The sequence below is a fragment of the Drosophila subobscura genome, chromosome J (assembly GCF_008121235.1).
Source record: "Drosophila subobscura isolate 14011-0131.10 chromosome J, UCBerk_Dsub_1.0, whole genome shotgun sequence".
Taxonomy (NCBI): domain Eukaryota; kingdom Metazoa; phylum Arthropoda; class Insecta; order Diptera; family Drosophilidae; genus Drosophila; species Drosophila subobscura.
The window spans coordinates 3,126,165-3,370,612 of NC_048532.1; the positions used below are offsets into that span (position 1 = coordinate 3,126,165).

Genomic DNA, 244,448 nt, shown 5'->3' on the forward strand with positions numbered 1-244,448 from the left:
TTTGCACTGTGCACTTATATTTTTATACCCGGTACTCGAAGCGTAAATAGGGTATATGTGTTTGTGCACGAAGATGGACGTACATATGTATGTATGTAACTTGCAGAAGGAAACATTTCCGATCCCATAAAGTATAATAATGTAGATATATTCTTGATCAGCATCAATAGGCTCTATGTATGTACATATGACTATCCGTCTGTCTGTTTTTCCGTCTGTCTGTCTATCCTTGTTTGTCGGCTAGTTCTCAGAGACTAGAGCCACCGAATTTTGCCTCCAGACTGCTGTGATATCACAGTACACAGTACTGACTGAGTACCGGGTATAACAGTTGTGACGCATACGAAGCGTCTCACTCGTCCCTCCTCGTTAATATTCATTTTTCAAAGTCAATCAATCGGATAGCTTGTTACAAATCAAGTAAACATTTGATTGTTTAAAAAAAAATACTATTCCTTCTTTAGCCTGATATTAACATATTGATATTGATTGACATTTTTCACTGTAAAAATAAAAATTATACAATTTGATTTAACATATTTAATAACCGTTAAAACAAGATTTTTTTAACTTTTTCTCTAGCTTTTAATGGCACACGAATCTGGCAATGCCATTATCAATTCCATAACCATTTTTATGTGTCATTACGTCACATATTAGAAATAATTTTCCGAATCTACCAACTCAACTCAACTACTGTGCTACTTATGAACGAATCTTTCCATTCGTAATACTCGCAGGTACATACATACATAGATATTTACACATAAACAAATACATATGTATGTGTATGTGTATGTATGTACTCGCAATTCCATCATGCTCAATTTACCGAGTACGTATGCCAAACATCTGATTCAACAATCTGCCCGGAACATTTAATGATATCATTAGGCCCAAGACAAAAGTAATGCAAATTGAACAATCCCCAAAGAAGACTTTGATTTTCGACACATTTCTGGCAAAGATGCTGCCCGCGTCGTCGTCTTTGGCCATCTGAGGCATTTCAAAATGGGCTTTTCAAAAATGGGACATAATGAGGCAACGTTTATGCAGTTCACAGACAGAACGCCGCCAGCACGTGCAGCGACCGCGTGGCCAATGTCAGAACGACCCCTTCTGCCCCTTTCGCCGATCCATATGCACGCAACTCAGAGGAACTCAGGGATGTTTGGGGGAGCCCCAGAATTCTTCTGCTATTTGCTTAGAATGGGCCGCACGTAGCGCCGATTATTTGGGTCCAACCGGCAAACATAGGAGTGGCCTGGACCGGGGATGGGACGGCACGGTTCGGTCGCGACTCGAGTGCCTCATGTAAATGCCCGCGAAAGTGTCGAAAGACAAAGCATAATAAATAAAATTCTCATCCGAATCGGCCTGGGGTGCCCTGGCACTGCCTGAAATCAAAGTTTCATATATTCATTATTAATTTATGAGTCATTATGATTTCCCGTTTGCTGGCCATTTGCCCCGCCGGACCATATGCAATTCCCAAAACCAATAAGCAATAAAATTGTATTCAAACTAGCAGAAGCAGCAGCAGCAGCAACAGCTGCTGAAGCAGGCCAATACTATCACTTTTTTGTTAAGTCATATTCCATGAACATAAGTATGTATGTATGCATATGGAATAGGGCTGTCATATGCATCGTACGTCGCAGCAGATCTGAGTGGTTGGAGTCGTAAAAAGATACGCACATCAAATTCAAAAGTTGTCAGAGCGTTGCACATTTAAAAACATCAGAGGCGAAGGCACAGAGGAGGAATGGCGATGTAGAGTCAATGAAGGGAAACCCCGAGACCGTATGAGACAAAAAGTGAAGAAAATTCTAATAAAATTTTATTTTCAATAGTAAATCGGCTCAATTTGACTGGGGGCATAAGAAAGGGCTCTCCCGGTCACACACGATGTACGAAGAGCTGTGAGTGCGAAGGGGAGCGCTGGAGGTAAAAGAAGTGTGCCAGTATGTCATACTAAGCAGGGACGGGACCCAAAGACCCATCTTGGTGGGCAAACGCGAAAGCGACAGAAAAAGCGACATCCACAGTCTGCTCTGTGGTACCCTAGCTGGAGGTATGGGAAATAAGGGAACAAATATGTCTCCCAAAATGAACAATCCCCTTTTAATACGAATTTCAAATCATTTTTGAACACAAACGTCACATTCAGAATCGTTCTCTAGATGTATTTAAGCTATTCCGTAAGAGTACTTAACCCCCACTTGGATTATCTTTCGGACTCAATTTATTTTTCGTGAATTCCAGGGCATTCCCTCTTCGGCTTCAGCTTCGTAGCCTTTTGGTTGGGCGCTGACTGGTTCATGGCGTACTCTTTGTTGCCTGGTTCTGCCCCCTTAAGTGAACTATTAGCTCTGTTGATTTTATGTTTTCCAATTTGTTTTGTGATGTACTTGTTGTACGACTGCGAGGGAAGGTGCCGGGCGATGGTATTGCATGGGATGGTGGGAGTGGGGAGGGGAGGCCAAAAAGTCCGCTGTCATCCAGCGTGTCGCTTGTCGACGTTTATTGGCCTTGGTTTATTTGGTACGCCTCCGAACCGCCCCGTTTGCAATTCATTTTGTTTGATTTAAAGGATTTGCATGCCAAATTTGACTTTATTTGTTTTTAAGGCTAACACAGGCACACAGTCACGCACACAGATTAGCACACAACCCCCATTCACGAACATCAATATGTTGAACGTTGGAACAGTCCTCCTTTAAGGTGGGAAATATTTTACAGCCGGCTTTGCATAAATATATCGGCCTGCACACCGCACACCGCACACGATCCGAGAGTGCAACGAACACAAATCGTTGAGGCAACGACTCAGTCCGGTCCACAGAGAAGGCACAGAGGAGACCACATGTTGCATTAGGTCTCAAACTAAATGAGTAGACGTCTGGCTTTTTTTCTGAGTCGACAAGAGTGAAACTTGATAGCCAGCTGACGGCGACAGCAGGAGTCGAATGAAGACCTGAGATGTAGTGCAGAATCGTAAATAAAATAATTTAATAACCAAGCTATCTTCAAAGAATAATATTGGGAGTCCCAACAAAGAAAAGTTAAATACATTAATAGTGCGAGTGATGGGAACAATATCGAACACATTTGAGTGGAATTCCAATAAAAATATAAATATGTATAAATCTGGGTGTCGTTGAAACATACTTTGAACTGAAATTCACCAACATTTGGGTTCGTATTTATTTTCCGAAACAACTTTTGTGCGAACAATGGACAATGATTTATCAATTTCATTCAAAGGATTATTATTCTGAGAAAGCATTCATGCTTATTGGCCGAACAAAGACAAATATCTACAAATCTCAATATGCATGGATTTGTTTTCGTAAATTCTGTGTTGAAGTAAATACTTTTGAGAACTAGAGTGGGTGCTTAAATGTTGCTAATGGTGTCTGGGTTATTTTGCACTTGGGTTAAATTTCTTGATAATTACGTTCACGGATCATGTAGAAGATGGAACTGCCCAAATCAGAAAGCAGCACAACCACATGACTATAAAGTACGCGGCTATGTGGCAGGCTTCGCAATTAACCGCACCAATCTGCCACTTGCTCCCTTTTCGTCAGTCGGCGAGGCAGCTGCCTGCGATAGATTTAAATAATCTTTAAGCGACGAATGCTACTCATATTGCACTTAGCTCGAAGGGGCCGCGATAGTTAGCGGATAGCGGATAGCTGAGTGCTGCCGACGGGCAGCCATGTGCAACATGTTGTCGCAGGCCAAAAACGAAGGCACAGGCAGCGGAGAAAAGTTCATTGAAATGTGCAACAGACTGCGGGAAGGAGATGCGTGGATGCGTGCCACTCCACTCCAGACCAGACCAGCACGCCCGGGATCCAGCTCTGGCTGTGCGTGCCGCATCGAAACTGATGAATGGGGTGTGCCTCGTCATCATCGTGTTCTTTATTGCTGGCATGATAATGCTTTGCATTTATTTATAGCTTTCGCTTCTCTCATCTTTCCCCTGGCTTTGATTGTGTATTTTTTCGGTCATTTTGGCCAGTTGAAAGGGGCAGCCAAATGATCAATGATCGTTGCAAACGCCAGCCCAAATATACATAGGTGGTTGAACTCTTGCTCGTTTGAGGAGATTCAAGGTTACCTGGGTGGCCATAGCCAGATACAGCGTTACATGTAGTCTGAGACCGCATGGGTCCATGCATCTTTGTCCAGGTCCAGGTCCAGGTCCAACGGCTCCGGCTCTGGCCCTGCCTCTGGCAGTCGGCCAGCCACGCGTTTCAAAATTGTTACTCGAAATGGAGCAAAAGTTCATACAATTCTGGCGACCAGTTCGCGCAATGTGTGATGATGATGGGAGCGAAATTATTTATTTTTTTCGTGGAAATATCTTAGTTGCCTGCAGAAAGTCGCCACCCGTATACTCTATCTAGTCAAGAATTTTCTGCTAGTTTCATTCGCTGAAGATACGATACTTCCAGCGGCACTCTAAAATGTTGTAGCCCAATTTTAAAATAGACTCGATTGCAAGTTTTGAACGGGCAACGCAACAGCTGGCCGCCTATCCAGTGATAATTGTTGTGGATCTTGAGTGACCTTGCGGCAACAGATGTAGGGCCAAATGCATAGGCGATGGCCGTAAGAGCCATAAGAAGCCCAGTCCATGTTGCTCATCTTGGGACAGAAAAATGTTGTTTATTCAAATAAAATGTGATTTTTAGCGGGAAAAAACGGGGATGGTATTTCTGTTCGCAGCAGATGCAAATAAAACGGAAATTATGTATTGCATGGGGGAAACATACATACATATGTACATACAGATGTACATACATACATATGTACATATTTACAGCCCGCACACACCCATCATTCATCATATTTAGGCGGCTAGTTTTTGGTTTCGGATTCGGTGGCGTGTGCGTAATGCGCCTACTGATGCAGCGCTGCCGCAGGCCCCTGGACTTGTAGGACAATTTATGGACCGTTATCAGAATGGTGGCACCAACAGCCGCTGTCTGCTCAGCGAAAGGGCGAGAAACTCATTTGTTTGAAGTCGATTGGCAATCAAGGACCGTGTTCCTGTCACCAGATAAACACAAAAATCTATTAGCTCGGGGGCCAGGCGAAATCCAATACTCATTTGGACATGTTACTGCCGCTGATGTCTTCGGGGGCAAATCTCTTTGCTTGGACACGTCCTCGAGGGGCATAAATAGAGTGTCTGGGCGCGCAAGGGGCAACTGGTGTTAATAATCAATGCGTGTGTCTAGAGGTGGGGGGCAATCCTGCTTGAAAGGTTAAGTAGCAAGTTGTCGAGTGGCACTTCAAGCAAAAGCAATAGCTGTAGCAGAAGCAGCAGCAGCAGGAAGCGGAAACCATGCCTCGATAGATGTCGATAAGTCACACACACACGACTCCCGAGGAGCAGCAGCAGGAGCATTACGCATACGTGGCTATTAGTCAAAGGCTCTCGCCTCCGACTAATTGAAATTAATTTCATGAATGCCCCAAGCTACAATCTCCAATGGCAGGCCAAGTGCTCTCCAGCCCCAGCTCCGTTGCCGTGACGTGTCCCTGCCAGAGATAATGAAGTGCAGTAATAAATAAATATATTAATATTTACGTGCGTTCACGTCTCGCCAGGCAGCGAGTATTTAGTTCATTGTCGCTGGCTATTGCTTATAGAAATGCGACAGCATTACTTATATAAATGTAACAATATAATGCGAGTATGGTATGGTCTGCCAGAATATTCCGCATTTCTCACAATAAAAGGCGATGCCATATGATTGTCTCCCAGGCGCGGCGCTTCCACAGTCAGTAGAGAATTTATTGGGTCGTCAGTGGACAGCTGGACCGCTCTATCAAAGAGATGTCGTCTTCGTCCACTATTTTACGAGCCAAACAACATTTTGTAAGCAACCCCATTAAATGTGAATTTATGATAAGCACGCGACGAACAGACTCTTTTCACAGCTGTGCCATTCACGGACTAATTTCTGAATATACTAAGGCTCAAAGAAATATTTACTCCACTTCATCCGTGCCAACAGCAAAATCAAAGCTCGACAGTTATAAAAATAATATTATTAGGCGTCCGATCTAATTGAAATTTCCAACTCGCTTGTCGAAAGATCATCTAAATGGGGGCGATCCTAGATGACGAGCGCATAAAATCAATCAACGCCCGTAAGCATAAGATTCTGTGGCACAATAATCTGTGGAAGCATCGCTGCCCTTCCACTTTATTTACATGCATTGGCACCTCGGGGAGCAGCAGATAGCGTAAATCACTTACAAGCAATTGAACATGAAATGGGAGAACACAGAACAAACAGATGAACTCCAATGGATCTAATTGAAACAGCTCAATGAAGTCAGTAAGTCAGTAAGTAAGTAAGTAAGTCAGTTTTTCGAGATATGCAGAAATGCTCACAAATGTCCGTTTATCGCAACCAACATTTTCAGCGACTATCTTTTCTATAAAAATTACATATCGAAGCAGCCAATAACTTGCTCTAACTTGTAGCATAGAGCATCGCTTGCGGCCTGATTTGATGTTGCCCAAAACTGCTCGAACACCCTTTTCAATTAATGTCCACAATGTTCCTAATATTTATGTGAGTGTTAGGCTTGAGTGAATAATCAAAACGAATCTCTTTTCTCACGTGTAGCATACCCATTAGCAATACATTTCATATAGTTTATGTTTGTGTATATTTTTCCATATATGTACATACATATATGATTTTGAAATTCAAATTAGTGCCCGTGTTCGACATCAAACATCATTAGTCGGATAACTAGTTTTCCCGTGCTTTTACTGGCGTGGCAGATGCAGATCGAGAATACATTTCAGTAATTGCGATTCCACTACGATTATTTAGATGGAGCTTTAACAATATGGTGAGCCAGCAAAATGAGTCTTAATATGTAAAGCGATTCCCATTAGGTCAAATTGATTACTGGTAAATGAGAATTCATGAATTTCGAGTCCAATTTTGCATAAATTTGCGAATGAGTTGTGGAAAAAATATCGCCAGCTGGAGGACAACCACAATCGAAAACCAGACTCACACCGATTCGATAAACCCAGAGCGAAACATGAAAACGCATTCCAGATTTATGACAATTAACAAAGAAACTGTGAGAGTCTGAGGCTATGGGCTTGCACAATTCTCCTCCAGTCGCGCCTATCCAGGCGGTTAATCGCTGCCAAGTTGGCATCACTTCAAGTCGCCAGCAGCGGCAGTGGCAGTGCACACAATGCATGCCAATTAATTAGGACTTGGCACGGGCTCAGTGCCCGCGTCGACTTATTTGGCTAATTGTCTTTCGATGGGGCTCACAGATAAGAGACAAAAATAAACCAGTAAGACCCACAGTCAGCCCACAGTTTGTGTTCCAATTCAGATTGAGACTAAATGGAAGTCTGGCTGCGCACGCGCTCAAAGGCGGCTGCCGCTACTGCTGCTATTGCCGCCAATTATTGTTAACAATCCCAATCTCAGAGACCTGTCCAAGAGCTGTTCCGAGGCGCCAGCTCAGGTGACGGCGCAGAGCGCTTTGCATACATTAACTGGTATTATTAGGCATCGGATAGGCATCGGTGAGTGCCACACAAGGGCAATTAAAAGGCACACTCACGCCCGGCCAGACAACTCTGTTATTAAGAGCGCTAAACGTTCTGGGAGGTGATGAAAATATGATACAAGTCGTGGGAAATGACGTGGAATCATGATTGAAGGCGACATCTTACGTATAGTGAACAAGATCGAGTAGTATATCTCTTTGTTTTACATCGTGGATACATATTAAAACCATAAAAATGGGAAGACAATGGCCATTGTCCTTCCGACCCCCGATCACAAAGTGCGTGCAATTCAATGACAATGAATGTCGAAAGAATCTGCAACCCGAGGCCGGATGAATGTACATATGCATCAGAGAAAATATAACAATTGCGAAAACGACACAAAATTCTGTGAAACTGAGTTGAATTCCGCGATTTTTGTGTGTAACTGGAGCCCTTAAATAGCCCTCCAATGGGCTATCGTGGGAATGTGCAGCAATATGCTGATTAGGGCCACGACTGGTGCTAATCCGAAACCCGCATGACACGCCCACTGCAAATAGTTCATGCTTACGATTATCTTGCCCAACAATTATGCGCAACTTTATGGAATATTTATGTAAACGGACAGACGGACTCTGCTCACTCTGCTCAAACATGTATCTGTGGGATGCAACTGTGCATCTTTCAACAGGCCAATCTTTGGGCTTTTTGGCACTCTGCGCTTGCGCTTTGCGCTTTACTCGTCGATTCGTCAAACCCGTTCCTAATCTGGAATGGCTTGTATTTTGTTATCTTGCCACTTTTCCCCTGCTACTTCAGCCGTCGCACTTGATTTAGGAGTTTAGTCTTTCGAATATCATTTCCATGAAGATGCAGAGAGCTGCATGTGCTGTGAGGCAGTCTTGGAAATGCCATGCTCTGACTGCCTGCGTCCAATCTGCGTCCAGGCCAACGCCTGGTTTCACTTATCTGCATTTTGTAAGACTCGAGTGCTCGCTGATCCAGCAACAAATTTCAATTACAGGGCCTGTTTCTAATTTAAATATTTAGCACTCAGTGTTTCAACAGTGACCTTATTAATACACGCGGAGTTCACGCTACTCGTCTCCCTTTGTTCTGACTCAGTCTCATTTCATTACTACTATGTCGTGTGGGTGGGACCTGTCTGTCTCCTGGACCCAAGCAATTCGCATGCAAATTTCTAACAGATTTTAGTTGCTTTGTGTTTTTCTTTATAGCTTTTTTAACGAACAACTATGGTTATTTATAATGACTCATTTTGCTGGAAACTGTTACGGCGCACCGCACTGCCTTTGCCTCTGACGCTGCCATATAGATGATTAATATGTTTTTTTCTGCGAGATCTGTCGTCCGTCTCCCGGTCCTGCCCCGTTTTGATGGCACAGCAATGGCACGTACCGGGGCAGTCTCTTGAATTGGCACATATTTTGCTCGATGTTCGGGTGTTCCAATGGGGTTCCTATCCGCTGGGCCTATGGCAACACCAGGGCTCGCGCCTTTGCCTTCGCTACCACCCTCCAGCGGCGAGCTGCAACTAATATTTGTGTCATTCCCTTTGCCGTTGTTCGCGTCGTGCAAATGTTTATGTGCATTACATCAAAGTACATTTGTTTTTCTGCCAGTTGCTTGTTGCTGCCACAAATTAGAGCCCCAGCAACAGTGGCAACAAAGGAGAACTTTCGACACTGTCAACAGCTACATACATATGTCAGACTCATGGTTAGCAAATTTGAACTGATAAGGTTGTTGTCGCACACAGAACTTTTTGTTCTGTCAATTTAATGGCTGAAAGAGGGAGTGGTTGATGTATTGCAATTTAATTCAGTTAAAATAGGATTTCCTCCTTTTAAATCGATTGGAAGTCGACAACAATCTGAGCGCAGGAGCAAGCAAGAAACCAATCCAAGCGCTGTCTTCACACGATATTCGGGGAACGAAGGAGAACGAATGTATTATGGGAATATTATGGAAGTGCACTTAAATAAAGTTTTCAAGTGATTGTTCCCACCAAAAGACTAAGACCTTTATGTAATCCTTTACTGAAACGCGTTCGTCCATTTTTCTTTTCCATAAATTTTATGGAGTGAAAATCGGTATAAAATCGAGGGGAAAGCTTTTGCAGTATGGATTATTTTTAACAATTCAAGAACACTGAGTCTACTGGAGAGTTCACTTAAAAATATGGACAATGGACAAAAGTGATATTTTCATTGATAATTTTTATCAAAAGAAAAGTTTGAGCAGGGCATGCAAAAAATCGATAAATCTGCCAAATGTATTCCGAACATAAAAATGAAACTCATTGTTAAAGTCGTTAAAATGGACACTTTCAAATGTTGTTGGTTTACACTGTGAGTTAAATAATTAATTATATATTTTATATATTTAAATAATTGTATAATTAGATCTATCAGTCTGTCTATACCTGCAGCGAATCAGTTGTAATCACAACTCAAGTTATGTCAATCTAAAACTAATTAAATGCCATTTGTATTCATGTCACAGACGTTAAACCTATTCGCTGGATAAGAATTTCAACAGCTCTAAGCTCGCATCGAATATCCAAAGATTAAATAAACATAATATGCTTTTGACCCGCCTAAAATTATTTATAAGTCTACAAATTCGCAGGCGGGAAGTTGACATGTTGCCCAGCCCCGCAGACAGCTTCATTTTCCGCTGCAGTGCGCTGCAGATCGCTCAATCGAAATGATGCCGTGGAGAGATCATTAAAGTCAGCAGCTGTCGCCGGGACTGTCCTAATCTTGGCAACAGCTCGGCAAACTCAGGCAGTACGAACATTAGGTGGGTGCTGCTGAAAACGTGGTACATGGAACATTACAGCCGGTCCTCAACAGGAAGTCCTAAGGCATCATTAGAATAGGCCAAGAAAAAAACAATTATATTTTTGATCGTTTAATGAGTCATGAAACCCTCGAAAGCAGGCGAGAATGACTGAATGCAATATGTACGAGGAATATTTGAGGAGTTTATCAAAACATTACAAGTACTACATTCTGACACCACTCCGAGTCAACATCTGGCTCTCATATTCATCAAGGGCATTCGCAAGTCGAATTCGATGATGTCGTCAGCAGCCAGCGGCAGCGTCAACGACTTCTTCGCATCTTTGGATGTTTGGCTCTAAGATATATGTACATATGTATGTACGCATGTACATAGATATCTACGCTTTTATGTAAAGTCATAGTTGTAGTCGTATCGTATTTATTAATGAGCTGCACAAATATGCATAGCTAATTTTCAGTTCATTGCCGCTGTTTTCTGCTTTGTTTGCCGGGTGGTACATTATACTCGTACTCGTATTTGGTTTGCCTTTGCCATGAATGAATGAAAGTGATATGGAAAACTGCGCGAACAGCTAAATGTTATTGAATAATCAAATAAAAGCAACTCCGAGTCAATTATCGCATTGTGGTCTGATGGGGTGGGCAGCGATTACCGCATACAAAATGGACATCCCCAGCATTTCCTCCACCATACAAATTTCGGGAATAAATCGACTTCAAGTGGGCTTTCAGAGCAATATGGCATTTGGATTTGATTGCATTTACGTGGGCAAACAATTCCCATCAAAGGTAATCACTAAAAATAGTTGACGGTCAGTTAGTGGGGAGACTTACCTGTGAGTGGAGTTTAGGCTCGGGCTGTGCCTGTCTCAGCCTCTTCCTAGCTCTTGGGCAATGACAATGGATGTTTTCACGTACTCCCGGGCGATTTCCGGCGTGTCTACTGCTGCATAGTTTCGGGTGGCAGCTTCCGCTCTCGGAGGACACTTGACAATGCTCCGACACTTTTCTTTATTCCCAGCTCTTTTGTATTTGGAGCGGGTATTCCGTTCTCGTGTGGCGTATTCCGTATTCCGCTGTTAGCATTCACTGCACTACACAAAATGGGCAACAGAGCAATGATTCAAAACACGAAATTTGGTGGGTTGGGGAAAGAAGATCAATACAAGCTAAGACTGAGTAAGGGGTGCACTGCGGTAGCCGTGGCATTGACATTGCTATATCCAGAATGCCGACTTCAAGCCCATTGTCATTGTACGGCAGCGGGACAAAGGCTGAATCCGTCACAAAGGGGCACAAAATGGAGCAATCTGAGGATCTCACACGCCACAGCAACCGCGGAACACCAATCGGGCAAATCCTCCCAGACACACCGTCACTAGCACTCACACAAGACTCGAGTTCGCGCGTTGTCGCTGTTGGAGCACGCTTCGAAGCCGCTGGCACTGATTTCGCGTATGTTTCACCCTGCGGTGCTTGCGTTCCGTTCAGCAGACAAACTGAGACTGGCAGTGGCGCAAAAGCCTCACGCTGCTCCAGCGACGCCAACGACGACGACACGACGACAGCCAAGCAGCGAACCCCATTGTAGGCGGCGTCGGTAGAGTCGGCTGGCGCCTGTGACGCGACACTGCTACTGTTTTGGTGGCTGCTTGAATGATGATGTTGATGTTGCTGTTGCTGGGGCATCACCGAAGAGAGGCACAAAACTTTAAATGCTATTATTGGTGTTTTTTGGCAGAATTGAAAGTGAACTTCGATATCACTTTGATAGGGCGCATTTCTTCTGCTCTTCCCTTTGTTTGTACACAATATACATACATTTGCTGGCAGTCGTATGAAGTCCACAATACTTTATTTTATTCGTTTTTAATCTTATTTTAATTTTATTTGAGAAGAATTCTCCAAATATTTATGTCTATAATTTCGTCAACGAAGAAAAATTGTTTATTCTGGTGCTACAGCTGATGGATCTCGGAAAAAACTAACATTTTTTGATGTTACCATGATTATGGCAAGTAGAGTTCTCGGGGTATGAAATGATAAAATATTTTCTTATATATCAATAAATATTTAAAAGGTCTCGCTTCTTCTTCTAGGAGCACTACCACTGCACCAATGCACCTGGCGGACACTTGGCTATTAATAGAACCAGCTGGAGACATTTCAAACGCGCAACACTTTCGCTGCACTTGAGGAATGGGCCGGACAGAGGTGGAGACACCGCAAATTGGTTTGCAAAGTAGCACAGAAGCAATAGGGAGGGACAAGGAGCAATGGGACCAGGCTGGAGTCGCCGATAACAACATGTGCCCCTGGTCCCACATGTGGCCTGGCAGGTTGTCGCTCTTAATTATTCATACACAATAAAACTAAGCATAATTTTCGAGTCGGTGCCTCTGGGGCAGGAACAGACGCGATGGAAGAGGCACAACTAACTTAACGCACGCCGCCTCATTCCGAATTCTATAAATAATTTGAAAAGCAGTTGATTCGAGCTGCCAAAGGCTCTGCAGCTGCCCCAGGGATAGTGGGAGTCGGCTATAGGAGTGATAGCATGCGGAAAAGCCGGAAAAATAGAAAACACATTCATACAAGTTGTTGTCTGGACAGTGAGAGAGCGGCAGAGAAAGAGAGAGAGTCGAAGAGCGAGAATCGGCAACGCTGACGACGGCGGCGACGCAAGCTGCGAAAGAGCAGCGCAGCAGCGGCATAGGCTGCGTATGCGTAATTTTGTGTGCCTTTTTGGAGGCATTGCCATTGCCAGCAAACTTTATTTTAAAGAGCCAGGCATTATCGAAATTGCAATTGCCGTTTCAACGTATTGTCTCCTGTGGTCTCAGCCTCCGTGTGCAGAATCGCTACTCTACTCTGCTCCCTGCCCCACTGACTGCCACAAGAGTTGCGCGCTGCTTGCATGCCGGCTGCCCTGCCCCAAAGCCCGCCAATTGTTTATTCAAGCAGCATCGTCGCTCATGTTGCCCATGTGCACTTGGTGCCCCATCCACTCTCCACTCTCCACTCTCCATTCCCGGCCCACCCTTTATGCAACGCATGCCTGTGCATTCATTTGGTCTGCTGTGTGTTTGTCTGGCCGACAGACTGGTGATTTTTTTCCCGTCTAGGATGGAGCCATTCGCGTGGTACAGTTGTTATCGCCGGAGTTTGTCGGTATCGCCGGGGCTTAAACGGCTTTTGTGGCCGTGAATCAGCGACCAAACATGTAATCTGTTTAATGGTCAGAGGCCCTGCAACCGTCCCAAACGGCCGAACGATTCTTTGGCCAATCCGAAATGCTTCACACGCCGCCAGCCACAGATAGTTCAAGTATACGCACTGTGCGCTCGCGAGTCTCGGTATTTGCATAGATCTCTTTGCGTTATGTAGCGTTTTTTTTGTATGCACACCTGTTGCACTCGGCCGAGTCACAGCGATAGAAATGTCAGCTGGACATTTTGGGGCAAACAAAAAACGTGAAAAATCGTTAAACAAAGTAGCCGCAAACTAACAACAGAAAGCGAACGCAAACTCGTTCCGTACACCGCTATTTGCATAAAAATTAAGCCAAAAAAAACCAAAAATTCGCCGCAAAAGCTAAAAAAACAAAAGCCAGCCTTCAGAAAGGCAGAGAGAGAGAGGGGGAGAGAGGGAGGGATCGGGTGTCAGGTTTCTTAGCAAACAGCAATAAATAGAAACATTGCATATCATTTGAGCTGCTTTGTCTTTTCAATTATAGAGATCACTGCGCTGCGAGAATGGAGATGTGTGGATCGCCCATAGAGAGCCCTTTACTCTTGACTGGATCGCGATCGGCGACACTTTTGTTGATTTTATTGCCCTGGATAAACCTGATTCACAGTTCTCCAGAGGAGGGGTCGCTACGATTTTGATGCCCGGATTAGCCGGGTTTATTTCTGTTTTCTAAGCACCGTTTATCGATCTCAAATAGCAGATCCAAAATTATTGCACAACAATTCCATAATGAGTCGCAAAAGAGAGCCGCCCCTGATTAGCATTGATTCGCCTCGAGTTTACTATTCTGAGACGTTATTTCTATCATTTGAATTCCACACCAAGTTTTAACGCAAGATTTCATCTTAATTACTTGATATTGTCACAACATTTTTGGCCAGTGAAAATATGTATACATTTCGTACCTCCGTGCAGTATTATTTCGAAGATTTTATTTTGATAAATTTCAACTGATTTAAGAGGTGGCTAAGGAAGAAATAAACGATGATAATTGAGATTATATGAAAAGGGAATGAAGTTATGCTAAAACAAAGATTGTGGATTTGCCCATTGTCGCATTACTGCGAAACCTTCTTCAGCTTTTATATGAAGTTTATCCTGGTTGTAGTACGCCTATCTGGATCCATTTGTGCTCGGCGTGGAGGAGGCCAAGTGTGAGAGGTGCAGAAGTCATATCTGGAGTGGATTGGGATTCCTGGTTCGTAAAGATTCCCCTGCAGCTGGGCGATCTGCCTCTGTCTCCTTTAAAGGCCCTTGATCAGCAGTGGTGTCAGCGCTTGCTGCTTTTACATTAGCAAATTAAGTTTTGTTTTATTCAAATCCAAAGAGAAACTGTCTGATAAAGTTAAAGATAAGCACTGTCCCTCTAATCTGCTCTCCCGTGTGTCCGGACACAAAATCTGGCAAAACACTTTAACTAAATTAAATGTTTGCGACATGTTAAGGGATGGGATGGCATTTTAGAATCCTTTAGATCGGTACAAGAAGCGGCTAAAGCATCATTGAAACTTTACTTAAATTATAATGATATAATTCGTTAACTATATTGGCAGCTGCATAACTTTACAATTAAAACATGAGATTCTCATTATTACAAAAGTTCTGTCACCAGACCCGGACTGACGTCATCAACACATTGTTCAGCAGCAGACAGCCTTTTAAAGAGAGGTGAGGCAATTGCTGACAAATTCGACAAATCAGTGTAATCAAAACGAGGCGGGGTTTGAATTGAAACACATAGCTTAGAATCTTTCAAGAGTCAAAACCCAATGTCTGATTTGATAGCCTTTGGCGTTTTATTGTTCCTAGACCATTCGGACAATTTCTAAATGAGGAATCCCTGGACCAGGGCCTTGGCTGCCGAGGAGACGGTATTAGGTCCGCTGTGGTAGTTGCTGTGGGCAGCGCCATTAAAGGCAGCCTGTTCCTGGTTGAAGCCGCTGGGACCGAGTGGACCGAGTAAATTCAGCTGGACATTTGCATTGGTATTAGCGCCATTTTGTCCGGCACCATCATCAACACCGGCATTCCTTCCTCCAGCTCCTGCTGAGGTGCCTACCTTCCGCCTAACCCTTGCTTGTTACCGCCAAAACCACAACCAGGATTTCCTGCATATCAGCTTAGATCTTTTATGGCCAAAAAGACGTTTTAAAAACTTAAAAACTTAAACTTTATAAACATAAATTATACGAATTGCACGGTCACTCTGCGAAGAGCCTCAATGTAGTTATCGATATCGATGTAAAAATAAAATGGGAATGTAAGCACTGTGTGGCAGCCCGTGCTTATTTTTCCATGTTTTTTTAAGCGCCATCTGTTATCATTTTTGGAAAATCCCTGAATACTGGGAGTAGTTTATCATGATCTTGACTCATAGATGCCGCGTTGAGAAAGGGACATTTTTAGGCGCCCCCAATTGGAGTTTTTTATGTTTAACATTTCTTGTAAAAAGCAACAGATGGCGCTGCTCGTCTGGTTTTTTGTAATCTAAAACGAATAAAACAAACAATTATGTCAGTGTTAAAGACAGATGGCATTTGTAAATGTATGCATGTACATTGAATAGGACAGTTTGACCACCCTTTCCTGAGGAAAGCCCATCTTGCCAGGACATGTGGAGGGCTTTCTGATACAATCCAGATGCATACCAATTTTGGTCGTCATGTCGGCAATTGATTCATCGTAACCGCTACCTCGGGTTCCAGCTCTAGCTCCGGCTAAATTTATGTTTAACTTTTATTTGTTGTTTAAGCATTTTTTAGAGGTAGCGTTTTATTTATGTACATATGTATGTACTTACATCTGGTTGTCTTAATGATAGAATATTCGTGATATTATCGACCACTATCGAGACTTTAAACCATCGATAGTACCGATAGTGCCATCGACAGTTCTCCACCTCTACCCTGTTTTACGCCTGCCCACCTACTTTGTTAATTTTGCTTTGTTTGTTTGTTGTTTGTTGTTTTGGCCCCAAGATGAGCTCCTGGCGCGACAGTCTCACCAACATTCCAGGAACAGTGGCGAACTTTATAAACGAGAGCGCCAGCACGGCGTCCAGCTACTTGCACTCGCAGGGGCCCACTCGTTCGCCCACGCCCACTGCAACAGTTGGATCTGTGTCCGAGGAGAGTGTCCCACAGGGGGAATACAAGGCGCTGCCCATACCATCGTCGCTGGTGAAGGAGCAATGGCGCCTGATTTTCACGTCCGATGCCAACATCCAGGACTTGAATGCAGCCATCGCCCACTGTCGCGATCTGGTGCTGCTCAGCGAAGAGTGCAGCGAGGAGAGACGCTGGCTGGTCCGCCATTTAGTGGACCTCCGGTACTCGCTGCAGGAGCTGGAGGAGGCCCAGGCTCTGGCCTCCGATGTAGTTGTCATGAATGCCATCAAGGCCGTGGTGGGTCACCACTTTGTGCCGCATCACCCGCACGGCAGGAAGAATCGGCTGCAGGCCGCAGCCAAACGCTTCTACTGCGACCACTGCACAACGATAATCTGGAGTGTGGTGCAGGCCTCGTACATATGCAGCGACTGTGGGTACTTGGTGCACCAGAAGTGCATAGACAACGTCAAGAGGGTGTGTGCCCACGTCCTGGTGTCAGAACGACAGCACCCCATATCGGAGATATGCCCCGAAGTAGGCCTGGCTGCCCAAAACTACAAGTGTGCCGAGTGCGGAACGCTGCTGAACTTGAGTAAGTGACTCTAACACGTTGGACAATGGACACAAATGTGTTTTGATTTCGCAAACATTTTTCAGAGAGCTCCTGGATTGAGCCACGGCTTTGCGACTACAGTGGCCTCTACTACTGCCCCTCGTGCAACTGGAACGACAATTGCTTCGTGCCTGCCCGCATAATCCACAACTGGGACTTCTCTCCCCGGCGAGTGTCTCGTGCGGCTCAGCAAGAGATTCGATTGTTCCTGGACAGAGCTCTCATACGCCTGGAAGAGGACAATCCCAAGCTGTTTGTGTTCGTAGAAAAGCTGTGTGCCGTGAAGAAGCTGCGCCAAAATCTCGTTCACATGCGCCACTATCTGGCTGCCTGCAAGCTGGCCATGGAACATAAGCTGGTAGAGCAGCAGATGGCTGGCAGGCGGCACTTGGCCCAGTCTAATGAGTTCTATTCGCTTAGCGACCTCACTCAAGTGGAGTCCGGCGTATTGACGGAGTTCCTGCAGGGGGTCTTCAAGGCATTCGGAGACCATATTCGGTCCTGCGACATGTGCCTGGCCAAGGCGTACATTTGTGAGATTTGCAGTAACAACGAGGTCATCTTCCCCTTCGACGACGGTTGCATCAAGTGTGAACAATGCAACTCCATTTACCACAGAGTATGCCTCACGCGCAAGAACATGATATGTCCAAAGTGTGTCCGTATCCAGGAGCGAAGGCTGCAGCTCGATCGACTGAAGAGCACGGAAGACGCCAAAGATGTGTCTGAGGGTCATTCGGATGTGGTGGAGTTGTCGCTTGCATAGCTTGTGCCTGTTTCAAGTCTTTTAATATGTTAATATGTTATGTATGTACATAAGATGTAACTACTTCAAAATATATTACTAGTGCTATTATTGTGATCCTCATCCTGGCCTGGCCCTAGTTATCCTTTTTACCGTACTTTTCCCTTTTGTGGAACTTTCTGGGATTGATGCCATAGGCCTTCAGGCGGTCGTCGGTTATTCCACTGGGATGTCCGCTGTCTGTCCTGCTTTTCGCCTTGAAGTTGTTTGTCTTCTTTGCTGGGAATGGTCTGTCCCCCGCTTTCTGATTTGATTTTTTAAATGGATTCGCACCAGATGATGCTCTTGTCGCTTGCTCCTGTTTGCCTTGGGAGAGACTCGCCCCCGATGATCCATTCAGCGCCTTTTTCTCTTTACCTTGGAAGGAATGGCCATCAGATGACGCACTTGGCGCTAACATCTGTTTGCCTTTGAATTTCCTGACTGCCGGCTGGGCCCGAGCATGGTTCACAGGATTTTGTTTACTGTTAAATGGGTTATTTCCATTTGACTTGCCTGCTTTTAACCCATTTGGACGCGGATTCTGTGCCGGCTTAGCGTTAGCCCCTGATTTGGGGAGCTTTTGGTTTTTACCAACAGCGTTATTTTTTTTCGTCTTATTTTGCGGCTGCTGCTCTTCGACCCCGTTGGGTGTTTGACCCGCCGCTTCTTTGCTCTTCTTTGTGGCAGGCTCATCTTGCTCACTTTGGCTCTCCGTTTCCTTTGCTTCATTATCACGATCCTGTACAATCTGTTCAGGATTCTCTGCAACAGCTGCTGCTGCCTTGCGTTTCAAACGTTTCCTCTTTGATTTGGACAGACCCTCAGTGGGAATTTGAGCAGCGGCTGGGGCAGCTGCAGCAGTTTGGGGACTCTCCTCCGATGGAGGATCCTCATCATCAGAACTGAAAATTATTCGCTTTGAGATTTGAATTGTCGAAGGAATAAAGCCAGATGCTTACCCTTCCTCTCCATACAGACTCTTGAATATCTTTCGCTTGAGATCTTCGTTCTTTGCTTTCATTTTGTACAAACGTTGCTCCTTCTTCTCCACATGCTCTGGCCTGAACTGCACTGCCTTTTTGAGACTAGCCCACTGGTTTAGCTCCTTGTTCTTGGCCAGCAAGATCTGCAAGTATGCCGCCAGAGAGTAAACACTGGATACCAAATTAAACCGTTTGTCTCTACTTACCTCTTCGATGGTCAGGCCGAAGTCGTTTGGCGTGGTCTCGACGTACTTGAAGCGGCACGGCAGGTCCCCGACTATGTCCTCGCAGTCCAGTTGATAGTACTCGTCGATGTACTCGCCGTAGGTCTTCTCTTCTTCGGGGTTAAAGGCGGGCTTCTCCGCCTGAATCATCTCCATGAAACGATTGCGACGCCCTTTGCGGCCCTTGCGAGCGCGTGTGCTATCGATCAGCTCTTGCTGGAGCTGCTGCTTCGACGTTGATGGATCGTAGTCGCAGTCCATGTTGAAATCATCATCCTCACAGTGTTCGTCATCGTCATGCTCCCTTGCACTCTGTTTCCTGGGGTCATAGTTGTCCCAGTCCTCCAGAGTCAATTCGTCAATGTCCGAAGGGCACTCTGGTTTCTCCTCTCCCTCATCAACGTTGTAGTACTCATCGTCAAACAACTCTTGCATGCGACGATCGTGTGCAGCAGGGTCAAAGTCCTCCTCCAGCTCGTCGTCCCTGAAACCCAGCTCATCGTTGCCGGTGACTGCTTTCAGCTTGCGAATTTTTTCCTCGATTTCCTTGCGCTTCATGTCCTTGATCAGTTCCAGCTCCTTCATTTTCTGCTGCTTCTCCTGCTCCTTTCGCTCCTTCACCTCCTTGCGCTTATCCTTTCGCTTGTCGTCTGTCCGACGAATCGATTGCTCTACGGTGCGGGGATAGCGCTTGATAAACTCTGCATCTGGTTCCTCGAATCGGAAATTGTACTTTTGCTCAAACTCGGCCTGCTTCTCCAGTTCCTGCTCGTCCTCGGACAGCGGGGCATTATCGCCCACAATCTCATCGTATGTGGGTATCTTCGATTCATCTGTGTTGGCGTACCCCTTGCTGAGAATATAGTCCCTGAGGAAGCACTCGCCCTGTGTCAGCTTGTTGCTGCTCCAGTATTCCTTCAGGGGTTCCAGCTGCTTTTTGACATTCTGTTCAATCTCTGTCTGTTGGCCAGCAAGCCACTTGGCGAAATCCGCCTCCTCTGCATCCGCTTGCTCCTTGGTCTTTGTGCGTTTCTTGAATATGCCACCGAACTCCTCATCTTCCCCGTTGTCCTCCTGGTTCATTACCTTGCTGAACTCTGCCTTCAAGCGTCGCTCTTCCTCCACTGCAGTGGGTGACTTCGCCCGCTCAAACTCCTCCTCCTCTTTCTGCTGTTGCTCGTCATCGGAGCTCTCGAACTTGCCATTGTGCTCGAGGATAACCTTACGTTCGTAGTCCTTCAATGTGACCGGTTTGGCTTTGTTGGACCTTTTTCTTTTGGTTTGTTCGTCTTTGTTATCCTCGTCTTCGGAGGACTCGTTGAAAAAACGCGTCTCCTTGTCGTATATTCGTGGATCTTTGCTCTTCAGAGAAGAGAGTGTCTTGAAGAAGTCTTGATCAAACTGGGGATTCACCTCATCCTCCTCCGATGATTCGCTGTCACTGTCGAACTCAGACTCGGAGACATCCAGGCCGCGATCTTTATCTGTAACAATCAAATCGTTAACGTTTAAGATTCAGCGGAGAAAGTGGTAACTTATGTACATTTCTGAAGCAGCTCCTTCTTGCGCAGAATGTTGTATGTCTTGGCATAGTCCTGGTTGGTCGTTAGCTGCAGGTCGTCGCCCTCGTCGTCTGACCCACCAAATAGTCTGCCGCTCATAGTTCTACGCTTGATTTGTGGGTTTTTAAGTAAAGTATTAATAAATATACACACCACACGTGTTTCTTGTCCGTTGCTGTAGCAGATGTTTTTATTATCGTTATCAGCTAGAGATGACAAACGCATACTGTGATTTTCAAGTCGCTCTACCACATGGAACAACAAGGATGCATCTGAGAGTGAATATATTGGGAGCATGTTTTTACCAAAATGAGTAAATTAAGTCGTATATATTAGGTATTACATGTTTCTTAGTCATTTATTTTGCAAAAAGTGATAAGTTAGAAAAATATTTAGTCGCTTTTATCGATACTGTAATCGATATCTAGTCACAAGTTTTATTTATTAATTCTATTTATTTTGCAATTTCAGTCCACATTCGCCACAAAAAGCAAACTGTTAACAACATTCCATACCAATGGCTGACGCGGAGGAGAACCTGGCGAGCACATCAACTACCAACGCCACAGATAAAGAAGCAGCAAAGAGTAAGAAAACATCGCCGGACCCACTATAGTTTTTTTAATTGTTTCTATTAATTTTGGTCAGTATGTGTTTTGTTAAACGCTACTGGTAATGTGCCGATCATTAAGAAGCGCACCTGGACCGTGGACCCCAACAAGACAGTCAGCTGGATTCAAAAGTTTATACACAAATACCTCAAGCTGGACGCCACTGAGCAAATTGTGGGTACAACCACCGGCGTAAACATTTCTTTCCTTGCTAAACACAACCATTGTCTATATTTTGCAGTTCCTTTATGTCAATCAGACGTTTGCACCTGCTCCGGATCAGATAATCAAGAACCTGTACGACTGCCACGGGACAAATGGCAAGCTGGTGCTCTACTACTGCAAGAATCAGGCGTGGGGCTAAATCGATACGCACTCGACTTGACTAAGTCTTAAGTATTTATTAAACTATTGTACTGTTTATAATAATTAGGGTGCGTAAAATGATGTTGCAGATTCAACACTTTATTTCCCCAACTTGAGGCCTATACATTTCATTTACTAGACGTCCGACCAAATGTCGAAAGAGCCAGCCAGGAACTGGTCTAATCGCCCCGCAGAGCTTCCAGCTCATCAGCAGCCTCCTTGGATATTCTGTGATACTTGGCTACCGTCGGACGATAGTAGTACGACTGGTAATCATTTCGCTCCGACATCTTGCGACGAACCTCTTCCTCAAGTTTTCTGAAAATGCAAGGTCCCAGTTACGATAGAACGACAAGACCTAGTTGTCAAAAGCATATATTACCGAATTTGAGCCTTCTCGTTTTCCTCAAACAAGTTGTGCAAGGCTTTCTCGTATTCCTGCTGCTGCGAGCTGTAAATGTACCGGGAAATAAACCGGGAGATTGGGTGCTGTAGGAAGGGAGGAAGTTTAGCGAGTTCAGTGGCAATGCTCCGACTGTTACGGTGTCCTACCTTCTCGTACTCCCAGTACTTGGGCACGTAACCCTCGGGAATCTCTGCCAACTGAGCGGGCCCCACGAAGATGTTCGAGTAGAGCACCAGCGCTGTGATCGGCACGACGCCAAGCATTACGTAAAAGTGAATCAGATCCTTGAACTTGTCCCATTGAAAGCGCGATGGCTTTACTGTCATGTGGTGGTGTCCATGATCACCACCCATCCGGCGCAGTTGTTGCTGCAGCGCTACAAAGGTGGGAGAGATCTGTAGTTCTTGTTGCGTAATGTGGAATAATGTGTTTACGGCTGTAAGCCGACTGATCTAAGTTGTATACTCACCATTTCGGCAAGCCGGAGCTTGGAGAACGGCGCGGTAGTTGGCGAATTGCGCCGCTGGCGACAGCAATCGGCTCCAACCGACCATTTTAATAGTTTTTTGGTAAATTTAATTAATTGGAGCTGGTTTCAGAGTGACCAAAATACCGTCTGACTCAAATAGGTATATCGCAATATACCAACCATTTTATAAAATATACTATATTGTATACCGATATACCATAAATTATGAGTGAGTCAACGATGGTGCGTGAACGGGCTTAACCCACTTAGCCCCCTTTTAATTAATCAGGTGAAGAGAACATCATCAGACTCCGTTCACCAGGACAACTTGATCCCCGATCCATGATAAATTTCTTGTGCTCGTCCTGGTGAACACACGTGGTCAGCGTTTTTGGTGCAAGAATTCCTTAATCGGATTTTGAGAAATGGATCTTGAAAAAAATAAGACGCAGAAGAAGAACGTAAACAAATACAAATTATTTTAAAAATCATGAATTCCGCACAATTCGTTTTTATGGAAGAAGTGCTCCAATTTCTTATGAATACTTGCAATTCTATAATATAATTAGCAAGGGCGTGAATTTCAGAAAGCAGCAAACGAAAAACCGATCTGCTGTTCGTGCCAATATCCTTATTTTCTGAGCCGATTGTATATACGACGTCTCGACTCAAACCCCGATCGTTGCCATGGACCATGGATCGGTGATCAAGTTGTCCTTGCGATTGCGACCAATTTGGTTGTTGACCTTTGTAGCTTGCACATTATTCCTGAATTATTACATTATTATTACACGTCCTGAAATCTCTCCAATCTTGTGGAAAATTGATTAATCAATCGGATAATATTATAATTTGGGGGTGAGCGTCCTATCCAGCAAGAGAATATCGAAATTGGGGAATACGATTTCAAACATGGACACATCAGTATATTTGAAATGACAAGGTCTATTTTGGTATATTTGCGAGGGTCATACGGTATGTCTTATCGATAAGTCCGCGGTCACACTGATGTATTCATCGACAAAAACAACTTTTTGCAATAAAAAATATTAACGAAGTTATTTTTGTTGATAAAAGGTAAATTTGCAAGCGTTTCTGACTCACAGATACAGATCAGGGGCCAATTGCAGTTTTCTTAACTGGAGAAAATACGTTGTACGTTTTCTCATTGCCAAATAGCCAGGCAGAATTGATAGTGTAGTCTACCGTCAAGCCAAGACCCGCCTGTCGTCACCGAGTTGCTGATAAAAGAGTACATTTACAAAGAAGTAAATATTGTTAAAAGGTGACAAGGACAAATGCGCAGTTCGTTGGCAAAAGTATTGCTTATATCAGTGCGGCGATTTCACGAGTGTGTGTTGAGGAACACGACATATTCCCTGTATGTATGTGCGGCAGTACAGGAGCGGATCAAAAGCACAGACCAGACGCTGAAAAGTGCATTAAATACCACCGATTTCATTCGTTAAAATTAAAAAACCCATTTTGTGCAAAGCGATAAGCTTCGCCCCACTTCGCTCTCTGTGTTATCTTTCGTAAGAGACCATCGCCCTGCCTTTAATTTCGACCAGCACTGTATGTATACTCAGCGGTGGGGCGTAGGCGGCTTGGCCCCATAGGCCCACACTGCCTGCAAATCCCCACCACCGCTACCACCACCATTTCGCCCTAAACTCTTGTCATGTCCATATAAAAGAGCCAGAGACAATCCATGGCCGTTCGATGGCAATCCACCGCTCGTTTGAAATGAATGAATGAATGTGAATCAGCGCACGGCACTCTATCTCCACATCCCTCTTCGGCTGTGGCGATAGCGATAGCGACGGCGCGCGACAGTCAAGAAACTACATGGCTTGATGTGACGTCACCGTTAGACTCCCGTCTATATGTATAGCACACAGCTTGCAGCGCTTGAAACGACAGTTGGCCCACGACCGTTTATGGCTAATTTATTCTCACTATATTCCAGCTGTGCTGTATTTTCTACATGCCAATTCGATAGCGCGACTGAGACGTCCTGCGTCATTGCATTGCAACGATAATCCACACTCTGTACACCTGTCCGTCCCACAATGGACAACCATTCGCGTTTCACATCTAGATTACCAGGTAAGAGCGCTTCCATTTCGATATGTGTAGAAGCGTATTTCAAATTTCGATCTTTCATTTCTGTTTTCTGCTTAGCTTAGCCGCTTAGCCAATAAGTTCGCTGTGAAACAATAATCCCCAAAAGATCCAAAATATGTGTAATTTGTAATTTAAAGCTTGGGAATTGTTTCGTGTTGTGGCGCCGCTTGTTTTGTGTGTTTCATTAATGTAACCGTAGCCAAGTGGGGGGCCCGTCTAATATCTAACTAACAACTAAACTAATTTAATGCCTCAACCCGCCCCCGCCTGCCCTGCCTTCTTTGTTTTTGGTATCAAGTTGAGCTACTAACCCCATTTAAAGCTGTAAAACCTTACTCACTGTACCTGTACATACCTACATACCACACTATACTCTATTATGAATCCTGAGTTTTGTACGTTATGTCGCTAGCTGTGTTTGTTTGAGGTTTGTCTGCGTGTATGTGTAGTCTTAGTTCTCTCTACGTACAATAATTCTTTTTGACTGTCTCTGTTCCATAACATAAACAATAAGCAATATGTACAGCAGGCAACTGTTGTACCTCAACCCTTACTAATCCCAAGAATCCCAAGTTATGTACGAAAGTAACTCATCAATTACAAATTTCTCTGATCTGATCCATGTCTATTCACTTACTCAAACTCAATCCGAACTAAACTTGTTGCCTCAGGCCGTCAAAATACTTAAGTGAAAAGTGAAAAGCATTACTACTTGTAAGACTACGTTTTGGAATATCTGTCCACTGCAACGGAAACCTACGAGATTAATTAACGACTTCTCTCGCACCCACAAGGTCCTGCCATTAATTCGATCGTTGAGAACTCGGACGAGCCGCAGCCTAGTCTCTCGGATCTGCACGACTTCGAGCCGAAGCTAGAGTTCGATGACACAGAGCTCCTGAGCCCGGCTCCTCTAGAGAGTAAGCATTTCAGTGCCCTAAGGTTGTGTTAAAGTAACAGCAGCTAATTGAACAATTCATTTATTCTCCCATCCCCAGAAGATGTTATGGTCGGAGACTTTGTCCTGGCCGATGGTAAGTGTGGGATTCACTGAATGGTTTCTTGAATGACTCTTTTGGGTATACCCTACAGATCCAGAACTTGAACCCGAGGAGGATGTGAACCCTCTGGAGGACGATTTTGAAGATCAACTGAGGGAGCAGTCGGAGCAATTTCAAGCACCCAAAAACAAATGCGACTTTCTGGGCACCGACAAGCAGGGTCGGCACGTCTTTGGCATTTACGCATCGCGGTTTCCCGAGAAGTCGCAGCTGGAGGGTTTCGTGCGGTATGTGTGCAACATCAGTGCCTTCTAAACATCTTATCTGACATTATCTGATCGTATTCTCCATTATGCCAGCCAAGTCATCAAGGAGATCGAACCATTTGTGGAGAACGACTACATACTCGTTTATTTCCACCAAGGGCTTAAGGAGGACAACAAACCGTCGGCACAGTTCCTGTGGAACTCGTACAAGGAGCTGGATCGAAACTTTCGTAAAAACCTAAAGACTCTGTATGTGGTGCATCCGACGTGGTTCATTCGGGTCATCTGGAACTTCTTCAGCCCCTTCATCAGCGACAAGTTCCGCAAGAAGCTAGTGTACATCTCCAGCCTGGATGAGCTGCGCCAGGCTCTGGGCCTGAACAAGCTGAAGCTGCCCGATAACATTAGCGACTTTGACGACAAGCTGAACCCCAGCCGAAAGTCAGCCGCACCCTCATCTTATCTAACAAGCAGCGTAAATGCATCCAGGCAGCAGCAGCACAAAATGGCGCCGACGATGCAATTTGGGGTGCCCCTGAAGCATATTGTTGTGAACAGTCCCTGCCTCAATTCCATTCCCCCGATAGTGCGCAAGTGCGTGGACTCTCTGTCGATTACGGGCGTGATTGATACGGAGGGGATCTTCAGGCGATCGGGCAACCATGCCGAGATCATGGCTCTCAAGGAGCGCGTCAACCGCGGCGAGGACGTGGACCTCAAGTGTGTGAATGTCCATGTGATTGCAGGCCTGCTGAAGAGTTTCCTGCGCGATCTCTCAGAGCCGCTGCTCACTTTCGAACTGTACGAGGATGTGACCAAGTTCCTGGAATGGCCCAAGGAGGAGCGCTCCCGGAATGTTACCCAACTAATACGCGAAAAACTGCCCGAAGAGAACTATGAGCTTTTCAAGTATATTGTCGAGTTCCTCGTGCGCGTGATGGACTGCGAAGATCTCAACAAGATGACTTCGTCCAACCTGGCCATCGTGTTCGGCCCAAACTTCTTGTGGTCCCGCAGCACCAGCACTTCCCTGGAGGAAATCGCACCCATCAATGCATTTGTCGACTTTGTCCTACAGAATCACAAAGATATATATTTGATCGATATCAATCAGCACGCCCTGTGAGTGTGTCCGTGTCCCGGCGATCCCATAAACAAGCTACCCGTAATTTGTAAATTGTTTGATTTTAATGTTAGTTTTAAGAAAAACCCCAGCCTACAGGCGGCAGAGTCCGCTTAGCACGAGGGCATACCTAGTACGGTGTATAAAGAGTGTATCTTAATCCTAAGTTCAATTTTTAAACTGTTTGTAAATGTGTGAAAACTGCTTGTAGCCATCCCGACTCAACCCAACCTCACACTCCCCCAAATTATAATTATTTAACTCTCACGAAAAGCTTAGTACGTTGATTTACCAAAGAAACTTGCAAGAGAGAAATTTGAGATGTTATATTTACCTACAATAAACACGCACATTCCCATTGCCCTAAGAAAAACGGAAACGAATACGAATACAGGCTACTGCTAGGGGTCGATGAATGCTATATGCTACGTGCACCAATGTCCATGTACGTGGAGTTGTGGAAAACTCAAAGTACGTAATACTTGTAGATTTTTGAATTTCCTTATAGTCATACATACAAATTTTATATAATAACGTATTGTTAAAAACTAAAAATAAAGTCAAATGTTAAAACCCCAATCCAACATTCAAAGTGCTGTTACTATGGTAAGACGCGCAAAGCAGATCTCGACTATCTCTCTCTTAATTCTACTGTCGAGAAATTGGGAAATCATTAATAGCTAGAGAGGTAAGGAGCCACGACTGCTAAATAGGTTCTAATCTCAATTATTGCCCTCAGTTAACCCCTTTTCAAAATGATCTTTTTATTTGATTGTTTCAATATCGCATCGTCCGCTAAATATAATATTTAATGATTCTAACGTAAAATATTGATAGATGTATATTCCATCTGCCAAAAATTGTAGATGCCAGAGATTCTCGCGCATTCAGATTAAAACAACCTTGATTTGGTTTTCCCTCGGAACTAAGTGCGAAGTAAGACCGCCTTATTATCTCTCCTATTGATGCTGATCCTTCTACACGACTGTAATATACTCCTATACTCTTAAGGAACGATTATAAAAACGTTAAATATTAGGACCTTTCCTGCGGAAGTGGATACTCGCAGGCATTCTTTTATTGGTATCATCAGAGCGAATCGGTCCAGGTTTGGAATTTTTAATATATAGTGAACTGTTAGGTTTAAATGTTGATGTTCTTCAGTTTGCGATTTAGGTCGTTGAACTTGAGGATTTTGCGCACAAAGAAGTCGCCATAGCGATGGGAGACCTTGGTGTCGGCTATGTGAATCATGTCGTCGTCGATGTAGAAATCGAGCTGTAAAGAAGAACGCATGAGTACAATTATCGGAATAAAACTGCTTGATCCTTTGACAAACTTACCTCAGAGCCGGACTTAAATGTGCCTTCCAGACCACTGGGCCCCTTGCTCCAAACCAAATTACGCATTTTGTGCTTGAAGCAGAGCAGACGGATCAATAGCTTGGACACATCGTCGTCGTTGGCATTGGGGTCGATGAAGGAGGCCAGCTTGGCCAGCGGCAATGTGGTGTAGAGCTTCAGATACGAGCGCGTGGTGGGCAAATCTTTCTGCTGGCGCACCTCATCCATAAACACCAGCAATTGATGCTCCATAGGGTCCTTTACGTAGTCCTCCATGGGCGCATCAGCTGCTGGGGGGCAGGGGCTGACAAAGCGTGGGCACGCAAACACAAAGAAAGACTTAAAGACCTCCAGGTCGCCACACTGCATCTTGAACATGGCGTCGTGGTAGTTCTTTTCCCGCAGAACCTGCTGTATGGACTCGTCGATGCACTGCGGATGCAGGACCAGGCAGATGGCCAGCAAGTGGTACATCTGCTCGGCCTGCTTGTTGATCTGATCGTTCTGATAGGAACGCGTGCTGTACAGCTGTTTGGTGCGCTGGATGTACAGCAGGATGTCGGAGAAGGTGCGTATGGCATCGGCATAGCGGCGCATCATCATGTAGGCAAAGCCCACGTAATACGAAGTCGATATCTGACAGGCTGGTATGTGCGAGTAGGCAGATTTCTTGTGGATCTCAATGGGCTCCAGCACCTTGATGGCCTGGTAGTAGTCACCCAGCAGCGAGTGCACGCGCAGAAGGCCGACCAACGAAAAGTAGCCCAGCATCTTGTAGAAGGAGAGCTTGCCAAAGTCTCCGGACACCGTGTTCGGATCAATGCCCCCGGAAATCGCCTCCAGCTGCTTCTTAATGTTGGAGATATCCACCAGAGAGTGCAAGACATTCAAAATGCACAGAATACTCCACACATTGCTGTGGTTCACGCAAAGCTGCTGAATCTCCTCCTGCGATTTGTCCGTAAGCCGAGCACTGCAATGAATAGTTATTTTTATGTATTAAATGGTATGCACGTTTGCTGGGCGAAGTGAACATGTCTTACCGGTATTGGGCAAAGTTCTGGAACTGGTACACAAACTCGTCAACGAGCTCCCACAGCCAAATGTCGGGCAGCTCCAGCATGACGGGGTTCGGCGCCGAAATGATTAGATTGAAGAAGTCGCAATAGTTGAAGAACGAGTTGATGCGCTGATCCAGCTTGGGGCCACCAGGAATACGGGCATGGATATGACGGTAGTACAACTCCTTGTATAGGATCATGAACACCTTATCGCTCTCCACCAGTGCCCCGACCTCCTGTTCCTCCGGCCAAGATGATTTGTCAAAGTGATGGTCACTAATCTGCGGAAATGTGTTCTCGTACATATTCTGTATGTCATAGAGATTTCCCTCCTTGACGGCCTGGCAGAAGTTCATCAAGAAGTACTTGACATTATCCGGCATCCGGGTGGCGTAGTAATTGCGTTCGTACTCCATGTCTAGTGCGGGATCGCCGGTGTGGGCGAAATCATCATAAAAGTCCTGCAAATGAATTATTTTCATCAATACAATACAATCTGGGGTAAAAGTTGGGTTATGTTAACGCCAGAGCCAAAGCTATTTAGCGCGCTGCACTGTTGTCTTGCCAGACTCCTGGAACTTACTCCGTTGTTGGAAAACTCCTCACCACCGTATTTCGACATTATATATTCTGCTGTTCTACACAAAATCCACAAGAAGGAACGGTTTTTTGTCAACACGCCAACAATTTGGCGAAAAGAAAGAGTGTGACCGATCAAATTTACCGTCAGACCCTCCAAAATATACCAAAGTATACCATCTAATTTTAAAAACATTTGACAAACTATCGATAGGATGAATGTGGCATAGATAAGTATTTTCCAGTGATGAGAAATAAGCTAACTATCTATCTACTTCCTACAGTGTATTTTAGTACGACCATAACATGATTTCTGTTTCAATCAAATGGGGCGGTTTTTGTGAATAGTTATGGTACAAAAAATTTACCCAAACCAGACCATTTTCTATTTCATTACTACGAACTGGTGCCACAGACAATACCTTGGAGGATAGCCTTGTATAGCCAGAGGGAAAAGTTCGGAGGTGATGCAGAACTTATCCAACAACAGCATCAACCAACAGTGACTGGAAATACCATGTGGAGGGTATACTCCAGGCAGAGAAAAACAGAGGCTGCTTGATAAGCGAGAATAAGAGCTATGAGAGGAAACCTCTCGTAACCGGCATCACAATCACCGATTCACAAGGATTTAAAAAAACCATATTTAGTTTTTTCTAGTGTGACCATAAGCTTTATCCTTGGCTTGTATGGTATATTTCGTGGTCGAAAATATCCAATTGGATTGTGTTCAATGGTAACTGGTTCCGTTCATCTGGGAGAGCGACTGGCATGAACGAATTTCCCTGGACTTTTAGACACAGGAGAGAAGTTCCCTGACCGTTTAAAAACAAATTGAGAGAAATGGCTCCATAATAAAGATTTTTAAATTACAGCATTGGCAACGCGGTGAAAGCTACTTGAGCTACTATTTGCCTTTACCTGTGGTCGACGTCTTCCTTTCTAAAGAAAACCCTTCCTTCAGATGATTAGTTAGACTATAAAGATGATATTTCGATAATATTGGAGTATATCCCATCCCTAAAACTGATTCTATCTATCTATCAAACATTTTAATTATTTTCTCTGTTGCGAGCGCTAGTAATCGAAAACATTTTCAATGTTATAAGTCATCAAAATGTAATAATTTACATATGTATTTACGTACTGAAAAGATTTACCAAACAAAAGTCAATACTATGAAATCCACCTACTAAAACCATGAAAAACCATGCCAATTTACAAAATTAGCAATAGTCAAAATCCAAATCTAAAAAACAAATTTATGTGATTTCGCCAAAGCTGACAGGGCACGGGCCTCTGCTGCAAGGTCACAGGCGTTTGGCCTCCTGCACTTTAGCCCATGCCTGACTCTCTGGCAGCCTCTTGGCGATCTGTAATCATAACTGTAATTAATGTGATGCTAAATTCTTAAATTTTACTTATCACTTATGTACATATATGTACATATGGTTTGTGGCGATGGAGCGTTTTTCAAAAATTTTGTGGGTCTACCAATTTTGCATGTGTGTCAAGCAAAAAAATATTAAAAAGCGACGACAGTTAGGTTAACATACCAAATTGTGGTAAAATTAAAATGTTATTTCTTAGAATCACGCTCAAATCGAAAATCAAAGTTTCTTGTGCCTTTAATCAGACTAATCAGTAATAAAAATTGTATTTTGTAATAGTTCAGAGAAACATTTGGCGATTCTATAATAACTTTTAAACATAAGAAACACTTTAAGTTTTATTGCAGAAAATTGATTGAAATTGAAATTGAAGTTAGAGCACTAACCATACAGTAACTATATAGTATGGTTAGTGGTTAAAGTCACAATATTAATTCAGTATTTGGTATGTTTACGGTATATATTCAGGATGAGATGGTATATTTTGGAATATTTCTGAGGGCCATGTGGTATATTGATACGATAAGTCCGCGGTCCCACTGGTCGGGAGCAGTGCTGCCAACTCTTCGGTACAAAAGAAAGCTAAACAAGCCTTTGAAAAAGGCTAAAAATAGCGAAACAAATTTTAATTTCAGCTATAAAGAGAGCGCTAGGGTAGTAAAACGATATTTTTATAGATATAATAAAATATTTTTGAGAACTTATCAAGCACGTTAAACAAATCGTATATTGCAGCTGAATGTAAATCTGTAATTTCTTAAGCATACTGCTGGCACTTCATTATTATGACAGCATTTATATTCCCGGCGTAATCCATATCAACATACAGAGAGAGATGCAACAACCGGTATAGTATCCGTCTATGCAAAGGCAGATGACATTGGCTTATGTTTGGCTGTCATAGCATCAGCCACAAAAGCCGCGAAATCTTTGAATTCGGGGTCTTGTATCTAGGCATGACGCGGCCTTGCTCATCCATCTTAGACATAAAGATCTTTTGGAAAAGTTAAAATTAAGCCTTTTTTTGTTTAGTAAATAGCTGTATTTCCCGCTAGCCGATATTTTACAATTGAACCCGCTTAGTCATTTAAAAAACGCTAGATTCAGCTGGAAAAGAGCTAAATTTGCAACACTGATAATCGGCTCTCTCTGTTTCTCACTCATTCATTCTCATTCGTGTAAACGTGTTAGTGTGTTCGTGTGTCATCTCAGCGTTAATTATTTCTAATTCAAAGAACGAAGAGGGCGTGAGTTGTAGGGTCCGAGCCGCAGAGCAACAGTCTTGTTAAAAGTAAAATTGTGAACATCTAAAAGACAACGTTGCCAGAATTTGCTGGAGTACGCGTTTCCAGTGCCCAGCCCACTCCACCGTGTCTTTGGGGTCGGGACTGCCAGCGCAGTGCATTTGGCTGCAGTGAATTCGTGAAGCATTGCACGGAATACGGATATAAATGTGTTTGTAAATCGCTTGCCGTGAATTCCCACCACACAGCCAGAATGAGGCAGCCCAAATCCTCCCCAGAAGCGATTCCATTGTGCCTACTCCTCCTCCTGCTGGTCAACAGCAGCCTGAGAGCTGTACAAGCAGGTTAGTCCAGTGCATAATTGTAAACCATGAATGAATGTTCGTTCGTTTTGTAGATATTTATTGAAAAAAACGCCCTGATAGTTGCATACAAAACAATTGTTGTTTGTAAGCCAAAATTTGGGCGTGTTCCCAAAGCTGAAGACTCGCTCTTCGTCACTTCCATTTTTCTTTCAACTCGCTCTTTCGATCGCAAAAGAGCGAGAGAGAGGGAGAGCGCGAGAGCACGATCACAACAAAACCGCCGACTAGCAACAACTCGGTTACGTTGGAGCCGCACTCAAAATTCTCTTTCTTATTGGGTGAATGTGAACAATTCGAATTTGCCGGTCGGTGGGTCCTTTGGTTGTATGAAGGATGCCGCATCGCTGCAAGGACGCATCTTCCGGTGATTTCATTGCGCATGCGACAGATGACGCAGCCTGCTTCCTGGTTTCTGCCTGCCTCTCGTGTTTGCACGTGCTGTTGGCGTGGGGGCATCGCTCCAGATGTCAACAGAGCGGATTACCAGCAAAAAATGTGTGGGGTCTGGAAATACTCTTTCTCCTGCTAATAGAGCTGTTGCGCTTACAAATAAACAACTCGAGAGTTCAGATGCAAACATTTTTATGACTAAAAATAAACAATTTCCTCGCAATTAATTGCTAATTTCCCCCTCGCCCGCGCCTTATATTGGGAGCAGCGTATAGAGCAGACATCCAGCCTGATAGACATCCCCCGTCCCGTTCGAAGCGTTGATAAGTTATTTCTGTGCTTGGCCTGTCCGCCACATCATTCGCACTCTGCGTTTCTAGATCGGCGGAAATTGCTTTTCCCCATCGGTCGCGTCATATTTATTTCATTGAGAACATTAGCCAGAATTTCAATTTCAATTCTATTGTGATTAGATATTCCCCATAAAAAAGCACACATTGGGCAATCATGTTAGACCATTCCGAGGAATGTCCATCGAAGAAGGACAAGAGAAGGCCGAAAAGTAGCTCAAAGTAGCACTGCCCCAATATTGATTATTTACTCGGGGGCGGAGATTGTCGTGCGTGTCCCCGCTTTTATAGCTAATCATTGTGGATTTCCACGGCTCAAAGTCGGCTTAAAGTGTACATGAACTCTGGTTGGGATGGGATGGCTCGGCCCTTGTAAGGGTTGTTTTGCCCCGTCCTGGACGTGTTTACCTAGGAGCTGCACCCATCCAGTGCCTGGGGGTTGGTTGCTGCAACAACAGAACAGCGCAGTCCTGTCTGATGTCTGTGTTAGGATTTCCGTCTGCCTTCTTCACTTGTTCCACCATCTAAGTGGGCACTTTGCATCTGCATCTGAAAGAGTGTCGTCCCCACAATATTGTGGTACAAAGAAGAGACAAGAATCTGCGTTCCTTTCATGGCTGCATCGATAAATATTTACCCTCCAGTTGTTGTTTATTATTCCTGTGGCCTTATTTATGATGGCCATAAAAAGCAAGAAGGCCAGGAACCAGGCCGAAATAAAGTACTTGAAATTCTTGGCCGCTGTCCAAACATATTGTTCGCATCTCAATTTAATTTGCGCCTGTGACAGTTTCAAACAATGTATTGTATTATGGGTCAAGCGAAAGAGTATGCACATACTAATGAAGAGTATTCCCTTTCAGATGCGTTTACCGACTACTTCTCCGACTATGAGTGCAATCAGCCGCTCATGGAAAAGGCCGTGCTGACCGCCACTTCATCGCTAGGGGAGCGCGGGCCAGAGAAGGCGCGTTTAAATGGTAAGTCTCGCTTTAAAGTTAATTTATTATTTGCTTCCATTTGGTTTGATTGATTTCCACGCTTTAGTTACCGTTGAAATTTAGTTTTATTAGGCTGTTCTGTAGATTACACCCCGTCTACCTTTTACAGTATTTTTATAGTGTATTTTTAAAAAGTCCATAGATTGGTATATTCAAGCTTTCCCACTACGGCCATACTGAAGCAGCAGATCAAGCGAAAACTTTTTTTATTTGCAAAAACTACCAAGAAAACGCCCAAAATGAGCGTACAATCAATTAGATAGTTCTGTAAAACAATTGACTTATCCACACTAAACTGGCATCCCGATGAGCAGACACGTTTGCACCCGCTGGGCCTTCGATCTGGGCACTTGGACGCCCACGCTGCCGCAGCTGACGCAGGCGGTGGCAGCGATACAGCCCGAGGAGCGCACCCGCCTGATGAAGTTCCACTTCATTGATGACTTTTTGTCGTCACTAATTGGTCGGCTATTAATGCGTAAATATGTGAGCGTGTGCACATCCACTGCCTACCATCAAGTGCAATTTGCTCGCGACGTGCGTGGCAAGCCCTACTGGGTGCGAGGGCAGAGCGAGTCGCCACCACTCAGCTTCAATGTCTCGCACCAGGGCCGGCTGGTGCTGCTGGCTGGTATCACCACCAGTGCGCCAGTGGATGACACTGACACTGCGGATAATGAGGCGACGGACTTTGGCATTGGAACCGATGTCATGAAGATCGAATATGGTGGTGGCAAGTCCCTGTCAGACTTCTTTCGACTCATGAAGGGCAAGTTCTCGGCTCAAGAGTGGAGCTATATCGGCCGCCCGCAGCACAATGAACCCGCCCAACTGAAGGCATTTATGCGCCACTGGTGCCTGAAGGAGGCCTACGTCAAAGAGCTCGGCGTAGGCATCACAGTGGACCTGGAGAAGATCAGCTTCTCTGTGGACACCACCCATTCGCTGGTGGGGGCCGTTTCCCCGCTGATCGGCACCACACTTCGTTGCAACGACAAGCCCATGGACAACTGGCACTTTGAGGAGCACCTGCTGGAGGAGAAGTACTGTGCTGCCATCGCATTCCGCAACTGCCTGCCCCAGGATCACGGCAGGTTCGAGATGCTGCGCTTCGATGAGCTGATTGCAAAGAGTGCAGACGCTGCCGAGCTGGACAGCAGCCTGGTGGCCTACTGCAAGGAGGCGCTCCTGAAGCCCCACAAGAGCGATCGCTAACTGAGGAGATTTGTGTTATCTGTAGAATAAATCTAGATCTATGTTCTGAAATATCCTTCTAATCTCTGCTCGTTGGCAATAGTTGTGCTGCCTTGTCTTCCCCTCCTGCCGCGTTTCTCAGTTACTCGGTTTGTTTGCCTGACACTGGAATAACAAAATAGAACAAAAAGCAGGCCGGAAATGTGCCTCACAGGCAATAAACCCAAATTCGGGGACCCGTAATGGGCCTCAGACAGGGGCCAGACACCATTCGGTTGTTTGTTTGTTCGTTTGGTGGGTAAATTTATGCGCCAAGCAGGACCCGGCAAGGGTAGTTCGTTTATTTTTGGCATTCCCGAAATGCCTTTCAAAGTTTTATCGATGATGGGAGCGGGGCGACTGCTGCGGTTGCCAGCGCTTAAACGAGCGAAACTTTCATGCGGCATTGACCGGAGTACTCTAAGAATGGAAATGGGCATCGAATACTTCTCTGTGTGCAGTTCGCGGCGTTCTCACACTATTTTGTCACACCTGCTTGGCAGAATTTGGCGCGCGGTTTGCAATTAAAACAAAGCCATCCGACTCTGACTGCTGCTGCAATTATATATGCTTGCCCATTATATGTGCAAACGTCCTGCCCATTTAATGTTGGCACCAACTCAACCCTCAAGGATTACAAATATCCATTTTTGGCAGGGGTTGAACCCTTGCACTCCTACGGCTGATTTGAAGGACCTTTTGGGTTGCAGGAGGGATCACTTGCAGCTGTCAATCGGTCTCGCCCCGTAAATTATAGTTTATTAATGGGAACATCACCCCGAGGGGGATATTTTAAACTCTTCGCAGTCCCATTTGTTGTACACTTTAAGTGGATTTTGATTTGTTTTCGTTTTCGTTTTTAATTTTATCGTTTATGTTTTATTGCTGCTGCCCATTATGCGCGCTACTCTTCAATCCATGACCTGAAGCTGGCACTTCGTGGTCGGCCAAGAACTCGGACTTTGATCAGCGTTTGATCATTGACTTGGGTAATGTGCGAAATGTCACGCACATAGCCCTGCAAGGACGTCCTCATAGTAATGAGTACGTGACAGAGTACACGATAAGCTATGGCATAACCGATCTAGAATTTGCCGACTATAAAGAGCCTGGCGGCAATGTAAAGGTAAGCCCCAGAGGCAGCTACTCTCTCGCTCTCTCTAATCTCATAATGGAATGGTGGTTGGTGTTAACTGGTGACTGGGGGAAACTCCTCGCTCTTCTAGAGCTGATTATCATATTTACTATCCATTACATTTTTGTTTGCTTTTGTGCTTGCCTTTTTTATGGTTTTGGTTATGTTTTTGTGGCATGTAATGTAGCACTATCCTCCCCTATCCTCCTCACTCTTAAACACTGCAACTAACGTGCACCTAATGCTGGTACAGGGAACGCTGCTTGGACACCAGTTGAAAATACCTATAACCACTTTCTAACACTCGATCTGGGAGAGGCAAGCATGGTGCGCAAGATCGCCACCATGGGACGCATGCACACGGATGAGTTTGTAACGGAGTACATTGTCCAGTACTCGGACGATGGCGAGTTCTGGCGATCGTATGTGAATCCCACAAGCGAGCCGCAGGTACGGTGACTAATCCTAGGCCTAACTAATCAATTAACAATTAACCTCAACAATGTTTAGACAATGTTTGCCGAGACTTACTCCAAAATGCCACTTTAGTCTAGAATTAATATGTGTTCTCTATACAACTACAGATGTTTAAGGGCAATTCCGATGGCAATTCCATACACTACAACGTGTTCGAGGTTCCCATCATAGCCCAGTGGGTGAGGATAAATCCCACGCGCTGGCACGATCGCATATCCATGCGCACGGAGCTATACGGCTGCGACTACAGTAAGTCCTGAGCTTTAAACAACTAAATCAGTCCCATTCACCTCTAATCTCTTCTTGTTTCCGTTGCAGTCTCGGAGAATCTGTACTTCAATGGCACAGGTCTAGTGCGCTACGATCTGCGACGCGATCCCATTGCCTCGACCCGCGAGTCGATTCGCTTCCGCTTCAAGACGGCCTTCGCCAACGGCGTGATGATGTACTCGCGCGGCACCCAGGGCGACTACTACGGACTGCAGCTGAAGGACAACAAAATGGTGCTGAACCTGGACCTGGGATCGGGTCTGATGACCTCTCTGTCGGTGGGCAGCCTGCTCGACGACAATGTGTGGCATGATGTCGTGATCTCGCGCAACCAGCGGGACATCATCTTCTCGGTGGACCGCGTCATAGTTCGCGGCCGCATCAAGGGCGAGTTCAGTCGACTCAATCTCAACCGTGAGCTGTATCTGGGAGGCGTGCCCAATGTCCAGGAGGGCCTCATCGTCCAGCAGAACTTCTCTGGGTGTTTTGAGAACATTTACTTCAACTCGACAAACTTTATTCGTGGCATGAAGGACAGCTACGAGCTGGGCGAGGCCTATCTGTACCACAAGGTGAACACCATTTTTGCATGCCCCTCGCCGCCGATCTATCCGGTGACGTTCACCACACGCGGCTCCTTTGTGCGGCTCAAGGGGTACGAGAACTCGCAGCGTCTCAACGTTTCGTTCTACTTCCGCACGTACGAGGAAAGCGGTGTTATGCTCCACCACGACTTCTACTCTGGAGGCTACATCAAGGTCTTTCTCGAGTTTGGCAAGGTCAAGATCGATCTGATGGCCAAGGACAGACCCCGCATTATTCTTGACAACTACGACGATCAGTTCAACGATGGAAAGTGGCACTCCTTTGTGCTCTCCATCGAGCGCAATCGTCTCATCCTGAACATTGACCAGCGGCCGATGACCACGACCAAGAACCTGCAGATAGCAACTGGAGCGCTGTACTACATAGCGGGCGGCAAGGAGAAGAACGGCTTTGTGGGCTGTATGCGTCTCATCTCGGTGGATGGAAACTACAAACTGCCACAGGACTGGGTTCAAGGAGAGGAGGTTTGCTGCGGTGACGAAGTGGTAGTCGATGCCTGCCAGATGATTGATCGCTGCAACCCGAATCCGTGCCAGCACAAGGGTGTGTGCCACCAGAATTCGATGGAGTTCTTCTGCGAATGCACCCACACGGGTTATGCGGGAGCTGTTTGCCATACTTGTAAGTAGCATGAAGACAAATGAGATTCTGCAGCTGCAGCGTGAAATTCATTGGCCCAATCTCCCTCTTTCAGCCAACAATCCATTGTCCTGTCTGGCACTCAAGAATGTCCAACATGTGCAGCAGCGGGTGAACCTCAATCTGGATGTGGATGGTAGTGGTCCACTGGAGCCCTTCCCTGTCACATGCGAATTCTATTGTGAGTGGAATCCTACACTTAAGAATCACAGTTTGCTCTATTAATGGATTGGCTTTCGGTTGTTTCTTTCAGCGGATGGTCGCGTCATCACCACGCTGAGCCACAGTCAAGAGCACACCACCACTGTGGATGGCTTCCAGGAGCCGGGCTCCTTCGAGCAATCCATTATGTACGATGCCAATCTACTCCAAATCGAAGCCCTGCTGAATCGCTCTCATAGCTGCTGGCAGCGTCTGAGCTACTCCTGCCGCTCCTCGCGGCTCTTCAACTCGCCTTGTAAGTACCTTTGTCGCTATCGCGATAATTGATGCCGATTTATGATGTTCTTCCCTCCTTCCTCGCACACAAAGCTGAGGCTGGAAACTTCCGTCCGTTCTCATGGTGGCTCTCGCGCCACAATCAACCCATGGACTACTGGGCTGGCGCGTTGCCTGGGTCCCGTAAGTGCGAGTGTGGCATACTGGGGAAGTGCCATGACCCCACCAAGTGGTGCAACTGTGACTCCAATTCGCTGGAGTGGATGGAGGACGGTGGCGACATCCGGGAGAAGGAATTTCTGCCAGTGCGGGCGGTGAAGTTCGGGGACACGGGCACACCATTGGACGAGAAACAGGGTCGCTATACGCTCGGGCCCCTGCGTTGCGAGGGCGATGATCTGTTCAGCAATGTGGTGACCTTCCGTATTGCCGATGCCTCCATTAACCTGCCACCCTTCGACATGGGCCACTCAGGCGACATTTACCTAGAGTTCCGCACCACGCTAGAGAACTCGGTACTCTTCCACGCCACTGGCCCCACGGACTATATAAAACTGAGCCTGATTGGCGGCAACAAGCTGCAGTTCCAGTACCAGGCAGGCAGCGGCCCACTAGGTGTTAATGTCGGGACTAGCTATCACCTGAACGACAACAACTGGCACACGGTGAGTGTGGAGCGCAACAGAAAGGAGGCTCGCCTGGTGGTGGACGGATCCATAAAGGCGGAGGTGCGCGAGCCGCCGGGCCCAGTGCGTGCCCTCCATCTGACCTCCGATTTGGTGATAGGAGCCACCACAGAGTACCGAGACGGGTATGTGGGCTGCATACGCGCCCTACTGCTCAACGGAAAGATGGTGGACCTCAAGGAGCACTCCAAGCGGGGTCTGTACGGCATCAACTCTGGCTGTGTTGGTCGCTGTGAGTCGAGTCCCTGCCTCAACAATGGCACCTGTATCGAGCGCTACGATGGCTACAGCTGCGACTGCCGTTGGAGCGCATTCAAAGGACCCATTTGCGCAGATGGTGGGTGCTTCTAGCAGGCAGTCATTTGAACTTATCTAATTGAAATTGATTGCTTGCAGAGATTGGTGTCAATCTGCGTTCCAGCTCGATCATCCGCTACGAGTTCGAGGGCTCCTTCCGCTCCAGCATTGCGGAGAACATTCGCGTTGGCTTCACAACGACCATTCCCAAAGGCTTCCTACTGGGATTCTCTTCAAATTTGACTGGAGAATATTTAACCATACAGATTTCCAATTCCGGTGCGTAGATGAAGCTTTCCAACTCTTTCGTGTAAGCAGAAATCATGATCCTCTCGCCAATCCTCTTGCAGGTCACTTGCGCTGCGTCTTTGACTTTGGCTTTGAGCGGCAGGAGATCATCTTCCCAAAGAAGCACTTTGGGTTGGGCCAGTACCACGACATGCGCTTTATGCGCAAGAATGGCGGATCCACAGTGGTCCTGCAGGTGGACAATTACGAGCCCGTGGAGTACCACTTCGACATCAAGGCCTCAGCCGATGCCCAGTTCAATAACATCCAGTATATGTACATTGGCAAGAATGAGTCCATGACTGATGGCTTCGTCGGCTGTGTCTCACGCGTCCAGTTCGATGATATTTATCCGCTCAAGCTGATGTTCCAGCAGAACCCACCGAAAAATGTCAGGTCCATGGGCAGTAAGTAGTCAGAATTTAAGTGACTTCTACCCCAGAATTTACACAGATTACCATTTTCTTCGTTGTAGCACAACTGACAGAAGATTTTTGCGGCGTTGAGCCTGTGACGCATCCGCCCATCGAAATCGAGACCCGACCACCACCTCTGGTTGATGAGGAAAAGCTGCGCAAGGCCTACAACGAGGTGAACTCTGTGCTGCTGGCATGTAAGTGCATGAAATTCCTTTAAGAGATTAGCAGCGGACTCATGGCCCAACTTGTATCAATTGATAGGTCTGCTCGTGATTCTGTTCCTGTTGCTGATACTAATGTTCTTCCTGATCGGCCGGTATCTGCACCGACACAAGGGCGACTATTTGACGCACGAGGATCATGGAGCCGATGGCGCCGATGATCCCGATGACGCGGTCCTCCACTCGACCACTGGCCACCAAGTCAGAAAGCGAACAGAGATCTTCATCTAATCCAGTCGCAAGAATGCACACAAATCATTTTACAAACCGCCTTAGACAAGCAGAAGACTCACCAAAAACAAAAACTAAAAGATTAAAAAAACGTAATGAAAAATCAAAGAAATACGCGGAAAAGGCTCAACAGCAACATGATTGAGACTTTTTCTCGCACTGCCAGCCAGCCGTGTATATGATTTTTTGTATTTTGTTTTGAAGCTGGTTATTTATGTTTTATTCTTTGGTTGTTTAACGGCACCTTACCTTTACACTTACACCTCTCTCACTTTTGGAAAACACTCTCAATAGTCAGAAAACCGTCCATTTTTGTTTAGTTAATTTTATGAACACATTTTTGTTTGCGAAATTAAGTTAAAAACTTGTATTTTAAGTTTATCGCAACCAGCCAATTTTTGATAGTATGACGCGTATGGCGAGATACATTGTAAAGACGAACATTCCATTATTCTCTAATGTATAATTAAATATGTCTTCTAACTTACACACAAAAGAACACGTGAATCGAATTGTTCTGTGGCTAAACAAAATCTGCTACTTTAAATAAAAATCGAAAGGCAAATTGTATTTTTGGAAAATGCAGTTTTAACGTCTTAAACTTTAAATTTGCAAACCTAGATTATAGAACTATATTACATACATTTAAAAAAACGAGACAATGAAACATTACAATTTTTAAATTTCAGTAAAAGATAACTATAAACAATTAAAAAGTGTTTTTGGTACTTACCATTTTATCGGAAGCTAGGGAAACTACTGGATTTTCAGTCTCTTAAAGTTTATTCAATATAATCTTGTATACTAAAATATATATATGTATATGTATGTGTGGTGTATATGTATAGGCTATTCCAAATATTTTTTTGATTTCCTTGTAACAATATCGTTTAACACTAATTTTGATTACTACGACTGGGGTTTTTGTTGTGAGGCTTATCTACGAGATGTATTGAAATATTTGGTTTGCCATATGGATCGACATGTATAACATTGTTAGCATTATTATCGAACAACAGTCGTAAGTCACACAAGTAACATGTTAAGGTAGATTAATAATTCATCGGGTGGGGAGTATCCACATCCACAATCCATCGTTGTTCGTTTGTATAATCAATGGCACTACACTAGGTATCTACGCACAAGTGGCACACTCAGTCACATGTTCTTCACATGTTCGATGTTTCTAGAGGGGGAGTTTCTACACCTACACTCGAATCTAGGATCTCTATGCTATTTATTGTATGCTTATACCTAGCTCAACTATGGGATTATGATTTAACTCAACATCAACATCGGTCAACATTGTTTCTAAATGGAAGATTACAGTTTTCTGTATTGATTATGTACCTTGATTATTAGGGTGATTATGCTTATCGATATGCTTCACAACTGCTTAAAAAAACAAAAAAGAAACAAAACTCACGACAGAAAAAACTATCACAAACGGTAAAGGAAAATACAAAATTCTACAGGAATCGGGACGTGTTTGCGCCCTGCACTTACTGCCAAGCGCTGCATATTGTCCTCGCCAATCCACCTCGATCCGTGTCAGTGTCCGCGTCCGCGTCCGTGTCCATCAATCTGTCCCTAGTTGTGGACATTGCCACTGGCCAGCATTCGATATCGGTTTAGCAGTTGCACCGCTGCATCCTGCACGGGCTCGATCTTGCCGTGCGTCTCCTCGTAGGCGTCCAGCAGAATTCGCTCTCACAAAACCGTGCAGAGGACAAACAGCAGTGAAACGAGGCAGAACATGGCCACGAGGTCGCGATGCAGCTTCCGATCCCGATAGAACGGCCGAGTGGAGTAGCTCTCACGTCGCGTTTGGCGGAGCAGCCACACGGGTACGAAGAGCTGCAGTAGATCGGGCACCATGAATCCAATGTCTCGGACTATCTGGTGGGCGTAGCCCTCACCTCGCACCACGTTCAAGAAGAACTGGTCGAAGCTGCTGGCGAGGATGTGCAGCAAGGCGATACCAACAATGCAGAAGACCTTCTTCGGTGTGACGACGTTCGTGGTGCTGGCCAGGTGCATCACCAGCACAGTTGAGAACAGTTCGGTAATCTGTAAAAGTGGGTAGCATATTAATGCATTAGAAAAATGCAGTAGACTTTCAATAATTTTTGGATCTACTGATGTTCGACTCGGAAGTTAAAGTTCCTTGAAAATAAGCTACTCAAAAAGTAAGGTCGAAGCGGTGTACCGTGAGGCAGGCATTTAAAGGTCACGACGGAGTAGTATTCGCTCTCCGATGTACAAAGTATGTACATACATATGGAATATATGTACAGATGGAATTTAAATGGGTTACTTTAAGCTTTCAACTACGAAATATAGTACTTTTGTATAATTGTTATGAAACCAGAAATGGGTTAAATTGAGAAAATCCAATCTCGCATCAGATTAACGCTGGCGGCAAACAAATTTCCATTATTATTTTCTAGGTCAACCCACTCATTTTTCACCCTACGCTCTCGTTCCGGGAGTCGTGAATTGCTCATTAACGGGGGGCAAACTTTTGAGTTTATACTTTTGCGAGGATATATTTGCACTTGAAACTTATTACCTTGCAGTCGCAGGGCCTCTGTTTTGCAGTGCTATCATCTGCCACGTGAGCGCCCACCAGCGTCTAGTTCGGGACTATATTGTGGATGGGGACGAGGATATTGTCCAAGTTTAGAGCATTTGCAATCGAACGAACTTTGGCAATAAATTATGGATGGCCGGTGGTGCGGCCCTTAGCTAAGACCTAGGGCACATAGGTATGTATGACAGCACAACGGCATGTTCCGCGATATTTGACTTTGAAAGTTGCGTGCTCACCGTGAAGAAGAGCTGGTGGTTCCACTGGTTGTAGTAGTCGTCGTTGTAGTAGTTGATGTACGCCCACCAGGCGTAGTAGTGCGAGAAGATGGACAGCAGGAAGAGCAGCAGCATCGAGTAGCGCACGCGGCTCTGCAGGATCAGGGCGATGAGTCGCTTGATGCACTCGTACAGGGCAATCACTGCGAAGACGGTCAGTATCCACATCTTGAAGCTGTTGGGAGTGGCATTGAAGTACATGTGCTTGTAGGCGGCCACCCCCGACTCGTACGGGCCCTTGAACACTGTGTCCCAGCATGAGCAGGTGCAGAAGTGCCTATCCACGTACCGGGCGTAGTTCTCCCAGAAGTACCAAAGAATGGCAATATGTGCCGGTGGTATTAGAGCAGGTGCCAGTGAGCCGCAGGCGGTGGGTAGCCAAGTGATGTCCAACATGCTGCTAATACTGATACTCGTACTATGTTCTACACGAAATGATATGTTGAATGCTTCGGTACTTGGTGGCGCGTGGTCCTCTGCTTCCCTTCTGCTCCTCTATTGCGCTAGTTTCTCAGTTTCTCAGGATGCCTCATCCTGTTTGTGCCTGAAGGAAAGAAACGAAGTTTGCAAATTCACACCAGCTCGTGTATGGACTCGTACATGTGTATGAATATCCATGTGGCCGTGTTTATACATTGATTTGTCATTTTTTATAAGGCAATAACCCCAAGATTTGATACAAACAAATCGCCATTAGGCACCATCTGTAATTCAGTGATTACACAATTGATGCATTTTTGTGTGCCACTAATTTTGGGTGAGGCGAGGCGATTGGTGTTCGGGAGTTTTTAAATATTTCGATTGGTTTTGGGCCGACACGTTGCTTTCGGGTTTTGCATAGTTATGAAAATAAACAAAATGGAAAAAGTGCACAAGAAAACGTATTCAGCTGTGTGCAACGCATCCGAGTGATTTTATTGAAATGAACCCAGAGAGGGCATTTCTCACGGTGGGATGGCATGTAAATTTGCCAGACTCTCATCCACTCGTATATGCCACTGCATCCGCAGCTGCACCGGCCACTGCAGCTGAGTGACCGAGTGAATGTCATCCACGTCGAGGATGCCCAATTTGTGAGCCCAAAAATGTTGCAATTATAAATTCATATACAGTCCGATGGTAGTGGGGCGTGGGCAGGGGAACGGGCAGAGGCAAGTACACGCACGGTGAATTGCATTCCAAGCAAGACACCCAGCAGCCTTTTACCCCCCCTCCTCCTCCCCCTTCTGCTCCTGGCACGACTGCCAAAAAACGCAGCGAGCACTCATCAGTGCGGACCGAGGCTGCCCCTCAATGAATGGTATACTAAGAATGAAATTGAGAATGGGACTCGGACTCGGACTGGGAGCAACAACTGCATTTGGGAGAACAATGGGCGGGACACAAGGGAGGAAAGGTTAGCTTGATTTATATGTAGAAATTTTGATACTCTCGAACCTTCAACGTTCCGTTGGGGGTAAATGATTTAAAAGTTGAAGCGTGTGGAATTAGATCCATTGAAAGTACTTCTTATAGATTTACATATGTTCAAATTTTGTTTCTTCTCTGCGATGCAAAAAACTGGTCAAACTAGTAATACCCTCTCCAAGGGAAAAACAAAATCTAAGTGTAGTTCGAGTGGTGCGCGGCTGCTACCCAAATTAATTAATACATTGACGCTGAGATGGGAAGCTGGGGAAAGATGGGGAAAACTATTCCGATGTGTTTTCATTTCTGTTGCTGTTGCTGCTGCTGCTGCTGGTGATGTTGTTGCGCCATAAAAATCAAGCCGAGTAAAACAAAGCAAACCCAAACGAATCGGAACGAAAGAGCCAACAACACAGTTGACTTCACGGGGGAAGTCAGAAATACATATACTGGCCAGCATTGGTACTCGCATTGAAAAGTTATCTAAGCAGAAAAGTGAAATCGTTGTAGCATGCTGTATGAATTTTAAATTGCGAATACGAATAGTGTATACGAGTGTGGCACCACGCAGCACTCCCTCCCTCACTCAATCACTCGTCGAATGGAATGTTTCATTCATAAGGGTCTGGCAAATGTTATGTGGATGTGTGCCTTCCAAAATGTCCTTTAAAATATGTGAGAGACCACCCGATTGGTGTCTTAAGGGAGACTTTGAGTGAACGTTACTCATGCGGAAAGAGAGACCTTCGATCAGCATATAAAAAGGTTTCAACTCCCCCTGTCATTTCGAATCAATCTTATTCCACAAATTAATAAGTTGACGTTTTTTTAATATTCTACTGCCGTTCCATAGGGCCCAAGGCGAGCTGCCCAAAAAAGATATTCACCTTTATTCATACATACGAGTAAACGTAATGTTGAGCACATGAAATTGTATTAACTCCCACTGCTTGTGGCACACTTTCAGGATTTACAACGCTCCGCGGATAGTTGTCCCCTTTGAAATGGAGGGGGATGGGCGAATTCACAGATTAACAATTCCTTCAAAGGCTGTGTGCAAACAACACCTCAAGCAGTGTCGGTGGCAGCGACTGGATATGGGTGCCAAAGTGAGTGACGGTGCAACCGTCGCCAGTTGTCACTTGAGGTGCACGGCATTGTGTTCCGTCGCGCAGGCAACCCGTCGTATGAGTAATTTGAGTGCGCCGACAGGATAATGGAGGAATGGAATGGAGTCCCACCCGCCGCCAGGCTAGTCTATGCACTCCTCGAGTGCCGTTCTTTGCATGCTCATTTGGGCCCCTTTCAATTGTCATTCGGGCTCCGTTGTCTGCTTTCGCTGTTCGCTGCTCGCCGCAGTGTGCCAGACAGCCACTTTGTCCCGCAGACAGAGAGAGGGAGAGTCCTTAGAAGTGCTTGCCAGGGAAAGTACGGAAGGTGCCCCAAAGTTGAGCATACATTTCTCGCGACCCTAATAGACTTGGCAATCGCAGGTGATAAACGAGTGGGCGATGAGCATGAACTGTCGAATGTTAACTGTCGAATGCCATAGACTTGCGTGTCTCTCGTGACTCCGTGGATACACAAACATTCACATATGGGGCACTTGGGCTGAGACGAGTGTGCATGTCTGAGGGAGGGGGAGGGGGAGGGCCAACGGCCACCCTGTAAACGGTGTGGGCGGCTGGCTGTGCACTGAGATAAATCGCAAGCAATATTATTGCCTACATGGCGTTTGTTTAGTCAATATTGTCTGGGCATCGACGGGGCGGCAGGCTGTACACATGGAATACACATCGAGTGGAGTACACAGAGTAGCACGTTGAATGTTGCAGCAGTTGCTTCGTCATGGCTGTATGCTGTGTGCCCGCAAATTGCCCCTAGTGCTGGGAGCAGGGGAAAAAAGTGGAAAATCGAAATACAATTAGGCAAAACGCGGGGGCACTGCACCCGTACACCCGTACTCTGTGCACGGGTATATAAAACGATTCGAGACCGAGCATAAACGCGGGAGTTGGCTGGTCATTGGGATTGAGATTGGGGTTGGCTTTCCTCGGAGGATGCCGGCAATCCCTCACACTCTTCCCCTTATTCCGCCCGGCTTTTCACTTTTCTCGCTCACTCACTCACTCGGCGGCTGCTGCAATGCCGTTGCCTCTGCTCTGCCGTTGCCACGGCCTCTGTAGCCGGCAATCACTTTCTCGATATGTGTAAAATAAATAAAAGTTTCTGTTTAAACAAATTCCGTTTTGTGTGTGAATGAAATGTTTGTTGGAACAACAACCGTGGGCTGGCTGGTCGGGAAAAGACGACTGAAATTATTGTTACGCTGCGTGTAGATTTTGCTTTTGCTCTGTCTTCGCAGCCGGCGCCGGCGTCGTGCCTGGCCCCGTGTTTCCCCATCAGCAGAAATACTGGGCAAAGCTCTCAGCTGTTGGAGCTGGCCCTCAGAACATTTGCTATTTATATGGAGTCCACTGTAGCTGAGCAAACGCTCTCTCGCTCTCTCGCTCTCTCTTTCGTTCTTTCTCTCTGTTATCCCCAAGGGATATTCAAATGAAGGTAAGGACTCTGAAAGAGCAGCCTCCAAACAGCAGCTACATATGTACATGTGGATGCATTTGTGCTTGAAATTTTGGTGGTTGCGGATCTTTAGGCGGATGTTTTTGTGTAAATTCCTCGAGACTGGTGGAATTCCTTACATTATTTTACCTTGGTTTGGGCTCTTGTGAGTGTGCGCTCTTCAAAAAAAATACTGGGAAATGCTTGCGGCTTCTTTCGGCGGATAAAGTATACGCCCCGTGGCGGATGCTGATGCTGCTCTTTGGACGAAATCAAAAGGCAGTGGACTCATGTGGATTTACTTATTATTTACACACACACACGAATACATATGTGCACTTACACTATTAGGTCCTGCAATACTCAGTTATATTTTCGTCTGCCTGTCCGTGCACCTGTTGGATGACCGCCCGCTGGGTGAGACAAGCGGTGCGTGTGGCGTGGGACCCATGAAATATATTTAATTACAACATTTTCCACACATTTATTGAAAGTTCTTTGGTTCAACATTACCGTAAATACAAAACATGTTTACTAAACAATTACGGAATTAAACTAATTTGGATACAAGCGCTTGCACATACAAAAACTGCTGTCAAAGTGCATTTTAAATATGCTAATTAAATTGTTTTCCCCTTGCCTTCTCTCTCTCTCTTCCGCTCTTCCTCTCTCCCCTTCCTTTCACGTTGACGGTTATGTACTCTCTGCAATTCTGTTTTGAGGACCATTACAACCAACAGTACGGTACGAGTTACTGGACCCGTGCCCATTGTTCTCCGCCATGGCGAAGGAAACAGTACATAGGTTTCCACAACAATGGCTTAAATTTGTATTCTCGTAATTAAAATGCTTGGCGACTTATTCATCTTCTGTTCCGTCATTGTTCTCCGGCCCATTGTAGTTCCACTACAAACACACATAAATACATTATACATGGACATAGTACACACACACACACACACACAATTCATTACACACAAAATGATACACAGACAGTAAGTAGTAGTAGTAGGTTTATGGGGTATAAATTCGATATATGTATAAGTTGCTTACTTTCAATTTTCAATCATTGTGACAGGTACAAGTACTCGTTGACTTTATCAAAGTCGCTTAGATCGCTTAGTTAGGTAGAGTGGTTACGATACATCCTACTATATCTATAAGGTACACCGGGCCACAGGAGTAGACACCAAGACATAGAAGCAATTAAATGAATTTACTTTGCGAAATCGAAAATGTATCTGTGGCTTCCTTTGAATAATTGAAAGCCCTAATGCACAACTAGCTGCCATCACAGTGCAATTGAAATAGTTCGCAATCAGGCTGATTGTAGTGACCCAACACGCAAACAATCTGAAAATCCTTTTAAAATCATTTGCCCCCTCGCTGCCCCTTCTCGGAATGGCCCTTAGTTGCTAATGTGCAGATGTGCCCAGATGTGCGTCCGGCCTACGCAATTATCTGGATTTAATGTATGACTTTCCCTGAAATGATGTGTCGTATTCCCCCCGCATTAGCCCGCAGGCCGCTGCCGCTGCTGCTGTCGCTGCCCCTGCCACTGCCACTGCCCGGCGACTCCTACTCGAATCGCTCTTTGTACTAATGTTGGCTCTGCACTGCTTATGCGTACCACTTAATTCCCTAGACTTACATAATTACCAGTTCCTATCGCACATGCTGTACTTCAACTATTGTACTCGGATTCCCTCAAAACATTCCGTAAGCTCATTAAATACGAGTGAGTATGTTTGCTATCACTTTCTTCAGTTGCTGTCGCTGTCGCTGTCGCTATCGTTATAGCTTCTCCTCCTTGACCAAGAAGCATTTCATAACGCACAACACAATGGCCAAGAGTTCCATATCCATTTCCGTTTCATTTTTGGTTCGCTTTCATTATGGGGCGAGACGACGCGTTGTGCGAATCCCTGGCATGGCATGGAATCCATTGCAGTGACCGAACAGAGCAGTTCGCTCTTCTTTTGTGGCAAAGAGATTCTCATGCCGCTTTCGAGCCGGGTCCCTAGTGTGTGTGTGTATGCATGACAAATTTCCCAAATGACTAAGGATTCCGCGGATTCGATGTTAAATAGATTGCGCCACAATCCCATCTATCCCATCTTCCAGGATGGGTGACGACTCTCCTTTGGTCTCCTTTTAAAACTTACTCTGCTCCATGCCGCTGTACGAGTTGTTCAACTCAACAGCCACAACGACACTTTCCTCGTTTTCCTCCGTCTCCTCGGGCACCATCATCAGGTTGTTGTTCATCTGGTAGGCCTCCACCCGGTGGTCTGCGTCGGGGGGTGGGCGCAACCGTCGGTTGAACGAGGACCGGGAGCGCGTCATGTAGGATGATCGCGTAGTGGAGACCCGCCTCAGTACTCCGCGTCCAAAGAAGAGCATGCGGACCTCGACGCGGAATCTGGGATGCGTGGCGGCATACAGGTACGGATCGACGCAGGCGGCTGTCTTGCAGAAGAGCGCCGGGATCATGGAGCCCAGCGGCGTGATGTGCCGCTCCTGGCCGAAGACCCCCATCATGGCCACGATGGCGTAGGGCGACCAGGCCAAGAACCACAGTCCGATGATGGCAGCCACGATGAAGGCCAGCTTCTGCTCCGTCTTGGCCTTGTCCTTGTTGGACTGGATGCGGCTCGCCGTGAACACCACCTTGAGGATGTAGAAGTAGGAGTAAACGATGGTGGTCAGTGGTACGCAGTAAGCGGCCACGAAGAAGAGCGCCATGAAGATGCGCGCCGGAGTCTCCTTGTTCAGATAGTCGAAGCTGCAGGTGGTCAGGAATCCTTCGGGCACGTAAACGGACAGCCCGATATCCAAGGCGGGCATCACGGCAAACAGGAAGCTATAGGACCAGATGAGGAAGATAATCAGGTAGGAACGAAGTCGCGAGCAGCGGCGCAGGGGCTGCAACGGATGCACCACCACGTTGTACCGGTCCAGGGCAATGGCCGTGAGAGTACCGATGGCGCAGGTGCCACTGAGGCCGCCCACAAACCCGTAGATGCGGCAGGCTGCGGGTAAAGTTGGTTAAAGGAGGAACAATCTCCGGCCTGCAGTCCCACTCACCTGCATCGCCCAGCGCCGGCCCCTCCTTGATGTTGTTGTAGATGGCAATGGGACACTTGACGAGCATCAGAAAGTCGCAAATGGCCAGATTCATCACCAGAATGTTTGCCGGCGTCCGCAGCGATTTGCGGTTTGTGAACATGAAGATGACGAATGCGTTCCCCACGCACCCCACCACCGAGATGAGGCAGTAGAGGGCGGCCATGAGGTAGAAGGTGCTGGATTTCGGCGGTTCGAATTGCAGCCAGAAGGGGTTCACTCTGGCAATGTAACTCAGATCGTACTTATCGCGATAGTGTATATAGCCGGGATACGAACTGGAAGTAATCAAAGCATTTTTGCAATGGAATATATTCAAACTATTTCATAAGAATGAGTTCTTGAATCAGTCGCTTATAGTTACCTCAGTACCGTGGATACATTGTCATTCACCTCGTGTTTGTCTGGGACCTTTCCCACAGTTTCCGCTGAGGAGGCTGTGGCTGCCGTCGCTGCTGCTGCTGCTGCCGCCGAGCTCGTAGTGGCGGCAACCAGAGATGCGTTGGGGCTGGTGCTGCTGTTGGCCAGCATCTCGGAGAGGGACAGGGCACTGGTCAGCCAGAGGCTGCTGCTGGCTGCCTCTGTTGTTAGGGTGGGCAGCGCTGACATGAGGGCCTCCATGTCCATGGCGTACGGTTTACCTTTTGCCAAATTTACGGCTTTCTCCCAATTCAAACTGGAGCCAGGACGTGCAGGGCTGTGTGTGCCCGATGTGCCTCAAAGGTGAGTTCCGCTCGGAAGCTGGGATTGCGCTTATTTACTTGTCGGCGCTCCAATTACCGAATTTGGTAAAGCTGCCCCGTGCTGCAGCTCCCCGGCTGTTCTCATTGGTGGTGCATCATGGCGGATGTGGCGGTCACGAAGCATTTTCAAGGTGCACAGGAAAAGCCACAGACACAGCCACAGCCACGACGGGCTTGTTTCAATTAGCTCTTGGCCAGGGGATGGCTGAAATAGGACAGATAAAAGCGTAGTTTCTCTTAATCGATGCTCTTCGTTTGATTGGTCCTCCGCTTTCTTGCGGATGGTCGTGGTTAAGTAGTTTTTTCAGCATCAATTTAATCACATTTTAGAGGTTTAAGACTTCGATTCAGCTCTTCTTTTGTCTTGGCGCAAAACTTAAAAAGTTAAACCTGTGGCCTTAGCAAACTTTAGGACAAATAAAATTAGATACCCGTCGCTCGGATTATCTTCATTCTGGTAAAGTTATAAGTAAAGGGAAATGGCGTAAAAGATCTGAACATTTTATTTTTATTAAAAAGAAATGAATATGGTCATCCATACGGCCAAGGGGAGTAACTAAGACCACTACGATAATGAATCCGTCAACTATTCGGAGAGTTAAAGTGAATGTAATCAATATGTCGACACAAAGAGAACAATCCTAGATGCTGTCAGAGCTTTGGTTGTGCAAAAAAAATAACTATATCTGCGGGCATCACCCTAGTTCCCATTAATGTTTCTTTTCATCTGCCACCCTCCGTACTCAACGATTTCCGGGCACAAAGATCCAATTGCTTACCTAAACTTTGCTTCAACTTTTGTCGGTCAATCAGGGCGAGAGCAGCAGGTGGGCCCGGGCCATCGATGTAAAAGTTCTTAACATCAGCGTGAAACCAATAACATTGTGTTGGTTTTGATGGAGGGAGTTGAAAAGAATTCCACACTTAAATGAGAAAACATTTCCTATCCTTAAACGGCATATTTAATGTTTTTTTATGCAAAAAAATGCACAAAAAAGTGAACTACGAATTGGATTTTAAATTAATTTTTCTTATTTAGAATAAGATTCAAATTTAAGACTATTATTATTTCAACATAAAACACTTGAAATCTGAAGAAATATTTTCAACCTAATTCCAATAATTATGTGGCACATGCGCAACGTCTCGCAAAGGTCTGAACGCGTTCATGTTTTGGCAACAACTGAACCCACAACTCGGGGACTGCCGCCATTTATATGTTTACCTGTTGAAGGGGGCGTTGGGGAGGGGTGTGGGTCCCAGGGGTCCAGTCTAAGACATACTTAAGACGTATCCGAAATCAATTAACACTTGCATCGAGCCCAAATACTGCCTGAGTCTGAGCTGAGGAGTGTCCAGACAGGCAGGCTGGCAGGTAGGCATCTGACCTGATGATTACTGATTATGCAAATCCTGGGAAGCCTTGTTAATTAGGGCAACTTAATTGCTTATTAAATAACTGGAAGCCGGCCACGTGAGACCTGCAGGGCCCATGAACTTGAGGATTTGCCGCAAGTGCTCTTCAACTGAAACTCAAACACGAACATCTCAGAGTCAACCTCCTTCGCGGGGTCTCACCCAGAACCAAAACTAAATAGAACTAGAGGCGGAGTCAGAGTCAGAGCACTTGGCAGCCGCAGTCGAGGCCAAAGACAAATTCCGTGAACAAAAGTTTTTCCAGAAACAGCAGCTGGAGAAGAACAACTTCAGCTTTCAGTCAACAGAGCAGAGAAACTGCACAATGAGTACAACAACTACAAGTGACCATGTCCCGGGCCCTTCCGCTACAGCGTCTCCTTATTATATGAGTATTATTATATTTACAACTCTTGACGGCTCTGCCTTTTGTGGAAGATCTCGCTGGAAAATAGTTCCGCTTTTGTAAACGGTGAGGTATTGGCCTGAATGCGGCTGTGGCTCTGGCTGTTGTTGGTCCTTTATGCCATTTAATTGGCACTAATTGGCCAATTGAAATTTGTCATAGCTCCCGCTTTCTCTGCGCGCACAAAGGACACCAGTTCTGGTTTTTGCTCTCAAAACTTTTGGCCTTTGTTCTGGCTCGATGTGGAATAAATTTTGGTGCAAATCGAAATGAAACCGTTTTGGACCATTTGTTGAAATTCTGTGGCGACTAGCAGTGGCAATGGGAACGGCAATTAATCATTCATAAAGGATATGGCACTCAAATGCGTTCCCATCGCCACAAATGTTGCAATGTGTTTGGGCGCTGATGTCTGGAAGCATGTGGCAATCAAGCAGCTTAGGACGGCTGTCAGTTCAGTTGAGCTGTGCCCAAGCTGGGGCCGTCTTCTCGTTAAATGTTCCATGTGCCACAGTTCAAAAGGTAGTGCTCTGCCGAAGTCAATTTTCAAGAAATTGTCCTAACAGTGTGTGCGTCTCAAGCACTAACGGCAGCTGCACTCCTGCGCTATAGCTCGGTAGACAAAAGAAAGGAAAATAGCTCATAGAGTCTGAAGTTCCGCGATCCTTTCTTGTTATATGAGGTACTCGAAGATTTAAGAAATATAATTTATTTCAATATTTGGCCACACAAAGAACGAGAATCTATGACATTTACAATTTTTGAGATGTGAAAAAACCGAAAACGCAAAATCTTTGGCTTAGCTCAGATTATTGCTATAGCCAGAATGAAAAAGTGATATAATTAAGCTACGCGCCTACAACGTTCCCACTCGATTTGTATTGAGTACGCAGACAAGATTTCACTTGAACAGTTCCACATGTTTGTTACTTGATAGGTACTCTCTCAATTGAGTGTAAGTTGTTGAAACAAAAGCTGAGCATCTGTTGAGCTTTAGTGTGCGAAATAGACATTGATTTGATTTGCAAAAGACACTTTAATGCCTGGAATCCCGCCTTGACAGACAGACATACGCGTTTTGAAGCTGTCATAAGTAGATTAATCAAATTGTCAAACAACAATCGCTTCGGGCAGTCCATGAAACGTGATTGATGCTGCCCCCCAGCCTCAGTCCCAGAAGCTTCAAAGAAAGGGAATCTGCCTCATCCTCTTCAAAGTCTGTGCACCTCCCCTAAAGTCTTCAAAGGAATAGAATCATGTGAGCAACCAGAGCAACCCTGTTAGGCGACAACATATCTAACTAGGTAGACCATCAGCCCTAGCCTGTTTTTTTTCCTTTTGTGGGAACTGACGTGACTTGTTAGTGCACGTTTGACATTCACTCGATTAGCGCCCCGTCGATCCGAGTCGTGTCGGGTCGAGTCCTTTCAAAGTATCTGCACTGTCCTCTCAATGGGCCAGGCCTTCACATAAGTGTTATCTATTGCCTGTGTTAGGCTCTGCGTGGCCATTGGAGCGGGCTGAGGTGCACGGTGGGTCTTTTATATGGGTATTACTGGTCCTCCAATTGAATTTGTACATTTGGCTGGAGCAGCAGGAGCGGGATTTGGCTGGCGAATGCAAATGCATTTTGTACTTTATTTTTCCGGTACAATTTCATCTGCACTCAAAATTTAATTACTAGTGGAAATGGTTTGAAATGTTCCCTTCTCTCATCTGCCGAAGAACTGTGGCCTGTGGATGGCGGATGTTGGATGGGTGGGGAGCAAATTATCCGGCCACTTGCAGAGACGCAAATCGCTGAGTGCGGGCGCAAAAGAGCAAGCAACAATAATTTATTTAAATTAAGTTTCAATTTCTTCTGGTGGCAGTAGTGGCTCCTCCTTCGGAGCTCTTTCGGCTGATGTTACCGCCAGTGCAAACAGCTGCCATGACAATTGAATTGCGGAAAATGCTTGTCGGGGGACGGCGAAATGGTTGCCAGGATAAAAAGCATTTAGAGGTTGCTGGTAGCCCCATAATGCACAATGCAGATGAGTGGGAATCACTTTACTAAATTGTGCCCAGTGCTGCATAGACATCATTATACATTGTTCAAGCTTGGTGCTTGGGTATGGGCATTCTCCAGTTCTAATTATTTAAAATGTAGTTGGGTGCGATATATGTATGTACATATAATAATGTATATACATATGTGCATATGTAAGCATGTACTCAATTGCTATTAAAAGTAAGCCATTTCTTTCGAAACGAAACCATTCGACTAGAAGGTCTGCTGCGCTTATTTTGATTAGTTTTCTTTTTACATTTCTTAATTCAATTATAGAGAAAGAAATATCACTTGGATTGGTTTCATTGAACTGATAATAACGAGCATTTTCCCAGAACAGGTGCAAAACCTTTCAATTCACATGTGTACGTACATATGTGTGTATGTATGTACATATGTATGTATGCATGTGGCTAATGATTCCCATAAACATACATACAAACATACATAACTATGGATACAGCGATACATAACTGTTCGGAGCAGCAGCAGCTACATAATTACTAAGAGCAGCTCGCCTTGTTTACATGTATACTCTCTTTACACGCTCTTATACTAGTTTGCTATTGTCGCGCTCATCGCTCCCTCTTACAGTGCATAGAAGCGCACGCATATGTATGCACCCTTCGTACTGCTTATATTGCAGTGCTTCGACCTTTTCTTTGTGGCAGTCTAAAATATTGTCGATCGCCGCGCATCGCCGAGCAGTCCAAATTAGTTCTACAAAATTCCAACTCGAACCCGTTATATTAATCGAGCTCTCAAATATTGTAAAGTTTAACACACCGAATCGCAGTTCACGGCCACGCTCCCTTCAAATTGTATAAAATCGTCGAATAATAAACAGAAATATTAAAAACTAAATACGGAGAATAATTGTCGTAAATGTGGAGTCAGAGTTGCCGAAAAAGCTCGGCAGCTTCCAACATTTTGGTGACCCCGACGTGATTGCCGTGAACTTATAGTGCGTTAAAGTGTTTAAACATTTAATTCTTCGAATTTTAAACATATAACTCAACATTTGCTAAGAAAAAGAGCGAACAAAAGTCGTTGTGGCCGACCGTGGCAGTGCTAGCGGCCCGCTATTCGTTTTCGTTTTCTCTTTCACCGTCTGCTTCAGCCTGCGCAACGCACTGTCGAGACCGGCTGCATAGAGTTCTAAGCGAGGTCCGTTAGCTTTTTTCGTCTACTCTTTCGTCGTTTGCTTCAGCCATCTCTCGTGACCGGCTGCAATAACTCTCTTTGGAATTCGAACTCGAAATCAGTGCACTCTCTCGATCGTTCTCTCGCGCACATAAAAAAGTGCCGCAAAAGTGAACACACAAAACGTTTGAGCTTGTATCGCTTGTTGAAAAATCGAATTTAACTTCGACCAATACACTCCGCGTCAACTATCTGTAGCCAAAACATGGGAAATAGAAAAAATAATAGAAAAAGTGGATCGTTTGCTATGGCAAATGAGGCTGGTGAAACACATAGCGAGTCGGTGGCATTTGGCGCTGCTCCAAGTGGTGGAAGTTTTAGTGCCAACGCAGCACACAGCACACAATTCCCTGCGTCTCGGATTACATTTTTTGAAGTTGAAAACTAGATCTATTTTCGATAGGCTAGAATCAATACGCACGGATATGGATTGTGAGAAGCTGTGCCAAATGGATGAATATGATCTGCAAGGACTGTTGCAATCGTTGACTGTACTGGAATCTAATTTTGCCGTGGCGCACAACAGCTTAGAGGAAATGGATTTTGAGTCCATGTCCAGTGAAGTACCTGCCAAATTCGACTCGTCCATATTATCACTGCGGACCATTCTTCAGCGCGAGCTTGGAAGTCGGTCCAGCACCAAGCATTGTTCGACAATCAACCCCAACTCAAGTGCATCCCAATCAATCGTCGTTATGGCCAATCGATCTCGGTTACCTCAGCTGGAGCTGCCAAGGTTTAGTGGAATTTACACGGAGTGGGCCAATTTCTTCTCAATGTTCACCGCGATCATTGACAAGGAGTCCGAGCTGACCCCTATCGAAAAGCTGCAGCATCTACGTTCCTGTTTGAGTGGCGCAGCCCTCAATACCATCAGCTCATTGGATATAAATGAGGCTAATTATATCGTGGCATTAGATATTTTAAAGCGTCGCTTTGATAATAAACGTTTTATTTTGCAGGCACACATCAGAGGGATTTTTGGGTTGGAGAAGGCTGACGCATCGGTGGGCAAGCTGAGGGAACTGACTGACAGAGTCACCTCACATATTCGTGCAATGGAATCGCTGGCTAGTAAGGAAGAAGTAGCAGACTGTATTCTTGTACAGACAGTACTTCAGAAGCTGGACAAGGCCACTCAGAGCAGATGGGAGGAGACTTCGTCGAATCAAGAGCTGCCGTCATGGGAAAAATTGTCTGGATTTTTGGAAAAGAGATGTCGAACGCTTGAAAATGCGGATCAATCAACGCAAGGGCAAGATCAGGTTGGCAAGTCCGGGAAAACCGTGAGTACGCATCATAGAAAATCTTTCGTCGCATCGAGCGCCCCCGTCTCTTGTGTGTTATGCGAGGGCACGAACCATATGATTGCCAATTGTCCACGGTTTGCACCTCTGTCGCCGAATGATCGTCAGGTGGAAGCAAAGCGGCTCTTATTATGCCTTAATTGCTTACGAAGGGGCCATCATTTGAAGGATTGTAAATCCGGTCCCTGCCGTACTTGCCGATCGAAGCACCACACGCTTTTGCATTTCGTTCGTCCAACAGAGACATCTCAATCTGCTTCTACGAGTAAAGCCTCGCAACAACAACCAAGTCATAGTGCCATGGTTGCCATGTCGTCCTCATTGCCTCAAGCCCTAATATCCCAAAGTCATTCTGATGCTGTGCTGTTAGCCACCGTCGTCGTTCTCGTAAAAAACAACGTTGGAACTTTCGTGCCATGTCGCGCACTTTTGGACTCAGGATCACAATTACATTTCGTCACAAGTCGTCTAGCTAATCAGCTAAAACTTAGAAAAACCAAATCGCTTACCGCGGTCTCTGGCATAGGAGATGCTAGCTTCTCAACTGAAGGTATCTCGGTGGATCTCGTTCTGAAATCGCGGATTTCAGAGTTCACCACTAGCATCACTTCCGTCGTTGCCCAGAAGATCACGGACAAGCAACCCAGCATCCCAATTAGCGTCTCTAATTGGAATATCCCGTCTAATATACAGCTTGCTGACCCGTCGTTCCACAAGCCGCAACGGATTGACCTGCTCATCGGAGCTGGGCTGTTCTTCGAGTTGCTGTGTGTGGGACAAATTCAGCTGGCGCCTGGACTTCCGTTGCTGCAGAAGACACATTTCGGATGGATCATTTCTGGTGGCGGGCACTCGGGCCCCAACCTGTCTTCGTTTGTCGCAGCCCACTCTTCGGATTGCGGGCACTCTGGCGGGCAATCGTCCCCAACACATCGTCGCTTACAACAGCCCAATCTTCGGATTGCGGGCACTCTGGCGGACAATCGTCTCCCTACCTATCGTCGTTTATCGCCGCACAGTCTTTGGCTGCCTGGCACTCGGGCGTGCATTTGGCCCACAACACATCTTCGTTTAGCACAACCCAATCTTCGGATGAAACCAATCACAGCACTCGGCTCGATGAGTTGATTCATCAATTTTGGGAAGTGGAGAACACATGTGGACCGATCGCTCAGGCTGCAAAGGAGGAGCATCATTGCGAGGAGCATTCCGTTACCAACACTCGTCTGGTGGCGGGCACTCGGCCCCCACTCTTTCGTCGTTTATCGTCTGAGCGTGTCAACATCTCGCTTTCGTTAAAGCACATTAACTCATTCGGAGTCATAATGCGCCCTGTTGGATACGTTCAGAAGTTCAAAAGTGGTACGAAATCACCGCATCTCTCGTCTAAAAACCTATGCAAAGGATCGAAATTGCTACGTCGAATCCTTCAACTCGCCCACCTTCACCACAAATTTGGTCCCATTCGCGTTGGTGGCCGTCTACATCATTCAACTCTCGGCTTCGATGATCGTCACCCAATAATTTTGCCCAGGGATCATCCACGGATTATGACGTTCGCCATAATCACTCACTTTTATCGAAAACATCATCATGCTGGTCCACAGGCACTTGGAGCAATGCCCATCGGCGGCATAAAAACCGTTTCTCGAGAGTTGCGGAAATTTTTCATATGCTGCAAATCCAGAACTCGTCTGGTGGAGCATATCATAGCTGACCTACGGAAGGATCGCAGGATCGCAGTGCAGGATTCGCCTGCATTCGACTTCACTGGAATTGACTACGGCAGTGCCTTATACAATGACTCATATTGGAGATTCATACCCTTCCTCTATCCCCATTTCGTGGGACTATTGGCATCAGTCAAGAAGAAAGGACTTCATATGTATCGCTCCGTGGGATCTTCCCTCTTTACCTTCGACGAGCTGCGGACCTTGGTTTGCCAAATCCAGGCAGTAATCAATTCTCGACCTCTTATTGCTATTTCAGAAAACCCTGAATATCTTCGCGTCCTCACACCAGGACATTTTCTAATTGGTCGTCCGCTGATGGAGTTTCCTGAGCCAGACGTAACGGGTCTCAACTACAAAAGATTGGATGGCGGGCAACGCATCACCTGTGCCCAGCAGATCTTTTGGAAGCGTTGGAGTGAGGAGTACTTGACTCTACTCCAACAACGTGCCAAATGGCGCACACCGCAGCCTTCCATTCAAGTCAACGACGTCGTCTGCATCAAGGATGAGAACCTGCCGCCGTTGAAGTGGCCTTTGGCCAGGGTGATCGAGGTCATCGCTGGAGCTGATGGGACTGTGCGAGTCGCCGTCCTGAGGACACCATCCGGAACCACTCGACGAGCTGTCAACAAGCTGTGCGTCCTACCCGTTGAGGATCCTGTTAAAAGCCCTGGTCTTTCAACGGGGGGGAGTATGTTCGGAGCAGCAGCAGCTACATAATTACTAAGAGCAGCTCGCCTTGTTTACATGTATACTCTCTTTACACGCTCTTATACTAGTTTGCTATTGTCGCGCTCATCGCTCCCTCTTACAGTGCATAGAAGCGCACGCATATGTATGCACCCTTCGTACTGCTTATATTGCAGTGCTTCGACCTTTTCTTTGTGGCAGTCTAAAATATTGTCGATCGCCGCGCATCGCCGAGCAGTCCAAATTAGTTCTACAAAATTCCAACTCGAACCCGTTATATTAATCGAGCTCTCAAATATTGTAAAGTTTAACACACCGAATCGCAGTTCACGGCCACGCTCCCTTCAAATTGTATAAAATCGTCGAATAATAAACAGAAATATTAAAAACTAAATACGGAGAATAATTGTCGTAAATGTGGAGTCAGAGTTGCCGAAAAAGCTCGGCAGCTTCCAACAATAACCTTAATCGCCTTCTCTCAAATCAAGGGGGACAACCCTCACAGAAAGGAGTGGTTCAATAAATGCACATAAATATTCTACACTAGTCAGCCAATTTTTACTTTCTTGATATAATTAATTAGTTATTTGTAATTAAATTAATAAATGTTTAAACTTTAATGTTAAAATTATATTTTTAAAGGCAGTAAAAACTGATTGGAATATTATAATGCTTGAAATAAATATTTACAAACTGTTGTGTTGAATAGTGCTATCAATATGGTATTCCAGTGGATGCACCAATCAATGCCGTTAATGAGGAACTTAGACATCGCCATCGTCCGAGCAGCGACACGCAGACTACGGACCTCCAGAGGGTTATATCCCCCTGTTTTTGCTTTAAATAAAAGTTTAATTTATTCGTGTCTCCACTGTAAATGTTTTATAGAAACTTGGAAGGAGACAAGTTATGCATAAATACGTGTAAGGAAAACTTTTCGTGTTTTTGAAGAACATTTTTAGTGGGATAAAGTTCGAGCAGTGGATCTAAGTCTAGAGAGCTCTTGGTCAAACTATTCTGGCTTATGTATGTATATCTACTGCCATGGCTCACAGATAGATCCATTTGAGCACGTAGACAGGCCTTGCTAAAATTCTTCTGTGCTTTACTTGATTAGTTTTATAGAACAAGTTTGCAGGCCCTACGGGAAAATACATGTGTATGTATGTATGTAGTACATATGTACGAGTAGTTCAGGTATAAGTATGTACATACATATATATTGTTAGCGCTCTTTAAACGAAACAAAAACATTTCAAAGGCTAATGCAAAAACTTTACTAAAAATGTAAATGCAAAATTCGGCATTCTATTCTAAGTATAAACAAACGCGCGAATAAATTCAATTAATCATCAAAGAGCGTAGAGCAAAGCTCGTCAAAAGGATACTTTTATGTATATGAATTACCTTTAGATTTGGTGTGCATGTGTTCACATACATACACATGTACATAAGTATTTATACCACTATAACCATCATGAAAGGATGGTGCCATAAATGTTTGAGTGCATTCTAAACGAGTGTGTTTTGCCCATCAAAAACAGTCATCTCGTATATTTATACATAAACATACATACATATGTATGTAAATACATATGTACAAATGCATGTATGTAAATGGATACATTGAAAAGCCACAATTTCCCAAGAAGGACAGATGACCATTTTAAGCTGTAGTAGCAGCAAAGGACTTTGTAATGGTTTGCTTATCTGGTGTTGACTGATCCGTCTTATTGCGCTCCCCAGAAATCCTAAAACATGGCATTGGTTGTTCACATGTTAATATTTATACCCGGTACTCGAAGCGTAAATAGGGTTTATTGTATTTGTGTGCAAAAGTGGATGTATGTATGTATCGCACAGAAGGAAACGTTTCCGACCCCGCAAAGTATATATGTACATATATTCTTGACCAGCATCAACAGCCGAGTCAATACCTGTCTGTCTGGCCGTCTTGTTTGACGCCTCGTTCTCAGAGACTATGAGGAAATTAATTTGCAGTGGCTTCCCCAGCTAAAAGGGCGTGTTGGTGTAAGAAGTGATGAGATGTAGATCACAGATTTACAAAAAATTTAAATGTAAAATTAGTCAAAAAACCACTAAGGTACAGATATACTGACTGAGTACCGGGTATACAAATTGTGACTCGTACGAAGCGTCTCACAAACGTTCTTACTCGTTTTAGGTTATTTTTAATAAGTTCTTAAATAAATAACGAATGTTTCTGTAAATAAATACAAAATCATCGGAATGTATCACACGTTTTGCTGAAACGCGACTTGGGACACCATTAATCGGGATTCTGCCTCTGCCGTGGACGCAACATCCAGACAAATTGGCGTAGAAAATACCATGCTTAACGACAGTTTACGGGCTTTAGTTTCGTCACGTGCCGTTGGATTTGTTCACTCTGGTGGTTGCCATCTGCCAAACACGAATTTGGTTATACTATACTAAAACATTTCCTCATGCCGCTGAACAAGCACCCTATGAATGTATTATGGGGGCAAATGCAACGCAAACATTATATGACTTTAAATAACCATGTAGTATTTGGGAAAAGCTTTAAAGATACTGATTGCTATTCGTCTCTACCCTGCCACTCCCACTCGTCCACGCACGCTGTCACATGTGTAGCTTTGGACTCGTCTGGAATGGAATGTGCACCGTTTATTTTTCATATGCAGCATCAGAAGGCTGCCATGATCCGATGAACCCTTATTTGGCAAAGAGTTCTCAAAGAAAAATATTCAACATTTTGGTATCGTTGGTATTTACGCAGGACCCACAAAGAATTCACCATACGGGAGACCTTTGACCCTTAATACGAGGTATATCTTCGTCGAAGAAAAATTCTTCACCGATTTGTTTCGTGATTTTTTGCTTTGCGATGTGAGCGAGCCCATAAGCCCCATGGATGTATTGATTTATAGTCGAGCCAGTTTTCATTTCATAGTTTTCACTTGTGTACATACGTATGTATGTACATTCATATATACATACTTACATACATACGTAGTTTATTGCAGTCCTCATATGCACTTACCACCTTCTCCACTCATCACTCTCGGTGCCTGCCACATGACCCCGCCTAGATGTTCTAAATGAAATGTTTGCCGCCCAAGGCTGCCACTGAAAGTTCTATGCCACCATCATCAACAGGCACTTAAAGGCCGAAATGTAGTTTTGATGGTGATGCGGGTGTTGGTTCAGGCTCTGCTGCTGAGGCTGTTGGACATAGAGATACTGGGACCATGAGACAGATCTCTGCAGCTGAAACCGAGAACGTTGTCGCATTAGAGCATGCCAAGTATTCATTTTGTTTGGGTTTAAGGCACGACAGCTTTAAGATACGGAATGCATTGTGACCCGCCCGGTGGCAGGCCAAAGCTCACAAGTGCACTCGTCGGTGCATATGAGAGGGGGTGCGCGGATGAACGAGGAACTGATACGGACGCCCTGCATCACTCCGGGCAAGCCAAAGGAGGTTTCTCCGAGGCCAGTTGATTCTCAAGGAGCACCACCACAGGCGCTCTTCATGGGGCTTATAAGTCAGACGATGCGAGATGCCACGACTTGTTAACTTGGTAAATGCCACAAAGACCGGCGGCCACTCAGGTGTGTCTGACAAACAAAGGAGGCGATATCAACCGGGTTGGGAACGAACGGGGCCGCAAGACGGAGAAAGACAGTCGGGATGGAGCCAGCACAGGCTGCTTGTTGACTCATTCTTTTGATATTTCAGTTTCAGTGTCCATCGGGATATGTCTTTGAAATCCGCTTAGTCGCCATGGCGATGGTCAAGTGTGCCTCGGACATTGGATTGTTTTTCTGGCCAATAAGCAAACATGTTTAAGCTCTTCTCAATTGTCCATTAAGACGTTCTTTACCGTGTTTTTACGAATGAAGGGCGGTAGTAATCTTCTTAAAACAAAATGACTGTTAAACTACTTAATGTGAAATGTATCTTGAACCAAAGTCCCCTCATCGAACGTTCCAACGCAAATGGTTTGACATGGGCTCGAAGCGCGATTCATCATAAATGTAACAAGCGGTAAGTAAAAAGCGCTAAAAATGATGGCAGACAGAATGTTGGCGAGTAAATAAAGTTCAGCAGAAAAACCAAAGTCAACACAACTACACTGGGGAAAACTGAAATTTATTTTGCATTTGCGACACTTGAGAACATAAATTTCGTCTAGAAGCGCCGAAGCTGATGTCCTTTCCATTGCTGAAAATCTAATGACAGTTTCGAAATTCGAAATCTTAAAGGACCCTACTTTATTTTTAGGAGAATGTAAGTACAATAATATTATATTTCATGTTGATTCTTCCCGGAACCTGTTCTTGTATTAGTTAGAATATAAAATATATATTGAATATATATATTATAAAGTTTTATTTCACGCAGAAAAGGAATGCCAATTCTAAAACAGATTTTACTTAAGGTTTCGTTAACGAAAACAAAGAGATAGAAATAGTTGACTGAAATTCTGCTGTTGTAGTGGCAACCAAGCCTCAAGCAGTATATCTAGAGATAATAAAAGCAACATGGAGAGGCCCTCTCTTGTCACCAGAGTTAAAAACTCGGCTTCACTGGATTCTGGATTTCCTTGCAAGATTTCCAAACTACCCATTGTGATTTTTGAAAAAATCGTAGAGTTAATATACTGACTTTGACAGCAAGACAGGACCTCAATTTCGCAATCAACATGTTATCCCTTTTATATACACTTGAAAACCATTATTACCATTTTTTTGATGAAATTCATCTGGCAAACGAGAGAAAAGTGTACAAAAGTTTCGCCTTTTTACATTGAAAATATTTTTATTCACCGATTTATTCATGCTTTAAATGCTTCGAATGCTTTACAACTTTTCTGGTAAGTGTATTTATTCGATTCATGTGAAGCGGATGTGTGCTCAAGTAAGTCGAATCAGGGACTCTGCTCACCTTTTGGATTTAATGTGCAGTCTTTTCGTATCGCAGAGGATACTGAATCTATTTACTCTATTTTTTTTTTGCGCTACCAAAGCAGAAGCATTATAACTTTCCCAGAACTAAATGCTGTCTGATTGCAAAATTGTCATTTCAATTGCCACTTGCTCCCGAAAAAGAAAACTCGCAGAAAAGTTCCTTAACAATTTATCATCGGGAAGAGCTAAAGTTTACCAACTGCGACTGTGGAGTGGCGCCAATTGGACGCAAAACTTTGCTGCAATTTCAACTGTTTATTCAGTAAAATTATGCTGAATCGGGAATTTTTTAAAGGAGCTTAAGCAGTTCGTTTGATGGCTTCGTAAGCCGCTGTGAGCTGCTTATACAGCACATTAACTTGTTGACACGCCGCGTGTACGCGATTTTTAATTAAGTCAGAGGGTCCCGCACACGGAAATCCACCGAAAAGACCGTCTCGTCAGAATCAAAAAAGGACTTCCCCCGAATTCGGCACGGACTGACTGGGGCTCGCGTAACGACTGAGCCACGGGATCCGGCAGCAGGCGTTTTTATCAATGAAAGTTGTTGCTTGTCGGAGGCAGTGGCATCCTCCGTCGTGCAGCCAGTTGGTAGCTGCAAAGCATCAAGAGAGAGTGTGTGGCAACAGAGAGAGAGAGAGAGAAATGATGAGAGCTCTTTGTGGGTGCTCTGCGCTCTTAAAGCCAACCGCATCCACATGCTTGTTCTGTGTTTCACATGTCATCTGTGGCGGCAAAGGATGCCTCGACTTGGTCAGCGAAGTAAGCTCTACCAGAAACAGTCATTGGCTTAGCACTTGTGATGCTCTAATGGATGACATGCCGGGGCATGGGCCATTGGTAAAAATGTGTGTGTTTATGGGTGATTATACCCGCGCCATGCCCTGTAGGCTCTTTGTGGGTTCGAGTCGCGCGTGTGGAGCGCGTGCTGTGGCCAACCGCCACTGTGCTACTAGTTGGACAAGTTACGCTGCATTGTTGAAAGTACTTCACTGATTCTATGTTCATGGCGAAGTCGGAATGCCGATAATGGAGTGATTTCTAATGCAAATTTTTACCGATATGATAAGCGCCAATGCATAAACGCCGTAGAGTATGGTTTTTGGAGACCGCGACAACAAATAGTTCGAGCTGCGACGACAAACTGCCAACCTTTCCTGGTCGGGGCACTCTCCTGAACCACTTTCAGGGGTAAATTGAGTAAAGGCAGCCGCAGCTCGTCGGCAGTTGCACTTTAATTAAAAATAAATATGAATAAAGGCTGCCCCTGTCCCATGGCAAATGCCAACGAGTCTTATTAGAATGATTATTGATGTGGATGTATGTAGATGTGAACAGACGCTGGGATTATTGCCGGGAGCTTTGTTCAGAACTCGCTCTCTCTGTAGATTACTCAGCACAAACCCATACCTCGCTATCCGTATCTATGTATCTATTTATGTATTTATGTATGTATGTATATCTATCCGCAATCACGGTTTCTCCTAATTCTCCGGGCAACTCCTTGCGCTGCGACTTTTTACATTCCGACAAATTACTAATTTTTGTGCATTTATTTCGTATCCAAATGGTTTTGGTTTGGTTCGGTCCGTTTGCTTTGCCTAGCAAAGGCTTTGTAATCAGAGGAGAATTAAAAGCAAAATGATAAAACACATTTTACCCCCATTACGAACAGAAATTCGTCGTGTGCCGTCTTTCTGGGGTTAGATATTAAAAGTTCTACTTTGTGTCACCGAATTATAAAACATTTACGCATTCACCGCAGGCTACCGACAGTGCATACATATAAAGGTATATACATATGTACATATGTATATAGTACACATATATACGTATATACATATGTATGAATTTTGTTTTCAGTTAAGAACTCAAAGCCAGAAAAAAGCACTTACTCTCTCGGTATCCGACTCTTCGTAGTCCCTCATCCCCCTTCAAGCCCCAAACAAAGTAATTAGAGACCTGCTCAAAAATAAGAATACAAAAAGAGTCGAGTATTATAAGGCGGGCAAACGCGTAAGTGTTCTCTGAAAAACTTTTCCAGATTGTAGTACATAGATTGTAGTTTGTGTTTGTTCGCGGAACTAGACTTTATGCTCGCTCTCGCTTGACATGTCTTGGAGGTCGTTTTAATAAACGCCCAGCTCACGCCCCAGTACGTCAGAGTTTACTACAATGAAAGTGGCAAAATGAAAAAGTTTCCATTGCCAAAAACGGGCTTCAAGATGAGTCAATCCGGTGAGTGGGTCAACGGAAAAATTCCCCCAGATCAGAGCAATCTGCATGGACAATGTTCATAAAGCCATACGGAATCCACTACTAGGAATGCGATCTGTTGTACAATTGGTAATAAAAATGGTTTATTGATCACCTCAAACTGCAATAAAAGGCATTCTATATTGTTAATATTTAATTTCCCGGGGGAAATGCAATGCAAACACGCCGCACTGCACTACACCGATTACCATGCAACAGTAATTCCATTAGGCGTACATACATAGTACATTTCAATTGCGTTGCGATTTGTGGCTGCGACATGTGATGCCAAGATAAACAGCAAAGCAATCAACCTAAGTATCGCTCAGATATACTCGTACTCGTATATTGTGCATAGTAGTACTCGTACAGCTCCATAAACATGAGATAAGCTCTCACGACCCCGTCAATGATCGGACACAGAGATCGGACTGTACCTGCGGTTTTGCAACCCAGTCCACTCAAGACCCCACTCTCTCTCAAGGGTCTCCCACAGTCGCGCTCGTGCACTATTGGCATTTGGCATCCGACTTTATAGTGTTCGCTTTCGCCGCCAGCTGTCCCCATCCCCAACTGTGTCATCATCGTCGTCTTCGTCTTCGTCATCGAACTTGGCGTTCGACATTTACTTCCCCTCACGCACACAATTAGTCATTCGCCAAGAAACAAGTTCGTGTTTTTCTTCAGCGAATGCTGCACACACTTTTTTCCAAAAATGTTGTACACATAGACTCTAGTTCGACATTCTAAATGATTTGTTTACCTTCAGGATTAAAAAAATATGTTTAGCATTTTAAATGCGATTTTATTTTATATCTTCTCTGATTATACCCTACTCAATGGCAATAGCTTGCTTAAATATGGCAATGCTGTAATGCAATAGGAGAGGCGTATGCAGAAGAGAACGAATAAATATAACGGAACACTGACAATGCTTGAGAGCTAACATGAGTGTACCCCGCTTGAAAGTGGGTATATCCACTAATAGTTATTTATGTCAATAATTATGTTGCAGGAAGAGTTAACAGTGCTATGAATAATTGCATTCGTGCTTTGGTGCTTTGATGCAAGTGGACATACATATATGTACATACATATAACTGAAAATAAGTTCAAGCTTAAGTTAAACTAGTGGTGGAATATTAGAGGCAACCTGTGTACAGGATATCACATGATGAAGAAGCTGCAAAATCTGTGTGTAAAATGTGGAAGAAGAACAAACACCGAAAATTATACCGTTCCAGTAATATATGTACATATGTATGTACGCATGTACATATGTATGTATGTATGTATGTACATATGTACATACATAAGTTTGTATATTTCAGTAATTGATAATCAGTTATACTCCGTCTCAGAGTAAGGCAGGTGAAGCCGCGTAGTGGCAAACCATTCGAATTTTCGACTTCCCTTTTGATTTACCCTTTTGATTTAGGGCAGAAAGAGAGGGGAGCGGTGAGTGCGTCGATGGCCAAGTGGAACTCTCCCGACGACGGAGCCAATTGGGGATTCAATTTAAGTGGAATTGGAAGTACCACTGGGCCACATCGAGCAGAAAGAGAGGACAACAGAAGCAATCAGCACGAGACAAGCTCGGGCGAAGTGATATAAGTTTAGGCACCGCTCCGACCCTAACCACAGTTGTGTGACCGCACTTGGCCGGTGAGCACGAATCGGGCACAGAAAACAGACAATAGACACAAATACCGTCGGAAAGCCGCTAGATTTGTGAATTGGCAGCAGGCCTTAAATAGTTACTGTAATTTACAAGGTGACAAAGGCAGTGCTCCGTCAGTCCGACAGCCCGATAAGGCGGCAAGTGTCTCTCAAAAGTGAATCGAATCTGAACTATGTGGCGGTGTAACCCCACTAGTACAGCACTGGGCTTTTCCCTGATCTTGGCCTATGGTGAGCAAACCGGAAGATAACAAACATACGAATAAATTGCGTTAAATAAACAGATCAATAATCTAGCACAAACACTCCGATATCGATTCTGTGAAAGTTTCTTAGTAATTAAGTTATACAAATATTTGAAAATTACCCCGAGTAGTGATGTCCCAAGACTAGCTAATGAATGAATCAATGAATGAATAAGGGGACTGCGAGTTGGTCTCATTCGTTAATTCGCTTATCGGGTAGACATTGAACTGAACATGTTACTCTTTTTCCAAATATTAGTTGTGGCCAACGATTATCTCCGTAATATTTCAACACAGCCAGGTGAAAATTATACGACTATCACATCGTCAGAAGTCTGGACATGTCTGCGATACGACATTTAATTTATGTCTGGTCACCTGACTGATCTTTACGCTTCAGCATGTTCGTCTGGTTTTCTGGACGGTTCCTCCCCATTCACATTAATTACGCATGATTTCCGATTGCCCTGGACGCACTTGTTTAATTTTCGCAGTGGTCCACTTATTCTATGTTATTTAATTTAATTTCACCGCAATGTTTTGCTAATTTGTGGTTCAAAATACTAAACAGGCCAGCTGGCCAAAATCAATTAGTTCATAATTCACGTAAATTTGTAACTTGTCTGGCATCTAAAAACACACCAAAGCTAATGACAGATAATTCAGTTCCAGAGCTAAGCTAATTTTGTTGGGATTTTTTTGTAGCCCACAAATTAGTTGTTAATATAGCAGACGCGTACAAAAATAATCTCTAGCTATTAATATGCAAATTTTTAAATAAGACAGATCATGTTTTTAAAGCATTTCTCCCCAGACAAACTGACAGACAGACACGCAGACCAGTCAGTTTTTACCCTAGCCTAGCAATGGAATATTTCTCGGCTGAGAAACTCAACAAACTTTACATGGATAATTTTTGCTCGATTAATGCTAATTAAACGTGCAATTACGTGTGGACCGGTGTTTGATCTGGGAGCACCTGATACACTCTGACGACAGCCAGAGCACATCGATGTGTTCATAAGTGCAAAGTGCGAATTGAGTGGTAGGACCAACATAAGGGTATTTTTAGCTTTCCCCGCTATCAAAAATAGTTGTCGCTTTCATAGATAGCTTGATCAAACAACGCATCTCAATCCAGACTGTCACAGACACAGACGATGTCAGCGATTCGGAGGCGAGTGCCGAAGCAATTAACACCTGCGGGAGATCGATTAACAGTCTCTGCTTGCGTATGCACCTCTCTCCCTGCAGCGTCGTCTGGCCTGGCTCAAGACTTTGGATATGGAGGGAAACATGGTCCCGAGCACTGGAGTGAGGACTACAACCGCTGCAGTGGCAAACAGCAGAGCCCCATAAACATTGATTTGGTCAACGTTGAGGAAAAAGAGTATCCCCCGCTGGAGTTTTTCAACTCCATGGTTTCGCCGAAAGCCATCCACATGACGAACAACGGCCACACGGTGCTAGTGAGGATGAGCTTTGAGGATGGCAAGGAGCCGCGTGTCCGAGGCGGGCCTCTAGCCGAACAGGCACCCTATACCGGCTATCAGTTCGAGCAGTTCCACTTCCACTGGGGCGAGAACGATACAGTGGGCAGTGAGGATCTGATAGATAACCACGCCTATCCCGCCGAACTACATGTGGTGCTGCGTAATCTAGAGTACCCAGACTTTGAAAGTGCCCTCGGCAAGGATCATGGACTTGCCGTGATGGCATTCTTCTTTCAGGTTAGAATCTAAGCCTGTGGTGTACCTATGTAGAACCTTCAAGGTGTAACATCTTTTATATTTTTAGGTCAGAAGAGAGGGCACTGAGAGCTACGAGGAGTTTACAGAGCAGCTCGCCAAAATTGGTAGAAAGGGCATGTCGGTTAATATCACCAACCCAATGCCCCTGCACAGTTACCTTTCATTGGACCTACTGAACTACTATAGCTACGTGGGTTCGCTGACAACTCCGCCGTGTAGCGAAGATGTCATCTGGATTGACTTCATGCAGCCGATCGATATAACTGAGAAGCAGGTGAGTCATAATAATCCCATCCAAAGCCCCTCATGAAAGACGATTATCCATTTTTTATCCTCAGCTCAACGCCTTCCGCCAGCTCACGGCCAACGATGAGCACTTGAACAACAATTTCCGACCCATCCAACCGCTCAACGATCGCAAGGTGTACAGGAGTGTGCTTGAGCCGATGCCAGAATTCAACCAGAGCGCTATTCCCTTTGTTGACGCGGAAAATACTGCCGAAAGGAGGTGGTCCTATTCCCCGGCAGTCCTACTAAGCTCCTGTGTCCTTGCGGCGCTGCTTAAGGCCTCGGCTTTCAGTGGCTTTTAATTGGAGCGATGCGGCGGGAAAACGCGAATTTTTTGTTAAATGCATTGCACGTGTCTAGGCTCTAATTAAGCGCTGTAGTTTACATGTCCTGCCCGCTGCTCTGTTTGCTCTTCAAACATGGCAACCACTAATTTCCTCGAGCCGCTGGCTGCCGTCAGGTCAAGCCATCGTATTACCCATCGTATTTATCAGTGGACGAACAGCTAGACAAACGGACAAACCATTCAACCAAAATGAACAGAAGCTTCGGCTCGCACGATATCTATCCTTGTATTATTCAGCACTCGTCATAGGGGACGGGGGACTGTAACTTGGAGCGCTGTCCGTCCATTATTATGCTATTATTAATATGGTATTTCACATGTGATTTTAAACGCTTTATTTTCGTGTAACCTTAAGCTTTTAACTTTGTAAACGTTAATCAATAATTAAATGTCTTTATTTATTTAAACAGAACTTTGCCGAATGGCCTTAATCTTTGTGTCTTTTATTTTTCAACTTACTAAATTAGAAGAAAATGAGATACCAACCTCGCTCGTAATTCACCTGTGTTAATTTATACCGAACTTTAGGAACTTAAACTAAATTCAGCTGGTATAACGCATATAAAACAAATAACAGTCTGAACAGGAACGGGGGCTGCCAGGAAGCCCGAAGATATTGGGCCACAAACAAAAGTAAACGAAAATCCATGGGTAACAGGAAGCTGTGCAGGTCAGGAATATTTTCAGACTTTTATATGCAAATTATACACAGTTTTTACATGAGCATTAATAAAGTGATGCACACTTTTAAGCTGCTCAATAAAGAATTGGCATATTCGAAAGTGTCGCCAACACCAAAAAGACTTAAGTCGGGTATATCTTGTGCTTACGTAGACTTATTGAGCTTTCGATAGCGGTTTTATGACCAAAAATTGCTCTATCAAAGAATAAATCCGAGGATTTGGTACTACACTCACCTAGAAGCAGTGTACGTTTGTATATTTGACGCATTCAACTAATCGTATCAGCTGTATCACGAGCAGGAGGACGAGAGTATTATTGCTTGGCTCGGTGACCCCAGCTGTCCCGGGAATCGAATGAATTATGGCAAACATGTGCACAAATCTATCAGCAAAATATTACTTTTGAATTTGAAGTCCGAAGAGTTTGTCTGGCGAAAGTCGAGCTCACGAAAGTGATTTATGAAAATGACTTGTGGCCCGTAGTAAGGACTGTGGGCAACCGCTAAGTTGCATTGAAGTGATTCACGTCGGATTTGTGCAGAAACCCAGCCATCTGTGGGCGGTGTTCACTGTAGTTGGAAAACGGATTGATCATCGTTGTTTGTCATTAGGCTCCATTTAGCGTCTGGCGACTTTGTCCTTGTGCCCCCAAACTATACGTACACATGATCCCCAGGCTATATTTGGACGCTTTTTAAATTATAATGTCATGCTTCATGATTAATGGACTATTGGTGAAAGAGAAATCTAACTTTTTTAGCCTAGAACTTGGCCGAATGGCCGTCAATGAACCAAGGGCATATCTAGACATAATTAACGCAATTGGAAACCGATTCACTGCTAGCAGTACATAAAAATATGGAAATGTTCAGCTTGGACAGCTTGGACTCCATGCCTTCCGTGCATTCCGTTCATTCCGTGATTGCATTTTAAGATCTCGCACGTCCGGACCTAATTGATGACTGCATCAGCATCACGGTCGGCGTCAAATACAAATATTATGAAACTTTTCCATTGCCTTCTAGCTTCCCCCATCGCTCCATACTATACATGTACGAGTATATGCTCATATATGGGTACCTCTAATAATATTTGATAAGGTTTATTGACAACCAACCACTCTCGATCGTTACATTTTGACCCTTGACGCCACGGCGATGGTGACGAACTGTGATACTACGCCTTGTTGAAACATGAACAAGCCCCTCAAGCTAAGGCCCATGTCCAGTTCCATCTCGCGCCGAGACCCACATCCAAATCCATCACAACCAAAGTGGCTACGATCAGTCCCCTCATTCGTGGGCAGAGGCAGTGTGAAATCTCAAGTTGTAGTTGGCACTTGTGGCGTGTGTGAGACCGGGGATCGAATCGGAACGGAACGGAACGACGTCATGTAGACGACTGATAACTTTTCTCAGGCAATCCCCCCCTTGATGGCACATTATTTCTGCGCTTGATGACTGTGTACCCAGATTGCGAGGCGTTGTTGCTACTTTTAGACGTCCGCATAGATCGTCCGCTGGATCTGGGACGTTGGCTTTTTCCAATTTGTATGCTGCTTTCCTGGCGGTTGTTCAAGGTCGAAATGAGAGCTATCGGAGCTTGCTTTTCAGCCTTCTTACTTGACACTTCACCTATTTGTCTCAGTTTTAGACATGGACTGGTATCGTGCTAAGCTGTCAGCCCAATGCATATAAATACATTATCTTGCACTCAGTTATAAGCGGGAGTCTCCTAAACATTATACAGATCATCGGGTCCCTGTAACTACAGTCAAAACTCCTAAATAACTGTTAAACGATTGGATAATGCTCATGTAATACTTTTCCATAGGTAAAGCAAATCACTCAATGAGCTCTTTCACAACGGCCTTAACAATCAGTTAATCACTCAGTCACGTTATTCAATACAATGGCCCTGCACTTGCTACAGATACATATATGAACATGCATATGTACGTATATATGTATGCGAGTACGAGTCGTCCTTGTGTATCTGGCATGTCACGACGTAATCAGTCAAGTGCAGCTCGCAGTTTTATGCATTTGTTGCATGGGGGACTCGTGGAGCGCCAGATAAGGGCGTGGGCGCGTAGGCGGCTCAGACGTCTGATAACAGCCATTGAAACCAAATGTAATATGAGGAAGGCTCGTGGCTTATCACTGAAGAGCCCTGCATCCCCCACAGAGGCAAAAGAGAGAGCTAAGCATCAGGCGGAGGTACGAATGTTGATAACTGAATGGGAGAGGAGAACGGAACTGAACGGATCGCGGCGGAACGGGCGGGGGGCAGACGGTTCCCGTTTTTCAAAATAACAAAAGTACTATAAATCATTTTCGAATATAGTAGAAGAGAGAATCGAGTACTATATAGAATCGGTTTGATTGTGAATTCTGTTTAATTACTAGTAGGCGGCAGCCTATAAAAATGTGCGGCCGGTCCGGCCAGAGACTCAAAAGCGTTTCGGTGGTCCAAGTGTTCGGAACTGTTTAGCTTCTGGTCTTAAATTCTAACAATCAAATCTCTTTAATATGAGAATCCTGGCGGAGGTAAGGCCTTTTCGGTTTGAAGGAAACCGCAGTCCAAGTATCTAAACGAAGCTAAATGTAATTCACAGAATCACGTCCATTTGCTGGATCCTTCGGAGCTGATGCGGCCAGAGCCCACGTTTGCCGACAAGAATCCCTCCAAGTTCCGTGACTACAGTGTGGACACCACAGATCCCCTGAAGGAGCGCGTGCGTCAGACCTATCGTCAGATGCATCTGAATCAGACGGTGGACTTCGTCCAGGGTAAGCCGGTTTAGTGTGTGTCTCAGCCCGATGTTTGATCGTTTCCTGCCCCACTGCAGGTCGCCGGAATCATTGGCTGCAGTTCAATACGATTCAAATGACGATTCGCGAAGCTCTGGAGAAACTAAATGATCTGGTGGATGAATCCGATCCCGATCTGGATCTACCCAACATCATTCACGCCTTCCAGGCGGCTGAGAGGGCACGCGCCGAGTTTCCTGAGCACGACTGGTTGCACCTGACGGCACTCATCCACGATCTGGGAAAGATCATGGCCTTCTACGGGGAGCCGCAGTGGGCTGTTGTCGGTGACACATTCGCTGTGGGCTGCCGTTGGGGAGACAGCATCGTCTATCGGGACGAGAGCTTCGTCGGAAATCCAGACGGGGCCAACCCATCCTACAATACTAGGTATGGCATCTACAAGCCCAACTGCGGCGTGGACAACCTGCTCATGTCCTGGGGCCACGACGAGTACATGTACAGTGTGCTCAAGCACAACAGAACGAAGCTTCCCGACGTGGCATGCAACATAATTCGCTTCCATTCGTTCTATCCTTGGCACAATGGTGGAGACTACAAGCACCTGGAGGCCCCCAAGGATGTGGAGACAAAGAAATGGGTGCTGATTTTTAAGTGAGTAGCGCTACGCTTTCCTCTTTTACCATTTCTTTTCTGCAATGATAATCCTTCGTTGCAGTCGCTATGATCTTTACACCAAAAGCGAGGTGGTGCCAGACATCGAGGCTTTGTGGCCTTATTATCAGACTCTGATCGACAAATATTTGCCAGGAGTCTTGGAATTCTAAAAGATTACTTGTTTATCTTTATTGGTTTGACTATAATATGTAAATTAATATCATAAGTTACGTAATCCCTTTAATAGCTATTGCAATTGAAACAGCTGTTGTGAATATCTGAAGTACGAGTACTCATATCCATATGCATGAGTATGAGTATCCAAATATTTATATGACAATAAACATCTATGTATGTATGTATATCCTATTAAAGGTTGCGATCCATTTAGGTTTAAAATTAAACCAAATCTAAACACTTCTTTCTTCTCTGAACTGGATAATATGGGTAGTCTCACCATCTCACGTCTCCTTCGTCTTTATTTATCAGAGGCAGTGATAACTGTTGCGTTCCAATCAATATACACTAAATTACCCAGTAATAATATTTATAAAACGACCCCTAATCAGAGTAAAAACATGTAAAAATTCGAGCAGCAGCAATGTACGTAACTAATGGTGAGATGGATGGAGGGGCGGTGTCGTCATTTAGCATCTTGATCGGTACATTAAATAGTTCTATAAATAACAAAAAATTCGCTACTAAATGCCACTGTTTAAGTAACAACCTGCCATTTTTCAATACGAGAAACTCTCAGTAAAACAATGTTAGTTGTAGCGACACTGACAAATGTTAAAGATTCATGAAGCACGCACTGTTTAAATGTGATTTAATAATAACAGAGATTACATATGTACATGGAAACACTTAGGTAAAACAGAATCTAAATCGCTTAACATTTTAAGTCTTCGAAATATATAATTTTCTCGCCGCTTTAATTATCTTTCTAGGTTTCTTGATCAGACCCAAAAAACGTACTATATTTTCCTTTAAATATATATATTAAAGGAAAATGTACGACTTGTGCCCCAGCGGGAAACCGGGAATCATCAATCGTATTGTTACCCAACAGCTTTTAATAGATCATTGCACCCAATTCAACAAATTGTAGGTCGGAGAATTGCTTCCATTTTTGCAATATATTCATTGTGTTGTACCATAGTTATAAAGAGCGTGACTAGTATTATAATACCCAGCGAAAGAGTATGCAAATACAGATTTATAGGTTCACGACAAGAGCTATTAGCTGCCGTGTACTTTAAAGGTACAAACCAAAATCATAATCATCCACCCACCTGTGAAAACACGCAAATTTATAATCCCATAGCGTGCCGTGACCGATTGTCCCCTGAGATTAGTTGAGCAGGTGGCGAGGCGCCGTCAAACAATAAAAGCAGACACGGCTCCCACTTCTCAAATTAGTTCCTGTCCAGTCAGAGTGGGCGATATGTTTGCTGCGATATGGATTATCCTGCTGAGTTTTTATTGGCTTAGCTCATGCGCCATTGATCGTGATGATCCTTTGCTCGTGGATCTTCCCAATGGAAAGCTACGCGGACGCGATAACATTTTCTATTACAGCTACGAGTCACTTCCATTCGCTGAGCCCCCCATCGGAGAACTCAGATTTGAAGCTCCACAACCGTACAAGCAGCAGTGGACAGACACCTTCAATGCCACACAACCCCCTGTGACGTGCATGCAGTGGAATCAGTTTATCTTCGGAGACAACAAGCTGGCTGGCGATGAGGACTGTCTGACTGTTAGCGTTTATAAACCGAAGAATGGCAGTCGGAGCAGCTTTCCCGTTGTGGCCCACATGCACGGAGGCGCATTCATGTTCGGCGAAGCCAGGCAAAATGGACACGAAAATATGATGCGCGAGGGAAATCTCATTCTCGTGAAGATAAGCTACCGCCTTGGGCCTCTGGGCTTTGCCAGCACTGGTGACGCGAATCTGCCCGGAAACTTTGGCCTGAAGGATCAGCGCCTGGCCTTGCTCTGGATCAAGCAGAACATAGCCAGCTTCGGTGGTGAACCAGATAACGTTCTAGTGATAGGGCACTCAGCAGGCGGTGCTTCCGTTCATCTGCAGACGCTACGTGAGGACTTTAGCAAGGTGGCCAGGGCAGCAATCTCTATCGGAGGAAATGCTGTAGATCCATGGGTGATTCAGAGGAGTGCACGAGAGCGGGCCTTTGAACTCGGCCGTATTGTGGGCTGTGGACAGGCAAGCGACTCTGTGACACTCAAGAAATGTTTGAAGTCCAAGTCCGCCAGTGAAATAGTCTCGGCTGTCCGTAGCTTCCTCGTGTTTTCATATGTGCCGTTTACGCCTTTCGGCCCTGTTGTGGAACCGCCAGATGAACCAGAAGCCTTCATTACCCAACATCCTATCGATATTATTAAGAGCGGGATGTTTGCACAGGTTCCTTGGGCTGTGTCGTACAACACTGAGGATGGTTGTTACAACGCAGCTGTGCTGCTGGAAAAGCAGGCTTCAAACGGCCGAGAATTGATGGTTGACCTCAATGATCGATGGTTTGACTGGGCGCCGTATTTGTTGTTCTACCGTGACTCAATGTCGACCATCAAGGAAATGGACGATTACTCCCGTGAACTGAGGCAGGAGTATATGGGAGATCGCCGATTCAGTGCAGAAAGCTATTGGGACCTGCAACGACTTTTTACTGACGTTCTGTTCAAAAATGGCACGAAGCTGGCATTGGATCTTTATCGCAAACACGGAAAGAGTCCAGTGTATGCGTTTGTCTACGACAATCCTGCCAACACAGGAGTTGGCCAGTTCTTAGCCAAGCGCACTGATGTTCATTTTGGTACGACTCTTCTAGACAGTGGAATACAATGAGTTCTGATGATTTTCTATTTTCCAGGAACGTGCCATGGGGATGAGTATTTCCTGATATTCGAAAACCTCGCACGAGGCCCTAAGATGCGATCCGATGAGGAAATAATTTCACGAAACTTCCTTAATATGTTGAACGACTTTGTTCTCAGCGACAACGGAACTATGACATATGGAAACTGCGTTTTTCAGGATAATATCGGCGGCATCCAACCTCAACTGCTTTCTATAACGCGAGATGGCTGCGAAAACCTCCAACTACAATTATAATACATACATTTAACACAAATAAAAGCGCCTATTGGCGTGTTGTGCAACCATTTGGTAGAATTAAACAAAAACTATTCTTTTTAAGTGCAAACATTTGTATCGATAAATCAAGCCCCTTCTGCATGAGATACCTCCCGGCACTATACGGGTGTAATATGAGGAACAAAGAAAGGCTGCTTTTAGAAAGAGGATATTTTCATTAGCTCGAAAATATTAGTTCAGCTGTTCAATTGGCTGAGGTAATAAGTAAACAAAACGAGTGATAACGTTATGGTTACGTGCCTCTACAACAAGATACCCTGTACTCGGATTCTGGAGATAGAGGTCCTTTATCAAGATATACTCGCATAGCGTGTGTATTTTTCTTAAAAATATTTTCATTAAATTATAATACCCTCCGCAGGCGTGGAGAAAAATTGATTCGAACAATCACATCAATTTGATTGACTGTTGCCAATGTGAATGGCGATTGTTCTTTACATGTACATATGTACATATGTATACAAAGTTATGTACATATGTATGTAGGTACTTAGGTATTTAATGTTCTTCAATGATTCTTGTCAATATCGACGCCAAGCATGCAAAATCTCCTAATCTTACATAGCGTGCAGTGATCGATCGCTCGAGAACTATCCCACTGAGACTGGTTGGGCAGGTGGCGAGGCGCCGATAAGCCGATTGCTCGACAAGCAATAAAAGCCGACTCAGTTTTCACAGCTCAAAATAGTTTCTTTCAGATCGCGACGGAGTGAGCAACATGTACTCTACGAATATAAGGTTGATATTCCTGTTGGGCTCTTTATGGATTACCTCGTCCGTCAGTGATCCAGCAGATCCGCTGTTAGTGGAACTCCCAAGTGGCAAGCTACGCGGACGCGATAACGGCAATTACTATAGCTACGAGTCTCTGCCCTATGCTGAGCCCCCGACGGGAGAACTCAGATTTGAAGCTCCGCAACCGTACAAGCAGCAGTGGACGGACACTTTCGATGCCACCCAACCGCCAGTGTGGTGCATGCAATGGGGCCAGTTCGTCGAGGGAGACAACAAGCTTGCTGGCGATGAGGACTGTCTGACTGTTAGCATTTATAAACCGAAGAATGGCAGTCGGAGCAGCTTTCCCGTTGTGGCCTACATACATGGAGGGGCCTTCATGTTCGGCGGCTCCAGTGAGAACGGCCATGATAAGTTTATGAGCGACGGAAATCTCATCCTTGTGAAGATAAGCTACCGCCTTGGGCCTCTGGGCTTTGCCAGCACTGGTGACGCGAATCTGCCCGGAAACTTTGGCCTGAAGGATCAGCGCCTGGCCTTGCTCTGGATCAAGCAGAACATAGCCAGCTTCGGTGGTGAACCAGATAACATTCTAGTGATAGGTCACTCCGCAGGCGGTGCATCCGTTCATCTGCAGATGCTACGTGAGGATTTCAGAAATGTGGCCAAGGCAGCAATCTCATTCAGTGGAAATGCTCTGGACCCCTGGGTGGTTCAGCAAGGTGGTCGCGGACGTGCCTTTGAGTTGGGACGCATTGTGGGCTGTGGACAGACAAGCGACTCTCTGACACTCAAGAAATGTTTGAAGTCCAAGTCCGCCAGTGAAATAGTCTCGGCTGTCCGTAGCTTCCTCGTGTTTTCATATGTTCCGTTTACGACATTCGGTCCTGTTGTGGAACCGCCAGATGCACCAGAAGCTTTCATTACCCAACATCCTATCGATATTATTAAGAGCGGGAAGTTTGCACAAATTCCTTGGGCTTTGTCTTATACCACGGAGGATGGAGGCTACAACGCCGCTCTTCTACTTGAAAAACAGTCGTCTACTGGGCAGGAGCGGATTGAGGAGCTTAACGATCGGTGGTTTGATTGGGCTCCGTATTTGTTATTCTACCGTGACTCAATGACGACTATCAAAGATATGGACGATTACTCCCGTAAACTGAGGCAGGAGTACCTGGGAGATCGCCGATTCACTGTGGAAAGCTATTGGGATCTGCAACGACTTTTTACTGACGTTCTGTTTAAAAATGAAACGGAGAAGATACTGGATCTTTATCGAAAACACGGAAAGAGCCCAGTTTATGGATTTGCCTACGACAATCCCGCCAACGCAGGAATCGGCCAAGCACTGGCAAAGCGCACTGACATTAATTTTGGTAATTCCCTTGTCCAGACTACAGAGCCTTTTAAATTACGTTTTTTGTTTACAGGAACGGTGCATGGTGATGACTATTTCTTGATTTTCGAAAATGTCGTTCGAGAGTTTCAGTTGCGATCAGATGAGGAAATAATTTCAAGGAACTTTCTAAAGATGATGAATGACTTTATACTCAGCGAAAATGGTACTCTTGCGTTTGACACTTGCGTTTTTCAGGATAATGTAGACAGCAGCAAAGTTCAACTGCTCTCTATAACTCAAAATGGGTGCGAAAACCTATAAGTGGAGGCTATGAGCTTTCCGCAGTTCCATTTCTTCTCTGAAAAATATATACATATGTACATTTATTTCCAAATAAATTACCAATGACCAGCAAACTTCATCTGCTCTCTATAACTCTCGTTTTGGGTATGAAATCGAACAGCCAAAGGGGACTGCAGTTCCGCAGACGTCACAGAGCGGCCGCTTCAGTTTCATGGAATTAATTGTTACGCCTTATTGATTTAGTTTTTGTTTTAGCCGCTTCTGATACTACACTTGAATGCCCATCGACTTGATATTATTTCAGGTGTTGGATTGATAGAGTAGCTGTCGCTTATGACTGCACAAGAACATGAAGGGAAGATGCCACTGCTCAACGGACTGGACGGCTAAAATCAACAAGTAAAATGGATCGGTTTCCGAGAGAAATCTTATCATGGGATAGGAAATGGAGCGGGAAATCGCTGTTCAAGCTGTTGCTTGTACTTGATGACAACTAATTGTGCAATAAGCACAGCTGTAACTTGTTCTTTTAATTCTTTTGGACTTTCGATAATTGAATTAACGTACTTTATTTGTTTAAAAACAAAAATAAACGAAAAGCGTATCACTGTTTCAACGGATATTGCTCCCAAGAGTTCAGTTAAGCCTCGGCCTTGGGTTGTCGATTTCAACCACATCTGTTGGAATATAAACAGATTATATGTAACTCCGATTTAGCTTTAGGCAGGTGATTATTACTGGACTTCCCAACGAAGGATATATGGACTTCCCACTGCAGGGTATATGAACTTCGGCGCGTTGCCTTTCAGGCCTTTCCTTTTCTTTATAACTTGAATATAAATACAAATACGAGAATACGCGAAATGCCGATTACTTCACATGCATTTCACACCCGAAATATTTGAATGACGAGTCTGGTTATTAAGCGATTTGTTCAGGCACAAAGCGACTATAAAGACAGGTATAAGTCTCCGGTTTTGCGCAGTTCTGTTTCGAGGGAATATTCAACATGTACTTGGTGAGATGGCTGATCTGCTTGATACAGCTATGGATACAGTTAGGGGCGGCTGGAACAGTCTCCTCAATAGATTCCTTGCTAATTGAGATACCCAATGGAAAACTACGTGGACGCGATAACGGACACTATTACAGTTTTGAGTCAATTCCGTATGCTGAGCCCCCTACTGGAGACCTCAGATTTGAAGCTCCGCAACCATACCAGCAACAGTGGACGGACGCATTTAATGCCACCCAAGAACCAGCACTGTGCATGCAATGGAATCAGTTCATTAATGGAGACAATAAGCTACTTGGCGTTGAGGACTGTCTGACCGTAAGCGTGTATAGGCCGAAAAATAGCAGTCGGAATACCTTTCCAGTAGTGACCAATTTACATGGGGGCGCCTTCATGTTCGGCGGACCCAGACAATACGGACACGAAAACATTATGCGCGAAGGAAATGTCATACTCGTAACAATAGGCTACCGCCTTGGGCCTCTGGGCTTTGCCAGCACTGGTGACGCGAATCTGCCCGGAAACTTTGGCCTGAAGGATCAGCGCCTGGCCTTGCTCTGGATCAAGCAGAACATAGCCAGCTTCGGTGGTGAACCAGAAAACATTCTAGTGATAGGTCACTCCGCAGGCGGTGCATCCGTTCATCTGCAGATGCTACGTGAGGATTTCAGAAATGTGGCCAAGGCAGCAATCTCATTCAGTGGAAATGCTCTGGACCCCTGGGTGGTTCAGCAAGGTGGTCGCGGACGTGCCTTTGAGCTGGGACGCATTGTGGGCTGTGGACAGACAAGCGACTCTCTGACACTCAAGAAATGTTTGAAGTCCAAGTCGGCCAGTGAAATAGTCTCGGCTGTCCGTAGCTTCCTCGTGTTTTCATATGTTCCGTTTACGACATTCGGTCCTGTTGTGGAACCGCCAGATGCACCAGAAGCTTTCATTACCCAACATCCTATCGATATTATTAAGAGCGGGAAGTTTGCACAAATTCCTTGGGCTTTGTCTTATACCACGGAGGATGGAGGCTACAACGCCGCTCTTCTACTTGAAAAACAGTCGTCTACTGGGCAGGAGCGGATTGAGGAGCTTAACGATCGGTGGTTTGATTGGGCTCCGTATTTGTTGTTCTACCGTGACTCAATGACGACGATCAAAGATATGGACGATTACTCCCGTAAACTGAGGCAGGAGTACCTGGGAGATCGCCGATTCAGCATGGAAAGCTATTGGGATCTGCAACGACTTTTTACTGACGTTCTGTTTAAAAACAGCGTGCAAATTGCTGTGGATTTGCATCGAAAGTACGGAAAGAGTCCAGTGTATGCTTTTGTCTACGACAATCCGGCTGAACTTGGTGTTGGTCAGATTCTTTCTAGACGCACTGATGTAAACTTTGGTACGTTCGAATTCAAAGTTTTGAAAACTCTTTTTAAGTGTTTCATTTTACAACAGGTACGGTTCACGGCGACGACGTCTTCCTCATATTCAACGTTCCATTCGTGCCAGCAACGCGTCGTCCAGATGAACAAATTATTTCACGCAATTTTATAAAAATGCTGGAGTCTTTTGCTCTTAGCTCAAACGACTCGCTGACATATGGAGACTGCGTTTTCCAGAATAATGTTGGTAGTAAACGAATGCAACTCCTATCAATAACGCGAGGCGGTTGCGAGAACAAGCAGCTTGATTATTCTGTATAGAGTTCTTTAATCCAATGTAAAGATTGTGGAACAGCATTCAAAATAGACATAAATTGTCATTTTCATATAGCCGTAGATTATTAATAATCCTATTAACACGCAGCTGCACATGTGAATGCTTCCAGCTCCTCCAAGTCCTCTTCGCTTTCCTTGTCTTCCTCTCCCAGAACATTGCCATACAAGTCGATTTTACTGTCTAGAAAACGAAAATCTTTCAGGATATGCAGTCTGTTGCTGAATCCAGCGATGGACATAAACTTGATCGGTGCCGTTTGCCACACTGTAGAATAGCAGGCAGTGTGCTCTACTGGAATATTGGCCTGTAGCATTCCATTCAGGGTGTATGACTGCACGTGATTGTGTTCGCCGCCGATAAACACGCCGTCATCCACAAAGTCGCACACATGCACACGTCCAGGAAAGTCAAACACGCAGGTGGACTCCAAGGATCGCAAGTGGAAGATCGACGCTCGTGGACCTCCGCCACACAACAGCCAGTCGTCATTGACCGCCACGGAACCGATCCATTTTCCCCAATCGGGGCGAATCAGCTGGGATTTTGTGTACGGCTCTATCATTGACGTCTGTTCTAGTTGCTTGGTGCTCCAGAATCGAACTGTTCCATCCTCGGCTCCTGAGAAGATTTGTCCATTCGAGTTGCCAACCACAGAGTGTACGTAATCTGTGTGCCCGCGATAGTCGCGCTCTATTCGCCCATCTTCGAGACTTATTTGATAAATTATACCGTCTCCACAACCAGCGAACAGGGTGTCGGTGTCGGTGCTCAGCCACAACGAATTCACGTCCGGAACTTCCACGGCATCTGATTGCATCGGAATCTTAACCTCCCAGGAGCGTTTCGTACTTAATACCTCGTCATCTTCGTTCCACTGCAGCCCATAGACGACACCCACGGTTCCGACTATCAGAAAGTCGCGACGAAACTGCAAGCAATTGATGTCAACAGTACTTCCTTGCGGGAAGATCTTGAGTTTTCCTGGGGGCTCCTCGGCGCCTTTGTCCAGTTCTTTCAGGCTGCAAGTATAGTGTCAATAGTGTATACCATGGACACTTTAAGCAAAAGTTACCTGAGTACAAATATGTCGCCAAAAAGATTGCCAGCAAACAGGTACTGCTTGGACGAAGATATAACCTGCGCCAGCACATTATTGTATGCCCGTTTCAGATCTTTTTCTTTCATATTTGTCAATTAACCTTCGATGCTTGTTTGTTTTTTTTTTTTTTTTGGTTTGCTTTTGTTGGCTTGTCTTCAGTGCTGTGTCATAAAGTAGCTAATGTAGACTTTGAAAACAGCTAGAAAGAGCCAGACAATTTTAATGGAAGCTAAAAAAATGAAAGGTATTGAAACGTTATTGTTATTGCTTTAATCTGGTAATTTTAAGAACTTATCAAGTTCGTGAAATATATCGTCTTCTGCAGCTGAACTTAAGTAAGACAAAGCATCGTATAGCATAGAAACACTATAAGTTGAAAGTTTTTTTTTTTTTTTAAAAAAAGTTACAACACGCCAAAACACTTGGAAAATAGCTGTTTTTCCCTCCATCCTCAATGTTACAACATATTCCGCATATGGCAATTGAAAACGCTAGATCTGTGGTAAAATAGCTAAATTGGCAAAACTGCATTTATATTTATCTATCAATGTAGCGATGTATCGATTTTTTGGATGGCGTTAATAGTAATATATTTATTAATATTTTATGGATAGTTGTGAAGGATATATTATCAGCGGTATTTGTTTTATTAGTTTCTAGAGAACTGAAACGATTTTTCTTTAGTTTCACTTCGTTAGATTCCGATAGACTCTACTTATCGATGCGCACGCTTTTTGAAAACATATATCGATGCTTTTGTGCGATAAGCAAGTCTTATCGGCGTAATATTTTGAAAAAACTACTTTCAAAAACAATGATTCCTACATTTTTTGAGAAAGAAAATATAATATAAATATAGATTATATTCATATTTTGTTTTCCAAAAAAAGAACAGCTCTACCATATACCGAAGCACATGGTCGGTTTTGCACGATATTCAAACGGAAGAAATATTTGGTTGCTTATATGAAGAACCCACCCAACTGGTTTTGCTGTTCAATTCATTATTTCGATTTAAGGAAATACAGTGAATGGTAATTACAATAAGACCGACAAAATCACTCTGTTGCTTTCTCAATTTGCATCTGATATAAATAATTGTATTTTCCATGCACATGTGTTATTTAGGATGCTTTTAATTTTGGAAGGGCAGTTACACATTCAAATAATTGTACTTACCGTAAGTGTTTATTTACGGTTGTACACATTAATTACATTCTGGAAAAAAAATCAAAAAGTCGCAATTTGTAAGTACATCGGAAGGGGCGCCTTAACTTTAACCTGAGTTCGATGGCACCGCATACGTGATATTGTTATTTGCATTGTCACAGTGAGCCTGCGGTAGGTTAAGAAAGTCCAATCTAAGGCCAATCAATGCGGTATTCGTTTTTTAAGAATTATACGTACTAATTTATGCAAACAAACAGTGACGTTTCAGCTTTGGTAGGTAAGCTAAGCTTTAGCTCAGGTAATAATTCGATTTAGATGGTGAGCAGCAGTAGGCAGGGCTGAATCATGCGGTTGAAGAAAGTCCCAAGTGACGTCAAGTCGTAGGCATAAAGCCTGGGTTGTTTAATGTTTCCTTTGTCTATACGATGATTGCCCACTTATGAGTTGTTCTAGAAAAAGGGTAATTGGCACTATTGTGTATTACTTCAACATCAGGTTTTTTTTGATCAAACAATTTTCGATGCGAAGTCTTTGTTTACTTGCCTGAGGAGCAAAGAATTTAAAGATCTAGAAATCTATCAAATTTAACTGGATAGAAAACTATGGCGCATATTGGCTTAGACTGCTGGACCATCCATGTACCTCCTATGCTGAGTTTTAAGAGGTATGCGGTAGTCGCGCCTTATCTACATACATACATAAACATATATATGTACATACATATGTATGTATGCCATTCACACTGGTTTAGTTATACATTTTTGTTATCTGCAGCTGTTGTTGTGTAGTGAAGGGAAGGGAAGGGAGGCTGTTGTTTTCGAATGTTCTAATTTATATGCAAATGCCAAATGGGTTATTAATGTCGAGACAGTAAATTTATAATTAATTATTTCGGCGCCAATCTGCCGCTCGGCGTCCCCGACAACATTATTCACATATTCAATGGTTAAACAAAAATTCCTAAGTTCCAGAATTCGCGTTAAGCCTAGAAATTTGTCAGTGGCCACCATAGTTTGAGCTTTAAATACGGTTTTCCAGCTTCACCAATTCTTTATGTGTTGGCAAAACATATCAAGTTTTACGGGCGGCTTCAGCTGCGCTTCATTTGGCTGAATATTAATGGCATGCAAATTTAATTTGACAACTTGACGTATTATGCGAATTGGAAATGAGCTCGCAGCATCGGAAATTCATTTAAACGGTTTGTTTTGACGACTTTCTTGATGGGTAGGCTGAGTGGGCTTTTAGCACGTGTTTTTTGGGAAACCCGATGATGGCGGCGGAGCTGCACAGGGAACTAGTATTCCATCCCATGCATGTACATATGTATGTACATACATACACATTAGATCCGAATCCGTCTGGATAACTGGCGCCAAAAGGTTTCTCTGCATTTTGCTAACGGCGATCAAGCGATCATCTTTCTTTCTTGGCTAATGATAAATGCCTTTGATGAATGTCTGTAAAATTTGTTTGCTACACGACGTCATGGGAATTTGTTATTGTGTGCGACGATTTGGCCCAGTATTTGGTTTTTTTGGGAATTCCCGTCTCCATAAATTTCTTCGCCAACTTGTTTCTTGTCGTCCCAGCCTCTCTTTCCTCTTTCTTTTTGGTCTAGCCAATTCTGTTTTCGGCTGAGTCTTCGGCATTAAATGAAGTCCAACCGGATCTAGTTTGTCAAAGAAGTGACTTTAGATATTCCGCCTACAGCTTAGCTACTCTCCAAAAATGGGGCAGGGTAGGGTAGGGGAAAGGAACTTTTACTGCCGGCGAAAAGTTGTGTGGCGACTACTGGTTCTACGCCATTGCATATTAAATGCTCATTCGCTGGAACATTAATTAAATTGTAAGACCCGTGCAAAATAAATGGTGTTGGGGCTGACGTCAATGAACGATTTGTTATGCCCATTCGGATGCCCCATCGCTTGGTCAATGCTCTCTCCCTCCGTCCGTAATTAGATAGGTGTCCCGCCCCCACTGCAGCCTCCGACCGCTTTCTAGCAGGGTAGTCTCCGAATACTCCGAATGCCGTCAAGGTCAGCTACTTTCTCGTGCAAGGTAAGCAACATTCGTGGCGCCAGAGCCCCAAGCCGCTGAACTTTGTCGACAAAAACAACGATTTTCGGGTGTTCCCGAGAGCTAATTTGCATTAATTTGCATATCGGATTCCCGGTCGAGAAATTCAGATTTGATTTCGAATAAATCTTGCCGGTTCTTGCAGCAGTCAGCAGTAAACGTAGCAGTCGCAGAAAATGAAATATGCATTCAGTTCTGGCATTAAAACTGAAATTGGTTTGAAAAAATGAAAAGTTAATTTTTATTGAACTATTTGATGTTTGATGGATGTGAACCTGTTCCATAAACTTTGATGATGTGCTGAAAACTAATTGGAAGATTAGATAGCTCAACCAGCCGAAATAATAAAGAGACCCCACCTAGAACGGGAAGCTATTCTCGTGGTGGACACGTGCTCTCCAGGCATCTCCACAGACGGGTCCGCGAAAAGTCCACGTACAATGAATTTTCACACCTTTATGTCCAATTAATTTTATTAGTATTTGGTATTTACATATACACTTTGCACTTGAGAATTGGCAGTGTAAACAATTCGATCAATTTGGCCCTTTATTGAAACCTACTAGTCCGGGATGCTCTATCAAGGTGTACAGCATGTGAAACTGCCTCGACCACTGTTCGCACATCCCTGCTCGGAGTTCAGTCGAAAACAAAGCCATTTCGTCAGATATTCTTACAAGTCGACTGCTAATTGGTAAATAAAGATAATGCGTTAGACAATCACAATCACTGGGTGCTTTCATCAACAAAATTCCATGTTGGCGCCACACAAATTAACTCCCATTTCAAATATGTATCTGTTTCGATCTGCGGTGTTCTTTAGTTCGGAAAATTTTAAGAAAACACTATAGAATGGGATGAAAACAAAAACACTGATTGAGTCAGCGTTGTTGTTTTTCTGATCTGGAACGTAATCTACATATTAAAATGTTTATAATAAACAGACAACGAATCTTGATTCATCGCAGTTCGACTTAAATTCGTCCGAAAGTTTCGCTGGAAATTAGCAGCATTTTTGGACTTTGAGGCGTAAATGAATAACTGATTAATACAAATTCTAATGGCGCCAGTGAATGAAAAAAACCTACTTGGAGTCCCCGTTGTTTACAGGCCGCTCTATACCGAAATGTATGTGAATAAAGAAGAAAAATATGCAATAAAGATGCGCAAAAGCAACTTTCAAAAAAAATTCCACCTTTTCATTTGAATGAAACATTTTCAACTGAACAGAATAAAAGCAAATCGAACAGAACAGACCAGACCAGAGGAAAAAGACAAACAAAACTAGTCTTTTAATCAGAATTCCAAAATTGTTTATACATAATTAAAATCGTATTTGTCACCCCAATTCACTTCTCCGGTAGGGGCTGGGTCTGGACCAGAGCTCGGATCTCCGCTCAGCTGGAATACCTGTTCTATTGTTTGTCCATTGGCTCAAATTTTCTCTTTAAATTTCATAACTTGATGCTCTCCAGAGAACACAGATTTCGTCTAATCCTTAGCACATCTCCAACTGGTGAAATCTTCAAAGTCCAAAGAGCAGACGCTGATATTTCGGGAATAAACGAAATCAGCCGAACCCAATTTCACTTCCGTTTTCTCTTGGGCATCCAGCCATCAGCAGGCGGGAAGGCTGGCTTGCAGTTCAACATTTGAACTTTTCTTTCGCGCGCTCACAGCTAGGCTAGCATTGGCGTAGTATCAGATACATGCACACATATGCATATACATATATAAATACGTACACATATTAATACACAATTTGTTTGTTTTAAACGAGATTTTACGACCTGTTGGCTGTCATAATAACAAGCTACCGAAGAAGAGTCAGTCTCCCTGGCAAATCAGAAGAGAGCGGAGAGAGGCTTTGGCGAATACGAGTATACACTCACAGCGACAGAGGCAGAGATACGTATGAGAGAGCCGGGGAGACACGACTGGGACCAGACACCAGAAAACCGGCAAAATTATTTCGCTGAGCGACGACGTATAAAATATCACGACTCCGTCAGAACGGATTTAGATTGAAGCGAACGTTCAAAGCGCGCAGATCCACAAACCACAACTGAAGCAAGCAAGTGACAAAACTCGATTATTGCGGTCCCATAAAGAATTATAAGAAAGATCAGTGACAAGTGCAACAGAACATAACAGAGAAATGGCAGCCAGAACAATGCCTCTCCTCCGTCCCACACACGTACTAGGCCTCGGCTTGGTCCTGCTCCTCATGTGGGAGCCAGCCCCCAGCACAGGCTATGCAATTGGCCAGTCGAAATTCGGAAAGATCGAAAAGTTCCCCTACCAAGTGATGCTGATAGGAAAGCAGCTGTGGCGCAAGCGCATTCTGTGCGGCGGCACATTGCTGGACAGGCGCTGGATACTCACTGCCGGCCACTGCACCATGGGAGTTACCCACTATGATGTGTACCTGGGCACCAAGAGCGTGGAGGACACGGAGCAGTTGGGAGGACTGGTGATTCGTTCAAACAAATTCATTGTGCACGAGCAATTCAATCCGGAGACGGCTGCAAATGACATCGCTCTGGTCAAGCTGCCAATGGATGTGGCATTTACCACTCGTATCCAGGCAGCCTCGTTGCCCAGCAGACAGCGGCATGAACAGTACACGGGCATGAGCGTGGTGGCCAGCGGATGGGGCGCCATGGTAGAGATGTCCAACTCGGACTCGATGCAGTACACAGAGCTTAAAGTGATCTCGAATGAGGAGTGCGCACAGGAATACGATGTGGTTACGTCAGGTGTGTTGTGTGCCAAAGGCCTGAAAGACGAAACCGTGTGCACAGGCGACTCCGGTGGCCCTCTAGTGCTCAAGAACACACAAACCGTTGTGGGCATTACCAGCTTTGGCCCAGCCGATGGCTGCGAAACCAATATTCCCGGAGGCTTCACTCGAGTCACAAACTATTTGGACTGGATTGAGAGTAAGACTGGTGGTCTTACTGCACCACAGCGGGTCCACTCGAATCAGCATTACGTCCGGCCACACCAAACGCATCAGGAGCAGCAGCAGCACCAGCATCCGCATCAGCAGCAGCAGCATCAGCATCAGCATCCGTATAGTGATGACAATCTCATTTAGGATGAGTACGTCCAGTCGTACCTACCCCCTTTGACTGAATCTTTATAGCTTTACCTTGAAAGAATTCTCTAATCGTGTGATATATGTCTAGATACTCCTTCAGTTAGCTAATTTCTCCATCTAAATTTGTACATTGTTCTTAGTTTTAACTATTTAAACATCTATATTTATTTTAATTGTAAGGCTCCAAATGAAAGACAAAACCCCAAATTCCCGTGGGTCTCCAAACAAAAAGAAAGCATACAAATGCGATGCAAAATATAAAGAAATTGTATATGAAAATAAAAAAACCAAAATCCAAACAACAAACAACAATATCAAAAAAAAAACCTGCTTCAGCTCTTCTGTCTGTTTAGTCATGCTGATTTTTGTGGAATTGGAATTCCCGAATCCGGAGATCGCGTCCAACGATAATCGTCCGATAAAAACTTTTACGTCGTCGCCATGTGATAATTTCTGAGCAGTTAACTGTTTCGCCTCTCTACGTATGTATTTATACCTATGGGTATCTTTCTGAATCTTTCTTATTCGAATGCTGCTGCTGCCTTTTACATAACTCACGAAACGAACAATTATGAGGCATGCTGCCAATGCTTCTGCGCCGTCTCTAGCTGTCGCCAATCACTTCGTTTACATAAATTTCTATATTGACTTAACGCTCAATTCGATTGCCAAGAACACGAACTGGAGGCCCACTCCAGTTTGTAGGGGAGCACCACTCCACATGATGACGCTCGACTGCTCCACATGGTATTTAGTTCCGTGATAAAACACAGATGATTCGGCTCCTACCAGTTTCGAAGAGCAGATATTGCCGATTCTTGATACGATTTTTCTCTCGGTGGTTGTGGGACTATTGATTTGCCAAAATTATGTCAGCTCTATTTTGCATCTAAGACACCGGATTCATGACGCAAGCTTTCGTCAGTAAACAAATGAAAATTTATAAAAAATTGATTTTATCTTGATTGAAATATAGCCCACTAATTAAACATGGCTCACATAATTGCCAGAACCGAAAGATTCGAACATCATACTCCAGTTTTCGAAACAAATTTGATCATTCACTCGACGATCTACTTTTGCATGGAGACATGGAGTCATACATATGTACATACATATATAATTATTCGAGGATTTCAAAGGGAAATTCCCTGTCCCATTACAAAACAAAAAAATGTACCGAGTTGTTTTAAGTTCTTTATAGCTTTCCTTAAAACTAATTAATCTTTCAGTACAGAGTACAATTTGTTTCGTTTTACTCCCACGATGCTTAGAAACAAAAACTGGTTTAGTGGATAAAATGAAGTTGTACTTTTTAATTTTTATTATAATTATTAACATCTAAGCACGTGGCTGTCACACTCGAAGTCAAGGCGAATTTGTTTCGAATGTTTTCCTTTCGAACAACCTGTGTCCTTGGTGCTTTCAGTTAAGGCTTATAAATATTTAATCAGAGTCTTGTTCACGGAAAGCGACTAACATTCGTGTAAAGTTATATTTGTGTTTCGCTCATTAATTTAAAAAAATTTACTAACATTTCTATTGTTAATTCTGATTCAAAACGGTAAGTTCATTTCAAACCATATTTTTCCACATCGCAGTAAATTATCAACTAACTCTTGAATGTATGTGAAAATTTATTAAGAGCATTCGATCAACCATATCTCGCATGAGATTAATGGGATAACATGACATTCATTTCAAAAATAATAAATGTTGTGGTTCTCTTTCATTGGGGTAATTTAGATTTCTTTGAGTTTAGCGTTAAAAAGTGCGTATAAATTTTTGGCTGTATTGCTAACTTTGGTACTGTTTCTAAGTAAGAGCGCTTCCTACTAGCACTGTGCGGCAGCTTTCGCCTTCTTCTTGAGCACACATTCGATGGCCTGGACAACCTCCTGGAAGATGTCATCAACATCACGCTCGGCATTTATCTGTGGGTAAGCGAAAGTTATTTAGGAAATGTTGACATAAGTTTACTTTAGAACTTGCTGTCAAGGTTTTGTCTGCGTATAGCTCCAGAATGGCGCTTGTGTTCAGTTTGAAAGTCTGCAAACGCGCCCTTATGGTTTGTTCATTGTCATCTGCTCTTTTTACAGCTGCTGCAGCGGCACGCGCCATTATACGCTTCAGCATAGTGTCTTCAGAGCAATCGAAGTACAAGGCCAGATCGGCGGGAGCAATACGCTCCTCAAATGCAACGCCCTGGTTCTTCTCCCGTGGATATCCGTCGATGAGAAAGCCCTTAGAGCTACCCTTGGCACGGCTGATAGCATCGTTCAGCAGCGAAAGGACCTCGTCGTTGGACACTAAGCCGCCACTGCTCATGACGGCCTGAAGCTGACGACCCTTGTCCGATCCTGATGCCACCTGAAAATGGAAATTCGCAATTAACTGACGCAATTAATTATTCTATGACAGGTTCTTCAAACATTACCTCATTGCGCAATAAATCGCCACTGCTCAGATGTGTGAAACCGTATTTCTCCACAATTTTAGCACACTGAGTGCCTTTGCCGCAGCCGGGACCGCCCAATATCCAGATGATGGGGATTTCGGACTGCAAAATGGGACAGAGGTTAGACGGGACCAACACAGAGACTCGAGTAACATCTACAATTAGCTTAGTTAGTGTTTACTTAGATGCAAGCTTAGTTCAGTTAGGGAGCGGGGTCTTAAGAGATTGGGTTTGAAGCAGCGGCCACACGGTACATGTACATGCCATACATCAAATAAACCTAGTAGAAGATTTCTTTGCCCGTCGGCCTGGGCTTGTGACTGGGGCTACTTACAGCGGCTTGCGCCTTTCGGAGCTCCTCTGCTTTGAGCTTTTCCTGGGCCTCCTTCTTCATTGCCATTTGGTGACACATAAATAACTACACAATCGAGACAGTTGTGGGGGATGGTTAGATATCTCAATGTTTCAGTGTTATTGGACTATATCTGGATGTTTTCGATTTGTTAATATGTAGTTATTCGAATTCTGGGCACTTTGCCAACAAAAAATGTACCTCAAATGTTTGCCGACAATAAACTTCCTAGCTATATAAACAGACATACCACCAGGCATATTTTACATGCACACACACATGTGCATCCCATGAACGCCCATCTCTATGGTCGAGTTCGAGAACTAATTGATTTTACATTCCCACATGACATTGATCTTGAGCAGAAGGCACTGGGTACGAGAGACCGAACTGGCACAGAGCTCACCGCTCCCAGCCATCCATGGCACGTCGGAGATCTCATTCAGAGCAATTGGCACCTCTATCCAGCCCCAAAAAATTGTATTTTTGATGGTTTGATTTCAGCGAGAAAATCTCAATTACTGTAAACAATTGAGTCGCTTTTGTTGGCGGCTCGTGACTCAATTGCGTGTGTAGGTGGTGAAGAGATCTGCGTGTGCTATACACGCTGCCTGTGGATGTGGATCGGATCCCCCGCTGATATTCACCTGTTCCGCACTGTCGCACCCTAGCGAATACTTGGGGAAAGGGGAAAATCACCAGACAAACAAAATGAACAAAAATTTGGCAGCTTTGATAATGAGCAGGTTGTTCTATAGCACCCTTGTTTTCGTATTCATTTTTACTCTGATCTGCTCGCTTTTCTTTTGGCACATTTTCTACGCATCTTTATGGTTGCGTGTGAAAATTTATGATTCTCAATCGGATTTACGTAATTTCGTTATATTTGTAGTAGTTCAGTGACTTTTCAATGTCATTCTCAGGGATCCGCAGCTAGGGCGTTTCGTGTCCATCGTAAATATGTTTTAGCACTGACCTTTTACATACTTGGTCATTACGTAAATACTCGTATAAACAGTTGTTTAAGTTCCCGCCGTGAAACTGCCAATTATATCAAAACTATTATTAAAGTTAGACCACACATGCGCGCTTCTCAAACGGAACTGCAAAACTATTCAGCAAACGGGCAGGAATTTTTTGGGACGCCAACTTTTGCTCTTTCAATCTCAAGATTGCTGCTGTTTTTGTTGTAATTAAATTAATCATTCCATCCGTCGCGACTGAATCAAAACCGGCATGAGTGTCTAGTTCGGGTAGCGTCAATAAACACATTTAACTGCTCTGGCGACGATGCTGGGGTTTGGGGACTGGAGACATGCTAATGAATCAAGCCCCGCCAGAAATTCCTGAGTATCGGGCAACTGGTCATAAATATATGCAAATTTATCGGATTTTGACGTCAAAATTCTCTGTTTGGAATGTGAAATTTCGGCTTTTTACTGCGATCGACCGGGCCATTTGAGTTGCTAATTTGTTAGTTGTTTGTGTATGTATTTAGGGGGATTTCACAGGCACGTAATCGTCGCTATTAGCCGAGTCTCTATTTATACCAGATCAGCGGCGAACAGCTGATGGAGCTTCTAAGCTGTGAGTAGTAAACATTTCGCATCGGAGGCGATGCGTTCCGAAATGCGTATGTACATATGTATGTGCCAGAGTAAGTGTAATTGCAACGATTGGCAAGGTCAAGTGCACAAATGCAAGTATCGTGAAAGTGGCTCAAGGTCGTGCCGTATATGCAATCCCTAAACTCTCGCTATCGCCGTTCAAACGGTGGGGGATGTAGTAAAATTCCGAAAGAGAAATTTTACTTAAAGCGAAACTGATATACATAAGTGGCATATAAATAAAAATAAATCAGAGCAAAGCAATATAAAAACCCAAACAAATGTGCGGGGATTTCGAGTATACGAGTACAGTCGAACTAGCACCAGCACATTTTCTCACTCACCATTGTGATGTATACGAGATGAATGCGTCGCTTCTGAGGGATTTTCGTTGAACAAATCGCGAATTTTTCGTTAGTTTAGAGCCGATGTTTGTTTGACTTTCTTGGCCTGCCGCGTTCTTCTTTGTTGTGGTTGATTTTCAAGTTGTTCGATTTCTTCGACCGACGATTTTCCACCACCCTCGCTCGATGCAGCGTATATTGCGAGTGACTGAATGAAAAGGCTTTCGGCTAACGGTTTCAGCACGCGTAGACGAGCGCTGACGCGAGCTTTCGCGTTGAGCTTTTTGTGTACCGTGTGCTTTTTTCTGTATGTGGTCTATTGAGCTAAAGTTGTATTTGTTTCGATTTGAATTGAATGTCTATGGCTATGTTGTGTGGATGTTCAAGCAACTTCAATTTTCAAGATCTAGCGTCCGATTGAGATTTGGGGCCCTCGGTTCTTCACCAGTGTCTCCATATTGGGAACTAGGTCCTCGAACACTTCATTGGCATCACGTTCGGCATTGAGTTGCATCGTTATGTTGGAATATTTTTGTAGCACTGCCTTGGGCTCTTTTTTATTTGTGTCTCCTTGGACATCCAACGCAATGATCATGGTAGGCTTGCCAAGACTATCTTCCAGTACCTTGGCTTCGGCCTCGTTGCGCGGATATCTATAATTATGTAGTATAAATATTCAGGTGCATCTTTTTTATATGGATTCCCATATTTCACCCATCGATTAAAAATCCATTGATCCCGCCCCGTTGGCTCATAATTTGCTTCTCCACCAGCGGCACTATATCGGCCAAGGGTACTTCCTTGCCATCCTTACGGATTGCCTCGAACTTTTTGCCATCTGCACTCTTAGCCTCAATCTGGTAAAAGTACAAATGTGTCAACTAGTATTGCAATTGCGATTTTCTGGTTTGTTTCACCTCTTTGTCCACCATGGCGTTAGGATCGATATGCGTAAAGCCATACTTCTCTACAATTTTTTGAACCTGGACGTCCTTGCCGCTGTTCGGGCCGCCCATTATCCAGACAATTGGTGCGTTCTGAAAAAACACATTACAGACAGATTAGTGACCCACTTATTCTGATCCCATCCCAATAATAAGCTTACCATTTCTGGGCGTAAATTTTGTTGAAGCTAAAATTATATGTACATACAAATAAACTAATTTTCGTCGAATGACAGAACTTCTCCTGTCAGCACTTTGTGGAACATAAAGTGAGTGGTAGTTACATTAAGTTAGGCACAATGGGCAATTTTTGAGGCGCATGTAAATTAACAATAAGTACAATTTATTCAGGTAGCACATCCGCAGAACCCGACATCATCAACTAATATAGTACAGGAACGCCTGTATCTGTTTCGATTCGCTAACGGACACGACGAGCAGTGGTGCTGTATGGCGCTGTTGACGCTGGCACTGGGCAACCTCACTGTGTGTGGGAAACAGCGCATCGGGCGGGAGAATCATTACGTTGAACGTAGGGGTTTTCGGCGTACGCTTTTTGAAACCTTCATTATGAAGATGCAAGTCAAATGATATATTGAGAGAAGGTAGAGTATCATCATCATATGGGTAATCGCTGCTTTTAAGCTGCACAATGTCGAATTTGTTAAAGACACTTTTAAATCTTGAAAATGTCGTTTCGGTCTTAGGAAGGTCTATCAGACTCTTGCTCGTTAATATATATGCCTTCTTGCTGCCAGGATCTCCTTTCGACGCTGTATTTGATTTTCGCTTTCGAGTGTCAAATTTGAAATCGATCGGTTCGCTGCTGTTCTCGTTATCTTCCATATTTGGCCACATGATTAGCTGTTTCATTTCTTCCATGCCTTTCTCTACAGGCGCATACATCGGTGAAGCTCTGATATGTCCAGCAATTGGGATATTCCCAATCCTCTCATCCAGCAGAGCCCAGATGCAATCTGCTCTGGTCACTGCTTCTGCTGTTGGCTGATGGCGCTTATGCCTAACCACTATGTAACCAGCACGAGACATTATTGAATAAACCAAGTAATTGCTGTACTTTTCGCTTTCCTGCTCTCCAAGCAGCAAGACATAGGCCTGCTCCACTGAAACAGTCACACCATGGTACTCCAGCTGCAGGCGACCCTGAAATTCGTTTACACGTGAATACAAATCTATACGGAATGAAAGACTTACCCACCAACTCAAGAAGAAACAGGGCCTCGTAGTATTCCAAATATTGTTTACCCTGAACGCTGTATCCAAAGCTCTCAAATTTGCCATCCTTGCGCAGTATTTCCGCAGCTTGCTGTTCTTTATCCCAAGTGGCCAGAGCTCTCCCTCCGAGGCGTTCAATGCGTGGCACAGACAATTGAGCTCGCAGATTGGCTGAAGTAATTAACATTATATTTAATTGACTCACATCAATCCTACGCCTTACCAAGAGCCGCGGTAATTTCCTCGAGTTCAGCTGCACTTCCTTCATTCTGTGTGCGCTTAGGGCCGCCGCACGGGGCTTCTATTTCCAAATGGCGGTGCTTAATGAGTTGTTCGCCACTAAAACTCGACGAATATAATTATCGCTTTAAAGAGTTAATTCATGAATTACCTTAAATATGTGTTTGTTGGATTAATTTCAACAAATTGCATATTTCTTGATGCTGACATGTTACCAGTGTGACCGCGGATTTATCGATAAAATATACCGCATGACACCGTCAATTTTAAATCATTTTCCTCGATTTTGCTATTCTATTTAATACTATCAGCGAGTCAGGACTCTCAGCACTGAAACTATAATTTTATACGATTAATGAATCAATTTTCTATGGGGTTAAAGGTGCATTTGGTAGTAATTTTTAAAAGAAAACTTAAAATCGGAAAATTAGATTTCAGATCATGCGGTAACGGGACCTTACAACCTTCTAAGGTCACATACCTTGCATTTTTCCATTTTTTTTTTTAGTATTTTCTTGTCCTCCAGACACGTTAACGTCGACCTTATGCAATTCACCAACGTACAAAATGTAGAAAACATGTAGCTAATGTGTACTTAGCATCTCAATCGGAATGATTGAGGAATACAATTTTCAAACTAAAAATGTCAATTCAGTAAACGTGTTGGAATGTGATGTCTTTGTTGGCGGTCAACCCTTTATAATTTTGTTAATGTTATATTTGTTTTTTTTCGAAGCTGCGTTGAAACGTTAACTTAAACTTGTCTCTTCTTCTGTTTTTTAGATGGTGGATATTACAACCATTATGTACCTGTAGCTAAAGTGCCAGCACTGTGCGATTAACGAAACTCAAGTGAGTTGGCAGGGTAGGACCATTAAAAGTGCGCCAAGTGTGACGGCGAAACGGAATTTCAAAGTGGATTAAAAAGGTAATTTCCATACAATCGGATTCGAACCAAAAACTGCTCCATTCCGACCGAATTAAATGAAATTTGTGTGTTTTCTCTATTTATAAATGTTTATTCTTTGTATAATTGTAGTTTTGTTAGTTTCGCATAACATACGCTTAACATTTTTGCCCTTTCATGCATTGGAGCTGTCGAACTCTCGAACTCGATTTAATTTGTCATATAACATTTTACACATTGGAAATACACTTAATGGTAACTTTATGAACATTTAATACACCACATTGTTGCTTTTAACTCTAATGCTGTTAACATTTTTCATACTCGTTCTCCCCCTCCTCTCCTCGTTCTATTTGCAACTTCACGTATGTATATTGCAGGATAGTATTCTGGTTAAACTTAAATTTACAAATGATACTCGTACTCCATAACTAACCATACATGTATAAATATCTTTATCTTTATCTACGTACGTACTTATAGTTGATTTATATGTTTGCGTCGTGTATTGTATAAACAGTTTCTCCCCATATAGTATTGGTTTCTCTTCTTTTTTTTCCTCATTAATGCCATTGAATTGTTAACATTGTTCACCACATTTTGTTTTGCTGTACATGCATACATTCATATGTGTAAATGCTTAGTTATACCATATACATATGTACGTATGTACATATATACATATGTATATAAATGTATATCTGTTTCGAATGCGTAACGCGTTAAGGTAATATTTTAGCTGCCTGCTGATAGTTTATCTTCTCATCTCTCTTGTTGGTTGCCCCTCGACCCACCACAGCACACACAAATGGAAAATGATAAAATGAAAACCTCGTCAGGCTCGTTTAATGGAACATTAGTAATACTCGACAGACCCAAAAACTGAATATCTATTGTACAGGGCAAAGGTGCAAGGCAAGGATCGGTTCAGACTATGTTCACATTGGAACCACTGGCTGCCGGCTTGTTCGACTTTACCAGACATGACTGCGAGCTGTTGCCCATGCTGGAGCCGTCGAGGCTGTCCAGATCCAGCGCTGTGTCGATCATCGTGGTGTCGTGAAGCATGCGCAGCCGATCCGCTGACTTGGCCTGCTCCGCCCCGTCGCAGATCGACTTGCGTTGCGAGTGAGCGCCCACAAAGGAGGCACTCACTGGATCGTCCAGATCGAGGTCGTCGCTCAAGAGCGTCGAGGACAGCACAGTGGTGGCCTGCAGCTGCTCTTGCTGATGCTGCTGGGCGCGCTCGTCAATGATGTTGGAGTAGACATGCAGGCCGGCATCTGGCGGCGCTGCGTTAGAGGCATTCGCCACGTGCGGCACATTGCTGTACATATTCTCCGTCTTTGAGACCGAGCTGGCCAACGCATGGTCACCGCCCATGGCGACAGCCAACAATGCAGCACCAGCCGAAGGCTTGAAGGCATCGGTGGAGCCCGCTGCCGCGCCACCAGAGGGCTCCGCTACTGCATGCCCGTCAGCCAAGGAGGAGTTGACCAGTGCTGCCTCAAAGTCCGCGTCGAATAGATTGCTGTAGCTGCCGCTGCGATTGCGCAAACCCCGCGCTTTATTGGTGGCAATGGCTGCCACTGCAGCCACTACCTCCGGACTGCCGACGACCACAACCTCTGTGTCGTCCAGCTCGTCCTCACTGCTAGCCGTGGCCAGCCGATTCTCGTAGCTGACCGAGGCTCCGTTTGACAGCTGCCGCTGCTTGTGGTGCCGGTGTCGGAACTGGCGCGCCTGGGTGGCCGTCTGCTGGGTGTACGCCGGAATGTCCATCTGGGCTAGGGGTATCTCGTTGTCCACCAGCTGAGCTAGACTATTGGAATTACCTGCGGACGAGACAGAGGGCAGAGGTGACAACGGAGTGGCTGATTAGTGAACAGTGTAGCTTCAATGTTTCCGAATGTTTATATCGTATAATCAATGCATGTAAATTATTCAAATGCTCATTACAACAAATTTGCCAACTAATTTAAAATTCGAATTTCAATTTTGAGCACTTTTTGCTAGTGGTTTTTGTGTCTTTTATTTGTGTGGCGTTGATGGTTGGGCTGGGTTTGGTTTGGTTTGGTTTTTATTGGTTTTGGTGGAGTGTTTGGATTCGTTGTGTTGTTTTGTATTGTGGTTTTGGCTGTGGGAAAAAAAAAACTGACTAAAAATGCAAATAATCATAAATGCTGAAAAGGCGGCAATTAAAATCGTAATTCGTAATTCAATTAAAACGGATTGTCTGCTAAAATGAACATACAGTACATGTGTAATTGAATGGGCGGGTGGTGGTGTAATTGCAATGAGTGGGCGGGAATTTAAATCCCCACTCCCATTCCATTCGAAGACGCTGTCATGGTCCGCGTCTGCAGGCGGGCGATGCGCGCATTTTGCAGGAATGTGGTAGGGATAATCAACTTAGTTGGAAATATACGTCGATTGATAAGCTCTTAACCAATAAACAACCCAATATAATGTCGCAAAAGATAAATGTGAAATATGCGCTAATTAGTGAGATCCAATGGAAAATTCGGTGCGAAGTGGATCAATTTAAAGCATGCTTGCAAAATGTCGTGAATACATTTAGTGGGTGGATTATACAGTAGAACTGATGTGTTACGAGGTGGCCAATAAAAACGTTGCTAAATACTGTGATTAATTCCAACTTTTGGGGTTTGTTTTGTGTGTGTTCCTTGTGTCTGTGTGTCTGGATGGTGGTGTTGCCTTCCGTCTGTCAAAAGTACGATTATGAGGTGGTTTGAACTTAACATGAGAATATGTGTACGATTATGTAGTAGGTGTAGAACCGAATATGGAGTATACTTTAGCTAGTATTTGCAGTGGCAACTGGATAAGATAAGCAAGAGGTCGGGGGTAAATCAACTGAAATATATGAATGGGATATATGCGGTGTAGCTAATTCCAAAATGAATGTCTAAAGCGTTATTAATTGTAATTTCGGATATTTGTACATACAATACAACAATAAAATGCTTTGTTTTGTTCTTTAGAAATATTTTACTTTGCTTTAGGAGAGAACTCACCCAATTAAGGCTTAAAATGCAATTTTTACTCTAGTCTTAAGCGGCCCTCGACAACTTTCGCTCAATTGCAGTATTTGTTTTTGGTTATATATCGTTATTATATCGTTAGTTTTTGTAAAATTGTTCAACAACAAGCAACCAATTTGTATTGGTTGCATTTCCACAGTCAAGTTGAAAGATATAGAAAGAGTTTGACATTAGTGTGCGATAAATCAGGAGAAAACATTGGTAGGTTGATTGGTAGGTAGGTACGAGTATTCAAGAGGTTATATTCAGTGGATGGACGAGTGCGCGCTTTGCCATTCAAATTAAAACTAAGAAACGGAAGGGGAACGAAATGGTATGGATAGCGAGAGAGCGATACAGCGAGACGGCGATAGAGAGACGCGAACTAAAACTCAAGAAGAACTGCAGCGAAGAAGCTCCCACTCAAGATCCCCTGCTGGGGAGTGGAGTGTGTCTGTCTGTATGCGTGTGTGGATCGTGTGTGGTCGTGACGTTCAGGAACGTAACGTTGAACAGACCTTAAGGCTTCCTCTATCCGGATCCGTACTTATACTCTAGTTGTGTGTGTGTGTGTGTGTGTGTGTGTGAGTGTGTGTTTGTGTGCGATCCGCAAACATTTCATTCAGATCGATAAGTTTTATTGCCCAACATTTAACCATACATAATGTATTGTATATGTACTATATATAGGTATATAAATCTACTTTTGCATCATTTAACACTCGCTTCTTGCTTCATATATATATATATATATGTATATATTATATATTTATGTATGTATGTATGTGTATATATAACTATCTATAACTTCAATTACCTCGCTAATGCGTCGTACTATGCTTGCAATTAATTATAAAAGGAACTCATAATATTGTTAATGCTCAAGATTTAAAGCTGAGGCGACCTTTTCGTTGGCTTCCCTCGTGACCCCCAACCCAGCAGCAGAGCATGCCAGGACACCCGCAGAGCTTGCGGCCTGTCCCTGTCTCTGCCCCCAACAAATGTCAATTACTATTACAACTAGGTATAAATACATACATATTTCGGTTCAATTTCGATTTCAACACACAATTTTCAAATTTGCTATTGCTAATTATTTGCTGCAGTCACTTGGCAATGCTAATGCTCCGCTCCCTCCCCCAATACGAGTATTCAACGCTTAAGTACATACATACATAATTCCATGTTTGATATTCGATATTCGATATTCGTCCCGTTGGCAACAATGTGTGGGTTGTATTTTCGGTAGCTACTAGCCGGTAGTTAAAAATGACTCCTTTAAAACCGATGCATCATCATCATAGTACATATATCAAATTCTTATTGAATTTGATACGTTAGTTTACGCTTAATTTTCATTGTAAAAATGAACAAAGTTCTAACAAAATGTTGCTTCGATAAATGGCAGTTATTTTGGCTCATTAAGACTTTAGCTAACTTTTAATTTCTAATCTCCAATTGCATTTGTTTTTTGTTTTGTTTATGCTGTAGTGTGGTGTGGTGTGGTGTGGCGTAATCTTATTTCATCTTCTCGTTCGGTTGAAACCGTTCAAAATTATTCAAAACTTCAACGAAAGTCCAAGTGACTGCTATCGTTTGGTGGTGTGGCCCTTCGGCCAGGAATCTAACATGATTCCGAAAACAAAACACACAAAAATCAAAAACTTAATCATCTTTTAAGCGAACAAAGTTAAAGTTGAACATGCTTGGTTGGGATGTTGGTTGGTTGTTTGGTTTTTTTGGTTTTTTTTTCGTTTTTTTGGCTGGTGGCATCACTATTGGAGGTGGCGGCGATGGGACGTAGACCAGGGTGGATATACATACATACATATACATAGGAAAGATTCCTTCCTGGCCCCTGGGTGCCGGAGCGCCCTTGCACCGCGAGTGCAGAGGAGCACCGGCTCGATTAGCCAGGGAAACAGGTGCTACATAAACGTAAAAGTTTCTATGAACCAACTTTTCAATTCATTCAGGATCGGGGCTAGGGGCTCTACAGCGGATATCAGATATCGGAGGTCGGACATGAACAAAATAATAAGATACAATTTAGCAATTTACATACTTCTAAATCTACGCATACAACGGGAGGAAACTCAAGAACAATATTAGGGGGCTGCAAACCGAAGACACCTCCTAACACCTAAGCGCGTCATGGAAGCCAAATGTATTATACCCCATTCAGACTGTGGGTAGACCTCTTCAAAATTCAAAGACCCTCGTCGAAGAATGCCAATTGATGCCAAGAAAGAAGCCTGCATAGCCTGCATATGGCCAAACAGCCAGAAGAAAACTGGGCTTTCTCTAGCAGTGGGCTGGAAGCAGTAGGAGGCGGGCCAAGGGCCTGGTCCTGGACCATAGCTTATTATGTACAGCGCCTAACAACCAATTAATGAAGTCCAGGGCGACTTCAAGCACCGCACGGGGCAGGTGGACAACGACAAGAAGGGGGCAGCGAGCTGCGTACTATGACGAGTCGCTGCCCGCGGCATCCTCGATAATCGAGTTGAGATCTATGTTGAACGAGTACTCGTAGAGGTTTGAGTAGCGGTCGCGCTCCTTCCACGGCGACCGGTGATTCATATAAAGATTTCGTTTACTAACACGGAAGATCTGGCTGTCCTTGATCGACTGATCGTCGTCGCAGGGTTCACCGCCACCGCCAAAGTCGCACTCTCGGATGGTCAGCCGGTTGGTCGGCGACTTAAGCTCGAACATCACCTCCTGGTGCTTGTAGCGCGACCGCATCGGCAGCGGCTGGTACCCGGCGATGTTCACCTTTTGCGAGTCCACCGACTGCGTCGACTGGCGGCGCATCCCACGTGCCGATTTTCCAAACGGGTAGTTGAACTTGGTGGTGTTGTCGGTGTGGCGTTGCGGGGAGTAGTACTTGAAGTCGCTGGGCGCCGGCGGCTGGGGTGCCGCCGTGTGTATGGTCGTCAGCGTGGTGCTGCTGCCTGTCACCGCTGCACTGCCCTGAAGCTGCAGCGTCGATGGTCGTCGCGGGGCCAGTGGCGGCGGCATCGTGGCCAGGGAGGCCGAGGCAGAGCCTGAGGTGGGTGCCGTCGTCGAGGACGATGAGCCACCGCCACCGCCTCCCGACACAGAGGCTGCCACCGCCGCTGCCTCAGCCATTGCTGTGGCCACGGACACGCTCCCAATGGCAGTCGTCTGTTGGGCGTGCACATGGTGGTGGAGCAGCGGCAGTGGCGAGTTTCGCACATCATCGTACGACGGCGTCAGCGGCAGGTGCAGCGAGCGCCTCAGGTTCAGCCGGTAGGAGGATGACGTGGCCGGCGAGCGCATCAGCGAGGGCGAGTGGAGGTTCGAGTGCGAGCGGGCAAATGCCTCGTGGTGCATCTGCAGCTCGGCGGCCACCAGTTGCTGTTTCTGATGCTGCTGATGTGGTTTTGCTTGTTGTTGTGGGTGGTGTTTGAGTTGTTTGTGCTTGTTGGCTTTGAACTGGTGCTGGGCGCTGGCGGGCAGCAGTGTTTGCAGTGAGCACCTCTGATGCTGCTTGCGGGACTTACCGTTCTGGACCAGGTCGTAGCTGGGCGGCGGGTGTTCGAAGCCGTTGCCATTGCCGGTGCCATTGCCGTGGCCATGGCCATGTCCGAGTCCATGTCCATGGCCGTGGCCGTTGAGGGCGGCTGATGCGGCGGCCCCAGATCCGTCCATTGTCGAGGAGGAGGGATTAGACTGGTGTTGGTGGTCAATATATTTGTTGTTGTTATTTCAGTGTGATTCGATTGATGTTGTTGTAGTTGTAGGTGTAGTGGCAGTGGAGGTGGTGGTGGTGGTGGTGGTGTGTAGTGGTGAGACGGTCGAGTAGTAGTAGTTTTTACCAAAAAGAAACATTGCATAGAACACAAAAAGAAGGAGTAGAAAAATACAGATCAGATCGTCAAAATGGTGTGCACAAAGGATCGTCGGTACGAGAGATTTAATAAGGATATTTATTTCAAGCAAGCAGAGTGCCCAGACATTTAGATATTGTTTTGTGAGAGGGTGCTCGGATCGGATCGGATTGGATTGGATTGGTGCGGTCGCTTACCTCGTCGTAGAAGCGGGGCTTTAGCTCCGCCCCCCCTATGCTGATGCCGCCACCAGCCCCGCTAATACCACCGCCCGAACCGCCCAGCATGGGCTGCGCGGTGGTGACCATATGAGAAGCGCTCAGCACATCGCTGAGGGCATGCCGGGGGCTGGACTGGTGCTGCATCTGCTGGATGTACTCGTCGGTAGCAATGCCGCGCCTGCCGGGAGACGATTAGTTTGGATTGCAGGCGAATGTGGCGAGCACTCACCTGTCAATCATAGACGGCGTCATGGGTCCGCATAGGATGTGGCAACAGTTGAGGCAGATGTTGCCCCGTGAGTAGGGGTTCTGGGTGCGCGGTCCGCCCTTCGAGGAGAAGGATCCCTTGAGCTAAAGGGAGAGATGACTTAGAGCTGTCCGTCTGATCTGGATCACCTGGATCCCTGGCATACTCACATCCTCATTGGTCGTCTGGTCGCTCGTCGTCAGATAGGTGTGGAATCCCGCCAATCCGATGACGGACCATATCGAAAAGAAGCAAATGAACACAACAATCACAGTGAAGGGCGCCTTCTTTATTACTTCGAAGACCTCCTGCTCGGTTTTCATTACTGTGTGTGGTGGATCATGGGGATAATGAAAGATCTGGGGAGACTCCAGCACTCTATACTCCATACTCACATAAAACTAAATGCGTCACAGAGCACGAGAATATAAATACAGCTAAAAATGCCAATGAGACTAGAAACAAATAAAAGAACCGATAGTTCCGCTTTCCCACGCAGTTTCCCACCTGCAACGAAAGAAACATTAAGACCACAGGCGCCAAGACCAAAATGAAGACGGTTGGTTAACAATCCCAGCCAGACCCTTGGCATAATAAGGTTAATTGCATTTTCACGAGACCTGTGTGCCGCAGCATTTCGTAATTTGTTGCCATCGCCAGAGAAATGCCTTCATTTCAAAAGGCATCCCCTATCCTCGCCCCTATCGCGAACTGTGAGCCACCCGAAAACGCCTTCTACCAAAGCCCCAAAAGGCAGTAGTCGACCTTCAAGCTGGCAAGCAGCAGCGGAATCAGCATCAGCCACTGCGGTATGATAGGGTCCTCCTCTGGGGGTATGAAACACGCTCTGCCTCTGCCAAATGAAAAAGGGGTGCGAAAGAAGCGCTCTGCTTCGAGCTAGGCTCCGAATTGTACACTCTTTTATCCATTCTTATATTATTTTTTTGTATAAACTAAAAGCAATTCCATCTTCCTGCTTAACTAAAACTATGCAGAATCTTCTCTTTATCCTCCTAAGCCATCGTAAAATGTTCGTAAACGTACTTGGAAACGGAACCAATCCGCAAGCGAAAGGTTAGCAAAATTATTGCAGTATGCAGTAAATGCTTCACAAGCGAATATTTGACGAGCTATCGAGGACGAGATTTTCATTGAGTTAAGTTTTTTTTAGCGTTCTCGGATGGTTTACGCCCAACTCTAGTATTATAATATCGCTTACAATGTTAAATCTAAGTAAATGAATACTCGTATATGCCCTGAAAGCAATACCAGTCCCATGGATTCCTCTTCGTGTAGGGTATCAGCGTGCCACACGTCAACCCATGCAAACAGCTCTACAAATATGAGTGTGCTGTGCGGCTATTTGGGTTAGTGTTTGTGAGAGTGTGGTCTGTTTGCTTGGTCCGCGCCCAGCCACATCTTGTTGCATCATTGGGGCGCCTGCGGGTAGCCGCTTTGCCCTGCCTGCGACAAAAACTACGAGGCGGAGGGGCCCTGTGGCCGGGTTAGCTTTTTATACGAGGGAGAGAGAGATAGAGAAAGAGAGTACAAGGTTCCAGCTTGAAACGTGATGCGCGCGCTCTGCTGAAATTATTTTTGCTAAAAAATTAGCAACCTCAGCGGTTGGCGCTGTGGAATTGGGTTAAAGTCAGACCCGCAATGGCACAGAGCTTTGTAGACCAGCGCTCGCTGTGGGCGGACAGAAATACGGACGGGCGGATGGACGGACAGACGGAGGAGCAGGGAGGAGGCATTCGCTGTTTTTTTGTCCCACATTTGCGCGTCCAATGAATGCGCACAGCAGCCTAATGCGAGGGCCTCGGCTCAATGTCAGGCAGTCGGGCCACTAGGGACACTGTTGGCCCGTGATTAAAAGGCAGGCTATAGTGCTAACGAGGTCCTTGACTTACCCAGGGACAGTGATGATCGAAGCGGTCCACACAGTTGTCGCACAGGCTGCAGTGGGAGGCCCGCGGTGGCCGGAAGATCTTGCAGGTGAAGCAGTACTTCAGCTTGACCGTCTGGCCCTTCACGAGCACCTCCTTGGTCCGCGGTGGCGGTCGGTATGTGGGGCTGTTCAGCGAGTTTGGAACCTCTGTAGAGAGCGGCAGCAGCAACAGAAGCAGCAGTAGCATAACCGGAACCGGATGTGCGGCGCAGACGTGTAATGGCGTGGAGGAAATGCAGCATCAGCGTCGACAGCAAGAGGTCCACAGGGAACGCGTTTTTGACATGCAAAAGGAGGGTGTGGGAGGGAGAGAAAAAGTTTTCTCATTTTAAATATTTTATATAAAGCCAACAACAACAGCGACTCATTAGTGCAGAGAGAAACACAGCGCAGCGGCGGCAGCAGCGGCAGAGCCCGCTTTGATGATGATTTTCATGTGGGCTTTATTTCTCCTCCTTTCTATGTCGTGGCACGCTCATTACTTTTCATGTGCCCCCTTGCCACACAGAAACACAAACACACACACACACACATACACACGCAGATTCTCGCATTGCAATGCATTGGCCTGGCCACTGCTCAAACATTTCCCCCGATGCCCTCCTATCCTCCACCCACCCAACACCCAACACACACACAAACTTAATGAAGTGAAAACAAATATATATGTATGACTGTGACTGTGACTGCGACTGCGACTGTGATGGTGTGCGTTTGTTGGGAGGAGGGACATGACATCGCCAGGATTCTGGCGGCAGTATTCAGGAAACAGGCGTAGCCGCCGACCTTGGCCACTTTTCCTTTCGGATGGACATTTGCAAGGACTTCGACTGCGAGCAGGAGGACTGCAACTGCAGGAATACGTACCAATTTGCTTTTCAATATATGCTGCCTCATCATTGGAGGCCCGCGGTATGACGCCCGGATCCGTGAAGGTTGTGCGCAGCAGGGAGCTCATCGTGAAGAAGTACAGGACGGCGCCCACAATGGGAATGACTGGGTTGATGCGCTCCGCCAGGAACGGGCAGCTGTAAAGGAACAACGATTTATTGTACGATAAATATACAAGTATGTAGATAAGAACGAATGACAACATAAAGCAACCATAAGCAAAGCTGCTGGAAGCGGTGGCTTTAATAATGATCTGAGCTTAGTTCGGGGATTTCGTTTTTAGAGTTCTTTTAACTTCAAAATTGTGGATATGAGAGATTTTCATCGTGGATGTAAAATTTGGTGGCTCTAGCTCTTATAGTCTCTAAGTACTAGCCGACAAACAAGACGGACAGACTCGACACGTTTCCTTCTGTGCGTTACATATGCACACCCACTCTCGACCACAAATACAATATACCCTAGGGAATGAAGACGGGAATGCTGACTCTGTTCACGAATGAAATACACTGGCGTCGAGTCAGGCTTTTAGATCTACAGAGTAACCGCAGCGTTAAGTAGATCTCTAACTCCTGAGCTCCAGGAGCATTAAGCTGCTCTCTCGCGAAATCGTTCTCATCCAAATTTGTGCCTTGAACTGACTCGTCGGTAACTTATTCTTGTACTCTTACTCTTCAGATCTCAAAACGTACTCTTGAAATAAACAAATACTATTAATTTAAACAGCTATTTAAGAGACTTACTAGCTTGCTACTACAGGATTAGAAATAATTTTCCATTGAATTGATCTTGCTCCAACATCAAGTGTTTTCCAAGGCTCCCATGTACATATTTCCCGTCTGAATCAAGAGGCTGTCCCAAAGGCGTGGTGTGCATTATAGTGTATCTTGCTCTGCTCAGAGATACATACAAAAAGTCCCCGGTGTTTTGGCAATGCCCCAAATCCCGTAGTCCTTACAAATATGTGCCGAAATAAGGGGGCACGTGTCTCTGAAGGCACTCACCCTGTCCAACGCATTGTATTGTTCCCTAATACCCAGTGCGTGCTAACGATTTGCAAAAGTCGCCGCTTTCACTTCTGTCCACAAAAAGAACGAACCCCCAGCACGGTGACAATTATGTGTGACAAGTCCCAGGGCTACGCTCGAAATGGAATCAGTTGGGATGGGGCAGTAGCATAATTTCGGGGACACTCACTCAATGCAGTCCGGAGCCAGAGCGACAGTAGAACCATCCGAAAATAGTTAAATACATTTGTCATGACAACGCAATTCCCCCTGCCACAAAGCCGGGCTAAATAGGAATGCATTCAGAGAATGGTTTCCTCGCATTCAGAAGGCAAATCGCTGACAATGCCCTAAAGAGGGTGGGTAGCAAGCACGTTGGCGGGAGGCGGATGTATGAGGCAGGATTGCATTGTGCTACCTTTTAGCGATTTGCATTGCGAGCGCGTCGGGCGAAACACAATTTCAGTTTGCCCACATCCCCGGGCTGCCGCCAGCTGCCAGAGAGGGTTCATGAGAAAGAGGATGAGATGCTGCGACTGCTGCGACTACTGCAAATGTGCATAGATGCGGAGGTGGGGGCGAATATGTTATGTGGATTCGCGGGAATATCTGCAGGAATAACTATGCGAGCACTCAAAGGCATTGCAGATATTGTAATGCCCATCCATGCTCCATAGTTCCGCTTCCACTCGACTGTGCGCTAATGCAAAGCAAGCAATGGAAATAAAATCGCAGCGGCTTGGAGCGGTGAGGCACAGCGCGGGTTACTTTTCAGCAGCGAATAAATTTTGAATTGCAGGGGGGAAAAAAATAGAGATGTGAATGGCGGAGGAGATGCACACGGTGTTCTAGGCCGGGGTATTCCAATCTCTTTCTTTGCGGTTCACCCACTCCTCCCACATGTGGATCCTTCTTTCGTATGGGTGTTCTGAGAGGATTTCGTGCAGAAAATGTTGAGCATAATTTGGTCTAATCGCGCTGTTGTCACTGAGCGGGCGGGGGCAGGATGCAGCCTGCAGCATGCAGCCGTTTTAACATCCTGTTCTATTGGTATTTGTACTACGTGCCGTATGCGTTATTTGGCCAAAACCCCGGAAACACAAACGGACACGGGAGCATTGCAACTAAATTGAATCCAAGCTAAGCGTTTGTCCCCCCACTCCCCACATGTGCACCACACGCCTCTTGCACGTAATCGCACGTAATATTTATTCTGTACAAACCAATAGATCGGGCATCATATTATTATTATTGGAGCAACGTGATGGAGAACGGCTAAGGTAAACCAATGGGAACAGTTGACAACTTTAATTTACAGCTCCTTTGGGCTTTAGAATATTATCAGCTGATTTTAAATTTCTGAAGAATAACTCTAGAAGGAAGGTGAAGGTGATTTGAGAATTCTGTCTGGGAATCGCTGCTTCGATTGTCACTATTTATGCTTCTCCTCATAACGAACAGAAGGAATATAAGCACGAAAATAAATGTGCCACTGAATGAATACAGAAAGTGGCACACAACTATTCGGTAAATACATCGGAATGTTTCCTCTGTGTGTTTCAAATTGGCAGCGAAAAGCTAAACGGTGAAAGTGTGCCATTCTCCTCCAATTTAATCGTAAATATTGCCAGAACTCAAGAATATTTTATTCCGTTATTATTTGGCGTCGCACTCACTCAATTCTGTCCAATTTGAAAGCATTCAATTGGGGTTTTATTGTGAGTGAAGCCTCGAGATACTCGTACGCATCTAATATGTACGACGGACATCGACGCTGTTATCAAAGCTCCTTCCGTGTACATATCTCAAAAATGAATTAAAAAGAAAACTGAGAGGGATCCTTTCGCATTCTACTGCAATTTAATCGAAGTAATTTACACATCAAATGTCAGGCCTCAAGAAATGTGGGCCGCATCACTGAATTTCAAATGAAAGTTACAATTTAAGCAGTACCAAATAGAACCTTGCCCCGCTTCTCCACTGAGACGACACACTTTTGTGGGCTGCTGCCATTGAGGAAACACTTTTGAATGCCACAAAACCAGGAGGCAGATTGACAAATCAAAAGCTGAAACTATTTGTGGTCCTCTGCGGTCCTTGACGAAGTCCGTAATTCAACAGATGTCCGTAGACAGAAAGAGAGAGACACTGAAAAAGTATCCAGCAGCAGCAGGAGGAGGAATGCTGACATCGCTCTTTGCCAGGCCAAGCATAACGCATACGCCACGTTTCACAGCAATAATTACATGCCATTGGATACGCCGAGAGATGGAACGCCCCCCACCCAGAGCAATAGTCCAAGAGTCCAGAGACCAGTGAGAGACCATTAATGTGGGCGTAATTGGAAATCAAGCAGGATCCGGTTTCCCTATCTGCAGGAAGGGTTACCGGGCAGGCGCAATGCTTAATTAGCAACGTATACATTTTGCAAACAATGCAACTACCACGAACGGAATGACAGGCAGATAGACAGACAGATGAGGATGCAGAATAGATGCAGAAACGAGAAATGCCACAGAGGGCCAAATGGGGAATCAGCGAACCATTGGATACTCACTCGAACGCAAAGAAGAGCGCACTGGTGCCGGTTATCAGGATGCACGTCAAGTAGAAGACGCCTGTGTGTGGTGCGGACATTAGCAATCCATCGCAGTAGAATTTATTGCGTCCGGCAAACAGTTCCCATTTGCGAGTGACGCGCTGGTTGGGTGCCATGTTACTACAACAGCAGCAGCAGAGCAGATTCATTGGTGCGGGATAAGGGGTGGTCTCTGCCTCCTCCTACGCCTTCTCCCGTGCTGGGCTTCTCCTGAATTCTAGATGTCGTATGCTGGATGTGACAATGCCTTCGCTACTGCTACTGCTGATGCTGCTCCTTGCTCCTTGCTCGTTGCTCCTTCCCTTGCTGCTGCTGATGATGATGATGGTAAACCACAGCTGGAGGTGGTGGTGGGGAGTGTTTTGCAGCTGAGGTTGATGCCAGTGCCACTGCTCCTGACAGACGACCGCTTGGCTGCAGTTGACGAAATTATGCCGTATTTCGTCCTCCTTGCTGGCTCCGGTCAAAGCGGCGTGTTCATGTGTGGCTGCAGCAATGCTTACGGCATGCAAAGACAAGTTCCCTGGCACAAAATTTCTGCTACTCTAATGCTGCCTCTGTTTCAACTCTCTTCTAAAACTTTAACTTGGTCGCGAATGTACTGGCTCCACCCTTTTCCTGTTCTCTGTTTGCTGTTTTCTGTTTACTGTTTTTGGTTTTTGGTTCTTTTTGGCTAATAGTTCACTTGCGTGTATGTAGGTTACTCAGTCGTTGGTCGTTTCTCCGTGTATCTGTGAATCGTGTATCGTGTATCGGGAATCAGGAATCTTTGCTAAAATATGAATTTTAATCAGAATTAATGTCTAGCTCTCTATTGTCTCTGCCTGTCTGCGGGTCTGCAAGCATTCGCGCTCTTCCAAAAGCAATTTCGTCCACTTTGTTGCGTTGTCCACGGTCCACGGCATCAGCCACATTGCGTTTCAATTGCCTCCCTTTTATTGCCGAGCCCACACTCCGTGTGCTGCGTGCACGCCCCGCGCACTCCTCCGCGCCCAGCTTCAATTAAAGCAGGACGCCAGTCATTTCCCTGCAGCCGGCCTCTGTGCAATGTCTCTCCCTGGGCCACGGACAGTGAACAAAGCAGAAGTGAACAGCAGGGAATGAAACAGAAGGGAACGTTACTCCGTCCTCGTTCTGGGCAGAGCAATTATTTGCTCGGCTTTGTTGGCATTTCCCGCTGCCGAACTTTCGGGGCACGCACACTTTTGGGCGGCTCCTCTCCGTTTTTTGGAGTCCCCCGACCCACGATTCCTTTATGATTCAATTATCCGCTAGTCGCTGGTGGCGCCACGAACAGTAGTTAAAATTGGCGTTGGCGTCGCGCGTCAGATGGGATTGGATTGGGACCTGCAATGAGAAAGAGAGAGAGAGAGAGAGAGGATAGAAGAAAGGAGTGAGCAGTTGCAAGCAAATATGATCATTAAGTTATTTTGATTAAGAACTTTTGTGCGGGTGGGTGGCTCCCTGGCATCGACGGAAGGGTTTCAAAAAGTTTGGGCAGGGAACAATCAGAATCAGGAACGGAAACGGAAACAGTTCATGAGAGAAAAAAAAGTTAGTTTTTAAGGATTTCTTAAGGCTATTCGTTATAATCGAATTTTCTTCTCAATTGCTGAATGTAGCACGGCCATTAAGTCCGCTCGAGACACACTCAATGGGGCGCCCATTTTACGGCATTATTATTTTTTCAAACACAACCGTATTGTTATGGCTAAGGAAAGTGAAGAAAGCTTTAACGAAATAATAGACTTTCTGAAAATGCATGTCCATATATTCGAACAATTTATTTAATGTAGAATTCACAATCAGATCGAGCCATATCGTTGGCGAATGAATGTGGCCGTTCGCTTATGATAATTTTCAACGAATATGTGCCCTAGGGGAACAAGGGTATGGCCTCTGAGAAGGCCCAAGTTATTTCTCACCCCTCAGATCCATTCGGCAATGCATAAATTCACCAATTACCCGAACTCCGAAGCTTAGAAAAAGAGTCTATGCATAATTCATGACGTGCTATAAACCGACTAAAAGATTACGCGCATAGATTAATTCGCCACTGAAATGCGCTAATTCGCAGCTTTTCGGGAGACTTCCGCCAGCTAATTGGCAGTAATCAAGTAAACCACACGCACTGTATTCCCCGCCCCTGTATGCATGCAATCCTGTAATCCTTCCATGCAATGCACTGTGGATGCGAGAGAGCTCGTAAAACGAAGCTGTTATCGTGGCCAAACAGAAGCGTCGGATGGCAACAAACTAGCAAACAGCACGGCACGGCACGGGATACAGGGATACAGAGACACGGTAGAGCCTCCTCCTGCTCCTCAGCATAGCCCCATCCATTTTTCCCATTTGCGTTAATTAGCCACATGCCATCCCATTAAGGGCTTCGCTTCCAGACTCCTGGGGAGATGCCGCGGCTCGAAATGTTTATGCAAATCGTGTTGCAATTATAGCGGCAAGGAGGCAATGACTGCTCCAATATACTGGGATGCGAGACTATTGCCTGCATTTAGCATCAAAGCATGGAATGCTTTGAGCAATTAATATTAACATCAGCAGCAAACGAATCCAAACAGCTGATGACATGCGCCGAGAAGTGGCAATTAAAGTGGCACAGCAGACACACTCCAAACACACTCCTGAATGGGAGGGAGGAGGCCCCTTCTGGCAGTCTCTGGCTGTTCAATAAACTCGTAAATTGCATGAAATGACGCAAAGTTCCCAGTAACAATATCAACAAAAGTGGCAGTGCCAGTGCCATCATCAGCAGTAGCAACAGCAGCAGCAGTGGCAGGTTCTATGGCTAAACAATAACCATAAAGTAGCGACAACAACAGCAGCAGCAACGACAAACGAGGCAACTTTGAAGTGTGCCACTCAACGCAAATATGTAAATAAATGGCCACTTACGGCAATTCAATAGAGAGATCGCGGGGTGCGAGGGCACTATGGCCCCGGAGAGGGTCTGCCTGCTGCAGGACTGGCAACGAAACGAGTGAAAGGGGAAAACCTCCTGTCGTATGCCCCATAGAATATGCCAATTAAATGTTTATTAATATAATAAAAAGCAAGACAATAGCACAGGGCCCAGTTGGCACATGTTGGCATTATTTAACAAGTGAAGAGTCACTTTCGACTATAGAATACCCTGAACTCGGGAAATATGGTATACGTAATGGTATACGATTTCAATGTATTTTGGTATATCGGTAGATAATGTACATAAATAAAAATGTCTAAATCCAGCTTAAGCTTCTTACTTCCTATCTTGGCACAAGCCATGGTGCTGAGCGTTAAATTCTCATCTGGCTTCCACAACCGAACCGAACAAACGTCAGCGGTTCAGATGCTAGTAATGATAACTGAAATAAGATTGCCAAGTACCCAGAGAGGAAATTTAATAATTGTCTGCAAAAAAGACAGATCATAAATAAAGGAAAAAAAGGCTCAAAAAAAAAAACTTCCTATCTTCCATATTCATATATATCAGATATTCACGTCGTAAGAAACGATTGATTTGGTTGTCAAATCAAGCACACATTGAATAAAAGTTACTTGGCTTCACTTGGATCATACCCAATGCAGTTCACTGATCTAATGCTGAGAATATATGTACATATATGTAAATATATATATCTTGTTGAGGGTTGCGCCGATACAATCCATCATACCCTTTTAATTACAAAAATTAATGGGTATACAAATATGTATATTCCCACACACACAAACGCGCACACATTAGTTGCATACACAATTAAAGACAGAGAGAGAGAGAGAAAGAGCGAGTGTGAAAGTGAGAGAGATCGACTCTAGCCGACACTTGGTATTGTAAATTGTGGGCTGCTGCGATGGTGGCCTGGCGTGGCGTAAACGTATTTTGTAATACATCAACCTCTTAAACAGTGTTGTGTATGCTGCTGCTAGCAGCGTAACCGCTGACGCTGAAGCTGCCACTGGCGCGCCTGTTGTGGAACTGCTACAACCCGCATGTCCCCTCCGATCCCGCGCTCGTTACTCATACGCATGCATGGCGAGCACACTCAGCACTCAGGCGGGGCGGTGGCAAACACTCACTCGACACATGGCAAGTGCACCCGCAACCATGCGTGCCACTCGGCGTGGCGTGGCCAGACTTGAGTCATGTTGAGTCTGGGTCCTTCCCTCACCCTGGCCCCGACTTAGCCTCAACTCGGATCATTCATTTACACAACACGCCCACACATTCAGCAAACAAGAAAACAAACAAAACCAGCACCAGCCGACACAGACACATCCTAGTATTCATCTGAATGTGTCGGCCTGCATATGAATAGTGAGTGCGAGAAGAGCTCGCACACACGCACACGTGGACGTATTAGTTAATGCCGATGCCAAGTGTTCGTCCAGTATCCCAACACTGGGAGGGAGGATGTCGCTGTGGCCACAATATCAGCCATTGCGAGCCTACAATTGTCATTTGAACTCTCCAAATAACAATGGGGAACGGGACGAGGAGGAGGATGTAATCGATGTTAGGCCATCAGTAAATCGTTTGAATTGCAGAGCTACAAGGCTACGGACACTGACTCTTATTCGACTCTATCTACGATCTCTCTTCTCTTACTTCTGTGCTTCTGTCCCTGCTGCTACTCTGCTTCCACTTATGTTATGTTACTCCGCTGTTATTATACCCGGTACTCTAAGAGTAAATAAGGTATATTGTATTTCTGGGCAAAAAAATGTAACACACAGAAGGAAGCGTTTCCGACCCCGATCCTATTCTTGATCAGCATCAATAGCCGATTTAGCCATGTCTGTCTGTCCGTCCGTCTTCTTGAGCGCCTGGTTCTCAGAGACTATAGAAGCTAGAGCCACCAAATTTTGCATCTAGATGGCTGTATGCTCTCACTGCTACAAGTGTATTTTAAAATTTCGCCGCGCGGTATCTGCGGTATCCACAGTTTTGAAGAAAAAAGAAATCTAAAACGCCATTCCGTAGGGAATGATAATATCTATCAGATCCGATTGGATCATTATTATAGCCAGAATGAAGAAAATAATTTCAGTGGCTGCGCCCACCCCGTCCAGCAGCTTTTGTGTTTTTTGCACATTCTCTCATCCACACTCTGCTTCTGCATTGTGCGGCCTCTGCCTCTGCAGTACCTCTGCAGTGTGCGGCTCTTGGGGAGGGGGGCGAGCCAAAAGGGCGTGTTGGCGTGAGAAGCTATGTAGATGTAGATGACAGATGTAGAAAAAATGTAAAATTTGAAGAAAACCACTAAGGTACAGATGTTGTACTGAGTACCGGGTATAACAGTTGTGACGCGTGATGCTGGTATTTTGCGCTTAGTGCTACTTTGATTCTTTGCTCTTTGCTTCTTACATTTTTACAGGTTACCCTAGCCGATAATTATGGAATAATCTATTAAAATTAGCTTACATTTTCCCGTATTAAGGCCAACTAACAAGTTTTTCTTGATTTACTAGAAGCAAACGATAAAGTTGCTGATATTTTATGAAAAAATAAGTGGAAATACATGGTGGGTCCTATTTTATCTGCACCTTACTCTGGCTCTTCTTTTCCTTCAATCTAAGGTTGGATGCTGGAGTATTTTGAAAAACAAACACACGACAAACTAATTGTCCACACATCCAAAGTGGAGACCAAGAGGAGCCGTTAAAAGCGGAGTAATATCGCGGCACGGTACGGCAACAACATATGTACATATTTGCAGCGTTTGCTGTTGCCGTTACAGCTAGACGAGCATTTCCTCAAACAACCGACATGGCGTCCATTTGCGTTATGGCAACAAAGCGAATCGCACACACACACTCGTAACGTGTTTGTTTTTGCTTTCGCCTTTGCTTTTGCTGCCGTCATATTCACACACTTCGGAGTAGGCGCCCGTCAAAAGAGCGCCGTGGATGTGACTGTGGAACGGCAGCGTAGCCATCAGACATTTGGCCCACGATGCTACGCCATTTTATTACAAAACAGAAGAGAATAAAACCGAACCGCTGAAATGTGAGTTTTCTGCGCTGTTCGAGTGTGTGGGGCAGTAACTGTTGTTAATCTTTGGCCATTGTTTTGCTTTAATTTATAAATTCCTGTCCATTTGGCCCATGCCATCTCTTGTTTGTCTATTTGCCATCCGCTGGTTTTTTGTGTACTCTTCCTCAGTCCATGCCTGTGTGTGTGTGCTTTCATTTTGTTGATTGGTTTTCCGTTTCTATTTCCATTTCAGTTTTCATTTCTGTTTCAGTTTCGAGTTTGCTTTGCTTTCTGTGGGTAGAAACTGTCTAGAACTATTTCTGCTGATGGACTGACTGATTCAGCATTTAGTTTTTATTTGTTCTACTTCCCCTCCCATGCAACATTGAGGCACGACGAAATTAATTGTCGTTTGTCAAGCCATTTTCAAAGTTTTTTCAGATGCAACAACGCTGTGTGCTGCACGGGGAAATGCTGATCCCTAAGAGCACAAGATTAATGAATGAATGGAAATGAGGTGACAAAGTTATTAAAGCAATCACTGAAACGGCTATCAGATGATCTCTTTAGAGACTCCAATAATTCCTCTGCAAATGGAATATTGATTATCCAAAGTGTAAGCACTTTATTCATGGCCAAATAATAGAAATAAATCTTTACAGTAACCAATTTAAGGCGGACCCAAAGCACGAGCCATGGAAAACATATTTTCCACCCGCATTCCTTTCAACACAGAAAAGGCCTCGCCCCACAGAAGCCGAAAAAAAAAACTGCTTATGATGTATAAATGGGAAACATTTTCACGATAAGAAAACGGCACAAAACAGACTCCCAGAACCCAAACCGAAAAACGATTTATATTATGTACAAATGTTTATTCAGCCCCGAATCGAACCAAAATCGAGGAGAACCCTCCTTTATCTCGGGCACGCCCATCTGTTTTTGGTGCGAATCCATGCTATTTTCCCCGGGATTATTGCTTATTGAGGGAGATTTTATTTATCTTCGATTTCGCATCGCTCGAATGCTTCTGCAGAGGCAGCGGACCGAGTCCCCTGAGGGCTACTTTGGTGGCAAATTTGAATTATGCCTCAATTGAATTCCAATCTAAAAATCAATGAATAGGGAACCACTAAACACCGGTCGACAAAATGACAGCCCAAACCATCATTTTTGTTCTGCTCCTATAATCAAGAGGCATTTTTTACATTCCTAATACACAGAGGAACAAGAGCTAGGACAGTGCCTGGGCTGGGCCCCAAAAAGTGTGCTACAGAAAATTGCCAAAATCAAAATTGCAACAGACGTGACCCTCGTCCTCTCACTCTCACTCTCCATCTGTGATACTCCGTGCCTCTTTCCTTCCCTCTCAATCCTTTTCCTCCATTCTGCTTGACACAAATTGAGTACGACACGAAAAACTGCCAAACATTTCAATAAAGTTGCGCAGCGGCAACGTCGACAGCTCGCCATAAGATTGCCAAACGCAGATTGTTTAGAAATTTAGTTTTATGAGCGCTGATGCACTCTCACACAGACAGACACTAAGCCAGACACAGATGGAGATGCAGACACAGACGCGGACACAGCCACAGACACAGTCATGGACAAAATGACAGAAACATCTGTCCCCGGTTTAGGGGGCACGAACATGAGGGGAACTGCACCACCACCAACTGTGACCAAACATCAGGCGCTATTTGTCAAGGGTTCTTCTCTCCCTTGTAAGTCCGGGGCGATTGTTCGTTTTGCTGGCTGCCAGTTTGTCGGATTGTTGGACCTGCTGCTTGATGGTACCTCGTGCGGCACACACACACACAAAGCCGGAACATGGAGCATGTGCATCGGACAGAGGAGCGGAGCCTTTTGTCCGGCAACTTGTTGTTGACAGCTTTTGTTTTCCGGCTTCAACATCAGCAACATCTGAATTTTGCGGGTGGCACCGCAACTGCCACAATATTCCCCCAGTAATGAAATATTTCACAACGTTTAGAAAGAGATAGTCGCAATGGAAATGGGACGTTTAAACGACTACGAATCTTATCATTTTTGCCATTTTCCTTACCAAACCTTGCTGGTATTTTACAATGCAGCTTACACGTGCTTCTTGTGGTTATTAGCATTCATCTCTTTTGTCCCGATTGTAGCTTGAAATTGCTATATCTCAAGACTAGAGCAGTGGAGCCTGCCACCCAGCTGAACCACCAGCCATAACTTACGACGGGAATGTCAGGAAATTAGGCGTTGCTTATGGGGCAGCTTAGAATAAATGAGCGCCCGATTTGTGTTGCCATTTGCTTGATTGAGCCCGTGAACGAGTCAGGAGTCAGGTTGTTCGCTGCATGCGGCGGCGACTATCCCTGACATGATTTATGACCTAGCACCAGTCAGAGGTCGAAGCGCCAGGAAGGAGTATAGGAGCGACATATAGGCAGCTAATTTTCCTAAACGGGCGACGGTATGGCCGCCTGACCCAAAGCTCCTCATCCTCGATATCTACTTTTGCGGGTCGGGCAGTCAGCCAGGCAGCTGTCGAGTGGCAAGTGAAAGCCACTCACGTTTAACCAATTTTGACACGCGCCGCACTTTCTCACTCACATAGATACTCGCACACTCTCACAAACACACACACAGACATATCCCCGGAATAAACAAACACAACATAGCGCTGAAATTGCTCAAATGTGCGGGGCATCAAACAGTTCCATCCCCATAGGGGAAGAGAGTGGCATGGGGCATGCAACCGAGCAGACAACACAAAAAAAGGGCAACTCTTTGGAGCGAGCTCCATTTGTTGGGGATGCTGACGGCTGCCGGCTGCTGTTGCTCGACCCGCTTTTTGCGCGAAATTCGCGCAATAAAATTGTACAACAAAGTGGCAACACTCAAAAATCTATTGTTTTCGGTGGAATTTTGGAGGCACGACTAGAAGTATACCCTATTTTGATTGAAGAATTTATAGCTCAAATGATTTCTACATATGTATCTGCCTACGCCCATACATATTTTTATGTTCATAATATTACCATCGTGTCAACATACGAGTAAAATATCAGTAGGCATTAAAACTCTTTCGAAATATTGTATTATCCATTCTATCCACTGTCTGATTAGTGGGATTTAAGGGCTCTATGGCTAGCTCTGAGGACTCTGGAACCCATCCGAGTTCTTAAATCGCATGAGAAAATGTCTCAGTTTAAATGCAACTAAACACAAATCGTAACAGGCAACTTGAAATGCCATGAATTCCTTTATTCCATTGAATACTTCATCTTATCTATTTTTCTTATCTATGTTTTTTATACTCGTAAGCATTATGTATAAAGAATACCCCAATCAACGTGGCACTTACAAAAGAAATGCATATTTTGGCATTTCTGGCATTCTCCTTCACAAAGGAAGATGGAGATGTAGATGGACTTCCACCTGCTTATCTACATTTTATTTATGCATACTTATACGCAGATAGATGATTTTTTCCATGTGTAAGTACAGCTTCCAAAAATATTGGGCATACCCCCCGAGACAGACAGTGGAATATAGGAAGGGTACACAACAGGGAGAAGGAAAATGAGGAAAAAGAAGAAAAAGCACTGGATCTGAGTTTTTTTTTCCCTGTGCACAGATGAGTCAAAGGAAAATGTATGAAAAAGAAAACTCTTACTCTTATTTTTTTCGTCATGTTGTTTGTTGGTATTGTGGGTTTCCATTGCTTTGTGCGGGATCTGCGTTTAGACGGCAAGGACGGGGACGGGGACAGGGGCAAACCACTTCGTTAAACTCATGAAAATCACTTAACGGCAGCATGCACGTACAAAACGAAGGGGAAAATGTGCGAGTTGGAGGACAGAGGGACACTGGACTAGGACTAGGAGTAGGAAGCCATTTTCCCTTTGACTGACGCTGATGTGAAAAGCCAAAAAGGTGCGCCCCGACAGCTGGTGGCAGGCAGAGCTTAAACAGCAAATTGATTTAGCGCGTGCAAGCGGAAACAGCTGTTCCCTGGAATCCCCCCCAACCATTCGCACTGCCACTCCACTTGGTGGTTGGAGGCGCCACCAGAAAAGGTTAGCAATGAAATGAGATTAATGCAAGACCACAGGCCGCGCAGACGATGCAAAAAGAGCAGAGCACACGCAAACAGACAGAAAACTCCGCATACTTTACGCCGCCAGAGTACGGTAGAGGGAGGAAACACTCAGCCAAACAAACAGAGCAAAGAGGAGGTCCCTCTCATTGGAGAAGGACGATGCGACCCACTGGCATGGAAAATGCAATTTATTATGCAAAATGAAAAACAGAAGGGGGTGGAGCGGCAAAAAGAGTACGCCAGAGATCATGGTAGACATTGGACAGAGGAGCACACTCTCGAGGAGGCCCTCGCTGTCTGTCTCGGCGCACACAAAGCGCGTTATTATTGTAGGACCAACAATAACAGCGAGGACTACAGCCACGGATATAAACATAATTCAATTTTTATTTAATTTCGCACAACAAACACAATAAATTCCGGTCGACTGCACCACCACCACCACCAAGTCCGTTCCTCATTCCCATCCAACTGGTTGGAGTTCTGCCAAACGCGTTGTGCTGCATACTCCAAGGCGTCGCCGCTTTTCGTCCCTTCCGCGGCAAGCCAATCAGGAGGCGCTGGCCTGCCCACCCCCCGTTCTGTGAATGAAATTGAAGCAACACCACCACGAGCAGATCCCACTGCAAATGTCGGTGGCCACAATCTGTTGACTCATTTGTGTGCGCAGGAATGGCGACGACCCCACAGTCACAGGCGAAGCGACTGATGTGGGCGCAGAGCAAAGAGTGGCCACTGGCTGCACTCGAGCCTTTTCTGTCCCATGGTAGACACAGACACAGGGATTCCGTTTGTTCACACAATGCGGTTTGAGGAGCAGCACAGAGTGCTCCCAGAGTCGGAGTGCCGGACTGGCGGAGTGTCACTGGCAGTGAAATTGGCGACCCCAACTTTTGCCTTTTTGGTCATTTTGCGGTGTAACACATGACATTTTGGCGTCGAGACGCCAAAGGATTGAGGATTGATCCAGCTAGTTGGCAGGGACTTTAAAGGAGGGATGCCAGCGTGGAGGCGACAATAAAAATGTATCCCAAAGCATTTCTCACCCAGGTTTCGACCTTTCATCAAAGGTTTACTTTACGAGACATATAAATGCCTGCAAATCGGTTACAATTGTAAAACTTTACTTTGGCACTTTTGCACTTTGGCGAAATGTCTCAAATCTGCACCCGCAACAGAGTTTGTATCATCCATTAACCGTATGTACTCCATTAAGTACTCAAATTATACATTAAAGAACTCTTTGGTTGGGTGGGGTTAAAACGCTAAACAGAACAAGCCCCCCATTGTAGCCTAAAAATTGCTCTCTATTTCCCAACACAGTTGACCCTCCATAGCCCCCTTTAAATATCATCAAATCATTAGATTAATACATTTTAGGGGCAAAAGTCGAAGCTTCGCTAATTGCCAAAAGCCCCATCAAGAGCCTCAATCCTCCCAAAGGACATGAAATATTTACACGTCAAAGAGTCGGCCGCGTGTCAAGCCTTTTGCGAAATGTTCACAATACACGCAAAGGGCGACACAGACACTGACATAATGGAACCGTACCGAACCGACCTAACGGCATGGCTGGATGGGGTTTGTTTATTTTTGGCACGTTTATAAGGCCATCATCAGAAAAGGTTTAGGTCAGGCCCTAAATATGGAGGGAGTCTCGGTCTCCCACCCTTTCTCTAAACAGTCTCTTTGTTGGATTAGGTCGCATTTTGCATAATTATTTCGAATTTGGGCTCCCAAGTACTTGGCGGGTTCGAAGGGGACATTGCGCACTTGCCGCTCAGGACCGCGGCTATTTATGCATAAGCACGCGCCTTTGACATCGAAATTTCGTTAGCGGCAAAAGTCGAAAAGTGGTGCGGAAATTGGGCCAAAGTTAAATGTTTGGCATTGGTCGTTGCAATCCTTTCTGACCACAAGCCACTGCCACACACGCACACAGAACGTCTAAATAAATTGCTGTCATTTGAAAAATTTCCCCAAGGTGGGGCGAATGTTTAAAGCACTACGTATGCCCGTCCATATGTCCGTCCGTCCCTCTGTCCGTTCGAGTGTGTTGACTTGAGCTTAAAATCAAACCATTTGTCAGCAGGCAGCATGAGACAGTAGGACTCCTGCTGCAAGGCCTTCCAGGGGGACAGAGGGAAAGGTAGGGACAGAGGCAAGTTCCAGACAAGACAGCGTTGCATGTTTTACACATTTACACATACACACACACACACTGTGGACATACTCTTGGGGGGATTGTCCATGTATTTGTGTGACGCATGGTTGCAGCTTGGTTGCACGGCCTCTCCCGGCTAGGGCTACGGCAACTGCTGCCTGCACTTTAACCGCAACATACGAGTGCAATATTTCAAGCATGATTTCTTATACGGATTATTCCCACGATGGTCACTCCTCCTCCTCCTCTTCTTCTTCCTCATCCTGACACTGCCACTGCCACACCACACCACTTTGACCCTCAAACAACGCAGGGCGATGCGCTGCAGCAACCTCGCCGCTGTGCCACTCCGACTCCGGCTCTGGGTCAAAGCGAAAGTGGCACATTTTGGGTGGAAATTTTGTTGGAGATATCTAGGTTACTGTGACAGAGTCGTTGTAGCTGCAGCAGCAGCAGCAGCAGCAGAAACAGCGGCAGAATCAGCAGCTGTTGTTTTTCATGCAGTTGTTGTTATTGTTTTGGGCCTTGCAGCATGGCCTACAACGCACACAAACACATACAGAAAGACACGCACACATACGGGCAGACCCAAATAAACATTTCAGGCGGCCCTCTACTCGGACTCACGTGAGGCAGCAGCAGCCAGCAGCCATGAAGCTCTCGAAGACCCCGGTAGCATCCACTGAACTTGTGCACCATTTTTATTGCCGCGTTGCCGTTGCCTGCGCCATTGTTTTGTCTGTCTCTCCCTCCTTCCCTTATTTCCACTCTCCATCCATCGGCGTCCTCTGCCCTTCTCGTTTGCTATTTGTTTTTCATCCTTGTTGATGTTTTTACTTTCATAGGGATCCACCCCCCTCTGTCGCCCATCACTGCCCAGCCCAGCTTTTCCTGGTTATCTGCTTACGCTCTTACGTGCTCCTCCTCCTGTTGTTTCCTGTTGGTGCCTGCCCCAACTTTCGCTGCACGGATTTTTTGTTTATCCGAAGCACTTAACTCTTTGCTTCGGGGGCCGCAGAGCAGCAAGCAGCAGCCCAGGAAGAACTTTAAGATAAACTTCTGCCCAGGCCAACTTCTTAAACCAATTAATTGCAATTTCATGTGTAATTAATTTGAGAGCTTCACAACGTGTTCCCAGCTAGAGTTTCTCTTTCAAGTGATTTTCTTTTCTTTGCGGCCGTCAGCCGATAGCATGTCAAAACACAAGCAGGGATTTCAAGAAAATAGGATAACTTATGTTTAACATATGGTTTGGTACTCGTATCAAAATGATGTACATACTACATACATACATACATATATCATTTTTACAGTTAGGTAAATTTACATCTATTAACTCCTGCCACGAGCGAAAGAACATATTTCAGTCCACCGGCCACCCCTAAAGGGAAGAACGGATTCATTACATCGAATATGCCCATCTGGCCTTTTAGTTTTTATTGAACTCAATAATTTTCTAAATTATCGAAATAAAAGAAATTAAATAAAACATAAAATTGAATTCTTCTCGATTAGTAGGCATTAAAATTGTATGAAATTAAATGAAATTATTCCACTCCTAACCAAATGATGAGGGACGTGTGAAACGCTTTTTACGCGTCACAACTTTTATACCCGGTACTCAGTAGTACATCTGTACCTAGCGGTTTCCATCTACATTACTTTTCACTCCAACACGCTGTTTTAGCTCGCTAGGAGATCAGGAAGGCCTACGACACGCTGTCCAATTGGCTGCATCCGAATGAGAGCGAAACGGGCAAGGAAGCGGAGTTCATTCTGCTGACCACAGCCTACCGTTCCCTCATCGATGAAGGGTGCCAGCGGAACTACCAACAACATGGCCATCCAGACGGCGCGCGGTTCGTGACTCTGGGCGTTGCTCGATCGGCCAGATTGGCACAGTTCCACAATTGGGCCACACAGAGGCTACAATTCATTGCACAATGGCTGAAGATCAAATTTATAAAGAGTCAATATGTTAATTAAAGTTTCATTGTTGCATTTTCCTGCTCTTTGACACTTGCTTTTTCAATAAGACCTCTGACTCTGCTCTCCCCTGCAGAGTTCCCTGACCCACTTTTTGGGGGTAAATTGCCAATCGAATTTCCCTCTAATTTGCCATCAATTTCCAATTTCCCCGATTCCTGCAGAGCACCAGCAGCACCACTCGGGGCAACTCATTAAAAAGTGAAAACCGAATGTCACTAAGCGAAATTAATCCGAATTCGTGCACGGGTCCGCACACGAGGGGAGAGGGGAGTTCCTGTGTGGACTTCCGCCGCATATAAGCCATAAGCCAGTGTCCTGGCTACGACAGTACGTGTGTCCGTGTGCCTTTGGCTCGTTGACCGGAAAGCGGTTCATAAATTGGGTCATTTGCCGTAGAGCAAGCAGAGAAAGTCACTTGCACTTTCACTTTCAATAGCAGGTCGCTTGCATAGAAGTCACGTAGCGCCGCGTGGCAGTCTCATGGTTATTTCGGGGGGTGCGGGTGGCTATAATTTTGCTTTAACCTTATAAATTGGAAGATTGGAGGGCGGACAGGCGGATGGACAGACAGGCTGCCTCGATGCCATAATTTTGCAAACTTGCGTGCCACCAAAGCGACAGCCAAATGACACCACCAGCTGGAGCAGGCAGCAGGCAGGACGATGTCCGTGCATCCGCCAGCAAGCCATTCGGAACCAAGAATCGGCTCTCTCTCTCTCTCTTTCTCTGGGTGTGTGTGTGTGCCCCTTCCTCTTGGCCAAACAACAAGTAAAACTGACAAAGTGGCAGCCAGGGCACTTCCTTTTGTTTAAGCTACCCCGACACTGTCGGATGCTGTGGGTTGTGGGTGTTGCATGCATCTCTCTTTCTCGTTATAAATTGACCGCATTATTTTGCTCAATTTAACTTGAGCTTGCAGCAGGGGCAGTGCCAGAATGAAGAGAGTGGCTGGCAGGCAGGGAGGTAAAGTTTTCAACTTGATATCTCATAAGTGTGCAAGGCTGCCCCAGCGTTTCCGCTTTCGTTTCCTTTCCGCTGCTCCGTTAGAGGCAGGGTCAACCCCATCTCCACTCTATTGCCACTCCAGTTTCCTTTCCACTGGCATTCCGCGGCTATCAGCGTTCCAGCCTTCGCTTTCTCTTTCGTTTGGCATAATTTTTTTATTAGGTCACACCAGCACCAACCACTGCAGCCTACCACACAGCACACACACAGACATTCAAGATAAGTTGGGGTCATCACTCGATGCATGTTGCATGCGCCTTATTTGGGGGGATTGGGTGCAGAGTGCTGAACATTTTCGCAGCACTTTAATAGCCGAAAGTATTTAATTGCATTTTTTATGGCCCCCGCAAACGGCCTTGCCTCGCAACGGATGCGAGGAGTTTATTAAATAAATGTCCATAAAAAAATGGATGATATTCGAGGAGCACTTGGCGGGGCGGCACGGGACAGGGACAGGGACTGGGCAGGGGCAGGCGCAGAAATCGCATAATTACATCTGGAGAACACTTGATACGAAAGCAAACCTGATGCCGCGGCTGCTGTCGTTGACGGCAGGGCACAAAACTCATTAAGGAAAATACGCGATGGACAACTTATGGAAAAGAGGGGACTTTGGAGCACACTTCAGGCCCCCATTCAGGCCATTAATTCTGGAGCAGACCAGCAGACCTTTCGGGACTAAGCCTCGACCTAACTAAAATTAAACGAAGAGGTCACTCAATAGAGCCCTGCATCGAGGGGGTGAAGGAAAAATCAATGGGAGTAATGTCTGGAGGCTGCTGCTGCTGCTGCTGCTGCACTGCTCCCTTCGACAAATGAAGTTCGTTGCAAGTAAGGCCGAGGATTACTGCGGCCCAGTGTCGAGTTACAACCCGGAGCACGCCCTCATAAATGGGGAGGGACCCAAAGAGCAACAAGCGGCATCAGGCAGCCCACGGACAAGGGATGGAGATACCCTCGGCATTCATACCCTAGCTTGTAAGCAGTTTTTCATATTCATCCTTTGGCCAGGACTTCTCTCTCTCTCTCGCTCGCTTTATTGGTCGCCGCATAATGAAAATGCAAGCGGCAAAGAAAAATTTTTAGCCACAGCAGCAGCAGAGAGCCCTGCCCAAAGTTTTTAATATAATTTGGAATTAGCCAGAGTGGCAGATGGCCCTGTCCCCTCTCTCTCTCTCTCTCTCTCTTTCTGGAAGGGCCGCACGGCAGCGGGCGTCCTGCGGGCTCTGTAGCAGCGCTCCTTTGTTGCCTATACGCAGCGTGGGGCATATTTCGAGTCGAAAGAACTAAAGTTTGTACCACATTGTACCACAGATTGTCATGTGAAAATTAAAAGTGCAGACCCTGCTCCTCATAAATAACCATGCAAAAGTCCCCCAAGGAACTCTTCATTTCAGAGTTCGGAGAATGCAAATCAAGTTCAACCCTTGGCCTATGCATTGATTACATCCTCAACGATATCCTGTGCCGACTGGATCTTGTCTCTAGCCTAGTCCGCCCTCCGGTCCATCATCCTGCCAGAGTCGAAAAACAGAAAAACTTGCTACGACTTTTCTGTTAAGTCGCATAACTTTGCATAAATATGAAGCTATTCAACAGAACTCCACAAAGCTCAAAAACAGCATAAAAACATTACACAAAACTGCCCTGATACCCGCCCCCAAAGAGCGGCGAAGCCCACCCCACACCGGGGACCACCCGCATCCACCGAGTTACCCAATGTCAGCGTCAGCAAGGACTACAAAAACCGTAAAACTATTGTACGCACATAGAAATGTATGTATGAATGTATATATACATATGTATGCATAGATTGCGGGTCCGGGAATCCCATTTCATTTATTATATTAGCGACAGCGACACAGCCACAAAACTATACCAAGTGGAAGTTCAAACAAGAATTGGATTGCCGTTCGGAAAGGGTGACTATGAGAATACCCTGTAAAACCTTTAAGCCATCCTCCTGAATCCAAGCATCTCCAATGCTATAAATACATTGCAAAGTGGAAATCTTGTAGTATTCGGATATGTCGGAGAGGACAGAGTCTACAGAGTCTTCAAGCATTAGCATTTCTGATTTTCTGATGCCTCAGTCGCAAAGCAAATTGAATATACACTGCTCCCCTCTGCCAGTGCCCCACTTAAGGGGCAGCATAAAACTATGCAACGTCCCAATGACAGCGTCAACTTTTCCGATGACTGCAAAACTTTAACAGATTTGCATAAATTAAACCCAAGTAAACAAAACGTAGCAAAACCAAACGAGGAACAGAGGCAGGGGCCACCAGCCACAGGAGCACAAGCAAAGGCAGAGGCAGGAGGCCTCTAGTAGGAGTCTCCATCCCTCCCACAGTCATTCATTTAACTGTCAATGCCGTTGTTATGCTGTGGTTGTGGCCACGGCTGCCTCGGTCTGCCTCTGGATTTGCAGACGGGACGCCGGCTGCTCGCTGAGAATTTATGAATTCATGGCGATCTTATGTGTAAGTACGTATAAATTTAATATATTTTTATGATTTTTTATGGACCCACATCTTGTGGAAATGGGCTTTAATTTATGCTTCCATTGTTTTTGCTACCGCTGAGGGCTGGAGCTCAGGCGACATTTGGGGAGTTTTTCAACGACGACTACGATAAACTTCGATAAACTTCCTCGACACAAACTATATTGTTGTCGATGTATGTAAGTCCTTCGCTTTTTTTGTTGTTGTACTGAAAAGTGTTTTGTCCCCCCTCACACACTCACATATGCCTGTGTGAGCGAGCTGCAGCGGGAAAATACTTCATTTTATCAGACGCGGGACGAGATTCGAGTGTCATCGTCAATATGCTCCTCATCTGCGACGCGACTGTGGTTGACATGAGAGCGAACGAGTGAGCTTTCGGATACCAGGATCCGTGGGTTATTTAGTTCATTGGCCGCCAAAGCCTCCCGACACTCCAAAGCCACTCTACCCGCCCTCTACAGTCCGGGAGCCATGTCACATGTCGAGAGTCGTCCAACAGAATGTTTGCTAATGCTTCTGCTTCTGCTGCTGCTGCCACTGCTGTTGTTGTTGACGCTTGGTTATGGATTTATGGATTTACGACACTTTTGGTCGTTGCGGTTGTCAGTTTTCGGGTAAAAGTTATATTTTGCCACTGGGTTACAGTTGTGTCAGGTCAGGTCGGGGGTCAGGTCTCCTGAACGTGCTCCTTCTCGACTAATCGGCCCTGCCCTGGGGACAGATTAGATCCGACTCCGTGTGTGTAGTGTGTCTCGTGTCTCGGATACTGTTGGAGGTTGTTGAAATTCGACACGTCTGAGCAGCCCCAAATAGAAATGGTTTGGGGATAAGGCTTACCTTGAGTCCGTCCGCTCGCGGTCTGCTCGCTGAACTGCAAATAGAGACAAGAGCAAAAAGAGTTTCCAGATAATTAATGATCGGAACGTGACATCAGCGAAGGAGGGTACTAGTGTAGTATATCATTTATCATGGAAATATTTCACAAAGAATTCCGTGCGCGTTTCCGCCCAAATGTTATGCTATTAATTCCGTGGCCCTGGACATGCGGAAACGGTGCGCTCTTCACCAATATTAATAATGCAACAGCTGGGCCGGGAGTCGGAGCACCACAGTATTTGTCAATAATACCCTAAAACCAATTATTTTCCTATGGAAAAACTATTAAATTACGTAATCGTAAGCGTTGGGAGTGGAAGGCGGGTGGAAGCAATCGAAGGACGTGGACTGAGTGTTGATGGTAATTCAAGCAGAAAATGCAATTAAATCAAAAATACATTTATGCGCATCCTCTAAACGGACACACACTGCAGTGCACTGGCACTCCCGCTTGACACACAGAACATACACATGCAAACATCCATATATATGTATGTACATATGTAGTATTTATGGATGTTTATTTGGATTTCATAAATTTCACGCTTTAATTCTCGTATCATACCCTGTGGTTGTAGAATATAGTGCATCTGGGTATATTAGTTATCTACGTATGCATCTATGTACATATGTACATACATGTACACATTCCCAGCAGCGAACTCAGTTTTTATTTTTGCTTGCTCTTTCTTATTCACTTGCACACATTTACAATCAGCGCATTTATCTACTGACCAACAAATTATACTAAATATACTGGTAAGTGATCTCCTGTCCGAATAGTGCAGGGTATCCTGTGGTCTTATTATTTTCGCTATGAAATTACACTTGGTAGCCGTTTCCCTGCCTGGCGCTGAATTAATGAAAAAGCGAGAAATCACTGCAAATTCAATGAACCCAACATGGAATCGAGTACAGCAAAAGGGGCAAAGAGAGGGGCTCTGCGGCAGGACGGGACACAACAGAACCGAGCTCTTGCAGCGCGCTGCGCAGACAGTATGCCATGTGTCCTGTCTACTGTATGCTGGATTTGTATCTGTATCTTTTATGTGTGCAACGTCATGGTTACTCAACCATGCCCGACGGCCTGTCGTTGACGGGCAGCAGTCATAAGCCGCCGACCCAGTGTGGCACCAGTCGCCAGCCATTCAGCCATTCAGCCGACGCCATTTATTCATTCACTCTCCTCACATGTTTACTGCGAAAATATTTACATTGCTGGCGTATAAAAACTGCATAAATGTGATTACATTTTCATTGGCTTTTATGCCTCGTAAACCATCCCACGTTTCGGACAAGGGAATGGGCAAAAGGGTAGCTGAGTGGGAAGGGGCTTTCCGCAGTAGTCATGTAATTCGATTGCGATTTCAATTAGCGTAAAATGCACAGCAAAATTACGGACAGGACATCCCATACAATACGTAACGAACAACAAACATTGAGAGTTCAACTGACTCCACGAAGTAGGCAGCAGCCTACATCCAGTGTATGGCTGACAATGTGTCATATCCACTGATGTGACATAGAAAGTTAAGCCTCGTCCGGCCACAGAGTGCTATTCAATTAATAGCCAACTATCGATCAACTCTCGGATTGTTGGGAAATTGTTTGTCAGCTTACAGAATCAGATATCAGGATAACAGTATAACAGGATGTCAGGATATCAGGAATCGCCTGACAGGGAAAGCTCTCGGTGTCTCTTAACTAATATACCAGTAATTAAGCACTTCCGCAAGCAAATTGGATTTTAATTGAAGAGCATCGAGCGCTCTCTCGTCGACCCTCCGCCTTGGGTTTGGAGTTTGCAACACAATGGAGTAACGTCCCGTTCCTTTAATTGGCATTTAATTGACTGGCGGAAACTTTCGCCGAGACATTTGTTTATAAGCCGCACACACAGGAAACAAGAAGATAGAGACGAGAGACGAGAGACGAGGTGGTAGCACAATACAAGCACTTATAAGATCATTACGAATTGATGCTCCACCACCCAACCACTAGTCCGTCCTGCGCCAGCAGGAAGATGCAGGCAGACAGCTCAGTCGCGCTTACGGCACCCAAGGAGCCAACAGGACGCCATCTCCCACTTCAGTGAAAATCCGCTATGGTAAATGTTATCTCTGCAAACATTTGACAATCAAAAATGCTCAAGCCATTGTTTAAAATAAAAATCGAGCAGCAGTGGAAGGATAGCCACGAACCGTGGTGACACAGCTGTGATCCTGGAAGGTAAAATCTTTCAGATGTCTTTTAGATAAAGAAAAAAATAGTTTTCTGAACCGGTTTGTGAGGCAAACTTTTTGGGCAAGCATATGAAATATTTTAAAACAATAAGAGAATCTACTCAGTTGTATGGCGTATCCACTGTGCAACGGCGTCAAAAAATGACTGTGAGTGCCACCGCCACCTTCTTGGAGGACAATGGCAGCAAGGGAATGGGAATGGTAGAGACAACAAATGGCACAGAAGCAGTCGATGGCATCCTCGAGGCGGCGGCATCCTCCTCCTGCTCCTCCAGACGAGGCGAGGTTAAGTTGACAAGAGAATGAGATTGCATTCTGCCATTCTGTCGCTGTCTCTGCTGCCCGAGTTCAATTCATTTCCACTTGAGCAAATGCACGTCTTCTAGATGTCGCTACTTTTGGCCATAGCCAAAGGATACGCCTGCTATACCAGCAAAAGTAGCTGCAAAATGCCGCCCCGGGGGTGCACCTACAACTGGGAATCGAGTCGAGTAGAGAGCTCCTGCTGCTCCTGCTCCTGTCGAATGTTTTGCCTTGAAAGCGTTCAGCTCTTATCCCCGCTTGTTTGTTCAAGATTTGGCTGCTGCAGTGTGTGTGTGTGCTGCAAGTGCTGCAGCATCATCAAATTTCGGTTGGGACAGGCACGAGTGGGGGAGTGCAGTAGCGTGGGAGTGGAGCAGCGAGGGGCCTCAAGGATTGTCACCCTGCTGTTGACACTGTTGACATTTTACAGTAATGAAAGTGATTATTGTCAAGGGTCGTCGACAAACAGTTCCTGAAGAGAGTCCTTTCCTACTGCTAGAACTCTTTCTCTTTCTCGCTCTCTGGCCATCCGGCTTGGCCTTTAGGGCACTACGCCATTATTTCGGCTAACCACGTTTCCAATTTGCAAAATGCTCTTATAACACAACGACGAAGACTCCGACGAGGAGGAGTACTAATCATACAATCCGACGCCTGCGATGCGGAGGCAATCTCGCGAGAAGGAGAGGGCGGAGACTAAGAGGAAAGGCTGTGCTGTCTGGCCTGTCTGTCAGGTTTCATTTGAAAAATGCGCTCATCTGGTTCCGTATGCACTTCACCTGGCAGGTGGCAGGGGCACGTGGCAGAGAGACTGTCATTTGGCCGTGCCAAAATCGTAAAGGCTGAAATTTAGGTTAATTGATAATTGATAAAAGCCGCTGCCTGCCTTCGCTCCTCTCTGTTGTGTGTCTGTCTCAGTGTGTGTGTGCGACTCGACTTAAACTTTGGCCCGTGAATATTTAAGGGGAAGCATGGCACTCACTGCAACTGCGGCGGGGCAATGAAAATTAGCAAAGCGCTTCAATACTCGTAGTCGTTTCGAGTGGAGGGGGAATAGGACTTTGCCACTGAATGAGGTCACAACAGTTGATCCATAAACGTCCCACCCCATTCTGCCCTCTCAAATGAACACGCAAAGGCCACGCACACAAATCATTAATAATGCACACACGACATCACAACGTACAACCGACAGTGACTAGCAAATTAATTGATGTAACTATTTAAGGCTCTACTTTGACACCGAGGGAATCGAGCCCATGCGCTGGGCAATTTCTCCGGAACTCAGAGCCATTATCCATCATTTTGTAAATGCCTCAAGTCAAAATAGTCGTGTACATTGCGGAAATGTCTGTGGCAAGGAATCTCCCACACGCAAGCATAACCAGAGTCCGATACTCGACACTCGACAATGTTCCCTTATTTGTGGTTTGAACTGACAGACACAAGCAAAGGAGCAAGGTGGAGGCGGAAGTCTCTGCTAAGATGGGGAATACTTGCGGTGAAATGAGACTCCCCCAGGCCATCGATGGGAGATTGAGCTCAAGAAACTGAATGAAATTAATAATACATTTCAGTCCGGCCAACTGCCGCCAAATGGCATATGCTTTTTGGCTTTGACAACAGATAAAATTTAACAAAGGGATTCCCCGGACTTCAAAATACATATAGACATTCGTGTGGGATTAAACGAGAATTTACAATTTAAGTTATGTGGCCAGGATATTTCGTTAGTTATGCATAGCATTGCATGTCCCCTGTCCCTCTGGCTCACCTGTGCTGACAAATTTATCAAAATCAACAACTAAGTTCAATCCGAGTATAGGTTGCTTTGTCTTTGCGTGCTCCTTTGTGCCTTTATCAACATTAATCCTGTGTACAATATATACAGTCATCCCATAAAATGATCTTAACTCAAAGGGAATTGCAGATAAATCTTTTTAAAAGCTAAATCTTTCCTTGAGCTAAACAATTAATTTGAAATAGATAGAATATAATATTATAATTTCGATAATAATGATCTGAACCGATCTTAATTCGAGGATCTGATAGATGTGGCCATTCCCTACGCAACTGAGTTTTAGTTTTCTCTTATCTTCAAAATTTAATTGTTGGAGATTCTTGCCCTTTGAAATTTTGAAATACTCTTGTAGCAGTGTGAGCATGGATGCAAAACTTGGGTGTCTTATCTGCTATGGTCTCTGAGTACTAGGCGCTCATCAGGACGGACAGACAGACGAACGGACGGACAGACAGAAATAGCTATTTCGAATATTTCGACCACATATACAATATTCCGTATTCACTCTTCGAGTACCAGGTATAGGAAACACTCCTAAGCGCAAACATATATCATACATTCCGTTTTAAATAAAACCAAATAAAATATAAGCATTCATAAATGAGCAGCATAAATATAAAATATTTTATGAATAAATAACAACTTTTTTTTACTGTGCTCCATTTTTAATCTTTATACAAAAATGAGTTGTCAAAGCTCACGATTTTTCGCTTATTTTATTCTTATAGTTTGCAACTCAAATAATCTTAATTATGTCTAATTGTTCACTCGGAATAACTCTCAGTATACCATCATGCGATACAAATGCAATTGAAATTGTGTCTCGTGCTGAACTGAAACGAACATGCATGTGTATGTATTCACACTGGCAGAAGGCGGCAGGGCTGTATTTCCGTCCAGGAGTAAATCAGGACGTGCTACACATAAACTGCATTAGGCGCCTGCAGTTGGATGACAGTTGGCAGAGCCGCCCCCAAAGCGTTTGTCCTGCAATCAGCTGCAACGTGGCTAATGGCCAGGCTTTTAAATGTTATACGCTGTCTGTGTGGCCCCTCTCGTCGGTATGGCCTGTCCGTATGTCCCGCTCGTCGGAGTCAACAGAGTTGGCTTTCAAAACAATCGAGTGACGACACGGAAAATTAGTTTACGCAACCACTGCCAAGAGGCAGCCAGCAGAAGAACCTAGGGTCCTCAAGGAAGGGGCACTGAGCAGGGGACTCTGGCCAATAAAGAAGCACGTGAAGGAGAAGCTGTGCTAAGTCAACTCGATGCCAGTCAATCAGGCGGAAGGCACAAGGCAGAAGGAGCAGTCGAAGGAAGGTCCAAAGCCGTGCCACTAAAACTTTGCCAGCTCACGTGTGTGTATGTTGGCAGTACCCTGCAGTCCTGTGATGTGTGTGTTGGTGGCAGGGGACAATGCCAAGAGAGTGGCAACTTCTGACGGGGCAGCTGCTGCTCCAATTGTTGGCACTAACTTGCCATCGTTCGTTGTTGCTTCGTGCCTCTTGCCCCGTACATCGGTGCCATTCATGTGGATTTTCTTTATATTTTCACTCTTTTTGTTGAGCTCTTTTCCCTCGTTTTATTTTTCACTTTTCCTTTGAAACAAAATTGTTTTTCTTAGCTGTTGCTGCCGCACCAACACGCACTTGCAACTTGCACCAGTGAAGAGAGCAGGGTCGCGTCCCATGCCCTGCATCCCCTTGCAAAAGTCACTTAATTGAGTGCAAAGCTGGGGGAGATGCAGTACGCGGATTTAACTTTTCAAAACTTGAATTGATTCAAAACTTTCTTTGTTCGCCGGAGCTCATAATGGATAAAGAAAGGAGGGAGGAGGGTATGATGGAGGATTGACGGAGGATGAAGCCAACGAGCCCTGCTATTGACAGACTTCTCTTTTAGCCAAGTTGATTAATGTCGGGCCACTGCGCAAATTATGAAAGTAGGGACCGGAACAGACGGACGGAGAGCCAGAGAACGAGAGCCAGAACCTGGTCCAGTATCAGAATCAGAGCCAGAACCGGCCCAAGTTGCCATTTCATTGTGCTTACATATTTTTTAATGGCTGACTAATTAGCAAACTGCCATCGCATTTAGCCTGTCTCCACCGGATAAAGTATTCTCCCCTACTCCGGCGTAAACGTAACTCTCAGCAGACTCCAGAGTTAAGAGATATTTCAGGCTAATAGCCGCACAGGCGGACTCTGGAATTTATGGTTATTTGGCACATACACACAGTGCCTCACACACAGCACACTGCCAGAGTGCAACCGCTTCTGTGTGTCTGTTCCTGTGTTTTTGTGTGTGAGAGAGACCGTGTACTGACAACCGGAAAATATATCGATGTACAAATTAAAAAGCAACCGGAACGAACGAGCGACTGGAGCGACTGGAAGGACTGAAGCGAGGCACGAGGCGAGGCACTGATCTGCAGCTGAAAAGGATGCCGAGTGCAGGCCAGAAAATAAACTAAAAATAGAACTAAGGCAAGTGGAAAATTGGCTTCGAGTCGAATACTATGACTAAAAGATACCCTAAGAAAATGTCTATTTATTTTCTCTAGACTCCGAGATATTCCAAAGTGACAGCTTTCTTTGGCCTATTCCACGCGTCAACAATATACCCTTCCACCCCACGATTTCGGGGAAACACTCTGGGAAGAGCGGACGAGGGACAAAGGAGGCAAATCGCGTGTTATTTAATTTTCCTCTATAAATTTCTGCTGTAGCAAATAGAAATGAACTTACTCCTACTCGAGTTCGTGGCAGGAGCCGGGGATTGGTTGCGGGTTTGGGTTAGGAGTTCAAGTCCGCAAATGAACAAACTGGCAAAAGCAAAAGCAGTTTGTGGTCAACTTCATGGCGGTTCCCGCAGTTGGGACACAAATGTTGGGGTGCATAGCAAATTGGTCTAACCAGCTACTGGCCATTGAAATTGGAATTGCTTGTCGATGGCTAATCAAATGGCTGACCCGACTCTCGAGTGTGCAAGTGGATATTCGATACTAGACTACTGAATAGGTACATAGGTGTGGATGTGTGTCGAGTGGATTATGGTCAAGTGCTGGCTGAGAGCTTGACTCATTAACAGCTTCTCTGACACGCACAGAGAATTGCTTCTAGACAGGTCAACGATAAATTACAAGGCAATCAATAAACAAAAGGTCACATTTATTCGTTCCATATACCTCTTTTACACACATCTTTCAAGGAATACTTAAAGCTTATCAACTTGAATAGATTATTTCTCTAGTTTCATGCCATTAAAGAACCCAACCCATTCCCTTTAACGCATTCCATAAGTTAATTATTGTGATAACATGAGGCTTACACGTTTTCCCTTTTGCCTGAATGTTTTTAGACAATGTTTTCGTGAAAATTGGAAACCCACTCAGTTTCAAGGGTTCAGTGGTACACAAGGGTGTATAAATAAAGAAACAGTCGTCAGGCCCACTTTGTTCGTAAGGTAAATAAAATTCTTGAAAACATAGCATCCCATTATGCTGCTGCTTCTCCGAGCACGAGTGGGAACAGGGTGAGGAAGTATTACATTGGCCTGCAGCAAAACATAAATGTCCTTGTTGCGGTCGGCGGTCAGCATCGGAAACTTTTTGCAACGGAGCTGCAGCGCTGCCCACTGAAACAGGGGGCATGGCACGGCACTACGGGGCAGGTCATTGCAGGCACTTGGCTGTAAATCACAGCGGACACTGCAGCAGCACCAGAAATTGGCCAGGGCCTGTCTTTCCCGCCTCTGCTACCTTGGCCAAAGGCATAGGCAAAGGCAGCACCATGCCTGCAGCAGCAGCAGCAATTTCCTGGCCAAGGTTAAAGTTATAAATTATGGCTGGCTGGCTGGCTGGCTGGCGGGCTGGCTCACCCGATGTCTTCTCTTCTACTCTGAGCTGCGCAAAGTTCGCTTCTTGCCCTCCCCCCCTGGAAGTACATATAACTTGGTTATTGGTAGCAAACGTTGCGTTAATAAAATCTGGCTAAAACACGTAAAAGTCATTGGCACGGTGGCTTCTCCTCCACCCATATGCCGCGGCACCAACTGTTCAAACATTATCTTGGCTTATTTTGCACTTACACACACTTACTCCTTCTCCCTCTGCCGCCAACCATCTCCTAGACTGGCAAAATCAAGTTTACAAAAGTATCTTAAATCTGCATGTTAACTCAATGTGCGTTGGTTAGCCGCAGTGCCTGCCGCCTACAGACAACAAAAAACAGGCAACAGAGCAGTCGGCTTGGGCAGAGGCAGGATCCAGGCAGGGCAGGCTGGCAAAGTTTTTGGGGAAATTGAGCAATAAACTTTTCGCGTACCCCAAACCATTTCCCTACAAGCATACATGGGAGCCTTCTGCCCCTGCTGTGACTGTTGCACGGTAGTTTTACACCGTACGTTGTTATTATTTCTTGATTGCTAAATGATGGGATTCGCATGGAAACCTAATTTCCAATAACTTTACAATAATTCAAATTATTGTATTTCCAAGAATAAAGGAAGCGTCGTGTTATATCTGATCATATTTTAGAATTTATATTATTTTAGAATCTTGTCAATTCATTATATGGGATCCGTGGGATTCAAAACATTTTATAAATCGCTAAATTTCCTTGACGGGCTTCACATTTAAGTATAATTGAAAGGTAATCAAATGAAGCTCTGCAAAATGTTGCGTTTCATATAAGTTTTTATTCACACCGAAATCTCGTGTGAGGCACAAATATTCAAGGACAGACTGTTTCCTTGAAGAAAGGAAATTAAATATGTCTTCAGATCATTTGGAATCGCGTCTGTGAATGCCCCCGCATATTTTTCAAGAAGTGTGGAAGTAGCATGGAAAAGTTATACTTTAAGCCGCAGCTTAAAGAGGCGTGACTGTTTCTTTCACTCATGGTGTGGCAGCAGCGGCGGCAGGAAGGTGGCACCAGTCAGTGCCAGATGTGAGAGTTCCCTTAGCCAGGGCCAAGGAAAGTGGGAAAATAATGAACGAAATATGCAAATATTGCGGTTTAATTAACTTTCGTATCAAATGATTTTAATTGTTGGACCACCTGGCGTATGAGCTATGGCGATGATGACAGTACGCCTGCTATGTTCATGATGATGCTCTGCTGCTGATGATAATGGAATGCCAAAGTCAATTATAAAAATGGCCTGATAAACTGTTGAAAATTGCGCACACGTTGCGTGCACCCAGCCACCCTTCCTCCAACGCACCCTCCCACGCACAATGGACTGGAGATGAGTGACTGAGTCGTCCATAAATTATTCAACAACAAAATACTTAACAAGCCATTCGCTGGCATGAAGCAAACAACAGCAAGACACTCGTCGGCAGCGTCTCAGCAGCGGCTGAATGACGCCACTTGGAAAACTCACAACCTAATTTCCAGCAGAGTGAAAAGTGCTGCTGCTGCCTCAAGAGCTGCAGCATTCAAACGGAGGGAAAAGTAATTTCACTCATTTAATAAGACACAAAAAAGTGCAGCACTGACTGACAGACGGACGGAGGAAGGAAGGTAGGCATGGCAGGAGCCAACAACAGAGGCAGCGTCAAGGGCGACAGATGATGATGAAAATTGCTCTGCTCCACTGAGCTGAGGAGCCATGGAGCTGTGCTGTGGTGCCGCTGAGTGTAAAGTGTAAGTGTAACCACAAAATGGCAAATGCCAGACGCCAGAGCTACGTGAGAGAGCGACGTTTCGGAGGAAATTAAATTGAAATGAGACGCGTTGCCGCGTGCGGAAACGAAAGCAAAGGAAAGCTACATGGCGGGGACGAGCGGGCCGGGGAACGCGCGCTCTACAAGTTGTTAAGACTATGGCAACAAACAAGGGCCATGCAGGCGCCACAAGAATCAGCAGCAGCAAGAGTGCAGAATAACAAGCCACAGTACGCCGCTGGAAGGCAGGCAGCCCAAAAGGAATTAAAAATGGCGCAGCCCGGCAGGCGGAAATTAAGTTTTTCCCCGCGACCCAGGCAGGATGCAAGGCCAGCAAGGAAATATGCTAAATAAACGCGAGTGCAGCACAAAATTACAAGCAAGTATACGAAAGCATACGAACGGAATCCCATAACCATGTCCGGACTACGGTCTGCGAATACGTGGAAGGCCCATAAGAGTAGTCGGTCTCGTATAAGCAGGGAGCAAACGATAGATATAAAAGAAGAACTTGGAATACGAAGCAGTTTGAGGTATTTCTCAGAAATAACTTTAATGTGTGATCCCTGGTATAACGAGGTGGTACGTGTGAGACGCTTACGCTTCACAAGTTTTATACCTTTTATACTTATTGTTGGAGCTCTAAAATATATTCTTGTTGTATTCTTGTATGTATTCGCGTTTTTGTTTTCGGCTCCCCTTATATGGTATTCTTTAGTTCCATCCATATGCCTTGCCCTTCCATCTTTAAAATCTCTTGTGCATATATCTGAGATTTCTGCAATCAAGACGTCTGCTTTCTTCTACCGTGAAAAATCCTCTTATAGATTTTTAAATCGGTCGCATGGGCGACTCCTGCAAGGAACTACGGCTGTGGATTGCAACCCCATTAATGTGGAACCAAGTTGTGCATTTTTATGCCCCGTGCGTCCGCCCGTTCGCCCGTCCGCCTGTCTGTCTGAAGGGAACGTTTAACAGGCAACAGCACGTGAAGTGAAATGAAACGAAACGAAACAAGTGCATTATTTGCATTAAATTATGCATGCAGCGAAGGTGATGCAGCGAATGGGTAAGAGAGACGGCCAGAGGGAGTGAAAAGTGTCAGCAGCCGCGCGCGTTCACACGCAAATGGAGGTGGCGCCCCACCGGGTGGGGCAACCACAAACAAAGCGAAAATAAAAAGCGGATCGCGCGAACAAGTGCGGGCCCTCCAGACCGCGGAGAGGCCTCAAAGGGGCCCTCGACTTGTGGGCCGCACAGAGTTCTGTGCAACTTAAATTGAAGCTGCGGCAGTGGCAACGCCGACGGATGGCGGTCGCTCGGAAAGGTGCGAGAAGGCCAGCAAAAGGCGCAGTCCCGATAGCGGAAATTAAATATAAATATCTTGGAATAAGCGGAATTTAAATAGCAAATGAGACGAAAGTTAGCCAAAAAGTTACGCAATACATGATAGAAATTTATTTCCCGGATAGCGAAGGTAACAGAGTGAACCACGTTGACTATCTCAGCTTGTAATTGTTTAACCGTCAGTTAAATGAATTTGTGTATACATTGCCTGTCAAGCACTATGTAGCAGCAGCCAATGAAACTCTGGCAAAATGTTGGCGTACTTTTTTCTTATTTTTTATACGGCGTAACTTTTTGTAGGAATTTTTATTTCGGGAACTATTTAGAAAAACAATTCCAATGCAAAATTGGTGATATTTTTCCAATTTTTGTCTCTAAATTGTGATGTTTTAAACTCATAAAAGTTACAACTTTTACTTCCTCTAAATAATCAAGTTCGGTCAACTTTTGCGAAACAACCGTAACACGCAAGGCGTCACAGTGATCACGTCCGGAGACCTCACTAAATAATTCAATCGGTAGTAGCGACGGGCGGTGTGTACAAAGGGCAGGGACGTTTTAGTTTTAGTATAATATTTTATTTGATACTTTTTCCGTTTCCGTTTAATAAAGTTAAAGACATTCTTATTAGTCAGCTGTATTTGATGGTAAGGTTTTTAATCTATTTGGTTGCTAACTTTTTGACCGGCAACTAAACAAAATGTTCCTTTTAAAGCCCCATCCTAAGGACATTTCAGAACCAATAACAATTAAACAACGAACAGAAATGTCAAAACGTATAACACTGCATTTGAATAGTTTTTTGGATGCATGCACCAACTGTCTGACCTTTTTCCAGCTCCATCTATCGTTACATCTGCTCAATTTTCATGACTATTAAATTAGTGTTGCTTCCACCATTTAATTCTGGTTGGTTCCTCCCCCTTGCATATGTTTACACAGGAAACTTTTAGCATATTGCTGCTGCTGCTTCTGTTACTTCTGGTCTCTAAGCTGTTGCTTCTGCTGACCACTGGCCCACTTTTTGGGCAGTACTCTTCTTTATGGGAGGTTAAGTTTAGTCGCAGAATCAGAAAATACCCCCAAGAATAGGGGCTGACACATACACTAGCGATAAAATGCAATATCCGGAGAACAGCAACAAATGACCCTTTCCTTGCCATAACAACATCCCACCATCCTAAACCATTTTGTTCCATTTTATCCTATCGCCATCCCATTCTTGGGTTGGACTTGAGCATCCCTGCCCCGCATTTAACTACGTCCATCCATTGATCCCTTTCTGCTTTCTGTTTTGCATAGTCAACTGAATTTGATGGCATTTTCGCACAGCTTAAAACAATTTGCCATAACGCTTTTACTGCGTAACCATCCCTGCGATGTCCTGATATCATCCGCCACTGGCACTGCCACTGACAGTGCAAGAGGCAAAATCCACTAAAGATACGATGGCGAGTGCTAAAGACATGCCTTATACGATAGGTACTCAGTTTCAATAAAATGGTATTCTTGCATACCATTTGTTGCAAGATGTGATTGGTTATACAAACCTAATCTGCTTAATAAACATTTATAGTGTGGTAGAGATCTCTTTCATTCTGCAAACGTGTTTCTACAATCTATTTGCCATCTTATTATTTATTAGTTACTCTCTATGATTTCAAGTTTTATTAATATTATTAAATTAAAACAATATTAAAACAAATTGGACATCGCAGAATTACCTACCACTTCACAAGGTAATACAGTCTACTTAAGCTAAACTTTTGAAATTACTTTGAAATTTAGTAATATATGATACAATATTTTGCGATAGTCGTTTTGGACATCTCTATAGTTTATTAAGCTAACGAGAAGGGACGTGTGAGACTCTTCTTACGCGTCACAACTTTTATACCCGGCACTCAGTACTACATCTGCACCTTAGCGGCTATTTGTCAAATTTTAAATTTTTTCTTCATCTGTCATCTACATCAACAACACCACTCACGCCAACACGCCTCTTTCGCTCGCCACCCTCCCCTACAGCAACACACTGCAGAGTCAGGGCAGAGGCAGAGGCAGAGACGTGTCAGAGGCAGAGGCCACAAACTGCGCGAAGCAGACTGTGAATGAGAGAATGTGTAAAAAGCAAATATAAGCTGCGGGACGGGGTGGGTTTTGCCACTGCAAATTAATTAGCCATAATAATGATCCAATCGGATCCCAATTTGGTGATCTGATAGATATGGTCATTCCCTACGGAATGATGTTTTTTTCTTTTATCTTCTCCATTGTAGGTTTGTGAGGTTTTCGCCCTTTTGCGGGGACGGGGCTAATTTTTGAAATACACTGGTTTCAGTGTGAGCATACAGCAGTCTGGAGCCAAAATTTGGTGGCTCTAGCTCTTATAGTCTCTGAGAACTAGCCGACAAACAAGACGGACAGACGGACAGTCGACAGACAGACATGGCTCTATCGACTCGGCTTTTGGTGCTGATCAAGAATATATATACTTTATGGGGTCGGAAACGTTTCCTTCTGAGCGTTACATACAACCGTTATTCCCCACAAATACAATATACCCTATTTACTCTTCGAGTACCGGGTATAAAAAATGTGAAAGGCATAGTTATCGAATACAATGTGGATCGTAAATCGTATAAATATCGTGTATCGTGTATATCAGTTCAAAAGGTTTTTCTCTCACTTCCCCAACGTCTGGACTGATATCAGGACCTACTGCAAATTGAAAACGGGGAAAACGAGAAAAAGGCAAAACGGCCAACGAATCGTGGAGCGGTGGAGTAAATGCTCGTAAAATAAAGCGAAATGGCTTTCTCTTGCTTTCTTGACGACCACTGAAAATGCATTTTCGATACCCATGTGTGGGTGCATTAGGTAATGTGTGGGTCTGTGTGGGGGCGTGACTGCTGCAACATGCAACGCTAAAAGCCATGACCGTGCAGCACGCAATCATCGCGCAGGGCTTACGCCAAATCTGGTGCTGCCTTTAGCTTAAGAGTTGAGAGGTTCTGCCCCTCGGATCTGACTTCCCATTCCTTTACTGTGCCGACGAGGCACGCATCTGGGGACATCCCCTCAGCCAACCAGCCAGAAATAATAATAATAATAGCGAGTCCTGTGCCCCGTTTGTTAGTTTGGCTGTTTGCCCACGACTTTCGCAACTTTTGCCAGGAACTAACTTTGCCGTGTGGCAGCATAGTCCATTGGGGAGATGGGGCACGGCCGCACGCTGCCACGTTGCAAACTTTTAAAGCTGTAAGCGGGTCAGAGGCAGCGTCCAAATCATTGGCATTAGGAGAGAGTTTCGACGATTTCGATAGTTTTGTGTTATGTGAAAACTACGCGAGTATTTAAGTGCAGAGCTTAAAGACGGAATGCTTCGCAGAGAGAAGGGAAGGCTGGTAGCGGGGCATTAACCAGGAGTGCAGAGGGTATCGAGGATGGAGCATTTGGAGGACAGGCGAGACGGCCTGATAACCTTGTTTCACTCTGGCACGTTCTTCAAATGATGCGAATGAAATTAATTCACTGTAAAAATTCCTCATAAGCGAACCTAACTTTTGGCTTATGCATCCGATGGCGATTGTTGAATAATAAATATCAGACCACAAATCTTTTGGATACCTGAAAGACCTAATAAAACACACATTGGGAGACTCACGAGACATTCAATACTCTGAAATAACTTCGAAAATGTGTATAGTGTTTAATGACCTAATCCATTTTGATCACGGCGTCAATGCGGCAACTAAATATAAAAGCAAGACTTAACGATCGTTTAAACTGCAAAGAGAAAGAAGAACGTTTGCAATAAAAGCACGGCAGAGCACATCACAGAACGCCAATGCCAGAAGCCAGGAAAATGTCTGCGTCTTTGCGAATCACTAAAAATTTTAACAAAAGTTAAACTTCCGCTTCCGCTGGCAACGCAACCAAACGGCAGCAACGGCAGCGGAAGCGGGTAAAGCTTTTCAACATTAAAAAGATGTAAAGGACCCGCGACAGCGCCAAAAAGCCAAGAAGGAAGAAGGAAAGTGGCGGTGGCGCAACGGAAAATTGTGCAAAATACTTATAGCCTTGATGGTAGGACATCAGAGGTCGGTCGGGAGAGGAGAATATGAAAAGATAAGCTTCGTAGAAGAGAGGATACTCTCTCTGTGTCTCTCTGGCTAAGAGAACCCCCTAGCATCGTGGCATCCTAGCTTCCAACCACACACCTCCGTCGAAATATGCCGCGAATATTCAAAACATGCTCTCGAAAAGTATTTTTCAGCTCTTGGTGAGCCATGACGATGGCATCAGCCGGAAAACAGACCCGGGAAAGGCCTCCTCCATGATGAACAGGCCTCCGGCTGAGAAGTATGCAGTCAGGGCAGGCAAGTCACGCAAACTTTTCGTGTGCCACCAGGCCTGCCTCGGTTGCCAGGTGGCAGCATGTGGCACACAGTTAAATGCGAGTCAGCGGCATGTTTGCATTTAATTTGTGGTCACTCCTGATTCCCGATTCTGGGGCATTGGCACGAAGTTAAAGACCAAGTCCAGGGCAAACAATAGGCTAAGGGAAAAAGGGGCGAGACAAGTGCAGCGCAAAAGGCAAATCGTCGAGAAAGATTTAATCAAAAAACAAGGAAAAAAAAAGCAGTCCGACGGGGGGCAGGGAACGGTCACCGAAGGAAGGTCAACTATGATGCTCCTTCGTAAAGCCAATGGCAGACGACAGAGACATATAGATGATACATATAGAAAAGAACAGAAGAAAAGAATATAATAGAAAAGAAAAGTAAGTGAAAGATAGAAAGGCAGTGTACGGCAGAGGAAGAGGCAGAGGGATGCCAACAAAAGCTGCAGACGTGACAAAATTAGTGAACAATGGCCACAAAACTACTACGGATACGATGAGAGGATGGTGATGGGGAGATTGGCAGGGGAATGGAATGGTGGCACGGGCATTATGAACTCTCGCCAGCAGCAGCAGGATGTGATCCTCAAGTCCTGGGCCACACAACGACTGCTACTACACTACGACTAAATGTGGTCAACGTTGACGAAAGGCGAACAAAAGAATACTATGAGCCGTCACACAGCGCGAGAGTGAAGCCACCACCTTCAGGTTGCCGTTCATCGACTATTAAATACCCCGTGTCGTAGGAGAATATTTTAAATTGATTCTAGGTAAGTTGTAAATAAAAAACAGAATGGATTGTACTCGGTACATAATGCAGATAGAATAAAAAAATAAATGTCAATATGTATTCATATATTATGTATTAATAAAAATTCCTATATGCTCATTCATGTGTACATTGATTCATTTTGCTTATCATCGTTCTCGAATATTTTCCCTATTACACACACACATACAAAATCTTGCTCTCTTATCGAACTCTTCTTTGAGTTCTGCGAATTTTGCCTCGCGCCGAAAAAAAACAGCTGATCGCACGAAGATTATTTGTTTCGTCATTTACTGTGGGGCGGTTGAGCTTCGTCATTCGCCATCCACAAAAAACACATATGTATGTATGTCTGTACGTAAGTACATATGTACAAGAAACACTAAGTTATGTATTACATTTACATATGTACATCCTATAAGAACTCCAATCTTCGAGTTTTGAAGAAAATTCATAAAAATTTTTGCTTTTGCGCCCACTTAAAAAGTATTTTGTTTGGAAGACTTTCAAGTACAACCTCACATTGCAAAATATTTTATGGAATCCATGAAAAGCACAGACTATGGTTTGTGATATTGCTTTCTATTTTTATAACATCATTCCCATTAAGAATTAGACACTGCAAATTATAAATATTATTATTATTAATTATTATGGCTATAATAATGATCCAATCTAATCCCAATTCGGTCGATAGATATAGGCTTTTCCTACGGAATTGCGTTTTTAGTTTTCTCTTATGTTCACAAATTGTAGATACAGCAGATGCGGATACAGCCCTTTGTGGTGGCGGAAGGGGGAGGGGCTATATTTTTAATCTGTGTGATATCACAGCAGTCTGGAGACAAAATTCAGTGGCTCTAGTTCTTATAGTCGCTTATAAGTAGCCGACAAACAAGTTGGACAACCGGACGGAAGAACAGACAGACATGGCTCTATCGACTCGACTATTGATGCTGATCAAGAATATGCATATATACTTTATGAAGTCGGAAACGTTTCCTTCTGTGCGTTACATACAGCACAAATACAATATACCATATACCATATTTACTCTTCTAGTACCGGATATAAAAATCTACAATAACTTTAAATAATTTTAAATTATATATGTTATAAATAATATCTATTTTTTAAATTCATGGATTCATGTTCACATTATATTAATAATACATTTGTATTTTTATATGTATGTATTTACCTAAAATATCCAACGCGACTTCTAATTATACCCGGTACTCGAAGAGTAAACAGGGTATATTGTATTTGTGCGAATAACGGTTGTATGTAACGCACAGAAGGAAATGTTTCCGACCCCATAAAGTATATATATTCTTGATCAGCATCAATAGCCGAGTCGATAGAGCAATATCTGTCTGTCCGTCTGTCCGTCCGTCCGTCCGTCTTGTTTGTCGGCTAGTTCTCAGAGACTATAAGAGCTAGAGCCACCAAATTTTGGCTCCAGACTGATGTATGCTCACACTGAAACCAGTGTATTTCAAAAATTAGCAACGCCCCCTTCCGCCCCCGCGGCAAATAACCGCTATGGTGCAAATGTACTTAGTACTGAGTGCCGGGTATAACGGTTGTGACGCGTAAAAAGCGTCTCACACGTCCTTTCTCGTTGATAATGAAAATTTTTAGTGGCAAAAATAAACTATCTTTATTCCTATCTAATGGTATTATCGCTAATAGGTCATGGCTCTTGTGAACAATATGCCTAATATGCTCCTAATATGACTAAAATATAGAGGCTAGACATGGCATAAAGACGCATTAGGAAAACAATGGCTGACTAACGGGAAAACACACATAATGGACACAGAGAAAGGGAAAGGAGAGAGAAATGTGCGTGTGTGACCAGGATACTCCGAGAGGCCAGGACCATCAACTGTCAACGGGCCACGGACAATTTGCGGCGTGGCAAATTGAAATCGAAGCAAGCCAAATCGAATCCGAGTCAGAGCTAAATGTTTGACTTGATGACTCAATCGAAGGGCGCAAATATTTGTGGAGCCTTCAAGGCATCTGTCTGTATAAAACTGTCTGTCTTAAAGGTGCTGCTTCTGGCAGTACGGGCGGAATGCCAGAGAAGGCTCACACGAGGATGCAGGCCAAGTGCATTCCAGTCCAAGTGCAAAAGCAGTAGCAAGAGCAGCAGCAGCTCGAAAAAGCGACAGGAACAAAAATGTTTGTCAGGCAGCAAGTTGGCTGGCAAAAAAAAACAGCAGCAAATGGTTGGCATAGCGCAAAAGTTCCTGGCTTCCTGATGCTTGCCACATGCCTCCTCTTGCTGCTACCTGCTGGGGAAACAACAAAAAATCACAATTCTCAAAGAATAGTGTGGACAACTTTTAAGTAACATCCAGCGGTGTTCAGGTGATGCTTCCTCTACCTCATCCTCCTCTTGCTCTTCTTCTGTGGCACGGAAGTGTGTCACGACATTAAAGGAGGCCATGGCATCGGACTGCCGCTCGATACCGGGTAACTGAAAATATTTCAGGCACGCACACAGCGCCTTCAAAATATGCATCGGAAAAAGTTCTAACATAAATTTCATAAACCAAAGCAACCAGCACCCAGACAGTCCCGGGCTCCAGCTTTGGCTCCATCGCTGCGGCATGCTGCATGCGGCGTTGGGTTCAGCCTGCAAAATATTGCGTATACGCAGCGGTGTCAGACTGTGTGCTGACGGGGCAGCAATTTCCCCTATATCCACAGCACCGAACGTATGGTTTATGATGTTACCCAAAGCTTCGGGGGCCTTATAGATTTTCGTACAGCACATTTGTCTTGCTTATCGGCGACTCACTCCACACCGTGTCCATGTGCTGACGTAATCGCTCATGTCGTTTTGGCCAAGAGTGATTAGATACCACCCACGGAGGAAGAGAAGCATTAGGAGCATGCAGTGGTTGGCTCCTAGTCTGCATAATTTGTGCTAGACTACGACCCGTTTATGGCAGCTAATAGACATTTAATGTTATGCCCTCTTCAGAGTCCCAAAGGGTGGGTCATGCGGATCAAGTGCTCGAGAGTTTAGATTGGATTTATCGCATGTCCCAGCAGCAACGTGAGTTTAAACTTTAAAGTATGAGCTGTCCTGTCCAGCAGGATGTCACAGATAACCTAATTAGTCTCAAGCTTAAATATTCCTCTTTTGGTGTCGGCAAAGTGCTTTTGATGTCTCCATTTATTCTCCACCTGATAATATATACTCAAATTATTTATTCAAAATTCCTTTTAGCTTTCTGTAATTGGCATAACTTGGTGGAAATGAACGGTTTTTTGCTATGGAGCTATATGGAACATTTGTTTTTCAAATGAAAGAAAAAACTAAAAAATGTATTTTTCGGACGCATTGTGATTCTGATAAGACAATCATAGTACTCACAAACTATATTATTTAGGTATATTATTGGGTTGCATGCTATCTTTATTGGACATATCGGAAATATGCGATATTGAATATGCGGAGCGTATACAACGGTACTCTTTTTTTATATTTCGTTTTTATTCTAGATTTATTATGCGCTGAATCCGTACTTGTACCTTAACAACACATTTAAGACACTTAAAAAATGGAACAAATCCCATGCTACGCAGCAGGGACTATCAACGGTACTCTGTAGCAGTATTCGGTTTTAAAACAGAAGCATCTCAAAAAACAGAAGCATTTCATATAAATATAATATATTAAATGTATACATATTTACGTTCTATATGATTTTCAGATTAATGTGACAATGTAAGTGAAAATAACTTTATTTTAACACTTGTCACTCTAATTGACGAGTAAAGTAAATTAAGTAAGTGCAATTTATCTACCTTTGAGCACATTCAAAGATATACAACTTGATGTAATAAAAGTTTAATTTAATCCAAAATTAATATTGATTACTATATCCTGACTGCAGAGAAGTGCTTCAAGCTTCCAAAAATTGTATGTATGTACATACATACATACATATGTATTATTCAGTCTGTGATAAATTTAACCCTTAGAACACCGACTAATCGTTGGGTAATGGTTGGAAAAGAACGTTCATCCCTCGACCGGTGCCCATGCGTTTTGCCGCGTAATGGCATTTTGTCAGATTAATTCTGAGGCCCTCCGATTAGCCACCGAAGACTCTTCTTCCGGCAGTTTTCCTGTCCTTGAAAACATCTTTAGAGTGCAACAGGAAAATGTTTCATCCTATGGGTATTTTGTGGGTGCCTTGCGGTTAGGGGAAACGTAAACAAGCAAAGAAAATAGCTGAGGAAAAGCAGAGCAAAAACTCCAGCAAAAGGGAAACAATATCTGAGGATTTCACTAAAAAGAGTGTACGAAGAATTATTCCAATTAAGAATAGATAACTTTCTCCCTATCCAGCAAGCAGTGGAGAAAGAAAGACGGCGAAAAAAGGTTCAAGTAATAAAAATCTAATCAGCAAATTGTTCAAATAACAGCGAAAAACACAGACCCCGATTAACGAGCGTGGGCGATTGGAGGGCCGTAAGTGGAAGGGGGTCGGTCGACATTTCGGGGAATGTTTGATACGGCCCCCCGTTTGCATGTGGAGGTGGGTGTGATTATGAGCAATACTGATAGGCAGTGCGGTGTACCCGCCAGAGTCTGATGATGTTCCTCCGCCCGAATCAAGCACTCTTGGAGGAGGGGAACGGCGTACGGGGGAGTAGGAAGCGAGTTAATCAATTGCCATTTGTCGAGGACTTGAAATAAATGCGCATCTCATTGTGACGGGGAGACAGCTGGCTGTCACAGGAACACTTCCATTCATCCATCCGTTTGCATCTAAAGATCCAATGCAAACAGTATAGAGAGTCGATGTATGCAGAAATATGCAGGAGGAACGTTGCATGCCGTACACATTGCGTATACGCGGCGTGCTCCCATGCAAAACAGACAGACATCCCGGATTGCTAAAAATCAATCTGAAATAGATAGACGGATGGATTGATGAAGCCAGCAATCGACATGTGAATTATTGTGCAAATTGAAACTCGCTAGTGACACGTGCCCTCTCTTGAAGCCTTCTGGATTGAGGAGGCAAACAAACAAAAGGAATGCAAACAAAATCTGTTATGGCAAAACACGAAATAAAGTATGCATCGGCCAGATATAAGGGACATCTGGTCAAGAGACAGAGGCACCCACTACACCACAGCCATTATTGGAATCAAAAGAGTGGTGATCGCAGATTTAGACGAAAACCAGTAGGAACGTTTGTGAAACACTCCGAACGCGTCACAACTTTTTTACCCGGTATTCAGTCAGTAAATCAGTACCTATTTGTTTTTTTGTTTTAATTTTACATTTGACATTATACAGATTTTACATCTGTTTACATCTCGCGCGTGTCTTCTCGTTTATACATCTGTTATCTACATCTCTTCTCACACCAACACTCCCTTTTAGCTTGCCACAATCCCATAGAGTCCACAGAATGTGCAAAAAATAAGCAAAGCTGATGGAAGGGGTAGGGGGAAGCCACTGCAAATTAATTGCTTCATTCTGGCTATCATTATGATCTGATTTTCTACGGACTGGCGTTTTTACCTTTCTCTTATCTTTAAAATTGTGGATATGGAAGATTTCACAACATCCTCGATGCAAAATTTGGTTGCTGTAGCTCTTATAGACTCTGATATTCAGGCGCTCATCAAGACGGACAGACGAACGAATATCGACTCGACTATTGATGCTGATTAAGTATATATATTCACTTTATGGGGTTGGAAATGTTTCCTTCTGTGCGTTACGAACATTGCTCCGACCACAAATATAATATACCCTATTTACTCTTAGAATACCGGCTATAAATAGTATAATTTAGAAGTGAATTATATGGATAAGTGTTCTTCTTTTAGTACTTTAAATTTCATTGTTGAAAAAACTTACAATATACATTTTTCTATAAAAGAAGTTATTATGAAACATCCACTTCATTTGGAAGGAAAGTTACATTGAAATTTGGCCTCAGATTTCGCCGAAATGCGTATATTTTAAGTTTAATTCAAAGAAAAAGTACAACAACTTTGCGTGCATATTGCACAGATGTAGCACCCACATTATAGACAAAAATCCCTTAAATAGGCTGCTTCGGACAATAGCCTATATCAGGACAATCACAAACGTAAGTATAGGAATGCAGCACCACTGTCACAATGACCTTGCAATCCAGGGATATCCTTTGAGAGGGCTCTTGTGTGTGCGCTGTAAGCCCAGGAGGCGTTCCACTCCTGCTGAAGCCCTCTCCCCATTTTGTGATTCATTCATTCTAGTGGTAAGTCGGTCAGTCCGCCAATCCATCTCATCCGTTCGTCAGCCTCTAGTTTGGGGCTGTCGCAGCGAACGCTCAAACCGCATTGCCACGGCCATGCATCAGAGGGTCAACCAGGCAGCCAGGCAAACAGTTTGAGCCAAGTGGTGGCAGTGGTGTGGTTGTGCACGTAAAAAAAACCAGAAGCATCCTACAAATTTTGTTTTCATCTCCATCATTTTTTAGAGGCAGAGGTCTGGAGGGCCGCCATGCCTGTGGCATCATATACGAGAGGGTACGTATGTTTGTAGTATGTGGAAGGTAAGGTAGAACGACGACTGGGAGTAGGGGCAGAATAACAACCAATTTATTTGGCCACGCTGCAAATTGTTACCCAACTCGCATTCGATCATCATCATCATCATCGTAGTCATCGCATCCTTTGCAGGACTCTCCTGACGAAGGGGCTCCTGGTGGCCAGTCGTAGTCATCATCAAAAATCGTTGATTGCAACAAAACAAATTGCATTTTAAGGAGATTACTTGTCCGGACCGCCTGCTCTCTAGATGAATAGTTCATCGAGTGGGTAGAGTGGGTTCTGTGGGTGCCCTCTCCAATCAGTTCCATTGGTTCTGGGGCATGAGTACGTGTGTGTGAGTGCATCTCTATGTCCTGGGAAAGGCATGGAGCACCGGGTACGAGAGTGCGAGTGGCCGATTTGATAATAAATCATGGCCTATTAGTTTTGGATTGCACAAAAAATGCACTGCATTCACGTACTTTGCGTATTTTTTTGTTGGTGTGAATTGGTAGACATCAATCGAGTCTCGGAATGATGGTATTCCCGAAGGTGAAACAAGTAAAATACAAACAAGTTTTAAAATGTAGCCACACCCATGAGGGCGGGTGGAGTCGACAAACAAGCGGGCAGACGGGCATTGATGCTGATCAGAATATATACATACATATGTATGTATACTTTATGGGGTCGGAAACGTTTCCTTCTGTGCGTTAAATATATACATATGTATGTACATCCACTTTCAAGCAGAAATACAATTTTAAACATTTACTCTTCGAGTACCTGGTATAAAAAAAAAAAATTACAAAAATACATTTATTTAGTTGTACTATTCAATTGGGAACTCTACGTTTATGTACATAGTACATATAACTAATAAACCTTTTATTTTATCATTCTCATAATTATTCAATATTCATATTTCTAAAAGTTTAAATGTAAATACAGGTGTAAAATTACAAAGAATACAAATTTAAGTTTATTACTTGTTCAAATCAAGCGGAGTACAAGTCGGGTAAATCCTTAAAATTTGTTGGCCAATAATTTATATATGCAGATTCAAATTCGCGTATATTTCGTAGAGACAACATGTCCCTTTAGTGCTGTAAAAACATCCGAATATATGTATATTATGATCTGTGCTAAAGCTGTTTGCAAACGCCCACCCGAGACCCGCTAATAAAAACAAATCTACGCCACAACAAAAAGCTCACTCTGCCTTGGGGTGAAAGGGAAGGACCTAACCTCACCCAGCAAAAAGGCGACCAATAAAAAGTCAAGAATGGTAAAAAATGCATGATTCAGGCAGTAAAAGATCCAAAACGACCCGGACAGCCGTCGTCGTCGGAAGGGGACTTTAGCATGAGTCACCAACCAGCCTGCTCCAACGCATAACAAAAGCGCATGAAGGTAACAAACAAACAAACAAGCAGGGACTTGAATGTAGGTCCAGGTCCGAGCCCGAGGCGGAGTTCTACCCAGAATAAATTTTCAGAATAAATGCAAATGTTTCCGTGTGCGGGAATTTTTTTTTTCTTGTTGGCCTAGTGGCTAACCACACGGCGTATTAGTAATGTAATTTGATTTGATTTTTATGTTTCGGCGACAGGGATGAAAATGGGATTCGTGGATGTGAATGGGGAAAGGGGATGAGTACGCTACAGGGGCAAATAGAGGACTTTTATGTCCAACTAATGGCTATAAACGCGCGACACGAACTTATCGCAGCTGCCATGCTAATTGCAAGTGACAAGTGATTAACTTTAATTGCAGCAGATTAAAGCCTCGAATCGAGGCTATCTGAACATATACATAATATGTGTGTGTGTGTGCAACTCTCATGAATGAATGCTGCCACAATATCATAGGGCCACAAGTCAAAAGCCCTGCAATTGGCCAAAATTCCGTACAGACAAACAAACAGACACTTTTCACTGCGGATTACAGAGACCAGAACCAGAGAATACCAAAAGTTTTCTCCATGCATGTACCCTGTATCAGTAGGGAAAAAGGATATCTTTTATTTGTAGCAGGCAAAATTCAGAAACTACGAAAAAAGGTTTCCATTGGGTATCTCGTTGTCGAGACATTCATATTTCCAGAATGCTTTGTTTGTTTAGATTTGGAATCAAAATGTGTGTGAGAATCAACGTTTGGTTTTTGCTTTGTACAAGTCCAGAGTTTTCCAAAACTGGGCCATGAATATTTGTAATTTATTTTGCAGACATTCGGGCAAATTTCTATTTATTTGAAACAAAATACTGCACAATGTGCATTCAGTCCCAGGTTTGATTGCCAAACTGAAAATAAATTGGGTAAAAACAGAGCATCAGAGATGAAAAAGGCAATAGTCAGTCGATATTGTGTGCAAATTGAAACTAATTAAAGCGGAGTAATCAATTTATATCTATTCAATCGGTCCCGGTTTTCGGTTGGATGCTCCACCTCCGAAATTCAATATTCGACATCCGACTCTCGTCCGACTGCAACTGCTGCCGACGGCACAGATCCAGCTGAGAGACAATCCAATCAAATCTGCTGTTGTTAAAGCGTTTTGATTTCAGTTTCAGTCGATTCGGTTTCTGATTAATTGCATTGAAATTATTTCAATTTGCAATTTCAGTAAATTTAATTGCCACTCAATTCATTGTGGCGACTGCACCATAAGGCCTTGCACGATGATAGCTTTTTAATCGCAAGGCGACAAAATTATGAATAAAAATAGGGGGAAGGAACAAAAGGAAAAGTACTCCCAAGCACTTTTTCATTGTAGTGATGAGAAAAATGCGTTTAACGACGACGGAAAATGTACAACAATTCATATTTTTGTAACACAAACACTGTATTGATACATATAACTTAATTGAACAATGACGAGAGCAAGCAATCAAAGGTCATTCGAAAGGACTACACCAGAAATGGACAGTTCTCTTGTTCGAACACTTTTCGTTTAAATTGGAAGCTCAGCTGATAACATTGGGGAACTATAAAGTGCGTTTATTTCGCAATTAAAGAATATGCAAAAAAAAATGTGTATTAATTGAAAATCCAAAGTAGCCCACTTTCGATTTCTCAGTGGAATACTAAGAGGTACAACTTATATCATAACATCAAAGTGACAGAAGAAAAAATATATTTTTTAAATGTTTGTTTATACATAAGTATATTTTTTGTGTGTTTTAATATTTTTGCTTTAAAAAAAAATCAAAAAAGTTCACCCATTCATATTGTATTCATTTTATTGTGTGCATCTTTTTGCCCATTTCCATGTAAAAGATATGTAATAAAATATTTTTCGAAAGAGGATAAAATAAAACGAGAAGGGACGTGTGAGACGCTTCTTACGCGTCACAACTTTTATACCCGGCACTCAGTACTACATCTGCAACTTAGCGGTTATTTGTCAAATTTTACATTTTTTCTTCATCTGTCATCTACATCAACAACACTACTCACGCCAACACGCTCCTTTAGCTCGCCACCCTCCCCTATAGACACACACTGCAGAGTCGCGGCAGAGTCAGCGGCAGAGGAAGCGGCAGAGGCAGCGGCAGAGGCAGAGGCAGTGACGTGTCAGGGGCCAGGCCATAAACAGCGCGAAGCAGAGTGTGAATGCTGCGGGACGGGGTGGGTTTGGCTACTGCAAATTAATTTCTTCATTGTGGCTATAATAATGATCCAATCGTATCCCAATTTGGTGATCTGATAGATATGGTCATTCCCTACGGAATGGCTTTTTTAGTTTTCTGCTATCTTCAAAATTGTAGATTTGGGAGGTTTTCCCCCTTTTGCGGAGGCGGAAGGGGGCGTGGCTCATTTTTGAAATACACTTGTAACAGTGTGAGCATACAGAAGTCTGGATGCAAAATTTGGTGGCTCTAGCTCTTATAGTCTCTGAGTACTAGGCGCTCATCAGGACGGACAGACGGACAGACGGACAGACAGACAGACAGACAGAGACTCGGCTATTGATGCTGATCAAGAATATATATACTTTATGGGGTCGGAAACGTTTCCTTCTGTGCGTTACATACAACCGTTATGTGCACAAATACAATATACCCTATTTACTCTTCGAGTACCGGGTATAAATACTGTTTGTTTACATGATAGATGTGTGCATACATATGTATGTATGTAAGTACATATGTATGTACATATACTGGCTATAGTCAACAATGGCAGAACAACAATGCAACAGTTTATTTGTACGATAAATATTATTGAAGATGAACAACATTGTACGGAGTCTATTCATTGAATTTTTTTTTAAGAATACCATATGTATATTCCATATTTCAATATATTCTAGGAGCCAGAAACTTCGAAAGCTAATAGTATGTACATATGTACATACATACATATGTACATGCATATGTACCATCGGCTATATGTACGTAAATATATAGATTAATTTGTTTTTAATTTAAAATTGTTTCAACAACTGTAGACAGTTTTAAAATAGCTTTTGCATAACTCTCAATAGACACACAGGTGTAGGGCGTTGCGCAAAGAGATCGAGGGCAGGCCAGGGTCATGGGAAGGCTATTACGATCGACAAAAGCGACATGTTCGGATGCTACTTACCGTTGATTGTTGATCGTTACAAGACAGTTATTGGATGAGGGTGTTGTTGTTCGGCAGCAGAGATGACATTCGAAACGTATTTTAAATTATTTGTCGATGATTTAAAATTCAACGGTACACACTTTTAGTTTTATGGGTTTTGTTCTATTTATTTTCTATTTATTTTTTAAAACTGAAGGAAGAACCGAACCGAAACTGTAGAGTTGGGTTTTATAGAGCGGGTTCACGAGCACTTAGCAGTCATTTCTTGGAAGATCCCTGAGCCACAGACGTAATAGTTGGTTTTTAATTAGCATGCTTTAGTCGGAGCACTTAAACGGATAAATGGGGAGTTTCAGGTGTAAAATGAGGTAATTTGTTATATTTAAAGCCGAGACTACTGGCAAATCTTAGGCCAACAAACAGGTTTCGCGGCGATAAAACCGGAAAACGAAAAAAGACAAAACAAAACAAACGCAATCCAGAAAGCGAAAAGCATCGTCTAACTGTAAGTTTTATAAGCAAATCAGTCTCTACGTTTCAGAGTGTGTGTGTGTGCAAGCACATGTACATTCAATGGAATCCAGTCACGACTCGCCGCCGCAAAGTCACAGGGGGCAGAGGCAAATACACAGTCTGCACCACTCGCACACTCATTCAAAGACAAAAAGCAAAGTCAGACAGACAGGCAGGCAGCGGCGCTACCATGTAAGACCGTGACGGGGGGACAAGGTACAGTTGAAATCCAATTACAAATAGTTAAATATATTAATTTTAGAAAACCACAGAGACATTGCATTATTGACGGCGGTCTTTGGTATATTTTTAAGTTTTTTTGGCGTCATTGTCGCTGCCGCATTGACACAGTTCGCACTCTCTCGCTCTGGCTCTCTTATGTGTGTTAGTGCCTCTGCTTTGTTGTTCTCTGTTAATGTTTGTTGCTTTGCTTAGATTATTCTCTCTCCGAGTCTCGGACGATACCTTTTGTTTGTCTTTTTGAACAAAAGAAAAATCCGAGAGTCTGGCATGTTGTGTTTAAACAATTCTTCTAGCAGCAAGCAGCAAAGCAAAAACACGCTGGCAAAGTCAGTCGCACAAACACACACATAAAAGCAGAAGTCACAACACTCTCACACCAACATCACTCTCGCACACACACACGTAGGCAGTTCAAATTAGTTGGCCAGAGTGAGAAAGCAAGAACAAACTGCTGCTGAGGCGGCGACGACGACGCCGACTGCGATTGTTATTTAAACATTTTTCTCTCATTCTGACACGCGACATTTCTTTCCCATTTCCAACAAACACAAAACACAAAGCATTGAAACACATGCAAATGCAAGAGCCGCGTTCAAAAACAATTACAAAATCATGAGAATCATGCACTTGACGCGCCGCCCGTGGCAAAAGCGGCAACGCGGCGAGACGATAACTTCAGCTGAGTATGTGGAAATTCTTATTTTTTGTTCGACTTAATTTTGACCACCATCGTATGTCACTATGTTTCACTACCTTTTTCCTAAATGTTCAATATTCCGTCTGTACGAACGAAAACAAAATCACATAAAAATCCGTCCGCAACCCCCACGGCACACGTTTAAATTTTTGTTTTGATTTGAATTTCAATTCAAGCAAGGGAGCTTTCTCGCTGCGATATTTGTGGGAAAAATTAAGGTGTCGACAACAGGAAAAACGTCACTAGATATTCCAAGTGTGCAAGGTAAATTCCACCCCTGGTTTTCATGAAGTAACTATATAAGGAGGTCCAGTCGGGTGGCGTTCGGGTGTGTTCGGTCACTAACTTTTCAGGGCGTCTCGATTTTTGCCGCAATAAAATATGATTTTTTTGAGAATTAAGAGAATACACAAAAAAAAATGGAATAAAACACCAAAATAACGACTACTTTCAAATGGTAACTTATTGAAAAATCAAATGGAAAAAAAGTACTTAAACTCTTTTTCTTGTAATTGGGAACTTTAAACCCCATGCCATGATAGGGTTAATCATCACACGATAGTTTCGTTTCACTTACACTCGCAAGCAGAACGCTTTCACTCGCACTCACAAGCAGCATAAATAAGTGACAAACTGGCCCGACGAGACCTCCTTATATCATTCTTCATGCACTGCGTACGAGCTTTACAAGGTGCGAGAAAGGTGGGAGACTTAAAAAAAGCTCATCCTTTTTACCTGGTATCCTTACCTTGCTAAGGAGCCTATTTTACGCTCTCTCCGACTCATTTTTGCGCTCAGTGAGGAGAGCCGCTCTACCCTCTCTGCTCGAATGTAGGACGCAATTATGAAATGTTCGGAAATTTCCACACTTTTGATATTCTTTTTCATATTGCTAGCTATTTAGGACTCTCAGACCTAAATTATAATTTTACCCCATTAATGCATGCATTTTTCACAAGATTGGCTAGCTTTCAGAAGTAACTTTATTGTATTGATTACAAAATACAAAAAAAAACTAATAGGGCTATACAAAATAAGCATAGAACGTAAGAAAGAATGGACCACTTGTTGCTCGACAGGGCATTTGTATGCCCTATTTCCATTCAAGAATTTTAAACTTCAGTTTACCAAGCTGACTTTAAGCATTAACAGTAACTTAATCTAAGAATGACATGAATGAACGTATTATTTTCTTTTTCGTATTCATTTACGGAATCTATAAAACTACTCGAAAAAATATATCTCAAGGATCCAATCCAATTTTTTCAATCTGATATTGTATGTATGTACATAAGTATTCCAGCTCGGCGGAACATCCTCTCAGACTCCGCAAAAATGTTGTAAGACACAGTCTTTTAAATTTGTATTTTCAGTTGTGTGGGTTTAAAATTAATATAAAATATAAATTATTTTATTTTATTACGTATACAGCCGATCCCTGATCGACGTGTGAGCTCGTGATCACATAAAATTGGAACATTTCTGCCATAAAAACGAAGTATTAAGCAGAATTCCTGATTTTTAAAATAGTTTGTCTTTGTTTACGTTCTTCTTCTTCCGCATGCTCTTGTCGATATTTCAGCTATCGATATGAGATACAACAAATAAATCGATTAAACTTTGGTTCAAATAGCTGGAATTTATCTAAAATGAACTGAACTGAAATAGTCTTGTTTATATTGGGTGACCATTTAAGGTATATTATATACCTTTCAGGATATCCATTTTTAAGGTTTATTCAATACCATACGCATGTTTTTCAAATGTCCCTCGAGGATTTTCTCTCGTTTCCGTAGGGAACTTCTGTCTTGCAGCATGGGAATTTTCATCGCAACAATGAGTCTTTATTCCATCCCCACTTACGTATTTTACCGTTGCCAACATAATTTGTATGGACCAGCAACCAGCAATGCTGCGAATACTAAGCAGCACTGTTCCCCAACATTTTTCATGGAATAAGCAACATTTAGTACCCTTAGAGGGAAAGATGTCCTCGAATTTGAGAAAACTATGGAAATCTTTGGCTCTAACCAATGATAAAACAGGTAAATCTGCGTTTTAGAGATATTTTTTTTCTTTTATTCAATCGCTACAGCGAAATTTGTTGGTCGCAGACGTTGAGTCCGCATTGACCAGGTACTTTATGTTGAATAATAGAAAAAAAAGTACCTAAAATTTTGAACTCAAAAAAGAGCTTTTTTTCGAACGAACACCAGAAGTAGAATTTTTAAATGGATTTATAATATTAAAGGCTGGTTTCCAGCACCACAAAAAATGCTAGCCAAAAACTTGCCATATATTTCTTTTGTGCGTGCAACGTAACTAACACAGGCATACGAATCAGCTGTGTTTTGTAAACATGTGCACTGCAGTGGAAGTTTGAAATTCAAACTGAAATTACAAAAGTAACAAAAAGAGCTGGTAGTTGAATTGAATTTGGAATTTGGCATTTGCCAATAATGCAAATGGTTTGTCAAACGTCTATTATTGCCAAAAGAGCACAAATAATAAATAATTAATAAATTAATTTCAGTAACTCCGACGATCTATTTCGACTCTCTAGTTTCCTCCACCTCCACCTCCTACACACCAGAAATAATTGTCAGCTTATGTAAGGATGTGTACATATTTCTTGCCTGTCTACAAGATGTTATCTCAGTCCACACACGCACTTCGTATCGATATATCGATAAGAATCCGTGGATTTTGTTAACGTTGGTGGATTCTCAAGAAACAAAAAGTCGAGCCAAACATTTTTGGCTCAGGTTTTTATACCCGGTACTCGAAGAGCAAATAGGGTATATTGTATTTGTGCACAAAGTGAATGTATGTAACGCACAGAAGTAAACGTCTCCGACCCCATAAAGTATATATATTCTTGATCAGCATCAATAGCCGAGTCGATTGAGCCATGTCTGTCTGTCCGTCCGTCCGTCCGTCTTGATGAGCGCCTGGATCTCAGAGACCTTAAAAGCTAGAGCCACCAAATTGTGCATTCAGACTTCTGTATGCTCACACTGCTACAAGTGTATTTAAAAAATGAGCCCTCCCCCGAAAACCTACCAAACTTACAATTTTGAAGATAAAAGAAAACTAAGATTGGGATCTGATTGGATAACTATTATAGCCACAAAGAAGAAATTTATTTGCAGTGGCCAAACCCACTTTGTCCAGCAGCTTTTATTGCTTTTTTCACATTCTCTCATTCACACTCTGCTTCGCGCGGGCCCTGCCTCTGCCTTTGCCCCGAGTCTGCAGTGTGTGGGTCTAGGGAAGGGGGGCGAGCTAAAGAAGCGTGTTGGTGTGAGAAGTGTTGTAGATGTAGATGACAGATGAAGAAAAAATGTAAATTTGACAAAAAACCGCTAAGGTGCAGATGTACATAGTACTGAGTGACGGGTATAAAAGTTGTGACGCGTAAGAAGCGTCTCACACGCCCCTTCTCGTTTTATATCAATTTTTGCAGAAGATGTTTGTTTTTGTGGTGCTGGATACCAGCCTTAAGTATAGCAAACATTTTTTTTGGTTGACCTTTTTAGTTTTAACCTTATTATGCAATTAATTGAAGAGAGATGTATCATAAAATCAGCAAATCCTGCGGAGAATTGAATGATGATTTGAATAAATTTACATTTTTAAAGCTGAGATTCCTAACCAGCTAGTAATATTAAATTGAACATCACAATCGAGGAAAATGATTTTAGATTCACGGTGTATTTTACGGTATATTTTAAAAATGAAAAAGTATACTTCGGTATATTTTCGAGGCCCTCATTGTATATTTTATCGATAATTCCGCTGTCACACTGTTTATATTTCTTCGATCAAACATTGCAAAAAAAAAAAAAAAAAAAAGTGGGGAAAAAGGGAAAATGATCTGTGAGTGAGAAATCCGGGACGTGAAACAGTGGTCAGGTCAGTGGTCGCCATGGACAAGATTCTGGAAGAGGTGAGTGGAGTTGATTGCTTGCGGAGAACCAAAAACAGTTGTTTCCACCCTTTTTCTGTTCGTGTTTTCAGGTCAAAGGCAATGTGCAAAAGAAGTTTAACGAGGTTCGCGCGGCGCTGCATATGCGCGAGAAACTGCTGCTGCGACAGCTGGAGGTCATCGCCAACACCCAGCAACAGCAGCAGCAGCTGAAGTCGTCGCCTGTGGACAGCGTGACAGACAAGGAGCAGGGCGGGGTCCGCTTCATCACTGGCGATGGCGAGGAGGAGGAGAAGCTGCTGGCAGCCATACGAAGCTTTGGCCACTTCCTGCTGGACAATAGCAACATGCAGCTGGCGCTGCAAGACTATCGGAACACTGGACTGCGCAGCGAAGACTATATCGAGCCGCTGGACGACCACGAGACGATGTACAAGTGCCTGCAAGACCGCAAAATTTCCTACTATGAGCTGGAGGACGAGGTGCAGCCCGAGGCTATAGTGGTGGACTTTTCGGGTAGCAAGGCCATCGTCGAAGACAACGCCAAGCGTTCCATTATTAACATAACGCTGCAGGAGGCCAAGGAGCTGATATGCAAGACAAAGATAAAGCGCGACCACCACGCGCCTGTGCCAGTGCCGCTGCTCAATCTGGAGGAGCTGGATGATGAGCTGGAGTCGTCGATAGCCGATGCCGTCTCCAGTCTGGGCCGAGAGACGGCCAAGTCGAAGAGCAGCTGCCTCGAGCTGCCACCGACTGATCCTCCCACCAAGCCCAAGGGCCGCAAGCAACGCTTCAAACCAAAAATCACAATCAACAACTGTAACGGCACTATCAACCTGCGCAACATTGCCAGTCTGACCATCAACTGCGCCACCGAGGAGGCCGTCAGTGCGGAGATCCCGGTCGTCAAATCTGCCGACTCCAGCAGCACCAACGAGCAGTCTCAGAGTCAGTCGCAGTCCACTCCATCAACCACCGCCTCCAGCTCGAACTATTCGAGCAACGCGAGCTCCCGTACGCAGTCCAAGAAGCAGTCTAAGAAGCATGCCAGTCAGGCGGCGACGGTGGAGCCGTCGGTGCAGCTGGCAGCTTCCGGCTCTGGGCAGTCCACACCCACACCCCGGAACGGGTATCGCTTCCAGGAGGTAGACACCCACGATGTCACCTGCGACTTCTACAATCGCCTGCTCAACGAGATCAAGAGGAGCATGAAGGAGAAGCCACGTCGGCCATATCACAATGTACCAGAGCCAGAGGTGGAGGCACCCACAACGACCTCGTCGGTGCAGACAGCTGCTGCCGATTCCAGCTGCGACGCCAATTCCAAGACAGTGCAGCCGCCAAAGCAAGAGGATGTCTCCATGTCCACCACCATCAACACACAGAGCCAAAGCAGGGCCACAGAGTCGATATCGGTGTCGGGGTCACAGGTAGCGCCGGGTAGGCGGCTGGTTCTAAAGAACTTTGAGAATTTGAAGATCATCCTTGAGGCAAACAGTGGGGACGAGGACTCCTTCCATCCGGTGCAAATCGAACAGTGGCTGGCCGAGATCATCTCCGAAACGGACCTGGAGCCAATGCAGAACACCGACATCCTCGAGCACAGCCACATCAACAATACAGTGAGCCCATAAGCAGGCTGTCAGTCGGTCAGGCAGGCAAGGCAGCGTCCCAGCGATAGCCATAATTTCACATAAATCGCAATCAAAGCAATCCTTAAAACGCACACAGTATTCTCCCATACACACACATACATACACACATATATACGAATATTCGTACGTAGATATAGTTTTCCCTTGAATTAATTGTTTTATGTCGATCCAATGATCCCCATGTACTTACTGCATTTGATTTTGTGATTTTATCGTTTTGTAAGACTTGAAAGTACCAATTTTATGAGCCACTAGGCCTAGGCTAGCATATAAGTGTTCAGTGTTCGCCACATCAAACAAACATAAATACTTACATACATATACATACATATATCTCTACTCGAAATCGAAATTGGCCTACATTAAAGTGTTAAATGGCATAATCTGGACCTGGACCAGAAATGCTCGCCGACCCACTGGTTCCACCGGTTCGCCCGCTGAAACATTGCGAAATTTCAACACAAATCAATGAAATTCCATATGCGTCGCCCCACAAGTACATCCGCACATGGCACTCAGCACATTAGACTTCCAAATCGGATCTGTTGATAAGCACGCAGATACGCATATACATTTGTATATACGTATACGAAATTGTATTCTGACGACAGAAGCACCAGTAATGGTGATTACACATTAATTACACAGTGAAAGTTCCATAAAGCTAAAGACGATACGATACCAGGAGAAAACTATTTGAAATATGTATAAGTGCTGTGTAGTATGGATTGCACGCTTTTTGAGACTTTCGATGTATAGAGTTTTGCACATCTTTAGGCTGTTCTGCCAATGATGTCCAGCAGGTACGGGGTGTAGTAGGTAATGATGCAATCGGCACCCGCGCGACGGAAGCTTCGCATGGACTCGAGGACGGCATCTCGCAGCTCGAAGGCTCCTGCCTTGGCGGCGTAATAGAGCATGGCGTACTCGCCGGACACCTGGTACACGTACAGTGTGTGGTAGGGACAGGAGTCCTTGGTCTGTCGCAGAATGTCCAGATATGGCATGCCGGGCTTCACCATCAGCATGTCCGCTCCCTCGCTGACATCGCGCTGAATTGCGCGCATGGCTAGGCTGCGGGATCCGCTGGGCAGCTGGTAGCACCGACGGTCGCCAAACTTGGGGGCCGACTGAGCCGCCTCCCGGAACGGACCGTAGAAGTTGGAAGAAAACTTGGCTGAATATGCCAGTAGCGAGACACTGTTGAGGCTAGCGTCGATAAGGGCCTGCTTAATAGCCCGCACGCGATTGTCCATCATGTCAGAGGGAGCCACTATGTGGGCACCAGCTTGTCCATAAGCTACGGCGATCTCGGCAATCCGCTTTATGCTCGGTCCGTTCTCCAGGCCGTTCTTGCCCAAGAGACCACAGTGGCCGTGCGACGAATACGGACAGATGCACACGTCGCAAGCAATTAGTAGGTCTGGAAACCACTCCCGCAGCTTGGGCAGTGCTCGCACCACTGGGTTTATCGCCGAGTCCGCATTCGAGGCCTCCTCATCCTTCAGTTCGGACTCTACCACGCCGAAGATCAGCACGGAGGTCAGCCCCTTCTCGACCAGCGGCTCCAGGTGCTCCCGCAGACGGTTAACTCCGAACCTAGAGATCCCCGGCATGCTTGCAATCGGCTGCACGTCGTCGTCGTTGCTCACAATGAAGACGGGGTACATCAGGTTGTGCGCCGAGATCTCACAGCCCGACTCCTGCAGCAGTCGCAGGGTGGGATGGTGCATGCCACTGTGCAGTTTCCTGTCCATATTTATTTTATTTCACACAACTCTCTTGTAAATATCGACGATATGGTATGTACTTTATTGTCAACACTATCAGCTGATGTAGGCCACTTCTGTTGAATGTTAATGGCAATGTCGCTTAAAAACCACACTGTGAGTACGGACGCTTCAATACCCTTTTTGGGAGTTCGTTTCCCAACTGCTTCTAAAGCACACCACCGCGATCTCATAAAAACAGTACAATACAGTTTTGATGGACTTTCCCTTGAGTATGACCAAAAAATAGCGCAGAGTTGAAACCCGATGACACTGTGTGATCGGAAAAGAGCTCCACCTCGTCAGCCGTTTTTGCGCGGCACATTTGAATATAGTTTCAATTTACTTTTTCCCCGAGATTTAGTTTTATGTGGCTCCATTCTTGGGCTTAGCTCCTAGTTCTGGAGGTTATTCAAACAGCAAAACTCGCCTGTTCTGAATCTGCGTACGACTATTTATTACTTTTCAAGTATTTTCTTTTAAAATTCAAGTGAAATAAGATGTATTATTAATTGTACAGCACTAAAAGATGGTGTTGAATGCTACGCTCCTCACACCCTTCTGCACACGTATCTAGCTGGGGCAAGCCTGGGCCTGCCTCCTCATACTCCTCACATTTGCCAGTAAACGGAAAACTAAACATGCACTACGAGTATACATGTGTACATAGCATAGCAACGGAAATACATATGTACTACAAATACGAATACATTTCACGCTTAGAAGTAGTTTAATTAAACACAAACAGAATACGTAAAATTGTGGTGTGTGGCTTGTCCCCGTTGTTAAGACTTCTACTTTCAACTTAAATTTAGCATTTGAAATATTCAGTGAACGAGAACGGAATTAACCTCTAACTTAATCGTAAACAAATTGGATAAATATTTGGTTTGTTTTTCAATTGTAAGTAACAGCCATTGGAAGTGCGTTTTGGGGGGCTCTGCCTTGAGCTGTGCTGAGCTGCGATGCGTTACGGATGGCGGTGGCGATGGCGATGACATTGGCCTCCACTAAGAAACCATAGAATGGTGATAGTGCACACGTAGCTGACGACGACGCTGCCGGAGCTTGGGCAGCTCCTGCTTGACTTTTGCTGCTCCATGCAGAGTGACTGTGTACGAGTGCAGCTTGATGAGCGGCTCATTTACTTCAAGCTCCATTCTGGTTCTGGGCCCGTTCTGGTGTGGTGTTGGTGTTGTTGTTGCTGTTTCTGTTGTTGATGGTGTGCTGGAAGTAGCATTCCGGAGACACATTGTGGCATTATCCGTCTTTATAGTAGTTGCTGGTAATCGATGCTGGTCCTCTCCGCCCCCTAGTCGTCGCTCGGCTTGTCGTTCGCTTTTAGCTGGTCAAGCGAAAGACACTTGATAGAAGAGCCACTCTTCCATGAATGAAGGAACGAATGCCTTCGACGTGGTGTATTTAACCTTCGGCTTGAGCAGGGCCAGCTGTTCCTCAAACAGTTCCAGAGATTCAGTGCAACTGGTGCCATTGCCGTGGGTCAAGAACTTGCCATCTGGCTTCAGAACCTGGAACGAGTGCTCGAAAATGGTCCTGATAAAGTCCCAGTCGACGCCGACAGGTGCCCCCGTAATGGGTATGTCGGTAAGGTCGCCAAAAACATAGTCAAACTTGCGGTCCTCGGCAATGAACTTTTTCAAGTACTCCACACAGTCGCCCACAACGATTTCGTACTGGTCGCTCTTGCGCTTCTCCAGAACGTCCCCGCAAATCGAGTTGAGATATTTGTTGCAGGCCTCCATAACCAGCTCATCGATCTCCAGCATCACCACGTGCTTGGGGTTCTCCTTCAGCAGCTCGTACAGCAGAGCGCCGTCCCCACCACCCAGAATGCAGATCTCCTTGCCCTCATAGTTCTCAATGCCACGACCCATCAGGGTTTCTGTATAGATCAGATCGGACTCGGCAATATCTTTAAAAGTGTAATTTAATATCATGTTCATGCTGCTGTCAGTTGATCGAATTGTACTTACTCTGAAGCTCGTCCAACAGCAGCATGTTTCCCAGAGTCTTTGAGTGCAAGATTTGAATCTTTTGGAAAGGTGAGCGTGCCTCATAAACAAGCTTGTCGATATCGTACTCAATAATGCGCTCATCTGCGAAAGATTAATCATTATTAGAATATACCTCAAAATATGTATTTATGTATAGGCGAATTAATTTGGCTTGGATGGCTAAGCGGCATGCTGATAACAAACTGAGTGTCAGAAGCAAAACAAACCGAAAATTACATAGAAAGGACATCAAAGTAACAACGAGAATCTCCCCGTCGGAAAGAAACCGAAAATCGGAAAGAACGAAAAATGGCTGAAATGAATCTATCATGCTTGGTGCCTCTAGAACTCTCAGAACATCAGCTCGGTGCTGCATACGCATACGCATACGCTCAACGTTCATTCATTTGAGATATGTACACTTTCAGTGGTATGACATACATGTACATACATACATATCAGTAGATTGTTTGCTCTATTTTTGTAATATGAAAACCAAAGAGTATACGTTACCTGACGATGGAAAATACCTAGGGACATCACCGCGCGTCAGGGCGGGCAGCTTCTGTCCCTTAATGGCCTTCAGTTTCACGGCCAAGGCATTTTCCAAGCTCTTGCCATGCACCAAGCCCTAGTGGGGGTGGTGGTGGTTCGTATCGTTTCGTGGTTGGTGGTGGTGTAGGTGTAGTAGTTGATCGAGAACGAGCGAGCGAGCGTACGTAGGAGCGAGGCGAGGCGAGGCAGGGCAGGTGACACATGGTGTGCATAGGTCGTATAAGTATAATTTCAATATTTTACACATTAATTTTTAATTCAGATATAATTTTGGTGAACATTCAGTTTGGTTTTTATTTTTCGTTGTTTTTGTTTTGTTGTTGGATTGCAAGTGGCCCCGAGATGTGGTTGTTCATGGCGCGAAGATGAGCGATCGAATTGATCGTTTGAATATGGAAATAAAAAGTATACAAAAATTATAATAATTATAAATCAATCAGAGGAGGGAATAAGAACAATCCAAAGAAGGCTGGGCCAGGCCGACTTTGACGTCGGTAGTAATGGAAACTAGTAGCGTGACGGAACAAGCATGCAGGAACTTCCTAAGTAATTCGTATTATTACTAGGATGTAACGCTATACATACATATGTACATACATATGTATGTATGTATGTATGTACATTGGTGGGCAGGTGGGTGGTGTTGGCAACCGATTGTATTCATGATGTGTTTGTTGTACATATGTGGTATATGATATGTGCTTTGCATTTCTCTCATTACTGCACGGATGCTCACGGCCCTGCAGCGGAATTTTGCGAGACAGTTTCACGAACTGTCCGTGGGTAGTGGGTGGGTGGATAGTAGTGGTTTTAGGTATGAGGTTATACATAATTATTGCAAATGGAACGAACTGGCAAAACTAAACTAATTCGACCAACCTGAGCTAGTCATGTAAATGTCGATATATCCGCCGCGCTTTATCGGTGGCAAGTATTTTGACCGATCGGAATCTAATTTCTGTCGCAGAATCAGTTCCATGGTGCGCATGGTCTGCAAAGTAATGCTTTATTTAAACCTCTCACACAAATGCTGGCCCAAGTATGGATGAATAAATCAAAACCCATGAAAACAGCACAAATAATTGACCTTCGGGGCGAACTTTACAAGCGCCTCCCGCTTAGGCAGCCCAGCCGCAAACCTATTTATAGTCACAAATACTTGAATACTTATGAAAAAGGAAAGTTGGATACTAATAAAACAAAAAAGGAACCCACAGACCAGACAGACCGAGCCATAAATATGCACCAAGGCAGTTCTGCTGCACATGCAGAAGCAGATGCAAATTGCAAAATACCTAGAAGAAAAACAGAATGTTTGTTTGGGAAACCCGCAGAACCGGCATCAAGATAGGAGGGGGCTACATACATTTGTAAGTATGTATGTACATACACATTTATGTATGTGTATGTATGTACATGTGTGTCTTCTCGTACTATCTACATATGTATGTATGTATGCATGTTTCGCGCTGTTTTTTGTGGCATGGGGAATTTCAATCAATGAACTTGATTTCGCAGCAACCCCACGTGGGCCCCAGAAAGAGAGCGCGCGAGCGAAAGCGGGGGACTGGTGAGGTAATCTAGCACAAAAGCCTAGCGTTAGGCCCGTCGTCAGATGATATGTACATATACATACATATAAAGCTGCCAAATCGGTTGGTGGAGGTGTTAGATAATACTTTGGGCTTTGGTGGCTGATGGTGGCATTACCATTGGGGCCGGGGTTGCCGCATTGTCGGCCCCTTGAGGCCAAGGAGAAGCTAGCCCACGTGTGACCCAGAGGCCAAGGGTTTGGGGACTGAACAGCCCGACCGACACCGACGACGAGAAAGGGAAAACGGTCTGGCACGCCCCTGCCCCCGCCGCCGGCGCAATAAACGCACACACACAACCGTGCACTCGAATGTACATATGCGGAAAATCAATTTCCTTGCTGGTGGAACGAACCCCTTTCTCAAGCTTATCAACGCCGGAAAGCGACGTGTTTTCTCTTGTGGCAGGGCGTGGGTGGCGGGGTAGTCGGTATAATCTTGGGGTAATAGAATAGCTTTACATACATCGAAGGACATGATGGGCTCCTTGCCAGCGGGCAGGAAGTACTCCACATTGACGGTCAGCAGGCCGTGCTGGAAGATGCGGCAAGTGATGATCGTGGCCTTGTTTTCGTGCAGAACCGAGAAGTACCCGTTCTCTATACAATCCATGCTGTAGACAAGTTCCAGCTGGGGGAAGACGTGCTCCAGCTCATTCCGCAGTATCTTGGCCACCTCCTGGCGCTGCTTCTCGTCGGCCGTTTTAGCGCTATCCAGCGTGAAGTCGAACAGTATGGTCTGGGCTGCCATTGTGATAGTCCACGGACTTTTTAATTTATACCTATTTTTCAGACGAAACCGCACCGCGACCAGTGTGACCGCGGCTATATCGATAAAATATACCAAAATGACCTACCGAAATATACCGAAGAAAACCTTTTCATTTTCAAAATACACAGCAAATTTACCGTGTATCCTATAACAATTCCCACAATTATGATATTGCTAGTTGGGATTCTCAACGCTAAAACTTTAATTTTTTCGATTTTTGAATCAATTCTGCACGTATTCGACAACTTGTTGCTGGACAACATACCAGTGGTATGTGCCTTTGGATAATTTATTTTCATTAATTAATATTCAAGTTTTCCTTTCCAAATTGCTTATAATGATTTTATCTCAGACTGACGTGCTTTTAACCTTTTTATATGTTTTATATGTACATTTTCATTTTTATGTATACATTTTTGGCATACATTTGTTTATGTTCTTCTTCTTCTGCGTGGTCCTTATTTTACGATCCATTTCTCAAAAACCGATCCATGAATTCTTGCATCAAAAACGCTGATCAAGTGCGTTCACCAGGACGGTAACAAGAAATGTGCCTATTGAATTGTACAGTATTGTATGGTTAGTGGCGATATTCTTTATAATTCTTCTCTGATCTCTGAAATCCCGCCAAAGACCCACCAAAGTTTTAATCGGAAACAATGCGTGTTCAGTGTTGAGAAATATCAAAATCTTTCATCGGTAAATGTTCAGTATATTTTGAAAATGAAAACGGATATGTCGGTATATTTCTGTGGGTACGGCGTTGTGTTGTATCGGTAATTCCGCGGCCACACTGTTCGGATGGACAAACAGCGCCGCATTTTCACAATATTTTGAATTCCACAAACAACAATATTTGACCAACAGCAGGGAGTAGTGTAGTTCTTCAGCGAGAGAGTCGTTAGATTGTCCATCAGGTAGGAAATTCGTCAATGCGGCACCTGCATGCTCGTACCTGAACCTGAACTTGAATGCAACCCAGCATCGTGCGCCATCCAAGGCGAGCCGAGCGTTTGGCGGCAACAATGGGGTGCTAATTATAAATCACCCGCGAGATCAGCATAGGAGCTACGCGTTGTGCTAATGAAGTGATGTCGCGGTGTGAAGTGTGTTTGTGTGTCTCTCTGATGACTGTGTGGGCGCCATAGCCACAGCATGCCAATGTTGTTACGTCGCCGTTTCGTTTCGGCAGCAGCCACCCACCCCACCCCTGTCAATCCACCCCAAGTCTCGTGCTGGCGCCCAGGCATTGCCGGAGCGACTACTGCCACAACTCGTGACTCCCCCGTGGGTGCCTTAGAGTGTCGCGGCTTTTATTACAATGTATGACTGCGCTGTATTGATTTTTTGAATCCTTTCAGATCACGCTGTCTGCCCACCATGTGAAGGAGGTTCCCGGCGAATCCTGGGTAAGTGAGTGCGTGTGTGCGTGCGCATGTGACTAGTAGACCTCGCCAGCTAATTAGCCCTGCATTTATTCATTCATTAAAATCCTTGCAGTACAACAAACAAACGGAACGAAAGCTGCCAATGGGCTGAGGGCTGAGGGACAAGCAGCCCAATTAGGCAGCACTCGTACTACTAGTACCAGATTTTCGGATCGTGTACGTCATCGACGTGCTCAAATAATTTGCATTGGTAAAGCAAATACTGTGCAACGACGGCGACGGCAAGAGCATCTGCATTATTCGATGACGACTTGGCTGCTGTCTGCCATTACTATTTATATGCCATTATACCCGTGCTGCTGAGCAAAACAAAAAGTCAGCTACGGGCAGAGGCCAAGAATCTCATAAATGTCAACCATACGTTAGAGGAAAACCAGAAACTAGCCGCGTGCCATGGGCAGCCGAGAGATCCGTGATAGAGAGCCGTGATTGTACCTAACAAAGCACAAATTTACTTTGCAAAGTGCAAATTACTTTCTCCGGCAGAGGTTGAGCTAATTCGTGATGTAAGGAAGATCAACAAGCAACGTGATTTGATTTGACGCCATGCAGCACAGCACCGCTGGCAGCGAGGAGCGCATCACTAGCTCCACCAGCAGCCCCCGCTCTGGCCACAAGACGGGCAGCTCTCTCTTCGGGCTGCTGACCAAGCGCCCTAGCAAGGTGGAACCCCATCCCATAACTCCCGAATCGCCAAGCCTTCAACGACGTCCCGTGTCCGCATGCGGCCACTTTGATGTGAGCTTCGCCAAGGCCACAGCGGAGCAAGCGGGAAACCATTTGGCCGTCAGCAGCAGCAGCAACAGCCATAGCAACCATAAAAGCCAAACTCTGCCGCTGGAGAAATCGCACAGCGGTCTGATAAGCTTCCACAGGCGTACCAAGCCGTCGTCGAAAAGCAAAGGACACTCCCACCGTTACAGCAGTGACGCGGGCTCCCAGAGCGATGGAGGTGCGGACGTTGTGATGCGGCGCAAGTCGCCCAAGCACCGGTCACCGAACCATAACCGATTCAGCCACCAGTTCAGCCTCTGCTGTAAGGCCGAGAAGAAGCCCCTGACGCCGCCGGTCACAGTGCGCTACAATTCCATACCGGACAGCACCCTCAACAGCGTGCTTCGTCGCGACAACCTGTCGCTGAGCTGGAGTATGGTGGATAACAATTCGGTCTCGCTGAACTCTAGCGAGGGTGGCACTTCATTTCAGCGACCACGTCTGTCCAGTGAGTGCGCCAGTGCACCAGAATCGCCAGTCGGCACCAAGACCTTCTTTGCTCAATGCAGCAACGCTGCTGCTGTGGCTTCGGCCACAGCCGGCGCATCGTCCCCCACTGCTGTGGGGCGAAGTGAAAGCATGCCCCGCTCTCCGATCCGGCCCATTGCAGTCTCGGCCTGCCGCTCGCGTCTTCGCCTGAAGCTGTATCCGCCCGGGAAGGAGCTGCCACAACTGCACACCGCTGAAGAGTCCACGGACATTAAGCGTGCCACCACGCCTCAGCATATGTCCTCGCCCAACATAGCCAGCCAGCCTGATGGGTTTGAAGCGACCATGCAGGAGCAGCCTGGCGTCCGCTTCATGTCGCACGAGAACATGACGCTGCAGCGACAGGGCTCCGGCTCCAACCTCGCGCGTCAGTCTCTGGTGGCTGCCCATGCCCTAAACCTTATTCCTGCCGATAAGGCACGCGAACGGAGCTACCTGGACGGGCGCCTCGGCTCCTCCTCTTTGCTGGGGCCAAGCGAACTGAGCCGCGTGCTGCCTCAGAAGGAAGTCACCATTTTCGTGGGCACTTGGAACATGAACGGTCATAGTCCACCCAAGTGAGTAGAAACGTTAATATTATCGCATTACGGACCCTTACTGAATGTTTCGTTTCCTTTGCTGGCAATTTTAGACAATTAAATGATTTTGTGCTGCCGGCCAACGTGGAGCATGTGCCGGACATAGTTGTCATGGGCACCCAGGAGTCCACGCCGGATCGCTTTGAGTGGGAGGTCACGCTGCAGGAGACCCTAGGCCCCTCGCATGTCCTTTTTCATTCGACCACTCTGGGCACCCTTCACCTGGCTGTCTACATGCGGCGCGATCTCATCTGGTACTGCTCGGCTCCGGAGGATGCCTCTATGTCGGTGCGCACCGGCTCTGCCTTTCGCACCAAGGGTGCTGTGGCCATATCCTTCTGCCTATTTGGTACTTCCATGCTCTTTGTGACCTCCCACTTGACCGCTCACCAGCAGAAGGTGAAGGAGCGGGTGTCGGATGTGAAGCGCATTATTAACGCTCTGGATTTGCCTCGGAATTTGCCCAACCTTCGGCACAAGAATAAGGATGTGACGCAAAACTTTGATAACGTCTTCTGGTGCGGTGACCTGAACTTCCGACTCGGCGAGCCCCGCGAGAAATTGATGGAGTGGATTCAAAACACAAAGTTCCCGCTTCCCTCGCACTTGCCACACGGTTACATGCATACGGACCAACTCTCCTCTGTGCTGGCCGACGGTGCGGCCTTCCGTGGATTCATGGAGGCAAATATAACATTTCCACCCACTTACAAGTACGACCCGGGTAGCCAGAACTTTGATACCTCCTCAAAGCAGCGCGCTCCGGCATACACTGACAGAATCCTCTACAAGTACAGGCAGGTCCAGGGCCTAGTCATACGTCGCCAGACCATAATACCGGGGGTTTCCACGCCGACGCAGCCCTATGTGCAGTGCCTGTTGTACGATTCGGTGCCTTCCATAACCACATCGGACCATAAGCCGGTGTGGGCTCTCTTTAAAACCCTCATCCGTGCCGGATCTGACGCGTAAGTGGTGATGTTTTAATATATATATAACTCTCATTTCGTTTCCATTATAGGATTCCCTTAGCTGCTGGATTGTTCAGTCGGGACATTTACTTAGAGGGAATGCGTCGTCGCTTGAATAACCAATATACGGGAGCCTCGGCCGTCTGTGCCATACAGTAGACTCTCATTAGTAGCTATTAGCTAGTCAGAGTTGAAAGTGGGGTGACTGTTTCAGAAGCTTCTTTCAGCCACATAAATAGTCATTTACTCGAATCTGTCAGTTAGAGGCTGGCTGACATTTCTACAGTGCTAGTCAAAGCTTTCCTACGGTTGTGTGTCGCCATTGTATTACCTAGATAGATAGGACTCTACCCTGCAGCAGACTAATACCAAATACTCGTTCGTGACTTGCCATGCAACGCCGCGTTAGTAATTAGGCGCCGCCTTTTGCCTTTCGCCTCGAGGCCTTAGATCGTAAAACGTTCCTTATGAAATGATTATGAATGCATACTCAGATACAATTCTGTACCTCTACTCTGAAGCACAAGCCTAGCGAGTAGTTAAATTAAATGTGTTTTAGCTAAAAAGTAGTCCAAATATTGAAGAGAGCTCGAAGAACTTTGAATTACTTTGATTGTTGAAACTGAAGTAGAAATAAATATACATAAATATTCTAATACGAATCTAAACTACGCAATTGTTGATTCTTGAAACCTTATTGTTATAATATTTATTTGATTATTATTTAATTCTTAAGATTGTTAATGTTGAATCGTGTCTAGTGATCTGATTATTTTTATAGTTCGCAAACCTTATAAAGATTTCATTTCGTTTTAAGCACAAATATTACTTTTCTTTTTTAATTTGAATTAAACGTTCAAACCGGAATCGCCCTTCCCTCAACATTACTCGAGTAAATGCCCAAACAGAAATGAGAGCTCATCAGCTCTGGGGATCTACACATCCACATCATTCCATAATGGGGCAGTCATCGTTGTCGTTGCCCTCCTGAAAATGCACCAAAGCGTCCATCCCCCAATATGCCATTCGGACACACACGCAAATATGTTAAACTTTTGACCAATTTCAACTTGAGTTGGCTGCTGCCTTCGGGCCTGGGCGGGCAGCAATTTATTGCCATGGTTGCGATTCGATGGCGCTGGCCATGTTGCAGTCGCAGGCAGAGTCAGAGTCCAGCCGCTGCCACTGCTGCCACCGCTACTTGTGCACCATTCAAGTGGCCTCGCGGTCTCGGCTCCTACTCTGACTGCACCCCAAACGGGGCGAAAGCTTGGTGGCATTTGTGGTAATTTGTGTATGCGTATAAGTATTTGTGTCTGCGAGGGCTGGTATTAAAGTAAATTCATTCGGTTTGGAGGGTTGGTCAACTAATTTTAGCTCAGGCGACTCTCCATAGATTTTAGTGAGCAATACCCTAACAACACAAAATGAAAGGATTTTCTTACAGTTTTCCTGAGTTTTTAAGGTCAAAGCTAATAAAAAATACATCACAGAAATCATCCTTTTTGCATTTCAAAGCTTAATATTTCTAAAACGGTAAGCTGAAATCACAAACTGTTTGGGTACACTTCGTAGAGGCATTTATCAGCTTTATAGAATGACAAAATATTACATGACATTACAACAAAATGTAAGATGTAAAGATGTAAAATAAGAGCCACCTCTAAAAAAAGACAAAACAAATAACGGTTTTTAAAAGTTTATTAAAAAGTTCTAAGGGAAAATCGTGTCGGGTAGTGTTATTTGTATGCACACTAGACTCGTAGTACGCGGAACGCTTTGATGTCTTTGATGAAGGATCGGTAAAGCTAGACTAATATAAAATAAGTCATGATACCTTCCTCTTATATGGTGTAACTTGTATCTTTAGTTATTTCCAGTTGATTTTCAGGTTACAAAAGACTAGACAACTTGAATCAATGATAATAGTATGGCCGATATTAAGCTTTTCCTTATCGCTTGGAAGAGGTCACTTTACTGGATAATTTCGGGACTATTTCGGTTTGTTCCCAAACTGCGAGAATTGCCGAAGTCACCCCGTATATGTGGGCTCAAAGGTCAGCGTTACATTCGCTCGACCAAAATCACTTTTCGGATTGGTCAAACAAAAAAGTCAATGATTGGATGCCCCCTTTCCGGTCAGGGGCCCGATGGATATCCCATGCCACATTGACTCGATTCCGTTTGTATTGTATGGTTTCGGGGAACGAAACTCTTGTGCGGGCGCCAACATTTAAAAAAAAACGAGAAACAATCCCGAGTGCGTTTTGTTTCATTGCAATCTCTGAGTTGTGGTCAACGGATGGCATTGTTTGGCGCTGTTATTATTGTATTTTTTTTCTCCACAGCTTCTGTAATTTATAAAGTTTTTTGTGGATTGCAGAATTTTTCGGACTGCTATTAGTCTAGTATGAAGCTGGAATGGGTCTGGGCAGTGGATGAAATTAGTTTGCGTCGGCTGGCAGACCCAGCGATGGCTCTGTCAGATCTGAAGCTCATTTCCTCTCTTTTCTGAAATTTAACCACAATATATGAAATTATATTAGCACTAAAGGTCGGGAAACTCGGCGAATAAAAACTATGCCCCTTCTGACTGTCTATGCTTGTACAGGATCTGCGTCTGCCACTCGGAATGCATGTGTGCGTCTGTGCCAGCCAGCGAGCAGTGCACATTAATATCCTGTGCGCATTCGTACGTGTTAATATGACTTTATGACTTCATATGTGTCCATATTTTTGTCCCCGCCGCTTCACACTAAAAAGTTTTATTGTTAGTTACGTTGCTGCCGCCATCAAAGCAACCATTTTTATTCACAGTGTTGAAGATGCAGAAATTATTAAAAATTTCCCTATGGCCCCGTCTCCATGCACGGCATACTCGTATCTCAGGGTTTTCCCTGCACCGTCAGATACCGAACTTTTTCATTTGCAACAGGGCGGGAGGTGGTGCGAATGCTGCATTTATAGTAAGAAGAGCTCATGGATGTGAGTCGTGTTTTCGCACAGTGGATCAACTTACGAGATTAAAGAGAAGAAAAAATATTCAAATACATACATATGTACATAAATAACTACATATGTGTATACGTACATATGTATATACATATGTATGTATTTGTTCTGAAATTAATGGCGAAATTCTAGCTGGCCTTTAGCTAGTATAGATTTTAAGTTATAATAATATTTGAATATTGATTTACATACATATGTACATACATATATACATATGTACATCCATATGTGAATGTACATAGATTTGTTTGGGGGTGAAATAAAAATATTGTGTCTCTAAAAATGTAATATTTAATACATATGTATGTATTCAAAATAGAATAGTTAATTCGAAATGCTTGGTTTTTGAACAATTTATCCGATATGGCGCCCATTTCCTTGTATCCAACATTCGCACATGAGCAGGGCTCCGGATCCACATTAACGGTAGTTCTCATACTTATGCTCTTTTCAAATGTATATGTATGTGCTGGAGCCCCACATCCACCCACGCTGCCTTCGCATGATCCAGCTCGCCCTGGCATTCAGCGAAGCCACTTGAATGCTTATTGTACATTTCAAACAACTCTATTACGAATATTTTTCATATTTCTTCGCAAGTGGGGCACAGGCACGGAAAAGTTAACATTAAAAGCGATGGCGGTGCCGAAAAGGCTGCTGGAGCGAGTTTGGGGCCGAGAAGGAGAAGGCGCCAGTCAAAGCAACCAATTCGCATGCGGCACGTTACATTTTTGCAATAAAAATGAAAACCGCTTTGCATGCATCTGTAGGAGAAAACACTGCGACTCGCACTCGCTTCTGGGGTGTGTGTATGCCTGTGTGTGGAGTGAGGGGAGTCAAAAGTAATAAATGTACGTGCCGCACTGGTGAAACTTCGGGAGAAGCAGTGGTGACGACCCCACACATGCTCCACACATAGTATGCACGGAGGCAGTCGTGTCAATTTGGAAAATAAGCAGAAAGGAAAGAGGAAGCCCTCCACTGATCTGAGTTTCTAATACCCTTCAGGGTTAACTTCGTAATATCGCTTTGACCTTCTCTAACTCTAATGTGTATAAGCAGAAATCTCAGTATGCGAAGGAACACACCAACTAGTAAAGTAAATTAAGAATCTATATTCTACATATCAGAAATATTGCCATTTCGATTGGAACATGATGCGAAAACCAACATTCCATTCCGCCAAGAAAGGGAACAAAAACGCCATCTTCCATATCTGCTCTTCTTCGTTTCGCACTTCCTCGCACATGTCACGATCACGACAGATGCAAATGCATGGAAACGAATGTGAATGCAAGTTGGTGGGGAGGGGGCTGGAGGGGGAGATGAGGCTGGCTTGATGAGAGAATGGGAGTCGTGGAATACGAGTAAATGTAATAAAAATAAACTACAATTTTCTTTGACTACCCCTAGAACCCAACACCCAACACCCAACACCCCATATCCAAACCCCCGCACAACGCCTTCTTTTGTGCGAATACTTTTTTTCATCGTCTTGGGGTATGCCATCCTGCCGCCTTGCAGTGGGGTCGCCACGGGCTTGGCACGCACCACTCTCGTGTTTGAAGTAGCTTTGGATTGTATAAAAGTAACCATAGCTACCATAATTTAATGAAAACATAATCTGCATTCAGAAAAAAAAGAGAAAAATACGCAGAACCACCGCCAGAGCCAGAGCCAGAGCCAAGCTCGCGAGTGAAAAGTGGAAAATCGACGGCAAAGGGTGGAGTGGCGCCGGGACCCTCCAGAAGTTGGAGAAAAATTCTATTAAATGGCGACAGGTCTGTTAAGGGCTTTTGTCGGGCGCTCAGGGACGGTTCCCTATGAGAGATTGTGTGTTTTAGCAAGTATTAGCTGACTTATGGATTGGACAGAGAGCAAACGAATTTAGTTTCTAAAATAGTTCACAAGTGAATTCTCTTGAATAATAAAAATGTTCTTATCTTAAAAATGATTCAAGTTAAATAATTATAGCTTGTTAAGATCAAAACTTTGCTTTAATACAATTTTTATTCTAGCTTTTGAGACATTCCTGTAACATTCCTGATTTTTCTAACAAATTATGTGTGTACATATTAACATATGTACATATGAACTGATTAACTGTTTTGAAATATTGAATTTACAATCTGATTTCGAAGAATTTTTTTATTGATGTTGAAAGAAATTGTAAATGCTTTGGACCTCCCCCTGCAGCGCAAATTTCAGCTGCTTTTACGTTCATATTTTCCAGGATTTTCTTAAACAGAAAATCCAAGAGGACATTGTCGAGTATCTGGTTACGGCTCTTTCTTCTTACCATTTTGTTCAATTTTCTGTTTAATTTTTTTCGCCGTCATTTTTTGTGACTTCGGGGCTTCTTTTAGCGGCAGTGGCGCGACTTGAGCAGTGACTTGAGTAGCTCGCAGAAAAGTTTCCTAGACAACTCCTTCAGGAGGTAAAAGAAAGTCGCGGGACTGCCGCCTGAATATTCTTTGGGCTTTGGAAGAATCAGCAAAGCGCGAAGGACCGACCACTTGTGAATACGCTTTGATGCGCTCGGCTTTGTGCGTGGCTGTGACTGCCGTTGTCGATGTTATGTCCTGGGGAGGAGGAGTGGGCCATGGGTCGCCATACCTCCCTTTTTCCTGCCTCTGCTGCTGGATTTTTATTTATTTTGACTTGGTTTGCTATGCCGGGAGCCTTTGCTGGCTTCAAGTATTTCGTGAGTAGCGTAAAATACGCGCGGGAAATGTAATAAAAACATTTTTTCCAGCGGCTGCAGTAACAGCAGCAGCCAACATCTTATTCCTTCGACACACTGCAGCCCAGCCTGACTTCTAGTGCTGCTACTGCTGCTGGGCTCAACTTCTGCTTTGAGCTACTTCTTCCAAAGTATCTAGAAGATATTTTTAATACATGCTCGCGACTTTCAGTACACCCCCACACACAGATACGCACATTTCTGATGTTGTGTACGTTTACCCACTTAGGACACTCATCGCATCTATGGCATTCATTTGATGTTGGGTTCGCTGCCCCTATCGGCAGCATAATGAAAAACATTCCGGTCATATGCAAAAATTTGCAATGCATTTTCCTATTTTTGACAAACTTCACGGTTTTGGGTTTTGCTCAAATTACGAGTACATTGCGAGTATGTTGCAGCAGGACCACAAATTTCCTTTAAATATGTATTCGAAATTTGCATATTAAGCGACTCTCCTTGCCTGCTACTCATTTGCATTTACTGCTGGCTGCTGCCATTTAGTATGAGAAGACGGAATCGCATTTGGTAACACCTTGGCCGGAGCCTGGGCCTGGCCTGCTCAAAAGTCAATCTTCATCCAGCTGTAGCTACATTCATTGTCTTGAACTACGCCCCTTTGGTGTCTGGCCTGTCAATGGAGGAGGACTCGGCTGCCGGAGACAGGCGACGATGAACCCCACTGAGGACTGGCAAGTCGATGCGATGCTGATGATGTGGGAGGGGTGGCTCTGAGATTGAGGACATCCAACGTAGTTTGCCGTTCGATTCACCAGCTGCCGAATTTTGCAATTCAGATTTCTTGTATTCGGGGGTGGGACCAACAAGACCAAATGTCAAAGGCAAAATACAAGCTCTATCACACGGATTTCGAATCGAAATAGATATGTAGAGAGATAAACGTGGAACTGAATAAATTTACTAATTTCGATAATCCCCTATTATCTGAAATCTCTCTGTATCTGATATATTGATAAAGCAAATTTTCTGTAACATATTTTTAAATTGATCTTTTGCGCTTTTGCGGTAAAAAGCACAAATGTTTGGCATTAATGCAATTTCTTTTGTGCTAAATATTTTGTGCTAAATGTAAATATGGAATTTAGAGGGCATTATATGTACATAGATTAATTGTTACAAAATTATTTTCGATAGTTATGTGTTTTTATTGAAACATCCAATGTTTTGTTCGGGTGTATTTTTAGCTAGGAAATGTACGTGTGTTCAGTGGAACATTAAATTACATTTTGTTCAGCACACCAATTTACAAACGTTAAAGTTACATATTATTAGTCAATTAGTATAAACTCAAGTGGGGCTAATGCTTTTAGCAGGTTTTTGGCCCTTTTCGGAAAATATTACATTTTGCGGATGCTTGTTAGTTCATTTATGTAGCGCTGCTAGAGGTCTGGAGCTACAACAATCGCGAAGCAGACGCAATAAAATATTGAAAGTATTGATGAAAACTGTCTAACTGAAGACGAAACTATTGAAATTTTAAAGAAAACGAGAAGGGACGTGTGAGACGCTTCTTACGCGTCACAACTTTTATACCCGGCACTCAGTACTACATCTGCACTTTAACGGTTATTTGTCAAAATTTAAATTTTTTCTTCATCTGTCATCTACATCAACAACACTGCTCACGCCAACACGCTCCTTTAGCTCGCCACCCTCCCCTACAGACACACACTGCAGAGTCGCGACAGAGGCAGAGGCAGAGACGTGTCAGGGGGAGAGGCCATAAGCAGCGCGAAGCAGAGTGTGAATGCTGCGGGACGGGGTGGGTTTGGCAACTGCAAATTAATTTCTTCTTTGTGGCTATAATAATGATCCAATCGTATCCCAATGATCTGATAGATATGGCCAGTCCCTACGGAATAGCGTTTTTAGTTTTCTTTTATCTTCAAAATTGTAGATTTTGGAGGTTTTCGCCCTTTTGCGGGGGCGGAAAGGGGCGGGGCTCATTTTTGAAATACACTTGTAATAGTGTGAGCATACAGAAGTATGGATGCAAAATTTGGTGGCTCTAGCTCTTATAGTCTCTGAGTACTAGGCGCTCATCAGGACGGACAGACGGACAGACGGACAGACGGACAGACAGACATGGCTCAATCGACTCGGCTATTGATGCTGATCAAGAATATATATACTTTATGGGGTCGGAAACGTTTCCTTCTGTGCGTTACATACAACCGTTACTCGCACAAATACAATATACCCTATTTACTTTTCGAGTACCGGGTATAATTATCCAATTTATTGGTTAGGTGAACAAGTACTAAGAGAAATGCAATCGCATGTTGGAGCGATTCAAATAAAATTAACCAATCAATCAATCAAATTTTTTGTTTTAATGTTTAAAAATGTTTTAAATATTAATAATACCTAATCTTTTAAATACATTGTTAATTAATAAAAACGACGTAAATGGCTTTCAGTTAGTATGAGGGCGACAGGAAGGCGTGGTCTAACAGAAAAAATTTTTTTTTACAAATTATATTTCAGTCTAAAAATCATTCGTGCAAATTTGTAGAAGTCTAGCTTTACTTTTATGATTAATGCCAACAAATTCGTCTTTTTACCTATGCACTATGCATAGTGCACCATGGCCATGGTGAAATGTACAGAGCTAAACTGATCTAAGTCTTGATCTCTAAATTTATATTTGCTCGCAGCTAAATTGATGTCAAAATATTCATGGATCCTTTGGGTATTTTTCCACATATAACCCCCAATTACTGTACCATGTGGTTGGTGCAGTGAGATAATTTTTCTCATTAGACATCCGATGACCGTTCAAGGGCCGACATGCCTTAGTGCCACTTTCAGGCCTATTAGAAACTCATTAGTCGCCCGATGGGGGCAAGTTTTGAACTAATAATGTGGTAGCAGAGTCTGTTGTATGCGGGCAGCACAATTGAAAGAAATTTTCAATTTAATGGTAGAGTGTGGCCTCGAAAGAATTGGATCTCTGTGAAGGGGAACATGCAAGTGGTTCCTGCTGCCTGGTTGGTGCCTGATGGCAGCTATGTGGCTGGACAGGACGGCAGTCTAGTGGCCAATTACAGCCCAGCCCACAAGGCACAATGCACAAGGCAGAAGGCAAAAGACACAAAACCAATCTCAATCTGTGGCATCAAGTAGACAAATATAGACTATTGTATGCCTATGCACGTAGTGCATTCCCATCCTGTCTCCATTTGGTATTCAAAAACTGTGCGTCTGTGCGATTTTGACGCATATTTGCCAAGCACACAGCCGTATAACCATCTATACTCGTACCCCCATACGCATCCCATCGACACTCGCTTTCACAGAGCACCAAATGTGTCTGTGAGTGGCAGAAGCAGCAGCAGCAGCAGCAGCACCAGGCTGAAATGCACAGTTGCTTCATTTTGCAAAAGGATTTTATTAAACCCGAACCAGTAAAGTCACTACAGAAGCCGAGCGCTCGTCTATAAAGGCAAGTGGCAGAGTCTGAAGCCCCACTCCACTCCGCCCCTTGCTCCATCTCCAGCTTCTGGGGAATCGAAGTCGATTTGCGTGTGCGCCTGTTTGCGTAGTTATGGTAAATATTCATATTTGTAGCGTGTGCGCAATGTGTTGAAATTAGCATTTATGAATTTTGTGCCAAATGTCGAGCTTGAACAGAAGTTTAGCCATCGCACAGCGTGCGTACGGCACGTACGAGTATGCACAACAGCTCCAACTACTCTGAATGACTTGGCCCACTCATTTACCGCAGTCCCCCCTCGGTTTTCCGGCTTCTACGGCTGTATTATGCTTTGTGGTTTTCTGGGCCAGCGGCTCACATTTAGTCATTGGCCGTCCATTTGCATTTAGATTGCGGCACCACCAATCCAGTCACCAACCCAACTGCCACGACTGACTTCTTTGAACTACTTGCTCAGGGCCGGAACAGTGAGTGACATCTGTGCAAGATGTTCTCTCTGATGTCCGACAACTTGTGTGGCTCTTTGCGGTGAGTTGTTCATGTTCATGGACCCCGATTTACCTAATGAGAAGTAAAATATTCAGCTTGTATGTACCCACATACTCGTACATACATACATACATACATATTAACATTTAGGGAAAAACTAAAATATACATTTTCCTCGATAGTGATATTTAATTTGAATCTGAGCTTTTTCCCTGTTGTATGGAATATTTATTAACCTAAGAGAAGTCCTTATCATGTTTGGTTTTGGTGTATCATAAAAACATGTCGCATTTCCCACAGAATTGAATATAAAGTTAGAACTAGCTCGGTCTGTTTATATACATACATATGTACAACAACTAGATACGAGTGTATCGTACTCTTCCCACGAGTCGAATCCTCACTGGATCTGGCCATTTTTCACTCAAAAATTGATTCACTTTTGATGGCAATTGCTCAAACACTTTTGCCTTTCTGGCCTTTTGTCAACACACACGCCCTAAGAAAATAAAAATAATGGCGCATTTATATTCCCGATTTATATTGTGCATTTGCCTCAGTGCGATGTCCTTTATGGGGAAAGAAAATTGGTTTTTAATTTTATTGTTTACACAAAGAGATGGCGAATTGTATTACGAGCTGGAAATATCGCATAAAAATGAAAATGTTGACAACGATTTGTTAAACTGATTCGACTTTGAAAGCCGTTCTTTCCTTGGCTGTATCTGTATTCATTCTTGGATTTGGAGCATATTTTGGAGCGCCTCAAATTGATATTATATTGGCACATAACGCCAAGACAATAATTTTACGATCAATGAAGGTTAATGTAACTTTTGAGGAGGATTTTATGTTCTAGGATGGCGATTGAGTTGAGTGGCTAATCCCAATCTATATCTACAAATTTGTATTTGTATTTGTGTATTTAGATGGTACATTTGAGTTATAAATATCTTCTAGCAGTAATGGGAGCGGATGGAAAATCCACACTTGTTTATCTGGTTGCGTTCTTCAACATGCAAACACACGAAAACTTCCGGGGGGAAATTTCCTGCTGGTTTTTTATTTTTTGTTTTGAGCGAGCATTTGAATACACCCACTTCCCACTGCCGTAACGTCAATTAATTACGTAATTTACACATTTACGAGCGGAGCGGAAAAAGATCATTGAACACAAAGAACGCTTCGTTACCACGGGCTCGGTGGCGTCGCTCGAATGTGGCGCCAAGAGCTGCTCTCAAGTACGGAAGGACATTGTCCAAAAAAGGACTCGCGACGCTTTTTCTCGCATTGCCCGTGGTGTATTTTTTCCAGAGCCGTTTCGCTTCGCTCCGCTCCGTACCGTGCACTTGTTTGGCCTTGTCCGCGTTTGATTAATGATGCGGACTCGGATCTCTTTTTTACGTGCCCTGTTAATGCGTGTATCTGAAACGACTTACATGCTCTATCATGCTCATATCATCGGGCGCAAAGTGGCAGAGAGGGTGGACGACTGCTCGTCTGCAGATTCCTCGAGGGCTGCGGCTGCAGTCGGTGGTGGTGGTTGAGCTATTCTTGTATGCTGGTGAGGCCGAGCCCTTTGTTTGAATATTTTTACAATACTCCGACTACCACCACCGACCCATCCCCTGCTGAACCATGGGCAGAGCCAGACCTAGAGCCGTATCGGTGTCGCGATTGGGGTATAATCTGGTTAGCAGAGCTGATGAGGAAAACAGCCGTAGTGCGGAGACGGTGACGTTTAAGCACAATTGCTGTGGCTAATGCGACACATATTGTGACAAATTGCATACAGTTGCGCTGGGTTGAAATCAGTGGGTGGGTATGGGTATGGGTATGGGTATGGGGCCTGTGATGTGTAAACACGTGTTGCAGTTCCCCAAAACTCAATTTGGAAACTAAATGCTTAGTGGGCCCCAATTGAAGTTCAGTAAACTTTCTTAAAGGTTCAGTAATTAAACACACCCCGAGATATCAGAAATTCGAAATAGAGACAGAAAGTTATAAGAATAGCGACAAACAAAAAGAGATTAAAATTAACTGACAAATAATTGCTAAAAATTTGACTGATTCCAAGACAGAACGAGAAGGGACGTGTGAGACGCTTTTTACGCGTCACAACTTTTATACCCGGCACTCAGTACTACATCTGCACCTTAGCGGTTATTTGTCAAATTTCACATTTTTTCTTCATCTGTCATCTACATCAACAACACTGCTCACGCCAACACGCTCCTTTAGCTCGCCACCCTCCCCTAGAGCCTTACACTCTGCAGAGACGTGTCAGAGGCAGAGGCCACAAACTGCGCGAAGCAGAGTGTGAATGAGAGAATGTGTAAAAAACAAATATAAGTTGCGGGACGGGGTGGGTTTTGCCACTGCAAATTAATTTCTTCATTGTAGCCATAATAATGCTCCAATCGGATCCCAATTTGGTGATCTGATAGATATGGTCATTCCCTACGGAATGACGTTTTTTTCTTTTATCTTCAAAATTGTAGGTTTGGGAGGTTTTTTTCTTTTATCTTCAAAATTGTAGGTTTGGGAGGTTTTCGCCATTTACGGGGGCGGGGCTAAGTTTTGAAATACACTGGTTTCAGTGTGAGCATACAGCAGTCTGGAGCCAAAATTTGGTGGCTTTAGCTCTTATAGTCTCTGAGAACTAGCCGACAAACAAGACGGACGGACGGACGGACAGACAGACATGGCTCAATCGACTCGGCTATTGATGCTGATCAAGAATATATATACTTTATGGGGTCGGAAACGTTTCCTTCTGTGCGTTACATACAACCGTTACTCGCACAAATACAATATACCCTATTTACTCTTCGAGTACCGGGTATGAAAATACTACAAATGTATAGTTTGCAATCAAAGGCCCAGCTTAGCTTGTACTTGGCATTGCATCGAGTGCTACTTTCGTGCTTTCCTAAAACTTTGCATGCATATGTAGTAGGTATAAAGCTCAAACATACATTGTGAAATTGAGTTTCAAATAAAAATCGGATGTCAACGCTTTCTGGACTATCCGGTGCTTTCTCCACAACGGGAGCGAATGACAAATAGCGCCAAGCAAAGGACGACTGTCAGAGGTCCGATTTTGCGACACTGTCATGTCGATTCCGTCAACAGGGCCGTCAGCAAAACCTGGACAGGGCAGGGGCCCTATGAACAATGCATGACGAAACGGCATTTTACGCCCGTACAGCCGATTGCACCCTGCTTCGGGGTGGCTGTGACTGCTGTGTCAAATGCTTTGTTCCTCCTGTCAACCGAGCGGAACTGATTCAGAGGCTGCACCTGCAGGACCAACGAGCGGCAGCCGGGCGGTTGCGTGGGGTTGTTGCGCAAGTGCTGGCGGTGGCCATCATTGGGGTGTATTGTAAAAGGCGCTGCGTGGATTCAATTGCTAGCATATTAACATTCGTTTATTTTACAAGGTCTAATTTTGATTTGGGCTTAAAATTTGGAGTGAGGGGCTTTAAGGATGGACTAGTGCTCCAGGGCTTCCTTGACACCGCAATCGCCGTAGGCACCCAGCTCCTCGGGCCGAAAGTACGAACTTTGCATACTGTAGAGTCGGTCGATCGGGTTGATCATGGGCGTCTGCGTGAAGGGTCCCATTAGCTGCTGGAAAGTGGCGTAGCTCAGCCCCAGAATGGTGTTCAGTATTGGCTCGTTGTTCTTGTTACAGTTCTCTGTGGATAGGCCATCCAGGAAGGGGTTATCTTCAGGGTCAGCTTAGGAACGGCTAAGTTAGGTACTTACCCTTGTTGGTTTCCATGCAGTTGAAGGGCACTTGCTCCTGCTCCTCCTTGATGCAGCGCATTCTGGATAGTCCCTCGGAGGCATTTGAATATGGCGACTCCATTTGTGACTCGCTGTCGCTATGCGCCTCGTCCTTGATTTTGGTGGCCAGACTGCTGTCGTGCGACTCTTGTGAGTCCTGGGAGTCGCTGGCTCCTTTGCTAGGCGGCTCTTGCTTAGCCTTCTTCTGTATCTTCTTGACCTTGGCGCGTTGGTTTTGAAACCACACCTAATGAGGGAAAAGTAAAAAAGTAATTTTGGAGAATAACAAACACAGATGTTTTATTTTGTACCTGCACGATCCTTAGGCTTAAACCAGTCTCCTTGGCCAGATTCTCTCTCACTTTGCGACAGGGCTTGGGTGACACCTCGAACGAGGCCTTGAACGAGCGTCTCTGCTGGGTGTTGAGGATCGTGCGTGGTCGCTTGGGTCCGCGTCTACCATCCAGTTTGGGCGGAAAGAGGTCGTCGCCGTAGTAATCTGCACAAATAATAAGTTAGGGTTTGGAAATGTTCTCGAACGCGTCGTGGACTCACCATAGCCCTGCAGCATCTCCACCTCCTTTTCATAGTCGAAGCGGCAGAAGAGTTGTCCCTGTTTTACCACATACTGCTCGCCCTTCTTCAGCAGGGCTCCGCACACCACACAGGCAAAGCACTTCAGATGGAAGACATTCTCGTGGCACCGCATCACTAGCTCATCAGCGGCGACCTTATGGCCACAGCCCAGGCAACGATTGCGGATGTAGAGTCTGCGTGGAATGGAAATGGAATGGACACATTGCTGGGGTCACATGGTTCTCCGACAAGATGCCCAAATGGCAAAATGGAAAAATGGCGCCTGGCATATGCACTTACCTCTCGTAGTCAATGCGGCAGTAAAGCTTGCCCTCCCGAGAGTAGCACGAGTGCACTAGGTGGAGCGAGCAGGCGGTGCACTTAAGGCAGCCCTCATGGAAGGAGTTATCCAATACGCGCATGATGTAGCGATCACAAATGGGCTGGCAGCAGTGGGCGCAGTTGTTCATCGGGAGTGCCCCCATGTCCCCTCCCATACCCGTGTGCTGTTGCAGCGGTTGAGGCGCTTGCGGTGTGTTTGATGCCGATGGAGGTACGGGGGCCGTGAAGCCGTCCATCCCATTCAGACTGCACTCCCCCAAGGTAATGCGGTTACAGAGGTGGGGCGGTCCCGGTCCCATGCCCATGCCCATCGTCTGTTGATGCTGTGCGTGGCCATTGTTTATGGCGCTGTTGCTGTTGTGGTTGTTGCAACTTCCGTTGACATTTCTGCTGACTGACGCCATTTTGTCATGGTGGGCTGCTGCTCCGGCTTTGCCACTTGTAGTGTCTGTTGCTGTTGTCAAACCTCTTCCTGTTGCCGCTGCTGTTGCTGCTGCTGATGCTGGTGTTGTTAACATGCGTTCATTTCCGTTCAACAGCAGTTGATTGAGGCCCCCAGCCTGTGGCTGCCCCGCTCCTGAGCATGGTGCGGATCCTCCCTTAGCTCCTGTTCCTGGTCCTGGTCCTGGGCCGGCTCCCAGTAGATTCTGCTGTTGACATTTTATGTCCATTGGAACTATTTTGGTTTTGTGGTCGTGTCGTGGGGCAGGCAGCCCCCAACATGCAAATGAGAATCATTTCAGATATTTTTATTTTCCCTTTGGCATGCACATTGCGGCTGCAAGAGGAGTGTGCGAGTACGAGTACGAGTGACTGTATGTGTTTGTGTACGAGTGCGTACTCATATATGTATGTGTTGGTGTGTGGAGCGTTTTGTGCCAGTGTGGGCCTCAAATTTACAACTGCGGCCAGTTGGCCGTGGCAAAAACTATGCCCCAAACTGGATTTTGTATTTGCGGTTCAACTCGTTTCGCTCCGATCCATCCAGTGTCCATCTCCCATCTGTCCAGAACATAGCCATGGCCACCACTGCGCTGGCCCCTTTCGAGTGCCAGTGCTCGACGGAGTTGTGTGACCATTTGCCAACCATTTCGAGTTGTAGTAAATTTGTGGTTTTGCAATTATTGAAATGACTTTTCCAGGAACGAGTGTGTGCCCCTGCCCCTCTGTCCCCCTGTTTGGTTACACTCGAAATACTCCCCGTCCCAAACGAAAAAAAAGGAAAAGCCAACTCTGCGTATACGTAATGGAATCGTGTGTGTGTGCGTGCAATTGTTCGGAATGGCGCAAAAAATGACTGTACATTTGCGGTGCTTGTTGTGCTTGGCCTTTTGTTCCGTGTTGTCTCAATTTATGGCAAATTGCTGAAATTTTACCGTAATTTGTTTCCCAGCATGTGTGTGTGCGTCTGTGCGTGTGTGTGTCGCTCTTTTTCAGTGTTATTATTGCATGCCCCCCTACGCGTGGCCCCCCTCACGCGAATGTGGGCATGTCATTCGCGCATTTTGAATGAATGAATGGTTTAAATGTGCGCGTAATTTCATTAAATTTTTGCAACATTATGCATATCTGGAATGTAAATTTGAGCCACAATTATGCGCGGAATTTAAAAGTTATCCTGCCGTCATTTACATGCATTTTTTGATAGGACTAAAACACTTTACTCCTGGTAGATCGCGGGCAAGTAAACTAATTTATTTTGGGAATGGGTATAAATTAAACAAAGAATGAGAGTTACTGTAGTGGTAGATTCGTTTGTATATACCTAATTCCTTGCCTGAATTCAATGTTGCTGGATTCAAATTAGGTGATTTTCTGATTGGGATCTGCTAACAGGGCAATTGAATACACTATTATGACATTCGGCAGTTGGAGGTTTAAGTTCAATACAAAACTATTTATATTCATTATTAATTATGTACATTAATATTGTGGAAATGTATTTTGTTAATAGTTTAGTTTGTTAATCAAACTAAAAGTTAGTTTGATATTTTCACTCAGATTTTCGAATTGCTAAGTGCTAAAATAAGAGATCCTGACGATTACTCTTTTTGCTTCTCACAGAATTCGCCTTTATAAATAAGGTCACCAAAGAGTAGTGACGATTCAGGAAAATATTCACAATTCTATACCAGGTACTCGAAGAGTAAATAGTGACACTTCCGAAGGGAGTGGCCATATTTATCAGATCCCCCATATTTATCAGATCGGCCAGAATGAAGAAAATCATTTGCAGTGGCTTCCCCCCATCATTTCCAACAGCTTGATACTGCTTATTGTTGTCATTCTTTCTCGCTCGCACACTCTGCCTCATGCAGTGAGATGTGATGTGGATTTATAAAAAATTTTAAATTCGAGAACATAAGATTACATACACCCTACATTTGAATGTACATACATATGTACATACATATATGTATGTATGCTGTCTGAGTACCGGATATAAAAGTTGTGACGCCTACGAAGCGTCTCACACGTTCCGCCTCGTTCTTCTTGCTTTTATCAAGTAATTTAATTCGAAAAAATTTCCATGGCAAATATTGAGAAAGACAATTGAAAATCTGATTATTAGATCAATGTCGATTTCTGTCACTATCCAGATGAGTTACTTCAAAGAAACACATAACCGCCCATTCAACTGTCAATGGAAACTGAAACCTCCTGACGACTGGCATATCCCGCATTTCCCCTGGCTTTGATTAACTTTAGACACTTTGAAGAATGGGTGCTCCTAAGGACTGCTGCAGAGTAAGCCGCTCAGCGGCCACACCTGTTACACTTTTGTGCGCTCTGTGATGCCCTTTGGCAGATCAAAATATATTCCGGCATGTTTGCCGGACATGTTCTTGCGTGGCGTCAGCGGATTAAGGACGACAAGTGCAAATCCGACATTGATAGGTCTACCCCCGCTCTAATTAGATTCTAATGTGCACTGAGAACTAAGGGGCGGATATAGGAACATCGAGCAGCCACCCCGCGATTCTTGTAACTAAATTATAAGTGAATTTCTTTGAATTGAATCGGCTGTAGTAGTTTGCCGGGCTAACCGGGGCATTTAAATGAATCAACAAAGGGGATGCCCACCCTTATGTCGCTTCATACATAAAATATGCTTTGGCTTAACCCAAAACGGTTACCGAGTTAAATTCCGGGTGCGGAACGGAGACTTACAATGACGGTTACGGCGGCTGGCGGCATATGTTGCCAGTCGACAGACAGCAGCCCGCGAGCGGAAACCCTTGCCAGGATGCTGTGTGTCGCCGCTGCCGCTGCCTTGCCACAGCCTCTGCTTCAGCCGTTTGTCAGTTGCTGATGGGCACTGCCGGGAACTGACGGCGTTTTATTTAATCGGATTTGGGCACACAATGAAATTACGGATCCGTTTTGTTGTGCCAGCAATCGCAGCGTAAATGCTTTGTTTTGGGCTAATCTCTGACAGAAGTCAAATTTGCTTTCCACTGGAAAATATGTTGAAATTTTCCCTGGCTTCTCGCCAGTTGGATTTTAGCACTTGATGTTCAACTTGTGGGTGTCACCGTGAATGGAAGTCTCTGTTTTGACGGATATTTGGCAACATGTGTGCAATTGCAGTGGCGGATGAGGAGTCATTTTCTTGGCAACAAAATGGATTGTAAAGATCCTTTAGTCGTAACTTTTATTGTCAGTGCTTACGCAGCTAAAACTCTTGGTATCGATGTTACAACGGTTCCTTGTCCAAATTGTTTGAATAACATACTTTTGATAATAGAGTTTTAAGTAAATGTGTACTTTTCCAGCATAATTAACTATGTTTATTAAATATTTTGCATACTGAAAATAAATTAAGTTCGTCTGATTAACTAAAGTAAATTGAGTTCACAGACCTGTAGACCAATGCTTGTCCTAAGACAGAACACATATTCAAATGATAAAGATTCCTAAATTCAAATAAAATCATCAACAACCACCAAATAAAGATTAAACGTATAAATATTAAACCCAATTCGGAAAATGGAAATTCGCTCTAGATTATTTCGATGATGCCCTCTGAGATTCCAAAGTGCCGTCGGAATATACAAGTTTTGGAAAAGCCGTCGGCTTTTTGTCGTCTGTCAGGAATCACTTCGCCGCGGCAATTGATACTTACACATTCCAATTTGCATTGGGTGCTGCTCATCGATCATTGTGTTTTCGTTTAGTTTGGAAAATTCAAAGTCACAATTGCTGCCAATTACATAATTTTCGCAAAGCTCTCGGATGAGCATGGGATGTGATGTAGGCAGCAGGAATTTCCTTTGTTTACTGGCACATTTTGCGAAGTTTTAATGTCTCAAAATAATTCGATTGTCGCTATTATTCGATTGGGAACTTTCCAGCGGCCTGCGTCGAGGTTCTCTGACCTAGCCCTGTTACGAAACGCGATGCTTGAATGATTACGGACCTCTGATGTTAATGAAATTTGTTAAAAATCATCTGCTCTTCTTGCCAGATGCACGGCCCGATGCTGCCGATGCCACTGCCACTACCGCTGTCGAGGTAGGAAATTCTCTCCAGCTGGAGGAGAAATGGCCACTGGGAGCGCCATTTTAAATGGTATGACTGTGGGGGTGTACCTATGTGAATGGGAAAGCATTTCCTGAGCTCCAACCCCTGCAGGTTGAGAGCGAGAGAGACACTGCCATTTAGCCTTCCCCAGCCTCGGGGGCGCATGCGTTGACCTTGCCTCAGACTCCGCCACAGATTTGGGGCGCTTCTGACTTGTTTTGCCTTTGTTGTTTGCACTTTTGACTTTTGTCTTTGTTGTTGGCGGGGCAGCTTTTATTTGTTTTGTTGCACGTAGTTTGTATTGACAAAAGGATGTTTGGCTCGGCGATTTCTTGCTTGCTTTGTCGACTCGCCTCACCTCGCCTCGCCTCGCCTCGCTTCGGTTCCTGTCTCTGTCCCTGCTTCGGCAACAACATCCCCAAAGATTTTCCTCGAGCACTGGAAATCTATGGCCGGAATGTTGTTTTTTTGTGTGCAGGCCACGATTTTGTTCTCTTTTTTTTCCGCAGTAGCTTGTAAATTTTAAATTTATTGATTTTCGATGCCTTACGGTCGGAATTAAATTAAAGTTTTCTCCTCAATGTCGCAGCTTTAATTCGAGTGTCGGACCCCGCGCCTGCCGTGTTAATGACAGATACTCGTGCTCGTAAATGTCGGCATCTACCGGCTACTCTTTAAACTTTGTCCAAATGAATTTCGGTCTATTAAACGAGCTGCTCGCCAAACTTTAATGTCTAAGCACTTGCCGGCTGACTGCATGTCTAGCTCCGAGATGAGGACCTGTCTGGCCAGGGCGGTCGGCTGGCTCCTTGGTTGGCTTCTGGGCTGCTTGGTTGCTTGGATGGTTGGCTGGTGTTTCCCGGAGAAAATTCCCCAGAAAGTTTCGCCAGCGCGAACGTGTTACTCACAATTAGCGCGGGAGGACCATTTAGCTGCCAGCTCCTGTTTCCTCCAGATTACTCTCAGCTCTGGTGTTGCCTTGCTCCTGATAATGATAATAATTATGTGCAGCTATTTTTATAATTCACAACTCTGGCTGGCGAAGGATGTATGTTCATATGTACATATGTATAAACAGGGAAATAAACAGAAGTGTTCGATTTTGTAAACATTTTGAAACTGCTTTCAATACCAGTAATACCTACGCATGTGATTTTTCTTCGAAAGATGTGTAGAATTATCTTGGCTCTTAAGACAGAATTGTCTCTTTATTAATTAACATCTTTAAATATAATTTGCAGTCTTAGCTGCATTTTTAGAGTAATAAATTTAAGCTTTTAGTCTCCTACATCTACTTCTACTAATAGGGTTATGGTCAACACGCGGAATGTTTGATGTGTTTCTGGGAATTGTAACGCAATTATTTAAAGGTTGCTGATTGTTGGACCATCTTTTGTTGGCACACTTTCATTTACCCCATCTTAGATGTTGTGTGTTCCCAAATGGAGCCCTAGTAGACATGGCAACATTGCCCCGTCCTGCTCTCCCCATCTGACAACCCGCAGGCGTCACGAAACTTTTGCCACTTTGTCTACGCGGAGCCTAGACATGCCATTAAGCGAGTCCTCTCAAGGGGTGCAGGGCGCGGAGACTTAGAAGGCCGCCCTGTTGCCGCTTACTGTTGTCATCGTCGCGTCTGTCAGGCTTGACTTCAATTTGGATACCGCTGAACACTTGCACTTGCACTTGCCCCCATGTTGCTGCCACTTCCAGTGCCGCTGCTAATGACTAAGATTAATTTGGGTCACTGTGTTGTGCCCCAACCCGTGCGCAGAAGAGATTGTTCGTGGCACATTGTGGGGCAGAGAGCACAGAGGTTCACAAACTACAGCCACATATAGAAATTATGCGCGTTCCTCTCGTATGAATGAATGCAGATGCAGCCTTCCAATGGGCGCGGCGCGTCTGTGTGGGAGTGTGAATGGATGAATGGAAGCGTGTTGGGGCTGGTCGGTGTGGGGCAGTCCGGGTCGGGGTAGCCAGTGTGGCATGCAGTGGGGCAGGCAGCGGAAGTTGAAATTGTTGGGGGTTAATTAAACACGACATGTGTGGCATTGCATGCATTTGTGAAGCGACAGAGCCACTGCGACCCGCCGTCTGCCGAGTGCCGCACGCGCCTCCCGCAAGTGTGAATAGGGGGCCGAGGCGCTAATCAATGCACCATAATAGACAAATTTACCCTCGCCTCAGCGACGAGTTCATTATGTATGAAATGGCAGAGTGGCGATGCGTTTATGGAGTTCCAGTGGCAGTGGCAGTTGCAAGTGCGTGGCCAGATAATGCCGATAGTGTTATTTTCGAGAACAAAACTGAGGTCTGTTTTAGCCCCAATGACAGGGAAATAATATTATTTTAGTTTGTGATACTTTTCCCGTTAATTGCTCTATTAACTCTTTTATAAAAGACTTGTTGATGCTCAATAACGCCTGATAAAAGATTGTATCACTTATTTTTATGTTTTCTTTCCGATCCACACAGACTTTTATTCCATAAAGTTGTCCATTTATTAAATTTTTATTTTTTAACTGACGGGTATTCATTACTAACAATTTGTTAGTTAGCTTTTTGCATAATTTCTATTACAGATAAGAGGAAAGAGAAAAGAGGAGCTTGAACTTTATTGGATTTCAGAGATACTACAATTTAAGCAATATAGTAAGTAAATTTAAAAAATCCTTTCCTTGCTACCACTTTACAAATTATGTAGAGCTCGATTAATGGCAGAAACCTTTAGTAAAAAATTCACATTCAAATAAAAACGAACTAAAAGCCCATTCCATTTATTAATAATCGTGTGTGATACATTTCTGGGCCTGCAGTATAATCCGATAATCACAAGGGAGGAGGACGGCCACTGTCTGCATTTGTGTGAAAAAGAACCCACCCCATTAGCAGGGAGAGGAACAGGGCCCGGAACCCCTGCGGCTCCGACTTGTTGAGCCAATCGGGCGGACAGTGCTAAAAAAATAACTACACAAATACTCGTACGTATTTATTTATGTGGCCCAAGGAGGAAGCTGGCAATCGCAGAATAAATAAAATATTTGGCATTACAAATTGTTGCGATTTCTGCTGCCCGCTGGCCCAAAGGGATGCCGACGCGGCTGCGGCTGCTCTGGGCTCTGGGCTCTGTGGGTGGTGTTGTCAGAGGGCAGGGGGCATGTGGCATGTGGGATGGCGTCTGTGGAAACAAAGTAACGCAGAATTATGCGTTGACCGGGAAGAAGCATCCAGGAGACAGGACCACTGCATGGTTGTCCTTGTCGTTATTGCTGCGTGGCGAGCGACAGGCCTAAAAAATAAATAAAACAATTTACCTCGAGGCGTAATAAAAGTTCATGGCTGACACCGAGGGCGGGCGGGAGAGTTTCTGGAGTCTCCTCTGGAGTCTCGTTTGTGGGAAACGGAGGACTTACCAAGGCGCAAACATTCGCCCATTCCAACGGCCAAGTCAATATTTGTCGGCAGTTTTCGACTGCGTTTCGATTCCAATAACCATTACGGACGTAGGGATTACGGAATGGAGAACATTTCGCTCACAGCATCGCACAGCGGGTTAAAACAAATAGTTTGTTGCACTACAAATACAACACTTCCTCTTTCGCTGCCGTCTTTATGGCAATGCCCATCCCCAAGGATCGAGTTTTCATATCAGGCCTCGGAGTCGTCGCCATCAGACTACTACCGCCTCTACCCCCCACTGGACCCAGCGTGCGGCTTACAGGGCTCTGAGTTGGCATCTATTTTGCAATGCTTTAAAGCCTGTTCCCCGCTCTGCTCCGCAGTCGGTTTTATTTTTTGTCTTCTGCACATCCTTTCTGCGCCCCATCCCAAGCCAAGTCCTCGACCGTTTGTTCGTCTTTGTGTCCTCGTCCAGGACTCAACTTCCCTTACCGTCTCATCGCAGGAATGCCAAATCCGCTCTTAAAGGATTTGTGCATCATCGTTTTGTGCTCTGCGCTGCGTTGCGCTGCTACGCTCATCCTCATCATCAGCATCATCGTCAGGATTCATGGCATGGCTGGAGTCAGCATTGTGTCCCGTGGGCGCTTTTATGTGGCTCACTCTTTTCATATTACAAGGTATTTAGCAATGACGGACATTCAAATCTTTTCAGCTGAAAACTGTTTGCTTATTGCGTCCTTTTTTCCATTTCTGCTCACCAGTCCATCGAAATTAAAGTCTCCTTCAGGGAAGAGCATAGGATTAAGATTAATCATAGATCTAAATGAGGACCAAGTAGGACCAAGTGCATAACGTTAAGAAAGCTTTTAGAATGTATCAACCCTGTACCTGTAGTCCGTCCGTGGAAGTGAGTTCCATTTCTATCCAAACGATTTGTGGCAGAGATGTGCTCAACTTTATTCTGACCTGACCTCAGCCACGTGCTCAAGTTCAGGCTGGGGTTGACTAGATATCTAAGTAACCTTAAAGCAGGAAAGTAGGGGTTCTTCCACAGCAGGCCCAATAGGAGAGAAGCCTTCTAGTCGCTACTGTTTGCAAATGGATCAAGGATATTTACCAGAGGCACGGGCGAGATATTCCTGAGAAATGCAAACAGCGCTAAATGCAAACAGTTCAAATCAAATAACACACACAGAAACGCTGAAAAAAAGCAATGCACATCCCCATCTACCTCTACCTCCGCATCCACCTACGGGTATGTACACACCAGAACATTTCTGCAAACAAGCGGACGGTGCGGACGGTGCGGAGCAGCAGCAAGCGGTGCGGACTGGGACCCACAACCCGGGAAGGAGAATATACTCGCAGAGTGCCATGGCAGAGAACAAAATGAGCAAACGACTAACCTAAGGACAACAAAATAAACATTTTGAACTCGACTGAAGCGCGCCAACTGAAGGCCCCAAGGACACTTGGAGCAAACGTCCGGACAGCAGGCCAGCAGGACAGCAGGACATCAGGACCCAGTCGGAGTGGTGTGGCGTGGTCTCCGATCTCCCCCCAAAGGCTAAGCGCAAATATTACAAGCATTATATGAATGTCTATGCTTATGCAAGTGCAAGAGTGTGTGTCCATGTATTTAGACGCCAGCAACATGCTGAGCCAACAGCCAGGGGAATGGCATGGGAAAGCTCCCCACTCCGGGTGCAGAAAATCCGACCAGGCACAAAAACCCAGTCAGCACTTTTCGGAGCAACCAAACACAGTGCAACCCAGACCCGATCTGTTTTGCCTTCAGCTTCATCTCTATTCGCATCCCCAATCCCACTCCCAGTCCCAGTAACATCCCCAACCCTAGATCCGTAACTCAGTTTGAGGCTCAGCAAGTCATCAGCACACATAAAGCTGGGAAGATTATGTAGCCCACGGCGGTGGCAGCCGCACCCAACCCGGAGCCAGCAGGCAACGGAAGTGATGTGATGCACGGCGCTTTGCTTTGGTTGTAGCATGGCGTGGTCTGCCGGAGCTTCTACTTCTGCCATATCGTCAGGCTGTCATGCCGTCACTCCGTCAGGTCGTTGGGATGCCGGGCTGTCGCTGTGGTATTAGACGACAATAGCTTGCCTTTTTGCGCTCGCAGTCCCCGTGACGCTTGACGCCATATTTGATGGATGAAAAAGCCATTGATGTTACCAGCTGGGGCGCAAAGGTTGAATCTCCCCCTCCCCTCCCCCGGCCTCTGGCTGCCGTTGTGTGGCTGGTTGGTTAGACGCTGAGGCAGTGTGTGGGAGGGGCGGGTATGCAAAGATGGCGCAATAGCCGTGGAGCAACCGCCTCCTGTGGCGCAACTAAATCCTTTTGGATTTGGCCAAGCCGGGCACGGCTTCGAGCTGCGTGTGTTTAATGCGCATTTTATGAGTGTGTTGGTGTTAGGGTTCCACGACTTTCGGAATGGGAATGGGAATGGGAATGAGATGGGGATGGCCATGCTGAAAGCTTTAAAGTGCAAATGGGCGTGTTAAAGTTCGTGGCATGCGCATCCACACCCCCTACGGTTGTGGCAGTGCCCAACTGCACGTTGTTGCCAAAATGGGTGACATTTGGCCACACTCTCCTGCACCACCACCACTTCCAGCAACGACGACACACACCTGGCATTAGCATAATTTTGCATAGCTGGCACTTTGGCTTTGTGGCGCATATTTCACACAAGTGCTGCATATTTTGGGCACCACTTAAAACTCGAAATGAAGTCGCACCTCAACTTTGCCCCAAAACCGAGCCAGACCCAACAGCCTTCATGCAAATCCAGAGTGAGAAATGCGCGTATTAATAAATCTTTGAGAGACGTCCGTCCATCCGGCTGCCCAGCCCACTCTTTAGGCCAACATTGGTTTGCCGTCGGTGAGAGTTTTTGGCTCTTTTGGCTTAGCAGAGCAATTTACATTTCAAATTAGCAACTTCATTGCTGAACTGAAAATTCTGGAATTGCTTTTCATTTTCATTACATGCGAGTTCGCGACCGATGCCCTTTCCCTTCGAAACTTTCCACCGTACTAGCATCCGCCACTTTGTGTCAACTGCGGCGACCCCGAGTTCGGCTCACTTTTAGCCGGAGGCTGCGCTTTTCCTATGCTAATAAATTAATATAAATTCAAATTTGTTTGCCAACTGCTGCTCGCTGCAAAGTGTTATGCGTGTCAAGAAGTCGGAGAGGGGAATCTAGAGATAGGGAGAGGGACAGAGAGAGGGAGAGGGAGAACGAGAACGAGAACCGGACAAATGGCAAGTCCAATTTCCCCCGCTGGACAACATTTTTCTAAATGGCTGCCAAAGTTTCATAGAAACCGCCAATGAAACAAGGCGCTCCACCTCTACGGACAGCTGCCCATCCTTCTAGCCCGCCCTCTTCCGAGTGTTTTCTGCTTGAATATTCAATGGCTGCTTCCGCTTCTCGACTTGAAGTGGCACTTGGGGTCGCGAAAACGCTTCTGTTTCCGCTTTCCCATTCACTGTTTCCCCCCCAGTGAAGTCGTCTAAGCATTGCCATGTCTTAAGGAGCCCAGAAGTCATGGCCATGTCCTTTAATTTTTCTGCAGCCGTACCACCGCTGCAAGGGCCAGGAGGATCGATATCAAAAATCAAGCTTCCAAACCCCCGAACCAATGCTAGAAAAAATGTGAGCGCATTGCAAGAATATGCTTGGAATTCGATGTGAGGGCCAGAACCAGACGTAGATACAGACACGGACACGGACACAGGCGTGGCGCTCCGGCTACGGCTCTAACAACCCTTGCTGAAGGGTGGAACAGAACATAACGGAGCAAATGGTTGGGTGGGGCGGTGGTAGGCATTCGCTATGCGCATTTAGCCGGCAATCATTTAACAATTTACAAATCGATGTTTAAAGGCTGCTTAAGCGTTCCCCAGACGAAGCCGGATCCTTTTCGAAAGTTTTGCTTTAATGTCCTGCCGCAAAAGCAGCTCCGGGCTGTCTGTCAGCACCGTCCGGAGGAGGCGGATGGCCTCCCGTCTGTCATAACAATAACAGCATTTTTAGCACCTCATTAAAAAAGAGTTCATATCGTGGCATTTTGACGGGGTCCGTTCTGCGGATTTTCTTTTACTGCCCCCATAAACGTTTACGTGGAGCAGCCACCATCGATGTGCGGCCCATCAATTTTAAGAACAATATTTATTGGCCGTTTTGGCTCTGACCAAACAGTCTTACAATGAACGCAATAATTGCAGGCTCCGACCTTAAGACCCCATCATATAAACAGAATTAATATGTCCTCACAAGTATGCATCCTGCCACTTTATTACTAGGAAAATATTAATAACTCAGCAGATCTGTATCATATTTTGAACACGAGATGAGACTGCAGTAAAACCTATTTACTACTCGGCAGAGGTACTCTTAGTCTTTGTTCCTATGTACATGACTCAGTATGCTTAGGAATACTCGCATTTAATCGCACAATTAAAATAACCTCTCCTGAAATCTGCATAGAAAATTTTGCCCAAGCAAGATGAATCGCACCCACCAGCCTTATCCATGTCTTACCATTCCTTTGCTCCACTCTGCTGGGCTCGGGCCTGTGGGGGAGTAAAGTAAAGGCGCTCAAGGCATAAAGCAGACAACAGACAGGAGACAAGACTCAGGGAACGCAGCGAACGAAGCGCTCAAACAAAGGAACTCTGTGTGCAGCTTTTGCTGTCTTTAACTTTGACTTTATTGTGACAGTTAAAAGCGAAAATAATAGCAGTTAAAATCCCATAAAATGTGTCTTAATCATAAAAATGCGATTATAAAAATGGACGGGGCTCGAGGAGAGAACTCTTTCCGCGCCTCGATGCGACTGACTTCCTGCTGCCTCCTGCTGCTGCAGCTGTGGTTTCCGTGGCTGTTTGTTGCTATTTTGTTTGTTGCCTTTTGCTTTTTATTAGCTTCGCTTATGACCAGCAGAAACTGAAACTGGAACGGGGACTGCGACTGCGACTGGGAATCTGATGGGTCCAGGGATCTTTAGCTTACTTTATTAAAGTTCTTGGTCTTCCCCCTCCTGTCATCCCCTGATATGACATTTCCAATTGTTATCATGTCGCGGTCTGGCAGCTTTAAACAAAAAACAAAGCTGAGTAAAGAGTTAGCTTCAAGAGAGGCAAGCGAGTTTTATTAATCGCCCGATTGCCTGTCCCTTCGGATCGGCAACTGTTGGGCCAGCCCCAAAAACGCAAACCCCATAAATTTTTTACTACTTATTTACGCTACTAAGGCGCATTTAGCCATGTCAAGCAATCGAATAGCCCAGGTCGTAAAAGCACAGACCTCGCCCACAATTCGACACCCAAGTGCCGGCCGTTGACGTTGTCACTGAAACGGGTCCGGAGGAGGTCGAGCGGGCACTGGCTGGGGGCAATGGTTGAGGGCGGAGTCGTTTGTCGGTCGGCGGCGCATGGGTGAGAGTTTTTATTTTTGTGAAATTTCATCACGTTTTTATGTTGTGACCACGTGACGCCAGTGCCTGGGACTCCCTGCAACTGAGCAGAGAAGGCAGACGGAAACGACGACGACGAATGGCCTCGTCCACTCTATCTGGGGCAGAGAACAAAAGCAAGGACGGGCCAATACACACACCTGCTGGCTGCCAGCAGCTAAGAAAAAGTCCGGGGCACGTAGAATTTGGAACAGAAGTCCGGGGCCGAACTCCAAGTGTCGGTGGGTAAGCTTGTAGCATTTTCTTGGATTGCGCCTGCCAGCCCAGGGACTTCCCCTGGCCGTGGCTTGAGCTACATATTAAGTGTACTCGTTGCCGGGGTGATACAGGGTGTTCTTTCGGATACTATTGAATTTCTAATAGCTGTCGTTGAGGCAGCACCTTGTACTGGAACCAGGCTTAGACAAGAATTAAAGCTTCGATGGCCGTCCGTGCATCCTGTGGAGCGGACATGGCCTCCCTCACCCGTACTGTTCATTCCGTACACACAATAGTGGAGGTGAAGCACAAGCCACCCACCATGGCGTCCTGAACCGCCAATATGCTTCCATTGAACTGCATGGCAGCAGATGGCAAGTCCCCCCAGCTCCTCAACGTAGTTGTCGTAAGTAAAAATTGACGAAATTTATGTTGAAATTGTCAGAGCAGAAGGCGGGCCTCCGTCACCTCCATCCATGGCTTGTACACGTGGCAGCTTTAACGCATCGCTGCAAGAAATCGCTAGTCGAGAACCAGACGGCCCCCAAAGCTTCTCATCCGGTAAAAAAAAACTTCTGCCCGAGCTGTACTTCTCATTTATCTGTGAACCATTTCAAAGGTTGCCCTGACTACCCCTCCATTATGCAATATGTAAAGACTGGACGGGGAAACCATTTGGGGCCATTTCAGCGGAAACATTCTTTTCTGTTTTTTTTTTATTCGACCACACAACGTGCAATTGTCAGCAGACTCAGATCCATACAAGTTCTTTATGCACTTTCATTTCATGGTCAGTTGGCGTTATGGTTTCGGGTCGAGTAACATGTGTGTTCAATGTGGGTGTTTCCATTCTCCTGGATGTTCATTCCTACACCCATAGAAAGTCAAGTACAGAAAAAAGTAGTTGAAAAGTTTGAGCTTTTCGAATTCATATAACTTTTTACAAACATATGTAGTAATGTATATATCTATATTTTGTTTATTTTTGGTACTATATCAAAAATAAGCTATTGCAAACGATATTGCATTGCACAGTTTATTTTCTCTATATTCTGTGGATAAATATAAACCGAAAATTAATCTATTTATCTACATTGATGTTAAGGAAAAACCTTAATAGCAACAACTATCCCATGAAGAATCAATCGATGCTTATTAAGCTCCACATGGCAGCCGCTTAATCGCGGGCGGAGGTGAGTTCTTTTTACTGCGCAAATATTTGCCATTCGGGTACTCGTGGGTAAACAAAAGCAAAGAGGCACGCGACTTTGTGCCAGCGACGAAAGTATGCAGACAATGTGCAAACAGGCAACTCACTCTCTCAAAAAACACACCAACACACACACAGTCATACACAGGATGTATCTATGTACATACATGGAAAAACTAATTTTTCATCAGCAAAATAAAATGCAAGAACCTAGAGAAGAGGGGGTCCAGGGGACAATGGCAACGAGGAGCTCCCAAAGCAAACGATGTTTTAACGCGCTTTTTGCTGCCGCGATGCCAATGGCTTTGTAATGTCGAAAATTTTGTAACAAACAAAAGAAAATGGCGGCATGCGGCGGCGGGATTGATGCTCGGCAGTGGCCGTCCCGTGCCTCAACTTCTGGATGACGGACGTTGTGCTGTGGGGCCAGGGATCTGCGTTTTATGCAACACATATTTGAGTCTATTAAAAATGCGTTTAAAATGCTTTCTGTGGTTTTACGGTTAAATTGTTAAATTCAAATAAAATTGATTTTGGTTGGTGGGGGCCAACGTGATGCAACGTATGGTTTGATGCGTGGCCGCGAAGTGGGGAGCGGGGATGTGTGTGGTGGCAGCGGGAGCTCATGTTCCACGCATATTGCGCATTTTTGCTTCAGTGAATAGTTGGAAAATTAAATGCGAGTCCTTACAATACATAAAACCAACCGAGCTATGCTGTAAAACAAAATCGTTTGCGAAATGAGGGCCTTCATTCTCATGGGAACGAAACTATTCCCAAAATGAGAGATTTCGCATATGCATTAGTCTGAAGGTGTGAGTCCACTTTTATGTGAACAGAAGTTTCATCTGCTGCACTATCGTGCCAAGGGGGGGCCCAAACCAACCCAAGTTAAAACAAATTAAAATTGAATACAATTGAATTAATTAAAATCAAAGTAAACCAAAGATGCAGGTTATGTTTTTTCAGAGTAACATACGTATTGTCGAAATATCGATATCAAAAACGAGAAGGGACGTGTGAGGCGTCACAACTTTAATACCCGGTACTCAGGAGTACCGGTACATCGGAACCTTAGTGGTTTCTTCAAATATTACATTTTACATTTTACGTTTTTTCTACATAAATAATTTAAATCTACATCACTTCTCACGCCAACACGCGAGTGTGGATGAGAGAATGTGCCAAAAAAAAAAGGATTTAGCCACTGAAAATTAATTTATCCATTCTGGATATAATAATGATCCAGTCTGATGTTAATTTATTGATCGATAGTGATAGATATGGCACAGACGGACAGACGGACGGACGGACGGACAGACCGACATGGGTCTATCGACTCGGCTATTGATGCTGATCAAGAATATCATACTTTATGGGGTCGGAAACGTTTCCTTCTGTGCGTTACATACATTCACTTTGTGCACAAACACAATATACCCTATTTACTTTTCGAGTACCGGGTATAAAAAGTTGTGGTTACAATGTGTTTTTGGTGGCGCCGTTCTGCAATTTAACCCGGGGCGCAAATATTCCTCGGCAAGGATATCGGCCTTGCCGATACACAATTCACTATTTAATCTTAAACAAGTCTATTGCAGTCCTAAATGCAATAAAAAGTCAGTGAAGTTTTGGCCCTTAATATGTAGTTAATATATTTCCCTGGGGATCGTTTTAAAGGTATTTTTTAATAAATTCATTGTAATTGATTTAAAAGAAGATTTTAGTCAAACGAGTTGGAACGTTTGTCGCGTCCACAATTTTGAAGATAAGAGAAATTTATTTTTTCTATCTATCTGTTGGAGTGAGAAGTGATGTAGATGTAGATCATATATGTATGTGCATACAATATGTCGGTATAAGTTGTATAAAAGTTGTGACGCGTAAAAAGCGTCTCACACGTTCCGTCTCGTTTTAGACTACATTTAATATTCAATATAAATTCACTAGGTGCAGAGTTCTAACATAGCGTACTAGTCTTTTGAGCTGCATCTAAACGATAGAGTTTGGTGGTTCCCAACTCGATGTATCGTAGATCAGGATCAGAAGTCGCTTGATTTGTCAATGTTTCACCAAACCGCCAAAAGGTAGGGTTACACATTGAACAAAATGTACGGAGAATTGCTATATCATAGCATAAACCATTAGTAAAAAGGAATAAGAGAATGTATCGACGAATGTTAGACGATAAGTGTTCGCATGTCCTGTAAGCCTGCTGATGGCCTTTCGAGTTCTTGGGAGGAGGTCGCCTTGGTCTTCCTCAATGAAACATGCAACGTAATTTCCATGTGGGTAGCCAGCAATTTCTGGCATGTAACATTTTTCAACATCAACAACTCCAACAATATGGTGGCGCTTCGTTCTGCAACTCCCTCATGGACATACATCCATGTACGTACACGACTGTGCATCCAGTGAGGGACGGCGAGCGGAGTTGTGGAGCAGTGAAGCGCAAACACTACAAGAAAAATTGCAAGTGAAGCGAATAAAATATTATTTTCTAATGCTGAAAGACACATACGCGCACACGCACACAAAATTCAGTGGCAGTGAGTGGCATTGTGCAGAACACAGAGGCAGAATGGATGGAGGTTACGAGCAGAAAGCGAAATGCTGAAAAGAAATCAAGAAAAATTGTTTAGTGCTCCTTCGAGCAGTGCCCTTCGTGGCAGAGGAGATGAATGCTGCTGGTGCGCTACTTGGGCTTAATCCATCTTAGTCTAGTCACATCCAATACGAGTACGACCATGATGATGACGACGTGGATGTGGATGTGGATGAGATGACGACGACAACGAGGACTCGTCCTCGGACGACTTTGAAATGTTGCCAGAGCGTGGGTCGAAAGGCAAACAAAAAATGAAATTATCCAGCAGCATTTGTTCGTTTTTTTGCGTTTAAAGCGCTCCATTTTTATTTTTTTTGTTTTTTTTTTACATTCTGTTTGTGTGTGTTCATGTGAAAACGCCTTAAGTTATGCTGCCATTTTTTCTTTCATTTCTTCTCCTATTCTGGGCAATATTTTTTGTAATAATGTTGCCTCACAGCGAACGCGGCTAAATGAAATGAATTGTGAAAAATGTGCTCCAGCTCCGGGTTTGGCTTCGGCTCTACTTCTGCTGCTTGCTGCTTGCTCCTTGCCTTGTCCTCCTCCTCAGGCATTCGCTCTGTCTTAGTTGCAGGCTTTGGGTTGGTGGGTCTGGGCCTGGTCTGGAGTTGACTTGGCTCAGTGGTTGAAATGGCCGCCTTCGAACTCAATTACGTAAGCGCAGCGTGCACACAGTTTGGCAGTTTGTAATTTTCGGCAAATGGCAAGTCACAAAAGCGAGGACCGGGATCGGGACGTCTCGGTCCGAAATCACGTAAAATGTCAAATTGCTAAACGTCAGGGAAATGGCGCGTTTGTTTTGTCGCTCCTGCTTTCCTGTCATTCGCCTCTCGCCCTATCTACTACTTTCACGCGCAAGTATTTCTCCCTTTCCTTTTTGCCTATCCCAAGTCGCTTGCCGCACTACCCACTCCCCTATCCACAATTCCCAAAAGCCTGCTCCCTATGCCATCTTCAGCATTCGCAGCACACAACAGAAATGCCAACAATCTAAAGTTGAGTTTTCTTTGGAATTTCTTGCCGTTTTTTCTCTGTGTTCTTTCTTTACTTCTTTTTTTTTTTGACATCTCTTCTGTGGAGGCAACATGCGCGCGCCACAATGACAATTGCTTATTTGTGCTGGTGTGTGTGGTAGTGTGTTGGGCCGTTGGACTGTGGGGGTGAGCTTCGGGAGGTGGCACTGCCACAGTTAACATGTAACTTCAACGTCAACTCAAACGGATGTTGTCCTCGTCGCCATTTTGTTTTTAGATGCTGCTTCTTGTCCTTTTCATGGCTTTCCAAGACTGTTTGGATGTTTGACTGCTTTCGTCTTGTCTCCGGTTCTTATGGGGCTGTTTTGTATGTTTGTTGAGCTGCGTTTCTGCCACGCATTCCGTTGGTATTTTACCATTAATACTTGTCTACTTAACGGTAAATTACAGACATTAAACGCACGCACACAGGGACAAAAGCGGAATAAGGCTACGAGTATGTATCAGTGTGTGCGAGTGAGGCCTTCGTCCCCTCTCCACCCATCGGATGTGCTTATTTGTTGTCAGTACGCGTCAAACATTTGAAAACATTTATTTTTGCCCCGTACGAATGCTTCAATACTCGTAAAGATCCTGCCAGCTGACAGCCAGTCGCTCGTCGCCCGTCTCCACTTCCCAGTTTATTTTTTGCCATAGCACTCACCCATTGGCGAGTTGCCTTGCTTACTGTGGAACGCTGTGATGAATGGCGGGTGTGGAGGCATCCGTATCCTATCCCTCGATGTGTCACCGTTCAGTGTCTCATGGGAAGCTTGGGTCCATCTGACGTACGATAGAGGTAGGTACCCTCTGTGCGACTCAAAATGTTGGGAGTTGACAGACCACTGCAGTGGTCCGAATCAGAGGTCAAAAGCAGACTATGCTCTCAATGACTACTTTTTATAGCCGCTAAAAGATATAAATGGTCTTTTCTCGACGATCATCCTGGGTTGGCTTGAAGTGTAAATAAAAAGTAAAATGTTGTCTCTGAGCTCTGAACTGTTGCACTACCCAATACCATTTTTCCGCTTTATGATAATTTGGCTTTTTCTATGACAGAGCTTTGTTTTTAAGAACTAAAAAAAAACTGGTATTTTTTTTAAAGATTTTTTTTTAAGGTAACGTTTTTTTGTTTATTTAGCTTAAGTATCTTACATCTGGACAGACATTACGGAGATTACGGACAGACGGACAGACAGACATGGCTCTATCGACTCGGCTATTGATGATCAAGAATATATATATTTTATGGGGTCGGAAACGTTTCCTTCTGTGCGTTACATATGTACATCCACTTTGTACACAAATACAATATACCCTATTTACTCTTTGAGTACCGTGTATAAAATCGGGTTGGCTCGAAGCGTAAATAAAAAGTGAAATTTTGTCGAGTAGTGTTACTAGGAAAGTTACTTACTGTTGATCAGATATTTTTGTTCTGTTGTTTTAATTTCCACCCTTTAATGAAACCATCAACCATATGCGGAACAAATTATTTGCTGTTGTACACTATGTACTCGTTCTGTAGGACTCGAGTACATCTTTAGAACTCTAATGAGATGTTCCAAATGTGGATTTGGGACTGCGAATCAAAGCCCAGTTTTAGCCAGTTTGTTGGATTACAATTTAAAAATTCCGCAAACCATACTTGGAAAACTGCTGAACACGAGGTACACCGTCAGCGGCCTTTACTTTGTGTTTACTTCTTCTAGACCACCGGTGTTTTAGTGGGGCCGTAGATTCAACAAAAGTAAAACAATACCGAAAATCAAACACACAAATCGAGCGAAAGGTGATTCAGGAGCCCAGCCTCAGCTCCAAGCTCAGCAGCCGTAGCATTAGCTCCGAATCCGATTGGAACCTGATGTGGGTGGCATCAAAAGGAGGAATGAGAGGATGCGAAAGCGAGGAGAACTTGGAAAATACTTTTGTGTAACTTTGGCTGAAAACTTTATTTTGTGTATTATATATCCTGTTAACAATATACTTCAGTTCTTGTGAACGTTGCCGGTGCCGTTACCCGTTGCTGCTTCAAAGGAACAACAGAGCCCAAGAGTCACTTAGCACTGAAAGTTTGTATGTGTATGTGTATATGTATATGTGAGGGTGCGTGTGTGCCTGGAAGTGTATTGGTTGAAGGTATATATATGCATGTGTGTGTGCGAGTGCGGTTTCCGTTAGCCAACAGCCTAAGTTGGTTTGTCTCATGAGCAGCGCCGAATGCTTTCAGCTTTTCTTTTGTTTAAATTTTGGTTTGTGTCAGCAACCACATGAACGCACTCACTCACTCACACACACAGACAAAATAGCATACAAAGCCAAATTGTTTTAAAAGAAAGTCAAAGGTCTCTGAAGCCAGGAGGCAGGCAAACAAGGAGCTGCGGGTTGGGTTACTAGGGACAGCAGCAGCAACAGCAGCATATAGGTGGCTCTTGGGCGGACACAACTTTTACAAACTAAACAAGTCATGCACATTTTTCGGCCCCAAAGTATGCGTGTGTTTCTATGTGTGTATGCATGTCTGTTTGTTCATCTGCGGTTGTAGTGTGTGTGGACTGTGTATGTGCTTCACACTTCCGTTTCTGCTGCCTGGCAATAGCAATGCAGGCGAGCATCGGCACCCAAGTACAATATACATATGTATGTATGTACATACATATGTACGATTTTATATGTATTTACATATGTATGTATGTATTTATCTGCCATCCCGCCGCACACATATGTACATACATACACACGTATGCTAATTTTTCGATTTGAATTGTATTGTTTGCCGGTTATTCGGAGGAAATTTGCATTTGACCTACAGGAAACTTTCCACAAAATTTACATATTTCACAGGAAACGGCTTTGGCTGTACTGTGAACAAATATTGCCCGTTCCCTCTGAGCAAGTGAATAGGCCCTACTTGTTTACTCGCGGCTACATAATTCGGCAATATCTATCAATTACCTCTATCATCACTTAGGTGCTTTCTATTCGAAGAGTATGATCCGTATCGACATAATCAAGTAAACTCAATATTTTCCCACAAATGTATTATAAAACGAGAAGGGGCGTGTGAGACGCTTCTTACGCGTCACAACTTTTATACCCGGCCCTGAGTACTACATCTGCAACTTAGCGGTTATTTGTGAAATTTTACATTTTTTCTTCATCTGTCATCTACATCAACAACACTACTCACGCCAACACGCTCCTTTAGCTCGCCACCCTCCCCTAGAGACACACTTTGCAGAGTCAGGGCAGAGTCGCGGCAGAGGCAGCGGCAGAGACGTGTAGGGGCAGAGGCCATAAACTGCGCGAAGCAGAGTGTGCTGCTATAAGCTGCGGGACGGGGTGGTTTTGGCCACTGCTAATTAATTTCTTCATTGTGGCTATAATAATGATCCAATAATGCCCGAATTTGGTGATCTGATAGATATGGCCATTCCCTACGTAATGGCGTTTTTAGTTTTCTGTTATCTTCAAAATTGTAGCTTCGGGAGGTTTTCGCCCTTTTGCGGGGAGGAAGGGGGCGGGGCTCATTTTTGAAATACACTGGTTTCAGTGTGAGCATACAGCAGTCTGGAGGCAAAATTTGGTGGCTCTAGCTCTTATAGTCTCTGAGAACTAGCCGACAAACAAGACGGACAGACGGACAGACGGACAGACAGACAGACAGACATAGACTCGGCTATTGATGCTGATCAGGAATATATATACTTTATGGGGTCGGAAACGTTACCTTCTGTGCGTAACATACATCGACTTTATACTCTTCGAGTACCGGGTATAACGAGGCGGAACGCTGTGAGACACGTCACACGCGTCACAACTTTTATACCCGGTACTCAGTCAGTACATGTATGTACATTCACATTTACATATGTATGTAACCTTAGCGTGATATATAAATATGTTACATATGATTTTTTCGAATTTTACACTTAAGGTTTCAAATTTTCTATACATCTGTCATCTACATTTTCACTTCTCACACCAACACGCCTTTATTCTGAGATCTGATAGATATGGCCATTCTATACGGAGCTGCGTCTTCAAATTTCTCCTATCTTCAAAATTGCTCATCTAGCAGAAATTCGCCTTTGTGGAGACGGAAGGAGGCGGAAGGAATGTTATGCACAATTCTCCGACCACAAATACAATATACCCCATTTCCACTTCGAGTACCGGGTACAACGAGGAGGAACGGTTTTGAATTGAACTTGATTTTTGTTGAATTTTACATTACTCTTTTAAAATTGTTTTGCTACATCTTTCATCTAAATCTACATCACTCATCGCTACATCATGGATTGTGGATGCCTCGTTCTCTTTGATGACGGAAGGGGGAGGGGCGAATTTTTGAAATATCCTTTTAACTTGTGCCCCTAGACTGCTCTGATTTCCCGCTGTAAAAACCAAAACGGCTTGTTGGTGTGAGAGGTGGTGTAAATGTAGATGAAATATGTATGTAGAAATGAGGAAAATGTAAATTTCACAAAATCGTAAGGTTAAATGCATACAAGCATGCATGTACATGTATACTGAAAAATGTCTTTACATATGTCTATACAGACAAACGTACTTATGCAAATATGTACATATGTATTTGCAGACGGAGTACCGCGCATAAAAGTGGGGACGCATTTGAACGCGACTCACAACATTCCTCCTTGCTTGTAAGCATTTTGGCTCTAATAATTATAATTATACGATCCAATCGATCTTGAATTAGTGTAAAATACTATACATATATATGCTTAAATAACAGCTAAAAGGGTGTTTTATAACCCCTTACCATTCGAGGGTGCCCTACTATTTAAAAATCTCAGAGTTATTTGCTCGGCATACACCCAAAGCCAGGAAAACTTATCACTCAACCCCTAAAGCGTGAGTATGCCGGAGGTGCTTTCGCTTGTACACAAATCACTGTCTGGGGCAGCCAGTAAAAGGCCATAAATACTAAATTGACACTATTACAGAGCTATTCCCCGCCGCTATATACGCCCCCAACCGTATTTGTACCTGTATGCCCCACGCTGCCACCGTCTACGAACGCGTGTCCGCCTTAATGGACACCTTCCAGATTAATTGCTGCCGTCGTCGATGCGACGATGCGACGAAGCGACTATGGCGACGGTGGCGACCACATGAACCACAAAAAGAACAAAGCCTTAAGCTGCGACCTGGGACCGGGGATGGGCTCGAGGCTGGGTGCTGGGAAGGTCGTGTGTTTAACCAGTCAAAGTCACGTGTCAAATAAAATGTCAGCAAAACAATTGAGTTATTTATACGAGCATCGGCCCGGGGGCGGCAGGGCGTTTAATTTTAGCCACTCCCTGAGGACGTGGCCGGAGGAGCGTGTGCGGAGCATTTAAAAATCCATTGGCGGTCATTCGACCAAAGCCGGGAGTTACTTTGTCAGCCATGGCGGCTCAAGTGTTGAGTTCATTGCAATGCTTGCCGGGAGACGACGCCGGAGGACCAAACAATTGACACGTGCCTCTACGCTGCCGCATCCTGCAGGATGTGTCCGTATTGGTGTCTTTGCTAAATGATTTTCTAGTTGCCAGGCAGCAGCGGGATTAGCCGATGACGGGCGTGTCGTAGGTTAGCACGGCCTGTTCTGAATCCCGAGTAATGCCCTAAGCCGAGATGCTCAATTGAAATGAAAATGATATTTGCACAGGCCCTGCCGCTGTGGCCGTTGCTGTCCCTGGCCCTGGGCCTTGGTGGGCGCATCCTTTTCGGCTCTCTGGCTGCTAAGCAAACACAAATAAAGACCTTTGATGTGAATTTATTGGCAATTGCCAGAGAAGATAGTTACAAAGGGGGAGGTTCTGAGGGCAGCACTAGGCAAAGGCAAAGGCCGAGGCGTGAGAAATATCCACAGGAAAATTTGCACAACAAATGTTTATGAATTTTTGTGGAGCGAATGGATGCATAAGTAATGCATGTGCCACCGAATGGCCATTGAATATGAAATCCAAATGCGAGTGCCTTCTGCATTTATATGCGCATAAATAAGGTTAAATATTCCGATCAGCCTTGGCTTTGACATGACATTGCCCCTGGACAACGTCAGCCCAGCTCATGTATCAAGTGTTTCATTGTAATGTTTTTCATTTAAAAGGCCCCCCTTCATCTCTGGGACAAATCCTCAAAGTCACTCGACTGCCTGCTACGTTTGAAATTATGAATGGCAGCCGCAGAGGAGTCATAAAGTGAGATATGGCTCTCCAGCTTCAGCTGCATATACTTTAGGAACTCCCTCCTCTGAAAGGCATAAATTATGTAAATGCAAGCTGGGAAAGCTGTCTCAGTCTCCAACCCACTCTCATTTCCCATCTCAACCAGTCCCAATTTCTTGGCCAGCTACTACAAGTATTAGCGCATGCCGTACCGGGTCCTCGGTCCATTAGGCTTACCACACGCGCCCAAAACCAGGCCCAGAGTTTAGCCAGGCCTTGTTTACACCCGGCCCACACCTCCCGCTGCCACACCACAGCCAGCCCCCTCCCACCACAGTCCATGCCCACTGCTCGGAAATTTCGACAACATGTTGTGGGCCCGACAAAAAAAGGTCAACATTTTACGGTTGATTAAAGTGCGCCAGGCTGCTGATGCTGCTGGCTCCTTTGCTGCTCCTGGAATCGCTTCGGGCTTCCAAATTGTTGAAATATTTAATGAAGTGCATAAAAATAATTTACAAAAATATTTCATGCATTTCCGTTGAAAAAGATTATACATGTATGTATTCGGTTTTTGTTGCCTATTTTTGTCAAATACTTTTTGTAAAATGTATTTGGAAAACCGCCGAAGGGCAATGTGCGCATATTTGTTAATGGAAATTGTTTAAATGGCTTCAAGTATTTGCTCAAATAGACTGCTGCTGCTCAAACGCTGGTTGGAGATTTCGGAATCGGTCTGTGCTCCGGTCTGCCCCTGCCGAAGGCCGCGGAGTCTACGCCTAATTGAGTGAGGGAAAAAAGGAGACACAAAAGGTCAACTTTTTTAACATGCACCCACAACTCTCTCACTCTCTCTTCTCTGGCGTTCTCTGCCTCAAACTCAATTGAATGGTACACTGCTGTGGTCCCATCCCGAATGGCTCCCTTGGGCTTGGGTCTTTTTATTAGAACAACAAATATTTCAATTATTTCCCGGACTAAGCCTTGCCGGACTTAGCAAGGTGTTAATTTGGCTAATTTCATTGCGGGCACACATATTTCGAATTATTTCATATAAAATAATTTGAGAGCAAAAGGTTTTCGCTAAAGGCAGCCCATGAGAACAACACCAACAGCACTGTCTATCTCTGGTACTTACTACGAATATCTGAGAGTACGAATTTTTTGTGACTCTTACCGAATTGAGGGCCAATAAATACCTTATTCAAAGTTCAAAATTTAAATCATTCTGGGACGCAACAAATTGAATATAATTTTATGCCATAACAAACGGGAAGATTTGTATGGGACAGGAGAAGGAAAATAAAGCTATGATATTCAAATTTAGACGAAGGCAAAAGTCGAGGTGCAAACTAACATTTAACGCCTACGTTCATTCTCGGATCATAAGAGTGATCACTTCCCATATTGCATACGAGTACTATTGCGCAGTTGACAAACTGCCTGGAATGACAAAGCCTATTCCAGTATCAACCGCAGACACATCCACGTTGACATAACCACCCGGCTGAGCACTCCCTCCCAGCCATGGTTCAACCTCCGTTGGCTGTTGCAAGAACAAGCCGCATCGTAAAAAGCAGAACGAAAGCGGGCCGCGCAGCGCATAAATGACGATGCTGATTTAATAGCACATGAAATGGGGCGGGGGAGTGCATGAGCTTGCAACAAGGGTGACAACCAGCAGCTCGTTGGGCAAGTGGCGTCCTTGTTGATTGTAGCAAGTGTTGATTTTTGTTGGAAGGATTTTATGGCGCAGAAAATTAAATGATTGATCGGAGGAAGAGGCGCAGCTAATTAATTTTCGTGTTTCGCAATAGGGTGTTGAAGGGGCGTGGTTGCAACGGTGATGGCGAACCGGCCACCTGCATCAAGCGGCAAGGACAATCCAGTCGCAGAGTACGGCCAGTGGCATAGAACAGGACTCGAAGGCAACCAAAAATGATATTCACTCATCGGTGCGCATTTCATTTGCATAATTTTCGACTTAATTTTAAGTTCTTCATCGGAAAATGGAAATGTAGATGGCGGGGCGATGAGCTTAGCATGGTTTTCACACGTGAGCGACATTTTTTTAGCTTTGCGGTGGCTGCTAAACTTGCCACGCCCTTCGACGGTCGTGTCACAGCCACCGCAATGCCTCTTGGTGTGGTTCTCTTCATTTTTGTCATTAACTTACGGCGCTCCTTCCAAACTCTCTGGAAACGCCCCCGCCACGCGGGCAAATAACACATCGGAGGAGGGAGAACCATAAGTCTATGCGAGATTTTAGTTTTCCTCCTGGTTTTCGGCTCCAGAGTCAGTCACATGCCAACTAATTTATTCATGACATCATCATTAGGATGTCACGGCGCCTGGGAAACCTTTGAAGCTACCATCTCTCACCTGAAAGCCAGTATTTACTTAATCGGGGCTCCGCCTGAGCTTTGCCTTTGCTCTACCGAGCTTCCTTCCGCTCCTCTTGCTTATGTTTATTCTGTTCTGAGCAGGGGAACTACTTTGTTTATGTTGCCGTCTTTCCAAGAGGCTTTGCAAGACCTTCATGAGCTCCTCCTGCCTCTGGAGCTGGGGGCTCTTCTATGAATTTTAATGAGAGTAACATTAAGAATCGTGTGGGGTTCTGGTTCTGTGCCCCTGTACTCATGCGGTTGTGAATTGTGTTCCGTGACTGTTCTACGCAGGTGTTCGAAAAATTTGCTCTGAATCTTTTTAAGACTAAAACTTCATTCAAGTTTTGTGGCTTCGCTTTGCGACAGAAGTGGCTTGTGAAGTGCATGGAATTTCTGTTTCTCTCACAATTAATAGACATGTCTGCTAAATATCTTTTATATTTATGTAGATCGCTTGATATGCAGATCTTTTTCGCTTTACAATCAAACGTTTTGGCAGTCGGCTAACTGCCATCGAAGTCGTTACGAGTGGAGTACATCAAAGATGTGTGGACAACGAGCATACGGAAATCCTGCAACCGTAATTTCCCTACCCGGCAGAAACATTTGACCATTTTGCTTGTCCTTTGACAACCGATTCTGAAGTCCAGCGGGTAATTAACTTTGCAACACTTGCAGTGGCAGTGGGAATGAACCGAATGGCACCAAGTGCAGCAGCCCGCTCGTGGCCTATGATGTGCACTACACGCAGCTTTTTGTGGTGACCGTGGCACGAGCAAATATGTCCTTGCCTGCCGGGCCGTGGTCAAACGTTGAAATGTCAACAATGGCTCCGACTCTGACACTGCGTGCAAAGCCAGCCTGCACTTCATCATTGCTACCACGACTCCCAGTCAGTCCACTTTGAATGAGAGTCCGAGTCGGATACGGATACTGAATCGCAAAAAGGCGCAAATTTACATATACATTGACTGAATGATGGCCACGGGCTCTCAGGGACATGGCCATGAACATGGACACTGAATGGGCTGATTGATTTCGAGTGCCCGGGACTGTGACTATGTCTGTGCGAAGTGTAAGTGGAAGTGGGAGTGGGAGTGCCAGTGGTAGTGGGCATTGTAGTGCCAGTGGGTGTCATCGGGCTGATAGCAACGCCAACGACAACGACTCTTGCGTAAAAACCACGAAACATATTTGGTTTGTCATTGGATGCACTGGAGCGTACACTGCAGTGGGTCTGGGCCATAGATCGGTGGCTGTTGGGGCCAGCCGATGGAGAGCCGAAAAGTAACCAGCCATATTGACATTGGACGCACGCTCTCCCCGGAACGTGTTCGTAACATGCGAGTGTGTGTGTGTTTCTTTTTATGTTCGTACGTGCATGACAAGTGGAGCCTCAATTGGTTGTCCTGCAACACTCACACTGCCTTGCACTGAGCTTGCACTGATGTCATGTTGATTTTTTTTGCACTGGTCACAATGGCTTCCTTCAGGCTCCTTCTCCTTCTCTCCACCTCTACACTCCTCCGTGTCCTGTTGTTTGTGTCATTTGCCTGCTATGCGGTTGAGCGAGTGTGTGTGTGTGTTGAGTGTCTCTCCCTCTCTCTCTCCTCTCTCTGTCTTTTTCTGTGTTCGAGTGTGTGTATGCGCTTTCATATCCTTGTGTGCATGCATGTGGTGTGCTGCAATGTCCTTGTGCAAACTTCCCGCACTTTGTCGTTGTCGCTGTCGCTGTCGTTTTTGTTTTCGGTTGGCCCTTTATCGTTTCCTTGTTGCCCGTCCCAATCCTTATCCTTCATCCCTGTTTTCCTGTCTTTCCTTATTTTATCCGCTGCGACTGCGCTTGCAACAACTGCAGCATATTGGTGAAACAGTAGTTTGGTTCCTCTTTGCGACATTTTCCGTTTTTTAATAACCGCTTCGGATCTCGAGATACGAATGGCCCTCGAATATGGTTTGGGTTCTTTCTAACACTCGACAACGGGCTGTTGGGCCTTTTGTGGCTCTCTGAATGGAGAATGGAACGGAGAAGTCGACATTGTTTTTGGTCTATCCCGTTTTCTTTTTTGTATGGGTACTTCCAGTATCTGCATCTGCAGCAGCATTGGTTGAAGTCAGTCCTGTTGTGACCCTTCTGATGTTCAAAGTTTCAGATGTCCACAACCTTGTGGAGTCCTATAGAATATTGAGACGCCGACTACTGCTTTCTTCTTCTCCTTTTTCAGATTCAGAGTAGAGCCTTTAAAGTTTCATTATTTAATTTAACCACACACAATTCTGCTCCTTATTCATGGATTTTTGAATAACTTTCTTTCCCACATACTCGCACTCGATGAACGAGCACTTGTCCTCGAGGACTACACATGTCAGAGCCGAACAACTTGAGCTCCTGATTAGCTCTCAGCATTTATTATCGCTGCGATCAGCATAGAAAGAGACAGACACATCAAGTGCCCTGCCCTTCGCTCAATTGAACCGGCATCGAGGGGCGAATATCCGAGTATCCGTATCTGTACATCTGTGTATCTGAAAGCGATATCTGTCAATAAAAAACTCCCATGGGCACACAAACACACTTGAAACGTGGCAGCGCGTGGCGCTACTTAATTGTTGAACATTTTGTAACATTTTGCCGAGATTAGCATCGCAAAGACTGGCAGAGGACGTAGGGAGGCGAGGCAGTCTTTGCAAGTCAAACAGGTCCTCAGATGGGGACGGGACTGCGACCGTACCGTCAGGTCCGAGCAGTCCTCCGCGGGTAGTTTGTTTGTTGCTGTTGCAATTGCGATGCGCGGATAATCTCCGACGAGGCACGTGAGCGCTGTTTATTCATTGTTTGTTTGTTTGTTCGCCCGCTGGCCAATCCCTTTGCCACTCGTCCCCGCGAGAAGGTGTAATATGTTAAAGGCCAAGGATGGGATCGACCAAGGCAACGCAACGGGAGAGCGCGTGCTTTGGCCACGCGGCACAGATTTTTCACATGGATAAGCTCTGCCTCTGCACAATTTCCCACTTCTTGTTTCCTATTCGCGGGTCAGAACTTTGCACAACTTTGAAGTTTGCCAGAATCGCTTTGGCTACTTTTTTACAAAATTCGGGTTTGTATATACAGTGAACACACCCATTTTCACCGATTTGTTAACGGATGTATATATTGACTGATGAAATAATTCCCAACTGGTCGAAAAACATTAAATTATTAAGAGAAACCAGGAGAAACCCTAGAGAAACTCCATCAAAGTGCTCATCCCGAATAATATACAACTAAAATATGGTTTTCTTTGAGGGGAGCTTTCACTGTAGACTTGCGTTCTCGTATTCCTGTTAGTCGTCATTCCGGTCAGCATTCTGGCATGTCCCCATGACCACTATCATGCTGTTTTTGTGGATATTCTTTTACTATACATATGTACATATCTGAACGAGTGTGTGTATGTGTGTGTTTGGGCAGTACTCGTATTGGTGTTCCACCATTTTGGCAGCTGGCTTTTTTTTCCTTCTAATATTTTTGGCGACTGCTGCCGCTTTTTGCGCAGCCATTTTGTTGGCTCTGCAGCTGCTATGACACTTCTCCACTCTCCCTCTCTGTTACACTCTTAGGCGTTCCACTCCTCGATCCGAGCCGCATTTTTCGCTGGCATCGCATTTTTTCTCCTACTCGCCTTTTGCCACTATCCTGGCTGCTGGTGCTGCCAAAAACCATATCCTGGCCGCTATTTGCTCTTCTCGATTTCTATTTGCGCCCAGGGCGCCCATGTTCATGTGCGTGTGGTAGTGTGCATGCGCCAGTGGTAGTGTGTATCTGTGTGTATTTCTAAGTATGCCGAGCATGTAGCTTTTGGTATTTATGACTATTGTCGGAAAGCAAATATTTGTCTGCAGCGCATAAAAACAACAGTTAAGCGAACGGGCTACGTAAACGGAATATGTATGAGATGGCCATTGTGTGTGTCAGTATCTGTGCGAGTCCTGTATGTGTTTTTGTATTTCTTGCAGCTCCTTCCCTTGCCATCCTCCTGACTCGAAATAATAAAAACAACTACCACAACTGCACACGGACATTGGACATCGGACTCGGATCCTTGGACATCGGAAACTACTGCCAAAAGTGAAGTTTTTGGCTTGGTAGTTTTTTTTTTTGTTTATTCACTCTTGGTCAGTATTTTTATGCTTTTGCATTTTTATGCTGACCTCAAGCTGGTTCCGCTTTTATAGCCACTTGTCCATTGGCTCTCCAACTCCTCTACGGCTCTCGACATATGTATGTAAGTTTAGTTGGAGCTACTAAGCTCCACAAAACGTTACGGTAGGGTAGCCGTATATTCTAGATAAGATTTAACATAGGTAGGAGAGAAAGAGAGAATAATCCAATTTCCGAATCATATTGTCCTTTTCTTAAAGTTATCATTATACTTCAATAAATATGTTTTAATAACACTACTCGACACGATTTTGCCGCTTCGATCCAGACCAACTTTTTATAAAAGATATGGGGCTTAGAAATGGTTTGATAATAATTGTTTTTTTTTCTATGCCAGAAATTTGTTTTAAAGAGTTTTTTGGTTGAACAATTTTAGCTCAGGCGTCTCTTCATAGATTTTGACGAACAATACCTTAAACGAAACCCAAGTAATGCACCTTTTCATACAAAAGTAGACACATGGTTTATTTTTGTCGACTTTTCCTGAGTTTTTTAAATCATAATTTCGTAAAAAATACCTCAAAAAAATCAACTTGTTTGTATTTCAAAGCTTAATGTTTTTCATATTTAATTTCATCAGCTTTATAGAATGGCTAAGTTCATTACAACCAGATGTAAGATACTTAAGTCATGTAAAAAAAAGAGCGCTACCTCCAAAAAAAAAAGTTACAAAAAACTACCAGACTTTTAAAATTGTTTGTTGGTTAATTTCCCTAAAAATACACCAAATATACTGCTCGTTGACTTGTGGTCGAATAATTCCAATGATGTGATGATAATAACAATGATAATAATATATTTTAAGGTCAAAACTAGTTACTCATATTGGGTGCCCTTATTTGTTTATTCACCCTATGAATAAATTGTGCACCGTGGTCCATATTCCATCACGGACTCTTTCTCTCATAATATTTGTATGAATAGGTACATAACGAAATGGGGATTTGAGTGTTATAGATAAATATAAGTTTGGAAGTAGATTTTGCGATAGTTTTAATGCCCTCGGGCTCATTATTTCATCAATAATGTTGATCCAATATAAAACCCACACAGCCATTACGAATACGAGAACACTTTCAGTATTTGTCGTCATTGATTTCACACTAAACAAACCTCGAAATTGTTTCCATGGGAAGAACGCGCAAACACAGAGCCAGATTGAAATGACAACTTTTAGTAGCGGAGATTGGCCATGAAGTACGGTTAACGATTGCGATTGGGCGGACACAGATGCAATCCGTACCGACAGTGCGGCCCAAAGCAATTTGTGTAAATATTGAAACGTTTGCGTCCCCTGTAAAGTCGAAATCAGAGATTGTGCGGCCGATTGGAGTTGCTGAACTGAACCGAGACAGGAAGAAGGGTGCAAGGGTGAGGGCGAGGGCGAGGGCGAAAGCACTGCCAATGAAGATGGAAAGGGGTGGTTAGCCCTCGGAACTTTGTAGGGGGGTCCGCATGAGTTGATGTGATGCGAACTACATATTTGCAAAGGTTGATCCGAATCTAAATCTGATTTTCCCACCCATCCATTGCCATAGCTGACAAAAGGAAAAATTCACACCAATTCTGGCTGCTTGCGGGGGAACAGAGCAACTAATGACTGACCACTGAACCAAGAAATGCGCAAAATTCAAATATTTTCCAAATTAAACTTAAAACACTTTGCTTGTTTTGCGGATGCTGGCCGCCCGCCCACTTTGCTGTTCTCCGTTTTTGGCAAAAACTCTCTTTACACTTGACTTCAAATCGCTCAAAGGACGCGTTTTATGCGTTTGCGTTTTGGCAACAAACGGAAAAAAATCATCTGAAGCGAAAAAGCACCGATGGGGCATCAGAGCCGAAGCGATGCCAAGAGGAGAGAGAGTGCACTCGGGTCTATGGGTATTTGTCGGGTTACGCATCAAAGCCCCCGTATGAAAAATGGCCAAAGCGCGATACGCCAAATTGAAAGCAAGAAAAATATGGCTGAAATGTTGCTTTTTCAAACGCCCAAATGGCTGTCCATGACGATGATGCCGATGGGAATTGGTGTGGAAATGGAGACGGGGTGACGATGCTGATGATGATGATGGCAAGCCTGCAACTGACGATGGCGCCCTGCCAATGATGAATGCGCCCAAAGCCCGTTCGCGCTCACATTCCGCGCTCTCAACGCAAATGAAATTGGAAAATGTTCTGGCTTGCAAAAAGAAAATTTCTCCCCACAGAGGGATGGGCAGCGCGGCGGGATCCACGACTAGGAAAATGAAAAATAGTCAAGCAGCACGCAAACAATTTTAGGGGTCATCGATGCTACGTGGCACAGTGCTCTGGCCACCATGCAACATTTACCAAAACCATACACTAAAACCACTAGCTAAACCATAAAAACTAACTTGTTTAGTGTTCTTTAACTCTGATAACAGAATTGATCAGAAAATCTGTAAGTTAAGTATTTTCTTATCATAAATAATGAAATGACAAAATTTTTCTATAAATGTAGAGCCTCAATTGAAAATTATACGAATAGGCTAACAGCTGCAAAAACAGCCGACTAGAGAAGGCAGAAATGTAAGTATTACATTTCAGAGGTGAACATCCATACATTTGTATGTACATACATTGTATGTACATTGGAAGAGGGAGGGACATTTGTGTGACGCTAGCACATTGACGCTTCGCACTAGTAACAACTATTATTCCCGGACTCAGTTTGTATATGTGTATGTACGAATGAATATGTATGTACGTACATACAGTACATATTTAACCTAATGATTTTTTTTCGAATTTTACATTTTACATTTTAGTACATCTGTTATCTACACCTACATCTACATATATACATATATCTTCTCAAACCAACACGGCCTTTTAGCTTGCCCCCTCCCCCAGAGCCACAAACTGCATGAGGCAAAGTGTGGAATGAGAGAATGAGCAAAGAATCAACAAAGCTGTCGGAAGGGATGGGGGTATACATGCATCAACTTTCGAGCAAAAATACAATATACCCTATTTACCCTTCGAGTACCGGGTATAAAAAAACAATTATTTAATATCCAAATATTAATTGGTTAAAATGTGCTAATTTTTCTTGGAAAAAATACGATACAGAAATCGATACAAGAAACTGATTGAAATAATCATACATTTCTAATTTACTCACTAAAGTTGATCAGTTTTGTTATAAAAACAATACTGGAACCGAAAATGTTGGACTTGTTTGCTGGAAAGATGATTATCAATGGCTGGGAAGCACAGTGGTGAGCTCTTCGGTATCTTTGGCCATTTGGAAATATAAGTTTATGGCTTATGCTGGGCGGCTCCAAGAACGCGTGAGATGGAAGCATGGCACCCACTTCTGGCCTGTGTACCAGCACCAACCCCTCATAGGCCCCATCTCTAACATCCCCATCACTGGCAGCAGAACCATTTACTGCCGCTTCGGTGGACGCCAAATGAATATTCGGTTTCGGTCTGGCCGACTGGAGCTCTGCTCGTATTGGATTTTGGCTTTAGCGTATTGCCAATATTTGTATTTGTCTTTGGCGTTGTTGTCGCCCTAAACTTCAAAGTATCATTTTCATTTTGACACAGCCCCTGGTAAAGGACATTGTGATGCTCAAAGCATAGTAGAGCAAGAGCAGGGGTGCTTAAATAGAACATCTGACATAGCTGGGATCGAGGAATTGGGGGTCATTTCGATGCCACAAAATGAAAAGTTCACACAATGAAATGTTGTTTATTTTTTCGCTGATAAATTCAAGTGAAGATCAAATGTAATTGCCACTTGGAGCCGATTTTAAACTCAGTTAAATGCTGAGATTCGCATAAACATTTTCTTCATCATTCTTCAGCCGGAACGAAACCCATTCAATGCTGATTATAAACAAACCCCAGAAAGCTGCAAAAAGACCAAAATACAAAGACAAATAAACCACAACAGCCAATAATAAACAGGACAGAGCAACGGACAGATCTGAAGTTGAGTTGAGTCGGAGCGAGCGAATCCATGGGAGTCACCGTTCCCATCCCATAACACGAGTGAGAGAGCCAGGCATGAGAGGAGCGGGCTCCGTGGCAATAACCAACAGAATGAAAATTGACATTAAACAAACATGGATATTACTCCAGGGTCTTCAAGGAGGTGAAGGAAAGTCGATATTCAAAACTAAATTGAGCACATGCTGGGCCACTTCACAGATACAAACTCCACTTCAGGCTCAGCCGGAGAGTCCCAGTCCCATCGCCAGTTCGAGGCTTAGGCCCTGGTCTCGACAAACCTCCGAGTGCGGGCAGACAGCATGTCTATCAATGCCTGCCAGCGAAACTGGAACTCGTTTGGGAACTGGACTTGGGCGGAGGCTGTTGACACAGATCAGCACACCGGGCAGAAAATATTTTGGTACAACACTGGGAGAAAAAGGTCATCACTTACCTTTGAACCTAACTTAACCATTTCTGAAACGAGGAGTATGCAGCGATGAAAACTACATTAATTTTTCTTAGTGTGGGGCTCAGATACCGAAATCTAAACATCTGCGAAATTATGCGCATAAATCCTTTCACACTGTTCCTCTGCCCTGGACACGGGACTGAGGGGGATTCAATGCACATGGGGTTGCACGCCACGCAGGACACCGTCAAATTAGCCCACTTCAGGGTCGGGCCTGCTGTGTGCTCGCTGCTTATAGCGGGTGCAGTGCAGCGGACTCCCGTGTCGCTCCATGCCCATTGTTTACGCACTTCATATTCCATTCGGCGGCGGGCTGCACGATTGGGGAAAGAGTAGACGGAGCTCAGCTCCCTGGCCGAGGGCTCTCCGCACGCGTTGTGTTGACAGTTTTCTGGAGTTTCTCTCGGTACTGTTTGCAGCTGCAGTTGTGGGTGCTGGAGAAGTCTTCCTCGGAACCTACATCTTGGGCATGACTGGGTCCTGATTGCAGCCCTTGCCAAAACAAACAATGACACCACCACCCGCCCCAGATGAGGCATTTCTAGTTGACTGCCCGCCAATAGAGCCGTGGAGGCGAGTGCCAGGAAGAGAAAATGTTTCCATCTAATGACCCCTATCCCTTACCAGGCCTGAGGCTGATGGTGGTCCTGCCGTTTGCCTTCCGCCTCATGTTCGTCTTGCCTCCTGGCTCCTTCGGCACATTTTCAAGCAGTCTTGTGTGGTTACTTAGACTGGTTTCTTTCTTGCCACTCACCTCCTCTGCACGAGTGTACCCTGCCAGCCACTTTCCAGTGCCGGTGTCTGTCCTGGTCTTCATGCCTCTTTAGCGCTTATCATGCTCAAATGATAATTGAAGGGCCATACAAAAACTATTTATCCTGAGGCTGCCGAGCGTGCCCCTTGTTGCTACTGCTGCTGTTGTTGTGGTTATTCAATATTACTCTGTCTCCGAAGCCCATTGATGGAACCCTAGAGCGGGAAAGAGAGAGTGGCTGCACAATGAATGCATTGAACCCGAATCAGAATCTGAATCTGGCCTACCAAACCCTTCCCAACCCCAGAGCGGCTTCCCTTTTCCCGTTTGTTTTTAGCTCTTTTATTAAATTTGTTTCCAGTATCCTAACATTATTCCTTTGGTTGACTGCGACCCCTTTCCTACCCTCCTACCCGAATCATCTGGCTCTTTCCTGACGAGTTTTATGACAATTTCCATTCCTTTTTTCCATTGTCAATTTGATTTTATTACCGCTTTCCGTTTGGTCTGTCGGATACTTATCGGCACTATGATGTTGTCATTATTATTCCGATTAGTGGATGGGGAATGAGATTGAGGATATACATAGATGCAGCTTTTAGCTAACGTATCATTCGATTGTTGCCAAGGTTAATTGAATTCGGGCAGCGTAGCTATCAGCAGATACCGATGCGATTCACAGTATCTTTATGGTACCTGTAAACCATAATTTCGTCTATTTGCTTTGGCACCAGCAGTGGCCAGCTCATCGGCAAGGACCCTCCCGTTGCCATTATCTTCTGGCTCCCTCTCCTGTGCACTTTCCGGCCTAATTACTATCTGCACACGCCTCCGAATCGCTGTCAATTGCTGCCATAAAGCTTGACATTTCGAAGCGGACTTTGCCCAGTAATTAGCGGTGAGCGTATTGATTATTATTGTTGGAAATATAATCGATTTCTTTATTGTTTAAATATCGTACAAACATCTTAAATTATAATTTTCCCGAGTCGAAATGTGTTTACAATGATTGTTCTTTCTATGCTTCCGTTCGCTGATGACTACATTTCTATTGTTAGACGGAAAAAATTTGGTACGAGACTGAAAACCAGCTTGTTTAACTAGATGGTTTTGACTACAAAGTACCCACCAAACCAAAATTCTCAAAATTCATATTCAGTTTTATCCGCAAGGCGTATGAAAGCGTGCAAAATAAAGTATATGTTGTTCGAGTATACCCTCTTGCTCTCCGAATACCGTGTAAAAAATCTTGCAGCAGATACTTTTTCGCTGCTTTGTTATAATTCCACAGCAAATGCGCACATTGCTTCAATTTCAGTGGCCTTTGTTCCAGTCGAAATCGGTAAATAAAGTTTTCAAAGTTGCACAAACTGGCACCAGGGGCAGCAGCAGCAACAATCGTCAAGCAGCAAGGTAAAGGGCGAGCCGAGCGGAGCAGCGGAGGCAAGCTATGCCAATTCCGTGTACAAGTGCTGCTCGATGCCAACAAGTTTGCCGATTCGCCCTCCCACTCCTGCAAGGTATCCTAAGCCCTGCCAAAACACATCCAGCTTGCCTGGCACTTTTACGGCAGAAGTTGCATCGGCATGTAGCTGTAGCTGCCGCGGATGGGGCAGGGGGCAGCACGCTGAGAAGGCAGAATCATTGAAGCCAAAGCCTAGTCTTAAGCCAAGAGCCAACATCAAGTTGCCGAAAGCGCAAAGCAAAGCAAAGGGGGGAGACGGAGCAATTCAGCTACGACTCCAGGACTCCAGGAAGAACCAAGCCTCAGAAGTAGCGCCAAACTTTTGTGCACGGCGCCATGTTTGGTTTGTCTTTTCAGCTTCCGCTTGCTCCTTGTTCCTCGGCTTTCCTTTCTCTTTGTGAAGGGGTGTTCCCTATGTATGTATGTATGTATGTATGTGCCTGTGTTTGTATTTGTGTGGGTGAATAGTTGGCTTTTTTTTTGTAGGGCTGCTGAAATAGGTTTCCGTACTTTGGTTGCCTCTCAGGTATACAGGGTGACATTGTCGATGTGACAAAGTTCTTCTTTAAATTCTCTGCGTTAAATATCACCCAGTCTCGTCAAAAAGCATCGTTTAACCTTTAGCATTTCGCGCTGATTCTCAGTTCAAATGTGTCCAGGGTGACGGATAGCCGGTTACCCACTCTTTGGCTGTTTATCCCCAAACTTTTCCAACCCGCAAAAGTTAAATGCAAGAGCATAAAAACGGGAGGAAGACAAGGCCGTCGTTCTTGCGTTGGCCTTCTGGTCCAGTCGTGCCACTCAAAGGGGCAGGCTGCAACAACTCGAGAAATTGTCGCTGGCTGTCGTTGCGCCGAGTACGTCAAAGTTGCCGCCAGTGTCGTTGCAAGTATGTCTTTGTGCCCCAGCAGCATCGTCGCGTCGGGTGCACCACCCGTCATCACCTCGGCCGACTCCAAGTCGGAGCTGCTGCTCGAATTTATGCCACGAAGAGGCAACAACAATAAAAGCAACAATCTCTCTCGGCGAGAGGGAAATCCGATGGATATGTATGTACCCGCAGAAAATGGTTGCCGTTGAGTGCGCGGGGAAGACGAGGACCAATCGCAGGCCGCTGAGGTGTGGCCTGGCAGTTTGCGAGGGAAATTTCGCTCGAGTAAATTTCCCTTCGGGCACTGTGGCCGAAGCGGAGCGGCTAATAATCACTTGAGACATGCGCACAGGATCATCGATGACACGGGGGTTGGGACTCGGATTGGAAATGGGAATGGGAATGAGGTGCTGCCTCTCATGCAACCCTTGCAGTGCCGCTGTCCACGTGCAGCGGTGGGGTTCAATTCCCAGCAGTTGTTGCTCTGTTGCTTTTGTAAACAGGCGCAGGCGCAGAGTGGAGTGACATCGACATCACATCATCTCCGCTGAGGGCTAGCTCGTCGTATGTGTATGTGAGGGGTACATTTCAGAATGGGACTTTTGGCACTGCCGACGCAGCAGCGAAGGGCAAAGTGAAATGCTTTGATTCCGCTGATTGTTCGATCACACGCAATCTGACAGCGAACGCAGCTGGTTGTGCCTCCTCGCTCTGCAGCGGAACCTCAATCTCGAGATTTCGAGACAAAATTTCACGTCTTTTCAGTGGAGGAGCGGCAGCCACAGAGCCCAGTGCAAGTGTACGTGTACGGACAACAGTGTACGCTTGAGTGTTTACGTGTTTATGTGTCGGTGCATGTGTATGTGGTCGCGATTTTTTTGTCCAAGAGACTCGAACTGTAAATTCGTCAGCTGGCGTCAATAAGATGTTGGAGTTCTATCCAATGCCCACGAATCTGAATCCAGTCGGTGGCGGCCTGTACTCGCTACAGCAGAATCACGGTGGCGCGCGGTTCCTGGACAGTCCGAGTCCCAGTGTCATGACCAGTGCCACAGCCGCCTGTCTGGCCGGAAGCAGCAACACGAGTATCAACAACAACAGCAACAACAACAACAACAATGTACACATTAGCAACAACAATTTGCCAACAAGCATTTCCGGCAACAACAGCCCGACAGCAACGGCTTCATTAACGGGCCCCGTAATTTCCGCACAGCACCAACACCAACAACAGCAGCAACAGCAACACCCACACCAGCCCCACCATCAGCAGAATCCACACCAACAGCAACACGCAGCCTCGACCACGTCAGTGCCAATTAACAGCTGCCCTACGCCCACAGGACACAGCCCCAACAACAGCAACAACTCCGCCTGCAACACATTAACAGCTGCTGCTGCTGCTTCTGCTTCTTCTGCGGCAGCGCCACCAGCAACAGCTCCCTCAGTCGCCTCCTCGTCATTAGGCGGAGCAGCCACGTCTGCTTCTGCTGTTTCTGCTGCTGCGTCTGCGACCTCGACGACGGCATCGGGACTGACATCGGCAGGAGGAGCGTCAACGGCGTTGGCGTCCGCGGCAGCATCGAAATTGTCTGCCGATTGTAGTGGACGCACAGGTATGTTCCAAAAGTATTTTGCACCGGTAGTCGAGGCATTTTCCGGCTCGTTCCGATTCTGGGGTTTTCACGCTTTTCGTTTTTGGCATAGTTGCGTGTGCCCGGCCTGCGAGTCGGAGTGGAGTTCTTGGGCAAGGTAAGCGAGGCACCTTTATCTGCACCGGAAGTGCGTGGCACGGCCCTCCGGTGCTGCCACTCACCTTCCCGAGAATCAGGATTGTGCAGCGCTCCCTCACCAGATTGTGTTTGGCGTTTGCGTGAGATGTCCTGGGGTTTTGGGTCTAAAGGAATTTGTGTCTCAATTTCACTTATAATTTTCATAAGGACTCGGTGGAATATCTCAGGAAATTGGCTTTAATTGATGTTTAAAACAGTTGAATGCAAAGGTCTTTCACCTATGCTTAAGTTTAGTTGCAGAATTAATAAATAAATAATAAAGCAATATAGAAAATTATAGTCAGATTTTCGCTATGAAAGTAAAGTTTTCACTTTTTGTACTTAGTAAATAAATATATATTTACATAATTTGTTAGAGTAAACGAATTATTTAAAGCGAACATTTTCGATAGTTTACTATGCCCTCGGGCTAAAGTCCCTAAAGAAACATTATTTATTTAACAAGTAATTGCAACTGTAGTGAGGCAAACACACGGGTATGGATGATTCGCTATGAGCGAGACCTGCCATTGAATTCAATTTGTTTGCACTTTGGCTGGATGTGCAAATAAATGTCAAAATAAATTCAAATTTGCTATCAAAGCGAGTTGTGGCAGTGCCACCCAATGAATTATGAATTTATGATGGTAGGGACATGCCAGAGCGGTGGCGGGCCGAAAGTATTTCCAAAAGTATGAACGCAAGTTGACCACAAAATAATTCTGACAATGAACCTGGCTGACACTGCTCGTCCGAAGGGGCGCGGCGAAAACCAATAAAAGGCTATTAAGGCACGCCACACACTGGCACTCTTGCAAAAAGGCACACACACACGCATGTGCTGGTATGCATCCTCCACACACATGCACACACGCAGGGACTTTCCCCAAAGTAGGAAACACTTTTCAGCTTAGCTGCAACGAAAGTGTTGCTGGGAAAACTTTTGCGCAATTCCCCCCGAAATGCAAAGTGTGCAAACAATGTGTGATGCATATGCAGACCTCGTCCGAGCCAAAGTGGATTGGATGATGATGGTGTTTTGGTTTTTTAGGATCACACGACTTTGCAGAGACTCCGTCCCTGCTGCAAACCTCACCTCAAGCCTCTGGTAGGAGTGAGTTGGGATGCGCTTTTGCCGACAAACTTGAGATTTGCCTATGAAATTTCTATTAATGTTTGCATTCTGCCATTTGCCAAATGGCAGCAAATAGTTTCCGGTTCATCCTCCACAACCGTCCTCGAATACTGCCTTCTGGCCACCCGGCCTCCCTGCCCTGGCTGCCTTTTCAGGTTGCTTTCAATTCAATCACTTAGCTGCTTCGGAGACCCAACCCACACTGCGGCACTATTTTGCGTGTATGTGTGTGTGTGTGTAGGTGTATACACACCCGGAGACTGAAAGTCAGAATTCAACTATCAGACCAGGAGGAGTTTCGGAATGTCGGTGCGGTGCACGTTTCATGGGGCAATCCCAAATGGCTGCAGCCGGGTGGCAAACTCAGTGGCAGGCAGACCACGGAAATGAGCACACTCAGTGTCAGGTATTTCACCGAGCGTATCAGCAAACATATCTGGCTTCTGCGGTGGCTTCTACTTGCTCCTTGCTCCTGCCTGTCCTTGCCTCCGCCTCCGTCTCTGTCTCTGTCTCCATCCCTATCTCTGTCCCTAGGTTTGGGTGAGAGCTTTGTGCGAGGAGAAGCGGAAATATGCGCCATATGCATAACTCCATGTCACTTTCGTTTTGAGATCCAGCAGGTAGAGATAGCATGGGCTTTAAATTGCTGCCAGTGGCAATAATTAAAGCTGTCAGAGCTGTCTATCCAGTCGAGCTGCCAAAAATCTCCGTGGCACGTGGACTCGGCCGTAGTTAGCGCCCCAAATGAGGCTCCGGCTGCCCAATTTATCTCCATAGACGTCCGCTTGACTGTCAGTGTGTCAATAAATGCACCATATAGTGCCCCATTGCGGAGGAGGGGCCCGATAAGCACTCTGATATCGCCGATAGCCGATAAGAACGAGGACACTTTCGACGCTGTTGTCTATTAGCTGGTTATATTTCCCGTTTATCGCCGCATTGCTTTTGGATTTATCTGCTGTTTAATCTATGTATTTGACATGAGTGTGCCGCACTTGTTTTCACTGTTTGCGCTTCTAGCCTGCTTGCCTGTTGCCCTCTTTGGCTGTTGACTTTTCCAACGAGTTTTGACAGCCCAGCTCAACCCATGCTGTGTTATGCATTCTTGACTGAAGCCCTGATTTGAATAGGCCCTTTGTGTCCGCCCTTTGATTGTTGAAACAAAGCAAGGATCGAGTCAAATTGAAAAAGGACAATCAAAGAATGGCAGCAAATGCCATAAATCTCGATTAGATTACAAACAAACCAAACGTCAATGGACAGAGCACGACACGACCCAATATCGCATCACCAAAGCCAAAGCCAAAGCCGGGGACCAGCTCAAATCCGAGCTCTAAAAAAAAGCCCCATCCTGGGGCTGGCTCTATCAATGAATCATCCATAGCATCCGCGTGTAGCTCTCTTTTTTCGAGCTGCAAAATACGTTATCGACAATGCGATTGGGTCTCATGTATGCACAATGCACAATAGAGGTGGAACAAGGGCTACGGGGCTACAGGGTTACAGGGTGCGGATGGTCTTTGGAGCGTGCTTTGCCAACTTCACGCTGCACTGGCTTAGCTCTGGAAGCGCCTTTGCCCCTAAAAACGAGCTTTACCCATGCCAACACACAGCAAAACACTCATATCTGCATAGATATACATACGCACATGTACCACGTACATATCGTAGATATGGCGGCTGTGGGGTCCACCATTGTACCAACCATAAATCATGCACATTTTTCTGCCACTGAGCCACAGCCATATAATATAGCACCACTCTCCACTCTACTCCTCCATCCCTCTGACTGGCTGGCTGCTCATTTTTCAGATGCCTCCATACATTTTTCGTGGCGGTCGTCATATATATTTTTTATGTTTACTGCAGGCAGCTTTTGCTGTGTTTTCGGGTACTGCTTTTTATGACTGGTTTACAGTTTCAAGAGCGACGCGCTCTAGGGAAGGGGATGGATGGAGATTAGTCGCGTTCAGCCACTGTGTGTGGGTGGGTTAGAAAGAAGCGCTGAACAGGGTGAGGAATCATAAGGGAATTATGTACATAAACACATAAAAGGAAGACAGTTCTTAAATGTACATAGTTACATATGTATGTATGTATGTATGTGTTGTGCATTGAATAAAAATTGTTAACCAATTTAGTCACTTCGAGGGCGTATACAGATAATTGGGGACCTATCGTTGGAGCTCGCACCAATGCAGAAAAACTTTACGTTTCAATTACGCATCAGCAACCTTTCAATACAAGCTGTTGCAGCCCGGTGACAGATACTTTCGCCTTGCCTCTCTGCCGTCTCTTCCGACACCTCCCACGATTGCCAGATTCACTTTGAGGAGAGGCGAGGTGCTGTCTGTTGGAGGCCAAGTGCGAAACAATGAGGAGAAAAACAAGGGAGCTGAGACATTTTCACACGATTTGATTGTCAGCGGCATCGTCCCTGATGCTGCCATCCTCCCTGACGCTGCTCCTGGCGCTGTGCTGTGCTGTGGCAGCACATGTCATGATAATTTCGCAGCGACATGTGCTGCCATCACGTATACTCGTACGCCACGCACGCCAATGGGGAGAGGCAAGATGCGGATTACGCAAATCGATTTTATAACTCACTAACGTCTTTCTCTCTGCTTCTTCGCAGAAGTGGGCCACATCAAATGCGAGAAGAACTTCGAGCTGTGCGAGGGCTGTGGCCAGAAGATCCACGACCGCTATCTGATGAATGTGGGCGAGGCCAACTGGCACGAGCAGTGCCTGGCCTGCTGCTACTGCGGCATGCAGCTCCACAACACCTGCTACGTGCGCAACTCCAAGCTCTACTGCAAGATGGACTACGACCGCTTGTTCGGTGTCAAGTGCGCCTCCTGCTGCCATGCGATCCTGCCGCAGGAGCTGGTGATGCGGCCCATCCCCAACTTCGTCTTCCACCTGCCCTGCTTCGTCTGCTATGCCTGCCGCCTGCCCCTCCAGAAGGGCGAGCAGTTCATGCTGCGCGACGGCCAGCTGTTCTGCTACCGCCACGACCTGGAGAAGGAGATGTTTCTGGCCGCGGCAGCTGCCCAGCACTGCGGCTTCGTGGGGCTGGATGAGGAGGATCTGCTGCGGCCACGGGACGGACGGCGGGGTCCGAAGCGACCACGCACCATTCTCACTTCGCAGCAGCGGAAGCAGTTCAAGGCCTCCTTCGATCAGTCGCCCAAGCCCTGCCGCAAGGTGCGCGAGGCCCTTGCCAAGGACACCGGACTATCGGTGCGCGTGGTTCAGGTGTGGTTTCAGAACCAGCGAGCCAAGATGAAGAAGATACAGCGCAAGGCCAAGCAGAATGGTGGCAGCTCGGGCGGATCTGGAGGCGGCCGTGGCACAGGCAACTCCAGCGCTGCCGATGACAAGGAGTCCAATGAGAAGGAGGACAAGTGTGTCAAGCAGGAGATGGGCGGCGATAGCTCGGGCTATCTGGGTGGGCTGGACAACGCCTTTGCCAGCCAGCCACTGAATCCCAACTTGCCCTTCTCTCCAGACGGTAAGCAGAACTTACCTCCAGACTAAACGTCAGATTTAGAGCCTTTATTCCTTTCACAGATTACCCGGCAAACTCGAACGACAGCTTTTGCAGCTCGGACCTGTCGCTGGACGGCAGCAATTTTGACCAGTTGGACGATGACGCAGATTCGTTGTCGCTGAACAACCTGGAGCTGCAGTCCACCAGCTCATCCGGCAACCAGCACTCGCACTCGAATCCCCACGACATGTTGGCCAACCTGAACACCAGCCTGATTAACCCGATCGACAAGCTATATCTCATGCAGAACTCGTACTTCAGCTCGGAGCATTAGGCACGCGTATCCGTGAAGGCAGCTACAGAGAACAACGTGGCGAGGACTCGCCGTCGTACGAATTTATTAGCGTTAGAGTTATAGGCTCCAATTGCTAGGCAGTGTGGTACGCCCCTTCCCTTAAGCCCCATGGCCAAGGTCACGGCCACCCACAACCACACAGAAGGGCAGCTGTTACTTCATAAATAGCACATAGCAGGCATTTCGGAGACAGACGGCTGGCAGCTGCAGCATTAGGTTCGAGTTGTAGAACAAGATAAATGAAATGTGATTTTTTTAAGCTAAATGAAATTTTAAGGTTCTCGCGGTCTCTGTCTGTAACACACCACAGCGAGACGAGGCGGCAGCACGTTTTGTTGCAGGTCTTGTGGATGTGAAAGCAGACGCGTTATTGCATTACTACATCCATACGCTTGTATGTATGTACGTATGTATATGTAACGATATGTAGAACACCCGAAAGGTAAACGGTCAATGTGCACCTTATGTTTGTAAATAGTTTTAAACCGGACAATTGTTATTAAATGTAATTTAAAGTCAATAATTGTATTAGCAAGTGCAATTTAATCTGTTCCCCTAAAATATACATCTTAACCGAATCCCCTGTATGCTTCCTTTTCTCAATGTTCTGGGCACATACAACAAATCAGAGAGTGTCCAGACCAGACCAGTGTCCAGGCAATATCACAGAAAGGGATGTAAGACTATAACCCTTGCAGATCCAACTTTTCTGGGAAAAGTAATTGTTAAGGATATGGTATTTCACGCTTGATAACGGAGCAGATAATTTTGCATCTTTAAAACATTTTGGGATACAGCTGAGCTGAGGCAGGGAACAACATTATGCCATGATGACGAAAAGTTTCACTACGAAAACCCTCTGAAATTCACTTATACTATCAGTCGTAGAGCTATGAAATTATTTTATTATTCTTTTTTGATTTAATATAACTTTTTTTATAAGCCATCATATAATATTCGTGTTAATGTGGTGAGCGAGAGTCTCAATGAGGCGCTGAGTGTCGAAATGGACGACAAAAAGGGCGAATCCGGAAGGAATCCGGAATCAATATGAAAATTCGAGTCAAATTTAAACTGAATTTTTTCTTTGGACGATGATTTGCAATATCTGCACCATGCGACACCAAGCCAAAGCCTGTTACGCGTGGAGCCCAGAAACCGGCCGAGGTGCGCTGCCGCATGACGTGCTGCGCATTTAGCAAATCCAGATCTTGTGAAACCTGGACTGTAAAATGCTCCGACGTCAAGAGAGTCCACTGCAAAAAGAACCCAACCTCCACGTCGAGACGAACGAGCATTCCTATAAATTGTGTACCGATCTGCCAAAACATCGGAACTAAGAATGTCCGGATTCGGTAAACTCAATAACGTGGAATGAAAATGTAAAACCGAACAATTTTAATATTTAAATTTAACAACTGCTGCACGGAGACCGCATTGGCACGCGAGTCGCCGGATACCTAATGGATTTGGTACCTAATGACGCCCAAAATGAACGCTAAGGTGCAGCTATTTGTGATAAGTAGTGCAACGAATGGAATTATCCCTCAGTCGATCAGCAAATCAGTGAACTAGCTTTGCAGGATTTAAAATTTGATCTTCTTAGCTTAGCTGCTCCCGGCAGCATGGTGGAACCAAAGACAATGTAAAACTTCTTATATGTATTTTCTTTGGTGTAAATCCACTGCATTGTCCGGAGCACTCTGGAGGCTCCGAAATACATATTTTGGTCTCGCGTGGAGAAGTGTGTGACGGCCGATACGAGAACGAGGCCAGCGGAGTTTTACATTGTAGACCGGCATCGTCGCGTCAAAGTCTTTAAGGTGGCCCACCTTCGGTGTCGATGAAGCTCAGAAATGAGCAAAAGAAAATACTAAAAGAAACAAACAAGGAGCAAGAAGCCGCACACCACCGAACTGTTATAAGTTCTTCACAGATTACTATGTAATCGATGTAATCAACTGAGAATCTGCATTCCCAGATGGCGGCCTCCAAAGCCTGAGTCAAAATAATCCATGCAATGGATACGGCAGTGTGTGGCCAATTTGCTCTCTTTGTTGTTGCTTTCTTGTCCCGAAATATTATATGTACATTTGAATAATACAAATTTAATTTTTAAATTGATTAGTTTTATAACAGTTTAAATAGCAGAGTGCTCGGCAGCTCGGTTTCCGCTCCTATTTTAACGTATATATTTGGATTTTTGCTTTTTTGTCATACATTTCCCTACCTTGTTTTCATACAACTCATATTTATCTACGCGCTGTTAAAGAACTGTTAACCGTTTTAAAAAGCGTTAACACAAGCGCCATCTATGTAACATCTGTCGGAAGTTAACAGCTATGTAACTTCTCCCAACCGTTTATTTTGAAGTGCCAGTCGAAGGCTGCCTGCTCTGCCACGATACACTTTATACCATTTTATAGTACTGAAAACAAGCAGTTTTTTTTCGCGCTAAAACAGTATTTCGTGTCCAGGATATGACTCAATTATGCACTGGTTGGGTGAGTGAACGAAGACGGCAGAAACCACAACATCCGCTATTTTTCAAAAACCACTTTTGTACATTGTAATAAAAAGTTTATGTACTTCAATTTAATTGTGAGTTTACATTTAAAAGATATGCATATATACATACATATGGACACATTTAATTTTATTAAAAAAAAAACAGAGATGTATGTATGTTGTACGTATTAAATTTATTTAATTTATCGATGTACTAGGGCGAAAACGGTTATCGGAATTCTTTGCAGGTGTTTTTATACCCGGTACTCGAAGAGTAAATAGGGTATATTGTATTTTTGTGGAAAAATGAATGTACATACATACATACGTAACGCAGAGAAGGAAACGTTTCAGACACCATAAGAGATAGGGCAACCAAGTTTTGCTTCCAGATTTATGCATGCTCACACGCCCCCTTCCGCCCCCCCAAAGGGCGAAAATCTGCTGTGTCCACAATTTTGAAGGAATGGTCGTAGGGAATGGCCATATTATCAGATCTATGAATTGGGATCAGATTGGATATTTATTATAGCCAGAATGAAGAAATTAGTTTGCAGTGGCTACCCCCAACCCTTCCAGCAGCTTTGCTTGTGCTTGTTTATTGTTGCTCATTCTTTCTCGCTCTCACACTCTGCCTCGTGCAATGGAAGGCTCTGGGGGAGGGATGCGAGCTGAAAAGTGTTGGCGTGTTGTTGTAAGAAGTGATTAAGAAGTTATTATATTATTAAGGTACAGATGTCCTACTGAGTACCGGGTATAAAAGTTGTGACGCGTAAAAAGCGTCTCACACGTCCCTTCTCGTTTACAATGTACTTAACACAAGTTTTGATTCGTGTGTTCCAGTCTCTTGTCCGATTAGATCTGGGAAGCCTCCCTTTTCCACCAAAGAGTTATCCAGTGTAAAGAACCTTAAACCGAGACTCTTTAAAAATCTCAAGATTGTGGATCTCCTTTTTCTCTTCCTAGTTACTTAATAGCTCGGTCAAATTTCACTGTTCTTAATGCTCAATGCTATTGGAACTACCTTTTTCGATGCAGGATACTTTTTTCACAAGACCCTAAACAGAAACATCTCACTTCTCTCACAAATCACTTATGTATGTACATATGTATATATCCAGCTCAGCACAGATTTATACGGCGACCATCAAAAACCAAGGTAAGTTTGCAGAGGAATGTTATTTACACACATTTCAGTATGGCGTCCAATTCTGAAAGCTACTTTCTTCTTGCACAAAAGCTTGACCTTCTAGGGTTTCCGGGTCTCAAAGACTCCTCTTCAAAAACTCCTCATCTTTGCCTCCTATGGTTACTTCTGGAGTACCACAGGGTAGCCTGCAACATGTGCGAAGGTTCCCCGAGATCCGCATTTATGTTAGATCAAAGAAGCCACCACCTCGTTTAGTATTGTATGTACTACATAAAGTTTATTTTATTTAGTAAATATTTCTCGCGCAGATAAATATTAAATATATTATTAGTACAGTTAGTTGTATGTATATTTTATTTAGTATTATTAAGATTCTTCAGATCGCAATGCTACTCGTATTCGCTTAACTAAATATTGAAATAAATTACGGGTGTGTAAATTCTTTAGTTGACTTTTAAATGGTATAGAGCTGGCCTCAGTTGCATCGAGAGGGTAGGGAGTGAAATATAAATATGGAGATAAAGCATAAACCTGACCAGGGCTGGGGCGGGTGTGGTTTTAGTGTGGGTGAGAAGAAGTAGCATATATTTCTGAAATATACATATACGCCTGGCCTATGCTGGGTATTCGTCTATGTTTATATTCTTTACGCTTACATTTAATAGCACAGTTAGTTATAGTTTAATTTCATTTAGGTTCAGCCTGGATCAAGTAAATCATTCGAATATCATTTCGCACTCCAGCAGTTTATACATTCCGTCTAGCCGAACCAACTAAAGACTAAAATAGATCGAAAAACGTGGGCAACAGATTGAGACTTGATAGCACATGAACCACTCGATAGATCAGCCAGCACTGTTAAACATTTACGCAGACGTACACATAGAATAGGTGGCTTATACATGCGCAAAGGACATCTTCATATCGCTCAGTGGTTAAACATAAATACACATGTTAGTGCTTACATGTGTCCATACATATGTAATGACAACATCGATTGTTATAAATTATTGTTTCTAGCATAGTCCAGCAAATACCACAACCTCTGCTAATTTACGATCTTTGCTAATCCATACTCGTAAAATGTTGGTTTAATTTCCATTAGAGAGATTATCTTGATACCTGTTTGGACTATTTAATCGTATTCGTATTCATATTATTTCATTATTCAGACAATCATGCATGCTGTAATCGTTTTGCTGTCTTTAGTTAATCAAATATACTTAATTTACTAATTATTGTTACCATTGTGGATGAGATGTGGGCGAGTGTGTGTGCATGTGTGTGTGGGCGTGTCCTGTTTACCTTATATTTATGTGTGGTATGCATTCATGCGTGGGTTATGATAATGAGCCTTTGCTTGTTTCTAGGAATGCCTTGTAAAACGCTTTATTTTCTTTCCTTTTTAAGATTTTTTTTTTTTTTTTTTTTTTTTTTTTTTTTTTCTTGCCTGATATATGAGCGTGCGACTGTGTCGTTGTGGATCATGAGAGCTTAAGCCTGATATTGAAGTGTGTGATACAATTGTTGTAAATAATTTCTTTCTTGGTCCATTAACTTATTAACTCATTGCACTAAAAACACGAGTGAAAAATACTTTGGTTTCCCTACAACGATAAGTGCTAAAGTTGCTTTCAGAGTTGAGCCGCAATGATCGAAGACAATCCAAGCCGATTGACAGTGAGTAAGCTTTGCGTTCTAGGTGCAAATGTGATATGCATCGGTGAAGCAGTGAAATCTTCACTCTCTAATGAGAGAGAGATCAGATCGTTAGAAAGATGAGTATTCGCTCAAGCGAGAGGTCATGGGTCTTCTGAGTTGGT

General features: G+C 44.7%; 28 protein-coding genes across 39 annotated transcripts; 15 read left to right on the forward strand and 13 right to left on the reverse strand.

Annotated features, from left to right (window-relative positions):
- Window positions 1-16,535: 16,535 nt before the first annotated feature.
- Window positions 16,536-18,235, forward strand: LOC117894941 (differentially expressed in FDCP 8 homolog). Its single transcript, XM_034802263.1, has 2 exons — window positions 16,536-17,346; window positions 17,412-18,235. The coding sequence occupies exons 1-2, from the start codon at window positions 16,623-16,625 to the stop codon at window positions 18,131-18,133; spliced, it is 1,446 nt and encodes a 481-aa protein (XP_034658154.1). The 5' UTR covers window positions 16,536-16,622; the 3' UTR covers window positions 18,134-18,235.
- On the reverse strand, window positions 18,141-21,104 carry LOC117894939 (protein KRI1 homolog). The gene is made up of 4 exons (XM_034802261.1): window positions 20,905-21,104; window positions 19,344-20,845; window positions 19,114-19,280; window positions 18,141-19,056 (listed from the first exon to the last, which is right to left on the reverse strand). The coding sequence occupies exons 1-4, from the start codon at window positions 21,020-21,022 to the stop codon at window positions 18,249-18,251; spliced, it is 2,595 nt and encodes an 864-aa protein (XP_034658152.1). The 5' UTR covers window positions 21,023-21,104; the 3' UTR covers window positions 18,141-18,248.
- A 257-nt stretch (window positions 21,105-21,361) lies between these two features.
- Window positions 21,362-21,981, forward strand: LOC117894948 (autophagy protein 12-like). Its single transcript, XM_034802274.1, has 3 exons — window positions 21,362-21,510; window positions 21,572-21,708; window positions 21,776-21,981. Exons 1-3 carry the CDS (start codon window positions 21,441-21,443, stop codon window positions 21,896-21,898), a joined length of 330 nt encoding a protein of 109 aa, XP_034658165.1. The 5' UTR covers window positions 21,362-21,440; the 3' UTR covers window positions 21,899-21,981.
- LOC117894947 (NADH dehydrogenase [ubiquinone] 1 beta subcomplex subunit 5, mitochondrial) lies at window positions 21,964-22,933 on the reverse strand. The gene is made up of 4 exons (XM_034802273.1): window positions 22,776-22,933; window positions 22,453-22,682; window positions 22,283-22,389; window positions 21,964-22,218 (listed from the first exon to the last, which is right to left on the reverse strand). Exons 1-4 carry the CDS (start codon window positions 22,858-22,860, stop codon window positions 22,080-22,082), a joined length of 561 nt encoding a protein of 186 aa, XP_034658164.1. The 5' UTR covers window positions 22,861-22,933; the 3' UTR covers window positions 21,964-22,079.
- Window positions 22,934-23,806: 873 nt separating this feature from the next.
- LOC117894942 (rho GTPase-activating protein 68F) lies at window positions 23,807-27,871 on the forward strand. 2 transcript variants are annotated; one of them, XM_034802264.1, is made up of 6 exons: window positions 23,807-23,852; window positions 24,745-24,884; window positions 25,697-25,822; window positions 25,901-25,936; window positions 25,995-26,190; window positions 26,263-27,871. In XM_034802264.1, the coding sequence occupies exons 2-6, from the start codon at window positions 24,848-24,850 to the stop codon at window positions 27,293-27,295; spliced, it is 1,428 nt and encodes a 475-aa protein (XP_034658155.1). In that variant the 5' UTR covers window positions 23,807-23,852; window positions 24,745-24,847; the 3' UTR covers window positions 27,296-27,871. The 2 variants fall into 2 exon arrangements, with proteins under 2 accessions (XP_034658155.1, XP_034658156.1); XM_034802265.1 differs by lacking the exon at window positions 23,807-23,852 and adding an exon at window positions 25,574-25,616 and having other exon boundaries at window positions 24,747-24,884.
- Window positions 27,872-28,325: 454 nt separating this feature from the next.
- LOC117894940 (eukaryotic translation initiation factor 3 subunit L) lies at window positions 28,326-30,437 on the reverse strand. Its single transcript, XM_034802262.1, has 4 exons — window positions 30,280-30,437; window positions 29,679-30,157; window positions 28,636-29,608; window positions 28,326-28,570 (listed from the first exon to the last, which is right to left on the reverse strand). The coding sequence occupies exons 1-4, from the start codon at window positions 30,316-30,318 to the stop codon at window positions 28,436-28,438; spliced, it is 1,626 nt and encodes a 541-aa protein (XP_034658153.1). The 5' UTR covers window positions 30,319-30,437; the 3' UTR covers window positions 28,326-28,435.
- A 2,412-nt stretch (window positions 30,438-32,849) lies between these two features.
- Window positions 32,850-42,036, forward strand: LOC117893108 (neurexin-4). Of its 3 annotated transcripts, none has more exons than XM_034799542.1 (12): window positions 32,850-33,254; window positions 34,879-34,995; window positions 37,638-37,834; window positions 37,969-38,110; window positions 38,180-39,358; window positions 39,432-39,557; window positions 39,630-39,833; window positions 39,908-40,837; window positions 40,897-41,076; window positions 41,148-41,492; window positions 41,561-41,698; window positions 41,766-42,036. In XM_034799542.1, the coding sequence occupies exons 1-12, from the start codon at window positions 33,164-33,166 to the stop codon at window positions 41,954-41,956; spliced, it is 3,840 nt and encodes a 1,279-aa protein (XP_034655433.1). In that variant the 5' UTR covers window positions 32,850-33,163; the 3' UTR covers window positions 41,957-42,036. The 3 variants fall into 3 exon arrangements, with proteins under 3 accessions (XP_034655433.1, XP_034655432.1, XP_034655434.1); XM_034799541.1 differs by lacking the exon at window positions 37,638-37,834 and adding an exon at window positions 37,179-37,375 and having other exon boundaries at window positions 32,851-33,254; XM_034799543.1 differs by lacking the exons at window positions 32,850-33,254; window positions 34,879-34,995 and adding an exon at window positions 37,258-37,375.
- Window positions 35,174-36,307, forward strand: LOC117893109 (L-aminoadipate-semialdehyde dehydrogenase-phosphopantetheinyl transferase). The gene has a single exon (XM_034799545.1). It carries the CDS (start codon window positions 35,323-35,325, stop codon window positions 36,229-36,231), a length of 909 nt encoding a protein of 302 aa, XP_034655436.1. The 5' UTR covers window positions 35,174-35,322; the 3' UTR covers window positions 36,232-36,307.
- A 781-nt stretch (window positions 42,037-42,817) lies between the features above and the next one.
- LOC117894678 lies at window positions 42,818-45,722 on the reverse strand. The gene is made up of 2 exons (XM_034801855.1): window positions 44,786-45,722; window positions 42,818-44,026 (listed from the first exon to the last, which is right to left on the reverse strand). Exons 1-2 carry the CDS (start codon window positions 45,218-45,220, stop codon window positions 43,667-43,669), a joined length of 795 nt encoding a protein of 264 aa, XP_034657746.1. The 5' UTR covers window positions 45,221-45,722; the 3' UTR covers window positions 42,818-43,666.
- A 3,786-nt stretch (window positions 45,723-49,508) lies between these two features.
- LOC117894434 (opsin, ultraviolet-sensitive) lies at window positions 49,509-67,086 on the reverse strand. The gene is made up of 4 exons (XM_034801497.1): window positions 66,422-67,086; window positions 52,284-52,867; window positions 51,881-52,197; window positions 49,509-51,825 (listed from the first exon to the last, which is right to left on the reverse strand). The coding sequence occupies exons 2-4, from the start codon at window positions 52,544-52,546 to the stop codon at window positions 50,948-50,950; spliced, it is 1,458 nt and encodes a 485-aa protein (XP_034657388.1). The 5' UTR covers window positions 52,547-52,867; window positions 66,422-67,086; the 3' UTR covers window positions 49,509-50,947.
- A 3,135-nt stretch (window positions 67,087-70,221) lies between these two features.
- Window positions 70,222-73,417, forward strand: LOC117894385 (carbonic anhydrase 2). Its single transcript, XM_034801391.1, has 4 exons — window positions 70,222-70,611; window positions 71,880-72,355; window positions 72,423-72,650; window positions 72,715-73,417. The coding sequence occupies exons 1-4, from the start codon at window positions 70,554-70,556 to the stop codon at window positions 72,964-72,966; spliced, it is 1,014 nt and encodes a 337-aa protein (XP_034657282.1). The 5' UTR covers window positions 70,222-70,553; the 3' UTR covers window positions 72,967-73,417.
- A 2,706-nt stretch (window positions 73,418-76,123) lies between these two features.
- LOC117894614 (inositol oxygenase) lies at window positions 76,124-77,486 on the forward strand. The gene is made up of 4 exons (XM_034801769.1): window positions 76,124-76,242; window positions 76,311-76,485; window positions 76,545-77,121; window positions 77,186-77,486. The coding sequence occupies exons 1-4, from the start codon at window positions 76,225-76,227 to the stop codon at window positions 77,292-77,294; spliced, it is 879 nt and encodes a 292-aa protein (XP_034657660.1). The 5' UTR covers window positions 76,124-76,224; the 3' UTR covers window positions 77,295-77,486.
- A 1,069-nt stretch (window positions 77,487-78,555) lies between these two features.
- On the forward strand, window positions 78,556-80,260 carry LOC117893203 (esterase-5C). The gene is made up of 2 exons (XM_034799718.1): window positions 78,556-79,961; window positions 80,019-80,260. The coding sequence occupies exons 1-2, from the start codon at window positions 78,572-78,574 to the stop codon at window positions 80,258-80,260; spliced, it is 1,632 nt and encodes a 543-aa protein (XP_034655609.1). The 5' UTR covers window positions 78,556-78,571.
- A 715-nt stretch (window positions 80,261-80,975) lies between these two features.
- LOC117894335 (esterase-5B) lies at window positions 80,976-82,800 on the forward strand. The gene is made up of 2 exons (XM_034801320.1): window positions 80,976-82,416; window positions 82,471-82,800. Exons 1-2 carry the CDS (start codon window positions 81,021-81,023, stop codon window positions 82,698-82,700), a joined length of 1,626 nt encoding a protein of 541 aa, XP_034657211.1. The 5' UTR covers window positions 80,976-81,020; the 3' UTR covers window positions 82,701-82,800.
- Window positions 82,801-83,660: 860 nt separating this feature from the next.
- LOC117894068 (esterase-5A) lies at window positions 83,661-85,461 on the forward strand. Its single transcript, XM_034800921.1, has 2 exons — window positions 83,661-85,090; window positions 85,147-85,461. The coding sequence occupies exons 1-2, from the start codon at window positions 83,692-83,694 to the stop codon at window positions 85,392-85,394; spliced, it is 1,647 nt and encodes a 548-aa protein (XP_034656812.1). The 5' UTR covers window positions 83,661-83,691; the 3' UTR covers window positions 85,395-85,461.
- Window positions 85,448-86,652, reverse strand: LOC117894069 (THO complex subunit 6). The gene is made up of 2 exons (XM_034800922.1): window positions 86,483-86,652; window positions 85,448-86,429 (listed from the first exon to the last, which is right to left on the reverse strand). The coding sequence occupies exons 1-2, from the start codon at window positions 86,593-86,595 to the stop codon at window positions 85,487-85,489; spliced, it is 1,056 nt and encodes a 351-aa protein (XP_034656813.1). The 5' UTR covers window positions 86,596-86,652; the 3' UTR covers window positions 85,448-85,486.
- Window positions 86,653-91,765: 5,113 nt separating this feature from the next.
- Window positions 91,766-93,073, forward strand: LOC117894914 (brachyurin). The gene has a single exon (XM_034802209.1). The coding sequence runs from the start codon at window positions 91,917-91,919 to the stop codon at window positions 92,856-92,858; it is 942 nt and encodes a 313-aa protein (XP_034658100.1). The 5' UTR covers window positions 91,766-91,916; the 3' UTR covers window positions 92,859-93,073.
- A 1,405-nt stretch (window positions 93,074-94,478) lies between these two features.
- LOC117895637 (adenylate kinase isoenzyme 1) lies at window positions 94,479-97,955 on the reverse strand. Of its 2 annotated transcripts, XM_034803399.1 has the most exons (5): window positions 97,623-97,955; window positions 95,654-95,737; window positions 95,299-95,421; window positions 94,854-95,231; window positions 94,479-94,795 (listed from the first exon to the last, which is right to left on the reverse strand). In XM_034803399.1, the coding sequence occupies exons 1-5, from the start codon at window positions 97,623-97,625 to the stop codon at window positions 94,697-94,699; spliced, it is 687 nt and encodes a 228-aa protein (XP_034659290.1). In that variant the 5' UTR covers window positions 97,626-97,955; the 3' UTR covers window positions 94,479-94,696. The 2 variants fall into 2 exon arrangements, with proteins under 2 accessions (XP_034659290.1, XP_034659291.1); XM_034803400.1 differs by lacking the exon at window positions 95,654-95,737 and having other exon boundaries at window positions 97,623-97,939.
- LOC117895639 (adenylate kinase isoenzyme 1-like) lies at window positions 97,935-98,841 on the reverse strand. Its single transcript, XM_034803401.1, has 4 exons — window positions 98,728-98,841; window positions 98,540-98,659; window positions 98,337-98,479; window positions 97,935-98,275 (listed from the first exon to the last, which is right to left on the reverse strand). The coding sequence occupies exons 1-4, from the start codon at window positions 98,728-98,730 to the stop codon at window positions 98,029-98,031; spliced, it is 513 nt and encodes a 170-aa protein (XP_034659292.1). The 5' UTR covers window positions 98,731-98,841; the 3' UTR covers window positions 97,935-98,028.
- On the reverse strand, window positions 98,740-100,262 carry LOC117895636. Of its 4 annotated transcripts, none has more exons than XM_034803397.1 (5): window positions 100,194-100,262; window positions 100,026-100,141; window positions 99,786-99,973; window positions 98,907-99,730; window positions 98,765-98,819 (listed from the first exon to the last, which is right to left on the reverse strand). In XM_034803397.1, exons 1-4 carry the CDS (start codon window positions 100,250-100,252, stop codon window positions 98,945-98,947), a joined length of 1,149 nt encoding a protein of 382 aa, XP_034659288.1. In that variant the 5' UTR covers window positions 100,253-100,262; the 3' UTR covers window positions 98,765-98,819; window positions 98,907-98,944. The 4 variants fall into 4 exon arrangements, with proteins under 4 accessions (XP_034659286.1, XP_034659289.1, XP_034659288.1 ...); XM_034803396.1 differs by having other exon boundaries at window positions 98,787-98,843; window positions 98,906-99,730; XM_034803395.1 differs by having other exon boundaries at window positions 98,740-99,730.
- A 778-nt stretch (window positions 100,263-101,040) lies between these two features.
- Window positions 101,041-162,696, reverse strand: LOC117895635 (palmitoyltransferase app). 4 transcript variants are annotated; one of them, XM_034803394.1, is made up of 12 exons: window positions 162,556-162,658; window positions 161,065-161,375; window positions 133,330-133,363; window positions 114,722-116,110; window positions 111,134-111,294; window positions 110,229-110,413; window positions 108,714-108,825; window positions 108,489-108,643; window positions 108,301-108,422; window positions 108,048-108,249; window positions 107,524-107,692; window positions 101,041-102,784 (listed from the first exon to the last, which is right to left on the reverse strand). In XM_034803394.1, the coding sequence occupies exons 4-12, from the start codon at window positions 114,910-114,912 to the stop codon at window positions 101,877-101,879; spliced, it is 2,205 nt and encodes a 734-aa protein (XP_034659285.1). In that variant the 5' UTR covers window positions 114,913-116,110; window positions 133,330-133,363; window positions 161,065-161,375; window positions 162,556-162,658; the 3' UTR covers window positions 101,041-101,876. The 4 variants fall into 4 exon arrangements, with proteins under 4 accessions (XP_034659285.1, XP_034659284.1, XP_034659283.1 ...); XM_034803393.1 differs by lacking the exon at window positions 101,041-102,784 and having other exon boundaries at window positions 105,468-107,692; window positions 161,065-161,236; window positions 162,556-162,696; XM_034803392.1 differs by lacking the exon at window positions 101,041-102,784 and having other exon boundaries at window positions 105,468-107,692; window positions 161,065-161,322; window positions 162,556-162,689.
- Window positions 162,697-166,297: 3,601 nt separating this feature from the next.
- On the forward strand, window positions 166,298-168,816 carry LOC117893102. Its single transcript, XM_034799533.1, has 2 exons — window positions 166,298-166,448; window positions 166,520-168,816. The coding sequence occupies exons 1-2, from the start codon at window positions 166,428-166,430 to the stop codon at window positions 168,062-168,064; spliced, it is 1,566 nt and encodes a 521-aa protein (XP_034655424.1). The 5' UTR covers window positions 166,298-166,427; the 3' UTR covers window positions 168,065-168,816.
- LOC117893104 (delta-aminolevulinic acid dehydratase) lies at window positions 168,655-170,061 on the reverse strand. Its single transcript, XM_034799537.1, has one exon. It carries the CDS (start codon window positions 169,840-169,842, stop codon window positions 168,859-168,861), a length of 984 nt encoding a protein of 327 aa, XP_034655428.1. The 5' UTR covers window positions 169,843-170,061; the 3' UTR covers window positions 168,655-168,858.
- A 226-nt stretch (window positions 170,062-170,287) lies between these two features.
- On the reverse strand, window positions 170,288-174,847 carry LOC117893103 (spermine synthase). 2 transcript variants are annotated; one of them, XM_034799536.1, is made up of 4 exons: window positions 174,482-174,847; window positions 173,304-173,415; window positions 171,849-171,971; window positions 170,288-171,787 (listed from the first exon to the last, which is right to left on the reverse strand). In XM_034799536.1, the coding sequence occupies exons 1-4, from the start codon at window positions 174,764-174,766 to the stop codon at window positions 171,204-171,206; spliced, it is 1,104 nt and encodes a 367-aa protein (XP_034655427.1). In that variant the 5' UTR covers window positions 174,767-174,847; the 3' UTR covers window positions 170,288-171,203. The 2 variants fall into 2 exon arrangements, with proteins under 2 accessions (XP_034655427.1, XP_034655425.1); XM_034799534.1 differs by lacking the exon at window positions 173,304-173,415 and adding an exon at window positions 172,383-172,500 and having other exon boundaries at window positions 174,482-174,845.
- Window positions 174,848-175,566: 719 nt separating this feature from the next.
- Window positions 175,567-179,425, forward strand: LOC117894233 (inositol polyphosphate 5-phosphatase E). The gene is made up of 5 exons (XM_034801150.1): window positions 175,567-175,704; window positions 176,149-176,196; window positions 176,288-178,055; window positions 178,130-179,044; window positions 179,098-179,425. The coding sequence occupies exons 3-5, from the start codon at window positions 176,782-176,784 to the stop codon at window positions 179,204-179,206; spliced, it is 2,298 nt and encodes a 765-aa protein (XP_034657041.1). The 5' UTR covers window positions 175,567-175,704; window positions 176,149-176,196; window positions 176,288-176,781; the 3' UTR covers window positions 179,207-179,425.
- A 12,744-nt stretch (window positions 179,426-192,169) lies between these two features.
- LOC117894954 (LIM homeobox transcription factor 1-beta) lies at window positions 192,170-197,870 on the reverse strand. The gene is made up of 6 exons (XM_034802284.1): window positions 197,588-197,870; window positions 193,420-194,137; window positions 193,099-193,313; window positions 192,855-193,042; window positions 192,523-192,790; window positions 192,170-192,452 (listed from the first exon to the last, which is right to left on the reverse strand). Exons 1-6 carry the CDS (start codon window positions 197,703-197,705, stop codon window positions 192,247-192,249), a joined length of 1,713 nt encoding a protein of 570 aa, XP_034658175.1. The 5' UTR covers window positions 197,706-197,870; the 3' UTR covers window positions 192,170-192,246.
- A 14,331-nt stretch (window positions 197,871-212,201) lies between these two features.
- On the forward strand, window positions 212,202-214,938 carry LOC117893215. The gene is given in 3 exon segments (XM_034799750.1): window positions 212,202-212,267; window positions 212,269-212,377; window positions 214,892-214,938. Coding segments are annotated over 3 exon segments (222 nt in total).
- Window positions 214,939-233,015: 18,077 nt separating this feature from the next.
- Window positions 233,016-238,973, forward strand: LOC117893521 (LIM homeobox transcription factor 1-beta). The gene is made up of 3 exons (XM_034800161.1): window positions 233,016-233,828; window positions 237,755-238,633; window positions 238,693-238,973. Exons 1-3 carry the CDS (start codon window positions 233,138-233,140, stop codon window positions 238,944-238,946), a joined length of 1,824 nt encoding a protein of 607 aa, XP_034656052.1. The 5' UTR covers window positions 233,016-233,137; the 3' UTR covers window positions 238,947-238,973.
- Window positions 238,974-244,448: the final 5,475 nt, after the last annotated feature.

Excerpts from the sequence above, each read along its gene's own strand:
- LOC117893108 (XM_034799542.1), top strand. The coding sequence starts at position 33,164 with ATGAGGCAGCCCAAATCCTCCCCAGAAGCGATTCCATTGTGCCTACTC. Across the intron at positions 37,835-37,968 it reads ATCCCACAAGCGAGCCGCAG|ATGTTTAAGGGCAATTCCGA; the intron begins GTACGGTGACTA and ends ATACAACTACAG. Across the intron at positions 39,359-39,431 it reads GGGAGCTGTTTGCCATACTT|CCAACAATCCATTGTCCTGT; the intron begins GTAAGTAGCATG and ends TCCCTCTTTCAG.
- LOC117893521 (XM_034800161.1), top strand. The coding sequence starts at position 233,138 with ATGTTGGAGTTCTATCCAATGCCCACGAATCTGAATCCAGTCGGTGGC. Across the intron at positions 233,829-237,754 it reads CGATTGTAGTGGACGCACAG|AAGTGGGCCACATCAAATGC; the intron begins GTATGTTCCAAA and ends GCTTCTTCGCAG. Across the intron at positions 238,634-238,692 it reads CTTGCCCTTCTCTCCAGACG|ATTACCCGGCAAACTCGAAC; the intron begins GTAAGCAGAACT and ends TTCCTTTCACAG.
- LOC117894914 (XM_034802209.1), top strand. The coding sequence starts at position 91,917 with ATGGCAGCCAGAACAATGCCTCTCCTCCGTCCCACACACGTACTAGGC.
- LOC117894614 (XM_034801769.1), top strand. Across the intron at positions 76,486-76,544 it reads GACGGTGGACTTCGTCCAGG|GTCGCCGGAATCATTGGCTG; the intron begins GTAAGCCGGTTT and ends GCCCCACTGCAG. Across the intron at positions 77,122-77,185 it reads AAATGGGTGCTGATTTTTAA|TCGCTATGATCTTTACACCA; the intron begins GTGAGTAGCGCT and ends CCTTCGTTGCAG.
- LOC117894678 (XM_034801855.1), bottom strand. The coding sequence starts at position 45,220 with ATGTTGGACATCACTTGGCTACCCACCGCCTGCGGCTCACTGGCACCT. Across the intron at positions 44,027-44,785 it reads ACCACCAGCTCTTCTTCACG|ATTACCGAACTGTTCTCAAC; the intron begins GTGAGCACGCAA and ends CCACTTTTACAG.
- LOC117894942 (XM_034802264.1), top strand. The coding sequence starts at position 24,848 with ATGGACAACCATTCGCGTTTCACATCTAGATTACCAG. Across the intron at positions 24,885-25,696 it reads TTTCACATCTAGATTACCAG|GTCCTGCCATTAATTCGATC; the intron begins GTAAGAGCGCTT and ends CGCACCCACAAG. Across the intron at positions 26,191-26,262 it reads CAGCTGGAGGGTTTCGTGCG|CCAAGTCATCAAGGAGATCG; the intron begins GTATGTGTGCAA and ends CCATTATGCCAG.
- LOC117893102 (XM_034799533.1), top strand. The coding sequence starts at position 166,428 with ATGGACAAGATTCTGGAAGAG. Across the intron at positions 166,449-166,519 it reads TGGACAAGATTCTGGAAGAG|GTCAAAGGCAATGTGCAAAA; the intron begins GTGAGTGGAGTT and ends TCGTGTTTTCAG.
- LOC117893104 (XM_034799537.1), bottom strand. The coding sequence starts at position 169,842 with ATGGACAGGAAACTGCACAGTGGCATGCACCATCCCACCCTGCGACTG.
- LOC117894069 (XM_034800922.1), bottom strand. The coding sequence starts at position 86,595 with ATGAAAGAAAAAGATCTGAAACGGGCATACAATAATGTGCTGGCGCAG. Across the intron at positions 86,430-86,482 it reads GGCGACATATTTGTACTCAG|CCTGAAAGAACTGGACAAAG; the intron begins GTAACTTTTGCT and ends CTATACTTGCAG.
- LOC117894434 (XM_034801497.1), bottom strand. The coding sequence starts at position 52,546 with ATGGACATGGAGGCCCTCATGTCAGCGCTGCCCACCCTAACAACAGAG. Across the intron at positions 52,198-52,283 it reads AATGTATCCACGGTACTGAG|TTCGTATCCCGGCTATATAC; the intron begins GTAACTATAAGC and ends GATTACTTCCAG. Across the intron at positions 51,826-51,880 it reads GCCGGCGCTGGGCGATGCAG|CCTGCCGCATCTACGGGTTT; the intron begins GTGAGTGGGACT and ends CTTTACCCGCAG.
- LOC117895636 (XM_034803395.1), bottom strand. The coding sequence starts at position 100,252 with ATGTCAGCATCAAGAAATATGCAATTTGTTGAAATTAATCCAACAAAC. Across the intron at positions 100,142-100,193 it reads CCAACAAACACATATTTAAG|TGGCGAACAACTCATTAAGC; the intron begins GTAATTCATGAA and ends GTCGAGTTTTAG. Across the intron at positions 99,731-99,785 it reads CCCTGTTTCTTCTTGAGTTG|GGTCGCCTGCAGCTGGAGTA; the intron begins GTGGGTAAGTCT and ends AACGAATTTCAG.
- LOC117894233 (XM_034801150.1), top strand. The coding sequence starts at position 176,782 with ATGCAGCACAGCACCGCTGGCAGCGAGGAGCGCATCACTAGCTCCACC. Across the intron at positions 178,056-178,129 it reads AACGGTCATAGTCCACCCAA|ACAATTAAATGATTTTGTGC; the intron begins GTGAGTAGAAAC and ends TGGCAATTTTAG. Across the intron at positions 179,045-179,097 it reads ATCCGTGCCGGATCTGACGC|GATTCCCTTAGCTGCTGGAT; the intron begins GTAAGTGGTGAT and ends TTTCCATTATAG.
- LOC117893103 (XM_034799534.1), bottom strand. The coding sequence starts at position 174,766 with ATGGCAGCCCAGACCATACTGTTCGACTTCACGCTGGATAGCGCTAAA. Across the intron at positions 171,972-172,382 it reads TAGGTATTTTCCATCGTCAG|ATGAGCGCATTATTGAGTAC; the intron begins GTAACGTATACT and ends AATCTTTCGCAG. Across the intron at positions 171,788-171,848 it reads GCTGTTGGACGAGCTTCAGA|ATATTGCCGAGTCCGATCTG; the intron begins GTAAGTACAATT and ends ACACTTTTAAAG.
- LOC117894385 (XM_034801391.1), top strand. The coding sequence starts at position 70,554 with ATGTGGCGGTGTAACCCCACTAGTACAGCACTGGGCTTTTCCCTGATC. Across the intron at positions 72,356-72,422 it reads TGATGGCATTCTTCTTTCAG|GTCAGAAGAGAGGGCACTGA; the intron begins GTTAGAATCTAA and ends TTATATTTTTAG. Across the intron at positions 72,651-72,714 it reads TCGATATAACTGAGAAGCAG|CTCAACGCCTTCCGCCAGCT; the intron begins GTGAGTCATAAT and ends TTTTATCCTCAG.
- LOC117895639 (XM_034803401.1), bottom strand. Across the intron at positions 98,480-98,539 it reads ACGCCATGGTGGACAAAGAG|ATTGAGGCTAAGAGTGCAGA; the intron begins GTGAAACAAACC and ends TACTTTTACCAG. Across the intron at positions 98,276-98,336 it reads AATGGATTTTTAATCGATGG|ATATCCGCGCAACGAGGCCG; the intron begins GTGAAATATGGG and ends ACATAATTATAG.
- LOC117894335 (XM_034801320.1), top strand. The coding sequence starts at position 81,021 with ATGTACTCTACGAATATAAGGTTGATATTCCTGTTGGGCTCTTTATGG. Across the intron at positions 82,417-82,470 it reads GCGCACTGACATTAATTTTG|GAACGGTGCATGGTGATGAC; the intron begins GTAATTCCCTTG and ends TTTTGTTTACAG.
- LOC117894068 (XM_034800921.1), top strand. The coding sequence starts at position 83,692 with ATGTACTTGGTGAGATGGCTGATCTGCTTGATACAGCTATGGATACAG. Across the intron at positions 85,091-85,146 it reads ACGCACTGATGTAAACTTTG|GTACGGTTCACGGCGACGAC; the intron begins GTACGTTCGAAT and ends ATTTTACAACAG.
- LOC117894941 (XM_034802263.1), top strand. The coding sequence starts at position 16,623 with ATGAGCTCCTGGCGCGACAGTCTCACCAACATTCCAGGAACAGTGGCG. Across the intron at positions 17,347-17,411 it reads CGGAACGCTGCTGAACTTGA|AGAGCTCCTGGATTGAGCCA; the intron begins GTAAGTGACTCT and ends AACATTTTTCAG.
- LOC117894948 (XM_034802274.1), top strand. The coding sequence starts at position 21,441 with ATGGCTGACGCGGAGGAGAACCTGGCGAGCACATCAACTACCAACGCC. Across the intron at positions 21,511-21,571 it reads AGATAAAGAAGCAGCAAAGA|TATGTGTTTTGTTAAACGCT; the intron begins GTAAGAAAACAT and ends AATTTTGGTCAG. Across the intron at positions 21,709-21,775 it reads TGGACGCCACTGAGCAAATT|TTCCTTTATGTCAATCAGAC; the intron begins GTGGGTACAACC and ends TATATTTTGCAG.
- LOC117894940 (XM_034802262.1), bottom strand. The coding sequence starts at position 30,318 with ATGTCGAAATACGGTGGTGAGGAGTTTTCCAACAACGGA. Across the intron at positions 30,158-30,279 it reads AGGAGTTTTCCAACAACGGA|GACTTTTATGATGATTTCGC; the intron begins GTAAGTTCCAGG and ends ATTCATTTGCAG. Across the intron at positions 28,571-28,635 it reads CATTTAAGTCCGGCTCTGAG|CTCGATTTCTACATCGACGA; the intron begins GTAAGTTTGTCA and ends TCTTCTTTACAG.
- LOC117894947 (XM_034802273.1), bottom strand. The coding sequence starts at position 22,860 with ATGGTCGGTTGGAGCCGATTGCTGTCGCCAGCGGCGCAATTCGCCAAC. Across the intron at positions 22,683-22,775 it reads AGCTCCGGCTTGCCGAAATG|CGCTGCAGCAACAACTGCGC; the intron begins GTGAGTATACAA and ends CCACCTTTGTAG. Across the intron at positions 22,219-22,282 it reads AACGAGAAGGCTCAAATTCG|AAAACTTGAGGAAGAGGTTC; the intron begins GTAATATATGCT and ends TTGCATTTTCAG.
- LOC117893203 (XM_034799718.1), top strand. The coding sequence starts at position 78,572 with ATGTTTGCTGCGATATGGATTATCCTGCTGAGTTTTTATTGGCTTAGC. Across the intron at positions 79,962-80,018 it reads GCGCACTGATGTTCATTTTG|GAACGTGCCATGGGGATGAG; the intron begins GTACGACTCTTC and ends TCTATTTTCCAG.
- LOC117894954 (XM_034802284.1), bottom strand. The coding sequence starts at position 197,705 with ATGCTCATCCGAGAGCTTTGCGAAAATTATGTAATTGGCAGCAATTGT. Across the intron at positions 193,314-193,419 it reads TGCCGCATTGACTACGAGAG|ACTCTACATCCGCAATCGTT; the intron begins GTAAGTGCATAT and ends CATTCCACGCAG. Across the intron at positions 192,791-192,854 it reads TAAGCCTAAGGATCGTGCAG|GTGTGGTTTCAAAACCAACG; the intron begins GTACAAAATAAA and ends TTCCCTCATTAG.
- LOC117894939 (XM_034802261.1), bottom strand. The coding sequence starts at position 21,022 with ATGAGCGGCAGACTATTTGGTGGGTCAGACGACGAGGGCGACGACCTG. Across the intron at positions 20,846-20,904 it reads GAAGGAGCTGCTTCAGAAAT|ATAAAGATCGCGGCCTGGAT; the intron begins GTACATAAGTTA and ends TGATTGTTACAG. Across the intron at positions 19,057-19,113 it reads AGTCTGTATGGAGAGGAAGG|TTCTGATGATGAGGATCCTC; the intron begins GTAAGCATCTGG and ends AATAATTTTCAG.
- LOC117893109 (XM_034799545.1), top strand. The coding sequence starts at position 35,323 with ATGAGCAGACACGTTTGCACCCGCTGGGCCTTCGATCTGGGCACTTGG.
- LOC117895635 (XM_034803393.1), bottom strand. The coding sequence starts at position 114,912 with ATGAATCTGCTCTGCTGCTGCTGTTGTAGTAACATGGCACCCAACCAG. Across the intron at positions 110,414-111,133 it reads ATATATTGAAAAGCAAATTG|AGGTTCCAAACTCGCTGAAC; the intron begins GTACGTATTCCT and ends CGCTCTCTACAG. Across the intron at positions 107,693-108,047 it reads AGCCCCGCTTCTACGACGAG|TCTAATCCCTCCTCCTCGAC; the intron begins GTAAGCGACCGC and ends CACCAACACCAG.
- LOC117895637 (XM_034803399.1), bottom strand. Across the intron at positions 95,232-95,298 it reads GCGATTTATTGCGCAATGAG|GTGGCATCAGGATCGGACAA; the intron begins GTAATGTTTGAA and ends TTCCATTTTCAG. Across the intron at positions 94,796-94,853 it reads ACGCAGACAAAACCTTGACA|ATAAATGCCGAGCGTGATGT; the intron begins GCAAGTTCTAAA and ends GCTTACCCACAG.